At 34.7% G+C, this 280142-nt stretch overlaps 39 protein-coding genes, 3 long non-coding RNA genes, 3 other non-coding genes and 9 pseudogenes across 66 annotated transcripts in view; 22 read left to right on the top strand and 32 right to left on the bottom strand.

The window, feature by feature from the left end:
- LOC104742480 (geranylgeranyl pyrophosphate synthase 6, mitochondrial-like) overlaps positions 1–1010 on the bottom strand; it is a 1269-nt pseudogene extending 259 nt beyond the window's left edge.
- Positions 1011–1461: 451 nt separating this feature from the next.
- LOC104742478 (uncharacterized) lies at positions 1462–3894 on the bottom strand. 4 transcript variants are annotated; one of them, XR_015580558.1, is made up of 8 exons: positions 3517–3894; positions 3283–3385; positions 3009–3183; positions 2753–2909; positions 2539–2648; positions 2249–2426; positions 1886–1945; positions 1462–1806 (listed from the first exon to the last, which is right to left on the bottom strand). XR_015580558.1 is itself a non-coding variant. In XM_010463488.3 (8 exons), the coding sequence occupies exons 1-8, from the start codon at positions 3813–3815 to the stop codon at positions 1748–1750; spliced, it is 1146 nt and encodes a 381-aa protein (XP_010461790.1). In that variant the 5' UTR covers positions 3816–3894; the 3' UTR covers positions 1462–1747. The 4 variants fall into 4 exon arrangements, 2 of the variants coding, with proteins under 2 accessions (XP_010461790.1, XP_010461791.1); XR_015580559.1 differs by having other exon boundaries at positions 1886–1942; XM_010463488.3 differs by having other exon boundaries at positions 2539–2653.
- Positions 3895–17944: 14050 nt separating this feature from the next.
- Positions 17945–20599, bottom strand: LOC104742477 (uncharacterized). The gene is made up of 5 exons (XM_010463487.3): positions 19677–20599; positions 19444–19571; positions 18706–19134; positions 18358–18589; positions 17945–18231 (listed from the first exon to the last, which is right to left on the bottom strand). Exons 1-4 carry the CDS (start codon positions 19744–19746, stop codon positions 18374–18376), a joined length of 843 nt encoding a protein of 280 aa, XP_010461789.2. The 5' UTR covers positions 19747–20599; the 3' UTR covers positions 17945–18231; positions 18358–18373.
- Positions 19655–20575, bottom strand: LOC104742476 (uncharacterized; annotated as a pseudogene). Its single transcript, XR_015580675.1, has one exon. The product of XR_015580675.1 is annotated as an uncharacterized LOC104742476 (transcript).
- A 539-nt stretch (positions 20600–21138) lies between the features above and the next one.
- On the bottom strand, positions 21139–25787 carry LOC147928751 (uncharacterized; annotated as a pseudogene).
- Positions 25788–34185: 8398 nt separating this feature from the next.
- Positions 34186–34782, top strand: LOC109128802 (uncharacterized). The gene has a single exon (XM_019235817.2). The coding sequence runs from the start codon at positions 34300–34302 to the stop codon at positions 34492–34494; it is 195 nt and encodes a 64-aa protein (XP_019091362.2). The 5' UTR covers positions 34186–34299; the 3' UTR covers positions 34495–34782.
- Positions 34783–35588: 806 nt separating this feature from the next.
- Positions 35589–38570, top strand: LOC104742475 (uncharacterized). Its single transcript, XM_010463485.3, has one exon. It carries the CDS (start codon positions 35737–35739, stop codon positions 38392–38394), a length of 2658 nt encoding a protein of 885 aa, XP_010461787.2. The 5' UTR covers positions 35589–35736; the 3' UTR covers positions 38395–38570.
- A 2340-nt stretch (positions 38571–40910) lies between these two features.
- LOC104742474 (B3 domain-containing protein REM19) lies at positions 40911–43102 on the top strand. Of its 2 annotated transcripts, none has more exons than XM_087484414.1 (4): positions 40911–41303; positions 41828–42167; positions 42262–42461; positions 42582–43102. In XM_087484414.1, exons 2-4 carry the CDS (start codon positions 41933–41935, stop codon positions 42828–42830), a joined length of 684 nt encoding a protein of 227 aa, XP_087340540.1. In that variant the 5' UTR covers positions 40911–41303; positions 41828–41932; the 3' UTR covers positions 42831–43102. The 2 variants fall into 2 exon arrangements, with proteins under 2 accessions (XP_087340540.1, XP_087340541.1); XM_087484415.1 differs by having other exon boundaries at positions 41301–41415.
- Positions 43103–43219: 117 nt separating this feature from the next.
- Positions 43220–44590, bottom strand: LOC104742472 (B3 domain-containing protein At1g49475-like). The gene is made up of 3 exons (XM_010463479.3): positions 44165–44590; positions 43612–44063; positions 43220–43527 (listed from the first exon to the last, which is right to left on the bottom strand). Coding segments are annotated over exons 1-3 (597 nt in total). The 5' UTR covers positions 44309–44590; the 3' UTR covers positions 43220–43526.
- Positions 44591–44773: 183 nt separating this feature from the next.
- Positions 44774–45875, bottom strand: LOC104742471 (uncharacterized). Its single transcript, XM_010463478.3, has one exon. The coding sequence runs from the start codon at positions 45873–45875 to the stop codon at positions 44967–44969; it is 909 nt and encodes a 302-aa protein (XP_010461780.2). The 3' UTR covers positions 44774–44966.
- Positions 45876–47580: 1705 nt separating this feature from the next.
- Positions 47581–47665, bottom strand: TRNAY-GUA (transfer RNA tyrosine (anticodon GUA)). The gene is given in 2 exon segments: positions 47581–47616; positions 47629–47665. It is a non-coding gene; the product is annotated as a tRNA-Tyr (tRNA).
- Positions 47666–48192: 527 nt separating this feature from the next.
- Positions 48193–50332, bottom strand: LOC104742469 (protein JINGUBANG pseudogene; annotated as a pseudogene). The gene has a single exon (XR_015580637.1). The product of XR_015580637.1 is annotated as a protein JINGUBANG pseudogene (transcript).
- Positions 50333–69736: 19404 nt separating this feature from the next.
- LOC104742468 (long chain acyl-CoA synthetase 2-like) lies at positions 69737–74716 on the bottom strand. Its single transcript, XM_087484403.1, has 19 exons — positions 74246–74716; positions 74054–74117; positions 73841–73930; positions 73687–73743; positions 73556–73604; positions 73349–73425; positions 73199–73238; positions 73000–73094; positions 72703–72870; positions 72119–72229; positions 71931–72018; positions 71785–71851; positions 71619–71694; positions 71300–71417; positions 70969–71217; positions 70659–70798; positions 70360–70545; positions 70126–70245; positions 69737–69927 (listed from the first exon to the last, which is right to left on the bottom strand). The coding sequence occupies exons 1-19, from the start codon at positions 74398–74400 to the stop codon at positions 69880–69882; spliced, it is 1998 nt and encodes a 665-aa protein (XP_087340529.1). The 5' UTR covers positions 74401–74716; the 3' UTR covers positions 69737–69879.
- A 2636-nt stretch (positions 74717–77352) lies between these two features.
- On the top strand, positions 77353–78186 carry LOC104743984 (uncharacterized). Its single transcript, XM_010465014.3, has 3 exons — positions 77353–77397; positions 77526–77610; positions 77741–78186. The coding sequence occupies exons 1-3, from the start codon at positions 77371–77373 to the stop codon at positions 78184–78186; spliced, it is 558 nt and encodes a 185-aa protein (XP_010463316.1). The 5' UTR covers positions 77353–77370.
- Positions 78187–79195: 1009 nt separating this feature from the next.
- Positions 79196–80561, top strand: LOC109128595 (mitochondrial import receptor subunit TOM6 homolog). Its single transcript, XM_019235215.2, has 2 exons — positions 79196–79471; positions 80352–80561. Exon 1 carries the CDS (start codon positions 79280–79282, stop codon positions 79442–79444), a length of 165 nt encoding a protein of 54 aa, XP_019090760.1. The 5' UTR covers positions 79196–79279; the 3' UTR covers positions 79445–79471; positions 80352–80561.
- A 174-nt stretch (positions 80562–80735) lies between these two features.
- On the top strand, positions 80736–81875 carry LOC104742467 (CASP-like protein 5C3). Its single transcript, XM_019235214.2, has 3 exons — positions 80736–81260; positions 81331–81463; positions 81547–81875. The coding sequence occupies exons 1-3, from the start codon at positions 81130–81132 to the stop codon at positions 81739–81741; spliced, it is 459 nt and encodes a 152-aa protein (XP_019090759.1). The 5' UTR covers positions 80736–81129; the 3' UTR covers positions 81742–81875.
- A 173-nt stretch (positions 81876–82048) lies between these two features.
- Positions 82049–83130, bottom strand: LOC104742466 (uncharacterized). Its single transcript, XM_010463473.3, has 3 exons — positions 82807–83130; positions 82529–82721; positions 82049–82309 (listed from the first exon to the last, which is right to left on the bottom strand). The coding sequence occupies exons 1-2, from the start codon at positions 82966–82968 to the stop codon at positions 82530–82532; spliced, it is 354 nt and encodes a 117-aa protein (XP_010461775.1). The 5' UTR covers positions 82969–83130; the 3' UTR covers positions 82049–82309; position 82529.
- Positions 83131–83390: 260 nt separating this feature from the next.
- On the bottom strand, positions 83391–85219 carry LOC147928750 (uncharacterized). Its single transcript, XR_015580557.1, has 4 exons — positions 85098–85219; positions 84906–84998; positions 83879–83978; positions 83391–83786 (listed from the first exon to the last, which is right to left on the bottom strand). It is a non-coding gene; the product is annotated as an uncharacterized LOC147928750 (long non-coding RNA).
- A 782-nt stretch (positions 85220–86001) lies between these two features.
- On the top strand, positions 86002–86706 carry LOC104742465 (uncharacterized). The gene has a single exon (XM_087485639.1). The coding sequence runs from the start codon at positions 86097–86099 to the stop codon at positions 86553–86555; it is 459 nt and encodes a 152-aa protein (XP_087341765.1). The 5' UTR covers positions 86002–86096; the 3' UTR covers positions 86556–86706.
- Positions 86707–86826: 120 nt separating this feature from the next.
- LOC104742463 (protein LATERAL BRANCHING OXIDOREDUCTASE 1-like) lies at positions 86827–88348 on the bottom strand (annotated as a pseudogene). The gene is made up of 4 exons (XR_015580556.1): positions 88017–88348; positions 87689–87936; positions 87280–87607; positions 86827–87194 (listed from the first exon to the last, which is right to left on the bottom strand). The product of XR_015580556.1 is annotated as a protein LATERAL BRANCHING OXIDOREDUCTASE 1-like (transcript).
- LOC104742464 (cytochrome c biogenesis protein CCS1, chloroplastic) lies at positions 88335–91433 on the bottom strand. The gene is made up of 8 exons (XM_010463471.3): positions 90869–91433; positions 90564–90783; positions 90366–90477; positions 89983–90255; positions 89600–89865; positions 89310–89466; positions 89126–89209; positions 88335–88964 (listed from the first exon to the last, which is right to left on the bottom strand). The coding sequence occupies exons 1-8, from the start codon at positions 91254–91256 to the stop codon at positions 88815–88817; spliced, it is 1650 nt and encodes a 549-aa protein (XP_010461773.2). The 5' UTR covers positions 91257–91433; the 3' UTR covers positions 88335–88814.
- Positions 91434–91482: 49 nt separating this feature from the next.
- Positions 91483–93149, top strand: LOC104742461 (amino acid transporter AVT1J-like). The gene is made up of 3 exons (XM_010463470.3): positions 91483–91679; positions 91759–92369; positions 92455–93149. The coding sequence occupies exons 1-3, from the start codon at positions 91598–91600 to the stop codon at positions 92974–92976; spliced, it is 1215 nt and encodes a 404-aa protein (XP_010461772.1). The 5' UTR covers positions 91483–91597; the 3' UTR covers positions 92977–93149.
- A 4391-nt stretch (positions 93150–97540) lies between these two features.
- Positions 97541–100290, bottom strand: LOC104743983 (pseudouridine kinase-like; annotated as a pseudogene). The gene is made up of 6 exons (XR_015580816.1): positions 100273–100290; positions 100108–100222; positions 99948–100030; positions 99454–99853; positions 97781–97927; positions 97541–97665 (listed from the first exon to the last, which is right to left on the bottom strand). The product of XR_015580816.1 is annotated as a pseudouridine kinase-like (transcript).
- Positions 100291–108685: 8395 nt separating this feature from the next.
- On the bottom strand, positions 108686–109713 carry LOC147928749 (uncharacterized; annotated as a pseudogene).
- A 365-nt stretch (positions 109714–110078) lies between these two features.
- Positions 110079–112182, bottom strand: LOC147928748 (glutathione S-transferase T3-like). The gene is made up of 4 exons (XM_087486258.1): positions 112114–112182; positions 110468–111262; positions 110178–110265; positions 110079–110092 (listed from the first exon to the last, which is right to left on the bottom strand). Exons 1-4 carry the CDS (start codon positions 112180–112182, stop codon positions 110079–110081), a joined length of 966 nt encoding a protein of 321 aa, XP_087342384.1.
- Positions 112183–114793: 2611 nt separating this feature from the next.
- LOC147928747 (uncharacterized) lies at positions 114794–115826 on the bottom strand. The gene is made up of 2 exons (XR_015579284.1): positions 115254–115826; positions 114794–115132 (listed from the first exon to the last, which is right to left on the bottom strand). It is a non-coding gene; the product is annotated as an uncharacterized LOC147928747 (long non-coding RNA).
- A 4485-nt stretch (positions 115827–120311) lies between these two features.
- Positions 120312–123755, top strand: LOC147928746 (uncharacterized). Its single transcript, XR_015580554.1, has 2 exons — positions 120312–120875; positions 123397–123755. It is a non-coding gene; the product is annotated as an uncharacterized LOC147928746 (long non-coding RNA).
- Positions 123643–125963, bottom strand: LOC104742460 (pseudouridine kinase). Of its 3 annotated transcripts, none has more exons than XR_015580553.1 (8): positions 125712–125963; positions 125445–125547; positions 125281–125319; positions 124986–125083; positions 124727–124841; positions 124571–124649; positions 123927–124473; positions 123643–123830 (listed from the first exon to the last, which is right to left on the bottom strand). XR_015580553.1 is itself a non-coding variant. In XM_010463469.3 (8 exons), exons 1-8 carry the CDS (start codon positions 125802–125804, stop codon positions 123769–123771), a joined length of 1140 nt encoding a protein of 379 aa, XP_010461771.1. In that variant the 5' UTR covers positions 125805–125963; the 3' UTR covers positions 123643–123768. The 3 variants fall into 3 exon arrangements, 2 of the variants coding, with proteins under 2 accessions (XP_010461771.1, XP_087341764.1); XM_010463469.3 differs by having other exon boundaries at positions 124567–124649; XM_087485638.1 differs by having other exon boundaries at positions 123927–124498.
- Positions 125964–126329: 366 nt separating this feature from the next.
- LOC104743982 (phosphatidylinositol 4-kinase alpha 1) lies at positions 126330–138865 on the bottom strand. 2 transcript variants are annotated; one of them, XR_015580552.1, is made up of 26 exons: positions 137532–138832; positions 136967–137308; positions 136620–136781; positions 136352–136519; positions 136031–136189; positions 135814–135941; positions 135119–135428; positions 134807–134975; positions 134497–134714; positions 134128–134286; positions 133278–133460; positions 132227–132754; positions 131740–132099; positions 131271–131485; positions 130771–130951; positions 130545–130681; positions 130293–130446; positions 129690–129956; positions 129064–129141; positions 128923–128967; positions 128238–128410; positions 127953–128148; positions 127603–127743; positions 127267–127475; positions 126650–127120; positions 126330–126525 (listed from the first exon to the last, which is right to left on the bottom strand). XR_015580552.1 is itself a non-coding variant. In XM_087485637.1 (25 exons), the coding sequence occupies exons 1-25, from the start codon at positions 138516–138518 to the stop codon at positions 126700–126702; spliced, it is 6090 nt and encodes a 2029-aa protein (XP_087341763.1). In that variant the 5' UTR covers positions 138519–138865; the 3' UTR covers positions 126330–126699. The 2 variants fall into 2 exon arrangements, 1 of the variants encoding a protein (XP_087341763.1); XM_087485637.1 differs by having other exon boundaries at positions 126330–127120; positions 137532–138865.
- A 672-nt stretch (positions 138866–139537) lies between these two features.
- Positions 139538–141027, bottom strand: LOC104743980 (uncharacterized). The gene has a single exon (XM_087486257.1). The coding sequence runs from the start codon at positions 140798–140800 to the stop codon at positions 139538–139540; it is 1263 nt and encodes a 420-aa protein (XP_087342383.1). The 5' UTR covers positions 140801–141027.
- A 1321-nt stretch (positions 141028–142348) lies between these two features.
- On the bottom strand, positions 142349–144100 carry LOC104742459 (BURP domain protein USPL1). Its single transcript, XM_010463467.2, has 2 exons — positions 143812–144100; positions 142349–143322 (listed from the first exon to the last, which is right to left on the bottom strand). Exons 1-2 carry the CDS (start codon positions 143866–143868, stop codon positions 142537–142539), a joined length of 843 nt encoding a protein of 280 aa, XP_010461769.1. The 5' UTR covers positions 143869–144100; the 3' UTR covers positions 142349–142536.
- A 5245-nt stretch (positions 144101–149345) lies between these two features.
- LOC104742458 (uncharacterized) lies at positions 149346–150056 on the top strand. Its single transcript, XM_019235864.2, has 2 exons — positions 149346–149490; positions 149581–150056. Exons 1-2 carry the CDS (start codon positions 149434–149436, stop codon positions 149773–149775), a joined length of 252 nt encoding a protein of 83 aa, XP_019091409.1. The 5' UTR covers positions 149346–149433; the 3' UTR covers positions 149776–150056.
- Positions 150057–152214: 2158 nt separating this feature from the next.
- On the top strand, positions 152215–154044 carry LOC104742457 (uncharacterized). The gene is made up of 2 exons (XM_019235810.2): positions 152215–153559; positions 153657–154044. The coding sequence occupies exons 1-2, from the start codon at positions 153503–153505 to the stop codon at positions 153852–153854; spliced, it is 255 nt and encodes an 84-aa protein (XP_019091355.1). The 5' UTR covers positions 152215–153502; the 3' UTR covers positions 153855–154044.
- A 478-nt stretch (positions 154045–154522) lies between these two features.
- LOC104742456 (ras-related protein RABG3e) lies at positions 154523–156952 on the bottom strand. The gene is made up of 7 exons (XM_010463466.3): positions 156668–156952; positions 156138–156164; positions 155926–156025; positions 155371–155517; positions 155207–155287; positions 154968–155113; positions 154523–154855 (listed from the first exon to the last, which is right to left on the bottom strand). Exons 1-7 carry the CDS (start codon positions 156718–156720, stop codon positions 154786–154788), a joined length of 624 nt encoding a protein of 207 aa, XP_010461768.1. The 5' UTR covers positions 156721–156952; the 3' UTR covers positions 154523–154785.
- A 2352-nt stretch (positions 156953–159304) lies between these two features.
- On the top strand, positions 159305–160529 carry LOC104742455 (uncharacterized). Its single transcript, XM_010463465.2, has one exon. The coding sequence runs from the start codon at positions 159356–159358 to the stop codon at positions 160361–160363; it is 1008 nt and encodes a 335-aa protein (XP_010461767.1). The 5' UTR covers positions 159305–159355; the 3' UTR covers positions 160364–160529.
- Positions 160530–164238: 3709 nt separating this feature from the next.
- Positions 164239–164312, top strand: TRNAT-AGU (transfer RNA threonine (anticodon AGU)). Its single transcript has one exon. It is a non-coding gene; the product is annotated as a tRNA-Thr (tRNA).
- A 103-nt stretch (positions 164313–164415) lies between these two features.
- On the top strand, positions 164416–167586 carry LOC104742454 (proline-rich receptor-like protein kinase PERK7). The gene is made up of 7 exons (XM_010463463.2): positions 164416–165206; positions 165479–166135; positions 166236–166322; positions 166423–166493; positions 166583–166804; positions 166897–167058; positions 167180–167586. Exons 1-7 carry the CDS (start codon positions 164513–164515, stop codon positions 167465–167467), a joined length of 2181 nt encoding a protein of 726 aa, XP_010461765.2. The 5' UTR covers positions 164416–164512; the 3' UTR covers positions 167468–167586.
- Positions 167587–171176: 3590 nt separating this feature from the next.
- Positions 171177–171666, bottom strand: LOC109128901 (uncharacterized). Its single transcript, XM_019236121.2, has one exon. The coding sequence runs from the start codon at positions 171566–171568 to the stop codon at positions 171338–171340; it is 231 nt and encodes a 76-aa protein (XP_019091666.1). The 5' UTR covers positions 171569–171666; the 3' UTR covers positions 171177–171337.
- Positions 171667–171780: 114 nt separating this feature from the next.
- Positions 171781–171931, top strand: LOC104742452 (U4 spliceosomal RNA). Its single transcript, XR_760535.3, has one exon. It is a non-coding gene; the product is annotated as a U4 spliceosomal RNA (small nuclear RNA).
- A 621-nt stretch (positions 171932–172552) lies between these two features.
- Positions 172553–175330, bottom strand: LOC104742453 (actin-8). Its single transcript, XM_010463462.3, has 5 exons — positions 174736–175330; positions 174255–174324; positions 173757–174150; positions 173053–173666; positions 172553–172948 (listed from the first exon to the last, which is right to left on the bottom strand). Exons 2-5 carry the CDS (start codon positions 174312–174314, stop codon positions 172883–172885), a joined length of 1134 nt encoding a protein of 377 aa, XP_010461764.2. The 5' UTR covers positions 174315–174324; positions 174736–175330; the 3' UTR covers positions 172553–172882.
- A 4195-nt stretch (positions 175331–179525) lies between these two features.
- LOC104742446 (RING-H2 finger protein ATL78) lies at positions 179526–180472 on the bottom strand. The gene has a single exon (XM_010463458.3). The coding sequence runs from the start codon at positions 180331–180333 to the stop codon at positions 179683–179685; it is 651 nt and encodes a 216-aa protein (XP_010461760.1). The 5' UTR covers positions 180334–180472; the 3' UTR covers positions 179526–179682.
- Positions 180473–182777: 2305 nt separating this feature from the next.
- On the bottom strand, positions 182778–183819 carry LOC104742448 (E3 ubiquitin-protein ligase ATL76 pseudogene; annotated as a pseudogene). Its single transcript, XR_015580518.1, has one exon. The product of XR_015580518.1 is annotated as an E3 ubiquitin-protein ligase ATL76 pseudogene (transcript).
- A 3041-nt stretch (positions 183820–186860) lies between these two features.
- On the bottom strand, positions 186861–187834 carry LOC104758222 (E3 ubiquitin-protein ligase ATL76). Its single transcript, XM_087485604.1, has one exon. It carries the CDS (start codon positions 187759–187761, stop codon positions 187084–187086), a length of 678 nt encoding a protein of 225 aa, XP_087341730.1. The 5' UTR covers positions 187762–187834; the 3' UTR covers positions 186861–187083.
- Positions 187835–190618: 2784 nt separating this feature from the next.
- LOC104742450 (RING-H2 finger protein ATL75) lies at positions 190619–191703 on the bottom strand. Its single transcript, XM_010463461.3, has one exon. The coding sequence runs from the start codon at positions 191518–191520 to the stop codon at positions 190840–190842; it is 681 nt and encodes a 226-aa protein (XP_010461763.1). The 5' UTR covers positions 191521–191703; the 3' UTR covers positions 190619–190839.
- Positions 191704–205005: 13302 nt separating this feature from the next.
- Positions 205006–207660, bottom strand: LOC104743979 (uncharacterized). The gene is given in 6 exon segments (XM_087486550.1): positions 205006–205798; positions 205801–205932; positions 206048–206133; positions 206242–207126; positions 207227–207379; positions 207474–207660. Coding segments are annotated over 6 exon segments (2100 nt in total). The 5' UTR covers positions 207634–207660; the 3' UTR covers positions 205006–205114.
- Positions 207661–209056: 1396 nt separating this feature from the next.
- On the top strand, positions 209057–210906 carry LOC104743978 (serine/threonine-protein kinase ATG1t). The gene is made up of 8 exons (XM_087485564.1): positions 209057–209503; positions 209596–209713; positions 209811–209869; positions 209949–210013; positions 210106–210199; positions 210301–210381; positions 210473–210584; positions 210679–210906. The coding sequence occupies exons 1-8, from the start codon at positions 209261–209263 to the stop codon at positions 210729–210731; spliced, it is 825 nt and encodes a 274-aa protein (XP_087341690.1). The 5' UTR covers positions 209057–209260; the 3' UTR covers positions 210732–210906.
- An 82-nt stretch (positions 210907–210988) lies between these two features.
- On the top strand, positions 210989–212025 carry LOC104742445 (uncharacterized). Its single transcript, XM_087485565.1, has 3 exons — positions 210989–211157; positions 211253–211341; positions 211667–212025. The coding sequence occupies exons 1-3, from the start codon at positions 210989–210991 to the stop codon at positions 211796–211798; spliced, it is 390 nt and encodes a 129-aa protein (XP_087341691.1). The 3' UTR covers positions 211799–212025.
- Positions 212026–214627: 2602 nt separating this feature from the next.
- Positions 214628–217083, top strand: LOC147928745 (putative serine/threonine-protein kinase WNK7; annotated as a pseudogene). The gene is made up of 6 exons (XR_015579253.1): positions 214628–214837; positions 214973–215112; positions 215268–215688; positions 215809–216029; positions 216119–216276; positions 216378–217083. The product of XR_015579253.1 is annotated as a putative serine/threonine-protein kinase WNK7 (transcript).
- Positions 217084–217257: 174 nt separating this feature from the next.
- LOC147928744 (uncharacterized) lies at positions 217258–219580 on the top strand. Its single transcript, XM_087483022.1, has 3 exons — positions 217258–217524; positions 218297–219116; positions 219202–219580. The coding sequence occupies exons 2-3, from the start codon at positions 218299–218301 to the stop codon at positions 219227–219229; spliced, it is 846 nt and encodes a 281-aa protein (XP_087339148.1). The 5' UTR covers positions 217258–217524; positions 218297–218298; the 3' UTR covers positions 219230–219580.
- A 5839-nt stretch (positions 219581–225419) lies between these two features.
- LOC104742442 (conserved oligomeric Golgi complex subunit 3-like) lies at positions 225420–250655 on the top strand. Its single transcript, XM_010463454.3, has 18 exons — positions 225420–225542; positions 225755–225886; positions 226308–226466; positions 243934–244035; positions 244225–244329; positions 244419–244511; positions 244809–244897; positions 245166–245385; positions 248063–248155; positions 248229–248345; positions 248453–248485; positions 248710–248796; positions 248881–248943; positions 249088–249204; positions 249513–249605; positions 249802–249927; positions 250256–250356; positions 250516–250655. The coding sequence occupies exons 1-18, from the start codon at positions 225420–225422 to the stop codon at positions 250523–250525; spliced, it is 1863 nt and encodes a 620-aa protein (XP_010461756.2). The 3' UTR covers positions 250526–250655.
- Positions 245011–247859, bottom strand: LOC104742441 (uncharacterized). 6 transcript variants are annotated; one of them, XM_087486595.1, is made up of 7 exons: positions 247741–247844; positions 247217–247638; positions 246940–247055; positions 246115–246205; positions 245955–246013; positions 245423–245578; positions 245011–245311 (listed from the first exon to the last, which is right to left on the bottom strand). In XM_087486595.1, the coding sequence occupies exons 2-5, from the start codon at positions 247259–247261 to the stop codon at positions 245990–245992; spliced, it is 276 nt and encodes a 91-aa protein (XP_087342721.1). In that variant the 5' UTR covers positions 247262–247638; positions 247741–247844; the 3' UTR covers positions 245011–245311; positions 245423–245578; positions 245955–245989. The 6 variants fall into 6 exon arrangements, with proteins under 6 accessions (XP_087342721.1, XP_087342723.1, XP_087342718.1 ...); XM_087486597.1 differs by lacking the exon at positions 247741–247844 and having other exon boundaries at positions 247217–247408; positions 247484–247656; XM_087486592.1 differs by lacking the exon at positions 246115–246205 and having other exon boundaries at positions 247741–247859.
- Positions 250656–252615: 1960 nt separating the features above from the next.
- LOC104742439 (NADH dehydrogenase [ubiquinone] 1 beta subcomplex subunit 10-A) lies at positions 252616–254156 on the top strand. 2 transcript variants are annotated; one of them, XM_010463451.2, is made up of 3 exons: positions 252616–253025; positions 253236–253294; positions 253947–254156. In XM_010463451.2, the coding sequence occupies exons 1-2, from the start codon at positions 252737–252739 to the stop codon at positions 253268–253270; spliced, it is 324 nt and encodes a 107-aa protein (XP_010461753.1). In that variant the 5' UTR covers positions 252616–252736; the 3' UTR covers positions 253271–253294; positions 253947–254156. The 2 variants fall into 2 exon arrangements, with proteins under 2 accessions (XP_010461753.1, XP_010461754.1); XM_010463452.2 differs by having other exon boundaries at positions 252623–253025; positions 253236–253299.
- Positions 254157–254721: 565 nt separating this feature from the next.
- LOC104742438 (zinc finger protein CONSTANS-LIKE 8) lies at positions 254722–256457 on the top strand. Of its 3 annotated transcripts, none has more exons than XM_019235996.2 (3): positions 254722–255009; positions 255102–255913; positions 256014–256457. In XM_019235996.2, exons 2-3 carry the CDS (start codon positions 255107–255109, stop codon positions 256197–256199), a joined length of 993 nt encoding a protein of 330 aa, XP_019091541.1. In that variant the 5' UTR covers positions 254722–255009; positions 255102–255106; the 3' UTR covers positions 256200–256457. The 3 variants fall into 3 exon arrangements, with proteins under 3 accessions (XP_019091541.1, XP_019091542.1, XP_019091540.1); XM_019235997.2 differs by having other exon boundaries at positions 254724–254788; XM_019235995.2 differs by lacking the exon at positions 254722–255009 and having other exon boundaries at positions 255016–255913.
- Positions 256458–274595: 18138 nt separating this feature from the next.
- The window catches only part of LOC104743977 (putative F-box protein At3g20030), a 14162-nt gene continuing 8615 nt past the window's right edge, over positions 274596–280142 (bottom strand). The window contains exon 3 of the mRNA XM_087486256.1: positions 274596–275346. Coding sequence (XP_087342382.1) covers positions 274596–275346 — 751 coding nt within the window. The remainder of the gene's footprint in view (positions 275347–280142) is intronic.

Below are 280142 nucleotides of genomic sequence, written 5' to 3'. Positions count from 1 at the left end.
CATCAGCTTTGGATAAGTCAGCTTCCCGGTAATCAAATCTTTTCCGGCAGTTTTCCCAAGCTCCTCAGACGACTTGGTCTCATCGAGCACATCATCCACAACCTGATACATCAGTCCAACGCACCTCGCGTATCTCCTAAGCCTCTCAATCTCTTCATCAGACCCACCTCCCATAATACCTCCCACAACAGCCGCAGCTTCAACCAAAACAGCTGTTTTATGAATATGTATCAACTCAAGATGTCTCAATTCATCATCTTTATTCTCAAAACTCATACTTCCTCCAGCCAAATCCGCCGCTTGACCCGCAACGAGTCCTTCCATCCCAACAGCTCTCGCCATCTCCTCAACGGCCCAAAGAACCCTCTCTGAAGGCACCCCTAAGGAGGTTGATGCTGATGTCTGCTTGACGGCCAAAGACATGAGAGAATTAGCGGCCAAGATTGCTGTTTTCTCACCAAAGACTATATGGTTGGTGGGCTTTCCACGGCGGAGGCTGTCGTCATCCATACAAGGAAGGTCATCTAGGATGAGCGACGACGCGTGAATCATCTCAACCGCACAGGCAGAAGGCATGGCAGGTTGACTCTTGGCCACCTACGAGCTCACAAGCGACCAAACAGAGCATTGGCCTTAGTCGTTTGCCACCTGAGAGAAGCGTATACCTCATAGCTTCACGAACCTCGAGTACTGGCTCCCAAAGAGGAACGGAATTGTTACAAAGAGGAACGGAACCGTCTAGTGCTTTATTGATGAACTTAGCCTTATTGTTCATATACGACATGAACTCAGAGTCAGGGTATGCAATAGAAGTTAGACGGCGGATGGACGGTCGTATCAGCCGCATTGCAAACGATACCAAAGTATAACGCGGCCGCATGATGATAAACTTTACAGAGTAAGTAAACTTTAATAATGACGTGTATTTATATTTCAATAGTAGCACCGAAATGGTAAAGTTTAGTAATTAGCCTCGAACACAAAAATGGAAATATACTTGCATCGTTTAGGTTTTCTTATTTACACTTGGTCCCCAAGACAGATCAACTCAAACATAAATGCATGAATCTTGAGAAGATATAAAGAAAGAGAAATTTGTTGATGTGTCATCATATGCATGCAAATTGTGTCAAGATTTTATTTTGACTTTAAGGTTTTGCGTTTAGGACACAAACACCTTGTGGCGTTTAAGATCATGACCGAACTCTTTTCTCAATAGCATTACTATTATGTAAGATTGTAAAAACAGAGGAAGGTTTACTTCTTGTGGTAAAGATAATTGTGTCAGAGAGTTTTGAGTGAAAGAACACAGAAAATGCCACCTTATGGTATTTTAATACAATGACCACATTCTGTATCTCTATTGCATCATTGTACTATTTCAGAAAATTTGGTAGTTAGGTTGAAGTGTTTTAGCAAGTATTATTATACAAATTTTGGTAGCAAAGTTGAAACATGTTATCACATAACTTTTTCTTCATTGCATTAGTTTTAAAGTCTGATTAAGAACTTTTAGTCAAAGAAACCAAATTAGCTCTGGTCAGGTCTAGTTTTGTCACTATATATACCAAGAGTGAACAAATGCTTACTTAACATCAGTTGAATCTGGGGTCGCCTATATGAAATTACTTACCAAAATTGGCCCATTGTTCAGTCTTGATGAAGTGGTGGTTATCTATAGAAGCTTTGGGACCAAGTCGCCTTTGAACAAAACAACATCAAAGACTTCTTTCAGCTTCTCATAGAATCATTGTTCAGTCTTGATAATTGATGAAGTAGCCATTTCTTTATTCGCTTCATCATTATCTATATAGTTGAAAAAGGTAGATGATTTAGTTTTCGCCTTGACTAGATAACATGAATAAGATTAAGAAAATGTCCATACCTTCTTCTATCTTCATATCCATTTTCTGCTTTCCCTTCTCTGGATCGTTAGTTGTTCCTGCTAAAGAAATGACCACACAAAAGTTGGTGTATGCAAAGAAAGACAAACTTTTTCTATCAAAAGCCTGTCGGTTGAAGCCATAGAGGCGATATAGTTTGAACAAATGACTCATGAAAGCACAAGACTAATCAGAGAAAAGGTTACAACAATTTCAACCTTTACCAACAAAAACATTCAAAACTTTTTATGTGTACTAGAGGACATTGTATGCACATAAACACATGTCTTAGGGATACTAAATAGAGATGACTAGTTGACTACATCAAGAAATATGAAAAAGAACACTTTCCAATCATCACATACCTTCATCCTCCTGTACTAGAGGCCAAATGTGCTTGGCTAATTGTTTGTTCATTTGAAACATATTGATAGAGTCGACAGGGAACAGAGACCGTAATGATTCATCGCATATTATTGTGCGTTTATCAGATGGATCTTGCAAATTGTTCTCCTTTATGTATTTCCAAAGCATTTTCACTACCTGACATGTGAAACCATTCATTTAGTCAGATGAAATATCACATCCAGAAGGCTTTGCCATTACTCAAGAAGCTCTAAGGTACTAATTCACTAAAGGTCAGTTATATAAGTACCTCTGTTCTAGCTAACTGAGAGGTTCCAGTAAATGCCTGAAGTTCTGGTGAAAGACTGCAAACTTTGGTAAAGCCGCCTCCTTTTTTCTTCGGTTTCTCCTCGGACTTGGCTGGTCTAATTCAATAGAGAGCGAGGGCTTAGTTTCTTTTGGCTCTAAGCTATATATAACCAGACAAACACACAAAATTTGAGAGAAACAAAGAACTAACTAACTTTCTTTTCTTGCGTTTGCGTTTTCGTAAACTAGGACCTTCCTCTTCTCCACTTTCTTCTTCATTATTCTCTACCGCTTCTTCGTTTTGCTCCTCTTTCTCATCTTTTTCCCCTGATGCCTCGCCTTCATCTTCCTCTTTCACATCCTTAACACTCCCTTATAAAGATAAAACCATTCACAAGAAGAAGTATAAACAACAACATAATCTTCTTCAAGATGTCACATAAAAAGCTAGTGAGACAACACGCAAAATACCATCTCCATCATTTAGTGGCCAGATATGCTTAGCCAATGCCTTGTTCATCTGAAACATATCAATCGCCTTTACACGAAATAACGAATGAAGTGCCTCGTCACATAATATATTTCGCCTATTCTTTGGATCTTGTAAATCGTGGTCTCGAATATATGCCCAAATTTTCTTCACAACCTGTTATATATGAAAATAACAATGTACTCATTCATAAGCTTCTCTCCCAACTAAGCCATCAAAGGGAAAACGAAATTATCAAGAAACAGAATACAATACCTCTGTTCGAGCCAATTGACAAGTTCCTAGAAACTTGTCTAGTTGTGGAGAAAGCTGACATATTTTGTTAAACCCACCCCGACGTTTCTTAGCCTCTACCGGTCTAATACATACAAAAATCACAAAATTTGAATTCTTTCATATAAAAACCAATTACAAGAGACAGCAAACTAATCTCACAACTCTCTTATAAAAAATCAGAAGAATGCAATAACTAGTTTCAAAAAATTTTACCGTTCGGGCTTCTCGTTATTGCTTTCACTTCCTTCTTCATAATTTTGATCGCCATTACATTCTTCATCTTCATCTACTTCCTCTTCCTCTTCCTTGTGATTCTCGGGTTTGCTTTCTAACAAAGCACCGCTTTCAAGAAAAGCATCGATTTGTTCCCTGACGAAAGCCTTCTTATAGGTTAATTCGACGCCGAAATACGCCTCCAGCTGACGGCGGACGCTAGCCGCAGTCGTTGTTTCTAGGTCGGAGCCACGGAGAATTTCTCGGAGCTGGGTCACGAGGTCCGAGTCGGAAACCATTTCTCTGTTCCTTCCAAGAAAAATAATAGATACTTTTTCTTTTGGGTTTTCTTACAAAACTGAAAATTACAAAAGCGGTTTTGTAAGAAGAAAATGATGGAGATGGGCATTTATGGGATTTAGCACTTTTACCCAAAACGTTTGTCGTTTAATTCCCTTTTTGTTTTTTCTTGAAGTATATGTTTTTTATATAGATTTTATAATGAAAAATTCTTCCGTTCATCTCTATGATAAAACCAATCTTATACAACCCTGTTAATTAACCAATCAAAATACAATAAACTGTCATATCATATTATATTTATAAAATAAATCAAAATTAAAAAAAAAAAGACAAAATAAGTTAAGCAAAACAATTATGTAGATTTTTTATTAAAGAAATTATGTTGGTTTAGGTTTATAAAATAATGATTAGAGTTTAGATTTTACAATTAAACGAAATCATATGTTGGTTTGGGTTTACAAAAAAGTGGTTAGGGTTTAGTTTTTACAATTAAACAAAATTATATGTCGAGTTGGGTTTACAAAAAAGTGTTTAGAGTTTAGATTTTACAATTAAATGAAATTATATGTCGGTTTGGATTTACAAAAGAGTGGTTAGAGTTTAGGGTTTAGATTTTAAAATTAAACGAAATTATATGTCGGTTTAAGTTTACAAAAGAGTGGTTAGGGTTTAGATTTTAAAATTAAACAAAATTATATATCGGTTTGGGTTTATAAAATAGTGGTTAGGGTTTAGATTTTACAATTTTAAAAAAATATATTTTAATTTGGGTTTATAAAAAGAGTGATTTGAGTTTAGATGTTATAATTTAAAACTATAATATAATGTTTAGAATTAATAATTTTAAAATTAATTGATATACAGAATTTATTTCTTTAATCAATATTTTGTTTCCTTAACTAAGAGGGGGTGAATAAGAAGGGTTCACCCCTAGTGGTGAATCCAAGAATTTTTCTTTTATAATAAACTAGATTAGGACCCGCACATCGTGCGGGTTTTAAAATTATTTAATAAAATTAAAAAAGTTAAAAGTATATAAATATTTTTTTGTAAGAGAAATAATTTTTCCTAAAATAAATAGATAAATATTTTTAGTTAGAGAAAAAATTTTACTTTACTACAATAATTTATATTTTATATTTTAAAATTATTATTACAATTCTTACAATAATCTTAAATCTAAATCATGGACCACCAAAATATTTTTAAAACATTAACCATTACGAATATTATTATTGTCAAATTTTAAAAATGTTCAACAGCTTATTCACAAAATGTTTTGCATGCAATCAACCATCAAAGCGTCATCTTATTAGCATCTACGTACAATTTGACAATAAGATGTTTTCTTACATCCTAAAATATTTTATTGTTAAAATATGCTCTTTATCACCACGACACCACCTATAAAATGTTTCTGTGAACAAATTAAACCAATTTTTGTCTCTTTACTTTCACTTTGACGTAGTTTTTTTTCACCATTAAAATTTGTAGTGACAGTTTATTTAACCACTAAAATTGTTTACTCAAAATATATTTTGGATGCTAAACTGAAGAAAACATATCTACAAGATTGCAATGAGTTTATGACCAACCCAATAAAATTTGAGAAATTAAAAGACAATTAAAAGAATAAAAGATTATAACCAACGATGATATAGGAGTATTAGATAATTTATAGATATAAAATGTAAATTAAAATAAAAAAAAATTTATAGTACGTAGATTCATATCCAAAATTGTATAAGACAAATAGAATAAAGTCCTTATCATAGGCTAAGTTGCGAAGTTATAATTTGGAAACCCTGTATTTTGGTAAACTATGTTAGACAATGAAAATCAATAAAAATTTTAAAATAATGCGATGTCTATTATTCATAGATGTGAAAATAGTTAGATAGGTGTAAGTAGTCGAAGATATATGTGTAGTATTATATAAATATTGTACTTGCACATTGATTTTGTTTGTCTACCCATATATGAAGCATAGTTAAATCTAGCCTTATATGAGGTTCATCTGCAAGTGTATTTTCGATAATAGCAATCTGATCATCACTCATGATATCCCGTTTTCTTTTCTTAGTACGGTTTTCTGATCTCGCATAATTTGTATTTGTCTATTTAAAGTTTTGATTTGATATGAGATACCACTTAATATACATCTTTATATAATAAGATATATGCTCTATTTCTTTACGGTGATAGGTAAATATTTCCTTCTTTTTTGGATTAGTTTTTTTTTGATAAATATTTTTTTTTAACTTTTTTTTTAGCGGTTAACTTAGACATGTGTCAAAATCTAAGATCGTTAATTTGACACATGTTACAATCATGTTAAGCAGTAATTTAGACATGTGTCTATATCTTATCGATATAATTGACACGTGTCACGATCTCGTTCAGTAACTTTGAGAAACAACATGTTACAAAGCCGGAGGAGACATTTAGCTCCCCGGAATTTTGCCAGCGGAAACAAACCTTTCCCGGATCTAAAACTGAATACAAAATTACAACAACAAATCCGACAAGGTTCAAATTGACACCTTCCGGATACTAAGCCGACAAGGGTCGAAATCCCTTCGGACACAAGTCGGCAAGTTTTAAGAAAACTTCCGGATTCAAAAGATTGATTAACAGAAACAACTATCAGAAAATCAAGATAGAAGATCAAATCTACAAAGATTATCACCTTGCCTCATACTTCTTCAATTTTCCAGTTAATTTTTGTAACTTAAAGCTTGATTCTGCATCTTCGATAAGCGGACATCATCATAGCTAAACTTCTGGTCAGATAGTCCTCTCTTGATTATGTGGAGACTTCGATAGTGAGATATCTTGGGCTACCAACGATTGTCAAGATGGAGCTCCAATAGAAGATTAAAACCTATGATGCACGGGTACGTCTATTTGGTAGTCGCCCCCGTACCGGGGACATGTTGGGGACGGAAACTCTACGGGGACTCTATGGGGACGCCTTAGATGCTTTAGGGGAAGATAACATCAAATTTTTTGATATTTGCATCCATTTCATTTCATTCAAAGCACTCTTATCATAAGCATATTTTCATTTCTTCATGTTTTTCAACTTTCTAGACTCTTTTCCCCTCTCTCCTTTTCCCATTAGCTTTACTAATCTCCTCTTATTCAAGGTATGGGTATATTTTCTTATATGTTTATTGAAGTACCCATACCGTACTCGTATCTATAAATTTTTACTTCACCGTTTTCCGTCCCCGTTTCAGTGCAACCTAGATTAAAACCGTCAAAAGTTGCTTGTGCCGGTGATGTCAATAATTCAATTGACTGGATCCGGTATGAAGGAGCCAAGAACCATCATATTTCACCCAGATATGAAGAATGGTTCGAGTGGAGGAAGTTTAGAAAAAGCCGCCTTAACCATAGCACCACCCACAAAAACTATTATGGATGGCCATGGGATGATTGGTTGAAGGCCATGAGAAACACCGGAGAACGTCGGAAGCCGAGACATGCAATACTTTGTAGTCTAACATGAATCCAATTAGATCCGAAGGCCATGGGAGCAACGACGAGCCGACCAACGATGATTATGTGAACCCACCGTTACCGGACGAAAGCTGATCATCACCATTAAAAGAAACCGGCGATATCATACGGAAGCCCGACTAAACGGGACGGCGAGCACTGGAACTTATCCGGTCGGCGAAATCGATTTTGCTTTCTCTCTCTAAATGATACTAGAGAGAGAAGAGAGAGAGAGCATTGTCGGCCTTTAAAAGTTTTAGGAATATAATTTAAACGTTTCTTTTGTTATTATTTATCAAACAATTGTTTTAATATCTAACTTACCATATTAATTTGTTACTTATCTTTATACTTCACCTCTCATCTTTATATGATTCTATTTTTGTGAAAAAATAAATCAACATATTATTTATTATTTATTATAAAATAAATAATATTTTTATTTTTGGATATACCATAAGTGGAATTTTTAAAAACAAATATAAATTATTCAATCTATAAAATATTAAAGTTTTAGTAATATATATATATTTTTTTGTCAACACAAGCTTTAGTAATATATATTTTTTTAAAAAGATAACTATTCAACTAAAATTTTGACTGAGTAACGAGTTAAAATTTGAATATTTAAATTAAATTTCGTATATTTCTTTTGTTGAATTATATAATTTTACATACTATAATAACTTTTAAATAATTTAATTTGAAATATTTTTAAAATATTGGAAATTGATTTTTTAAGAATATCATTAATATTTAATATATCAAAAAGTTAGAAACTATAAATATTATAATTTGATTTGTTATAGTATGGATCAATAATATGTCACTATAATATGAAAGAATTTCAAGAAACTAAGTATATTAAAACAAAAAGTATAACATATATTAAATTACTCCTAATGAAATAACTCGCTTATTAAAAACCAAATTTACAAAATTATGTCTTACAATGATATTCAAGTTATGCTGTAGAAAATACATTATTATTATAACTTCATATACATATGCTAATATAACATATTAAAATTTTATTTTAAAATATGAAATATACAAATTTTTATTAAATAAAATTCAATATTTGCTATAGCACGGTACTTATTTAGTCTTTTTAACCCTATTTTAAAAATCGGTCTCGGCGGTCGATTAAACGCTGGAAAAGCATTTGGCGGCACATATATAACTGCCGTGATTTCATACAATCGGATCTTTTGAAAAAACTCTTCTTTTTGGTTAAGTTATGTGAAAATCAATTATTATGATTAAATCTACATATTCTGTGTTTAAATATATTGCAAATCGATCAAAACCTGATGAAAAACGAAAAAAATCAAAGAGGTTCGTGTTTTGGGGTGTGGATCGAGAGTCCAAAGGAAGAAGAAGAAGGGGAAATTACTATTTTATCCTATATTAAAAAGAAATGACTAAAATTAAATTTTTGAATTCGAACCCAAGTTATTTGACTAAAGTCTATTCAACATTAAACATTGCGCCAACTGAGCTTTATATTTGACTAAAATCGTGTTTTTCCTTGATTTTAATATATACTCCAATAATTAACAAAAAGTGTTTTTGTATTTCTCAGCAAATAATAAAAAAATTCCTCATATCTTTGTATTATATTTTTATATATAAGGTTCAAAAGATATATGAGCTTTACGCACGCTGTACTATGTACTTTTTGTGTAATCTTGTCTTGTCTTGTCTTGTCTTGTTGATATCTTTAGCTCTCTTTTTGTGTATAAATTAATTTGTATCACGTTTTGATGTAATATGTACTTTTCTGTTTTTTTTAAACTGTAAACTTTGTGTTTCCTTTTTGATATTAACATAAACCAAACAAGTTTGGTAATTAATTAATGTTGTGGTTCATATCTATTAATTTATACGCAAATGTGCATAAGACTTTTCTTACAATTTATACTTTACAAGAACATATGTAAGCTTAAAAAATACAATCGTTTCTTGATCAACTATCGTTGGATTCGCCTAGTGTTTCAGAGTGTTACTAGATCGAATCATAGCATTTGGTCCAATTTTATGGAGGGGATATTATGTATCTTGAATTTCTTTTGGATAATGGAAAGTTGATGTTGAGCCAAAAAAAAAAAAAAAAAAAACATATGTAAGCAATGGTCAACTTATGGACGTTCTTCGAATTTGGCTGATTTGTTCTCGGCTTGACGACGAAGTCTTTGCTCCGCCGCCTGTCTGTCTACATTTAGCTGAAGCTTTCGGAACTCCTCGGATACTTTGTTAAGTTCTATTTGTTGAAGTCTTTGTAATTCAGCCTTTATCGTATATCTGGTGGTATCTGGATCGCGTAAACAGCACAAAATTGAGCCCATGTGGATCAATCTAAAATATTTGATTAAAAAGATTAAAATGTGTGTCGAAGATAGAAAATTCAAGAACAAATCAGAGAGATAGAGACAGAAAATGTGTGTTTGCTGTGAAAATAATTAGTGGGTTGAAAAATGGTGCTTCACATTATATATATTTAAAAAAACTGGAGTGTGATGTCAATAAACAAAATAATTAATTATTATTACTATCTTATAATAAGATTCTCTTTTAACAATGTCTAAGAAGTTGCTATTTGACATTGATTTTTACGATATGTGTTATTTTTTTAAAATATTTTTAGGGTATTTTTTCAATTAACTTTATATGACATGCATTATATTATTTATATTTATATTTAAAACAAATTATAATTTGATATTATACATTATAAGATGTTTAATTTATTTTTTAATTCGTGTAGCATATTATCCAAATAATGTTTTTTTCTTTTATTTCTGTATTTCAATAGAAATAATTAACATTATATGATTATTACATTATTTTTCAATTTGATTCTAACTAAAACAAACCAAAGTTTATTTAAATACACATATATATAATATCATTTATAATTATTAAATGTATATATATATATATAAATCATAAATATTTAGAGAGAAATAACTAAAGTATATGTCTTTTAAAGAAAAAAATGAATATATATATATATATATAATTATAATTTTTTTGCTTGAAATTCCTATCATATATTATTAGTCATAGTAACTATTTATATTTGAAAATAATAATTTTATTTATTTATGAACCTTCTCACATATTTTATTAATTTTTATATTCTATTACATATTTTGTAATTCTCATTTTAATTGATTAGGTTGAAATTCCTATCATATATCTATAGTTATACTAAATTAAAAAATTAATACTCAAAACAACTAATAAATGTATTTTTAGTGAATATCCTCACATATTTTAGTAAATTTCATATTCTATTACATCTTTTGTAACTCTAATATCTTATTATATAAAGTTGGGTTTTCTTAGTCATTAACAAGATCATGACACGTGTCAAGTATACTAATGAGATCTTGACATGTGTCAAAAAATTATTATTTTCAAAACAGCTAATTAAGATAATAGCATTAAATCTACATAAAATTTACGTGTTAAGATATATATAAAAAAAATACTAAATCAAAAAGAAAAATTAAGAAAACTAATATATATTCCACTGTACGATAATTATATTATACATGTTTTCTCAATTAGATTTTCACATGTATAAACAAAAAAATAATTCATTAAGCATGTATGTTATTATTAATCAATAAATAGTTAATAACAAATCTATAAAAAAATAACAATATATTTACATAAAATTTACATGTTTATATCGAAAGCTTTGATATTTGATTTTTTTTTTCTGATATAATTTTGCTGATCTATTGTGGGTCTTTCATTTATGCGGGTTCTTCAGTGGAAGCTATCAGATGCAATAAAATGCAATTAAAATATATAAAGCCCGCTAAATTAATCGAGGATGGAAACACTGATGGAGGTTCCAAAAGTGATTCTATAGTTAATAGCATTATAAGTTTTGAAGATTAGTCGGTGGTTCCAAGGTTCTCTCTATGGTGGAGGAGGTTGGACACAAGGTTATCTCCCCAAGAGCTGCTTGATCAAGTAATTGAGAAGTGATTTTGAAATTTCGGAAATTGGAACAGTAAACCATTCTAAAATTAGTTTCAAACGGAATTATGTGGTTTTCAGTCGAATTTGGTTAGTAAAACGTTTAAACCCAGATATATAGAGAAATATATAAGAACTTTTGATTCGGGTAGAAATAAGTTGAGAACTTACAATTCAAGAATATTTGAGACGAGGTCATAGTTCTAAATAGTTTTGGTACAATGTGATACTTCTGAGGAGTAAATAGGTCATCGATCCTTTAACGTGATTATGACATATGTCATGTTTTGGATTGATTATAAAGTTTCTATTTTATATATTTGAATTATCTAAGACTTATATATACTATTATGGTTATAATTTCTCAATTTTTATTGGGTTGGTCATAAAATCATTGTAATCGAGTAGATAATTTTCACCAGTTGTTCATCCAAAATATTTTTGGAGTTAAAAAATTCATGGTTAAGGAAACTATGTCACAAAACAATTTTAATAATTATAAGAACTATAATCATGCCAAAATGAAAGTAAAGCAATATAAAAGTTGTTTAATTTGTTTAATTTGTTTAAAAAACATTTTATAGGTGGTGATAAAGAACATTAAAACATACCGTAATTGTATATGACTACTAATTATATGTTGCTTTGATGAATTCTTTGTATGTAAAATATTTTGTAATAACTTGTGAAACGTTTTTGAAATTTGACAATAATAATATTTGTAATGATGAGTATTTGACAAAAATTTTGGTGGGATATAATTTAGCTTTAGATTATTGTAATAATTGTTATAATATATTAATAATATAAAAATATAAATAAATGTATGAAGTTAAATACAAATATGATTTTTTTTCTAACTAAAATTATTTTAATATTTACTTCAGGAAATAAAATTTCTTTTTATTTTTTTAAAAAATTGTTTAAGATTTAATATTTATTTTTTTCAGCAATTTTAAAACCCGCACATCGTACGAGCCATTATCTAGTTAATAAATATATCCATCTTTAAGGTACTAACTTTCATTTTATTGAAATTATTTACTTCTATTATATGTTGACACTTTTGTAACTTCCATAATACTATTAGTATTGTAATGACTAATAGCAATGTGAAACATAATAAATATTAAAATATATTTATATGTAGTTATTAAATTTTGTAACTCCAATATAGCTTATGTAACTTCTTATAGATATAAATTGATACAAGGAATAGTGCATTAAATACCCAATTAAATAATCAATTTATAATGGACTTCTAACTCCACTTTTTCCTACAAAAAGAAAGACGCACATCTCAAACCTAACATAAGTTTGCAAATTCTATAATTTTTTGTATTCAACTAACATTATCTTAGAGATAATGTTTATTTTTATATAATAAAGTAAGATTTCCTCAAACTCATATTTTAAAAATCTCACAAGTGGCACACATTCCTTTCAAAATTATATACATAAAAAATATTTTGACATTTTAGCAATGTCTTGTTAGTTATTATATATATATATATATATATATATCATTTATATTAAAATAATATCAAGATATAAAAATATGAAAATATTATAATATTTAAAATATTAACTAATTAAAGTGGACATTTTCAAAAATACCCATTTTCCATGTTCTTTTTTAAAAACCCCTCTATGTTGAACATTTTCAAAACTACCTTTCTTACGTACAAAATGACCAAATTACCTTTTTTCGACTGACAGCAAGAATGTACAGTCATCAAAATGAAAAAATTTCCGCCAACAAAAAAAAAAAATTCCCGCCAAAAAATGAAAAAAAATCTGCCAAAAATTATATTTTCCGTCAAAATAAAAAAGATTCTCGCCAAAATTGAAAAATTTTCCTGCAAAAATGAAAAAAAATCCCACCAAAATTACGAAATTAGATTTTCCTGCCTATTTTTTTGAAATTTATACCTTATAAAAAACCTTTTTAAAGGTTTACCAGGTTTTTAAAAAAAATTTAGAAGATTCAAAACCTTATAAAAATCTTGTAAATGCTTTTACAAGGTTGGAAACCTTTTAAAAACTTTATAAAAGTCTTGTAATTTTTTTTTGCCGGAAATTTTTTTTGGCGGAAAAGTATGTCGGAATTTTTTTTTGCTAGAAAATTTTTGTTTTTCATTTTATTGATTAAAATATTTTTTAGATAATGGTAATATAGTCATTAAAAATTAAATTAGTGCAAAAATGAAAATGACCAAAAAAAGGGATATTTTTGAAAATGGATATATCTCCCTATATCAAAAAAGATATTTCTAACAAATTTTTTAGAATACTAACAAAAGAAAAGTTCACAAAAACGTAGAATTCATATCATTCAAAACCCAAACAATAAAAAGTATCTTGAGAATCAAAATGGAACATGGAAGATGATAAATTTGAAAGAGAAAAAAAATGAGAACAAAGAATAATTAAGAACAACAAAGAGTACTTATGGTGGTGTCTTCGACTGAAGTTGCAAGGAAACAAAATAAATTAGAAGAAGACGCATAAGTTTTTGTATTTGTAATAGTCAATTACTTGAATTGGGAAGGAGAAGTAGAGATTGTGGGGGAAGGAGAAAATGCGTAGATATTTTGTTTTTGTTTTTCAAATTTTTTTGTTTGTAAATTTGAAGTAATAAAAATGTGAAAGTACATAAATTGGGACTTATGACAGGTGTCAGATGGAGAGAGTTGCAGTTAATAGTGAACTTACTTATGAATGATAGAATAAGGATGAGGGACAGAGTGAATATGTTTTATAAAAGGTTCTTTTGACAAAAAAATTAAAATAAAGTATTTAGTGTAGTATAAATGTATAATTTTAATATCCATGCTTGTGCCTTGAAGTTAAAAATTTAAGCATTTCGTGTAACAATGTGTGACTGGGTGCGTGACAACATGCTAACACCTGCATTATCGCCATATTGGTAAAGATAATAATTGTCATAGATGTAGAACGAAGGAGGGAAACTATAAATCATATGCTATTTGAATGCCCACCAACATGCCATGTGTGGGCTTTATCGACAATCCCTTCTCATCCTATGGTGTTCCCTTCATCTTCCCTATATGCGCGTGGTAAGGATTTTGGCACACTCGATCAAAATTTGTGAACGTTCCCTTGGATAATGTGGTACATTTGGAAGGCAAGAAACAAAAAAGTTTTTGAAAGTATTTCTGAGCCTCCACAAGATACTTTAGAGAAAACCACCCATGAAGAAGAAGTCTGGAGAAGAGCAAACAATAGAAATATACCACCAACATTAGTAGAGGGGCATACTTGCGACCCCAATCCCACAAAATTATCTTGTATATTATATCGATGAATCTTAGCATACATAGGTGGATAGGAGTGGACACGGTTGGATTGTGTCTATTAGTGATAGAATATTGCACATGGGACTAAAAAAATCCCGCAGAAACCTATCCCCTTTAATTATATAATTTTAGCAATGTCTTTTTATATTATATATATATGTATTTTATTTATTAATATTTTATGTACTTACCGTAACATTATAATTTCTCAAATAATAAATTGTCGATCTACTTGGTAATACATTGTTTAATGTAGTAAAAATCTGTGTAAATGTCTTTATTGATATGACATCTATTTGATGGTTCCTCCTATTGTTTTGACTTGTTAGTGAAATGATTAGTCTAATAGTTTCAAGACTAGCAAATACCTCACCATAATTGCCTTTGACTATGAGTTTTTGCCACTAAGGGCATCATTAATGGGAGAACTTTTTTTTGTGTTCTTAGATTAAATATATAGTGAAAATAATGTTAGATCAGTTGTTAAGATCATAGGTAAAAAAAATGGGAGAACTAATTATGGTGTTCTTAGAATAAATATATAATAATATAATATTCTTAAACATTTTACAAAGATGTAATTTATTATTAACTATAGACCAAAACTTGAATGTGAACAAAGATACAAACCAAATTCAATGATCCTTGGACAAAAAATTATTAATACTTACCTACAAAACTTTCAAATTAAAAAACAGAGAGCTCTTTACCTGAAACTATGAAATAACCAAATCTGCAGAGAGGTTCTTTTTACCCTTTTGTCTTAGAAAGATAAACCTGAGACTTAAACACTGAATCTCCAATTTTAAACCCTGGCATTGTGATGAACTCGACGCTTAAATCGTCTTGTCCTTCTTGTTTGTCATCACCCACAACAACAGATTCCATGTAGACACCTGAGAATCTGGTTCCTCTTCTGACCACAAAGATCTTTGCTTTTAAGATCCAAGGAAGCTGCAAATGATCCAAGAATCCACACCCACTTTAACCGAGCCATAAACCGTTCTGTTCTCAGTCAACACCGTGAGCTTCCCGCTTAAATCCGTGGCTAATATATACCTAACACGACCAACATGATGCACTTCCAGTAAAGTCACAGGATCAGCTGAATCATCCACATCAAACTTCCCAACATTTTCCATGGAAACACATAAACCCTTCCTCTAGTTCCTAAACACTGATAGATACGAAACTCGAGTTCCTAAATACTGATAGATACGAAACCATGCTGTAACGGGAAAATCAACCGTGGTGAAAAACTCAATCAAAACATCACCATTTCTCAAGAACACATAAACCCTTCCTCTAGAATCACAAATAACAAAGTACTTGCTCGAACCTTCGAAATCTCTAAAAGGTAACACATTGATACAAGTTGCATCGGAATTGAGTTTCACAGCTGATGTGAACTGAAACCTCTCAGACCAAATCACAAACCCTCGAGAAAGATTCAATCACTTTTTTATTAATTATTTTTTGATATCACCAATCACAAACCCTCAAGTTCTTTGTCCTGGCGGTTCTTCATGTCTGCAACAAACATCAAATACCATTCGAATTTGGATTCTAGATTCCGACTAATTCTACAATCTCGTCACCTAATTCCTCCTAAGACTACAGATTGAATTACTAACCTGAGATTATGAGAGGAGTATGCAAAATCACGATTGGTCTGAGAGGGAGAGTGAAGAAGATTTGCCCAGAGCGTTGATGGAACATAGAAAGAAGAAAACCTAGAATCGATTTCAGACAGAAGGGGAAAAATGAAAATTTTTCTTTCTTTCCAAAACATCTCGACCAACCAATGACGATGAGCCACGACAAATGAGAACTGGGTTTGGATCAGTTCTCATTCAAGATCAGAAAATTTGATCTAAGCCCACTATTCACTTTTTTATTAATTTTTTTGGGCTTAGAACACATAGTGTATTCTCCCATTAATGATGGCCTAATCGTGCCTTGTACTTTCCAACATTTTCTTTAATTTATTCATGTATTCTTTCCTATTGTTTCTTGGAAGCTCATGGACTAACAATCTGCAAATAGACAAAATAGAGTAAAGTTTCTCTTGTAGACTTCTGAAATTTGGAGTTCTTTCATTTCATTTTTCTTTTTCTTGAGAATTCGTTTGTGAAGTTCGGTGGTGTGGTTGCTCCATGTCATCTTCTTCAATTCAATTGTGAAGTAAAATCATAAAATTGGATTTGTATTAAATGAAAATACGAGAACTAGAGATTCCAATGATATTCGGAGTGGATGTGTTTACAAACTATCTCTTAGTACTAAGTGATTATGTCGAAAATTAGATCTTCGTTTCTCCTTCTAACACATGCTCTTTATATATTCTTTTTTTTTTTTTGATAAAAAGCTCTTTATATCTTCATTACCATCTTAATGGCTCCTTCTTTTGCGAGGTCACATCACTTGCGCTCATCGATCCTTCGTATATTACAGATTGACTTGTTGTGTAACCCCGAGATTTTGGCTCGACTCCCGTCAGTTCGATCTCCGCTAGGCCAACTAAAATGGAGTTCTCCTTCTCCACTAAGTCCACTTGGGTGTTCATGACTTTACGTTTGGGCCACAGATCATGGCGCTATTGTATGTAACGCTCCGACAGCCATCTCATAATGGATCCCATGTCCACTCCCAGTCTATGGGTCTACTTTTTTAATGGACCTCACGTTCTCTCACTAGACCGGTGAGCCCATTCATATCCGACAATTGGTTTGCTACGTCTGAGAGATTTTAAAGACTTTACCGTCCGTACAAATCACCACATGATTTTTTTTCTGTGTTTTGTCGGAACTATGCGAGTGAGATTACTCCAGAATGTCACCCATCCTGAGATTACTCCAGCTCAAGCACGCTTAATTCTGCAGTTCTCTTAGGACCTTTGACTAAAAAAATAAGTGTATTTTGATAACATAGATTGCCAAATCAATTTTTTTAAATCTCTCCATAAGTCTCTAAAACTGGGATGTCACAATCTCGCGATAGTCTCCAGAACTATTAGTTAAACTATTTTGACTACAATAATAAGAAGTTGTGATTTGGTTGTATAAAAAAGACGTAATTAGTAACTAAATCTTCACGTAATTTCAACGTTTTAATTAGTAGCATTGGAAACAATTAAATTTTGTAAAGCTTTTTAAGATTTTTCATAATCGTAAAACACAATCAGAAGAGCTCTCTTTTGCACTAAAAAAAAAATTGCTTGAAATGATTAACACTATGGTTTTGGTTACAAACATGGGGTTGCAAAAGTCCAGGATTTAGTTTCTTGGGTCATCAAATAAAATTCGTTTGCCCAAAAACAAAAATGTGAATCATTTCTCCTAATTGTCAAACACAAGATACATATACATACCCAAAGAACAATAGTTGTCACAAGAATTGAGACACTTTTCCAAACAAGAGAACACAAAACAAAACAATTTTCTATGGCCTTAAAGATATTGTCAACCCATTGACCTCAAATTCTCTGACATTTTGAACAAATTTCCTATCTATGCTCGAAAACTAATCCGCAACGTTCCAGATAATCCCCAAAAGTAATCGAAGTGACCACTTGGCACCTAAAAACACCAGCCTATAAAAGAAACCAAAGATGAGTTATGCATATCGTCAGAAACTTAAGTCATATCTAAACAATTCCATATGTTTATGTGCTCATCATGGGATCTCTACATAATTATCGAACAAAACATAGTGGTACCTTCAGATGAAGATGCTCATTTTGCTTCCACACTCTGATTCTGCAGAGGATTTCCCGATGTGTTTCTAGTCTTCTTATACCAAAAGAACATGGACCAAAGTGCTCTAAGCAATACTCCATTTGCAAAATGTGGAACAAATAAACGCCCCCAGTATGGATAGTACGGTCCAGGAAGTTTAATCAGAGTGAAGAACATCATCATAGCTAGCAGATGCCACGGTACTTCCGCTTCCTGCAAGAACCAAAAATATAGTAAACAGCTGTTTTTTCAATTTACACATTCGAAAACAGTATCTTAAACGCATAGATTGGGATAAATTAACAACATCTGTTAATCTTTTTTACGACCTTGAGACGAGGAGAGATCTTCAAAGCGGCTTCTTGCATAATGCCCGCAACAACCATACCGAGGACTAACGGAAACGGGACTAAAGCAAGTTTCCTCTCATGTGCACAATAAGACATCTCACTGATTGAAGAAACCGCCAATATAGGAACAAACAAGAACTTAACGACTGATATAGCGAGATCAAGAATGAGCTGGATGAAGTTTCCGAAAGCTCTATTCCAAGGGAACTCCTTAACCGGCTGAGGAGAATTATCCCAAACATCTTTTGTTACCCTCAGCAGATTATCAAAACTAAGCCTCTTTGGTTCCCCTAAATGTTCAGATTCCATATGAATTGAACGACAGAGGAGTGGTCTCTTTGAGACTTTAGCTTCATTAGCACCCTTAAAGGTACAACCTTTATTGTTCTTAGAGTAGAACAACGTGAACTGCAAACACAAGATATAGAGAAATCAAACAACTCAGTTGAGGGAATATCACAAATTTGATATATATGCCTGACGAAAGATTCATAATTTACATGTTTAATGGATCCAAATAAGAGAGGCTAACCTCTAATTCACCATATTCTACTACCAAAGCTAAGCCTAAGTGCAATATCTTCCACAATTCAATTGAAAAATTTCGTCTTTAATCCAAAGACCCACATGAGAAAACAATGAAAAGTAACAATTTTTTGTTCTGGGTCGTGAAGCTGATTTGAAGATTCGGTAGAAGAAGAAAAGAGATTTGGTTACCTGGGTTGAGTGGAGTCGCAGAGCCATTGAAGGGCGCGGCGAAGAAAGAAAGAGATGAGACATCGCCATTATATTTTTGAAAAACTGGTACTTTGATTTTTTAGAGTGTGTCCATTGTAGAAGAGGCTCTATGTGAGTAAAAGACTAAAGAGGATAAGAACCGAGAGGGTTCAAGCCTACTCAGAGAAAGAGATGCGAAAAAAAACAGAAAGAGTCGGAGAAGGTGGGATCACCTGAGCCAGTGACCACCGTAAGATCACGTGAGCTCCGTGGTATGATTGAAACAAGAAATAGTTTAACCATACATCTAATGAGATCATGGAGAAAGGGGAAAGAAATTGTTTAGAGAAAACAGAAAAATTAAAAATTAAAACAGAAAACATACACCCATCAATCAAACCAAAAGCCCAGCCTCATATTTCTTGGATTGTTGATACCACTAATTTCCGGTTTCATAGTTCTCCGGCGGTCCAATACGGTGCAGTCCATACCCTTGAAAGCTCGATGATGGTGGTGGTGTGTGTGGTTGTACGCAGGATTGGCTTGCTCCAGTATCACGCCGGCTGGTATTGGAAGAGGATCATCGCTCGATCCAGCAACAAAAGAACAATACGGTAGCTCATGCAGCCTAGGAAACTCAATCGGCAATTCTGGTGGAACCAAAGGTGGATGCTCAATTCGCGTCATGGGAGGATAAGTAGGTTCGCCAACCAAATTCCAATTAATGATAAATGGTAAATCCGGTTTAAAGGGGTATGAGAAAGTCAAAGTTCACCTTCAGAATGTTACCTTCATTGTGAATTGACGGCATGACTGAATCTAGAAGCTCAAGTAATGGTATATTAACTCTTCCGATATCTTTGTTGCCTAGGACTCGACGAGAGATTAGTCTCATGGCAAGTGTCAAATGACCATCATAGACTAACCTCTCATTCATGGGAAATTTGACAGTTTGAAACCAAGTCGGGCTTGATCCACCAAAGCGATCGACAGTAGTTTTCGCCTTTTGTCTCTCTCGAATATTTTCGCCATGAATGGTGATTTTGGCGTACACATCCATCTTTGTGATAAGATTCACATTCACACGATCACTTGCGGAATGAATATTGAGCTCTAGAGTTAGATTTTCCATAACTGTAATGAGAGCTTAACATCCACTCTGCAAATTCAGCTTATAATTTATATAGAAAACGGTATAATAAACAAAATGTAGAAAATTATATAAAATGGAAATAAAAGATTTAGCAAACGGTAATTTTAAGAAATATAATTGATATTGCATCTCAATTAAATATTAAAAAAATGATAATCCATTTTTCCCATTTATATACAATTTTAATTAGTATATAATATAGTAGATATACACTAATATGGAAGTATGTGACATGACTCATGTATCAAAACAAGTAATCATTATATTCATATTGATGTGTAAAGCTAGAAAGAAATCTATTACAGCTATTAGTGAAATAAATAATAAAATTTATTGTTTAAAAAAAGTCTTAAATTCAAGCACTTCTCTACATTCGATATATTTTTTCGTTGTTTATATATACATCTTTGTATCTATCAGTTTAAGCTTTTTTTGAAAATAATGTTAAATTATATTCAAAAGAAAAATAAACGTTGTTACAACTAGTGCATCAGGTTATAGAGCATAGGAACTATGTCTATGTTAAAACAAAAGTATTAAAATTATATTTGTCGGGAGTGTAACCACTTTTGAAACGCCGTATCATATCGCCGATCACTCAAGAGGCCAATGGCGAGCAGCTGATCTCGAACTTGTCTCTCTAGCCAGTCAATAATGCATACGACAGTGTGTGAAACTTCACCGTGACGACGCCCATTACGCTCACGCCAGATCCCATAAATAAACGCTTGGAACACATACCGTATGAGGAAACCATCGACCCTGTTGAGATGTGGGTTTGAAATAAAAAGCGCACTGATGACCAATCCGTCGTATAACTTGCGCCTAGAAGACATTTGGACAGTGACGACCACACTTCAGAAACAAAAGAGCAACTAAAGAATAGGTGATCTCTACTCTCCATAGCAGAATGGCATATCATACAATTCCCCGCGAGCCACCTGTTCCAAGCCACCATGCGTAAACCTGTCGAGAGGCGATCCAGAACTGCCAACCATGTGCAGAAGGAGTACTTGAGTGTATCATGAGTAAACCAAACTCCACAATGCCACGAGACCGTACTAGATATCGTTCGTATATGGTTCCAAGTATCTCGAGTGGATAACCTCTGTTTGAAGTCATCATTTTTTCTGCGCCACAATAGTTGATCAGGTTTCGCCTTCCGTCGCAGCCATTGGGAGTGCAGAGCGTTCTCCAGCATAGTTAATTGTTCCGACCGATGTCGTCGTCGTCGACGATTAGTCCATGCTTCTGATAGAGAACTTTGAAGACGGATCCCCAAATCAATAACCCCTCTGCTGCCAACAATGTCAATAAATGGACCAAAATCTGACCAGTTATCAAACCAAAAGAGGTATTCTCCCCGCACCCAACCTCTACTTTGCAAAACGTTTTTGCCAGCTCTCGATTTTTAAGAAGTTTTTTCCATATCCAAGAGCCCAAAGTCATTGTACTGTGAACCGACCAGAACGAAGCTCGCCGCAGGAGATTAAGAGAAGACCATTCCACCCACAAGGAATTACCATGAGACACTAGACGCCAGATCAACCTCAAGCAACTCACTAAATTTTCTTCTCTCAAAGAGCGTAACCCAAGACCACCCTCTACTTTAGGTTTACAAACAACCTCCCATGGAACCTTAGCCTTTCTAGCATTCATCTCTGTCCCGGACCACAGAAAAGCAGAACATAGTGACTCAATCTCAGCAATGCACGCTCGTGGTAAGCGAAATGCCCCCATCCAAAAAATACAAACACTCCATAACACTGAGGATATCAAATTAAACTGACCAGCGTAAGACAAGTAACGAGCAGTCCAAGAGCCAATACATTTACGAATCTGCTCCAAAAGCGGTGAGCAATCCGCCACAGTAAGCCTCTTAGTGACGAGAGGAAGACCAAGGTAATGAACTGGTAAGCAAGCAACCATAAAGGGTAAGTGCATGCCAGGGGGATTGGAAAGATCTCCAGCCAACCACAAAGGCAAACTTATTGGGAGTCCTGAAATTCTTGCAAACTGATCAAAAACCGCTAAAATGCCCTCAATAGATCGCAGTTTACAATCACATAAAACCATGAGATCTTCTGCGAAGCTTAAATGTGTGAGTCCCAAATTCTGGCACCGCTGTTGATAACCAAACAAACGATCCCCCGCTGCCCTGTCTAACAGTTTAGATATGACATCCATACACATAACGAATAAGTACAAGGATAAAGCACACCCTTGATGAAGACCCCGCGAGCTACGAAAATATCCTGCAAGTTCACCGTTTACTTGAACCGAGAACGAGGCTGTGGACACACACAACATGATCCAGTGAATAAACAGAGGCGGGAAGTGCATAGTAGAAAATATCTTGGACAAGAAAGACCATTGGACCAAATCAAAGGCCTTGGAGATATCAATCTTAATGGCACAGCGGCCCAAAATAGACGGCTTATGGTAGTCTTTTACTAGTTCAGTGGCAAGCAAGACATTCTCAATTAAAAGGCGATCTTGAACAAAAGCAGATTGGTTGCTAGAGATAAACTTTGGTAATAGTCGCTTAAGACGATTAGCAATGATCTTCGAAATTACCTTATAGAGCACGTTACAGCAAAAATAGTCTTTCATTTCCTTAGCAGAAGTGGTCTTAGGAATAAGCGCAAGGATTGTAGCATTGACACCTTTAGGCAAGAAACCCTTTGCAAAAAAAGACTGAACAGCTAGCACAAACTCTTTTTCCAAGATTTCCCGTGTAGCTTTAAAAAATTCTGAAGTGAAGCCATCAGGTCCCGGGGATTTATCACTCGGCATTGAGAATAGTGCTTGTTTAATTTCATCACCTGAGACCACACGGGTGAGAATTTGCTGATCCACGGGAGTACAACAGAATGGCAACAACTTCTCAAGCATCTCCACCGTGACACCCTCAAACCCTGCAGGAATTGCCTGCAAGAATTCCCTGAAATGGCGTTCTGCTTCACTTTTGATATCAGCTCCTTGCGTAACGACTCTACCATCCTGACGAAGGACCTCTTTGATGCTCTTCATTTCTTCCCGAGCTTTAGCCACACGGTGAAACTTTTTATTGTTTCTATCACCCACCTGCAACCAATGGAGCTTCAATTTCTGCCTCAAATACTTCTCCTCAATAGTTGCCAAAAAATCCCAACGTTTAAAAGCTGTGTTCTCCTCCTCCATTAACTATACAGAAGGATTAGTCAAATTAGCCTGTTGCTTATGGCATAACACTAGATAAGCTTCCGCCGTTTTGCGAGCAAGATTCCCCATTCGTTTTCGCGCTAAAGATCGCAGAGCTGGTATGAGGCCTTTGAGCTTTTTAGAAAACCGAAACAGAGAGGATGTGGATAAGAACAAAGGTTATGTACCCTGCCAATACTCTCCCACCAGTGGCTTAAATTCCTCTAGTTCGGTTAAAAGATTGACAAACTTAAAGGGACGACGGCGTGTAGTAGAAGCAACATCACCTTGAATCATGATGCGACAACACAAATGGTCAGAACAACTACCATCGGCGAAGACACTATAGGACTACAAATAAGAACGCTCCCAGGCCACATTCATCTACACTCGATCAAGATTTTTAAAAATAAGATCGTTCTCCCTCTTATTACACCAGGTGTAAAGAGGACCATGAGACGCCATGTCTGAGAGAGAACAGTGATTGAAAACAGCTTGAAAATCTTGCATTCCCCCTGTAACCATCAGAGAATCATCCACTTTCGAATGCTCAACCATGTCAAGAGTTTCATTATAGTCCCCCATAAGGATCCAAGGGTTAGTCTACAAAAGTGGCAGGTTTGAGTGATCTTTGATCTCCTGCCAAAGTGCCTTCCTAGCCTCCACTGTATTCATAGCATACATAAAGAAACAGAAAAACGGCTCTTGGTTCCCCAAAGTCATAGAACAAGTGATCAACTGCTCATTTTTATAAACTGGATCCAACCTTACATTTCCCTTACACATAACCCAGATATGCCCCCGACGATTATGTTCATAATGAGAAATAAAAGACCAATCAGGAAAAAGATGAGTCATCAACTGTTGAGCCTATTCCCTAACACGAGTCTCAAGTAGACAACCAAACTGAAACTGATAACTCTCCACCCACCGTTTTATTATGAAATGCTTTGAAGATTTGTTGAGACCCCGCACATTCCAAAAAAACCATACATTAATGTTGGGAAGGAGGCTTCCTACTCTGATTAGGAGCAAGAAGGTTTGATACTTTCTTATGAGCTGTTTTGGTGCCCCGCGGTAAGTAAGGCTGTGAAGGGATCTCTCACTTCGAACCCCGTACGTGAGAACTAACTTCAGAGTGTCAAAGTGTAACATTTTGATTTACCTGACCAGACTGCACAATCGTAGAAGGCGGAGGGTCTGCCTCATCTCCTTCCCCCTCTTGAGACTCTTCATTAGCTCCCAAAACAGAGTAAGTATTTGATAGCAGAGAAACCACACTAGATTTCGAAGGATCAAGCTTTTTATTTGGACTACGACCCGATTTGGGAGTTTCCAACCTTCTTCCTCCTGCACCTCAACATCGACAGGAGCGTCTTTCTCATGGTAGCAGAGAAACCACACTAGATTTTGAAGGATCAAGCTTTTTATTTGGACTACGACCCGATTTGGGAGTTTGCCAACCTTCTTCCTCCTGCACCTCAACATCGATAGGAGCATCTTTCTCATGGTTTTCAATCCGCGAGATAGACAGAACCGCATCCACAACTACAGGGTGAGCTAGAGATGGATTCGTAGCAGCAGTCGTTGCCAGAGGCAATGGGGAATGCTGAACCTGCTGCTCATTGACAAGTAACTCCCCTTGGAACAAACAAGTAGCCAAAAGATGACCCCATTTCTTGCAACGTGAGCAATGCGGAGGTAACCAAGGGTAACTGTAACAAATAACGATGCTCATTTCCCCTTCCTCCTCTTCCATAAACTCATACTCTGCAGGTAGTTCCTTTGTCAAATCCACCTCTACTAGAATTTGAGCTTCTGTGAAACTAACACACGCCTCTGTTTTGGGATGCAACCGTACAGGTTTCCCCACTGCATTAGCTAAAAATTCCAACCCCTTGTCTGTAAACATTGTGGGAGGAATGTTTTTGAGAGTAAGCCATAAGGGGATAGACTTCATAGCAAGTCTAGCTTCTTCAGCAAACGGTGTCCACTTTGTGACTATCATCGGCAGATCAGTAATATTCTACATGCCACGATTAAGAACTCTTTGTCTCATACCCTCATTCCGTATCTGAAACTTGACGGTGGACTCATTCACCGCAAACACATCTATCAAAGGCGTTCGATCCCCTAACCTCCAAATCTTGTTCACTATCATATGAATTTTCTCAACATGAGGAATTTTGGCGTGGAGAAACTTCCCAATCACGAAATCCTCCCAAAGAAGCTTTGCTCCAACAAACACCTCCCGAGGAACAACAACCCTCTCCTTACCAGCCACTTCAGATATTTCAAACTTCTGCTGAGAAAAAACATGCTTTTGAGCAACTTGAAGGAAAGAACGATTTCCTGTTTGATTCGCCGTCGCAGGCTGAGTCGACGAATAAACTTCTTTCAAACCCTCCCCCTTACCCTTATCAATCAATTGAGCCACTTTCAAACCGTCAAAGGAACACGCAGAGACTATCTCCTTCTGCATATTCTCCACCGGAGCATCCGATTGCCCCAAATCCACCGCAGAACGGCTTGGAGAAGTCGCTGGCAACACCATGCGTGACCAGAAAGTAAGAAAATCCTAATCGCTTTTTTTTCGCTTTTGCCACGTGAGCAAAAAAATTCTCGTCTCTATTTGCGTTTTTTCATCTAAATGGTGGACTGCAAAATGTTTTAGAGCTTTAAAACCTAAATGTAACAATTGTACCATTTAAAACATATATTTTTTACGGCCTAAATTTTATTATCTATTTATATTTGTTTCTTTTTTGAAACAATTATTTTTGAGGTGCACTTTTTTTTCTTACATAAAATATCATATACAAAAGTAAACTAACAGTAAATTACTTTATTCTGTAATATCATATCCAACCCAATACCCATCATCAGCCACTTTATTCTGTAAAATATTACATTTTTATTAATAGTGAGTTGAGAATTTGAGATGCTCATGTCTTTTCTTTTTTGACATCTATGTACTAGTATAGGCTCTTTCATAATCCACGTGCCCAAATGATTCAATCCCCTTGCACTATATTTAATGTACGTAGTGGACAAATCAAACCATTATTCAACCATTTTTATGGACGATTCAACATAGAATTCTGAAGATTTAGTGAGTGATGAAGCCTTGATCGCAAAAATTGCGCATCATGAAGTCGCAAAAAATTGTGCATCATATATGAAGGGTGTAACTTAACTCCGGAATTTGGCACACTAATAATGGTTATCATTGTCGTTGATCAATGAGATAATGAGTACATTGTTCAGTTGAGAAAGAAAGATATTATAAAAACATGAAACACACAAAAAAAAAAATTAAAGCACACAACCTCACACTAAAAACTACAGTGTGTTTAGAGAAGACCACAAATATTCTATTATTTGAGGATGGTTTTTAGTCTATATATTTTAAAATATTTAGGCGTTCGACTTTGCTTCTCTTTAGTGGATCTCCGCTTTGCGGTTGCTCTTTCTTACTTCGTTTCCTTTAAAACTGTTTTCCGGTCAAATTAATATCTCTCCTTCTAATGCGAGTCAAAATCTTAAAAATCCCAAAATTTAAAATTTTTTCTGACAATAACTCCCGTCTTTAAAACTGTTTTCTTTTTCAATTATTTTTAATTCCAAAAACTGATAATTTACTATAATACCCTAGAAAAAACAAAACAATTACGTTGAAAACTTGGATTTAATCCACACACCCAAGTTCTATTAGATTTAATCCACTATATATATATATATATAATCCTATAAAAATATACTTAAAACAAAAAAAGAATATAAAATTAAACTAAATAAATTTTTTAATTTCATCGTCTTCTTCCTTTTCTCAAACTCTTTTCACTTTCTTCGATTTCAACGATAGCGGCGATGAACAACGACGGCGAGGACGAGCGACCTTTGGAACCAACCTGGAAAGAAGAAACGATGGCTTCATTCTTTCTCTTTCAAAACTTGATCCAATCCCTAAAAGCTGATAAATTTTTGAAATTAAAACTGCAATCTCAAAATCGATTTTGTGAAACTTGATAAAATAGGTATTTTGCTATGGTGTTCAATTGATAAGGAAGATGGGTCTAAAATACAAGTTTTGGAATTATAATTGGTGAATTCTGGGTTTATGTTCGTATTTGAATTTCTGGATATAACTAGTATAACTAAGTAAAACTAGTAAACTAAGTAAAACTAGTATAACTAATTAAAACTAGTGTGATCTTGAAATATTAGTAAAACTAGATAAAAATAGTAAGATAACATGGTATCAGCAGCGTTCACACCGAATGACTCAACGACGATGAACAACTCAACAACGATATGTAAAAACAACGGCGGCGATGACAGACTCAACGGCAATGAACAACTCAATTGCGAGCGATCTCTGTAACCAATTCAGGAAGAAGAAACGGTGGTGATGAACGACTCAACGACGATGAACAAATCAACGACGAGCAATCTCTGTAACCAATTTCGGGAAGAAGAAACGGTGGTGATGAACGACGATGAACAAATCAACGGCGAGCGATCTCTGTAACCAATTTCGGGAAGAAGAAATGGTGGTGATGAACAACTCAACAATAAGAAGAAAATCCGGAATGACGGCGGCGATGAACCAAATCGTGAAGAAGAACAAGCCAACCGTGAGCGACTCCATCGACTCAATGATAAGTAGCTGGATTTGGTTGAACAAGTAGAACGAGATAAAACTCATTCGTTTTGGTTACGTAGAGATTCATGATTTTTTTGTTCTACATCTTATTCAGAATTGAATTTTTGGGTTTTAAGTAATACTAGTATATATAGGTATAACTAGTATGTTTTTGTAATGCTGATAAAACTAGATAAAACTAGTCGTATTTTATTTGTAATTAACCGTTTGTTGCAGATACAAAAAAAAATAAAACCACACGTACAGCTAAAAAAAAAGTAAAAAAAAATCTGAATTGTACTGCCACATGTGCATTATGTGTGTTCACACTTAGTGTTCACATTTAGTGTTCACACATAGTTATACCAAGTATAATAGTTTTACCAAAATTGCAAATAGTTCTACTTTTGGAGGGTTTTCCATTTAATTAGTTTTACTCACTCTTAAAATTATATTTTTTAGTTTTACAGTTGATTAAAGTATATTAACATATAATTATGAGTTTTTTATGCATTCATATGTTTAAAACCTACAATTCTATAACTTTGTCATCCTAACTTGGTTATTATTTACAAATTGACATTAAAAGTATAAGGAAACACTTGTTTAGGTTCTTACATAACAACCCAAAATTCATATGTTTTAAAAACTTTCATTCTTAGTAAACATTTAAACATTACTTGTGACGTTTACTAGTACACACATTATTATATTATCTTTAAAATCATTTTATGGATGTTCAATTCAGTTTTATCAGTTTTACCAGTTTTATTTTTGTTATAGTTGTTTTACTCTGTTATGACAGAGCAAATATACACATCAAGGGAAAGGAAAATCAAACATTACTAGATTTTAAAAATAAGTTTTATGATAGTTGTGACATAACAAAGAAAATAGTAGTACAAACCAAAAGATCAAACATGAATCAAACAGTGGTCTTAGGTGCAATTTCATCATCCTTAAGCTTTTTGTATATCTTTGCTTTTAACATCAACAAAGTTATATTCGTCACATGTGTTTTAAATATTATACTATATATGTGACATTCACACTTAAAATGTATGCTGACGTTCTCTCCCACTGTGTCCTGCCAAAAAAATTCTAAAAAAACTTAATTAGTAATACTACTAGTTTTAGTGGTTGTACTACATCAATCAGTATTACCAGTTTTACTAGTTATACTACATTTACTAATATTACCAGTTTTACCAATTTTACCTAGTCGCGATAACTGAAAATTGAATGGTTTGAGGTTCTAATCTCTACAATTCACAACAATTCAACAGTAAAAATCATTTCTTATCAACTAAATAGCTCAATCGACCCATAACCCATGGTAAAACACCCAATTTGCTAAACATCTCAAGCAAAATCTAAACTAAATTTCCAAAATTCAAAACCTAACCCTATTCATCAAGAATTTTATTTTTATGTTGAAGAACACACTTGTATTTTGAAGGAAAGCTTGATACAACTCGAAAAAGGTGAAAACGGTGGCAATGAAAAGTTCCGATAAAAATCGTCGGTGGTGGAGAGGTCCGACGAAGAATGACGGCGACTGAGGAAGAGAAGAGATCGGTACTGAATTTTTTTGGTAAATTCTTATTGGTGAGGTTCTTAGTTTTAAAAAAAACCCAAACAGACTAACTAATCTCTTTCCCTCCTTCGTCTATATGTTCGACTGCACACTTGATTGAACCCACAAAGTCTTTTCAATGTCTTTAACCATTGAACCCACAAAGATATTAGCGTCAATCTCAAGTACTTCACAAGAACAGCCAGATTTTGATGAGATTGTATGCCAGACAAAACAATACTCGTCGCCTGAAATATACAAATGCATCAGAGTGGGAAGCAGGACAATCTAAGCTGGTATTGTTCATGGAAACACATGTACAAGAAGGAACAGATAACTATCAATGTCTTGACACTGTCTTGCACTAAAATTCATGCAAGATGTTAAGTGTTAATTAGAAGACAAGGGACAGTGATTGTATATCAAAATCCTCTTAATAATAACAAGTCTCCTCTTAGCCACTCACAAACCTTGTTGCTGCTCATAAGAAGACTCTTTTCTAGTTCCAAGTAATCTTCGTACCGACAGCCAAACCACTTAGAAAATTCACCTTGACGAATATGGTTCTTCACCACTTCATCTCTTCGAGTATTCATCACCAAGAGAGAATATCCTTCTTCTTCTACCTTAGTTAGAAGTTTTCTGGTTTCTTCCAATCTATTTTTTCATTGGCTTCCTTCTCCTTGTGAGATCTGACCACCATTATGTCTTGAAAATCATGCTAGCTAGCTAACAAGTGGAGAATGGTTCACCTCACAGTTAAACTAGCTTAGAACTGATCCTGAATAAACTCCTAGACACAAATTCCAATTTCTCATTATCGTTGAAACCTCCAAGTCTAAAGAATCTTTCAATTAGTCAGCCATAAGTATCTAGTCCTTTAAATGATGAGAGTTTAATAAGGCCTCTGATCATTTATAATCAAAGGCCTCTGATTTGGTGTATCTGCCGCAAAGCCGTGGATCCTGCAACCACCAGTGTTCCTGTTCAAGCTTCTGTTTCAGGTCTTTCAGCAAGATCCGATCGTTTTTTCCGGTAATGGCATAGATCGCCGTTTTTCTCTTTTTGTAACTGCTAGATCCTTGTAATTTGTTCAAGGACGAGCCCATTAGTGGGAGGCCCATTAATATTATTTATAGAAAAGTTAACATTCCAAAAAAAAAAAAACAAACATAAAAAAAGACATGATCCATTGTAAAGTTAGTTTCTAGGACTTCTCTGGAATAAACAAGTGGATAAGGTTCACAAATAATGTAAAACAAGTGTCGGCATAGAATAATACGATTTTTGCTACGTACGTAATAATCGATCGTATCTATTCTCCAATCAGTAGTATTATTTTAGTCAATATTCACTGTATACATTAAACATCCATTTAACTGGTTCTTTAAACGTGTTACTAAATCAATGAATATTTTGAAACCATGATTCGCTGAACCGCCCACCTAATACAAGTGCCGACAAAGTTATCTCCGATGTCGAATCACATTCTGGAATCTTATAATGTGGCTCTTGCTATCTATAGTACAGTGGCTATCTTATTAAAACGAAACTAAATTATAATGCCACTAGAGTCCTAGACTAACAATATATATGGGCCATGGTACGCTAATTTTGGTGCTTTGTTGTAGACTTTAGTTAAGGGGTCTTTGTTTACAGCACATAAAACAATTAAGGATCCTTCGACGCATTAGTTAATGGATCACTGGATCATTATCGTTGCCTAATTTCGGTGGTTTCTTTAAGAATTTAATCCGAGAAGACTTTAATTGAGATCTTGTACTAGAAAAATAAGATTCTATTATGTTTTTATGAGTTAATGTGGATTCTTTAGTTGCGTGATGTCCCATACAAACTTAATACTGTATTAAATATTTTCTCCATTATTTAGGGTAATCGGATAAAAAATTATGAGAGAATTGGGGTTTTGTACATTTTGAAAATCGAATCAGCCGGGACTCATAGAAAAAGTGTTTTTGTATCAATTCCAATTTGGTTGATGTTTTACGGGTTCGTATGTGAATTTCTTTAAAGGTGTGTGCTACATATACATCCAAAAATATGGAACAGAGTAACAAAATTAAGTTTGACTATTCTAGAAAGAAAAAAAGATTAGTTATTGATCTTTATATGTCAGCACTTTATAAGAAATGAGGACCAAATCGATTACACTTTAGAAGTTTAGAACTAGATATGTCATGTGTCACTGTCGATGAAGAACATATTTTAAGCTAAGTAAATGTCACATAAACTGATCATATCTGCACAGATCAAAACTTTTTTTTTCTAAAAGGAAATAAATCAAAGGTTAAATCTTTGTCCCACAGCTGTCATCGTGTCCTTGTGGTGATAATATTTCGCCCTGATCCTACCCCACCTAACCCACAGGATCACAGCGATGCATGCCTGATCTCTTTCGTTCTCGTAATTTGATCATAATTAACATAAATATTCACGTGAGTTACACATGAACTGATGAAAGTAACTATATAACTACATTTTTCTCCTATGATAAGAAATGAATGGTTCTACGTTGGTAGAAAACAAAGGCATATAAAAAGAGGAACCCAAAATATAAACCGCACTACTCTTTAGTAGTTTCAGCCAAAATAAAATAAAAATCATTTTTTTTTCTGCTTTTTCATATGTGGATTGATCCTAGTCCTACTTTAAAATGTTAAATTTTTGTTCAGAAGAAAACATGAAGGCGGTTATTAATAAAAAGGGCAAATTTAAAAACATGCCGTGCCCGAAACATATTCAACGCTTTAGCTGATTTGATAGAATTAAAATAATCAAATGAGGATTTAGGTAATCTTTCTACTTTTATAAACGTATGATTACGATATTCCGATCCGATCGTCCCGTGAACAATAATAGTATTTTCAAAATCAAGTAGGACTGAGATATATTTCCAAATCTATTGGGGAAAGCCTATAATATAGTACTGTAATACGAGGGATAGTAACAGTCACTATAATAAAAGCAAGTGGGGGTATATGGACTTAAATCCGAACATGCCTGATGAATTTTTTCTATTTTTTTTGTTAAGTTTTGGTATAAGTGTGTGTACCATGTTCGAATTAAGGTTTAAAACATTCTTTCTTTCTTTTTTGGTTTTAAAAATTCTTGTTTTGCGTTAGGTTCATACACTATTTTAAGTCTGGGTCTTCTTTCTTCGTAACCTCTTGTGAACCTTATTGGTTTGGTTTATGGAGAGTGTGTACCATGAACGTATAGATGCATCTTGTTTTTTTTCCATTTTATAGGTTTGTCTACCATGGTGCGCAAATTGCGCTGCGCAATGCATCAGCATGCTCCATGTATATGCAGATATAAATGATATTAAAATTTTAGTACAATTAATTTAAACGGATCACCCAACTGCATGTATCATTTGGATAAAGATGCATATGAAAACGAATATGACTCATATATCTTGGATGTGATTTGTAATACTTTTAGAGTAAAAAATTCAGTTGAAAATAATAATTATTAATTCCTCTACTTATTTACCAATCAAATTGAAAACTTAAAAAAATGATTTCAGCTAAAAAGGAAAAGGCAGTAAAACTTTCCCATAAAAGAAATAGAGTATAGATATTATTCTAATATTTACTTTTTCATTTTTTTTTGTTTCCTCTATTTTCCACCAATCACACATTTTTTTACTTAAATTAATTACGAAGTTATTAAGTTTTTTGTGAAAATATAATTTACTTAAATATATATGATATCTTATTTAAATTCAGAAATTCTAATTAGAAATCAATATCAGCTTGATATAATTTTCCATTAAATGTTTATTTCATTTGACTTATTTTCTTGTTTAAGGGATTGCTTTTGTTTTATTTCATTTCAACCTTAACTAGTTTGCTTGTATATTTACACAATACGGTATATTCTCTGTATGCGTATTCGATAAGGTTATACACATAAGTATAACACATATCTTCTTCTTTTTTTTTTCTAAAGATTTTCATACACTTATCTAAAATAAACGCCCCCTGTGTATTATTGGCTCTTCATGTAAACCAAGAGCCAACGAAGCAAGCATCTTCCAAAGAAGAAGAAAAAAAACCTTGCTGATAATTGCTTGCAAGTTTCAAGCCACGTGGTATTTTAATTGGACCATTCAAATAAAATTAAAATATAGATATTTGCATTATATATATAAGTCTTGGTTTTTGCATGTAAAGAGACTTCACAACGACGAGCAAGGTCTCCGGATACGCGGAAAACAGTGAAAAGAAACCAAAACTCATATTTTTCAAGAAGAAATATTGTTCGTAGTCTACAATGGTGACTCTAAAAATGGAGATTTGCATCGAGTTGGTGAAATTGACCGTAGATTTCGTCGCAGCCATTGCAGAATCAATCGAAGTAGCTTTCCGCCACCACCGTCCTCCTCCGGTGATTCAATATTCTTCGGGGGTAAATAGTCGCCGGAGTAATTACACCGCCGTTCCCATTCCTCTTGTGGGGTTTCTGTAATTAATGTATTCTTTCTCTTATATATACATGGTTCTTTTGTTTTTTGTTCATCTTGTTCTATTATTATTAGTACCGTACGTCATGCCTCGATCTATCACGTTGTGCTTAAGACAAAAGTTATGATTTGTATCGAAGATCAAGATGTGGTTTGTGTATAAGTCAAAAAAGATTCATAAGAGTTTACGTGCACACCCGTGAATATATAAAAAGCTTAGACGCTACCGATCGTGTATATATTTTCGTTTGTTTCAATGTTTCAAAAAAGATCAATAAGAGTTTGGTTATTCATAAGATCTATCAAAAATATTACTGTTGTAATGCTCGATTTTTTACAGAAAATGTGTTCACACTACCAAGATCTGATAATGGAGAAGGCAGAATGTTATTATATTTGGGTCGTAGTCGAACAACGATCGTGGCGATATATTTTAATTCAACTAGACAAACACAAAAAATATTGTCTTATCCATGTTTGAGATTTGAGATTAGGTTTTTGTTTTGTGGTCTCCACACCAAGTAAACGTGTCGGGTACATTGTTATCTATTTTTAGAATATATGTTTGTTATTATATTTCTTGGTTTTTGACGAATCATGGTTCATCTTTGATCCATCATCAATGCACAATTCTGCTCTCGGCCCCTACCGAAACAGCAATTAATATTTACGCGAACACAACGTTAAATTTGTGGTACTTGTGTACCACTGTTCAACAATAATGCTGATATATAACATGAAAATGTTCTTGAATTAAGTGATACCATACGTACCATGAAATAATATTTACTAACTTTGAATCACTAAAATTAGGAACGAAATGTAAGTTTGTGGCAGCACTAGGAAATGGTACTTAACAGTCTTCAATACGTTGATACAATAAAATAAAAACAGTCTTGATCAGAGCTGTATTATAAACACTGTAGAAATCAGTCATCAAACCATTTCAAGTATGGTCAAAAGTAAAAACAAGAAAGTTGTTGACAACGTCAACGACCTGAATTAGTTATACCATTTTAATTTCCAAATTAGCAACATTGATTTACTATTTTTATTATCTTGTAAAACAAAACTAATTTTACATCTTCTTAATATAGCTCCCGAGTCTCAAAACAACACACTTTCAAAATCTGTTTTTTCTTTTCCTTTCTCTTATAATACCTTTAGTTCATTCTTAGACTTTATTTTCTTCAAGACTCTTCTCTTAAGCAACCTTGGGTCTTCCCCAAGGTTTCTCATAAAATAAAATGATTAGAACAAAACTCGAGAGACCTTTAGGCTGCCTCTTTACCCTCCTTCTATTCTCCTATGTCGTCGTCGCCACTTTTCACGACGAACCTTCTTTCCTAGAAGATGCTGATCTCACAAACGACCTAGAACAAAAATGTTTTAGCATCAGTAAAGTCGATCCTAACCTCAGATTTGAAAATGATCGTCTGAAAAGAGCTTACATTGCTCTTCAAGCATGGAAAAAAGCGATTTACTCTGACCCGTTTAAAACCACGTCTAATTGGGTTGGTTCTAATGTGTGTTCTTACAATGGAGTTTATTGTGCACCAGCTCTAGACAATCCTAGCCTCAATGTTGTCGCTGGAGTTGACCTTAACCATGCAGATATATCCGGACATTTACCACCAGAGCTTGGCCTTATGACCGACCTAGCTTTGTTTCATATTAATTCAAACCGGTTTTGTGGGATCATCCCCAAAAGTTTATCGAAACTCGCTTTGATGTACGAGTTCGATGTCAGCAACAACCGATTCGTCGGTAAGTTCCCTGACGTTTCACTTTTATGGCCGTCATTGAAGTATCTTGATATCAGATACAATGAATTCGAAGGAAGTTTGCCGCCAGAGATCTTTGATAAAGATCTTGATGCTATTTTCTTGAACAATAACCGGTTTGAGTCATTTATCCCCGATACAGTCGGAAAATCGAAAGCATCGGTTGTGACATTCGCAAACAACAAATTCATTGGATGTATACCGAAATCAATTGGTAACATGAAGAACCTTAATGAGATTGTCTTCACTGGAAACAATTTAACCGGTTGTTTTCCAAACGAGATTGGTTTGCTTAACAATGTGACCGTGTTTGACGCGAGCAAGAATGGTTTTGTTGGTAGTTTACCTTCAAGTTTGTCTGGTTTAGCTAGCATTGAGCAGTTGGATTTGTCGCATAATAAGCTGACCGGATTTGTTGTCGACAAGTTTTGCAAGTTGCCAAGTCTGGAGAGCTTCAAGTTTTCTTACAATTTTTTCAATGGTGAAGCTGAAATCTGTGTTCCAGGGAGAAACAATGAGAAACAATTTGATGATAAAAACAATTGCTTGCAGAATAGACCGAGTCAAAAGTCCGCTAACCAATGTTTCCCTGTTGTTAGTCGTCCTGTGGATTGTAGCAAGGACAAGTGTTCTGGAGGTAGCAACGGTGGCTCTAGTCCATCACCAAATCCACCAAAGACGTCCGAGCCAAAGCCATCAAAACCAGAGCCGGTTATGCCAAAACCTAATGAATCACCTAAACCAGAACCACAAAACCCATCAAAACCCGAGACACCAAAAACACCAGAACAACCTACACCTAAACCTCAACCACCAAAGCATGAATCTCCTAAACCAGAAAACAAGCCTGAGCTACCAGAACAAGAGGAGTCTCCTAAACCAGAACAATCAAAGCCAGAGGAGTCACCTAAGCCTGAACAACCACAGAAACCTGAGCATCCTAAACCGGCTTCACCACCAAAGGAAGCACAAGCACCGACATCGGAATTAGATGATCCATACGACGCATCTCCAGTTAGAAAACGTCGTCCTCCGCCACCACCCAAGATAGAGGAAACACGTGTACCACCACCGCAACCACCAATGCCTTCCTCACCACCACCGCCACCGGTTTACTCACCACCTCCACCAGTTTACTCACCGCCGCCTCCAGTTTACTCACCACCCCCTCCGGTTTACTCGCCACCACCACCTCCGGTTTACTCGCCGCCGCCGCCTCCCGTTAATTCTCCTCCACCCCCACCGGTCCACTCTCCCCCTCCACCAGTTGCTTCTCCTCCGCCGCCATCACCACCACCACCAGTTCACTCTCCTCCACCGCCACCAGTTTTCTCTCCACCACCGCCATCACCAATATACTCACCGCCGCCTCCAACCCACTCACCACCACCACCGCCAGTATATTCTCCGCCTCCACCAATGTTCTCACCACCACCAACACATATAACAACTCAACCACCAACCGAAGCTCCCACTCCTGTTCAAGCCCCAACCCCAATCACTGAATCATCCCCAGTGCCAACTCCTTCATCAGAATCATATCAAGCACCCATTTTGTCACCAAGTCAAGCTCCAACACCGGTTCAAGCCCCAACCCCATCGTCTGAAACATCCCAAGCCCCAACTCCATCATCAGAATCAAACCAATCACCAAGTCATGCTCCAACACCGGTTCAAGGCCCAACCTCATCCTCTGAAACATCCCAAGTACCAACTCCATCATCAGAAGAATCAAACCAATCACCAAGTCAAGCTCCAACACCGGTTCAAGCCCCAACCGCATCCTCTGAAACATCCCAAGTACCGACTCCATCATCAGAATCAAACCAATCACCAAGTCACGCTCTGACACCAATTCCTGAACCAGTACAAACCCCAACACCAATCTCTGAACCGGTCCATTCACCAACACCATCAAACGAACCGGTCTCATCACCAAAACAATCAGAAGAAGTTGAAGCGCCAGAACCATCACCCGCCACACCATCATCACCGTCAACTGACACAACTGTTCCACCACCGGAGAACAAGGACGATGGTGACGATGGTGATTTCGTCCTACCACCAAACATCGGATTCCAATATGCATCGCCACCACCACCGATGTTCCAAGGATACTAAAACCAGTGTGGTAGTGACAATGTTACCCATTTTTAACATTTCTGTCCATTTTTTCCAACTTAATTGTTTGTAACAAAAGAAAGAATTAATTCGCAAGGAAAACATCAAATGTCAGTTACAAACGATCAATGTAATTTTTTTTTTATTAGATGATATCTTAGAAGAAAACTTCTCTACGTCTTTTTTTGCCGTTTTATAATTTTTTTTTAAAATCAATATCTTATAAATTTTATATATTAACCGTGATGCAAAATATAATACAATATATATATATATATATATGTAAATACCAATATTCATACAAATGTTTAACTCTTTTTTTGGGTCAAATTAAATAAATTGTGTAACTCATATAATACATTCTACTATAGCTAGATATACTCTAAATACAGATTTAATATTCTACAATTCTTTCATAAAATATTTAAAATAATCCATAAAATTATGATAATTTTTTTAAAATAATTTAAAATAATTTTTATAATATATATTGAAATTAGGTTTACGAGATTGTTTGTTTATTAAACTGTTATCCAATTAATTATGTTTTAAATATATAGTATCAAAGAATCTATACTAATAAAAAGTAGGAGTTATAAGCTCCTAAGACCGTCCACATAGGATTTTAAACAACTAATGGAAATTTGATATATTACTTATTAATATTTTATACAATTTCCACAATTTTCTATATTAAAAATTATTTTAAACAACCTATCATGATTTGACATGTCATTCATTAACATTTTTTAAATTTACAGAATTTTTTAGAAAAAGGAAAATTTTAAATTTATAGAAATGAAAAAACTAAGCACAATATCCCACATCGGCTATAATTTTTTTAGACAATGGTTCAGAACCAGTATAAAAAAGATTAATATGCTTTCAACAACGAATGAGCAAGAAAGCTTGATTTATCAGGCGTCCAAGTTTAAAAGTTTTATTTGGTTTGATCTGGTTTTTTATTTGATCAAACTAAAACTTTAAACAGTTTCAAAAAAAATATTATAATATTTAAAAAATTTAAAAGTTTAAATATTATAAATATTGATGCAAAACAGAAATTATCTTATTTATCTACATTTGTGCTTTTTATTTCTTATGAGCTGTAAAACATATTTTTGTGTATGATTTTATAGATGAGTTGATATTCTTTCACTAACTTTTTAATTTTGGGTTCTAAGCAAGAAAGATTGACATCGCAAGACCTTAATTTGATGTTTGAGTCAAATTTTGAGGTTTAAAGAAGAAAGATGGACGACAAACACACATGTTTTATTAGCTATACATATTCATGACCAAGGTTACGGTTATCACGGTTAAAGTTTATTAACCATCGGTTATGGTTAGAAATTTTTGTAACCTTAACCAGAATCGTTTAACAAACGGTTAAACGCTTACGTTGAAATATGGTTACGGTTCAAGCGGTTATTGTTATATACGATTATAGTTATTTTATAATATGATACGGTTGATATTATTTGATGATATAATATAATTGATATTATTTATTTATAATTAATATGTTCTTATAGTGTACTCATATTTCTATATATCATATGATTCATATTAAATAAATAATTATTAGTATATTTTATTATGTTTTTAAAATATTATAAACCAAGTAAGGATTTTTGTTTGAAAAGTTTCTAAACGCGTGGATCTAAAACCAAATAAGTATATGGATAAAATTGTCAATAATTGGGTGCATGTGTTGACTATGCTGGTAATCATGAATTTCACAAATTTTATGAGAAAAGAAATGATTTTGTTCTTGGAGTTTGATGGGTTAACAAGTTGTGTGGTAGTAAAAAAAAAAAGTTTTTCAGTGGAAGAATGTGAAGAAGTTGACGAGGAAGAAGAAGAAAAAGAGTATAACGAAGAACCAAATGGTAAAAGTTACGATGACAATTAATACAAAATTTGACAATGAAAATGACAAGAAAGAATATGAAGAATAAGAATACATTGAATAAAAAACACGAAAACATAGGTGGTAGCGATCAATTAAATATGAAAACGAGTTAAATTCATGATTATAAAATTGTTTCGTTTTTCTGGTGGTCAAAGAAAATGGTTTAGGATATGTGAGGTCATCAGTTTGATTTGCCTCGCCTGGACGTTAAGTTAAATTTATGATTTTTTTATCAGATTTGATTTTATAACACAACTGATTTTTTATATTTTAAAAAATTGTGTATCTGAAATTTAATTTTTTTCTTTAGTACTAATTTTAATTTTTGAAATAAGATTGGTTTTAAATTTATTTGTATAAATGAGTATTAATTATTAGAGGGATCCATAAACAAAGTTTACTAGCCCAGGCCCAAACGATTACAATAACCGCTAGCGATTTTTTTTTTTTTCTTAATCAAGAAAAAATATAATATCCGTTAAAAAGGACAAAAAATATTAATTATATATCGGGAAAAGGAAAGAAAAATTAGGTGGAAAAAAAAAGTAGGTGGTAGGGACACACAAACGGATATTAATTAACCCCAAAAAAAAACAAAAACAAAAAAAAACGAGTCGTCAACTCAGCGATTCCACCACTCACAGAGTCAAAGGACACACAAACGGATTGAATCGCTCGAGCATTTTTAAAATGGTCAAGTTGGGATTTTTATAATTTTGGGTTCGGGTCACCCCCTAATCAACTCATCACGGTTTAAACCAGACAAAGAGAGAGATAAAGAGATAGAGTGTGTTTGAGCCCTTTTGACCATTAAGCATAAACTTTCAGATCTGAGAAAGAAAAAAAAAAAAAAGAAAGAAAAGGGTTTGGCTCCGGCGTCGTTTAACGATCTCTCTCTCTGGTCCCTCTTTCTCTTTCACTGTTTTTGATTAATCTGCCACGCTCCTATTCCTTCCACATGTTTTTTCTCTCATCCTCCTTCCTTCTACTCCTGGTAAATTTTGCTTTCTTCTTCTTATTCTTCTTCTTCTTCTTCTTTAATTTCAAAGCTTTCTTGTTTTATAATTTTGGTTTCGTTGTTTTGTTTGTGTGCAATTCTGATTTGTGTATGTGGTTTATTGAATACTGTTATAATCAAAGATGTGTGTTTTTCTTTTTGGGTAATTCTAATCTTGAGTTAGGAGTCTGAATCTAGTCTTAGATTTGTTGGTGATCTAGTCTCAGTTAAGTTTTGACATCACCACATACTGTCAGATTTATTCAAGGATTTAATTATAGCCTTCAGAGTTCAGACTGTTGATTTGACTTGGGTCTCTCAGATATGAAGACTATATATATATAAGTGGACTTCATAGATCTGTTACTAGTCCTAACTTGGATTAGGATTTTATTCAGCCACTGTGTTTATAAATGCTTGTTGTTGATTTCTATATGAGATATGTTAGCTTTATAAATGCTTGTTGTTGTTGCTGTTACATTCACTGTGTACCTGATATGATCATGTTTGTTTGCATGTAGGATTAACAAAGGTTTCAAGAGGGGTTGTTGGCAGGATTGGAGAGTGTCCTATTATTACCCGCGGAAAACTCTGAGATCTACGCTTACCATTCTAGTAGTGCTCTTATGGACATGAACTCCGCACAGAACCATTTCAGCAAACGCGCTCGATTGTTTGAAGACCCTAACGACAGAGATGCTAGGGTCATGTATCCATCGAACCCTACATCTACTGAACCTGTGAATAGAGGAGGTTATGGTGGTTCTACAGCCATCCAAAGCTTTTTCAAAGATTCTAAACCTGAAGAAACACCCAAGGTGCTTAAGAAGAGAGGAAGGAAGAAGAAGAATCCCAGCCCTGGTAAGTTTCAGAGACATACTCTTTTAATTAGGCACATTGACTTTTTTTGTTCTGAGGAGAGTCGAAAAGATTTATTGTTTTTGGTTATGCGCAGAGGACATAAACTCTTCGACACCTGGTGGAGATGACTCGGAGAACCGTTCAAAGTTCTACGAGAGTGCTTCTGCTAGAAAGAGAACTGTAACCGCAGAAGAACGAGAGAGAGCCGTCACTGCAGCCAAAACATTTGAACCAGCTAATCCTTTCTTTAGAGTTGTTCTGCGACCATCATATCTATACAGAGGCTGCATCATGGTAAAACACTTTCTCACATATTATAAATCAGGTTGAAGATTTGGGTGAAAGGCTTAATCTTTTTACCATTACCTGTTTCTTAAAGACTTCTTTGTTTCTTTGTCTTTGGTTTTTCAACAGTACTTGCCCTCTGGGTTTGCTGAGAAGTACCTAAGTGGCATATCTGGTTTCATCAAGCTCCAGCTCGGTGAGAAACAATGGCCAGTGAGGTGTCTTTACAAAGCAGGGAGAGCTAAGTTTAGCCAAGGGTGGTATGAGTTCACACTCGAGAACAATATAGGCGAAGGAGATGTATGTGTCTTTGAGCTACTCAGGACTCGGGATTTCATCCTGAAAGTCACAGCCTTTCGCGTCAATGAGTATGTGTGACCAAAAAAGAGTTAGCTTTCATCAGTGAAAGTCAAATTTCATGTAGGGTATCTTAACCATTCTCTCTCCCTCTCTCTCTCTCTTGCATTGGTTCCTCTCTGTTTTAGTAGTGTTTTGAGTGAAACTTCAGGTTCCTTTGTTTCAATGTGGATAAGTATTTGACGATTATAATAACCTCGAGTGGAAAACTCTTTGTTTGAGTGGTAGTTAGGTTCAAAAGTAGAGTTGTATATACTTTTTATCTTCATGAGGAGAATTATGTTGATGTGAAATCTTGATTATGATGGGTTTGTGTGTTTGGATCATAGTTTCCATTTCTCCATAAATTTAGTGAGTGAAAACTAGTGGCTTAGTTAATTAAACTGTGAGATAGGAAAGAGGCATGATAATTAATTTTACATATACCTTATATTACACAAAAGGATCTCAAAAGTTAGCCGAGTTCTTACAACGATTAAGCTAAAGCTTCTGCCATATTCAGAAAGGACAAGCATTTTCCACTGCACACATAATCTTACACAAAAGGGGTAACTACAATCAAGATTCCAAACGGACCAAACCGATAACTACTATCAAGAGCTTAGAACCCGCAGAGATCTTTGTTAGGAAAACATGTCACAAACTTGTAAAACCTCCACAAACCTCGTGACTGTCTTTATCTTCTTCAACCTCATTCAATCAATCTCTTCAACATCATCTACAACAAAGAAGAAGAACAATAACAAATCACATAGAAGACACAAACAAAACCTACAAAATCTTCTTAAAAAGAAGTTTTTACCAAAATGTTGCAACTTTCTCAGACTTAACGCTGACTCTTGGTTTCCTCTTCTTGTTCTTCAACAATTCATCCAATTCAATCACTCCTTCACTCTCACTACTTTCAAATCCAGCAAACCCTTGTTCATCATCATCCATAACTTCCATCACTTCTTCTTTATCATCATCATCATCACTTTCAATGACATAAACTTTGTCCAATGGATACTCGATCTCAGAAGCAGTCACATCAAAGATCACAACACTAAAACTAGACTTCCCTTTGTAATGAAAAAACAGAAAATGACCTTCACTCCAAGAATGAGCCTCAGCAAACTCACTCCAACCTTTCTCAAACCAGACCTCATTACCAATCCGTTTGATCCGAATCGAACGCTTGAAACCCACAGGAGTCTCGAGAGTCACATTGTCAGTGAGTTTGGGACCTAATCTTACAAATCTCTCCGGAATTTTCTGTGAAAATCCCCACACATGCAAGAAAGTTTCTAATTCTTAGTAAAAAAGATTGGAAAAAAAAAATAAAATAAAAGTGTGTAAAAATGTTATTGTTTTACCATCATTGTTTCCTTGATAGTTGAAAGATTAATAATCTTGATGAATTTTTTCACCGCCGGTTCTGGCTCCGGTGTTAGACGGCGTTGAGATGCTGCCGACGTGATTCGAACCGATGATCTCCGAGTAGTAGGCGTGTTCCTCATTTTTTTCTTGCCAAGAAGAAATTTCTTTACTCCCAAGACTGAGAGAGGAAAATGGAAAAGTGAAGAGGATAGATACACTTTATTTCATTGTCGTGTTATCGCATGATTCATTATTACACAATGGAAAAAGTTAACTCTTTTAGATTCCCAAGATTCTTTATTTATTTTTTAATAAATTTCTCCACCAAAAATCAGAAGTATTTATTTTGTTGATAAAAAAGGTAAAAGAAGTTTACTGATAATAAATAAAGTAGGGCAGGCCTGAGAAAACGGTACAAAGGAAGTAAAAACTAAAAATTAGTTGAATATAAACTACAAACGGTACAACGGACATAAAACATGCATGTATATCCTCTGCAGCCAATTTTTTTTTCCTTCTAGTGAATATATATCTTTTTTGTTTTTCTGTTTAGCAGGAATTAAGGCAGATTAGTGAAAGAGTCAAATTAAATTTTCAAACCAAAGTTGTTGTAAATGCAAATATCGTTTTATATCACAAAACATGCGAAAGGGTGCACTATTTTTAGTATCTTTAGTGCGTTACAGTCTTTTCCCTCTTGTAAATATGTAATTTATGTAACTATTAGGGCTACTTAGTGTATTACATATATCTACATAATACATCATATTTATATTCAGATGATAAAGTAAGGAAAATCTAATGTTGATCGGAAGTGGCCGGTGCTTCGACCGTCACGGTTGCAGAACGGTCACTTCCTTGCCGGCAAAGACGCTCGTACTCCGACGATGACCTAATCTTAGGCAGCGCAACTTTACCGGAAAATTTGAGGCACAAGGCACATGTAATGATTAGTATAGCAGACAACATCCAGCTAAACTGAAGATTCGCCAATGCTTTTGCCCTGACCTCAGCACCAGGAGACTCACAAGCCACGGCACTACTATGAACAACACTTCCTCGGTTATCGTCTGTAGATGTTGACATGTTACTCACGCAACCTCTAGGAACATACTCTGGGATCCAAAGCATGAAGCCCATGTTCAAGAACCAGCATCCTTGAAACATAACTGAGATTGGGAGGACTAGAGCCGCAGAGAAGGATTTAGGGAAAGAAGCAGAAGCTAGAGCCGAGGAGAAAGAGACGAAAGCAATGAGTTGGAGAAGGAAATGGTAGTGACCTTCAAGACCTGAATGATCAGTGGAGTGAAAATGAAGTAGGAAGAGTTCTTGAGCGAAGACAGAAGCAGAGAGAACTCCGATTAAACCGGAGAAGAGATCTGAGCAAAGGGTTAGCTCGCAGAAGAGAGCGAAACACGCGAAGATAATGAGATGGAGGAACATGGAAGCATGTTCTAGGTTGTCTGGTTTGAAAGAGGAGAAGTTGAAATTAGGGAAATCTAGGGTTAGGAGAGTGATGGAGAGGAAGGAGAAGAGGAGAATCAATATAAGCTCGAGATGTTTGAGTTTAGGGAAAGGGAACCAGAATTTTGCAGAGAAGGTTTCAGGGCCTTTAAGACAATAAGATCTTATGATGTGGAAGAGATGCCAAAGACCAAGAAGTGCAAGTGAGAGACCGGGCACAAAGTGTCCTAAGAACGTCCCCATTCCAATGTTTTTAAGTTTCAAAAACAATAAACCGTTATTGTGGTGTTGAATGAGGTTTTTGTGATGAAGTGTTTATATAGATGGGGGAAACCATATGTGGTTGCGTGACGGAAACTACCACTAATAAAGCTGAGGAAAAAAGAAGAAAAGGTGGCTTGACCAATACGTAACACTTTAAGATTGTGGTGATGAATATAAAGAAAGTAACTTCGTTATCAAAAACTTTAGTTAACGAAACAGAGCAAAGCATTCGAAAAAAAACAGAGAGCAACGTAGTGTCGTTTTTATTCATTCAAATGCGCTCCTTTTTTTTCTTATTCAAATTTTTGAATTTTTCTTTTAAAAATAGAAACTTCAATGTTTATAAGATAGTGATAAACTGATAACAAAAGGTTCGTGCATGCATATGATTATTTGCACGTATTAAAGAGATGCAAAGTCGAGTATGACTTCTTGGAATGTAAAGTTCAAAGAAATATTAGATTCATGATTCATCGATGCTTAATTATGGTGAGTTCAATTCGTTGGAAGGATTAATTATTTCAACTATTTTTAATTTATGTATGGCACTACCTTTTAAAGTGTTTTTTTTTTAATGCATGTTGTCTATTAAAATTACAAAAAAATGATGGAATATTCAATTTGAGTTGAAGATCCAAAGTGATAAATGTAAAATAATCTTGTATGCAAAGCAGGACTAAACCACTTTTCTAGAGAAGTTCTGAAATTTATGTATAATAAGATTGTCACTGAGATTCAATAATATTCCTCTTTTGATGTAATATAAAACGATATTAATGAATCAGTTTACCTAACTTTTGATTAAGAGATATTTACAATTTTATTTTCAAAAAAAAACTTTTGATTAAGAGATCCAACAAAATAAAGGAGGAGCCAATGAACTATTGAGGGGATATATCGGAGTCACTCTCCATCTACTCCAAGTGGAAACTAAAGAGTGTTTCCACTTCCTTAGAAAATGGCAATTACAATGAATCCATTTACTACCCAATCTAATTATGCTTTTATTTATGATTTCTATTAAGAGAACAAATTTCATTTCCGAATTGAAAAGACAATAGCAAATCTTATACTAACATTTTTTATGCATTGAATTAACTTTTTATTTTATGTAATATCTTCTATATTAAAATGGTTAAAGCTTTTTTTTAATGATGAAAAAGATGGTAAAAGAGTTAAAAAATATTAAAATAGTTAAGAGTTTTTTTATGATGAAAAGGATGATTCAAATAGTTTTAAAATGTAAGAAATAATGGTACAAGATAATAAACAAAAAGAGTTACCAAGCACATGATTCATCATTCACATGATCACATCTATAGTAATCCAAAATTAGGTTGCTGTCGATTGAAAAATGATTCCACGAATGGATATAGTGAAAGCCGATCGATCAGTACTATCTTGATGTTAATGCCAAACTAACAAAAACTTGATTGCCATTGTGTTAGGTTTATGATTTTACAACACTAGCAGGATTCATGAAACGTAAATTACGTAAATATTGGGTTGCGTAAAATAAGAAAAGTTGTAGAGAAGCAAATAAAACGTTTTGCAGATCGTTTAGTAACTAATTAGTGCTAAAAGTAGAAATTGGTTTGTTGTTTATACGAACTATGGATCTATTGGGCTTTCCAAGGAAAAGAGCTCTTGGGCTTTTCTTCTCAAGCGACCAAAATAAAAAAATTCCGACCTGCCGGAATCGAACCAGCGACCTAAAGATTATCTGCTGACACTACAGTCTTCCGCTCTACCAACTGAGCTAAGGTCGGTTACGTTTATTGCATCACTAAAATGTATTTATCTTCTCATTTACATATTAGCCATAACAATACATTGATTCTGATTGAGTCTACGGATTGTAGCATTTTTAAAATCATCAATTATATCATTTTACAATTCATCAATTATATATAGAATTTTTTATGTGTATATCCATGGATTTATAATATTTGGTTGTTCGTATATATTCACCTATTATTTAATACAAATGATTCGTAGGATCAGATCTCATGATTTTTATTTTTGATAATTGGTGAATTTTAAAACCACCATTTACGAACAACCAAATATTGTAAATCCATCGATATACATATAAAATGCTACTTGATTACATAACTTCTTGCTTGCGTATGTTCATCAATCATCAACACAATACGATATCACATTCTGATCCAAAAGGATCACCTCATTTCAAGAATCTGAACTAACAAATCTTTCTTACGTATTACAAATCTGTAGTTGCAATGTTTATATATTCCAAATATCCAAAATAACAATAAAACACAACAACCCAAAATTAAATTTAAAAAGATGGGATTTTCACATTCAACAACGACAACAACAACCATAGAGAATAAAGAGCCCATAAATATATACAAGGTCACATTTATTACATTTCTTTTATCTTTTTATTTCTCCTTGTAGCGGAATCTTTTACTTTCCATTTTTTTTCTCCACCTTCTTTCCTCTTCTGGTTTCACATGATTTAAAAATACATGCATGCGAATTTTTCAGAGGGAAAAGATCTTAAAACAACAATAAAAAGGAGACAAAGACTTTTTCCACACTTCCAACAAGAAAGACAAAACCACATCAAACGTGGCTGTTCACTAGTTGTCCATCTTTTGTACCAAGATCTACCCAGTTGCCTCCCAATCAATGCCTAAACACAAATCACATGTCCCGCGTAACATATACGCGCCTACGTTGTTCACACGGGGCTAACTCCTTCACGCGTAATCAGTCACACGCCACACTTTCACGGACTTGTCTAAACTCCCACTGTACACTATCCACCGTCGATCACCTTTCTCTCCGTGGTTGTCTCCGTCATCCTCGGCCTCTTCCACCGCCGTTAAACACTTGACTGGTCCGTCGTGATCCATCAAAACAGAGAGACACGTGTGTGAACCGCCGTCGTTTCTTCTCCAAACGCAGATATTCTTATCAGCTCCGCCACTCAAGAGCAAACTCCCGGCGGAGGTGAGACACAACACCGCCATACGGTGGCCGTGAATCGTCCCTTTGTGAGTCAAATACTTTTGCCGTTCCCAGAAGTTAACGGTACCGTCAGAAGAACCGCAGTAAACCACACCGTCCGTTAAATTTACGGCTAAGGCCGTTACAGCGTTCTCTTGTTTCATCAACACTTGTACCAAAACATGTTTCGTCTCTTTACCTTGTACCTCACGTTTCCATACTTTTAACGTGCCGTCTGCTGAACCGGTGAATACCAAATCGTCGAATCCGGCAGCCACAGTGTTAACCGCGTCGTCGTGAGCTTCGATAGATTCTAGACACTTGGAATCGGATAATCTCCAGACCTTAAGCGTCTTGTCCCAAGAACCGGAGTAGAGTAAACCGAGATCTTCGTTTAAGCTCATACACGACACGGCGTCGAAATGTCGGATCTTCACCACGTTTCTCCGGCGACGAGCTTCGACGTAGTTTCTCGGATTCACCGATTTGGTGAGAAACTCTTTGAGAGTTGGTAAGCTTCCGACTCGTGAATATCTCTCAGGGTTCTTCTTTGAGCCTCTCCAAACCCTAATTTTACCATCTTGATGACCGGTGAAAACCCGGTTATCTCCGGTTATCACGATCGCTTTAACAAACCCGCTCGTTGATTTAAACCCGGAGTAATCTTTTAAATCTTTCCAAACACGAATGTTCTTGGAATCGGATCCTGTGAAAAGAAGATCACGTGAAGCAGCAAGAGAGTACACGTGTCCTTCTTGTCTCACGACCGTACCGATCAAACCGTTATCAGGATCATCTTCGAAATCGCTGTTTCTGGTTTGGTATACCCAAGGTGATTTGTGGTAAGGAGAGCAAGTTTGGTTCCATGGTGATTGAGAAGCTGAGGTGAAAGACGTCGTGTTTTCGTTGTTCGGATAGTAAGTTTGGTTCCATGGAGATAATGGATAGATTGGTGATGACGAGTCGCTACTAGCGCTTGAAGCGTTGCTTGGACGTTGAGAATCGCTGTTGGTACGGTTATCACCGTCGCTGTGGTAAGTTTCTTCCTCGCTGGCGAGAGAACCCGATTTCAAGAACGCCGCAAAAGTCATTCTCCGGAGATAATCGTTGTCACTTGGATTATCTTGTATAGCCATAATGATTTCAGGGTTACAGAAACAAGAGATTTATTTTTTGGATTTGATTTGATCAAAAAGAAAAGAAATATTATGTGGATTCTATAGAAGAATGATAAAAGTGTGTGTTTTGAAATGTTGTTTCTTGAGATTATGAAAGAACTAATAAGAGCATGTAGAAGAAGCTGTGTTGGGGTATATATACAGAGTCGTATGTAGAAAGGTGGGGGCAAAACTGATGACCGTGTAAAAGCGACACGTGGTAGAGTAGACGTGACTGACGAATACTGGGACACCGGTTTTGCCAGTTTCCTTTGAAGAGTCGGAGACCAAAATTTACAAAAAAAACATTGAAAGTAATATTTTTTTAATTTTATTAGTTGAAAGCAATATGTATGTTTCGTTGACATGGTATTTAATTAATTATTATATTTATATGTAGGGGTGGTGTTTGTGATTATTTGATCAAATGTGAAAATATTTTCACCTAGAAAAGATGTAATATGCTTACATAGGAAAAATAAAATGTATAATATGTTTAATCGATATGTTCCATCGGTTTAAAATACACAAAATTTTCAGATTCGTTCCATTTTGTATGCTTATTATACTTTTGTGAACCTATGTAAGTTACGTTGTAAGTACACAAAATATTATTAGTAAGTTTTACTGAAACTGTTTTAATTATTTAACCATGTAATAAAACAGTTGACAAAAATAAAATATAATCCCGTCTTAAATCTATTTTTGGGGTTGGTTGACCAATAAAATAAGATAAGGTATGTGTGGCTGTGTTGTCGGCTCGTCATCTTCACACGTTGCATAACCATAGCGCTAGCGTGAAACGGGGAAAAAGGTATTTCTCGAAGCAGTAAGGGGAATTTTCTTTATTAATATTTTATCATAAACTTCTTCTACATACCAACATAAAGAGAAAAGTTATCTTCTAGACGTTTGACTTTTTCGAAGTAATTTTTTTTGAAGGGTTATTATTAATTGTAGTATCGAATAAAGAAATATAGCCTAGTTTTTGTAGAGGAATTGTTTGATTGAAGGAGGTTACACAAAATTAATGAAGCGGATTATTGTCATTATAAAAGTGTAGAAGAATCAGAAATAAATTATGCCGCTTGCGAATAGACTGCACAATGCATAGGCACCACCAACCACCATGGTGCAGTGCTATACTTTTCTCAGATCAATAATACGTATCATGGTTCGTTTTCTTATATCATTTTCAACATTTCAATTATTGACATATTTTACCAGATCAATAGCACATTGTATACAAGGTAGAAGTCATTAGCATATTTATGTGCATTTTGGAATGAGAATACTGGAATGCTGTTAAGTGGATTTTAAAACTTAAACAATACGAAAACACCTAAAAAACATCTGTTTTTTTTTAAATTAAAAAGCCTTACCATATATGAATATAAAACAAAGTTAAAGACCGATAAAAATGATAATTCAATGCAAAATACATATAGGTTCTGATTGGTAATATTGCATAATTTTAGAATAACATAAGTTGCATGGTAAAATCAGCATAATAAAAATCCATAGAATAAAATATCGTTGCATGAAAAAACTGTGTGACTGGATATATTTTGCAAAATAACATAATGTACGTAGTATTATCACTTATCATTAATGATCAACTATTTATTCACTTATCTGTATAATGAAATTATACTTGTATTTTTAGACGATTGTGTTTCATTAAACACTATAAAAATTATTTTGTTGGTAAATTACTTGTAATTGCATTAGAAAAGATACTCCGTCATTATGCTGTTACAAATCTGAGCTAAAGTATTATTCGTAAAATTTGAGAGTGAAGGAGTTCGAATCTATACTAATAATAAGCTTCTAAGTTCGTCCACATACAATTTTAAACAACCAATAGGAATTTGACATATCACTTATTAACATTTTATACAATTTCCAGAATTTTCTATATTAAGAATTATTTTAAACAACCTATCATGATTTGACATGTCATTCATTAACATTTTTTAAATTTACAGAATTTTTTAGAAAAAGAAATTTTTAAATTTATGGAAATCAAAGAACTATGCACAATATCCCACATCGACTATAAATTTTTTAGACAATCGATTAGAACCAGTATAAATAAGATTAGTATGCTTCCAACAACGAATGAGCAGAAAAGCTTGATTTATCAGGCGTTCAAGTTTAAAAGTTTTATTTGGTTTGATCTGGTTTTTTATTTGATCAATTTAAAACTTTAAACAGTTTCAAAAAATATTATAATATTTAAAAATTTTAAAAGTTTAAATATTATAAATATTGAAACTTTTAAAGTTCTTAGCTTTTAAAAAGTTTATAATATTATAAATATTGAAACTGTTAAAAGTTCTTAGCTTTTAAAAAGTTTAAAATATTATAAATATTGAAACTTTTAAAAATTCTTAGCTTTTAAAAAGTTTTTAAATATTATAAATATTGAAACTTTTAAAAGTTCTTAACTTTTAAAAAGTTTTTAAATATTATAAGTTTTAAATTTTAAATGTTTAAAATATTATAAATATTGAAAATTTTTAAAAGGTTCAAATTTTATATTTCGAAACCTTTTAAAAGTTTAAAATATTATAAATATTGATGCAAAACATAAATTATATTATTAATCTACATTTGTGCTTTTTATTTCTTATGAGCTGTAAAACATATTTTTGTGTATGATTTTATAGATGAGTTGATATTCTTTCACTAATTTTTTATTTTTGGGTTCTAAGCAAGAAAGATTGACATCGAAAAACCTTAATTTGATGTTTGAGTCAAATTTTGAGGTTTAAAGAAGAAAGATGGACGACAAACACACATGTTTTATTAGCTATACATAGGCATGACCAGGGTTACGGTTGTCATGGTTAAGATTTATTAACCACCGGTTATGGTTAGAAATTTTTGTAACCTCAACTAGAACCGTTTAACAAACGGTTACGTTTAAATACGATTACGGTTTAAGCGGTTACTGTTATATACGGTTACAGTTATTTGATAATATGATACGGTTGATATTATTTGATGATTTAATATAATTGATATTATTTATTTATAATTAATATGTTCTTATAGTGTACTCATATTTCTATATATCATATGATTCATATTAAATAAATAATTATTAGTAAATTTTATCATGTTTTTAAATATTATAAACCAAGTAAGGATTTTGGTTTGAGAAGTTTCTAAATGCGTGGATCTAAAACCAAATAAGTATATGGATAAAATTGTCAATAATTGGGTGCATATGTTGACTATGCTGGTAATCATGAATTTCACAAATTTTATGAGAAAAGAAATGATTTTGTTCTTGGAGTTTGATGGGTTAACAAGTTGTGTGGTAGTCTAAAAAAGGTTTTTCAGTGGAAAAATGTGAAGAAGTTGACGAGGAAGAAGAAGAAAAAGACTATAACGAAGAACCAAACGGTAAAAGTTACGATGACAATTAACACAAAGTTTGACAATGAAAATGATAAGAAAGAATATGAAGAATAAGAAAACATTGAATAAAAACACGAAAACATAGGTGGTGGCGATCAATTAAATATGAAAACGAGTTAAATTCATGATTTAAAATTGTTTCGTTTTTCTGGTGGTCAAAGAAAATGGTTTAGGATATGTGAGGTCATCAGTTTGATTTGCCTCGCCTGGACGTCAAGTTAAATTTATGATTTTTTTATCAGATTTGATTTTATAACACAGCTGATTTTTATATTTTAAAAAATTGTGTATCTGAAATTTATTTTTTTTCCTTAGTACTAATTTTTTTTATGAGATAATATTTTATTACCATAATCAATCATATATATTTTTTATCAAAATATATCAAATAAATCCATGCGTAGCGTGGGTTCAAAACCTAGTAATGTCAATAGTTAGATGGAAAAACAGAAAAAATAAACAGGAGTACTAGAATATAAATTTCATTATATATATATATATAGGTATAATACTTATGCAAAAAAAAAATTAGAGTAATAGAAGATAAAAGAAATAAATTCATATGATTTACTATTAGTTTTTATCTATGATATTATTTAGAAGAATAAAGCTATAGAATTTTTACCTTTCTTTTGTTCACATGATTAGCTGCAAAATATAGTAACTGAGTGAAATTAGCTTTTCTTTTTCGTATATTTATTCTACCATGATTTTATAACTAGACCCATATTTTTAGTTTTTGTGATAACCATTAATTTGTTCTATTACGTAAGAATAGTCACTTTCCATTATTTTCTTTCTACATATTCATTTTTTTTTCCTTTTGTTTTGGACAAACATATGGTTTCATTAATTAAAACTCAACCAATACAAGAATAAGTGATCAATATCCCAAAGATTAGAAGATTACAAAGAAAGGCTTTCCCAAAAGCCTTAAGCAAATAAAAATAAGACATCATGTAATGATCTATGAGAGCTTTGAAACAAGTACTTAAAAGTAGGTTGAAGCATGTGAGATCATAGTTACTTGATTGATCATCCTTGAGGGATTCAAAGGATGACATGATAGTCATGGTCATACGACACATTGACATAGAAAAGGGAATCAGAGCTAAAGATCTTACCGGAGCGAGGTGCCATTGCAAAAGCAATGCATTGACAAAGATTAGGTAAGTAGCAGATCGGGTGATGGTGATGAAGCTGAAAATTGGTTGCCTAGCTATGTCGGATGAGACCATTAGCGTATCGGGCGAAAGACCAAAGGCCTGCAAACCAAAATAATCATACCAAACAGACGGATCAAAGCCAAATATTGCCAGAAGGATATATTAATCTGTAACGGTGTAGATGGGTTCTCTCTCAGACGGCGCCCATAGCCAAGGAGATAAAGGAGTCCACACAAAGCATGTAGTCGGATTGGTATTAAGGAATAAGAGACATGCATATACTTTTGTGCTACTGATACCACAGACAGGGTATTGTTCTTTGAGATGACACTGAAAGAAGGTTGTTTTGCTTCGTCGAGTGAGCACATTAGAGTCCACGACAAAAGACTAGGGAGCTGAAAGCCTTGACAATCAGACCAAAACAAGGGGGAATAACTCAGAACAACCGGGAAAATATGACAAAAAGGAACAATGCAGGTGGGCTCACTCTTATATGGCGTCCTTTTCCAAAGAAAAAAAAAGAAATCCACACAAAGCATGTAATCAGATTGTCAATAAAAGAGTTGAAGCAAGCTTGATCCTATGGGTTGTTGGTAGCATAATCAGGGTAGGTTGGGAACTGGAGACGCTAAATGGTTCAGAATTCACTAGGCCTTGAATCATCCAGTTGAGATACCCAACAAACAATGACACTAATTGAGCCATAGCCAGGGGTCTAGCATAATCTCTGTACATCCAAAACACTCTAGGAAAACGGAGTCTACAATGCAGTCTTCGAACAAAGAGAGATACCAATGGCTGATAACAAAAGGACCTAGAGAGAACCTGGGATTTTGAGAATTGGGCAGTAACACTTAGGATGCTTGCAGACCGAAAATAGGTTTAGGGTTCAGCCCCACAAATCGAAGAAATACTGTGAGAGACCCGGGAGATTTGGAAGTGTGGTGACTGTCGGAAGAAAGTGAATGGAGCTTCAGCTTCTCTGTTGAAAGCATGTTCGACTATACCAAGCTCAAAGGGTGACTTGTACTTGAGGCGGGAGTCGATTAACGGAGGAGAGTCGTTTCTCGGAAGAAATCATCGATCTCCCTCGGCGCTGTCTCCGTCTCTCAAGACTCAGGTGGCGAAGGAGGAGATGGTTCTATAGAGACGACAAGAATTCCAGATCTAAAGGTGCAAGGACAATTGGACTCTAATGCCGCTGTCAGAAAGGTTGAGACAGTGGAGCAAAGAGTGGTTCTCGCCAGACTCGCACTCATTTTGAAAACGATGGTGAACAAACCTTTACTGCGATTTTGGTTCTCGAGAAGGGAAGAGGAACAGTTCAAAAGGGGAAATAAAAAGGGGGAAAAGATTGAGACTTCGATCTAGAATAGTACAAGAAGGTAGAGAGGGGGTTAAAGGTCAGGAATTCCCGACGTCGGCGGTCGGAATCCCCATCGATGTCAGAGATGTGTGGTAGAAGCGGCGCCTCGATATTCACGTCTGGGAGAGAAATTAGGGCAAACTTGAATATCATATTCATCTTCTCTTATGTAGCTAAAGATCTCTTGAAATCTATAAACTATTAACTAATCTACACTAAAAAGTAAAGAAAAATAAAGAAATTGTAGTAATAAAACATTACAATATTCGAAGTGAAAGTTTTGCTTAATTTGAATAATTAAAGTGGCTTTTATAATTAGTTTGATGAATATAATTTCATAATATATATAAATTTAATACTTATAATTCATATAGCTATGAATTGTATAATAAATATATGGAAGAGTAAAAAAAAGTTGAGTAACACAAAATAAAATGTGAAGTGACCTTAGTGCAGTGACAGGAGGTAAGTCCATTTGTAGAAGTCACCATCACACCAAGGATCGAGTCCTGCTTCCTATCGAATGTAGCAATTTGGCTAATGAGCCGGCCAGTTGTGGCCCAATGGTTGACAAAAAAAAACACAAAAAATAAATAAATGATTTATTATTAGTTTGTCTTTACTGTTGATATATGATAACAATTTTTAAGGTCAAATCTATATATAATTTATATTTTTCTTTCTTTCTTCACATGATTGAGAGAAAATAAAGTAATTGAGTGAAAATAACTTTTGCTCTATCTATCGTATATTTATTCTATCATGATTTTCTAACCAGCCCGATATTTTAAACTTTTCGTGATAATCAATTAACCGTTAAGTTTTGAAAGTGATTATATAAAGTTGAGTTTTAAAAGTTAGGCATTAACAGGATTTTGACACGTGTCAAGTTATTAATCTGAGATATTGACATGTGTAAAAGTTTAGTATTTAATAGGAGAGATTTGAGATTATGACAAAAAACAAAAAAATTGTTTAAACAATATTAATAATATTAAAAGATAATTATAAAAAATTACAAAATTAAACAGTTAAAAAAAAATAATTATAAGGCGATTATATATTTTATAAAATTCGAAATTATAACATTATTTATTTATTTTGAATTTAAGTTATTAATTCAACAAAAATAGAAAAAGGATTAAGGAAAATGTACAGTTAATTATTAATTCTAAAAAATGTAAATACTCACCTTTATATAAACATAGATCGTCTCACATTTTTCATCTAACAAAATAATTTATTCAAAAATACTGGTTTAAACTTTGTTCTATTGGTAAAAACGTTTTAATAGGAAGGTAATTTTTCCTTATTTTTTAAAACAAAAAATTTCTCCTACTTTTTTTTTTTATTTTGGAATAGGTAAGAGTAATATGTTGACCCAAAAAAAAAAGATTAATATATGCGTTTTTTTCTAATACTGTATTTTAAAATTTAATGTAGTATTTTTAGATTGTTTTATTTAATTTATCTTTTCACCTTTCAATTATTTAGGATTCATATATTATCGTGATTATAATTTCTAGAATTTCTTTATTTATGTCAAATTAATTTTCCTCTAATTTCTCAACCTTGATTGGTTGGTCACATACCATTTTTTGTGCAAACATAATTGTTACCTTTCATTCAATCCTAAAAGGAGATATAGATGCTCATCAACCTTTTTTTTTTTTGGTCAAACATATGATACTTCATTTCTCAAATTAAGGTTCATTACAGACAAAGCCTCCTTTGTAAGAGCATCATCTCGTTGATTAAGGTTCCTAGGCAAGAAATTGAAAGAAAAAAAGAGAAATTGAGAGGATAGTAATAGGATATCATGTAGAATCCCATGGAGTTCCTTGGATTGGATCTTCCGCTTGAGGGCTTTGACAAGATTTGACGAGTCTGAAGCAAAGATGATGTTGGTGAAACCTGATTCAATTGCAACTCTCACTGTTGCTAGAGCTTCGGCCATCAACGGTGAGGACACCTGCAAAGCTGACGATGCTCCTTCCAGGATTGTGTTATCGTTTTGATCCCTGAAGGCCCAGCCGAAACCTGCATGTTTGTCTATTCTCCAAGCGCCATCAGAACAAGCCTGAATGGCCACTCTACGATTTGGGTCCCGGTTGGCAAATCGAGGTTTGGTAGGTTCTTTTGTCACTCTGTATTATGCCTCTTGCCATTCTCGACCTTGTAAAATGGTCATGGATAACACATCTGTCACTGAGGTTCGCTCTTTATTGAACAGCAAGCGGTTTCGTGTCGTCCACAAGGACCATAAGATCCACGGTGCCAACGGTCCCAAACTTATCCCTGTGGGAGGAAAGAATAGCATCTTGTTAACTAAGGTTAAACCAGCTTTTGTCGATAGAACTTCCTCTGTCACAATAGGATTGACCAAAGGGGCTAGATTCCACAGGCGAACCGCAAAGGGGCAATGGAAGAAGAGGTGCAAAGTTGTCTCCTCTGCTCCACAATGAGGACACTCAGGGTTCAGGTTGATGTGCTTTTGCAAGAGTTTAGAGCCCACAGGTAGAGCCTCTTGTGCGAGTTTCCATAGAAACATCTTAATCTTGGGAGAAACTTTAAGTCCCCATATTGTTGAGGTCCAATTGAAGTCAGTAGCAGGGGGCGGTACAAAGGCCGGATCACCTCGTTCTCTATAGGTTAGGGTCTCATAGTAGATGGATTTCGCTGTGTAGACTCCTGATGCTGTTGGTAGCCAGGCCTATTTATCAGTTGCTCCTGTTGTGCTTGGTCTGATTTTCAGAATGTCCTCCTCATAAGCTGGTAGTAATTCTCTGATTAAAGGCACATTTCATTCGCCAGAGCTTGGTATGAGTAAATCCTCAACCTTTAGTTTACTTGAGGCTTCAGTAGGTGGTCCGACGGGACATTGGGGAAAAGATAAGGAGAGCCAGGGGCTATACCAGATTGGCGTAGTTTCACCATTACCAATTAGGCGACTCAGTTTCCGTTTTAAGAGGTCTCTCCCAAGGCAGATCCCTCTCCAACCATGGGATGCAGAGGCTGATACAAAGCAATCCAAAAAGGAGGTACCCTTACAGTACTTTCCCATCAGAACTCGGGACAGTAAACATTCCTGATTTGTAAGTATCCGCCAACTGAGTTTAGCAAGTAGGGCATCGTTAAAGGTCTTGATATCTCTGAAGCCCAGTCCACCTCGTTTGAAAGATCTAGTCATTCTTTTCCATGAGATCCAACACATCTTCTTCTTGCCCGAGTTGGAGTCCCACCAAAACCTAGTAAGAGCTGACTGGATTTTTTTGCATAGAGCATTAGGTAATTTGAAGCACGTCATGGTATAAGTAGGCATTGATGCAAGCACCGATTTGAGGAGTGTCAGTTTACCTACTGACGAGAGGAATCTAGAGGACCAGCTAATTGCTCTTTGCTGGATACGGTCCACAATTCGAGTGAAAATATCTTTTTTTTACGCCCAAATAGTTCAGGGAGGCCCAGGTATTTCCCCTGACCACCTTCTTTTGTGATACCTAGTTCTCTTTTGACTCTTGCTTTGGTTTCTGCACTTGTGTTCTTTGCAAATGTGATTGTTGATTTATCAGTATTAATCTTCTGACCCGAAGCTTTCTCATATTTTTGTAGAATCGATTTTAGCTTAGCGCAACTCTTGTGATCCGCTCTGCAGAAGAGCATCATATCGTCAGCAAAGAGTAAGTGATTGACTCGTGGGCTCTCTTTTTCCACTATGATGCTAGGTAGACTGCCTTGACCTTGTGCCTTATTGCATAAGCCTGAGAGAACTTCACTGCAGAGGATGAAGACGTAGGGAGAGAGTGGGTCTCCCTGTCTAATACCTCTTGTTGGTACTACAAAGCCTAAAGCTTGGCCATTGATCAGGTATAAGTAGGATACCGAGGTAATGCACTGCATGATCCATTGGATCCAGTGTTTATGAAAGCCCATTCTGTTAAGTACAACTTCAATGAAATCCCATTCTAACATGTCGTATGCTTTGCTCATATCAGTCTTTACTGCCATAGATACTCTCACTTTTGCATTTGATGTTTTAAGGTAGTGCAGAGTTTCATGGGTGATAAGCACATTATCCGAGATTGCTCTATGGGGAAAAAAAGCCGACTGGTTTTCTGAGATACAGGTATGCAAGATCGGTTATAATCTCTTTGTCAATATTTTTGAGATAATCTTGTAATACACGGAGCATAAATCTATTGGCCTGTAGTCCGAAACCTTTTGTGGACTTGGTATTTTGGGTATGAATCTGACATGTGTATGGTTTATATGTTTAGGTAGCATACCAGAGACAAAGAAAGCTTAGATTTCTGAAGTTATTTCTGTTCCCACTGCGCTCCAGTTTGATTGGAAGAAGCTGGCTGAGAATCCATCAGGGCCTGGGGCTTTGTCCGAGTGGATGGCAAAGCATGCGTTTTGAATCTCCTCTGTAGTTGGTATACTGATTAGTGCTTTGTTGTCCTGAGTGGATATGCAAGGTTTGAGAGTTTCCAATACGACACTCTTCCTATCTCCTGACTGAGAGGTAAATATTTGTTGGAAGTAGTCCAGTGATAGCTTTTACAATTTCCTTCTCCTCGAATACTGGTGCTCCCATTGCTGATTCCATTACAGAAATATTATTAATTGCTCTTCTTCCTTTTGTAGAAGCGTGGAAGTAACCTGTATTTTTATCCCCCAGAATCAGCCAGAGTTGTCTGCTCCGTTGCTGCCAGAATGCTTCCTCTTGTTTATAAGCAGCTAAGAGTTTTTTATTGATGAGAGAGATTTTCTCTTGATTATCTGAACTGACACTCATGCTTTCTTCCAGTTTCTCTCGCAGTTCATTGATCTCCTTCTGGCTGTTCTTGTGTTGCTCTTTGCTCCAGGTGATTATTGCATGGCGGCACGCACTAATACGATAGTTAACTGTACCCGCAGGTAATGACGCCCATGTATCAAGGCTCATGTTACGAACTTCCTCATTATCCTTTAACCGCCTATCATATCTGATTAAACTCTTTCTACGCTTTTTGATAGGGTCAAAAGAGGTAACTAGAGGACGATGATCAGATCCTTCGAATCTCAGGTATTCACTGCGACTCGAGGGGAATTCTACTACCTATTCACTGTTAGACATAGCCTTATCCAGTTGACAGCGGACCAAATGGGTATGTCTTTTTCCTCTCCAAGACAGAAAACTCCCAGTATGTTTTAAATCATAAAGATCACAACTTGACATAAATGACCTTAACGCAGTAAAGGAACCTTCTGTTCTTTGTGGACCACCTACCTTTTCAGTTTTATTTATGATATCATTAAAGTCCCTAGTGAGAAACCACGAACCACTTCTACAGGCAGCAATATCCTGGATCTGGTTCCAAATAAGAGAGCGTTTGGAGTGGTCCGGTTCTCCATATACAAATGTAGAGTGGAAAGTTTTACCCTTTGATGTAATCTTTGTATCAATAAAGTTTTGGCTTGACTGAAGGATCTCTATTTCAACATTTGGTTTCCAAAACAGGGAAAGTCCACCAGCAGATGTTGCAGAAGGGGGGACTAAGAAGGACGACGAGTAAAAAAATCCAGTCCAAGTGTTGGAGCACAAATTCTGACGAGTTGTGTGTCTCCATGAGGAATAATATGTCCGGGAAAATCTTTTTCTTGATCTCCCTAAGTCGCTGGCCTGTTATGGGATTCCTCAACCCACAACAGTTCCAGCTCAGAACTCTTAAGGAAGAGGTGTTGGCGGATTCTGAAAATCCACCACTTTCTTTTTACTCGCCGGGATCTAGGTAATTTGGGGGTTTGGTGTTTTTGAAGTTTTTGATTTTCCAGGTCTTGAGGTTCCAACCTCAGAGTGGGAGCCTCTGTTTTTAGGATCTTTTGCTTTGTTAGATCCCCCCATGGCATCAGTTTTCCCAGCATTGGCTTTTCCTGCTTTCTTTAGGGATCCTAAGGTAAAGTTTCGTTTTTGTGATTTAACTCCCCTCAAAGTCGTGTTGGCTTTTATTGTACCTTTTGCTAACGGTGGTCGCCCTCGTCCTCTCTTGTGGTTTTCCACTTCTTGTGAGGGTTGTCTAGGTAGGTTCTCGTTTGGGACTTCCCTTGGAGAAAACCTTTCCTGTACTGGTGAGGATATCGGTTGTAAGGATGCTATCAGCCGTGTTAGCCATAAGGTTTCTACTCTCCCCTTGTATAACTCGCATTTTCCTAGCAGCACTTTCAGTTTGGTCCACACAGGATGTGTACTGAATTGTAACTTCCCTGAGATCATTCAAAATTTTTTCTCTTGATATCGCTTGTACTGGTGGAGGCGTGGTCGGCTCTGGGCTAGTAGCTGATCTTTCCAAAGGCGGGCGTCAAGGTCTGGAGGAAAAGGAAGCCTCTTGACTGGTCCGCACAGAGGAGGTAGGTTATGTTGTCTAGGATAGTTATCATTTCCTCGCTGAGACCAGCTTTGTCTTTTGTCTCGTTGATAGGATCTGGCTTGCCGGTCAGGAGCTCTTACTGGGGATCTGCGATGGGAGATGTGAGGATGGTTGTTAGACCTAGTCTCCACTTGGGAGTAGGATCTATCCTCAAAATTCATCGCTTTCCTCTTCCTGTGGTTATACTCCTGGTCGGGTAAATTTCTTGGTTCACTTGCTCCTACAGTTGCTCTTGGCGCTGTAAAGTTATCTTCAGGAGTGTAGTAGTTCCTGTAAAGTTATCTTCAACCTAATGGTTAGATAAAGTAGGCTAATCAAACACAAGCTCACAACAAACATAGATAGATAGATTGGAAAAACATAAATTGTTGTTGATAGATCCATAGGAGTTCGGAGACTGTGACACCCTGGTTTGCGGATAGGTATAAAAGAATTGATTTGCCCACCTATGTCATCAAATTGCACTTATCTTTTCGATCAAGGGTCATGAGAGAACTCCATAGTTAAGCATGCTTGAGCTGAAGTAGTTGAAAGATGGGTGACCTTTCGGGAAGTGATTGTCGGAACTGTACGAGTAAGGACAAAATATAGGGAAAGATCATATGGTGATTTGTATGGAAAGTCTCCCAGACGTAACAAACCGTCCGTAGGATGTGGGTGGGCCAGAAGTAGAAGCGATGCCAACTGAGAAAGGTGGGCCCATAGACTGGGAGTGTACATGAGGCTCATTAATCAAGGTGGCAGTCGGGGCGTTCCAGAGACAAAGGCTACATCATGGTGTTTCAAAGACAGTTACACGAATACATTGGAAAATTTAACATTAGTTACTATCAAAAGATTTTATGACGTTAGAAAATGGTATTTAGTTTCATTGGATGTCGGAGCAAGCCATTCTGAGATAGCTAAAAGACGTGAACATGTTTTCTCTACACATGAGGAGGGCAGAGCCGAGGTTCTCTCTATGGTGGAGGAGGTTGGACGCAAGGTTATCTCTCCAAGGGAGGAAGGTGGAGCCAAGGTTCTCTCTATGGTGGAAGAGGTTGGACGTAAGGTTCTCTCCATAAAGGAGCAGGGTGGAGCCGAAGTTCTCTCAATGGTTGGTCATACACTATTGTAATGTTACATCATTGATTAGTATACTATGTAATATATCTTTTAGTCAGCCAATAATTTTAGTAATTAAAAAAAAAACTATGCAAAAGTGAAAATAAAAAGATATATAATAGTTTGCTTAGTGTTCATACATATATTTTCTAGGTGGTGGTAAAGAATATATTTGTAACATACAATATATTTAGGTGTAAAAAATACGCTTTTAATGGTAACATAAATAAAGGATTTGTAAATGGATATAAATCAATATATTATATAAATAACTTACAACAAATTTTCATATATTTATGTTAATTTTAATTTTATTTACAAAATTTTAAACCCGCTCATCGGGCGGGTCCTTATCTAGTATATATATAAGCAAATTGGATCTTCACACACGGGCTGAGGCGATGCAAGTCTAAGGAGTGAGACAAGTGGGCGGAATTGGTAAGTATCTGGGACTTCCAGAGCTCTTTGATCGGAAGAAACGGGAAATGTTCAACACCATAGTTGACAGGATAAAGCAGCAGTCAAGAAGCTGGTCGAATAGGTCACTTTCCCTACTGGGAAGACTACCATGCTGAAATCAGTGCTTGCTTCAATGCCCACATATGTCATGTCTTGTTTTAAATTGCTAGGGTCGCCTTGTAAATGTATCCAATCCGCCCTCACTCGTTTCTGGTGGGATGAGTCTGAAGATAATAAAAAGATGTGTTGGGTAGCCTGGTCAAAAATGACAAACCTAAAGAAAGACGGGGGTCTAGGCTTTCGAGACATACCAGACTTCAACAACGCGCTCCTAGCCAAGGTGAGCTGGAGAATCTTAACACACCCAAAGAGTCTCTTAGCAAGGATCCTACTATGCAAATACTGCCGCGACACTCCCTTCCTAGAATGCACTGTCCCTTCTTCAGCCTCTCATGGCTGGAGAGGAATTTGTATTGCCAGAGACTTCATTAAAATCCATCTAGGAAAGGCAATAGTATCTGGGACATCAACTCGGATTTGGCATGATCCTTGGTTGTCCCTCTCCTCACCCACTCGTCCATTGGGACCACCTCCTGAAACCTCCCAACACTTAGCCGTAGCAAATCTTATCTGCCCCTCAACTTTGAACGGAAACACAGAGAAAGTGGAATCCTTACTCTCGAAGTATGAAAAAGAGATCCTGACCATCCGTCCCAGCATACATGGAGCAGATGATGACTATATATGGCTGCTCAAAAGTCTGGAGAATATACAGAAAAATCAGGTTATCATGCACTAACTATGAGGCGGGAGCATCAATCACAATATGAAGATCCAAACCATGGTTTTAACTGGGAGATCTGGAACTTACATTGCTTACCGAAGATTAAACTCTTTCTCTAGAAGATAATGAGGAATGTGCTTCCAACGGGTGAGAACTTGAGAAGCCGCGATATTAACCGAGCTGCTACTTGCCCTTTTTGTGGTCAAGAGGAGAAGACTCCACCTTTTCTTTCACTGTACCTTTGCCAGGAAAGTTTGGGAGCAGACGCCGGCCAAAAGTCGATTTGACCCAGCTGGTATTCAAAGTATGAAAGTGGGTATCGAATGTTCTCGGTCACTTATCTGCTTACCACCGACCGGAACTGCGGATGGGGCTCTTGGAGCCTGGATCCTGTGGATGATTCGGACATGCCGCAACAAGCTCATTTTCAAACAAAAATCTATTCCCCCAGTGGATGCGATGATGCAGTCTATTACTCAAACCCAAGAATGGTTCTTAAGCCAAACCCCAGAAAATCCAAGATTGTACACAACTACGCACCGACAACGAGCGGAATTGACTACAGACCTAATAAGATACTCTACGGATGTTGCCTAGAAGGAAGACTCACGAGATGCCGGCTTTGGCTGGATCTTCACCGATACTTCCTCAAACTCTTAAAGAACGGGAAGTGCTAAGTCACACCATATCAGATCGCCATTTACGGTGGAAGCAATAGCACTGTACATGACCCTTCAACACGCCTCTGATCTAGGCTATCAGAAGCTTTTGTTTGCCTCTGACTCACAAAAGTTGATTAAAACGATTAATTTGGAATTCCAGCTGTAAGAGATTCACGGGATTCTATATGATATCCTCTTGCTAGCTTCGAGTTTTGAAGAAATCTCCTTTACCTTTGTTTCTCAAGAAAGGAATCGGCAAGCTGATGAGATTGCGAAAAATTCTCTCAAAAACTCTCTATCTATCCTTGTTTTTTCTAATTGTTTAAATCTATCTATTCTTGTACTAACTGTATGGGGCTTACCGGTTCAACCGAACCTGGTTATATCAAATTCTGGTTACGTTAAGTCAATGCAAGTTGATTGACAAAAAAAAAGTAAATTGGATCTTCAACTCTTTAAATTTTAATATTTATTATTTTTCTCTGATTTGAAGGAATATTAAAATTTAATAATAAGTTTGTTCCATAAATTAAAATTAATCCAAAAACTTTTGATCGAATGGAAACGGATTACGAATCAAAGAAAATGAATCGAGCGAATATAATTTTTTCTTTTCAAGTTCAATATGTCGGCCGGCCATCACTGTTCCTTGTATCAACTTTTATTATACATCACATGATATTAGTTATCATTACAAAGACAAAACATGAGCTTGTGACTTGTGAGTCGTGATTACTCTTTTTCTAGTTCCTGTGTCTGTATTACTATTAACCATGCAAAAAGTATCATCCTCTGCTTATTCGAATTAAATAATTTTTTGAAAATAAAGTTGAGGATACTATGATTTTGGATATATATTTTTTTGTGCAAACCTATTTTTTTTTGGATATTTTCGAAATTCTAATTATTACGACCGAGGTTTTGGCTGTTCTACATACCAGCCACGATAGCATATCGTTACAAATACTTTTGATTTATCATTATTCGTTAAACAAAGAACCGCAATATTATTTTGATAACGTTTTGAGTAATGAGAGCAATAATTTTTTTATAACAATATTACAGTAATGATGAAAGCAATATTTTTACCATAAAGCAACATCGTTAAGAAGATCCAATATTATTAAGAAGGAATCATATAATATCAAGTTCTCTATTTCTCTATAATAACCCAAAATTTTGATTATCACATGCTAACCTTATTCGGGTCATGGTTTGTGATGCATACGTGACAGTTTTGGATTATTATAATATACTACTATATTATTAAAATTTTAGTGTTCTATCTTAATTTTGTTTCAATATTTTTTAATGAAAATATATGCATGATTTATCTACCTGCAGGTACGTACATCGGTACGTGTTTTTTATTTTGGGCTAAACCACTACCAGTTACTTACATGTTAAATATGGAAGAGACCACATATATATGATAAATATGTATCATTAAAGAAAAAAAAAGCTAAGCACGTATATCTATATTATTATTTTTGAAGTACATTTTATCTTATGCTCTTGAAGTTTTGGTTATTTAATTTGTTTTATTTATAACATTAACCTCTAACTATTTTTTTAAAATAACAATTCTTGTAAACTTATTTAATCTATATTATTATTTTTGAAGTATATTTTGTGTTATGCCCTTGAAGTTTTGGTTATTTAATTTGTTTTATTTACAACATTAACCCCCTAACTATTTTCTTAAAATAACAATTCCTGGAAACTCATTTAATGAAACTATATTAATTGAACAAATTTATTTACACTTATTGCCATAATAAGCTTGACACCACCTATATTTTCTGATGTTTTCAAACACAACTCTACGCATTAAATTTTTAATTCCATAAAAATCTCCAAACTTATTTTATTAGATCTTTAGAGACTGTATGATCTCTTAAATTTAAATGACACAGCCAAGTTTGAGTAACAAATGATTACAATCGCAATAATTATTATAACGTTAATAAAGTTCATATAAACTAAAACCCAACTTTTAGAAACTCAATAATCGGATATATTTAACTTTAGCATAAAAAACATTTAATATAGTATATACCGTGTTAAGAAACTGAATATTATTCTGCGATAATGTTATCAACTCAAATAGAAAAATACTAAAATCTCTCTTTTATTGCTACGGATCGTAAACTCCTTGCTCATCAAGCACTTTCCATGTATAAATATCAACTTCACAAACAAAACAAAACATACAACCAAAACCACTAATATGACGGTTTTCAAACACGGGTTAAACCACTAATATGACGGTTTGTTGTTATATAGCGGGACATGTTATTAACATGACGGTTTGAATTAACATTAATATAAATATAAAATATTATTAATTCGGTTTTGAAACATGGGATAAATCTTCATTTAATTATTTGGTCAATACCACTAATATAAGAATATTAGACATATTAAATCAGGGTAATTTAACTAAAATTTTGTAAAATAATTAAATCATTGGTAAAATTGAGACTTAATCCGACAATAGCTTATAAATTACATATTTATGTATTTATTTCCCCTATTATTGTTCTAATAATTGACAATCCAAACAAAATTATTATTTAATTAAAGAAAACAAACTAAATATAAAAAACAAAAAAAGTAAAATGTTATTATTTTTAAAAAAATTGTATCGCGATGTAGAGCGGGTTAAAATCTAGTATATGTTTATCATAACAAATAAACAGTTTACTGATTAATAAATAAGTGTTTTGAGTTTTTAATTTTTTTTTATTATTATTTTTTTTTGTTAAACGGCATTAAAGTGTTTTGAGTTTTGACATATGGAATCCGTCATGTCATGTGTGTATGTTTTTCTTCTTTCCAAAAAAAAAAAGTATACTTTCCAAAACCAAAGTAGTAAGAAAACGAGGCGTATAATATCCACTGCATCTGTACAATAATACGTTTATATCTTAAAATGGTAGTTTTTGAAACGTAGCAAGATTCCGTTGACTTGAATGTATGTGGCGTTATTTATCCAATTTACTTATATATCTTGATTTGGTAGGTTTTGTAACGTAGCAAGATTACGTTGACTTTGATGCATGTGGCAGTGGCATGGTGATCCATTGCATTGCAGTTTCACAAGCAAACTGGTTGTGCCTTGAAAATAATATCTTAAGAGATATTTTAATCAAGTATCTAAAAATGTCTTTAAAATATCTTGAAGATATTATAGCATGAATTGAAAGGTTGTAAAAAAAAAGGTTCTATGAAGACATATCAGATTATCAGGTCATCTAACATGGACACGTGTCCACTTCGTCTATACAACAAATATATGCAATCTACGCGATTAGTTTAATTAAGAAATCTAAGCACGTAAGCGTATCACTAGAGCGTATCTACAAAAACTATAAATAAGAGTTAAATAATTTTGTCTCGTGTGGACTGTTACACTTGTATATCACTCGTTTTAGCTTAATTATTAGTATAAACGTAAATTATATACTCTAAAGTTGCTTATTAGCATTGTATTGAGATCACCCAACACATGCATGATATCTGGCCTTGTTTGACGGAACGAAACATTTCAAGAATCTGGTTTTATTAATTTTTTTGATTTGCCGAAGGAACCATGTTTAGCTATTTCGTGCATTGCAAGTTTGCAACCCCAAAAAAAAGAAGAGATTATTATATATGCTACGTGGAGAGATCTCCTGATAATCCGCTTTTTCTTCTCCGTGTTGTGTCAAGACATGTGCATTGTGCAATAAGTATGTAAATGCGATTAGATTGCTCTAATCATCTGTTTTTCTTTTGACCATGACTTAATCTTTTGGTTTCATCAAATGATATGGACTCCAAAGCTAGACACCTGTCGGTTCGTGAAACATATTTTTTGTTACAAACATCGTTTAGCAGATAACATTGTTTTTAGAAAGAAAATAATTAAATCAAGTAAGTAAGAGTAGTATGTTACTTGTTGCTCAATTAGTTTTATTAATTTTATGATCAATCTACAAAATCCAAAGCTAATATTAAGAAAGAGAAAGACGTAATATGTACTTGTTTCACTTTTAACGACTAATAATATATTTATGTAACTTTTATGATTATGATCAATCAATCGTAATAGAATGATACAGTTTAGTTGATTTATACATTATTTTTAGGTAAATGTGAAATCACCCACAAAGAGAAAGAGAAATTTACCTCCGTTTTACTATCTTTTGTGCTGGCATCATATGGATCACTTAAAGTTAATAATAATTCATAATTATGTTTTCAACTCAAATAGATAACTTTGTTTTGATTAAACATTGACTTCAAATCTTAAGGATAAAATACTTATCAAGAAAAAAAATTAATAAGTAAATTTTGCTTAATATAAAATATAAGATTTTCCAAACTATGTATTGATGAGTGTATATAGAGAGGATCCGAACACAATTTTAACATATCATACAACCAAAATAGCAGCAGAAAAATGAATAGCCCGGTCGGTGTCTATGCCATGGACCTCTTTGCTTCCGAATAAAGTTGATCAACTATGCCCTGAAATTAACAAAAAAATTAGTTTTTCAATCTTCAAACTGGATTAGTAGTAGAAAAAGTAATATGCATGAGTAAGGACAAGTCCATGATCATAGAGATTCATAGTACATTTGCGACACATCACGAATGTGATTTTGGTAATCCGTTATAGGTAATTAAATGTTCATCAAGAAAAGAAGAAAGTAAGTAGAAGATTACCTTGTAATGTTGGAGGAGCTGTGGCCTTTTCAACTTGAAAGTTGGGGTTATAAGATCTCTTTCAATATCAAAAGGGGTTGGTTCCAAATGAATAGCTTTTAACATTTCAAATCCTTTAAGCTACAAATACAAACAATATAATTTATTCTCAACATTCATAAAAATCAATTAAAAAAAATATATATATATATATATATATATATATATTGAGATTAATCAGAAGTGTGTACGTACTTGGTATTGCTTTGCAGTAGAGTTGAGCTCATCCAAGAAGTATTTTTGAGCTTTGAGATTTTGACATAGAGACTCAAAATCATTGGGAAATTGGTTATTGAGTTTAGCCCAATCTTCAATAGCTTTTCTATCAGGTACAACCACGCCTACCAAAAACGACTCAAAGCTGTTTCCATAGATCCATATCTGTCAAAATTATTGGTAGATATAGTACTATTGTTAGACAATATTTAGCCAATTACACTGTGATTATGGTTATTGAAACAAAAATACCATTTAAAAAAAAATTGGATAAATACCTGAGCGATGAGGGGACATCTTGAGTAAGTGTTTTCGAGGTTTTCGACAGCAACATATTCACCTTGAGACAACTTGAAGATGTTCTTCTTCCTATCTATGATCTTCATTGAACCATCTTCTTGCCATTCTCCAATATCTCCTACACATATCAATATAATCAAATTTTACAATTATATTCACTATATGTAAATGTCAAAATAACCATTCAAAAGGTACGTGTGGAAATACTAGTCACTTAATAAATACTCTGGACATACATTAGAAAAATTCGTGGTTAAAAAAATTACAAGACCAAGATCAATTAAATACCTGTGTGAAACCATCCATCGATAAGGACTTGATCAGTTAGATCTTGTCTTTTATGGTAACCAGAAAACATTGAATTCCCTCTAAGACAAATCTCTCCTCTTGGCACATCAGCGGAAAAGGCGTCGTAACCCATCTCCGGTACGGACACTAGCCTTGCCTCCACCGTAGGCATTGGCACGCCCACTGTCCCCACCATAGAAAATACTCCGGCTAAGGTCGTGAAGCTTCCTCCACAACTCTCAGTCAATCCTATCACATTTCATTGGAGTCGGTTAATCCCCGAACCAAAAGATCGGTTTCATGAATTAAAAATCGGTTCAGGTAGACTTACCATAACCTTGAGAGAGGTTAGAGGCAGGAATGACTCTCAAGAACTCCTCAACATGACGTGGTAGAGGCGCTGCACCTGATAACAACATATGAGCTCTTCCTCCAAATGCTTCTTTTATCTGTCACAAATTCAATTTCTGACTATGTAAGTCTATTATGTTATTTCCGTCTTATCTTCCATTTTAGAAGTTAAAAGAGAAGAGTAAAACAAAAAAAAAAGTTGATTCCAAATTATGCCATATTATATAGATTATTTTATATTAAGTTGTAATATGAAATTTAATAGTCTTCAATTTCTACATTGTAAATAACACACTAACCTTATCAAACATAAGTCTGTCTAGACGAGGAGAAGCTTCCTCTTGGGAGAATCCTTTTTTCATATTCCCCAATTTGCTGTATTGACAAGATGATTTCAAATATTCAGTCATCCTGATCTGTAGGTTATATAACAGTTTACTTTGGAGAAACAAAGGAAACACTCACTAGTTATACGCAAAATCGAAGATTTTCTTGCGTATCAAGCCACTAGCTGAAATTTTTTGCATTACACCTACAGACATACAATATATTCAATAAGCGACAATAAACACGAGACGAAACTCGATTTTCGATTTGATCAAAAGTATTACCGGCATAAACTTTGTCGTAAACTCGTGGAACACCGCAAAACACAGTAGGTTGCAAAGCCTGAACGTCATCCATCAAGTACCGTATGTCCTGTCACAGGAAAAAGATAATGGACAAAAATTAAGTAAAAAAAGTAGAAGATCAAAAAGGATTCAAACAAAAATAAATTAAAAGCAACATTTTTACTTACGCCACGCCAGTATCCAACAGAAGAGCCTCTAGATAAAAAGTAAATCTCCATGACTTGATCATAGACATGTGCTAATGGCAAGTACGAGAAGAACACATCGCTCGTGTCACACTACAAAATTTCCAAAGAAATAAACCAGAATATATTTGTAAGTTGTGTATCCGCTAAATTTGAAAACTCCAAAGCTTTGTTTGGTCCTATAACAGTCCGGTTCCTTTAAAATCACCAACGACCAGTGACAGCGACAACAACTAAACCATATATGTTTTGAAGTAACTAGCTTAGCAGCAAGTTTCGGGCGATCAAAATCTTGTTTATTTAAGCATCCATGGATTAAAAGCACATTTGAGTGACAAATCATTACTCAAAAGGATTGACAGCGCGGAAATAGTAAGCAATTTAAATTTGTAATTCCTAGTCGATCGCAAAAATTTGCCGTCAAAATGTGTTATTTAACCATCGATTCCTAAATAAACATGATTTGTTCACTGTTGCTAATCTCATTAGTTATCATTATCTTTGAACGTTGATATTACAGACATCAAAACGTAACTAATAGATTTAAATTGTAACAAGAAGATTACCGGTCGATCGGTGACTTCAAGCATTTTGTCAATGGATAATACTTGGACCGCCATGGCTGCATTGTTTAAGATTACACCTTTGGGTTCTCCAGTCGTCCCGCTTGTGTACATTATTGTGCAGATGTCTGTCTTTCGCTTAGGTGGTAGCTTTGTCTCATCCGAGTTTCCCTGATAATATTTTCAGATAATAAATTTAAACCCCACTAGAAATTATTGAATCTTGATGAAGTAAATCCTATGTAAGTCCAAATGTTTGCAAACGAAGTTGTCTTTTTTCATTTAGTTATAAACACTGACCATTAGTGAGAACTCGTTCCATGAAAATAAAGAAACACATTGGTTTTTAGCTTCTTCCTTTTGTGTACTCGAGACTTCCCCGAAGCTCACAATAGCTAAACAAAAAACCGAGGCAAAAGAAATATTTCAGATTCAAAACTCAAATTTATTAGAAATATAATCGATTGTTTTTTTTTTTTTTTTATAACTTTTAACTTACTCTTCAAATTCGAAGAACATCCCTTTTGGCACGATAAGATCTACAGAATGGCTTTCAAGAGTTAATAAACTAAATAAAACAAATCTTGTCGGACAAGAAACGTAAAATGGAATTAGGGTATGACTGATATCAATAAAAAAATGGACTTACCGATGAAACTGTCTTCTCTTGAACAAATACTAGCGAAACCTCGGCATGGTTGATGATGAATTCAACTGCGTTTACTCCTGTTTCATCAAGATTGAACCTCGGATTATTTAGGTTTCCATAAGTCATGAATATATATGAAGAAAACCTGATTTCAAAAAAAATGTGTTGTTAAAATATTGCTTGATCGTATATATCCGCGTAGAGTACCTAAAGTATCGTATAGAGGCACATATGTCACCCCTTGGCTCATGCAGGCCTGTAATATAAACCACTTAGAGAAACTCTATAATAAAATGGGAAAATATTTGAACCCAAAATTTTAGATAGGTCTGATTTACCTCCATTGCAATAATCCATTCTGGACAGTTAGATCCATAGATTCCACAACAATGTCCCTAAGACAAAAAGAAGAATTGTTTTTTAAGTCTTCGCCTACGACTTTTAATTAATTTTACACTTGGTTGATTGGATCAAAACATTAAAGGAATGTACCGGATCAACGCCTCGGCTTCTGATGGCTGATCCAATCCGAATTGCAGCATCGTGGGCTTCCTTATATGTGATCCATGTATATGAACCAACCTACATACACACACACACACATTATTTGAGATGCCATGAGAAGAAAAAATGAAATGAAATGAAATTAGTTAATTATCTACAGAAGTTAAAGTAATATTAGAGTATATTATGTAATATTTGTACCTTAGAATCAGTCGTTAAGCGTCGGCCTAACATTTGCTCATTCGGATATTTCTTCACAGCCTCACTGATACATAAAGTGTGAGACATATCTTATAGGATGATTGTTATATTAATTAGCTCATTAAACAGTATTGGACCAACATGTTTAAAATAAAATAAAATAATGATTATGAAGGGTCTCAAGATCCATACCTAAAGAACTGCCAAGGAGAATTAATATCAGTAGGGAGATCGAGGAGTCCATCTTTAGCGTACTTACATCGATAAACCGGTCCAGCCGATGGATTATCCGCCGTGGCTGGCCGTCCATCTTCCACCACCAACACATGATCCGCCGCTGAAGCCATTTTGTGTTAATATAATGAGGTATCTATCTACCTTTAATTGAAGAGGAAAGTGGGATGGAGGATGAGGAAGATAAGGAGTGTGAGTGTCTCTATTTGAAGATTGGAAAAATAAATAAATGTTTTGAAGGTTAATAAAAGTCTCTGTGAATCGGTGGTGAAGTTTGGAGATTGTGGTTATGAGTTAGAAGAAGTGGTTGAGCAATAACTCATTCAGTCTCACAATTGGTGTATTTCCGACCGGTTTTTAATTGCGCCTTTATTAGGAGCCTCTCTTTCTTTTGTTTGCTATCTAATGTTTTTAAATTTTAATAGTACTAAAGTTTCGTGTAAGTAGATTTGGTGGGTTTGAATATTGTAAAGAACCTAAAGAGTAATTACCCACACGTAGACTATTTGAAAACTGACTGTGTGCATGTGATTTGGTTTATGGATAAGGGATTTTTAGAGATAAAAAAATTATTTAAAAATTGTATTGTTTAATAATTCATTTCTCATTTCTTATTGTTGTCTTAGACTTCATTAGCTCGCAATCACTGTTATAATCAGGATTTTTATGACTATAGTAACGCATCTATGTCATGACATGGGATTCATGAGACCAGAAATTAGTCATGCTATTTATCAGTAAAAATATTGTGAAATATGATCACATGATGCACAATAAATTATATTCTATTATTCTTCAAGATGCTAGTGTTTCTGTTTGCATTAACACGTTATATATGATGTTTACGTTGAACAATATTCAGTTTGTTTATGTTAGTTAAACATGATTTAAAATATGTGGATGCTAGTCTAATCTCTTTTTTTAATTACATTTCACCCTTTTGTTTACAATTAGCAATTTAGCATTATATCGTTTGATTTGTGTGTACGAGCCAAATTACTATGTGTTGGGGATTAAACCTTAAACATAGCTAGATTTTGGTATTTATTATCAAACCAATTAAGTAGCTACTAGTATAGTAGTATATGTCAACTCTACAGATTTCCCATTAATGAATTTAAATGGACGAGCGAGAAAAGGTCATTCTCTGAGTCTCCGACCTGCTCCAGTAATCATATAATATCACAAGGTCAACCCATTTAATTTCGAATTTTATCATTTTAATACTTAATTTCATACCAATCAAAAAAAAATATTTTGTTTCCTTAGAACATAGGAAATTCTTTTTGCTGTAATCTCCCATTTCAAGTTTTCAGATTTTAAATTCTCCTATAGTCTAGGGGATTTAATTTTGGAATTTTTAAAACAAAAATCTAATAACAAAATCAACTAAATTTCAAAATCCATAAATTGAAAACCAAATCCTAAAACTGAATTTAAAAACACCGGCCAGTCATTCATAGCCATAGCTAGAGTTAGCCCTAGGCATAATATACGGTACCAAATAACCGTACCGGAACCAAATTGATAAAAGCTAAATCGGGTAGGATTCGGGTTAAGCAGAATTACCGAATGGGTTAAGAGGCCTTGGTAAAATGGACTTCGGTCCGGGTTCAGGTTGTAACTTAAGTATATTGGGTTACCGTTTTAGATCCGTTTAACTTAAAAGCCAAATAAGGCTTTGATCCATTAAGGCTAGTCCTAGGCATAATATCCAGTACCGAAGAACCGTACTGGAACCGAACCGATAAAAACGGTATCGGATAGGGTTCAGGTTAAGCAGAATTACCGAATAGGCTATGGTTTAATCGGTTATTTTGGTAATTTACATGGGTATTTATAATTTTAATCGGTTATCTCGGGTTTTAGTCGGTTATTTGAGTACTTTGGTTACTGAAAATAACCGAACCGATTATAACCCGGAAAAATTTAGGGTTATTTCAGATTTTGTATTGGAGTAAAAAACCGCTCCGAACCCGACCGGTTACTAACCTTACCGTACCAAAATTTTTGTAAATTACCAAATAGGATCTATAGGTCTTATACCGATTTACCCGAAACCCGATTGGGTAGAACCGAAACCCGATTGCCCATGACTAGCTAGAGTGAAATATAACAAATAAAATAAGTGATTTTACCTTCATCATTGACTCTATTCTCCCAAGAAAATGGTAAATTAAAGGTTAATGTTTCGGATAGTGTCGTCAACAGTAATATTTTCCCAACCTCAAAAATTATATTATCAGCGAAATGGAAAGCTAAACAACACTATTTTTAGACATTTTTTTATAAGTTATAAATTAAATCTACGAAAACATGCATTTCTGAAAGTTGAGGAACTATCAACGTGTATTATTTTTTATGAAAATATATGAAATTTCATCACTATTAAAAAAACCAAAAAGTTTTCATCACTAATAACAACCAAGTAAGTCTACAAAGTATACATATTTTAGAATTTGAAAAAAAAAATTATGTTTGCACAACACCTAAAAAAAATTTCATTATTTTATAATTAAAATAGTTTTTTCATTAGAAAATAGTTATTTTCTTCACGGGGATCTCCGCACTTGACCGGTCGGACACACTACTCTTTCATTTAAGTGCTGCAAATACAATTAACTCGGATTACACTCCCATCCGGACGTGTTACAAACTTATGGAAAATGATAAGTTTGAGTCATCACATTTCACAGCCGTAGGATCTCCTCTTCGTATGTCACTTCACTCCGGAATTTACATGTTTTTATTATTATTTTCCTTTCCTTTTATTATTTCATTCTTATAATACTAAACTTACAAATTTGATTCTACCAAAAAAAAACTTACAAATTTGACTTTAAAAAAAAAAAATGTATAGAAAGTTAAAAGAAAAAGAAAATTTACATTGTTTATGACTACGTAATATACGTAAATAACAGCTAAGGATATCATACATTCTAAGAGAAAAGTAAATTGTACAATATTCAACTTATATTTCCTTGCATGCCTCAATGAGACTCCATATATAGCATAGTTACACCTTAACATGTTTTTCATTTTGCTAAGTAATTAAACTCTAGGTTTTCTCTCTTTGCAAAGCCATGGCCGATCAGAAGGGTATGGAGAAGGTACTGCTCTCATCTCCCTTATTCTCTATTCTCTAGCCTCTTTTCTTCGATCGTCTTTTTGAAACCTTTAGCACTTATTTAAAAAAATCGTTACAAATAATGAGAAAATCATATGAGCATAAAAACAGGTAACTTGGATGAAATTGAAGACGGAGCCTCTCAGTTCCGAAAAGAATGTCGCACAAGTCAGGAAAACTCTTTGCAGCATACCTCGTATGTTCCTTTTTTGGCAGCTAGCTAGCTTTATCTCATTACATATTTTGGTTCGGAATGTTTCATAGTGATAATAACTTGTGTCTGTGTTTTTCTTTTTCTTTTTGATTGCACTTTGCCAACACAAAAGAAGTAAGAGACCAAAAGTTCGATGAAGGAAGCAACACAGTCACAATCAAAGTGGTTTGCTGTAGTCCTGAGAAAGTCATGGACAAACTCTGTTCCAAAGGACGTGGGTCTATTAAGCTCATCGAGACCATCGATCCACCCAAACCTCCCGCCGAGAAGCCGAAAGAGCCTGCGAAGCCCAAAGAAGCTGAAAAGCCTAAAGAACCAGAGAAGCCCAAACCAGCACTACCAGCACCAGCTTCAAGTTCTAAAGCGGTTATGGTGGCGCAACCTTATTATTCGCCTGTGATGGGCCAGCCAGCGCCTTGGTATAATGAGCCTAACTACGGATGGTCCCGACCCAATGGGTATGATGAAAGGGTCGTTCACGATAGCTACACTGGCCAACCTCCTCCTCCTCCATACGGTTACAGATCAGAGTACTCTAGCGACTGCTCTATCATGTGAAGTTTCTTAACTATTATTTACATTTATCTCTCTCTCTCTCTTTTAGTTTTAATTAATATCTCTCCTAGACTTAATTAATTATCTATTCTACACAGTTTTAATTAGTTTACTTTTAACACTTTCTGATTAGAAGTGTGAGGTTATTTTGTTTGACAATCCATAATAATATATGCTTCATGGTGTTCTTTCGTTACTCGTATGAACAATTTTGGCTCATCTAATCAAATTCATAATTCAGGACTCTTACATGTGTATAGCCCGATGCTAATGTATTACATTTAGTGATGATGCTTCTCTAATTATCGCTCAGCTAAATTATATATCCAAGTATATATATCAAGCTGTCACAACTTATACATATCAAATAGCCACCATCCATACATGACCAGATTAAACTTTCTGAATCGAATTAAAATTTCATATTGGAAAACAAAACCAAAAAAAAACATACCCGAATTGAATAAATAAAGAGAAATACCCTAAAATATTCCAAAATACCAACACTAGTTTTTTGTTATTCCAAAAAATATAATTACAAAACTTTGTAGTCTAAAAATGAATTTCAAGTGTTTATAAATTATGAATTGCTTTTTTTTTTTTAGCATTTTAGGTTTTAGGGTTTAGAGTTAACTATTTAAGATTTAAATATTTTTTTGAAGGTTTAAAGTTTAATCTTGAAGGTTTAAAAGTTTTTTTTTTTTTTTTGGCAAAGAAAGGTTTAAAAGTTTAGTTTGAGTTTTGTGGTATTTCCAGAATAAAATATGTTTTAGTGAAAATCACATTTTCAGGAAAATTTAAATTTAATTATATTCTTGAGAATTAACCTTTAATATAATTTTTATTTAATTTAATTTAACGAAGATGCATATTTTAATGTTAATGATGAAGTGATTATCATCAATAAAATAAATAAACCGTCCTCAATTGGGCTAAAAGGCTTTTTGGTAACAGTTCAGATCCGAAATTCGGCCCACATATTACTGTGAAAAGGGAGAAAGGGCAAATCAATCGAGGGTTAGGGTTTTAGAATCTTAAGAAAGCAAAAGCTCCACCACAATCAGAGAGGAAGAAGAAGAAGAAGAAGATCGCAGCCATGTTTCCAGGAATGTTCATGCGAAAGCCTGATAAGGCCGTGGCCTTGAAGCAGCTCCGTACCCATGTAGCTCTTTTCGGCGGCTGGGTTGTCATCGTCCGTGCTGTTCCTTACGTCCTCTCTTATTTCTCCGATTCCAAGGATGAGCTCAAGATGGAGTTCTGAGACTCCGATTCACTTTGAAAATTTCAGGTCAGGATACTAAAATTCTCGGATTCTATTAGATTTGACTCCCCCTTTGATATGATTTTGTTAGTTTAGCAAGATTTGATTGAGTTGATTATGTTTGAGGCCTAATACTCTAGGATCGAGTTATGGTACTTACTTGAGTTTGATCAGAAGTATAAACTGAAAATTTCAGGTCATATTGATGTTTTCATCATTCACTTCTTAACTAGGTTTTGAGGCTTGTTTCATTCTAATGAATTTATAATTACAGCTTTGCTTATGTATTAGGCTCACTTGTTGATATGAGAATATATATAATTTTTGTATGAAGTTATCTTATATACCAATGTATCCCATGAGAATTTAGAGATTGTTGAGTATATTGCAAAGGCTAATTTGCTCCTTTTTTGTGCTGGCATGAAAGAGAGTCTTCTTGAATCTTAATTTTCAATATTTTTTATACTTGTTAGAACAAGATTGTGTGTAGTTTAGTTTAGAATGTGCTTTTAGAGGTTTGTCAAGAATGTGTGTGATTTACACGGATTCCTTATTCCTCTGCCATATTAAGATCTCTTTTAAGGCTTGTTAATGAGAATGAGTTCACAATAATATATGTTTCAGCTTATGACTTAATAAGTTATCTTGTATATCGAATTATCTTTTGGAGATCAAGCTTGTTTGCTCCTTTTGTGCTGGCATAAGAGAGTCTTCTTGAAGGAACCTTAATGTTAAATTTTCTATAGGTTCTCAACATGTTAGAACAAGATTGTGTGTAGTTTTAGAAGGGTTTTTCGAATAATCCAAGTCATCATATACATAATGTGTGTGATCTCTATGCTATGGATTCCCCGTTTCTTAGCTCAAATATCTTTGCTAAGCCGCTATCTTCTTTCATTATGTGCAGTGTTAAAGCCGGTGAGATGGATGCAGCATGATGCAATGGAAGACATTGTTTTTTGTTTTTGCAATCTTCTTACTCTTTAGGATCTGAAATAACCTAATCATGAGTTGAGATATACATTTATTATATAGTGGTTTACTTTTGCTACTTGACTATTTGTTCTTTGTCCTCTGTTCTTCTCATTCCTCCAAATTCCAACAAATTACCTTTAAAGACTCTCTAGCACCGATATGCAGTTTAAATTCTGCCATTCTTTAGAATTTGCAAAATTTACTTCCAGTGGTATACAATTTTTGTGAAGATAGCAAATTGTGAGGTGTTGTCGTGTAAATTCTAAAAAGCAGCGACTTATTGTACAATAAATTAAAGAAAAAAGTGGAGTGTTTTAAGAAATGAAGAAGGAAGGAATCAGATTCAAAAGTGTTGCATAACAGTTTTCTCCGACATTTGCTCTGCTTTGTCTGATGAATACAGACCACAACTCTTTTAACATGAACAGTCTTCTGTTTTCCACCATTCGTAACTCTCACAAACAACGTGCGAACCAGAAACACTAGCAACTTGCCTTACTTTTTTATTCCTCCCTTCTTCTTCTTCTTCTTCTTCTTCTCCGTCATGATCATGATCGTCATCTCTTTGTCCTCACCAGTAAACGAAAACCCAGATGATTTAATTAAAAACTCCACAAGATCTTCCAGACCCATGTCAAAAATTTACATCTTTATCGAGATTTAGATTCAAGCGCTAACTTACATCTGACACAAGCAAAAAAAGGCTGGTGATGGTTGAGGTTCCTGGCTCTGTGGGCACAACTGCAAGCCTTTCCTTAAGATTAGGGCAAACGATACTAGCATTTGGCGCTCTTCTCTTCATGACCATTGGTGTTCGCTTCTACCAGTTCACTGCTTTCTGGTAATTTTAACTCTCTAATCCCATATTCTCTCTTATATGAGCCCTAACAATCCTACAAACAAATCTGCAGCTTCCTGGTGACGATCATGTCTGTAGCTATACCATGGAATCTGACATTAGCAATGGTCGATATCTATTGTATTCTTCTCAATCAACAATTTCAAAAGCCAAGGATCCTTCTAGCTATCTCTATTGGTGATTGGGTAACGCTATTATATATCTAATGCTTACTAAGGAAGAAAAAACAGAGTTTTCGATCTGAGTTTCACCATTTTTTTATTTACAGGTGGTGTCTGTTCTAGTGTTGGCTGCAGCATCATCAGCAGCTAGTGTTGTTGATATTCTGCGATCAGATGGATCCTCTTGCCCTCCAACAGTCTGCAACAGATATCAATTTGCAGCAACATTAGCTTTCCTGACTTGGTTCTTATCTCTTTCTTCTTCTCTCTTCAATCTCTGGTTACTTCCCTCTCTGATCTAAAACAAAACTTAAACTAGATAGGTAGCAAACACAAAATTGTCTATAGAAAAACTCAAGTCTTTGTAACTTGATAGATTATCAAGACTCATTATCAAAAAAAAACTTTATAAGAGATATATTTAACAAGAAAGAAAGACAGGTTCCCATAATCTCAAATGTTGAAGAGCAAAGAAATGACTGATCTTTTAGGAGGTATTGATCTTTAGTTTGTCATATTAGTTAGTGTAGCCACTTGTAGAACCAAAAGAGGCATTTAACCAGCTTGTTCCATGCCCGAAACGACGAATTCCATAACAACATCACTATATCACACTTTTGCTGATTCAGCAATGCACTAAATTTGCCAAAATGACATAAAAGAAGACAGAGTTGCTTAACAGTGTTTATTGATCAACCTTCACCAGATTATCTATCACCATCAATATAACTCAAAATCATCTCAGGAAACCTAATATAACAGACAAGATCCAAAAGCATCAACTAAGATGAAATATATCGATCGGTACAGTGCCTATGTTGTCTCTCATAGACATCTCTCCCTTCTCCATGGACGTTGCTCCTAACAAATCTGCAAGAAGAGGAAAAAAGAGATGATAAGGCAAAACCATAACGAGAAATATAAAGTGCTGAAGTGTTTCAAGTATCTAAGATAATAACACTATGCATATTGTCACACAGCAATACTAACTAGAAACCGTAAAATGTTGAGTTAATTCTCATCAAAGCAGCTCAAAATAAGATACATCTCTGTAAGCAAAATTCAGTAGCAGAGGACTAAAGCAATCACCTTAAGAAGTGGATGATGGAGGAATCTGCTGAGACTGAGCAGAAGAGTCAGCAACGGAGGCCGAGGAAGCAGAAGCAGAAGCAGCAACGGCAGCAGCAGCAGCCTGAGGTGAATAGATTCGAGCTTTCTTGATGATTTCTGCAACAACCCAATGCTTGTTCTTGCTCAGTGGCCTTGACGGATCCAATTTCACCTGCAACATTACCCCAAATCTTCAAATTTTTGTTTTTCCTAAAAGCCTACTGAGAGACCAAACATTCAAAAATTGAGTGAATTACTCGATCTCCGATGTTGCAGGCGTCTTTGTCGTCGTGAGCCATGAATTTGGAAGTTCGTTTGACGTAGCGGTTGTAGAGCTTGTTGTGGAAGAGCCTATCGACGGCGACGACCACCGATTTCTGCATCTTGTTCGATACCACTGTGCCTATAACCGGCTTCATTTTTTTACCTCCGATTAATCAAGTCGAACTACTGAAATTTGGGCGGACGAGAGAGATTCACCGGAAAATAGAGTGATACAAAATCTTCGCCTGAGAAACTCAGATCGGAAAGGGAAGAGAAAAGAAGAGTGAAATGTTTGGTTTAGTCTAGGGTTTTTCACTGGGCTCTTTTGAATATGTAAAATGGGCTTTTTAAGAAACCCTCATAAAGCCCAACTTAATTTATTTTTGGTTAAATCCAAAATGTTTGTTATTTTATTTTTCGTCAAACCTTTAAAAAAAAAACATAGTTTTTTTACCTTATGCTTTTCTAATACTAATTCAATCATCTTCACTATATGGAGGGTTTGTTAAAGTATTGTAAATGAGGAGTTAGAACCGAATTAAATCCGAAATAATTTTCGTACAGTATTGGCTTAATGTTCTTCAAATAATGATTGATATAGGGAAATTTGATTTAGAGTTTTGACTCTCTTTATAGTCCCAGAAGTGCAACCCAACACAAGACAATGCAGCCTCATTAAAAGTTCAAACAAACCCATTTGTAAACTCTAAAAGGAGACTTAAAGAATATTTCATTTTAGATCAATGCAGCTTCAATAGTTCTTCGACCCTGATGATAGTACTTGTGGTAGAGCTCCCCAAAATTCGTAACTGTTTTATACAATCTTGGTCTTTCCTCAGTCACAAAGCCCATCCGCTGGCTGAATCTCACTGCCTAGATCCGGTACACAAATTGTTACCACACATATCCTTTCCTTTCCTCCGTTTGTCACCACTCTATGAAACGGGCACTTGAATATCCCATTGCTCATTATCTGACCACACACACATACAAGATCATTATGTCAAACCCACACTATAATCAATATTTGAAAATCATATATAATTAATAACATGATCAAGTTACCTCCATCTGATCTCCTAAATTGATCAGAATTGAATTAGGGGGGACCATTGGAGCTTTGTACCACTTGCCATCTTTGAAAAACTGAAGCCCTTCGACATCTCTATCGGGTAAGAAAAATGATTTTAGATACTCACCTTTACATAAACAAATAATTTTTCTCATAGTAACGTCTTTGAATTTTTGATTAATTTATGATAATGTTAGTAAAGTTTTATTTAAATTAGTTGGACAAGTAGTAAAACTATTATGTATGAGATTACAAATTATGAAACAAATATTTAAGATATTGTTACTTTTTCAAATATGAGATAAAATTAGTTTTCAGTTTTTTCTTTGAGAGTTATGTTTTATTAATTTTAAGTTTTTTTTTAAAATATTAAGTAAGATATAAATTTGATACAATGCATTTTTTTTATATGAAAATTACAAATATTACACATTAGGATTGAGTGAATAGAATTAAAATCTAATTTTATTATCATGTAATATACAAATAAATTGTATTGGAAGATGGAGTGTGTGAACTCTAAATCCGATTAAAAAAAAACAAATGAATGAAAATTAATATTTTGAATACAACTTAAAATTTCACATATTTTTCTTATATCCGCGTTAATACGCGGACCTAATCTAGTTTACTAGAAATATTGGTTTATTTATTGAGAAATTCCTGAAAAAATACCACATTTTAGGTGTTTTCTAAGGAATATTACTATTAATTTTTCCGAAAATATAGTAAACACAAAAATTTGATTATTTAGGGCGTAAAATATATGTTTTATGTTTGGATTGAAAATTTTATATAGGGTATAGTTTTTAGGATGTGATTTAGTGTTTAGAAATTACGGTTTAAGTATGAATATTAAATCTTTAGTTTTAATTTTGTGGTATTTCTGGAAAAAAATTATACAGTAGTAGTATTTTTGGAAAATAAATCTAAGAATAATATTTTTTGAAAAAAAACATTTTAGTAATATTTATGAGGATTGTCACTAGTTTGGTTAGCGAACTCACAAATGTGGTTTACCTTTTGAGTTGGAAGGTTTAAAGTGGTTTGTGATTTCACTTCTTCTCCATATGCATAGTTCATTGATAATAAGAAAAAGCTTATGAAAATGATCTACAAATACCCAAAGAGAAAAAAAAAACCGGTTAACAAATGATATATAGAAGAAGTTTCTATTAAATAAATCTTTTTCAACAAAAAAATGTTTTATACAATTCTATGATAAATAAGTGAATTGTTGAGAAAACAGGATGAGTTGTGTAGCAAACAAGGTACAGACTAAATGAGGTGCGACGCCCTGACTCAATGACCAAAACACCTTTGTTTTTAAACCCGTAAACTAATTAAGGAAGCAATCACAATAAACAAATGTTTTTTTGCGTAGAGTGTGAAATATCCGTGAATTCGGATCGCGGCACGCAGAAACATCTTATATAAGTTGACAACAATATTGAATATGATTGAAAAACTTAAGAAAATTTTATTAATTTCTTATTTTGATTATCTTATTTTTTATATATTACGTTTTATACTTTAATCACTTTTCTGTATAAACTTATTTTTACTAAATGATTATAATAAATAATAATTGTAATATTTTCCTTATTAATTGCACATATTTTCCTATTGAAATTTGTAATTTAGTAGATAAATTTCCTAAAAGAATTAGTGATATAATATTTTACTTTTTGTTTTATATACTTTTCAAAAATATTAATTGTAATCCTTTTATTTTTTAGGATTTTTTTAATTTTTCTATAATTATTAAATAAAGTTTTTTCACACATGTCAAAATATTATTGATATACTTAACACATGTTGCGATTATATGAATTACTAACTTTGAAAACTAAGCTTTATATAATAAGATTACTTTATTATTATTTTATATTTTCGAAAATAGTAATTATAATCTTTTTAGTTTTAGGATTTGTAATTTATTGTATAATTTCTTTTTTATTAATATATGTTCATATACCTTTTTGAAAAAAAGGGTAATCTTTTTACTTTTAGGATTTGTAGTTTATTATATAACCTTTTTATTACATTTGTCAAAATAACAAGATAAAGAGATGGCTCAATGGCTTTGTTTTTACGCAATTAGCTCTTATATAAAGAAAGACTCTACAAATACCTTCTTCCTTAAGCAGCTGTCTAGGGTTTGCACTTTCTCTCTTTTTGTAACCTAGAGACGTTCTTCTCATCTTCTTCATGGACAATAAATCCGCCACCAATGCTGAAGCAGCTCCTTGTGTGATTAAGGACACGACGTCGACGCTTAAAGATAATTTGGAGAACCAGAAGAAAGACTTGACGACTGAGAAGAAAATATCTGTTTCGATGGAGATACTGGAAGGATTTGGTGTTCGTCTTCAAAAGATGGAAGAAAATTTGGATCTGTTGATCTCATTGATGAGGTCAAATAATGAAGTTAAAACTGGATCTGTAAAGGCTGAGGCAGAGAGCGTGCCTATGGATGAATCATCTTCTGATGAGGAATATAATGGTTTTGGTCGTTTTGTAGGTGGTTTTGGTCGTGGTCGTGGTCGTGGTCCTTTCATCGGTGGTCGTGGTCCTTATTTCGGTGGTCGTGGACCTCCTAATCTTTTTGTCGGTGGCCGTTTTGGTGGTGGTCGTTGTGGCGGTCAAGGCTATTGTGCCGCCTGTTGAGGTTTTTGTGGCGGAGGAAGAGACCTCGTTTTGCTACTCAGCTTCTTCAGCATTTTCTTTGTTTATTTTATTTTGGAACTAGAGGAAGCTCTTGGGCGTTTTTAACTTGTGATATATAACAAACCTTTATCAATAAATCAGTTTTTTCTTATTATGTTCAGTAGTTACGGTTTTGTATCAATGGTTAAAGTAGCCTCAATTGTAAAGCGATTAGCAAAGCATCACCGAACTATCTAATCCTTTAATTTGACGAGTCCATCAAAGAAGGCAATTTCATTCCAGGAGCTTTGCTCACCACCACTGATCATTAGCTTTGATATATAACGTCAAACGATATGTTCTTAGAGTTCAAAGTTCCAAGTTACAACAAGCAAACAGACCCAATATATGAAAAGTATTTTATCAGATCAATGCAGCTTCAATGGTTCTTCGACCCTGTTGATAGTACTTGTAGTGGAGCTCCGCATACTTGGTAACTGTTTTATACAATCTTGGTCTTGCCTCAGACACAAGCCCATCCGCTGGCTGAACTTCTTTGTCTGGACCTGGTACACAAAACATTGCCAAAGATATCCTTTACTTTTCTCTGTTTGTCACCACTCTATGAACCGGACTCTTGTATATCCCATTGCTCATTATCTGACCACACACACATAAGATTAGATCATTATGTCAAACCTACACCAATCAATCTTACAAAAACATATCTATATGATTAAGTTACCTCCATCTGGTCTCCTAAATTGATCAGAATTGTATCAGGGACTATTGGAGCTTTATACCACTTCCCATCTTTGAGAAACTGAAGCCCTTCGACATCTTTGTCAGGTAAGAGAAGAGTGATAGCCGAGCCATCAGCGTGCGGTTTAATCCCAATAACCTTGTCTGGTCTCGGACATGGAGGAAAGAAATTGAATCTTGCATTCATGACAGCATTTTCTCCATACATCTCTAGAAAGCAGTTCTCTTCTAATCCCAACGATCTAGCCATAGCCTTAAAGAATTTCTCAATCACTACTCGTTGCTTCATTGTATATTCATGTAAAGTTTCACTGAAGAAAGAAACTATGGTCAGAATCAACAGTGTCAAAGAACCAAGATGGTGTTGAAATTGTTAAGTACGGATTTTTTACCTAAACCCGGTTGGGACTTGAGGCCAGAACTTAAGTTGACGCTTATCTTCAGGGTAAGTAGTGAGAAACAAACGGTCGATCCAATCAAGAACTTGGTCATCCGACAGAATCATATCGTTTCCATATCCTTGGATACTACCTGTCTCTCTCGCGCACTTTTGTTTCTCTTCGGTCGGAAGCGCAAAGAACTGCTTGGTTAGCTTGTAAATCTTGTCAAGAAACGCTTCAGTGATTCCATGATTCATCACCTGCTTTGCTTACTTCAATCAAGAACTTGTACAGAAATTGATTCATGACTCTGATCTTCACTAAATTAAGAGAGTCAAACGTGAACAACGCCCCATATAGAGAGTGCCGAGTGAAGTTTCTTCAATTCTTGTTGACCCTCTTCAGAAGAACAGAGGAGAAGATTTAGATCGATGGCCGGTATATCCATCTCCGGCACGGGACTATTAAGCGTTTGACTTTCTCCGTCGCCGGTGGGTGCATGGAGATATCTCTCCGGTAGTCCTTCGCCGGCTGCAATCACCTCTTGGACAGTCTTGAACTTTGGTTTCTCCATGGTTGCTACTGATTTTAGACGATCTTGAGTTTGATGAGCAATTTGGGACAAAAGACAAGAAGACGATCTTGACTTTGTTGTCAGTTTGGCCCCAAAGATAACACTATTTTATTTACTTTCTGTCGGCAATTGAATATTATTGTTTACAGGGTAAAATATTTATACAGAGGATAATATAACAGAGCTAGTAAAAAACAATTGTAGTATCGATGAATTGTAGTTACGAGAGATACATACAGATCATATAACTTGACAAACAAGAAAACCTACCCACAAAAAAATAGTACAGTATTCACCATCTATTCTCTAACTTCACGGTGTAGAAGCTAAGACTCTGACTCTTCAAACAAAACCTCCATGCAAATCGATTCTGAAGTTTCAGTCTCTAACTTTCTAGCTCTCTCTCTCTCTCTCTCTCTCTCTCTCTCTCTTCCCATATGATCAGCAACATGTAGAATGTGAATGTGAATGTGTATGTGTTCTTGAAAACTATATACCTTCTTTCATAATTCTGTACAACTATATTGGTTTTGTCTTGAAATGTACCAGAGTTCGAAGAGCTAATCAAGATTGCTCAGAGACAACTGAAGTGTTCTTATTGATTAGCTCAGGAACTTGATCGAGCAATCGATTCATGTCATCAGGGAATTCGTTCTTCGCTCTGTTGGTTCTTCCTCCGACCACCAATGTTGTTCCGTTTTGTAGTGCCCATATCTTCATATAACGTTTCAAACAAACATAAGAGAAAAAGGGAAACCAGAGTTAGATGATGAAGAGGTTGCTGGAGGTGGAAGACCAAAATCTAGTAAACCCAAATGCCAAAACACATCGGTATAAAGACTTTGATTGATAACGATTTTAAGTGTTACTTTTACCTGTGAATGAGATAAGTAACTAATGCAGGTTGTGAGCATTAAAGCACCAAAACCAGCATAGACCACTGGTACTCCTGGGTCAGTCTGAGAAACAAGACCAAGAACAAAGATGTTGTATTATATTGAAAGAAACTAAGTCTCATCTTTTGTATGTGCCAGTGCCATTTCAAGAAGTGTTTCTTACCTTTAACTCAAGACCAGTGCTTCCAATTGCATCTTCAATGACGATCTTCATACCATTAACCTCAATGGGAAGCTTCGAGTTTGGTCTCCTTATTCCAGCGAATTTTCCTTCCAGATCATATACAACAATAGATTGTAGATCCCGAGCTAGCATAGATCTGAAAAAAACTCAACAGGAGCAAAGTTTAAGGCCTATACAAGACACATCAAAATATAACTATGTCAAGAATCCAAGAAAAAGTTACATCTCTCATACTCTTGTAAGTTCATCAAAGGTAAAGAGGTTCTTACATTCCTTTGACATTGGGAGCATTAGTATCACCAACTGGTAAGAAGGTCCCATATAACTTCTTGTCTCCATTGATCTTAATAGGTGCCATAGCCAAGTTGAATGGTCCTTCACCATCCTTTGTCACCTGCAAGGCTGAGAAACTCCAATCTGTCTGGTATATGGTGACCCCACCATATCTCAAGGGATCATTAACGCTAATTGTTTTTCTCAGAACCTCTTTCCCATTAAGGTCACGGAGTGAAAGATCAGAGTGATACTGTGAGATCTACACAAAATGGGAAAACAAAATATCAAACAAAGAGTTCTATTTAATTGTCAATGGTCACAAGACATTTCAATCATGAAGAGAGAGAGTGCAGAGTAAGCAAAACAAAACACTCACCTCTCCACTATCATAATAATCCATGGTGAATCGATTAACATGAACTTCAGTATTAAAAGCATCTGCTGGAACTGAGAAAAACCCAATTGGTGCTAAGACATCTCCCATGACAAAATTTAACCCTTGAGGAACTGTGACCGAGCCTCTAAAGCTCCCAGTCGCACTGAGGGTTCCACCCACCATAATCAGAAGCATTGATATATGTACTCCAATAGGCGCAAATCGACCAGCCAAACCTTTAAAAGCATACAATGAAGGACCCTTCATAAACACCTGCAGAACACACAAACTGCAAAATCACTACAACTTAAACCAAGACAATCTAAAGAACAACCTCACAGACTCCTATCGAAGAAGTTGAAAAGGATAGAAATAATCCTAACCTCAAATCCATCACCCATCAAAATCATTCCCAAGTCTTGAATGGATGCTCTTGGCAAAGTATCTGCAAACTCCTGCTTTTTAATTGCCTCATCTGACTTCATAAAACTCCATCTGCAATTTGCTAAACTCATGAGCTCTTCTTCTTTAGAAAACAAGGAGGTAAAACACGGTAACAAAGTAAAGAAAAGAACACAAACCTCCTTGCAACCTTAACCAAAGGTATCTGAGTAGTATAAGTACAAGCCATAAGTGAAGCAGCTAAAAGAAGCAACATCCCAAGAAAGATAGGAGAAGAGTACATATGATCAAATCCAAGTGTAAAAATCCATCTCCAAGTGAAGAACCCAAACACAGGATTATCCTCTGGATACTTTTGGAAATAGAAATCAGGGGTTTCACCTTGTTCAATCACAGTCCCTTAAAAAAGATGAAAAATTTTGATCAGTTTCTCAAATACCTAATGCAACAAACTCAACATCCAAAAGAAGGAACTAGGACTTACCAAGAGCCATAAGAGCAGCGATGGTGGCCATTTCTGTAATCGCAAGAGGCAAATTAGACAAAACTGACAAAACCTTTCTCGGTAACTTCTTCAAAAACCCTAACCCTCTTCCGTCTCCTCCACCACCACCACCATTACCACCTCCCTTAACAACCCGATCGCCGGAAACTTCCACGTCCGTCTCTTCCGTGACCGGCGGCGCCGAATCGGAAAGCGAAATGGTCTTCGTGAGATTTCCGCTACTTCTCTGATTCCCATTCTCAGGCTTCTGAAGCTTACAATTTGTGGTCAGAGACACATTCCGAGTTCTGTAGAAACAAGAAGAAGAACGAGGAAGAGGGTGGAGCTTGGAGAAATGGAGAATCCTAGGGTTTAGTGTTACAATCATATTCGAAACTTTGAGCTCTCTCTATCTTCTTCTCATTCCTCAAAGCTTCTTCTGCTGTGTGGTGGGGATAAAAACTGGAGCTTTGGTGGCAACTCTGTTATCTTTCTGACGAAGAAGAAGATAAAACTCCGAACCGGTTTCACATTTAACCGGTTTAAATCACCAACTTTCCGGTTTATTATTTTGGTCTACTATAAATATACATACATAAGCACACTGACACAACAACACAAAACATGTGTACTCCACACACACATCATTACTCAATAATTGACATGTTTACAAGCTTTTTTATTTTTTTTGGTTAATACATGTGTTAAAAACGTATAAACCCCCCGGAGATGGAATATTCCGACGACATTAACGGTGACGTTGGTGTTTCCTCCGTCCACGCTTGTTTCAACACTTTGAACTCTTTGTCAGGTATCAAATTATAACAGTGCTACTTTTTTTTTATAGAACTATATATAATATCCACTCTTAGGCTTAATACATGTGTTAGGTGTTGGAATCTTGGCTGTTCCTTATGCACTTGCCTCCGGTGGATGGAGTAGCTTTCTATTTTTCTTTCTGATTGGAGCTACGACTTGGTACACTGGTTTACTCCTCCAACGTTGCCTTAAACTCGAGCCAACGACTCGTAGTTACCCTGATATAGCGTACAAAGCGTTTGGGAGGAAAGGTCGGTTATTAGTCTCTATCTTCATATACATCGAACTGTACCTAGTCGCCACGGCAATCTTGATCTTAGAAGCTGACAATATGTCTCACATGTTTCCACATGCGGCAATCCGATTTCGTGGATGTTTCATACTCGACAAAAAGTACTTGTTTATCGTTGTTGCTTCTTTAATCGTTGTTCCAACAGTTTGGTTGGAAACACATGTTTTTCTCTCGTATATATCAGCCGGTGGGATCCTTGTTTCTTGTATACTAGTAATGTCTATTTTTTGGATCGGCGATATTGAAGGTGTCGGATTTAAGAACAAAGGTGTTTTGGTCAACTGGCCAGGGATTCCCACTTCAGTTAGTTTGTATCTTGTTTGCTACACAGCACATCCGGTCTTCCCAACCATCTACAATTCTATGAAGAACAAAAACCATTTCCCTAAGGTACTCATATTTGTCATGGAAAACATTTTTAGTTACGTACCAAGATTGTTTTTATTTAATTTGTTTTATTTTTGTGTATTTAAAGATTCTTTTCATAAGCTTTGCGTTATCATCAATGATATACGGTGTGATGGGAATATTTGGATATTTAATGTATGGAGAAGAGGTGCAATCACAAATCACTTTAAACCTTCCAACACATAAGGTCAGCGCGGTGATAGCAATCTCTACCACAATCGTGAGCCCCCTAACCAAATATGCATTAATCATTTCTCCCATCATGGAAGCAATCAATACCCGGTTGATGAAAGCAAACTATAAAAGGAGAAGCGTTCGTATGTTGACCGGAACCGGGCTGGTTTTAGGAACAATATTGGTTGCACTTGTTGTGCCATTGTTTGGGTATGTAATGTCACTTATAGGCGCACTTTTGACTAGTTTTACTTCGATAGTATTTCCATGTGCAATTTATCTAAAGATCAGTAAGGGCTATAGGAGATGTATGGAGTTTGAGAGTGTGGTTTTGGTGGTGATTATTGCGATGGGTTTAGTTCTTATGGTCACGGGGACTTACTCGGCGATTGTTGGGATCATTGTTCACTTGTGAGTTGATAAAAATTGCAAATGTTCAATTTTTTGTTCCCTCAAGTTTCTAGACTCCAATACTCCATGATTTTGCCTATGAAACTTTTCAAAAAATTGGACTGGTGAAATTGTAATAATATATGTAACTGTAATAAAAACAAAGTTAATGATATTAACGAGTTAATTTTTTTTTTATCTAGTGTACGAAAATCTTTACTTTTTTTACGTAATCTTTCTATATTTTTATGTAATATTTCATAATAATAATAATAATAATAATATTTATTTTGCTTAAAATATATATACTCTGTTGTAACAGTAATAGAGTAATAGCCATTCGAAAAACGTGTCATTGTTGGATAAAATTTCTTTTATCCAACAACGTAATAGTAAATAGTCTAATAAACTTTGGCCATGAATGGTGACAGAAAAAAAGCGGAATTAGAGAGAGAAAACACAAAAACGATTTTTTGTTACCAATCAAAGAACTTTTCAACAATGTGTGGTTTTAGAAAAAAAAATATGCAGTTTTATCCACCAGTTTATAACGTGGACCGCTTTTGTAATCAATAATGATAATGGGTTTTACCCAGCGGTTTTCTATTGACAAAAGCAAAAAGTACTATTGTTATTATTTTTAATATATATCTGTTATCTTTCTCCCACTTATATATATATATATATATATATATATATACTTCTATCTAATATCTCTTTTATTATCATTCCTCCTATATCATTGTTGTATAATATTAAAATAATATTATATTTTAATTGTTACTATTATTAGTTAAATATTAAAAAACATGTGAAAATATTTTATAACTTTTTTATGATAGATATTAAGGGTCCGAATGGTAACTGTGGATTCAGTAGTGCGGGACAAAAATTTTGCTAGTGCGGTACGGTTCAACTGCGGTACGTGCGGGACAAATGTATTTGCGGGACAAGTGCGGTTATTCCAAAATAAGCGGTACAAAATAATGTTCGATTGGTGAAAAAAACAATAAGCGGTGCATAATACATATTATAGTTACACATTATAAACAAATATATTATATTAATATACTTTTATAGTTACACATTATAAACATATTATAGTTTTTATTGTTAGCAAAATAGTATTTTCATTTTTATTTATAATTTATGAACTTTAAAAACCAAAGTTATAATCATGTAAAATTTTGTTTATCAAATAATGAAGAAATACATCTTTTAAAAATAATTTCATTATAGAAGAAACTATAGTTTACTTGTAAATTGTTAAATCTAGTTAACATAAATATGATACATTTTAGATGACATAATTTAAAATTATTTTTTGATTAAACCTGACTTAAGTTTTTTGGATCTGTTTTTCCATATTATAAGTGATTATTTTGTAGTTTGTGAAGAACAATGAAGTAATTTTTTTTATAAAAATAAATAAAAAGTAATTCATTTATCAGAACTTTTAAAATCGAAAATACTTATAGCATAGAGATTTTGTTTTTGATCAAATATAGCATAGAGTTATTGTTGAAATTTAATTAATTATTACTCTCTTTATAAAATAAATAATTAAAAAAGAATAAAATAACAGTGCGTAATCTACAAAAACGCTACCTAATTGATTCTAGACAAACAAAAAGCGGTCTAAGAGTATATTACCTTCCCTTAAAAAACGCAAAGTGGTTTTCTCATTTTTTTTTTGAAAAACGTCTATTGCCCACTAAATGTATGAATGGTAACATGAATCAGATTTTTTTTTAAAAATGTTCAAATACCCACTTATACATGTTACCATTCACTGCCTAAGTTTTATACAATTATGTTTATTTATGTTAAATAAATTTTCTACAAAAAAATATATATTTACAAAATCTTTGAAAATATATGACAATTATACTTTATACTAAATATATACAAAAATAAAAATATTGAATTATTAATACAAAACAAATTAAAATATATAATTATACTAGTTATTAATAAAATAAAATAAAATAATATGAAATATGCACCGCAAATAGTTTTTCACCAATCAAACATTATTTTGTACCGCTTATTTTGCATAAACCGCACTTGTCCCGCAAATACTTTTATCCCGCACGTACCGCAGTTGAACCGTACCCTACTATCAAATTATTAGTTCCGTACTACCAAATCCGCCTTTACCATTCGAACCCTTTATATCACGAATCAACGTGTCAATATATTAAATAAAATTATTCATTTTATCAAGAGCTTCATTATTAAGGACAACGTAACAGCCTCATCACATGAAATATTACAATTTACAGCAAATAGAAAATCAACAAACTTGTTTCTATACAATGAGTGAATTCATTGGCAGAGGCTGGCCAATCCGATTAATGTTTTAGCATCTTCAAGCAGTTCAGAGCCATAAATGTCATTTCATTATGATTTCTAAAACGATTATATGAGATCCCACCATTGTTTATTTTTTTGTAAGTTAGGCGACTGCAGGTATTTGTACATATACTGTATTTTGGTTTAATTGGGTAACTAAATTGTTATTAAAGCTTACACACACACACACAAAATATATTAATCATAATTAGAAAGCTCATAACAACTTTATTTTTTAATAATATTCGAGAAAGTCCTTATAATACGGCTCTTCAAGCTAAAGCACGCGATACAAAGGAATGTGTAGAAGCAAATAATACTGATTGTTTTGTTCCCCTAGTGTTGTTCATAATAATGGTGCTGATGTATATTGGACAATCAACCCATTCTTTTGTTAAATGAAATTATATATGGCGATACAAAGTGTTGGGATTCAGCTAGACTTTGATCAGTTTGTTCCACTTTTGAGGCTGAAGGAGAGAAGCTCTGCTTTTTTCACTACAACAAACATGGTTCAGAAGCTTTACTGCGATTATTTAGTTGGAAGGAGATGGTGAAGTTTTGATGATTATCATTATAACTGGCGTTTGCACAGACATTATTATCTCTGTGAAATTACCCTCGTAGCTAAAAAGAGAAAGATATCACAGATTTAGCATTTTGTCTAAAACCTCAAGTCTTAGGCACCCCACTTCACTAATGTTTTGCATAGACGACATTAAAAACATGCATGACCATGCCAATTGCCTTATAAGTATATGGAAACTATCATACGTATACAGAAAATAGCCAAAAAGAAAATCTAACGTTATTTGCAACATTAATTAGCGTTAATTTTTTGTAGGGTTAGCCGGATAGGTCCCTATTGGTTTATGGACGTATGCTCGGCGCCCACGAGAAGGTTCATCGTGTTTATAAATATGCATATTCAACGACACTTGAATCACACTAGACACTACATTCTAATTAATCGTTTTGATATTCGGTGGTGACATACAATTAAGATTACTGCACTGTTGTGCAATCAGGATCACTGCACTGTTGCCAAATCGCATTGCCATTTAATAATTGAACTTACGTCTAAAAGTTTAAATCCTTCTAATCCTCCATTTTTTTGTTATTTTCCTACTAGTTCCACTAAACCAATATTTTTTGGAGAAAAAAAAAATATAAAACTCCACTATCTGTTGCTTTGGCCATCTCATGTTTTGAACTAACAATTAAGTTGACTTGATACTAGATGGATCAGATTTTATGTATTAAACTTATTTTAATTTTTGTGTAATCCAATGTTATGACTATCAGTATATTTATATTTTAAGTTGTAACTTTTATAGTTCCGGATAGATACCCACATATTAACATGACAAAACACGCATACCTGAAAGTCAAAAAAGGAAGAATTATAGAATAGACAAAGTAAGTAGAGAAAAGGAAAAGTAGAAAGTTATAAATGGTGGAACAGATGGATTAGAGAGAAAGGATAACGAAAAGGATCCACTCTAACAAATTCTCTTTTTCGTCGCATTTTGGATTTTTGCTCTGATGAGAATATTTTTGAGAAAAATACAATTAAAAGTAATAAATGTTAAGGAAAATAATTGCTTTCTACTTTGTGCAAAAAGAAAGAAACTTGTTTTTGTTTCATAGAAATCTTTACGTCTCTAACAAATTCATCCAAAAAAAAGGTACACACGTTGTGTTCTAGACTTCTAGTAAAACAAAAAATTTCCTAGCAAAAGTAGTAATTAGGCAAGGGCATTATCTTTATATCCTAAGTTTATAACGATAGAAACAGTACTTCTCATCACACGCACGTATCTTAGTCCAGTTAAAAAAAAAACTATAGAGTTAACGGGAAGATTTTGAGACGAGAAAAGCCATTCTAACATTATGCATGCTATCCCTAAAGGAAAGTTCATCAAAATATTAGGTTCACCGTTCCCATATTGGCCAATAAATATTATTAAGTTTAGAAATTTAAAAGACCTCTATAACATTAAGACTAAGTCCATTCTGAAATTGCTTGAGGTTCACATAGTCCTATCTTTTTTTGCCCGCACATAGACCATATCAGAAAAATGGTCGAAAAATTGTACATGTTATCACTAATTTGATTTCCAAACTTGGGAATCTGTTGGACTTTATTTTGATAGGACTAGGCTATTAGACAAACCATCAAACTACTTTTGTCAGCAATAATTACAGAAATTTAAAAGAAAATTTTCATATTGTTACATAAAACAATAACTAAGGCCAATGACAGCTTTAACAAAAAGAAACAACAATATCATCCTTCGTAGCATCGACTGATGAACCATCAACATCTTCGCCCCATTGTACACAAACTTTGCATCATCTGTACGTTCAAACCAAATCCAAAAACGTAAACCAGCTCAGACTCATAAAACCGAAAACTTCAAATCATAATTCAGACTCTCATTCATATTATTGACACATAATTAGTCCATTACCGGAAACAAGATCCAAGTTGAACTCAGGAGGCACATTGTCGTCTGACTCAACTGCTGCTTTAGCAGAGGCAATGCCAACCGCTAAACTCTGGATTATATCTAACCCATCGCTTAGTGATACGACTGTGCCACCTACTAGACAATCACTGATGTGATTCTCCCAAGGAATCGACGCTCTAAGGTAGGTAGACTGATAATCCTAGAACTTCGATGGCTCGTGAAACTGGCTGAAAAGGCGTGAGATAAACTCGAAAATCCTTATGCCCAAACTCTCTTAAAACAAACCAAACAAAGCAAGGCGGTGGAACTTTAGATAGACGCTTCGCGGAGACAGATGACAAGGCGTGAAACGAATCCGAAAATCCTTGTGCCCTAGACTCTCTTGTAAAGACTTTTCAATCCTCAGCTAATGAATGACAACGTCAAGTGCGACGAAATCACTTGATATATCGAAAACTCTTTGATGTAACCCACCAAGGAGATCTTTTTGATGTAACCCACCAAGGAGAATAAACAAGTTTCAAAGGAACAAAGGAGTTTACCACTCTCAAATAAAAGATAAAAATGATTGATTATTCTCAAATGAGATTACATGTGTTTATATAAGGATAAGAAACTTGGTAACAAAGCCAAGTATTGATGATTCTTGAAACTAAAAAAAAAATAAAGATAGTAAGTTGAATGGAAACCCAATGTTTCTCTTCCCAAGATAGTTGAATGAAGACCCAACTCTTAGTGCATGTTTCCCTTCCCCAAGTATCCTTCCCAAGCTGAGTTAAACTCTATTTTCGTCACTCCTCTTTGACTACAAAATAAAATGATTATTTTGGGCTTTCTTGGACTTGTATTAAGCTCAAAGTGGACTGGACTTGATAGATATCATCCCCAATAGAATTTCCCATGCTCTCTTTGGCCATAAGCTCTTGAATTGACCTATTAAGTGTTTCCTTGATCTTCTCTCTCTTTGACTCTTTGGTTCAACTTGCTGATGAGAAACAACATGGGATGTATGATTTGTTCATCTTGGTCTTAGTAGAAACAACTCCTGGCTGCCAAACATAATTCTAGAAGCTCCTAAACCAATTGGACCTAAAACTCTTCAGGTGAAGAACTAGATTGACCTCTTTTGGTAAATGGAGTGTATCCTTGTATTCCCTAGGCCAAATCTTCTGTTTCTGAGCTTCTTGGAAACATAAGAGATCCATTAACATCCTCCAAGTAGTTTTGTGTCGCAATTGTTTCTGAGTTGGTATGTGTAATACGATCTTTGACTCAGACGTGAAGTTTGGACGGAGATAGATCCACTGACTTGAAATATCCATATCTTTCACATATGAACTGGTCTTAATGTGATTTCAATTCTCTATGGTTCCGGAATGGATCAAGATTCCAGAACAGTTTGGTTCATAGCTTGAATCCTTCTGAATTAATTGTAATCCGCCGTTGAATGCTCGTAGGTCCAAATCGCATAGCCATGAGTTTACTTAATTTGTAAAATAAATAACTCCTTCATCCGAACTCTGATTGGACTGATTCCACTTCGAGATATGCTCTAAATGAGGTAAGAATGTATCCCAAATAGTCGTTTGGCTGGAAGAATTGATCTACGACTACGTTCGTGTTGAACAATACTCAAGGGTCTTCTTGGATTGTCTCATGATCATATCAATCACCTGCACCAGTCAGCTTCTTGACTTTGGCTGGTATGGTTGGGAAATGCATTGCGTAAAGACTCAAGCGGTGATACGATTCAAGTTCAGTAAACAGGTATGGTGAACATACAGAATGCACCCTTTTGAAAATCTCTCCACTTTTGGGGAATTTTCGGTTTATGTTCAGAGCCTTTTTCGGGTTCCCCTAGGAGTATAGGAGAGCTCCATTGGATCCAAGGGTTACAATAACTACTTTAATACCATTTTCAAGAAGAATCCTAATGGCTGGCTTTATCGCGGGGTACATATCTTCGATGGACAACTTGTTTTCTTCTGATTTAAAGGGGTGGAACATATTCTTGGCGCAGAGAGCGTTGGCCATTGCTATGAGTTCGTCTTGGTTTGGGGACACTATCGTTGTCTGAAAGAAACAATTACAAATCTTTTTGTTTGCAAATAAACATAGAGAACCAAAAGACTCTAGTATTCATGAGTATGGGAGACATGGCACTCACATACTTGGCAACTGAGGCGATTCTTTGAGACTTTGTGACTGACACGGGCTCAAACCATACAGGAACATTGAACTCTGCAGCCACTTCAAGAAGGAAAACGTTAAGAAGACAGATAAAACGATGGTTAGACCAATCAAATTGAGAAAGCTATAATCATTACATTTACAAGATGCTTCCAAAGCAAGAGTACTAAGATTTGCATCTAGCATTAGAACAGGCGCTGAGCTTATGTTTTTTACAAACCGCTGGATCCACGCAGGTGTCAGAAACTTTTCCTGCCCCAGTAAAAACAATGTAAATGTAACTTACTTATCCAATGAAGTACAACAACAACATCCTTCATTCCCAATTTTGTAATCTTTCCCAATTTTGTAATCTGATAAATAATAGTTTTACTACTTGTCCAACATTATCATAAATTAATCAAAAATTCAAAGACGTTATTATGAGAAAATTGTTTGTTTATGTAAAGGTGAGTATCTTCAATCCTTTTTCTTTTAGGATTAATAACTGACAGTATAATTTATTTAATTATGGTATTATAGTAATTTATTGTATAATTTTCTTAATTTTTTCTTATAGAATTAGTATTATTATTATATACATATATGAATTATCTTTTTATATTTATTAAATTGTTTAAATTTTCAATTTTTTAGAATTTACAAATATGTTAAAACAAAGTTTTTGTATAACACATGACAAAATCTTTAATTGTTAAATTGACATGTGTCTTGATCACATGGTTTATATAATAACATAATATTGAATACGCTATCAAATCATTCACTGATTGAAAAACTTAAGAAAATTACATTAATTTTTTATTTTGATTTTTTATATATTTCTTACATTATGTTAATCACTATTATTAATACATTAAACCTTTTCATACTTTAATCACTTTTCTGTATAAATTTCTGTTTACTATATGATTATAATGAATAATAATTGCAATTAAATTGCAAATATTTTCCTTATTAATTGCAAATATTTTCCTTCTTAATTGCACATATTTTCCTATTGAAATTAGTAATTTAATAGATAAACTTCCTATTAAAATTAGTGATATAATAAATTACTTTTGTTTTATATACTTTCAAAAAATATTAATTGTAATCCTTTTATTTTTAGGATTTTTAATTTGTCTATAATTATTAAATAAATTTTCTTTTCACATATATCAAAATGTAATTGATATACTTCATACATGTCGCGATTATATGAATTACTAACTTTGAAAACTAAGGTTTATATAATACTAGATGAGGATCCGCCCGATGTGCGGGTTTAAAGTTTTATAAATTAAATTAAATTTAACAAAAATATATTAAAATTTGTTGTAAGTTATTTATAAATTTTATAATACACTGATTTATATCCACTTACAAATCTTTTATGTATGTTACTATTAAAAGTGTATTTTTTACACCTAAATATACTCTGTTACAAATATATTCTTTATCACCACCTAGAAAATGTCTATATAAACATATTAAGCCGACTATTTTACTTTCACTTCTGCATAGTTTTTTAATTACTAAAATTGTTGGCTCAAAAAAAATTTTGAATAAAAAATATATTACATAATATACTAATCAATGATGTATCATCACAATAATATATGATCGCCATAGAAAAAACCTCGGCTCCGTCCTCATCCCTTATAGAGAGAACCTTGCGTCCAACCTCTTCCACCATGGAGAGAACCTCGGCTCCGTCTTCCTCCCTTGGGGAGATAACCTTGCGTCCAACCTACTCCACATTCCTCCCTTATGTAGATAACTTTGTGTCCAACCTTCTCCACCATAGATAGAACCTCAGCTTTGCCCTCTTCCTGTGTGGAGATAAAATGTTCAAGTCTTTTTGCTGTCTCAAAATGACTTGCCACGACAACCAATGAAAGTAAAAACCTTTCTCTAACGTCACAAATTTTTTTGATAGTAACTAATGTTAAATTTCCCAATGTATTCGTGGAAATATCTTTGACACACCATGATGCAGCATATGTCTCTGTAACGCCTCAACCACCACCTTGCTTAGTGAGCCCATGTCCATTCTCAGTCCATGGGCCCATCTTCCTAACTGGGCCCTACATCTATTTCTAGCTCGTAGACCCATCCATATTCGATGGCCGGTTTGTTACGTCTGGGAGGTTTTAAAAACTTGTTTACCTACCTTACAAATTAACAAATGATATTTTCCTGTGTTTTCTCTTCACTCGCACAGTTCCGACAATCACTTCCAGGAAGGTCACCCATCATGAAGTTCTCTCAAGACCCTTGACCGAAAAAATAAGTGCATTTTGGTGACGTATATGGCCAAATCAATTCTTTTAAACCTTTTCGCAAACCAGGGTGTCAGAGTCTTTGAGCTACTATGGATCTATCAACAACTATTTATGTTTTTCCAATCTATCTATCTATGTTTGTTGTACGCTTGTGTTTGATTTGCCTATTTTGTTCATTTATTAGGTTGATGAGCCTATACTCGTTATTTCTCTTTGAGATTGAATGAATAATGTTAACAATTATGTTTGCAAAAAAAGAAGGGTTTATGACCAACCAATCAAGTTGATAAATTAGAAGAAAATTAATTTGGCATAATTAAAGAAACAATAGAAAATTATAAGCATGATAATATATGAATCCCAAATAAAAAATAAAAGTATAAATTAAATAAAACAATCTAAAAATACTACAATAAATTTTAAAATACAGCATTAGGAAAAAGATGAGGACCCGCCCGATGTACGGGATAAAGTTTTATAAATTAAATTAAATTTAACAAAAATATATTAAAATTTGTATAAATTTTATTTTTGTTATAATACTGATTTATTTTTATTTACAAATATTTTATGTATGATACTATTAAAAGTGTATTTTTTAACACCTAAATATACTCTATGTTACAAATATATTTTTTATCGCCACCTAGAAAATGTATATATGAACACGTTAAGCATATGGTATAATTGTTGGCTCAAAAAAATATTTTGAATAAAAAAATATATTATATAATATAGTAATCATGATGTATCACCACAATAATGTATGACCACTATGGAGAAAACCTCGGATCCACCCTCATCCTTTATGGAGAGAACCTTGCGTCCAACCTCCTTCACCATGGAGAGAACCTTGGCTCCGCCTTCCTCCCTTGGGGAGATAATCTTGCGTCCAACCTCCTCAACCTTCCTCCCTTAGGGAAATAACCTTCTGTCTAACCTTCTCCACCATAGAGAGAACCTCGGCTCTGCCACCTCCTGTGTGGAGAGAACATGTTCACGTCTTTTTGCTATCTCAAAATGGCTTGCTCCGACAACCAATGAAAGTAAAAACCTTTTTCTAACGTCACAAAATCTTTTAATAGTAACTAATGTTCAATTTCTCAATGTATTCGTGATAGTAACTATGTAGAAGTTAAAATAAATTAGTTGGTTTTATGTATTTATATATTACATAATATACTAATCAACGATATATTATCACAATAATGTATGACCACCATGGAGAAAACATCAGCTCCGCCCTCATTCCTTCTGGAGATAAACTTGCGTCTAACCTCCTCCACCATGGAGAGAACCTTGGCTCCACCTTCCTCTCTTGGGAAATAACCTTGCGCCCAACCTTCTCCACCTTCCTCCCTTGGGGAGATAACCTTGTTTCCAACCTTCTCCACCATAGAGAGAACCTCGGCTCTACCCTCCTCCTGTGTGGAGAGAAAATGTTCACGTCTTTTTGCTATCTCAAAATGGTTTGCTCCGACAACCAATGAAAGTAAAAACTTTTTTCTAATGTCACAAAATATTTTGATAGTAACTAATGTTAAATTTCTCAATGTATTCATGGAAGTATCTTTGACACACCATGATGTAGCCTCTGTGTATGTAACGCATCAACCACCACCTTGTTTAGTGAGCCCATGTCTACTCTCTGTCCATATACCTACTTTCCTAAGTGGGCCTTACATCTATTCTCGGCCCGTGGATCCAACCATATTCGATGGCCGGTTTGTTACGTCTGGGATGACTTGTACTCAATATCTCCCTTTGGGATTAAATGAATAATGGTAACAATTATGTTTGCAAAAAAAAAAGGTTTATGACCAACCAATCAAAGTGGAGAAATTAGAAAAAAATAAATTTGGATATTAAAGGAACAATAGAAAATTATAAGCACAGTAATATATGAATTCCAAATAATTCAAAAATCAAAATATAAATTAAATAAAATAATCTAAAAATACTACAATAAATTTTAAAATACAGTATTTGGAAAACAAGATGCATATATTAATCTTTTTTTTGTCAACATATTAATTTTACCTATTCTCAACTGAAAAAAGGAGAAAGTATGAGAAAATTTTGGTTTTAAAAAAAAAAATTTACCTTTCCATTAAAAGAATTTCCCAATTAAAAAAAGTTGAAACCAGTGTTTTTGAATAAATTATTTAAATATGAGATGATCTATGTTTATATAGAAGTGAGTATTTACAAAATTTAGAATTAAGAAAATTAACTGTATATTTTCCTTAATCCATTTTTCTATATTTTTTTGTAGAATTAATAACTTAAAACTAATAATATTATAATTTCGAATTATATGAAATATATATATAATCTCCTTATAATTATTTTAATAAACTTTGTATTTTTTTTATAAATTCTGTAATTTTTGATAGTTATCTTTTTACATTATTAATATTTTTCTAAAACAAAATATTTTATTTTTGTTGTAATCAAATTCCTCCTATTATTTATTAACTTTTACACATATCAAAATCTTGTTAATAGCTAACTTTCAAAACCCAACTTTATATAATAAGATTATGATATTTTGTAATTTTTTAAAAAAGTAACTAGATATATCAATAGATTTTCAAAAAATCTAAAAATGATTAAAAACTAATAAATCAAAATGATTAAAAACTAAGAAATCAATATGTAGCGCTACACCTACTAATAATAATACCAAAGAGTCATTAACGACTAGTCATTTACTCGTGACTAGTAAGTAATAGAGACAAATCTATATAAACCAAATCTACCAAGTCTATATATTTGACCAAAAAAAAAAAAAGAGACAAATCTATATAAACCAAATTGTCACACACGTTAAATTCCACAAGTGATTACAATGGGGGACAAAAAGAAAGTTGCACCACAACTTACAATTGGAGACCAAAAGAAGCCCAACGTCTTCGGTGCGCCGAAGCCGACCACCCTAACGGTCGTCTGTGAAAAGAATGAATTACGTTGGTATCGTCGAGGTAATAAATTATTATTTTTCCCCTTTATGATATAATGAATATGATGAAATACGACTAAAATATATTCTCTCAACATAGTCGCACTTTGGGGTCAAACATTCATGGAGAAGAATGAATGAAGTAGTCGAAGATGAGAATATATTTTATGAGAAAAGAGAAAATAAAAGATAGTCGAAGATGATCTATTTATTACTAATATTACGTGTCTGTAATTACAATGGGGAAATTAACAATAAGTTGATTTGATACTAGATGGATCAGATTTTGTGTATTAAACTTATTTTAATTTTTGTGTAATACAATGTTAGACTATCAGTATATTTATATTTTAACTTTTAACTTTTACAGTTCCGGATAGAGATACCACATATAACATGACAATCACCTATACCTGAAAGTCAAAAAAAGAGGAATTATATAATAGAAAAAAAGTAAGAGGAGAAAAGGAAAAGTATACACAAAAGTAGAAAGTTATAAATTGTGGAACAGATGGATTACAGAGAAAAGATAACGAAAAGAATACACTCTAACAAATTCTCTTTTTCGTCGCATTTTGCATTTTTGCTCTGATGAGAATATTTTTGAGAAAGTTACATTTAAATGTGATAAATGTGATAAATGTTAGGGAAAATAATAGCTTTCTACTTTGTGCAAAAAGAAAGAAACTTGTTTTTGTTTCCTAGAAATCTTTACGTCTCTAACAAATGTCACTTGTGTTCTAGACTTCTAGTAAAACAAAAATTTCCAAGCAAAACTTGTAACTACGCAAGGGCATTATATTTATATCCTAAGTTAATTTCTAACGCTAGAAACACTTCGGTAATTGTCACTTTTTTTTTTGACATGTTCATTGTAATTAATATATATATATACAAACACTTCTAAGAAAACGAAAAAAAGAAGAGATGAATACTCTATATGGTATATAAACTATAGAGTAATTATTTTGATCAAGTTTGGTACTTGGTAGTGCTGTTATTTTGAACCAAATAAAATATTGTGGCATACATAGATAAGATATTCATGTAAATCCCTCTCCAAGGGAGGCAAGGAAGTCCTGATTAAATAAGTGGCGCAAGCAATTCCGACATATGTAATGTTGTGTTTTCTCTTACCAAAAGCTATTTGCTCAAAACTAACAAGTACAATTGCCAATTGTTGGTGGAGTAATAGAGCTGATAGTAAAGGATTACATTGGATCTCATGGAAGCAAATGTGCACTCGAATGTCAGAAGGTGGGCTATGCTTCAGAACACTTGAAGAATTTAATCTTGCCCTTTTGGCAAAGCAGCTATGGAGGTTGTTAAGATTTCCAGATTCCCTCCTTAGCCGAGTTCTCAAAGGACGATATGTTAAATACTGTAGCCCATTAGAGGTACAAGTATAATATCGGCCTTCATATGGCTGGAGAAGTATGCTAGCGGCAAAACATGTTCTCTCGTACGGTATTCGTAAGACTATAAGCTCGGGGTTTAACACGTGTATCTGGACTGAACCTTGGATCCCAGATACGCCAGCACGGCCGCCTCAAGGATTAACCAATGATAGAAATCCCTTGATTTGTGTTAACACCTTGATCGACTTCAATACAAAAAATGGAAAATGGAACGTCTTCGGGAATTCTTTCCACCGAAAGAAATTACCTTTATTTTGGGGATCAAACCAAGCTTAAATGCTGCGAGAGATGGGTATTCCTGGACGCTGACTAAATCTGGAAACTACACCGTTAAGTCTGGTTATGAAGCCGCGAGAGCTATCTCTTGCCCTGTCTGCGACCTCCCTTCTCAGGGGCCTAGTGTTACAACATTTAAGGCGCAAGCATGGAAGTTAAAAACATCACGAAAGCTGAAGCATTTCGTGTGGAAATGTGTGACTCGGTGTGTGGCAACATGTCAACGTCTGCATTATCGCCATATTGGTAGAAATAAAGATTGTCCTAGATGTGGAGCGGAAGAGGAAACTATTAATCATATGCTATTTGAATGTCCACCAGCTCGTCAAGTGTGGGCCTTATCGACAATCCCTTCTCACCCTATGGTGTTTCCCTCATCTTCCCTATATAGCAACCTCGACTATCTATATGGGCATGGCAGAGACTTTGGCGCACTCGATCAGAACTTGAGAACGTTCCCTTGGGTGATGTGGTACATTTGGAAGGCAAGAAATAAGAAAGTCTTTGAAAATATCTCTGAATCTCCACAAGAAACTTTGGAAAAAGCTACCCAAGAAGAAGAAGTATGGAGAAGAGCAAACAATAGAGACACACCACCAGTGGTGGTAGGCGCAGACATACCTTCGATCCCAATCCCACAAGATTCCATTGTCTGCTTTATCGATGGATCTTGCCATACAGAGGTAGATAGGAGTGGACATGGTTGGATTGCGTCTATTGGTGATAGAATCTTACATTTGGGGCTAAAAGGATCACGACGAAGCCTCTCACCTTTACATGCAGAGTTGGATACACTTGTTTGGGCTATGAGGTGCTTATTGGCCTTGGACTTGGATAAAGCTCTTTTTGCTACGAATTGCTCGGATCTCTTGTTGATGACATCAAATTTCGAAGACTGGCCAACCTTTTCCTCAGAACTGAAGGATTTTATTTATTTCGGGGATAGATTCTCTAGTTTTAGTATTAGATTTATTTCCCTAGAGGAAAATATCCGTGCCGATAAACTTGCGAAATGTGCAAGAGCACGAGGTTTCTGTTTTTCCCATGTAAGCTCATCGGTATCTAACTAGCTCTCTCTCGAAGAGAATCACCTTCCGATAACTTAATATATGGGGTTTGTTCGAAAAAAAAAGATAAGATATTCATGCGGAATCAGTAAATCCACACACACACGTATATAGAGTTTACGGGAACTACGACTTAGAGCATCATTACTCCAACATCCCTCTCAAGTTTCTCAAGGATTAATTAATTATATAATTAATACTAAAATAATTAAAGCAATCCACTTAGAACACAAAATCATCCTTCTACTAGAGTACCCCAAACAAGGTTGCTCATCATTTAAATAATATATTTTTTTAATTTTTGTTAATTAAATATCAAATTTTACTAATCTATCATGAATAAAAAATTATTTCTATTATTTATATTTCATTAAATAGAAAACAATAAAATTTTACAGAATTCGGAATATTAAACATATTTTACAAAATTCGGAATATTAAACATAAGATACAAAATTCGGAATATTAAACATATTTTACAAAATTCGGAATAAGATTTATTGTTGGGTTGCACCAAATTTTTGCCAAATATGCTCAATCAAGTCTTTTTTCAATTCGATTGCCCATCATGTTATTTAGATTTGTTGCCATATCTGTAGACAACGATAAATCGACATGAGAAGTTCTGTTTCCTTCTCCGTGATGGAACTCTGATGGATAGTAGAAATTGTAGTCATTCCGTTCGTCTTCGACTATCATGTTATGCAATATGATACATGCTCTCATTATTTTCCATATTTTTCTCTTATCCCAAAAAGTGCGGGATTCTTCACGATTGCAAATCGAGCTTGCAAGACTCCAAATGCACGCTCTACATCTTTCCGGCATGCTTCTCGATATTGAGCAAAGAGTTTTGCTTTTCGGCCACGTGGAAGTGTAATGGATTGGATGAAGTTGCCCATTTGGGATAGATGCCGTCAATGAGGTAGTATGCCATTTTGTATTGCCGTCCATTGACAGCATATGTAACTCTCGAAGCTCGTCCCTCTAGGATATCATCAAACACCGGTGACCGGTCCAAAACATTGATATCATTTTACGTACCTGGTGGTCCGAAAAATGCGTGTCAAATTCATAAATCTTGGGATGCCACAGCCTCTAGTTCGATTGTCGGTTTTCCAGATCCACGTGAATATTGTCCTTTCCATGCTGTTGGACAATTCTTCCACTCCCAATGCATACAATCTATGCTCCCTACCATTCCGGAGAAACCGCGATGTTCTCCAATATTCAGTAATCGTTGGAGATCTTCCGTTGTAGGTCTTCTGAGTTACTCGTCTCCAACAAGATTTATAAATCCTTCTACAAATTTTTCAAGGCATTTGTGGGCGGTTGTTTCAGCCAGTCGTAAATATTCATCCACCGCATTTGCCGAACATCCGTATGCCATCATCCGGATAGCCGCCGTGCATTTTTGAAGTGTAGAAAGACCGAGCCTTCCAGTAGCATCTCGTCTTTATCTGAAGTATGGGACTCCATTCTCAATAGTATTAACAATACAAATGATCAATGGTTTGTTCATTCTAAAGCGACGGTGGAACATAGCGTGGGTGTATGTCGGATTCTCACTAAAGTAATCATTCCACAACCAACTATGGCCTTCTTCGCGGTCTCTATTGATGTGCACTCTATGGAATATTGGAGCTGCTGGTACTTCCGGGTGAGTGTAGTGGTATTGAATCTCCTCCACTATACTATCAACCTCCTCCTCTACCATTTCATCAACTTCTTGATCAGAACTCCAATTAGACATTTTTGACACTTTGAGATTGTTGTATGGCTTATGGGAAGTTTGGTTTATAAAGTAATGGAATTGTTTTTGAAGTAAGGCTAGAATTAAATTTGTTTTGGTTTTGGTTTTGGAATCGGAAGTGTTTTGGTGCTGTTTTTTTTTTCTTTTGAATATTAAAGAAGAAGCAATGAAGAGAAGAGAAATGAAAGAAGAAACAATCGGAGAATGGAGAACAATGAAGTAGAAGTACTCTTCAATATATATACCTAGAAGAAGACACAAAACCAAACAAAAACAAAACCCATTCACGGGTTGAGATACAAGCAATCGACCAAATCAACCCCCATTCACGGGTAAAAAGTCATACAAACCTTACAAAAGGTGGACTAAACACCACAACCTACATCCGAAAGAGAAGCAACATTCACGGGATTCTACTACTAAAAGCCATACTAAAAGACCAGAAGACACTAAAAGACAAGAACATTCACGGTTTGCACTCGAGGAGATTGCACTCGCTACTTGTTTCCCTTCACGTGACATCGAAGTATCTTCATATGTCTCTGCAAAAACCTGCAACAAAAGACAAAAACAGTTAAACACAACACAACACGACCCAACAACAAGAGTTAAAACATAACACAGCAAGAGTTATCCACAACAAGATAGTTTAAGCAGACAACATCAAGTTTAATTTTCAATAATTAAACACAAAGAGTTAAAACACAACAAGTGAAGAGAATTTAACCTAGATGTTTGTCAACATTTGATCAACCATTTTGTCCCTAAGTATAACTTCAGTGGGTGTTAGTTCACCCTTGTTAATCAGACTGTCTAGCAATCTCATTTTGGTGTCTCTCTCCCTAGCTGCTTGTTCTTGATCCTTCATTTCTATGATCCGATCTAACCTTCCCACCAAACCATCTTCAACATCAATACTCACTGCCGGTTTCTTCCCTTTTTTCTTAGCAGCTTTAATTCCTGGAGGCCTCATTTCAGCTCCATCATTGGCTGGACTCGATGAGTATGTTTCGTCTGATTGTAGCTTCGTCCTCTTGTAACCACATTCCTCCATGATCCATTTTTGATCATGCTTTAGTTCCTTCCAGCAATGCTCTAGAATAAATGGCTTATTGATGTCGTTCTTGTAAATCTCATTCGCCATAGTGACCACATCGTCTTCTGATTCTCCACTCTTGTTTCTAGTACTGGCTTGTGTGTAACATCCAACAAACTTGTTAACTTGATGGTTTATCTTGTTCCACCTGGCCATGCATTGACTAGCCCCTCGACCGTTTGAACCGGTCCCTCCACCATTTGATTTGTAGTAGTCTGCGACTCTCTTCCAGAAGCTATCTAACCGCTGCTCGTTACTCACAACTGGATCCTTGCTTGTGTTTAACCAGGCGCTTATGAGGTTGATATCCTCATGTGCACTCCACCTCTTCCTACTTCCTCTGCCTCCGTCTTCTTCATTGTCGTCTACCGTTACCTCAATACAGTATTCATATTCTGATTGGGTGCTAAGATTAACAGGTTGAGAAGAGAATGCAGGGGTAATGTGGATAGGCTGAGAAGAAAATGGAGAGCTAAATTGGAGACTGAGAAGAGAATAGTTCGCTAAATTGGATAGGCTGAGAAGAGAATGGAGAGCTAAATTGGACAGGCTGAGAGGTTTGTGCAGAATTATCTGAAACGTTTGAGTTTTTTTGAGAATTCAAAAGATCCATGAAATTATGCGGTTGAAAACCAGAAGGGTTTGTAGAATCCATTGAAAACCAAAAGAGTTTGTAGAGAAAAGGGTAATGGTGTAGGTTAGTGTTTAACATTGAAGGTTTATATTGAGGTCAAGGTTTGTTTAAAGTTAAAGAGTGTTTAGTACAAAGGAGATATACTTTTCAGTAAATCTCTTTGAATAGACAACTGTTTTGCTTTTTCAGAGAATCTGTAGCTTCAAATGTATTCCAAAAGTTGGGTTTAAAGTCAAGACTAATTGAAATTTCAATCATTTTGAGAATAAACCATTAAATTAATCTTTTATTTTTTTATTAAGATTCAAATCAAATATCACTTTCTTTTGATTAAAAAAAAACAAAATCGACTTATAAATCTAAAACAATATCACCAAACAAAAAATAACAAGATACGGGCTATGAAAATTTTTAAACAATTGTCAGAAAAACACATCAACACACGGTTCACCCAAAAAATAGAGTGAGATAAAAGGAGCATACCTTCTCAAGTAAAAGAATCCACTCCCAATGTCAAGTTGATGAAGACCACTCTAAACCATCAAACCCCATGTGCACTCCACCTCGCACAAAACATGACAAAAAAGTGAATATTAATCACACCATAACAGTTACAAAACAACAAACAAAACTCAACTATACTCCTAAGAACAACACATCAATAACTTACTTCAAGAATCAAGATGAAGAAGATCATGACCAATTTCTCCATTGACAGAACCATCCTCTTCATAGACATCTTACTTCAAGAATCAAGATGAAGAAGATCCATTGACAGAACCATTGTCTTGGCGAAAGATAATTATAGTGTACACTATAATTATGCAACGTAAAAGTCAATCAGAATCTAAAAAACTAAGAATCACTTGTACCACATACTCAAGCAAAAAAAGCCACATCAAGACATGATTGAACTAAAACTGCATTTAGGACTTACCAATCTGCCCGGTTTTAGGCTTCCATATGACTTCAAAACAAGCCTTCTCAGCATTTTCGTTCTTCTTTGTTCCTGCTTTAGGTCCATAAACTACATCTAGAACTTTTGTATCTCCTGAAACAAAAAACGAGAAGCATAACCATTACAAAGTTCCATCAATCCCATTCAAAAAGTATCCATCTGAGAGATATTGAGAAAGCTGATATATGTTATCAAACAAATAAGAAACAACAAGTACCTTGCGACCAGCTAGTAGAACCATGAGGTCTCAGCTGATTTGGTGTTCTTCCATCTTCTCTATCAATCTCCATTGCTTCAAAATACTTCTTCACACAACAAGGGTTTCATAAAGTAAGCATCTTTGGTCTCAAAATTCAAATTCTTATATAGTATAACTACGAATTGTACCACTAAAAACAAAAACTGGTTGTTTTAATCCTACAATACTCGTTAAACAATGTATAAACAAAAAGAAACAACGATAGAAGACGAATCAGAACAGTGCTAGAGTAAAAAACCTAATTTCCAGGAAGCTAGAAGATGAAGAGACCATTCCTTATCAAACAAGAAGACTCTGATGTAACAGCTTTGGTCTCGTTCTCTTTGTCTTCTCCACCAAAAGAGTTCCTACGAGTAAACTGTGATGAACAACAAAACATCACAACACCTAAATCAGCAAGAACATATCAAAGATTCTGAACTTAAGATCTACAATACCAAGATTAGCCAAGAGAATCTATCTAAGAGTTAGCCGAAACCAGTAAACCCTCCAAACAAATATCAAAATCAATTGAACATCAAAAATTAACCACTCTCACAATCAAATCGAATTTAATCCTAAACCCTAACATAAACAACATGAAATAAGTAAGAGATGAGAAGACAAACCTTCTCTGTCCGATTCGTCTCCCAGTGGACCTCGCCGTCCGCTTTACACCATCAGAAGACTAAGCCGCCGTCGTTGTCACAGAAGGAGGTTGATCGTCATTGAAGCGTCAAATCTTCCGGTTTAAGCCGATTGGAGTGGCCATCGCCTTCCTCAACCAAAACCCTCCAGTTTTAGCTGGAAAAATCTGATGGTTTGAGGTGAATCCACTGATTTTCTGGTTTCCATAGTAATCGCCTTTGAGTCGCCGTTTGTCTCGAGAGAGAAGAGAGAGAGATTGTCGGGGGACAAAGGAAGAAGAAAATGGGGGAAAAAATAGCTTTTATATTTATGTATCATCCAATCCAATTAGGCCACGTATCGTTTCTCATGGGTTGCTCCAAATGCTTCCCAAAGAATCGATACTCAGCTAAATGGACCGAAATATAGTTTTTTAGTTCACATTTTGGGGCCCAATTGCAAGAGAACCACTGAGAGTAATTCCCAATGGAGATGGTCTTAGTGACGAGAAAAATAGTATATAATACTATTTAGCCATTCTAACATTATAGAGCATCTCCAACAGTATGGGATTCCATGAAGGGTTCCAAATCATATTTACAATAAAAATAATGCAAAAACACAAGTTTAGATATTTTAAGGTGTTGACTAGTTCTCCCGCTACCTCCCGCAAACGCTGCGTTTGCGGGTGGTAGCGGTTGCTAGCGATTGGAACCAATCACACAAACCGCTCCCAATCGCTTCCAACCGCTCCAAACCACTGAATTCCAAAAGCTGCTTCCCGCAAGCGTTTGCGGTTAGATTTTTTTTTTTTTTTTTTTTTTGTAAAAAAACTTTAAAAAAAATCAATGATAATGAAATTTTTTTTGGTTATATTTTCTATCTAACCATTTTACTCATTAATGATGGGAGAACATGAAGTACATATACGATTGCAAAGATTATAAAATAAACAACTAGCAGAAAATAATATTCCAATTAACAATAATCCGGAAAACTTGATGTAAATTTAATGGCACATCGCATATAAGTTCAAAAAAATCTAAATAAATATAATATTTCATCAGAAATTTAAGAAAATAAGATTATTTGTGAAAAATATTAAAACAAATCACCAGTGACTCTTCTCAACTATCACTTGACAATTCTTACCGATGCAACTACTGACCCACGATCTAAGAGAAAAGAGAAAAGATCTACGATCTAAGCATATGTTTTGTCATTTATCAAATTACTTGATTAAATTTTTGGTGAAAAGCCAAATGCATAAAATAATAAGTATTTCAATATGATTTTTTTTTTGAATAATTATTATTTTAATTATAAATCAAGTTTAATAAAATTTTTGGTGTTTTTAAACATTTATATATTAGATATCACATTTATGATGTTCCAACCGCTATTGCACCCGCTGGTCAACCAATCGTAAACCTCCCGCAAACGCACCCATTTTAAACCGTTAAACCAGTCGTTCAAAACGCTTAATAACGCTTGAAACCGCAATCTTTCGCAACCGCAACCGCAGCGTTTGAACCAGTCAGGCCTTTAGAAGTTTTATTATTTTTTACATAGTACAATGGTAGAAACTAATGAGGTTCTATAAATTTAAAATTTTGAAAAATTGTGTACAAGTATGGATTACATTTTTGACTCTCAAAAACTTGACACACATTCAAGTAAAAACTTATTAACAAAATCATAACGAAAAAGTTTGAAACTTGTTATGTTACCACTGTATGATTTTAAGAAGATTGTTTTTCTTTAGTGTGAATAAGTTGAAGCAATTATCAGCACCAAGGTAGATATCATCATCCAGTTTGCATTATATTCACGAGCTCTTTCCTCGATGATTGCACCTTCCTCGTGCTTTAAAAACAAACACAAAAATAGTCAAGAGTCCCGGTCAGTTCTTTTGAACATAATAATAAGCAAACATAATAATATTCACAAGAAGATGGAAACCAATTTTGTGTGAAAACGTTTTTACCTTGTAAATTAATAAAGAAATTGATTTCATGAGTTCACAACAACGATGAAGTCTCCACGGGTCTGTCTGTACGTAGAGAGCTAGTATGTGACCGTGATGTCCACATTCAGACTGCAGCTCGCGAGTGAATTTTTTGATTACTATATAGCAGCAAGAATTTTCCGATGAAGGCATTGAGAGAAGAAACAACTCCCTTGGTTTCCTTCTCTGTGATAAGCAGCTGTAATCTCCCTTCTTCAACTATAAACACAAGTATCAATGCCTTAAAAACCTAATCATTAAAAAGCTTTCGAAGTGACGGACAGACAAAAAAACAAACGAGATGAGATGAGATCAAATCGAAAAGATAAGAAGAAATCTCCCCAACTAGATCGTTCTCGGAGTCGCTCGATCTTCAAGGATCCGATGGCAATCTCTGAAATGGAGAGACTGAATTAATCTGAGTAGCGATTCTGGCACGTCAAGTTCTAGGATTCAAGAAAGAGAATTAGCACAACCATAAAAGAAGTCTCTTTATTACTTTAAGAAAAATAACTCAAAAAACCTAAAGCTCTCCTCTCTCAATTCTCGAATAATAGGAAGTCACGTATTGACAACTCTATATATAAGGAACTTCACAAAATCACTTACCTAATCTCTTTAGGAAAACAAGTTCCTTATTTCTCATAACTTCCTAAACTACCAATCCTAATCTCTTTAGGCTTTCTTATGCGTCAAGCTTATCCCAACATTTTCCTCCTTAAGCTTGAAGCATAACTTCTCTAAGTCTTGAACTCCCGTGAACTCTCTCATCTCCTTAAACCTCATCTTTCCCAAAGCCTTTGTAAGGATATCCGCCTTTTGCTCGACTCATGGAACATGCTCAACTTTGACTTCTTTTTTCTCAACACATTCTCTGATGAAATGAAAACGTCTCTGAATATGTTTACTTCTGCCATGGAAAACATGATTCTTTGTGAGAGCTATAGCAGAATTATTATCGATACGAATGATAGCTTTCTTGGCTTCGACCCCGGTGATCTCACTAAGTAAATCACGTAACCAGATAGCTTGTTTGGTTGCTTCGGTTCCAGCCATAAACTCAGCTTCACACGAGGATAAGGCCACTACATCCTGTTGTTGTGAGCACCAAGAGATAGGACTATCAGCTAAGTAAAAATTATGACATGTTGTGCTTCTACCGTCGTTTGGATCAATGCTAAGACTATTATCACTATATCCAACCAATCTTGGTATCTTCAAGCTTCTTTCAAAGATTAAACCAAGAGATGTTGTTCCTTTAAGATATCTCAAGCACTGTTTCATCGCAGCACCATGTGACACTCTTGGACTATGCATATACCTGCTCAAAACCCCTACACAGTACGACAAATCAGGCCTTGTGTGGATCAAATATCGAAGACAGCCGATTTTCTTCCTGAAGTCTGTAGCATCAATCTCTTTCTCATGTTCTGCTTTTGAAAACGTGAGTCCAAACTCCATTGGTATGTACTCGGGATTGCAGTCAGCCATTCGTGTTTCTTCCAAAATTTTCTGAGCATATCTCCTTTGACTTAGCACAATTCCAGTCTCATGTGGAATTACTTCTATCCCGAGATAGTAAGTTAACATACCAAGATCACTCATTTCAAATTTAGCAGCCATCTCCTCCTTAAATTTGTAAATGATTAGCTTGTCTGTTCCAATGACAAACAAATCATCAACATAAACTGCAATAACCAGAGTTTGTTCTTTCTCTATCTTTCGATACAAGTTGGCTCCTTTGAACACTTTTTGAACTCTAGTTCCTCAAGAATCTGATTTAGTTTTTTGTTCCATGCCCTTGGAGCTTGTCTCAAACCATACAACGCTTTATTCAATTTATAAAAAATTTCTTCACAACCTTTCTTCTCAAATCCCTTAGGTTGAGTGACATAGACTATCTCTTTGAGTTCTCCGTGAAGGAACGCTGTTTTGACATCTAAATGGTAATCTCCCACCCGTTTGCCGCTGCAATATTTATGAGAAGTCTTATGGTCTCAATGCATGCAACAGGAGCAAAAACTTCCTCAAAATCAATTCCATATTGCTGCACATATCCCTTAATAACAAGTCGCGCCTTATACTTGTTAATGCTACCGTCAGAGTTTCTCTTCAGCTTAAAGACCCATTTGAGTCCAATTGGCTTTATTTCAATAGGTAAATCGACTAGATCCCAAGTGTGTAGTTTTTCAATTGAATTAATCTCTTCATTGCATGCATTTAGCCACTTACTTGATTCTCTTGCTTCAATAAAGCTTCTTGGTTCGTTGTTTAGACACAAAAAAGTGTCTCTCCTTCTTCTTCAGCAAGCAAAACATAGTCTCCAAGATACTTAGGTGTGTTACTTTGTCTCTGGCTTCTTCTTAGAGCCGGCGGATTATTCTCCACGACATCAACATCTTCTTCGTGTTCTGCAATTTCGTGTTCTGTTATTTCAGGTGTGTGACCGTTGTTTCCTGTTTCATCTATTTCCCCTACATTAACACCATCTGTGTTTTCACCAAACTATGGGTTGTTATTAACTATCACTTCCTCAGACATGATACAATGATTTCCAAACTCACCTAGAGTAAGATTAAAACTTCTGTCACCATCTTGCTCTGTAAGATTTTTCCTCCAATTCCAGCCTTTGCTCTCATCAAAGACCACATCTTTGCTTACAATAACTCTTCTTGTCTGTGGATCATACAATCGATATGCCTTTGAACCCGGCTCTATTCCCAAGTGAACTAACATCCTGGATCGATCGTCTAGTTTTTTTAGCAGGTTTTGATCAACCTTTGTAACTAATGCAGCCAAAAATCCGTAGATGATCAATACGGGTTTCTGTTTCTTGTAGACTTCATATGGAGTCTTATCTGTTAAAGCCCTTGTAGCTACCCTATTCAGCAGATATGTAGAGTGTCTTACTGCTTCCCCCCAAAGATAATTTGGAACTCTCATATGCTTTAGAATGCTCCTTGTCATCTCCATCATTGTTCTGTTTCTTCGTTCCACAACGCCATTATGTTGTGGTGTGTATGGAGCAGTAAGATGTCTCTGGATTCCGGCATTCTGACAATACTCATAAATTCTTGTAAGACAAATTCTCCACCTCTATCTGTCCTAAAAGTCTTGATTCGAGCCCCTGATTCTTGTTCAACACGGTTCTTAAAGATCTTAAACTTTTCAAATGCAGAGCTTTTTGCTTTCAGCATCCACATATAACGTGAGGGATCATCAATAAGAACAAAGATAAAACGATTTCCAGCAGTTGTACTCGGAGTTATTGGTCCACAAAGGTCTCCATGGACCAGTTCGAGAACCAAAGAGGCTCTGTATGTGGTGGCTTGTGGGAACGTTTGTCTCGTTTGTTTTCCAAGAAGGCAAGACCTGCAGATTTCCTTCTCAAACACTACGTGTGGGAGTCCTTGAACGAGTTCTCTCTGCTTCATAGATTTGATAGTTTCAAAATTTATATGTCCAAAACGAGCATGCCATCGACTAGATTCACTGATGGATGATAGGTTCAAGTAAGCATTGTCGTGAAAATCCATAAAAATCTTGTAAAGCCTGTTTTTAGAGCTTGGAGCTTTTGCAAGTAATTTTCCTTTAGCATCGCGCATTTTCAGATATCCACCCTTTAACCTGATGTCACAGCTTACTTTTGTTGCTTGACCCAAACTGATTATGCTACTCTTTAAATTTGGGATGTAGTAGACATTTGTCATTACTCTCAACTCACCATTCATATCAACAAGAGAGATTGATCCTTTTCCTTTTATTTCAACACAAGAGTCATCACCAAATCTTACCTTCCCGGTAACAGACTCATCTATCTTCTCAAAGTATCTCCTATCTTCTGTCATGTGGTTACTGGCTCCATTGTCAAGGTACCAGATATTGTCCTCTCCCGTGTTGGTTTCAAACTTACTTGGAATGCATCATTTTTCATTAAGAAAAACAACCTCATGCATTCATCAGCATCTTGTGTATTGGTGGCATCCAGAACGTGAGCTTCTTGTAGATTTAGTAAACGATCAGGACAATCAAAGGCAAAGTGACCTTGTTTGTCACATCTGAAACACGTAATGCGAGAAGCATCTCTTGGTCCATTACTTCGTCCTCTGCCTCTCCCTCTGTAGAAACGACCTCCTCGTCCTCTGTTTCGATAATCGCTTGTATACTCACGACTGGTTTGTGTTTCCATGTTTGCGTACACTAGTTTGGATTGATCCTCTTGTACTTCGCCTGCATCATGGATTCTCTCTGCGTATGCTTTAAGTCGTCCTATGATATCTTCAAACGTGGTGGTATTGAGATCTAACACATGTTCTAACGACGCCACTATGTGGATGAACTTATTGTGAGGAAGACAGTTAAGAAATTTCTTAACCATCTTGGATTCTTCAATGGCTACTTCGAGAGAAGCAGACTTTGAAGCTATCTCTGACATCTTTCCTGTAAACTCATCGATTTTCTCTGTATATTACATCTTAAGTCGCTCAAAGTCGGCCATAAGTGTTCGTAGACATGCTTCTTTGACATGTTCTGCTCCCACATGTCTTGACTTGATGGCGTCCCATACCTTTTTTGCCGTATCTAGGTCACCAATTTACAGAACTAGAGCCTCGGATATTGACTGAAACAATAGAGCCATAGCCATATTATTCTTGTCGTCGTCGGCTTCTGCTGTTTCAGGTTCGATTGCCTCCTAAACCTTGTGAACCTTTAAAGCGATCTTCATCTTCAACGCCCAGACGATATAATTTGTAGAGTTTAGCATAGGACATTGGATAGACGTAGATCCTGCTCCTTCTTTTGGTTTAGCTGCAACAATTGTACCCTCAGACATCTCTCCCTAGGATATCGTAACGCTCTGATACCAAATCTAGGATTCAAGAAAGAGAATTAGCACAACCTCAAAAGAACTCTCTTTATTACTTTAGGAAAAATAACTCAAAAACGTAAAGCTCTCCTCTCTCAATTCTCGAATAATAGGAAGTCACATCTTGACAACTCTATATATAAGGAACTTCACAAATTCACTTTCCTAATCTCTTTAGGAAGACAATTTCCTTATTTCTCATAACTTCCTAAACTACCAATCCTAATCTCTTTAGGCTTGCTTATGCGTCAAGCTTATCCCAACACAAGTAACACCCACACACTCTTCTTTATGCAGCTTCACTTCTTGTTATCTTCACACTTTGCTCCCCTCTCTTCCACATCTTCTTCTCCGATGAAATTAGGGTTTAGGCCTCCTCTCTGATATAATCTCTGTGACAAGACAAAAGAGAGAAGAAAATGTAAAAGTTGTGTCAGTGAGTAACGACGTCTCATCTATAGAGCACTTTATGGTGTTTCAAACTCTGAGGAACCAACTACTCGCCGATTAATAAACGTTTTGCGGTTTTACTAGAGAGAACTTCTTGCTGTTGCATTTATTCCGCCGTTGAAAACCATAAAAGCCACTGCTCTGCTTAGCTTCGGTGCTTCAATGGCGAAGGCGACGACGGTGAAGATCAAACTTTATTTTCTGCGAGCAAATACTTTATTTGATAGTTGTAGGCTATTAAAAAACCACTAAACAACTTTTGTCAGCAATAACAAGGATTTAAGGTACAATTTTTACTTTTATATATTATAAATTTTAGATTTTTATGATTTTTTAATTTAGTATTAAATTTATTTAATTTTATATTGGTGGTATAAAAAAAAATGGTGATGTTGATAACATAGTAAAACGAAGATTTAATTCGTATTGTACTTCCAGTTAAGGATATTAATATATACCTTTTTCATGAATATATATATTTATATTAATGTATATAAATACCAAAGCTAATTTATGTATTGAATGAATAAATATATATATATATATATGTATATATTCCTTTATATAAATACCAAAGCTGATTTATATTATTAACCGCAAGATAGAAAAGCTGAAAATGATAAATAATGTAAATTATATATAAGTAATTCATAATCTTATAAAAAGTAATTTATACTGAAACAAAATAATTATTCATATTAAAAAAATTGTATAGATATATATATATATATATGTGACTTGATCAATAAATTTTTTTCTTTCTCGTTTATATTTTTATATGTGAAAATAGATAATTTTATCAAGATCTGATGAGAAATATATTTTTAGAAATATTTGTTTACTTCAACTTTTAAATAAAAATAAATATTTGCATATCTATTTTTATTATTAGTTAATCTCTCAGATTAAGAAGTCTTTTACTTTTAAAGAGTTCAACCAATCAGAAACAATACTGCATAATATAAAATACTAAACTAATCTAAAAGTTGCATAGAAAATTGAAAACATCCTATATTATGAAACAAAAAACTTCGCTAAAGCATCTTATATTTTGAAATGGAGGGAGTAATATATAATTAGATAATATTTTTTTTACCTCTGATAAAATTACCCGTTGCTACAAAAATTAAAAAAAAACTTGAGAAATTAAAACAAAGACAAAAATATTAATCATTTTATCATCAGGCCTCCATTTATTTTATAAAGCCTCATAGGAGTAATAGAACTAAAACTTGCTTTTGGAACCGCTGATTCTCAAAATAAAAATAAATAAATAGAAGTTAAAGAAACTAATACAAAAAGCATAGAAAAACCAAATCAAATACAAAAACAAAACTTAATATTTGCAAGGTAATTATGCCATGACCGAGAGACCTTGGATCACGGACATGTGCTACTGACCAATAGTCCCCAAAGTCGTTCTACAGCACCATTAGCGTTACCATTTGGATGCAAGCAAAATCCCTTATTTTTAAGAAGAAGTCATTTTGTTTTTGTTATGGAATGGAAGAAAAATTGATGGATGGTTTATGATGATGAAAATGAACTTGATTGGTTTATATAGGGGTATTGTCTTTAGGTTTAGAAAATTTGGAAAATCTTTTCGTAAACAATTAATATATATTCTATTATAATCTAAAACTATTCTGTATAATACTATAAATGTGGATTTTGTTAACGATCGAAAAATAGTTAGTTACCATAATTGTCATATTTTGATTGATCTCCATAAATGTCGAACTTTTATTGCGATTTTGGTTTGATTTAATAGAAAAATCGACATTTAGAAGGTAAGGTATTATAGTTTCCTTTTTTTTTAGAAAATCATTTAAAACATAAATTAATTTTGTTGATATATTTTTGGAAAACATGTATTTGCGACTTTGGTGTGATTTAATTACAAAATTTACCTTAAAGTTTTGTTATTTATTTAAATTGTGAAGGGATTAATTATGCATTATCTTATAAAACAAAGGTTATTTTGCCAAATGTACCTCAAAATGTTAATATAGATAATATTGTTTTTTATTAACATAACAACAATTGTAACATACCAAATATAAGTTTTTGATTAAATGTTTTCCCTATTTTAAAATCAATTGAAATCTCTAGAGAATATTATTGTTAGTGTAGAAGATAAAATTGGTTAGTTATTAATATATAATATTTTTAAAATCAACAATTAATGTAATTTTTGAAATCGGTTTTGTAAAAGGAAAATAGAAAGATGTTGTAGAGATATTTTAGGAATATGATGTTAAATGTTAAGAGTTTATAAAAATAAAAATTATTTTAGGAAATTATAAATCAAATGCGTAGCAATAATTTAGGAAATAATTGATTTTTTTATATATTTTAGGTATACCATTAGTGTAATCGAATTTGATTTTCCATATTTTACTCATTGATTTTTTGTAAATATGTAGGGATCAATTTGTAAACAAATTTTAAATAAACAAAACTAAAAGGGTAGAAGCCAAAATGTACTTCAGAAATGTATATATAGATTGGTAGAGATAATTTAGGAAATAATTGATTTTTTATATATATTTTAGGTATATTATTAGTGTAATCAAATTTGATTTTCCATATTTTACTTATTGATTTTTTGTAAATATGTAGGGATCAATTTGTAAATAAAATTTTAAATAAACAAAACTAAAAGGGTAGAACCCAAAATGCTGTATATAGATTATAGAAATTAAAAAGAAAATTTGATATTGTTACATAAACTAAAACAATTACTAAGGCCAATGACTGCTTTAACAAAAGAAACTGTTGGAAATTGATCCTTTGCTTAAAAAGGAACAAATGACATAGGACGAAGAAGACGTTGAAGAGTAAGAAGAGAAGAAGTTGTGTTCGTGAAAGAGAAGAAATCATAAGGTGAAGAAGAGAAGGTGATGGAATCGAAGAAGAATAAGTGAAGAGGAAGTAGAAGGAAGAAGTAAAAGGCTTTGGGCCAGAAGTTAATGAAGGCCCATATATATGTCAATGGGGTTAGCTGTTGTATTTTGTGTTGGTGAAATGAAACCATTAAGATAAGCTAGCTAGGTTAAAATAAGATGTAGTATAAATATGTTTGTGTGTGTGTAAGAACACTTTAAGGAAGTATGAGAGTTTAAGCTAAGAGTGGCTAAACCTACAAAAACCTTCAGAAACAACAAGATCATCCCTTCATAGCATCGACTGATGAACCATCAACATCTTCGCGCCATTGTACACCAACTCTGCATCCTCTGTACGTTCAAACCAAACCCAAAAATGTAAACCGGCTCAGACCCAATAAAATCGAAAACTTAAATCATAAGTCAGAGTCAGAATTAGTTCATTACCGGAAACAAGATCCAAGTTGAACTCAGGAGGCACATTGTCGTCTGACTCAACTGCTGCTTTAGCAGAGGCAATGCCAACCGCTAAACTCTGGATTATATCTAACCCATCGCTTAGTGATGCGACTGTGCCGCCTACTAGACAATCACCTGCACCAGTCAGCTTCTTGACTTTGGCTGGTATGGTTGGGAAATGCATTGCGTAAAGACTCGAGCTGCGATACGATTCAAGTTCAGTAAACAGGTCTGGTGAACATACAGAATGTACCCTTTTGAAAATCTCTCCACTTTTGGGGAACTTTCGGTTTATGTTCAGAGCCTTTTTCGGGTTCCCCTTGGAGCATAGGAGAGCTCCATTGGATCCAAGGGTTACAATAACTACTTTAACACCATTTTCAAGAAGAATCCAAATGGCTGGCTTTAGCACGCGGTACATATCTTCAATGGACAGCTTGTTTTCTTCTAATTTATAGGGGTGGAACATATTCTTGGCGCAGAGAGCGTTGGCCATTGCTATGAGTTCGTCTTGGTTTGGGGACACTATCGTTGTCTGAAAGAAACAATTACAAATCTGTCTGTTTGCAAATAAACATAGAGAACCAAAAGACTCTAGTGTTCATGAGTATGGAGACATGTCACTCACATACTTGGCAATTGAGGCGATTCTTTGAGACTTTGTGACTGACACGGGCTCAAACCATACAGGAACATTGTACTCTGCAGCCACTTCAAGAAGGAAAACGTTAAGAAGACAGATAAAACGATTGTTAGACCAATCAAATTGAGAAAGCTATAAGCATTACATTTACAAGATGCTTCCAAAGCAAGAGTACTAAGATTTGCATCTAGCATTAGAACAGGCGCTGAGCTTATGTTTTTTACAAACCGCTGGATCCACGCAGGTGCCAGAAACTTTTCCTGCCCCAGTAAAAACAATGTAAATGTAACTTACTTATCCAATGAAGTACAACAACAACATCCTTCATTCCCAATTTTTATCATTTGGTTTGATCATTCTATAATACGGTGATAGGACATCAAAAAGAAAAGGAAGATACGTACAACTGCATCTACACCAGCAACACCAGCCGAAACTTCTCCATTCGTATCATATACAAGGGAGACAATGGGAGTACTGATGTCTTCACGTCTCAAGATTCCTGCAACATCGTCGAGCCAAGATAAGAGTTTTTCAACCAAAGTTGAAAAAAGAAACAGTGACAAAGAAGAAAAGGACTTACAAAGTTGACTGAATATTTGAGATAGTAAAATGAAACAAGATTCATAAACAGGGTTGATGTCTCATACATATGTGAAAGAGCAAGACTTTGCAGGCAAAAACTGATAAAAGTCTTACCTTCGGTAGAGAGCTTCCACTCTTTCAATAGTACATTTGCTGTGTTTGAAAAACAAAAACAAAGACCAAAATTAAGCTACCAAGAAATGTCCAAGGAAGCCAAAAACAAAACAAAAACGACTGATCCAACGTCTTTGCAATGAATCGATGATGACAAAACATACCTGGACCATCAAGGCCCAAAGTACCAATCATGAAAGATTTGACTCCAAGCTTGAAGATGCAGTCAGCTACATTTCTTGCTACACCCCCCGGCGTAAACAACACCTATAAACGAGAACCTTCATCAAATTTGTTGCTTCATTCATCCCAAGAAATATTTAAAAAGGGAAATTACTTAATCAGATTCAAACCAACACATAATTATCACAATTGCACACAAGAAATCAAGAAAATAAGTCTTAACAAAAAGAGAGTCCAAATTTTAAAACCTGGCCAGGGACAGTGGTTCCTGAGATTGGTGCGGTTGATGGCTTAGCGTGAACATCTAGTATTAGCGCACCGATTATGACTGGTGGTTCCATCGACGAACCGTCAGAGAACACTTTCCTCTATTCTCGGCTCGAATCCCTCTCTCAGTAGTTAGAGTGACGATAGATCTGTTTCTTTTTGTTTCTGTCGTTTTATCTTCTCTGTCTTTTTTTTTTTAAAAACCTGGTGAGTTGACTTTATTTTTTACTGACATTTTTCTAAGAAATTGAATGGTGATTTTTATTCTCTTGGTTAATTCACTGACATTAACTGATGATGATTGAGTTGTGACCTTCTTGGTTGATCTATCAGACTACCAAGAAATGTTGTGTGCAATAAACAACTTTCTGAAATAGGTTCGAGTAGAGTTATCCAAGACTCCTCACACCCACCATTATATCTGATTTGTGTGATATGTAAAAAACTTTTATAATCTCATTATATTTTAATCCATTTTTATGCATACCATAATATTCTGATGCTCCATATCACTCGTTTGATTAGTGAAAGAACCTACTAAAAGCGGTTCTGGTGTAATACTGGATGATATACAGTACATAAGAGTTTAAACATCATCATTGAATCAAATAATCATTAATATTAAAAGGAACAAGTTTCAACCATTGGCGTGATAATGTTGCTAAGCTAAGAAGAAAAATATCAAAGATCATATATCATACTAATAGCTTGCACCCTCAAGTTATCGAAAATCACCACACCACAAGACTCTCTTTATCTTTTTCTTTTGTTACTTTTTTCGTGCATAGCAAACCCCTACGACAAAAGAATAAAGAATAAATCCTCAATTCCTCCCTTTTTAAGTAAATTAGTCAGAATGTCCCACTGAAGGGGATAATAGCAAACCAGAATATTCCCATGATTTGAAGTTTTTTTTTACCTGCAAATCATATATAACTCTGATTTCGGATATCATTGAATTCCCTCTTCTTACTTCTCGATGCCTTGTTGCAGATACTGAATCAAATCGTATCCAGCAGTAGTCCATTTGTTATATGCATCAGTACATACATGAATCATGAAGTGTGCAGCTTCACGTTCGCTCATTTCTGGGTGAAATCTTTTCCTAAGATTACCGATTGGGTCTCCTCTGCTAAAGCAAGGCAATCCACTTTCTAGCATCATTTGCACCGTGCTGATGATTCCGTCCATCTGCCGCCGAGCAGCTAAGTATCCCTTTACGCACAAGCTCACAAACTGATGCCATGTTTTGCTCTTCATAACACCAGAGGGATCTAGCAACTGAGTCATTTCGTGGCTCAGTTTGAAATGAGCACTCTCAAACCGCATGTTTCCACCTGGTGAAGTTTCCAAGATGAAACCAAAGTCGATGTGGACAAGTCTTCCCACGCTGCATTAGCATAACACACATGGTTGTAAATTTGTGTTACTCCCATGAAATTTTTTCCCACACTATGTTTGTCCATAAAGAGTTTTTGATTATTTTCTTCATTGCACCAAGATAAAAGAAGGGTAAGAGCAAAACAGGAAACATACTCATCGAAGAGGAGATTTCCGTTGTGTCTGTCTTTGGGCTGGAGTAAAAGACTAGCGACAGCATAACCAGCACTGCTGATGAGGAAGTTCTCTCGTGCTGTTTCAAAGGTGGTTGAGCCGACAGGTCCATAGTCTTGTTGAAAAATCTCATACAAACCCCCGTCGGTAGTTTCACCCATTTGACTTCTGCTTCTTGTATTAGGCACAACCTGTAAAAATATGGAAGGAAAGAGAAATGAAAAAAAAAATGATACATGAAAGTTCTGATACCACCGTATCTATTTTATCTATCAAGGGAAATGGGTTTAATGTTAAACATATTAGAGTGAGTTCTACCTCAATTATGCCCCTCTCGGCACCAGTTGGGAGTACTCCATATGGAAAAAGATAAAGATTAATACCAGCCGCTTGAAATATGTCTCTAAGAAGAGATATCACTTGAAGGGCAAGAACATCTTGCCGGCAATCATCTCCAACCTGAATGAACACAAGAGAGAATCATCAAACTCACAGTAAACACCATCTGGGTGCAGCATATGAATGCAAGTGCAAGTGCAAGAGCAAGCAGGAGAAGTGATTTTTTTTTTGTACTGGCAAATACTATAGAACCAACATCACAGTAGAATAGATTTCATGTCGACGTATAAACATAAAAATGATTGTATAAAATCATGCAAAGGCTTTACCTTGAAAATGCAAGCTTGTGGTTTTACATTATTGTGGTCACCATCACGATCAACAACGTTAAATGTTATCATGATAGGAACTTTGGCAGCTGATTGTAAAGGTATTCCACTATCTACACGGATACCCCTAACAAGCTTGTTAGGAGCAGTTGGCAAATAAAGGTCATCTCCTTGCATTTCGATTTTCTCTAACTCCCTGCCATCGAAAATATTAGATTACCTTGCATCTAACAGATGCAGATCAATCCTTACCATGATACGGTTTTATTAAATTTAAAATGCTACCTTCTAATACCGGCTCTGCGTTCTTCCTTTGGAAGAGGAAATAACACCCCAGAAATAGAAGTAACTTTGTCAAAGAAGTCAAACTCTCTAGTGAACATGTCCAAGGCACTGGGACTGAAACCATCAATAATATGCTGCCGAACCTCTGGCAAAATTTCTTGGAATGCCGCATTCTGAAATATTACAGAAGCAACAGGTTAGATTTTCTCCGCAGATCAGTCAAAAGAAATACAACAAAGTTTCTATCACTATTTATAGCCTAATAACCGACACTCTCATTACATATTTTATCGAACAGATGGTTTCCAATATCAAACTTATGCTAATAAAGAATAATAAGTAGTCATAAAACCCATTCTCAAGATCTTGGAAATGTGTGCTTAAAACCGGCGGTCAACATGGTGAATAAAAAATATTTTTGCGTGGTTAACAAGTGAAGAACAACCTAACCAGAAGACTTCGCAGATGTTTTCTCAGGAGGCCATATATTGCAACTGTAGGATACTATTTTCAGCAATTAAGGCCAGTACATTGCACTAATGTCAATGAAATTCATTGTTTTGAAAGATGGTCTAGCCACATATAACATGCATACTTTACTATCCTACCAGTAGTAAGATGTAACATCCACATTGGAACAAACACCAATGCGATATAAGCAGAAAAAAAAAAAAAAAGGGCAAACCTTATCAATAGAACCATCCTTTGGAGTTTCCTGAAGATCCTCACCCTGGCATTATAAAGATAGAACTTAATAAATCAACAAATCTCCATAAAGGTTACAAGAAAAATCTTAGTTTTGCAAAGTCTACTAGGTTAAACTCACCTGCAAATGCCAAATGAGAATATGGGCAAATATATCACTTCTTTGGGTAGCTCTAAGAAGATAGCCTTCAACCAGCCTCTGCATTTTATAAAGAAGTTGATCTGTTAAACATCATAGGGAACAAGGAAAAGGAGAGAAATCAAGTAAGGCACTACACAATATCTAGCCCTAGTAATAATTTTCGTAGCATTTGAAAATAAATTTGGGACAAGAAAAACCTCAAGTAACTTGGGATAACTAGATTAAACATCGTTTCTGAAAAATGTGGAGCTGAGAATCCAATACTAATGTAAAAACGGAAGTTTAGATAAAAAGCCAAGAAAAGAAGAGGTAATATAGGCGAATTCCAATTTTCAGCCCCATGGTTGGATAAGTTCTAGGAATTGCTGCAACCCATCGAGTGCAGAATTTCTATTTTAATGACTAAAAGAAGAAAACCACATATGAAAACTAAAATAGACTACACTAGAAAATCTATATATTATTTAATTTCACGTATTAAGATGTGCCTTCGCTAAATCTAATGCGCACAAACCAAATGATATATCCCAAAATTGCTCAGAGGAAAGAGAGGCAAGGTGAGAGAGAAGTAACATTAGTATATAGAATTTCATGATAAGACTTGCCCCATCATCATAGCGCAAAGACTGCACCAACTGCGGCATGAAAAAGGTAACTCGTTCAGGAGGGTAAGACTCTAGAACTCGTAGGACATATGCCATGACACGTGGATGTCCCTTATAAGCAGGAGTGAGGAACTCAAGAGCCTGTGTAATTGAACAAGCAGCCCAGTGTGGGAGCTGCTGCAACAGTACTGAGTTCTCTTCAACATTTTTTGGTGTAACAAAATACGGCAACGCCTCAGGAATTGTACGAAGATCTACAATATGTGTCTGCAAGAAAGAGTACCAGTGAAAAAACTCGTTTTACATCATTTAAAAATAATAAAAAAATTCAGCCATATATCAAACTGTAGTCTTATACCAAGAAGTCCCGAGCATGTAATCTGATTCTCAAGATACGTTTTAATTTTCAATAAACACTTAACTAAAAGTATCATGTCATACTTATTTCCAGATGCATCATGCCTCATTGGTTTTTTCTGGGTGGTACACAACCAGGACGTTTAAAACTTCAGAGAGGAACAGTATATCCATCTCAGACTACAAAATTTTAAAAACATCTGTCTTTCTACAGTCTTAGAGGAAGTAGCAGCTGTAAATCCATACCTGAACCAGCTGAGTGACTTCAGATTTCACAGCAGCATTTGCCGGAAATCTTGAGGCAACTGACAAAGCAATGCGAGGATCCACTGAAAAGGCTGTTTTAGCATATTCGGTCCATTTCTCAGAGCTTATTTTCAGCCGCGAATAAGGACTATCCCTATATATACATTGCCAATTGGAAAAATGAATATCAAAAATAAAAGTCAAAGAAAACAACTGAGAAGTGAAAATGTCCTACAAAAGAAAGAGTTTTACTTTGAGCTAATAGGTTGTGCCCAAACTTCAAGCCTGTCAGCTTCATGCTGGCAGAGCATTAAAAGCAACTGCTTCCTCTTTTCTTTTCCCACAGTGTAGTTGTCCATCTCACCCCAGACAGGAAGATACTGATCAGTCTGTCAACAACATTCAGCCAAACGAATATCATAGTTTGTAGTCAAATGATGTACAGGTGAAAGTAAAAAATGGCAGATGGTTGTCTTACCACATCAATCAAATTCCCACTTTCACGAGATTTTCCTTTGGAATCAGATTGACTTGATTCTGATAGCTCGTTTGATAAAAAGTGGACAAAGACTGAAACAGATACAGCCTCGCTCTGACAAAAGTTTGGAATATTTACATCATACCACTCTGGCTGATGAGCAAACCAGCCTAAAGAGGTCCTGGAATAATTTGACAAAAAAAATATATATGTATGTCAGAGATAATTAAGTTGACCAAGCAACAATTTTTAAGTATTTTGAAAACATCGAAAAATGCCATGTTGGGATGGCTAAGACTAAGATGACAAAAAGCTTTAGATATAGCTACTTCCAATTTGTTCTCAGCATATGATACAGTATTAACATAGCAGATACTAGTTCAGACAGTAATCAGATGTGTGCTGCCAAACCATAGAGGCAGACTGAGAGATGTCCATAAAGAAAGAGTAAACAATATGTATGGTGCGACAAAAAACAAAGGGAATTCGCAAAAGGTGACCTGTAGATGCGATCTTCTAACAGCTGGAGCCCAGATCTAAATTTCTGCATATTGCCTTGAGTCTGGCATGAACAGAATTTCAGTCCAAGGAGCATCAAAGAAAAAAAGGAACCAGCGGCTGCAGGGTGGCGAGTAAAGCACCAGCCAAGGTCTGTACTCCGTTGTAACAACCGACCTAGCAACAACAGTTGCTCGGCACTATTATGTCGGACAACCTAAAAACCATTGTGACGATAAGAAACTCACGCAAATACACCATATGGCAAAAAATTTCAAGTGAAGTAAAACTAGTTGCGACTACAAATTTCTCACCTAAGGTGTGAAAAGTCATATTGATTCAACTAGGATCACAAGAAAACTTAGCACTTATAACACTGTAGAGCGTCTTAACCAATAACGGAAGAAGAATGAGGTAAATCACACATATGAGTTCGTTCTGTATAAGAAAAATTAGAGGATAAATCCTAACCTCAAAACGATCTATCAAAAATCCAAGCCAGAGTCTATGAGCGACAATCTGGTCAACAGGATCACTTTCAGGTGGATCTTCTGGTTCCCCTGGGGAAAGATGGGGTCTTAATTTTGCAGCTGGGCCAGAGTATCGTACATCAGACGCAAAGAGTCCTCGTTTTGTATCAATTGTCCATATCCATGCATCAACAAGCTCGGCAAGGACAAGAGATACCAGTTGAGGAGCAGCAGAAACCAACCAAGTCCATATAAAAATTCCAGTTTCCATAGCATCTGGAGTAGATATATATGCTGGACACCAACAAAGAAGACGCAGCAACTGAGAAAAGCCTTCCACATTTGTTTTCGACTCTTCACTCTGATGCAACAATAAGAGAAATTAGAATGTGAACACACAAAATAGATGGTAGATACTGCATATATGTGCCCCCTTCTATTCTACACACGTAAGAAAAAGGAGCCCCTCTGTTCTTGGTTAGCCTTACCAGGTTTGACAGAAGTAATGCAGTTGCTTGAGAACAAGTTTCTCGGAATTGTGACTTGTCCACCTCTCCACCTTTTTCAGCAGTATTTACAAACTGCTGAAGGAGACGCACAAACCTGGCGATTAACATCTCATTAAATGAATCATCTTCTGGTTGTGGTGCCTGGGAAAATGCCCCAGATATTAATCTTTGAAGGCCACCACCAAAACCACTAGGCGCCGCGGCCGATTGAAATCCACCAATACTGTTATACAACCTTCGCATGCCAGCAATTTCTCCAGCATGGTTGCACTTTACCGTTGCACTGACTACACCAGTACCAAGTACCTCCAAGTTAAAGGCTTCAGAAACTTTTAAGTTTGCCCCTGACGCTGCAGCTGCTGCAGCCATCACAGCTGGGATATTAGCAGTTCTTGTCCCAGACCAAATTTCATTTTTTCCAGTTCCAATCTTTATCTCAGATAGAAGGGAAACCACATCAGTTGTAGTTTGTGCTCGCTGCCATGTGTTTGCCTTGCACAGCTTATCCTGAGGTTCATATTAAAAACCAGAGAAGAAATGTGAAACTCTATTATAACTCAAGGGAACAACAAGTACAATCTAACCTAAGTAGAAACCACGGAAAAGCGCTCTGCAGTGAAAATATAGACAAAAAAAATCCAGAGGAACTACAACTTAAGCGCCTGCGTGCAAAGCTTTTCCTAGCTCGTTTGTGCACCAAAAACAGAATGTACCTCTGAAAGGGACTAAGGAATCATTCAGAAATATAAACAGCAATTGCGGAGAGAAAAACTGAGGCCGAGCTGCTCTACGCAATTTAAAAAAAAAAAAGAGGAGCCTAAAACTATAAAAAAGAATTAGTAAGAGACAGTAGACGGAAGTAAAACATGGCACTACAACAAAACAGAGACAGGAACAATATCTCCACAGTAGGTTTCCATTTAAAATAGGTAAACTAACACATTGACTTGAAAAAACAGAAAGCTGTCAAAAATAAAGATATTTCAGTGTGCATATAGAAGACAATATGAATTGGCAAGAAGAAGGAAACCTGAAGCAAACCCTGACTAGTGCATGGAGCATATGAAAGCGATATTATGATCCATTCTCGAACAACTTTCTGGTATAAGGATCGAACAGCAGCAGTCCAAGCAGGATCATTGACAACAGTTGAAGGTGTATTGTCATGAACTGAAAACAGCAAACTATCCAGACATGCCGAGTGCCAGAGGACCTGCATTTTCTCATTGTTAGTCGATCTACAAAGCATGGGGATCCAAACGAAGAGTTTGAGAAGGTAACAGACAAACATTTCCTAGAGATATACTCTAGCACACATAATCAATTTACAATGACGATGGAATATGTAGAAGGAAGTAAACCGTGACCAAAATTTCTATGGTAAACGCAAGTGAAACAGAAATCACAAAAATATTTTTTAAGTCCATAAAAACAAACAGAGTACACCACTGATGTCTAACGTAAGTGACCATGAGAATTGACCAATTTGTACGAGATTAAAATAACAAATACGAAACAGCTAGATTCAAAAGAAAAAAAAAAAGAAAAAAGAAAAAAAATTGCAATGGGTAACACGTGAAATTATTGCACACATGTAAGAAGAAAAACAGATAAGGATCAACCAAGTTACTTTTGTTCCATGTAAAAGTAAATATGAAATATAGTGATTAGAATTTGATACAATCACTGAGGTTCGGGTCTTATTCCTTATCTTTTGTGAATACTCTCATTGGAAACATGACTAAACAGAACTCTATCTCTCCTAATTCTATTATATATTATATACTCCTATATGCATTATTTCACCTCGTTTCTCTCTTATAAAATGGTGAACCTACATCTAATCTTTCGAACGGGAGAATATATACCCATATATTTACCTGAGGAAATTTGTCCCGGAGCTGAGTCAACAGGTTGACAGAGATATCTCTAACGTGCTCATCTCTCTGGGACATACTTTTAATCAGGAAACATGCATGTGCATACGTTGTCAGTTCTCTATTACGAGCATCTTTCCCAGTAAGAGAAATTCGATCTTCCTGAAACCAAATGAAAGTTTTTGTAACAATTACATACTGTTAGAATGTTTAAAATGAAAAAGCAGTAAAAACACAAAAGCAGAGCTGGTGTTGGTAACAAAAAGACCAAAATGCATATACAAAGGGACAGCATGGTTGTGCTAGAGTTGCCACTAAAAAGTCTTCAACAAAAACAAATAGCTAAACTACTATGACCAGGTATTTACATACCAGCCATGAGACTGCTGTTTCAAAGGCTCTATGCACAATAGCCGTCAAACACTGAGAAACAGCAGGAGTAAGATTTGGAGTTTTTAGATATTCGAACACACAACTGAAGGCACTTCTAGAGGCAGACACGCTTGAGTCACCATTAAGGATACCCCCATTGCTAATAAAACGTATGATCTCCAAAAAAGCCACAGCAAGCAAATAGGTAGCCTTCACTCCTGAAAGACTTGAGAAAGGGATTCCTAAGTATCTAAAATAGTACACCATAATCCATCTAGCATATACAGTAAGTAACTCGTCATTTGTTAACCTGAGATGGTGTTCATTGCTGCAACGTCAACTCGGCCGCCTAAGGCAGTTGAAAGAGCAAGTCTCTGGGTTGAAGCTATTTTCTCATTTCCATTTCCTCGACGGCTACCAGGATTGTGAAGCGCATTCAGTTCTAATTCGTCTTCAAGCCATTTTACAGAACTGACGACCTACGAAGAGCAATGCTCAATTAGATAAAATTAAACTACAGAACAAGTATCTCCTGGGAGGTGTAAGATGCAGTATTTAGTAGGCCTCTAATTTGGTGAACCACACAAAAAAACTCTGAAGATGACCTTCTAGAATGACTTACAAGAGGGGGAGTGCCTTGAGCAATCTGCTGAACAGCTAGAGCCCACTGATTGTCCCACATGTAAGGACCTCCCACAGCTTGCAAAGCAGTTGCACTCATGCTTCCGACACTGTTCACTGAATTGGAAGTTGCCTTCACAGTTGGTGTTGGAGCTTTCACAATTGGAGGTGCTAAGCCAAAAAGGGCTATATAAAACCAGAGATTACGGAACAACTTTAAAAGTGAAGGTTCCACATCCATAGTAGGATCAAAATCTGAACATATTTCTGCAACTGCAGGAAGAAGAGGCCCTAAAAAATCCACACCACTCCTGGAAAAAATTAAGCATGCAAAAACGTTTTAGTGGAGAAACATTAACTGGATAATTTCTGATTGTAATAAAATTTTATGCAAAATGGAGTGCGAAAGATGATTGATTATCTTTATGTTCACAGCATAAACACACCATTGATTGTACATGCAATACTTAGCCCTTGCTGGAACCATATAGTACCCAATAAAAGCTGTTGCCAGTAGATTTCGAAAGAAATTGCCCATATTTTTTCATCCCCAAAAATGTTTTTCAACAGAGAACACTTACAAGATAGACTAACCCATAAACAGTAAAAGAATTACCCTCAAAGTAAAGAATTACTCATAAACAGTAAAAGAAGAAAAACTCAAAGTTTATACAAGCTTTAAGATTATATAATTACCCTCCACTTTTGGATTCGGCAGCCAAGCCTACATCTGAACACAAGGAAAGCAAACGATGGCGATAGTCTGAACGCAATTTTGTATCCCTAAGACCACTGGCAATTGTAAGAAAACCTGCAGGAAGAGTCTACACGACAGTTGGATTTGTGAGCGTCAGTTTCATAGTATAAGTAAAAGAGAAACACAACAAACTACCATGTATAAAATGACATATACCTCTACACGCTCGGTTGTGGCTTCCGGTGCTGATGCTTTGCTTTCTACAGATCCTACACTCGATAGTTTGCTCAAATAACTTCTGGTCATCAGAACTACTGTCTCGCGGTAAGATTTCTCAAACCCTAATGTTGCTATTCGAGAAACAGCATCAAGGAGCTGCATAAAATTGGCACAAATGCAAAACTAAATATGTCAAAAAAAAAAAACGAAAAAGGATATAGATGGAAGCAGTTTCTGCAATTGCAAAAGTTCGACAAAGTAGCATACGTAGGATACTAACTAGGCAGCCAGGTAAAAGTATAGAAATTGGAACCGTACTTGGAGTCGCAAAAAGCTAGGAGTTGAAGCATCACCCTCTTCCAGGCTTTCAATAAAACGTGGTAAAATCATGTCAGCTACGTCCGGCTTCTTAACAGCGACATTGAGATCAGCAAGCAGCCGAATCACATTAAGTTGTACAGCAGGTACTTGCTTCTCTCTATCAACCTGGACACCAAATGATGAGCTTTATTGGAAAGATAAAAATGCAATTCAACACAAGATGGCAAATTAACCAACTACAGGAAAGGTAAAATTATTTCTCCACCTGTTCTTCATAATCATTTCTTTCACGAATACTTGAAGCTAATCCCATAATGAAGTTGTCCACTGGAGCTCGGTCCTTGGCCCACCCAGATTCAATAATCTCACAACTAGTCTTAAATATGCTCTCAAGCATTGCCCCTTGATTGCTCCCCCAAGTATCCGGCTGTTCCAACAGACATTCAAAATAAATAGAAACACCTTCAATAATTTAAAGCACAATTAATTACAGGATCCGTCCAGACACTTGTGAGTTGTGACATTATATGTTCTACTTCTATGGACCTCCAGACGCGATCATCAGTAGATTAGAGTATATTGCTAGGACGAGTTAAGACATAACAAAGTTACCTGTGCACAGACAGCCAGTACCAGTGGTTTAAGACGGATGAGCAACACTCGTAGTGGCTGCCCTCCTCTTGCCACTGCAATCTTCGCAATCCCAGAAAGCAGAGAGTCGAACAAATCTTCACAGGCCTTCATTTTCCGCCACACAGATGTCAAGCAGGCATCTGCAGCATCTAAAAGCAATGCAAGCGTCTCCAGGACCAACCTTTTAGAAGTTTTTCCATCTGTTTCAAGAGACACCAAGCTCTTGATTTTCATTTTAGCTGCAGCCTGATAAACAGACAGTTTGGCATTGACTCTAGTTTTCAGAACTGGGCCTTGTTCGTTCCAGTCTCGCTTTCTTGACTGTAAAAAAAAAGGCGGAAACAGATTCATCATCTCTTCTAAGAAATCCATACGCCAATTCAAGATGGGCAAGGTAAGCACCATCTTACCAACCCTCATGAAAACATGCCAAATTTAGACAGTAAAAGGGAGTATAAACCAACAATGGCTTCACCAAGATATCTCGCCTCTAGCATTCCTAAGTAAGGGCCTACGCTAGAAAATACCACAAGAAAAGCATTACCTTCAGAAATGCAGACATGGACTGGAGCTGCCTCTTTGCTATAAATCTTACTTGATCCTGAAGTTTAGAATCAATTTTGACTTTCTCCAAGATATGGGTTATCAATCTAAAGGCAATCTCGTGCTTCTCCAAGCACTCGACGGATTCGTCCTCAAAAGAAGCCACTTGTTGTCTAAAAACAGGATTAGCGCCACCACTCCCCTCGCTAAATCCAAAACTCAACTGATCAACACCACTCTTCCACACAATACTACCTCCATTCACCACTACAGACGATGAACTCTTAGAAGATACATTGGAACCATGGCTAGCGACCTCGTCGCCAGGACTGGACTCCTCAGTTTTACCCGAGGGATAACGGTTCGTACTAGTAGGAGAGCTCTGAGACGACGAAGTTTCAGAGTTAGCCGAGTTCTGCTGCCGCTGTTCTTTGGGAGACGCAGGAGCACGGTTCACAACAAACTGCTCAAGCAGCATTGTAATCAATTTATCTCCGTCAGACTGCAGAATCGACGGGAAATTCTGAGAAAGCGCGACCAAGAAAGCCTTAGAAATCGATGGATCACCGTCGCTCTCACTACAACTCGTGGCGGCAATCACAACCTCACCTGTAAACCTAGCAACCTCGGTACCAAATTCCGGCGATAGATCCGCCGCACACGAAAGATAACTCAAGAAATCACAATAGAACGCAGAGATCGACTGCGACGGAAACGAATGCGGCCAGAACGAACGGCGGAACGATGCAGGTATAGCGCTGAGAAACTCATTCACAACGGATTTTGCACGGTTATCGATTGATTCTGGATTTTTGGAGATGATCCGAGCAACGGCCAAAACCGCGTTGAGATGACTCCGAGAAACCCTGGGCGATTCGGCGAGAAGCCATTCCGTTTGTGGACAACGACCGCATATCCAAGCTAACTTCTCTGAGAATTGCTTCGGATTATCCGCTATAATGTCACAAAGCTCCGTCAATGCCTCCATCTCCGATCAAACAAACAATAAAAAATCAAACGCCACGGAACAAAATTAGCTGGGAAAAAAAAGGCAATTTCCGCGATCAGATCTGCCTGAAGAGCGAGTCAAAATCTCGTAGGAAGGGAAAAATCATAAATGTGAGTGTAGAAATTGGTTTTAGAATTCAAATTTCGCTCAATTCGTGCCTCTGTGTTGGAAGAGGGAGAAGCAGCCATGGAAGGGCTCGTGGGTCGCCTGAGTCGCCATTTTTTTTTTTTTTTTTGTCCCTTCTCTTCCTTTTTTTTTTTTGTCTCTCTCTTTGGCTCTTTGCTTCGCTCCCCGGTTGATAATTTTGTCCGTTGTGGAGGATGTACGAAGGGGTAAATTTGTAAACTTCAGTAATATATTATAGGTTGTTCATAGACCAATCGGTTTAACCGGTCTGATTCGTACTGAACAGCGCGTGTAAAAAGAAATTCAACCAAAATCTGAATCGGTTTATCTGTGAACGATGTGGCCACTGGCCAGCCTTAAGCGAAGAAATGAAATGAAATGAAACGAAACGTTCCAGCTTGTAAAAATCTCTGGGAACTTGGAAATTAATTTGGTAGTTAAAAAAACATGCACACATGTTTTAATTTGAGCGAAGAAAGAAAGAGTCAGTGTGCTGACTTAATTTTTTGCCTTTTGACGATTGAAAATGAGAAATTCAATTATTTATATGATTTACAGTTTATTCATAAAATTAATCAATTCTTTCTTCTTTTTTTTTTTACTCGAATTAATCAATTCTTTCTAGAAGCTAGAGATTATCCAAAAATTGATTTTTGAATTTGCGTTAGATTAGAAAAAAACAGTTAAGATTTAGACCGATTGATTAACGTAGTAAAGAAAGATCTTCATCTAAATTCAAATCACATCATAACAAAAATTAATTAATACAATTTTTTAAAAAAAAGTCAGGGTTGACGACAGTTGAGATACTTTCCAACAAAATATCTAGTATCATTTATAACGAGAGGATTCGAAAAATTAACGCGTAATTACTAAATACAGCCTTCATTCGTAAAGTGAAAACCATGATTTATATATATTAATGAGATATTAAACCAAAGTCTATGGATAAAAAGATACAACGGAGAAGAAAACGACAAAAAAAAAAAAAAAACAAAACAAAACAAAAGAACCCATGCAATGCAATGCAATTCCATATATATATTTTTTGTCACAAAATTATTCCACCTAATAAAGCAAACACAAAGGTCCAAAATGCCAAAACAATAAAAGTTATTATTAGGGTCAAGCATCTTGCAAAGACCGAGATAGGTCAAGTAAAGCACACGGTCTTTAGCACCAGTACGATGACTCTTGGAGTGTTTGCAAAAATTCTTGAGCTGTTCCAATGTACAATAACCCAAAGTCTGTCCCATAAGCAAAAACAACCAATTGATCTGACTCTTCCTCTCAGCAATCACAGGCTTCACAGCTTTCTCACGGCCACAAAGCTCACACCTCCTTTGCTCAGGGTTTGTCCACATCTGAGGAGCTCGTTCCCTCATGATCCTTTTCATCATCACGAAGATCTTCTCAACCGCCGCGAACTTCTCCCTCAGATCGTAGCTCATCTCGTACACTTGCTCGCAGTGTCTGCACTGAACCTCCCCGGTGATGGTCGTGATCTCTTTCGACTCGAGATACTCTAGGCTATGAATCTCCCCTCGTATATTCGTCGCCCATGGAAACGGCGGCGGGATCGTCTCGGGCTTCTCATTTTGATTCACGGCGGGTTCTGATCTGTAGTTACGAACGGGCGGCGGCGCGGTGTTCGTCATCATCATCGCTGGTCCCATCTCCTGATGAGCGGTTAGATTCGGCGGAAGAACGAGGGAGAAGCGATCAACCGTCGTCGTCGGAGGCGGAATCGGCGATGGAAATAATCCATGAGATCTGCTCAGCCACGATGGTGGTGGAAGATACGATGTGTAAGGCGAAGAAGTATAAGCCAACGAACTCCCAAAGATCTCATCATGTGTTGTTTCCCACGTGGTCTTCATAGGTTCAGCAAAAGGCGACGGTGGTGCTAGACGAAGCGACGGATTAGCCGCCGGAGGGATCTGATGAGAGAAGTACGATTTCGAGCCCAAGCTTAGCGAGAGATACTCATCGATGTCACGTAAAGCATGTGCGCAGTCGTCGCCGTTGGTCATCGTCGTCTGAGTCGTCTCGTTGGGGCGATTCGTTTCACGATCGTTGGTCTGATGACGCCGTGCAGATCTCCTCCTCCGGTTAACGCCGTCGTAATGATCCATATGTGTTTCTTATGTGGGAGAGGGGGAACGAAACGACAAAATAAAAATAAAAAGGCGTCAGTGTTTTTTTCTCTTGTGATCGTACACTGTTATAAGCGGAGAAAATGACGGGAAAAATGTGAGAAAATGACGAGAAGGAAGCGGAGAGAGAGAGAGATAATTGAACCCCCAAAAAAAAAGGATCTTTTCTGTTACGCCTCAGACTCACAGTCCACAGAGAGAAGAGAGAATTCAGTAGATATTTCCGTACTGATTTTTTTTTTTTTTTTTTTTTTTAAATTTCAAAATTATCTTTGTGTAAAACTATCTTTATGAAAAATTGAGATTGAAGATTTTTATGTGAAAAATAATAATCCTAATAAATATAAAGATTCCGATAAACTCTAATTATAACAGACAAACCTCTTTTCATTTTTCTATAAACTCTTATCAGATATCTATTTTCTACATTTTTAATATTTTGATTATTTCTCATTTTCAGATTTTTTACTGCTAAGAAATAATAATGTCTTAATCATATTTATTTACATTAAATTACGTTAAAAGGGAGGTTTTATTGTTTATGAAATAGAGCGCTAGTGTACATTATGGTTACGGCCATGCATACATAAATTAATCATTTACAAAAAGTTAACTGTTTAGTTTAGAAAAAAAAAAAACTGTTTAGTTTAGTCGTCAGCTGATCAAGGGGGGAAATAAATTAGTCAGATGAAATAGCCCAACAATTCAAAAGCCCAACTATAATTGGGCAAGTGTGTGTGGCCTTAAATTTTTATTCCCCTATCAGATATTGTAAAAAAGAATTATCCAACCACACTTACCTCATCAGATCATAATAAAATCTTTTGATTGTTTTTTTTTTTTTTTGTCAGCATGAGATCTTTACTTGAAATTAGGATTAGTATGACTGATAACCAAATTATATACCTGTATTTGCGAAATATGATGTCTTAGAAAAAATGTTGATAATAATATACGTTGTGTACATCGGATATTTAAGAATAATTAAATTTTGCTTAAAACATATGTGAAATCATGCTTATAAACCATTTCGCTATTATAAATTATAGTAATACTTAAAACCTTAAAACTAGTTAGTTGGTTAATTTTGTGCGTAGACGTAAATATGGAGCTAATAAAGTGATTATATACAGTATCGTTGTTTAATTTAAGCCTTTAGAAGGTACATGTTTTGTTTAACTATATATGTGTTTAAAGTACATGTAAATAGTAAAACTATCTTAAGAAAAAAGTTATCTCATGTTTATGTTATCTAGAGTAAATAAAATGATTCAATGGTGAATATCATATAGTAATGAATAATGATCATATAATTATGTTCTACACAGACATGCATGTCCGTCGTCTGCAACGTCGCGAAAGATTCATCAAACCTTTTTATTAATTAATTGAAAGGAAGGACAAGTCGTAATTGAATTGATGTTCCTAACCAACCGTAATCCGTAAATTTCATGGACCAAAAAAAGCTACGTACGTACACATCATGTTGATGTATATATATATATATATAGTATTATATATTACATGTTATGTAACAACCTTATATTATATGTTACATGTAGCATTGTCACGTCGCTGCAAGTCACACAAAAGAGGCAACACCAAAGCCAACAACAAGGCTCTCTTTTGTTTTTTTCTTTTCTCCCAAACCATAGATATTACAAGACGACACATTACATACTCACATTATATATTACCTAAGCCTATATTCTCACTTACTTTGTCACCCACACAATGTTATCAAGAGGGAAGAAGTGGCAAACCGGTCCTGACCTCGGCTCCATTTTCAACACCTTGAAGGCTACATGATCCACGTCCCACATGGATGTGTCCATGTGGCAAATAGCTGGTCCTACTACCCGTTGTTTCCCATCGTCCGTCACCATATTAACTTCAAAGAGTCTGCTTCCACCTTTATGTCCATGGCAATAGTAAACAGCATAAGGGTATGGCATCCTATGACATCCCAACATCTTAATCCCAACAAGTTCTTTAGGAGCCTCGACAAATGTATAGTTATACAAACCGTAACTTATCGGATCTCGGGTAGGTGCCATTATTTTAGTCGTCATGACCTTGAGGTCAACATTAGACCCCAATGTTTTCTTCACAAGATCAACCATTGACTCTAGAGAAGTACCACAAAACTTATGCTCTCCTTCAATTTCTTTAGCATCACAATGTCCCAAAGTCGCCTTTACGGCTTTTCCTTGAGGAGAGTCTTTGGAGATAGAGAAATGGTCCAGAAGAAAGTCAAGTTTCGACTTGGTGAAAGGAATGCGATCAGCTTGTTGTCTTGTGAGAAGTGGAGGAAGCTTCTGAAGATCGTTTTTGTAGAAGTAAATCCTTAATTTGGTTCCTAGTTTGAGATCATTGAGTCTGAAATACACGTACAGTGAAGGATCATCAAAATCACCATCTTTCAGAAAATGATTAATATCTTGGCCATGTTGTTCCTTGATCGATATCAGCTTTCTTGACGTGTGTGCCTCCACCACCCACTACATTCAAGAAACACAAAACCAATTCGAAATTAGATACAAAAAACTTAAAAAAAGATTCAAAGTTTTGTTTATAAATTTAAATATATTAATAGTTTTTCTTCAAAAAGGTTGCCAGAAGATAAATTAAAGAAGACTTTTTTTCTTTTTCTTCCTAACAATGTGGTAGGAACCATGATGCAGTATGTACAAATTCAATTGATACATGAATATGGTATAACTTCTCTATATAGTATCAATTACTTTTTCTCCGATTGACGGAAACAAAAGAGAAGGTTTTATGATGCATAAATTGTGTATCAGAATTACGAATTTTGTGATTAGTTTATATTTTGCAGGATTCTACTTTCAAGAAGCAGCTAAAGAATAAGGCTTTGAATCCAAGACTCTTATATATAGAACACACATATACACATATATATATTATATATTAGAGTATCATATATATGTATTCAAGTGAAGAGTAAACAGAAAAATATATATATATACCAGAGAGAAGAGTAGGAGGATGATGAAGCTATCAGAGAGCCTTAAAGTAGAAGCCATGGAGTTTATGATCTCTGCGGAGAGAATGAGTTTCTTCTATCTTCTTCCTCCTCTTCTTAATATTTTGACTTTTTGTTAAATAAGAAGAGAGAGCAAAACATTAAAAAAAAAAAAAAAAAAAAAAAAAAAAAAAACAATACTAGTATTCAAGTGATCTTATAGATCTCAATGAAGTCTGAACACCCATCTCTGTATATTTATAATAATCCATTTACTTAATGATGAGGCTGACTTCTTCATTAATTTAAAATTTTCAAGGATTTTATTTTATTTATTTAATTTACACATATAAGTAGACTGCAGTTAACAGTTTTAATTCCATTTTATTTGCATAATTAATAATTCTGAAGCCTGCAAGCTTCTTACATCGTCATCTAATTTGAAACCGTAAAAGATACGTTGATAAAAAAAAATTGATATTAATCCAAAGAGATTGGTTCGATTGATTTTATAATACAAAAAAAATATAGTTCATAGATCATCCTTTACGTCGTAATTGAAAAAAAAGAACTAACTTTCTTTTTTTCAATAAAAAAATATTTCAAAAGATCCAATTGGATGGGAAATTATTTACATATAATATATGATACGGATAATTACAGGCTTGGCGTGCCAAATAATTCATAATTACATTTAGGTTTCAAAGAATAAAAGATAGAGAGAAAGCTAAAAATTATTTCCTGTCAATTTTAATGTCGTTACTATACACCGAAAAAACTGACCAGTCTAAAAAAACATCATCTCTGAACTAACTCTTGTTTTTATATTAATTATACATTCGTAAGCCTTTAAAAAAATAGATATATAGAATATATTCCAGCTATAGTCATCTGTAAATAGCTTTAAATGAAAATAAAATCCATATATCATTAGTGCTAATATTTGCGAATCTGTTTTTGTATGTAGTCTCTAGAACTATTGGGGGTCGACACTATAATGTAAATTTGTGTACTGCGTAATGAGTATTTTCTGAGGACTCGATCTTGCTTCTTTTTTTGACTGAAGACTCTTTGTTAAATGAAGTCATCGTCATACAAGATTATGCGAATGCATTTAAAAAAACAAAAAAAAAAAAAAACATTATGCGAATCTATATGTTATCCCTAGCATTTGTGAGTGTTTTCTCTTTCTAGAAAATGTAACTCGCATACAAGGTTTGGTCCGATAAATAAAGTTTAAGATTTATATTCATGAAAAGTAACAACATCCACGTTGAGATACCGTATATCAGAAATCTGCAAAAGGCCACGAACAAAGTATATTCGATATGCTAATTTTCGAAAAAGTTCACTCTGAAATATTCGGATGAATGGCTGACCGGATTAGCTGATAGGATATAACAAAAAGAATGATACTCTTCATTTTTCATCTTTGAGAATTTGCTCGTCTCGTTATATATCTTATCACCAATTATATGTGTGGGATTACTTGATAGACAATGTATTTTACTCGGCTCACATGATCTATATATGATAGAACAATGTGGAAGACCCCTCGTTCGTAACGCTGAATCGCTGATAGATAATTCTTCCCCATATTTTAAAGTGCCAAAAGGGTACGTGCCAATTTCATAGGCTGATATCTTTAATAGTAAAATTTATCTCCATATATATATATATATATTGAATGCTTCTGATTTTAATCTTAAATTTTGTTTTTAAAAGTATGTCACCCTCACGAAGTTTTGTGGTACTCTTCAATAAATCTTTTGTTGACAATGTGAATGGTAGACCTTTGGAGAATTCAAAAGGATTAAAACAATAGAATACAATACTAGTTTTTTAAAACTAATTAGGACTGTAAATTAAAATAATAATAAGAAAACAAAAACTAAAAGCTCATTGATCTTTCATTGAACTTAGTCGCAGTATCATTGACCTAATTAATTTCTTTTTTCGTTTTCATAATTACTCTACTTCTATGGCGACAACCAACCCACTAAATAAAATCTTTGACTTTAATACATCACCCATTATGTTTTATCATCCTAATTTGCACGAAAATATGTAGGGAAAATCAAAATGAATATTCTTGTTCGTGGAATCTATTTTTTAGTATATGGATATGTGGTTTTAATGGTTCTACGGAGAAAAAGAAAACAAAAAAAAAAGAACCATTGTTAGAAAATTTAAAAGTATCCGAGATTTGTTAATTTAATTAATGGTACTCCGTTGTCAAGATTTGTTCTTAATCTGGTATGAGTGCTACTAACACAAATCTTGTAGCTTTGCATTAAACTCCCAAGCGATGAGATATGTAAGAAATAAAAATCAAATGAAAAGAGAAAAAAAGTTTAAATGAAAAGCAAAAAAATCAAATCCTGATATTAATCTCAACTCACAATTTTATTTTTGTTTTATGGCGAAAATAATGTATTTGAATTGTTTCAATTTCCCTTTTGTTGTACATATTTTTTTTAACTAAACCTAATACAAAGTGTAAAATAAAATAAATAAATAAAACTCTGGTAATCAACTTATGTGTATAAAAATGAAGTAAAAATGTCAAATAGTACTTATAAAAATAAAACAGAGAATAAAATCCATATAGACAGCGGATATATCCATTATACTAATGAGCAATAGTTGTAATGTTTGCAGGACAAAAAGAAAAAGAGAATTGTAATATTTTGAGCATGATTGAGAAATATAAGTTGACTTGGGCATTAAAAGGCTAATTCCAACAAGTACTTGTAGAAGTTGACTAATAGGCTATAAATATATTTACTTCAAATTGACAATTTCATGAATAGCGCATTAATATTTAGAGCCAACATTTTAAGATATGCATGCATGACTTGATCGAACGTTTGGGTCCCCACTCGACTGCTTCGTGTCGTTCCACAAGGTTATTACATTTTTCTTTTCCTTTGAAGATTTGTAATAGTAGTTTTTAAATCTTAGGATATAAAGTCCGATTACACAAAAGATATAAATTTAAACAAAACAACTAACAAAATACCTATATTTGTCTAGTACCTACTAGTTATCATTGGTTCGACTTCGATCCTTAAAATTTTTGAGAAAACATTGCCGAAAACCGCCAAAACATAAATTATGTAGACTTCGAAAAATAGGAAACTTGAGCTTCCAGATTGGCAATAAACAAGACCTTCGTTAAAGATTAACTGAGAAGACTGTCGAACTCGTTAAGGCTGGTTGTCTCGACACAAAGATCGACATTGCAAATTTAATAGTATTCATCTTCACAATTAATATGTTTCTTCTACTATTCAACTTTGCCATGCAACCAATCAAATTTATATATTTAAACCGTCTTTTTTTAATTTATACCACCTTTTCATCAATTATTTTTACCACTTTTTAAACTATTGTTTTTAGTTTTTACTACTCCGTATAAAAGCTCAAATTTATTTTAACTGTTTCGTTTAAATGCGAGTAATTGCCAAGCGAACCTATTGTAAACCATATCAACGTGAGAGATCGATTTCGTATGTGAAGTGTTTGTTCTTTTGGACACTATACATTAATTTACACGACTACTCCCTCCGTTTCATAATATATAGGATGTTTAGAGAAGTATTTTTGTTTTATAATATAGGATGTTTTCAACTTCTTATGCAACTTTTAAATTAAATTTATATTTTATAGTATTCCGACTTGTTTATGATTGGTTAAACTTTTTAAAAATAACTATTTCTTAATATGCGTGTTTTCATTAAAACATTCTATATTTTGAAACGGAGGGAGTATTGTAAATCTTTTAAGTTGGATGATATGTCATAATCCATGCATATATAGAAGTTGACTTGTATATTTATCATAGAGTTTTGCCGCAAACATAAAACTCATCAATGTATTAAAAGCTTTTCATTTGCACCACAATTAATCAGGCGAAAAGTAAAATCATCCAAGCCATGGATTATCTTATAGTATAATCTTATCTATACTCTTTATTAATTAGACCCCATAATATAGCAAATTTTCAATTTGCACTTATGAGAAGCACTAAGTTCAGCTTTTTCTTTATGACTTTTCTTTCTAAAGCTAAGCTGGTTTGTCATGATAATCCTTTTTCTAATGGGAATATTGTAGAAGCGGTTTCAAATCTTTAGACAAAATTCCACGGCCACTAAAAGTTAGGAAAGTTAAAATAAGATTTGTAAAATACGAGTGTACTTGGCCAAACACCATATATAGTGTTCAGATTATGACAAGATCATAAAAAATATATATATTTTTCAGTTCAAATCATAATCACAATACATCATTGCCTTCATGGACAGTTTTGATGGAATTGAGAGGATCAACTTCAAGACTAATGGTGGGTCTCATTAATCCATTGTTCTCTAGCCAATTAAACAGTTAGGTTATTTGTGTACTCTACTGGTTGCCAAATCAATCTTTATATTTCATATTGTTGTAAGCTTTATAAGTGACTAGATAACACGTGCTTTTGGTTCTCTAGTAAAGTTTTCCAAATCACATATATGAAAGATCGAAGGATAGACTTTTTTTTTCATTTAACTATTTAGCACCACACCATCTGAGAGCATGTTACAAGTTGACATGTGTCACTGTTAGTAATAAACGTATATTTGATTGAATAAAATTTAATTATTTTTAAAAGTTATAAAAGCACAAAAATTAAATATCATCAAATCATAAATTAAAAAATAATTAAACTTAGAATCTTAGTAAAGATATAAATGATTAAAGTTAAATAGTACTTTAAATAATCTTATTTTCCATCATCGTCTTCTATTATGGGTTTAATTAACATCTTCAATATCCTTTTCATAATTTTATTTAATTAGAAACATTAATTTTTAATTTCTATTAATTTATGACATATAAAAATTATCAATGCATTTTCGATAAAAAAAAATTGTTATATTTGATCTAGTATATTAGTCCTTTATTACCAAAATAACTATCTTATTAATCTTGAATTGTTTTTACTAGCTTTTTGTTATGTTGGAAGTGTGTGTATCTTTCCCAATAGAAATACCTACCACTTTGTTTAGTTGACACGTGAATGCAATGTTGAAACAGAACCTCCCACATTACCCAAGGATGTGTCTATCTTCAGTGCACTGTCTCATTGACATACTTGCATGCTCTATTTCATTTACTCGAGTCTTTTTGACATAAAACGTCAAAGGCTTTTTGAAAGATGTCGTACCAGTGTCCCATTAACTTATCATCGTTTGTCTTCTTGCGTATTCCAAAGGCCGAATCTTATTCGAACGAATGTACATATTCAATTTAAGAATTCTTCTTTGTTCTATATCTACAATTATATAAGTCTTATCTAATTTTAGTAAATATAAAATTTGATGGTGTTGCTATCTGAGCTGTAATAGCTGATCGCTCCAGAGAAGAAGAATAAACAAAACTCCTTTACTCAGGCCACCCCACCACTCTCAAATTTATATTAAAAATATAAATATACACAATACAAAGTTGACCTCACAATATAATATGAAAGTTTTTTTTTTAAATAACAAAATAAAATGCAAGGAGCGGAGAATTATCATATAAAAACTTTACCACCCAAGAATTTATCATAGATATCGAGAAAAATCCTAAAGTTAAAGCAGAGATGAAGCAACAACATTACTTGGTCGTTTTCTTGATCGTCCTTTTCAGCTTCCTCCTGGTAAAGCTTCTTCTTTATATAATTATAAGAGCCCTAATTAATTAAGATCTGAAATGTATAACATATTTTGAATTGATATTGTGTATTTAGTTTGTGAATCTTAATGAAGGAAGATCAGGAAGAGGAGTTGCAGAGGAATATTGGAAGAAGATGATGAAGGATAAACCGTTGCCTGAACCAATCAAAGAGCTTCTTAAAAATCCGTTTAGAACAGCACAAGAGATGTTCATCCAAGATTTTGACACCAAATCTGTTGTCCTCATCTACCACAATCCTAATGAATAATTAACGTAATTAAATATCTCTCATATATTAAAATTATGTACATGGCTCTGTGTTTGTGTGTGCAAGGGTTTACTATACATGCATGTAGATGTGTAGTTTATTTGGTAAAGAACAGCCGGCTTAAGTTAATACACTAAACAAAATATACTCTGTTTATAATATTTATAACCGTAGCTATAAGTAATTTTTTTTCTTTTGCGAGTCTTGGTGTGGGGGAAATTAGATCTGCTTCATGTGATTTTGATATGTATATTAATATAATTAAGGTTCTTTTGTGTTTTTTTTTAAGATTTAATTATGTTTTGTTGACTGTAACAAAAATTATATAGTTAATTTGTTCTACAAACAACAATTAGAGGAAGAATCAGAACACTAGCTAGTGTGATATATCTTGATCTAATTACAATAAGTAATTAAATCCCAGTGAATTTGAAGAAGATAACACTATATATAGTAGGTAGATCTTGATCTAATCTAACTACAAAGTACAGCCTAGTACCAATGATGAAACCATAAGACAGCACTTATTAAATTATGATAATGGACTATAATTAACTAATTAAGTAATTAATGTGTTCAAAAAGATAAAGAAATTAGTTAATGTTCTAAAAAGACTTTGGGTTATGTGTCGTAGAGCTAAATGTACACACACATTGAAAGTTGACCTGCTTCGTTCGTTTCCTACTTTTGTAATGTTTTTCTTTTTGGTTAAATGCAACTTTTATTATTAATGTCATCTTTGTTTTCTTGAAACATAACTTTTCGCCTGTCTTTTTCATAAATTAAAGTAACTCTCACGGAGAAAAGCCAACATTTTCTTCTTTTCAAAGAAAATGAATTCAAATGGACCCCAAATATAAAAGCAAAACCCAACTCTGTTTTACGTATTTACTACTTCAAGTATATTGTTTTTGGTGTTTTACTACGTACCGTACTTCAAGTTAACGTAATCAACAATCGTAACAACAGAGCGATATATACAATACTAACCTAAAACTTAAAATACCCATTTTTTTAATATATCTTATACAATACTAACCTAAAACTTAAAATACCCATTTTTTTTAATATATCTTATGTACATATATAATGAGAGTTTATAAGAATAAAAATCACACATCAAATATAGGTTTAAGAATTTTCTGCATGCGACAGTTAAATACACTGAAACGATCATGCATGCGAATAATATCATTTTTTGTATTGTTTTTTGTTTTCTTTTCTTTTCGACAAAGGTTTTTCTTGGTTCATTTCCGTATTTGTTGTTAGAACAAATTGTGATAATGAAATTAAAAATATTGATATTTTACATATTACAAAACATCCTTGGGTACAACGTACACCCATAGTTTTGTAGTCCATCATTGCATACACTCTAAATGGATGTTTTGTTGTTGAAATTGTAATAATGAAATTGAAAAACATTGATCTTTTCGTATTCGTTGTTGGACCAGGGTTTTTAATTATTACTGTCAGCGGAAGCCACTGACCCTTAAACTCAAACGTTTGGGGAAGATTTGATTTTTAGAAAACAATTTTAATGAAATTCTACTTATCCTACTCTATGGTCCTTAAAAAAAGAGATGTTTTAGGTTTTCACAAAAATTAAAAGAGAACGTTTTTATTACAATTTTCTGAATCGAATGATCCTCCTTTTTTCTTACGTACCATCTGAATGACAAATAAAAATTAAATAATAATGATGCTAATACAAAACAATATTCTTTGTAAAATACAAAATAGAACTTATAAAAAACATTATTTTTAAGAATAAATTAAAGTAGTATGTTTTTTTTCCTTATTCTTCTTTGTATCCTCTAATCTTACAGAATTATATAACTACTCTTACTGTCTTACATATAACATAACCAAATTCTAGAAGTGTTCGTTGTTCTATACACATAACATAACCCAATTTAGCTTTTTTAAACATATATAATAAGGAATTCAAATGCTTTTATTCAAACCTTGAATCTACTATCTTTTTTTCTACATCAATCATAACTCTACTAATATATCTAGATTCAAAGTGTTATGATTTTATGTTTTATGTGGTATGTGTTGTACAATTTTTTTCATTTAAATCTTTTATCTCAGTTAAATTAGATTTTGTGAAAAGATATTGATAGTTATTTCAATTTGGATTTACTATGTACTACAAGCGTCAAGCGATCATTTTAAAGATGTTTTAACAGTCAGATAATATTTTTAACTTACATGACAACTCTGTTATACTTCAGTATAAACTTTATATAAAAGTAAATTATAAATCGTTATATATTCTTCAAATTTATAAATGATGTTACATATGAAACAAAAAAATCGAAATGTAATGAAATTTTTATTTAGTTGTAAGAAAAACTCAAAAAGTCCGGAATAACCCTGTAATCATGTTGGGGCCAGATCAGACCTTTAACTTTAAATATAGACTCATTTTTTTCTTTTGATCAAAACCAAATCGAAATTAAATATATGAAAAACTTTACAGATTTCAGACTAAATCCTTACTTAAGCGGCCCACCACCACTCTGAAATTCAGATAAGGAAAAAAAAGAAAAATTAGGTTATGCACAACACAACACAAAGTTGACCTTACAGTGTAAGAGAGAGGTATTGGTTTCAGATTTAAAAAGAGTTTTAATGACTTTAAATAAAATCATGGAAAATATAAAATGAAGGATTTTAGGTGATTGTTAGAAAGTTTTTTAAAATCTTGTTGATTTGTTTTTCCTAATCTAGTAAAATCTCTCATAAAATATTGTAAAATCTTTCTAAAAAATACTACACAATATTCTTGTGTTTATTCAACGTTTATGCGAGAAAAAAAATCTCTTACTTATCTCTCATCTTCCTTACAACTAGATTCACAGAACACATGATTTCACCACGATGGTTTATGCAAGTTATGAATATACATATATCCCCACAACACAATGTTTGATGTTTCACGATGACTTTCATAAACCACCAAACACATAATTGAGATTTAGTGTTAAGGTTAGTTGATATGAACGAACCACCGAACACATAATTGAGAACATTTTCTCTCTACCCAATACGTAACAAAAAGATTGATATAAAGATATATTGAGTTTGAGAGAAGAATCGAAGAGATGAGGACATAGCAAGCTATGAATATATATCCCAAAAGACCCATATTTTCATTTTCAACAAAAGAACAACAAAAAGTCATGGACTATATGATTAACAATCTTTCTATTTGATGAAAGAGTTTTCATGACTTTTATTATGAAGGAAATGATATAAAATCCCAAACCAATAACATAATATTTGAATTCATTAACAATCCAAGATTCTTTTGTTTTAATTGAATAACAAAAGACTTTTAATGACTTTATAAAAATCTTAATCCAATAACACTATATTTATCAAGATTTTAAACAACTTTTTACAAATCCACAACTAATAACACCAAATTTTAAAAGAGTTTTAAAAAGTCTTAATTGAATAACAACATATTTTACAAAACTTTTAAAGTCATTAAAATTCTCTTTAAATCCCAAACCAATACCCCCTCTAAATATTAAATAATTATATAAATAAATGCGATAGAGGGAAATTATAACATTTATCATGAAAACAACTTCCTTAATTTAAACTGGTCTCTCTCTCTATATATATATATAAACTTTTAACACCCGAAGATTTAACATAGATCAAGAAAAAAATCCTCAAAAACAACAACACAAAAAGTTAAAAGAGAGACATGAAGCAACAACGTTACTTGGTCGTCGTCTTCTTCATCCTTTTCAGCTTTCTTCTGGTAGATATACAGCTACTTGTTTAAATATATTAAAACCCTAAATAAAGATTTGAAACATATACATATTGAATGTTGTATATATTTTTGGTTGGTACAGTTTGTGAACCTGAGTGAAGGAAGATCAGGAGGTGGAGGAGTAGCAGAGGATTACTGGAAGAAGATGATGAAGAATGAACCGTTGCCCGAACCAATCAAAGAGCTTCTCTACAATCCGTTTAGGACCGCAGAAGAAAGGTTCATACAGAGTTTCGATACCAAATCTGTCGTCATCATCTACCACAACCCTAAGGAATAGTTTTAATAAAAGCACTCTCCCTCTCTCTCAATGTCTCACATATCTGTTGTGGCTCTCTGTGTTTGTGTATGTATCGGTTTATACATGCACGTATATCATGTGTGTGTTTTTAACTTTTTATTATGTAAAGTAACAGCTGCTCGAGTTGATAACACTTTAAGCTTAAAATATATATTATCTGTTCAGTGAAGAGGTGTTAACCTTAGTTATAACTTATAAGGGATTCTTTTTCACCATTATCCATTAATGTGACTATGTGAGTGAGTCTTTGTGTGGTGAAAATTAGATTTGCTTCACATTAATAGTTTTGATATACGTAACTTAATATACAATGCCTTTTGTGTCTTATATTGTGAAACTGCGCCTTAACCATGTCATATGATAAAAGATGATCAATATGAGTAATCCTCAAATTAGTGTTGTTCATTAGTTATTTAACATAGAATAAAATCAAATGATTGTATCAACTTTTGAAGAACATCAACATTTTTATTAAAGACCCTAAAACATAATTATTAATTAATTAATTAATACACACTCAAATGAGATTTAAGAATTTATAATTCACAAGATATGTGTCATATGGGAAGGTCGTCGTGGTCTTCAAACGGACATTGGGATCAATCTGTTAATTATATAAAAGTCATCCTTAATGCGAAACAAAAAAGTAGGATAAAAACAAGTCTTTTCACAAAAGTAGTGGACAACAAATGTCGATAGTGCAGAGAAAAGGAAAGAAATCCATAATAATAATAATCAAACAGGCCACAAACACCGACTAGTCCAATTTGGTTTTTACTTATTTTCTGAAATTCTAATTTTATTTTTAATAATAATATACCAGAAAGAAAAAACACCAGATTTACAATCTGGTAAAAAACCCTCAAAGTGAGATAAATTGATTGATGATGATGAGAGAGCAGAAGTACTTTCAGCATTCACATCCTGTTGACCTCTGTGGATTGCTGCTGGTTCCAACATCGATCGTGTCTGGTAAGTACCTGTAAGATCAAAACATCAACAAGTTTCAGACAAAATCTTTGACCAAATCAACCATAAAAAGCATTAGCAAAAAAGCCTATGATGATGGTGATTTGCGTGTTTTGAACTTACATCTCTTCCTCTTCTCCACTTTTCATTGCGTTCTTAGTTATGCACAGGAAAGCGTCTTCCACATTGGTGCCTTCTTTGGCAGAGGTTTCATAGTACGGAATGTTTCCTTTTGAAGCACACCAAGCTCGAGCCTTCTTCTCTGAAACCTGAAAAGAAACCAAAGAGTGATTGGAAACAATGCAGAGAGGTTTCAAATTTCAGGGTTGTTCTTTATTATTAGATGGAGATAATATACATACCACCCGACTGTTTCCACCATCCACATCGATCTTATTACCGATAACAACAAAGGGAAAGTTCTCTGGATCAGAAGGACTTGCCTGCAAATCACAATAAATGGATTTCAGAGAAAGTTTCTTTATTGAATCTACTGAGAAGAGGGCATGAATCCATATCTATATACCTGAATCAGAAACTCTTCCCTCCAGTTGTTGAGATCCTCAAATGATTTGGCGGAGTTGACATCATATACAAGAACACAGCAATCAGCACCACGATAAAACGCTACACCAAGACTCTGAAACCTTTCTTGACCAGCTGTGTCCCAGATCTGTAAGAAAAGTAAGGTCTTAGCTCTTAAGGTCAAACAAAGAGATAAATACATATAGTCCTTGGGGTTAAATTCTTAATCTAGAAGAACAAACACTGTCAACCCTTTTAGTGTTTTCCTAACTCTGATCATGCCGAAGCAAATCCCTTAAAAATCACATTAAAAACTAGTATAGAACATTTCAATATTGGAATGATGTACAACAGTTCCAGAGAATAAAGATTCCATTGATATAAGATCAGACTACAGATAATATGTTTTGTTTATCCCTTGAGGCTCATAAACTACATAATATTACTGTTTCTTTCTTTTCAATTTTACCCTGCCGCTACGGAGCTAAACAAGCAAAATCTACTCCAACACAAAATAAGAGTAGTCTACTACTGAGAAAGTGCTGGTACAACAAACCTGTAAAGTGAAAAGCCGGTCTTCAAACTGAACTTCCTTAGTCAGGAAATCAGCACCAATGGTCGCCTTGTACTGGTTGCTGAACTTCTTATTAACATATCTAAAGGCGTGATGGTTAAAGTGAAACAGATACAAAGAACTCATCTAAACTCAATAAAACCATTGTAATATCATCATATCCTTAAAATCCAGTCACACAAGATTAAGGATACTGATTCATCAAAGAGGTCTTGCCAACCCTGTAAAATCACAAGTTCAACATACCCAATGAGTCACATAAGTCATCACTTGGATAAACATAGCTAATACTCCCATGATTGCTAATATACTCCGACCTAACGATTTCTAATAAAAGGATTATATACAAATCCTGAATATGATACAAGATTCTTCAGTCTCTAAAGTCAAAAATATACAAAGAAGACCAAAATCTGAATCATACTGAGAGAGAAACAAAAAAGAATCAAACAGCATAAACTTAAATAGCATCATTCATTACTTGAGAGACTAAAAGAGAACCTTCCCTAATCGCTGTAATTTGATTCAAAAGAGGAAGTCCCTCCCCACTGAGAAACTAAACAAGTCTTTACAAATTCAGTTCCAAACAATTGAATCTAGAAATCAACAACCTAAGAGATGAGATCATACCCCCCACGAATTCATCAGATCAAGTCCAATCACCAAGTAATTCACAAAATTGGACTTAAACCGCAGAGAAAAAGAAAAAAGAAAAAATACTGACCCGCTGTCACCGAGGATGATGACTTTGAGGAGAGTTCTCCTACGGGAAGGCATCGAATCAGTGATGATGATGGAGAGATCTGTACTGTAAAAAGGCTCTGCTGCGATTTCTGGGTTTTTGTGCGAGACGAAGAAGACTGTTTGTTGTTTTTGTTTTGTTTCTTACTTCTTCTTTTTTTTTTGCACCTTGAGACCCTTAATGATGTTTTGCTGACCTGTCTAATAATAAATTTGGATTTAATCTTTGTTTTTTTGTATATATATATTTTTAAAAAAATTAAAATATAGTAGCAGTAGTGTCAAGGTCCAATCCAAACCTGTAAAATCCGCATATGTTTGAAGTCGGTTTAGTTTGATCCGAATTTCTTTTGATCTTTTATATTAAAGTTAGGTCTGGCCTTAACAGGTTTACAAGATTTTTTGGGTTTGTTTGGACTTTGTTTCAAAAAATCAAACTTATCAATTCATAACATGTTTTAAAAGAAAAATGTTTAAAAATGCATTATAAAACAAATTAATCAAAATTTAAATAAATCATCAATATTCACTAAAACAACTTATAAAACCAAATAAATTTGTTTATACTTTAATCAAATAAAATATAAAATTGAAATATTTCAAAGTAGGTAACTAGGTCAAAATTTTAATCTACTTCAATGATTTTAAAATCAAGGTCGACATATTATTTTCAACTTTTGTTTAATTTTGACATATATAAGTCATATGTCAAAATTTTGAATACTAGGGTTATGGTTTTAAACTTAATTTAGAATAAATCATTAATCAAATATTTCAATCAGATAAAATGTTAACCAAAAAAATAAAAGTATATTTTTGTAAGGGTTTTTCGGCCCGGTTCAAGCTCGTTCGGGCTAAGCCTAAAAATCTCTATAGTCCGAATGAGCTTAGTCCAGAAGATCCGTTTTTTCTGGACATATATATTTAAGTTTGAGTCTGGTGTTTTTTAGGGCTGAGTCGGACCGGTGTGCGGGCTTTGACCCTAATTGACATACCTATATTAGGTTTCCTAGTCTATAGATGATAGTTTTGGGATTTATTTTTATTTTTTTAATACATGTAAATCCAACTAGTTAACCTTTCACATAAAATTTCAATTAACTAATAAATGGCTTTGACCTTTTTAAAAAAAAATAGATAATCTTCTGGTTGATTAAAATATTATTTTCAAAATTTTAATTTAAACAAAATATGTGTTATAATGTTTTTTTGTAAGCTTTCATTCATTAGATTGAAATACAATTCTCATAGATAATGTTTACAATGTGATTCTCGTGGAGGATGGTTACAAAGCTTTGTTATTGCATCTTCTATTCCAGTTGAATTCCACAGTTTCAAATATTAATCTGTCTCCAATTAATAACCTCTCTGATCCAGTAGTGGATTGTAAAATTATGAATATCACCATGGACCAACTTGTAAACTATCGATCGGTTTGTCTCATTCAAAAATTACTTGATTGTAGTCCTAAATCTACATTTGTTGCATTGCTACGATGAGACTTTGGAGTTCAGCTTCCAAAACTGTAGGACAAGATACTCTTGTGATTTTTCCAGCATTTAAAAAGAAATTCATGGAATCTCTTGTGACATAAGCTGATTTAGTATCTCCTCTATTCTGCGGAAACTATGAGTCTCGATCTTTGACTATCCATTATTTGCTTCATCTGCTGCCATTATCAAATCTTTCTGCCAAGTATATATTTCGAAAAACAAGATGTTATATTGTTGTTAATAAAGAAAACACGGAACCATACATATATTTACTCGTGATACGGATTTACTATTTCGATCAATAAATTAAAATTTACCAAATATGTATTTCGTTCGTAAATAGTATTTTGGATCGATCCGTACAAATATAGTTTTTTCTTTATATACTATTGTAATTATTTACTAAATTTATCGTCTAAGTTAGATTATCGATCTAAATAGTTTTAATGGAAACAAAATAAAATAAAATAATAAGTATTATATATTTTATAAAATAAAGAAGAAGTGTGATTAGATTATATATTTTAGAAAAAAAAATGGAACATATATTATTTGACTAGATAACCTCTATGAAAAATTCAACTTTATAAATCAAATGAAATAAATCTATGTATTCAAATTGAAATTAAATTGTAGATAAGATTTTTATTTATTTTGAATGTCATTATAGAAATTCTAATATCAATTGTTTGACCACATAATTTTTTCTTGGATTCAACAAAAAAATTGAAATGATAATAAATTTTGAAGAATAGGATATATTTCTTTCTTTATAATTAACCTCAGAGAATAGTAATATTGATTTAGGCTCCTCCATATAAAGAATAAAAGGGTAATATGATGCAAGAAAAAACAAATGTCAGAGATATGTGTTTGAATGATGATAACGATCCAAGGGTGACGGGTAATGACTGATGATGATCCAAGGGCCAGCATTGCTCATTACCAAAAGACACCAAGCTTTTTTTCTAAACCGGAAGGTTATGACTTTCTGTATGTAATTAATTAGAGGCATGAACTAGGACAAAAAACTTGTAAGGTATGTATGCAAATTATTTAGGGAAAATAAGATTACGCCTTTTCACAATTTCTCTATATAATCTATGTCCTAATCACATAGATAACATCACCATCATCACACATAATCTCGAAGCAAAAAAAAAAAAAAAAAACCTATCATGGCTTGTCCATTGTTTTCGGCTTTCATGGAGAATCCTTCATCATCTGCTACTGCCGTGGTCACACGAGAGGAGTTCCATACCTTTCACAAAATCGACAGAACCGTTTTCACTCGTCTTGTCTATACTCTAAGCCGAGACGTGGATCAGTCGTTTCTTGCGATGGGTTTTCTCATGATGCTCGAGCAATTTGGTTACGCCCCTGACCTAATCGCCTCTCTCTGCTCTGTACCAGACACTGTCCTCGACGCTTTGGCTAACGAAGTCAGTGTGTGTATCAATCTTCTATTCAACCATCATTTCGCATCAACTGTCTTGGCTGCCAACAACGACGCCAATACCATCCTACCTTTGCTCTTGCGTATCACTAAAGGGAGGTTTACTCTCACGCTAATCAACGCCAACCGCGAAATTTTTTGCACTTCGTTGACAAATAACTGGAACGATTTCTGCGTCCGAGCTTTCGAAGACATATGCGAGAAGGTACGTAAGTTCAATAGGGAGAAACTTATGGCTTTAGAGAGAGAGAAATATTTTGAGGAATTGAGGAACCTTAGGCTTGGTTGTCTTCAACAACTTAGCCCTAACAGGAATGTGCAAAATGTAACTGTTGCCTATCCTCTTCCTCCTCCTCCTGTTGGAGAAGAAGGAAACACGGGAGCCGCGGCGAGGATGTTGTCGGAAGAAGAGAGAGCAGCGAGGGCGGCTGCGGAAGAGAGGACTGTGTTCCTGACGTTTTCCAAAGGATATCCGATATCTGAAGAGGAAGTCAGGGTCTACATCATTAGGAGATTCGGGGATGTGATAGGAACAATAGAGATGCAACAAGTTGAAGGTGAGCAGCCGTTGTTTGCGAAGCTGGTGTTGAAACCGTCGTTTGCGTCGATGATGGAAGAGATTGTGAGTGCGAAGGGTAAGAACAAGTTCACCATCAACGGCAAACATGTTTGGGCTCGCAAGTATGTTCGCAAGAACATGTTCGCAGCTTCATCCTCTACTCATGTTTGAGTGTTATCTGTGCTTCTTGAATAAAACTGTTATCTGTGCTTCTTGAATAAAACTGTTGGCGTTGTTGTTTTTTTTTGTTTCATGAAAATTGTATCGTCATATCGTATTAATGTTCTACACATTAGTGTATGGTCAGATTGGCGAAAATAAAAGTATTGTTGTACTAGTTCTTCTAATTAAGTGTTAATTTTATTTTGATTTTTTTTTTAAATGTTTAACAATTTCATCGCCAGAAAGGCTAAAAACTTCCAAGAACAAATATTTTAGCTAGGTATATTTTTTTTCTATAAAAATATTTTCTTGGTAAAATCATCAATGTTACATTTTTACTAAGATATCCAATTTTCATAAACCCAATTTTAATTTTTGGTTTATTTGTCAAAAATTATTAATTGGTAGGCAGGCAAATATTTGACCCACATCCTCCATGACTTCAAAATTTTAACCAATATTTCCTCAAAATGTTAAAAAATATAATTGTTATTTACTTATATTTTGTATATATTCTTCAAAATCGACCTAAAGTAGGCCAGAAGGAAATTATATAATATGAAAATAATTTGTTCATCCAATGACAAGAGTATTCTTACCATTTTCGTATATTGTTAACCTTCTTTCATTTACTTTTTCACTGAAACTTAAACTGAATGTTTCAAAAATATAAGCTATATTTTTTGAGTTTGAACATGTATATATATATATATATATCGTTGTAAGTATTTAGTTAACCGAGTGTATATATGACTGTTAAATAACACTTATGATCCTGTAATTGTGTTACATTTCTAATATAATGTAGTAGCTAGCAATCAGTTTCCTTCTTACGTTTTTCGTTGGAAATATAACCACCAACTTAAAAAGATTAGCTATGGTTTTGAGCTAAAGATTAGTCATATTAGCAAACCCTTGGCATGTGGATTAACTATTATTACATCTACTGTTTGTCGAATTTAAAGTCGACGTAGAACATGATATTCCACAAATGAACACAATTTAGTTCATAAAATGACATGGGTTTGTTACCGTCTTTAGTATTTGGTTAACCATATATATGTGTATGACTGTTAAATAATAGTTATGTTACATGTGATCTAATAGTATATATACTAGAAATCCGTTTCCTTCTTTTACTTTCTCGTTGGAAATTTAATTGCAAAATTTAGATTAGCTATAGTTTTTAGTTTTGAAAATTTACTATTACGTAAAATCGACGTAATAGTAATCAGAAAACATATTTCATCAATGAACAAAGGTATTGTTACCGTTTTTAGTATTTTGTTAACCGTGTGTGTAACTACTGTTCAATAATAGTTATGATAACTGTGTTACATGTGATCTAATATAACAGTTTCTTCATTTTTTAACTTAATCGTTGGATCCATATTGGTTTGTTTCTCTCCTTTCGTCTTTGGATTTGGATTGAAATATAAATGGAACATATATATCATCGGTTTGGATCTAAGATTCAATTGTTCGATTAACTTGAATGATAGAACACAAACTAATTGTTAAAAGCATATATGATTTATGATAAGAGTGGAGTGATTAACAAAGTAAAAAAGTATCATAATGAATAGTAATGTTTGACATTATTTGATAATAAATTTATACTTGGATAAGCTTAAACATGAAACATTTTCATGTTGGCGGTTCGACGGACGCTGTTGTTTGCTAAGATGTGCCTATTTTTTTTCACCTAATATTTTTAGAACAAGGTGATGACATGATTGTGTTTAAGATAAAGAGAGTTTAGAAAGATTAGAAAGATTTTGTATAAGTTTTCTTTTTGAAATATTACGAAGATTAAGCTACAGCAAAACAATTTTATTAAGACGTAATATTTTTGTCATAATAACATTTTTTCCGTCACAACAAGATGTTATAATAACTCAATTTTTTTGTAGTGCTAGAAATGGAAAGAAAAATGGTCACCAAATCATATAAAAAATTGTCATAGATTTATGACGAATATTTACCGTCTTTAAATTCATCATAATAACTCAATTTTTTTTTTGTGATCGTTACTCAGAGGAATAGCCATTCCATTTCGACACAACACCTAAAATTTGAGAAACGAAACCACACTAAGAGTGGAAGAAGCTTCACATGTGAGAAAACGAAAGAGAACATGGCATAGGAGAAAACACTACACGACAGTACATCTTTCGCTTGTGAATGGATCGTTTGCTCTTCCATACTGACTATCACTATCAGATCCTTTCCAGAGAGTATAATCCAAAGTTTAGCAATGATATAATCGATCAAATCTAGAACATATACTTTTAACGCTGCTAATTGCAAACGACATATAACAATATCACAAGAATACAACGATTAATAACGAAAGTATGTACCAAGCCGGAGGCACTGTAAGTGGGAAATACTGAAATTTAGATCGGGACTGTAGTCCCTCGTCAACAAATAGAAGGAGAGGCAAAAGAAATAATGATTTTTTATATATTTATATATATACATTTTAGATTCATAATTATAGACATGTCTAAACAACGTCCATTCACTCAACAAGGCAACAATTCGAGTGGGATTTTATAACGAAGAGATCATAGTAAACAAAATTTTCCTGCAATGATAAATCAGTGAAAGCTAAATGAGAATTTATTTTGCTTCTGTTGGACATTTGCATGTGTTCTTCACTTTTCTTCGTTCAACAAATAGTATATCTAACTTGAATCACATATTGTAAAGAAACCATCACTATATATAATCAACAAAAAAATGTAATTTTTTTGGAGAGAAACAGAAACTACGAAAAATGATCAGTGGCCTCATTCTTTAGACGTAACGTGGCTTTCATACAAATTCATCCATATATTAAAAAGATTTTTCGAGATACAATATATGGTGGTAGCTTTTGAAAGATGTGACCCAAATTAACTAAAAATTTATCAATCCATCAAACGAACATGAACATATATAAGTGGAAGTGGTAGATGAGTGATAAATCAAATGAATTCAAGCATATTTTTTCTTTAAGTGGTTGACTGGCTGTTTGTCACATGAGCATATATGAAACATGACGTTAAACCATTCTTTTCTTATTATTTTGATTTTCTAAGCGAGGAGGTCGATGTGAGCTGGTATGAAAACCTAAACCTGAGCTGATAAGAACAAAATAAAGAATAGAACCACTAGGTTTTTGTTGTTGTTGTTGTTGTTGTTTATCAAATAAGGAAAAGAGCTTCTTTTATTTGGTAATGGCATGTATCGAAATGAATGCATTGCTGTCTGAAGTTTCATTTTTTTATACGAAAATTTGTTTTCATCAAATAAAAGTGCACAGAATAATCTTTATGGCGAGGAGATTATTTGGAAAGTTAAAATATTCTTATCTTAGATTCTTAATATTTGTTTTAAGAAGAGATATATTAATTAATATGATTAATTTCTATTACAAATGATGATCAATTTTCGAATCTGTTTACAAAATATTGTGAATTTAATGATCGTGCGCGCTTTAATGGATAACTTCATGATATCCCTACAATATTCGGACCCCTAACTGATGATATTACATGCACCAGATGTCCAGATCCACAGACCACAATGAAGCTTTAGCCCTAATACATGAGACCACGATGCATGGTTTATTTTTTGCAACACTTTAAAACTTATAATAGATGTTGCATTATCATTGACATTTCTCATTAAAGAAAAAGAAAAAAAAAACAATTCATGAATTATAGTCTTGTAATCAACCATAGTACTACTTTTAAATGGAGAAGTTTCATAGTTTTGACTGTGAGCCAAACTTATTTTTCTATTAATGTTTAGAAGCTCTCTCGACTAAGTTTCAACCCAATTGTTGTCAAAGAGAAAAGCTTGATTATGGTAAAAGAACGAACTTCGAACAAAAGGCTCTCGTAGCTCAGTTGGTTAGAGCACCCGTTTAGTAAGCGGGAGGTCTTGAGTTCAACTCTCAACGAGAGCATTTTAAAACATTTTACATTTTACAAACATGAATTCTAGGCTGTAAATGAAAACTGTCCGTTGTGAATATTTTTCTTTTGCCTTGCTGTATAATTCCCAAATATAGAAATAACAAAAAAGCATACGAAAACTTTCTTAAAAATAGAACTTGGAAGAGGAAAAAAAGCTTCCTTGTTCGTAGGAGAACAGGAACAGACTTGGATGTTCCTTGTTTCATCTCACAATAGTTACACATTGAAAACCACCGGAGAGAGAGAAGAGAGAGCGATTATGGCGGAGGGGCAATCCCCTGAGAACTCACCGCCAGCTCCTCCTCCTCCTCCTCCCTCTTCCAACGATCAACAAACAACATCTCCTCCTCCTTCCGACAATCAACAAACAACATCTCCTCCTCCTCCATCTTCACCTGACCTAGCTCCTCCACCTCAACAACAACAAGAATCACCACCTCCTCCTTCACCGGAAAATTCATCTGATGGTTCTTCCTCTTCGCCTCCACCACCGCCGTCTGACTCCTCCTCACAATCACAATCTCCACCTCCTCCTTCTTCACCGTCCCCGCCGCAGCAAAGTGACAACAAAGGAAACGATGGAAGCAGCAGCGATGGAGGAAACAAGAACCCTTCCCATACTCCTCCACCACCGTCTAAGACTACCGACCGTAGCTCTCCCTCGCCACCAAAATCGCTGGCTCCACCTTCAAGAGACGGTGGCTCGAATTCGTCAAGTAACGATCGTCTGAATATGGGTGCTGTTATAGGACTTGTGGCTGCAGCTGGACTTTTGTTCCTTGTCATGATCTTGCTATGTGTCTGTTGTCTTCGGAAGAAGAAGAAGAAATCAAAGCTTGATCAGATGCCGTACTACGGAAGCAATGCTTACGCCGCTGGCAAAAGTACGTAAATATAAAACCCATGAACCCTTATTAAAACCCCGTTAGTTTCTTATTTGCCAAGAAAAAGCATGAATTTTGTTTCTTTCTACCCAAGATATTAAATAAATCACATTCCTCTTCTCTCATTTGATTACATGTGTACAAAACCATGAACCCTAACTAAACCCCATACCATTTATTAAGCATAAGTTTCATCTAGTTCTTTTACCTTAATTAGTATCTAAGTCTTTGTCTTACTTTTTATTTTTATTTTTTGGTTCGGACGATTGTAGCTGGGAATGATCAATATTTTAATAGTGTTGCTACACCACAACAACAACAACATTACAACCAAGATGTTGCTACACAACAACAACAACAACAACAACAACAACACTACAACCAAAATGATCACATTGTGAATCTTCCTCCACCTCCTGGATCAATGGGAACAAATTGGGTGAATTCACCGCCGCCACCACCACCTTCAGGAAATTGGCAGCCAATGCCGTCACCACCAGCACCAGTGTCAGGAGGCGTAAATGTTATTCAGAGCGGCGAGATGGGCTCAAATTTCTCATCAGGTCCATACGCTCCATCTCTACCACCGCCTCACCCTTCAGTGGCCTTGGGATTCAACCAAAACACATTCACTTACGAGGAGCTCGCTGCCGCAACTCAAGGTTTCTCAAAAGACCGTTTGTTGGGACAAGGCGGGTTCGGTTATGTTCACAAAGGAATCTTGCCTAACGGTAAGGAGATCGCGGTGAAGAGCCTTAAAGCTGGAAGCGGGCAAGGCGATAGAGAATTCCAGGCAGAGGTTGAGATCATTAGCCGCGTTCATCATAGACATCTTGTGTCTCTTGTTGGATATTGCAGTAATGCTGGAGGACAGAGGCTGTTGGTCTATGAGTTTCTCCCTAATGACACACTTGAGTTCCACCTTCATGGTAAGTAATAATAATGAGTTTTCTTGTGTTCTTGGGAATGATTTTGGAATGATAAAAACTGCTAACTACACATATTTTCTCTAAATGAATTGAATTATAGGGAAAAGTGGGACTGTGATGGATTGGCCAACGAGACTCAAGATTGCCTTAGGATCAGCAAAAGGTCTTGCTTATCTTCATGAAGATTGTGAGTCATTAATATCTTTTCATCTTTTCACTTTAACTCTACATTGAAAGAGATATATAGTTAAGATACTTACATGTTTCTGCCTGATATTTGTGGTTAGGTCATCCCAAAATCATCCATAGAGACATTAAAGCTTCAAACATTCTTCTTGACCTTAACATGGAAGCCAAGGTATGCTTTAACTAGACCTAAATTCTGTTTCGAATCTTTACATGTAATGACAAAATTTCTCGGTTGACCTTCTTTAAACTAATCTCCAGGTTGCAGATTTTGGTTTGGCTAAGCTTTCTCAAGACAACAACACACATGTGTCGATTAGGGTCATGGGAACATTCGGATACTTAGCTCCTGAATACGCATCGAGTGGGAAACTAACAGAGAAATCAGATGTTTTCTCTTTCGGAGTTATGCTTCTTGAGCTCGTAACGGGGCGTAGACCGGTTGATCTAAGTGGTGAGATGGAAGATAGTTTGGTCGATTGGGTAAGTAATGTATCAGTACATTCATCGTTAAACTCAATACCCAAAGAAAAGAACACAATTTCATATTTTGATGAACGTACGGTTATTGGCAGGCGAGACCATTATGCATGAACGCAGCACGTGACGGAGAATATGGTGAATTGGTTGATCCATTCCTTGAGAACCAATACGAGCCTTACGAGATGGCACGCATGGTGGCTTGTGCTGCTGCAGCCGTAAGACATTCTGGTCGTCGCCGACCAAAGATGAGCCAGGTAAATAAATAAGCGTGACACATGGCATTATTGATCACTCGTCCTCGTCCATTTTACGAGATTTTGGACATCTCTTACGGATTTTATATATACATCGCTTATTTCTATAACTTTTTACTAGATTGTTCGGACGTTGGAGGGTGATGCCTCGCTGGATGACTTAGACGAGGTTGTGAAACCGAGACAGAGTTCAAGCGGAGGTGAAGGCAGCTCAGACTATGAGACGGGCACATATGGTGCCGAGATGAAGAAGTTTCGGAAAGTGACATTGGACAGTCGCGATTACGGGGCAAGTAGCGAATACGGTGCCACAAGCGAGTACGGGCTTGACCCGTCATCGTCAAGCAGCGAGGAGATGCACACTGGAGGTAGCACTAATAAAACTACCACTACTAACCGTGGGATTTAAATTACATAAACCGACTTATCAAAATTTGTTGGATTGTATTATTTTTTGGAAATATAACTGTTTGATGTAATTGTTTGTTGAAAACATTAAAGAAATAAATATAATTGTATTGTATCCTATGCTAAAATATGTTAACTCTCAAGAATTAAGATAATAAAATGTTGGAAACTATTGTTTGTTACTGTAAAAGAAGTACGTTATAAATCACAGAAATTCGCCTATGAATTAAAGATGAATTCCAACGTTTTAGCGATCAAAAAATTGTATTCAATCAAATCACTGCACCTATTTAGTCAGATTATTTTAATAATCATATAAGAATTTTTTTGATTGAATAGTTATTATTTGATACACTATTTTAATACATTAATTAGACTATAGTAGTATGTATCCCGCACGAGCTGCGTAAAATAAGCAATTTGACAATTAGCAACTTTGGTGTCGATTTAACAATTAGCAACTTTGGTGTCAGATTTATAAACAAAGAAATTGAACTTCTCTACTACGGTTAGTATTTGCAATCGTATCTCCAAATGCTCCTTTGTTTCATAACATTGACCAGCCAAATTAAGAGAAGGCAACTCTAACTTTGCATAATTATCATCTTCTTTTTGTTCTTCAATGAATATACCTGAACTCGTCTTCCTATTTGATGAAATAGCAGTAGGTTTTTCTTCTTTTTCTGGTGGAATCCCATACAAGCTAAAATTTCCATCAACATAATCTGTTCCATTAGAATCATCACAATAATCAAATCTCATTTTTTCATCATCAACTTCTGAATCTTCTTTACTAATGTCTCCGTCAGCCAATTCAGTATCTCCTTCAACCAAAAAGTTATCATCTTTGGCTCGTTTCCTTGATCCATTCCTAACTTTAACCGTCACTTCAACACAAAGTCGAAGTGTATCGCTCTTCAATTGCTTTACAAAACCCTGAAACTATCGAGAGTTGGTGATAAATACAGGTGGTGTATCGCTTGGTAATTTCTGTAAAAACACCTTTGAAATCTTGTAGCTCAACCCAATATCATATACTTTCTCATCCGAATCGTAATCTTCATACACCATTTAAATACAATCATCGTAATTCGTTTGCTTGTTACCATCTAGAATTCGACAGCCTCTCTTGTTATCAACAACAAACAACCACTTGGCTTCATCATAGATCCGCCACAGACCACAATCACGTGATCCATCCCAAACCAAAAAAATCAAAACTCGTTTAGAAGATCGCAAAAGGAGAGAAAGTTATAATTGATTGTGAATCCAAAAGGAAAAAAACAATGTTCAATGAGTGGGGCGCCATCGTGCTAAAGATGGAGAAGAAATAGGAAACCGCTTATGGAAAACTCTAAAAATTTAATGTTTGTGTGACATATATGGAAATTAAAATGAAAAGGCTGCCACACCTATAATAAGTCTGTCATTGTTTAGTTCGAAAAAAAATCTGGAACTATGAAACAAGTATGTCGTTATATAGTTCAAAAACAAAATCTGTCACTATATAATAATAAAAAACTGTCATAACCAAAATCTGTCATTTAAAAAAAAAATCTGGAACTATGAAACAAGTCTGTCATTATATAGTTCAAAAACAAAATCTGTCACTATATAATAAGAAAAAACTGTCATAACCAAAAAAAATGTGTCCAGCCAACAAAAATTCTGTCACAACATTAAACAAATTTGTAAGGTCATTCTAGCAATTTTTATTTTCCTTAAATAAATCTGTTAACAAGTGACTGATTTTTGGAAAACAAAAACAAAACTGTCAGAACATAAAATAAATCTGCCATAACGTGCTACAAAATGTCGGTCAAACTAGCAATTTTAATTTTTGATAAAAATCTGCTATCTATCGGCAGATTATTGGTAAAATTATTAAAATCTGTTGTAATTTTAAATAAATCTGCTATCAGTAAACGTCAAACTAGTAATTTTCCTTTTATCAACAAATCTGCCACGTTACAACATATTTTTTGTTTAACAAAAAAAACTGTAACAACTAAAACAATAACTCGGCCACAAATTATAACAAACCGATATAAATAACAACAAGTCTATAGTGTCGTTAAAAAAAAGTCTGCCTTTAGAAAAAAATCAGCCGTAAAAAAAAACTGTCACAACTGATTTTTATAAGTCTGTCGAGCAAAATAAATCTGCCATTAAAAAAAAACTGTGACACTCGAATAAATCTGTCACCATTACCACAAATTTTGTAAATTCCCCCCCTATCATTGGAAAAAATATTAAGGGTATTATGGTATTTTTTTTCCTAACAAAGCACGAAAATGTATTTTAAACATGAAAATAACTCAATTAACCTTTATATTTTAAGAGTTAATTTAGCAATTATTCCTTTAATTTGGGTTAATCTAGTAACTTTCCCTAAATATAATCGTTCATAATTTAAAAGTTTTTACTTAAGTCATATGATACTTTTCATTACTGCTGTTTAGTAAAAAAAAAAAAAAAAATTTGAAGTTTAGTAAACAAATTTTAAACACTTTTCATTACTGTTTCTCTCATCATCTTATATTATTCTTGTTTGTTTCTACATCTACTCTATTATCACATTCTATCAAGATATATTGCACTGTAAATTAATTCTCAATGAAAACATAATTACTTTCTTCATACTAACATTCAATACTTTGTTTTATTTAGCTGCATGGTTTTTTTGGTTATATTTCTAGTTTTAGCAAGAAAGATTAAGAACACAAGATTGTTTTAAGAATAACTTTCTTATTAGCAAAAAGAAAATAACTCAAAACCTTAAGCTTCTCACAATCTCTCTATCTCAATCTCAAAATGTAACAAGAACAATTCCTGCAGCTCATTCCTTCCGGTTCCTTATGTTTAAGGATATGACATGTTTGCAATTTGACCATTTCTCTCTCTCTCTCTCCATGGCTCATTATCTCTAGGCTGCAGTGTTGGGAATCCTGTGGATCTTGTACCAATATTGCTGCTTTCCATGGAGATGGGAAAGGCACAGGTGAACACCATTCGAAATATGCGTGTAGATGATACATTTTCACCTTTTGATGTTGTTGTCATAAGCTATATGCTTTCCCTTTGTAGGTTTCTTTGCTGCATTTTTACTAGCTTGCTACGATGTTGATTAGGAAGAATTCCAGAGCATTTGTAAAATTGGTTAGTCTAATTTTCTTTCTATAGGTACTGGATTTTCTGATGCAGAGCTTCAAAAGCTGTCTTCCAGTCTTTGCTCCAAAGTGATTGCTACTCCAAAAGTAAGATATTACAGAGTTGCCTTCCTGATTGTAATGGCCTCAAATAATCCAAAGTCTTTGTTGTTGCCTTGCTGATTGTAATGGCTCAAATAATCCAGCAATACTACAGAGTTGATGATGGTCTCAATCTGGTACGACTATGTTTGTCTTTTCAGTTTTCACTAATATCGATAGGTAACAGCTTCAACGTTGTAGTATCTTATGGGTCCAAGTTTATTGATGCAAAGCTAAATAAATGTATCAGTTCCAAGTCTTCATGAAGATTACAAATCTATCTTAAGAGAATCTAAAATTATAAATTGTAATGCATCAAGCCATATATAATATAAGCCAAGGCAAGGATGAAGGATCTTCGCACCAAAGAATCAGTAGCCTCAATACATGATGGATCAGCTTATTCAGATAAGTCAATCTCTCAAAGTAAAAGTAAATGATCTTTGCACCAATACCCAATTGGTATCAGAATAGCTAATTTTCATATCAAAATCAAGAAATTTACAAGCAATTCAAGTTGAAGGGGAACATTACATCAAAGAAGAAGAGACAGGTAAGCTTCTCTAAATCGAGAACTTTTCTTGGTCTTTTCAGCAACTACAAAGCTCTCCAAATTGTTTTTATGTCCGCGAACGAATCTTGTCGATTTGAGATTTCGCGGAGTCGAGCTGTTTCTGCGCAGAGGTTTTCGCTTTCTCAGATGTAGTGAGGAAGAAGAGGTTGCAATTTTTCTGGTAGACACGTCGAGAAGAAGAGAGACTGCTCAATTCATCCAACGAAACCTCTTGCCTCTTTATCTCCTTCTCTAGTTCGAATTCGCGACCAGAAGAGGACGACGAAGAAGTCGCCATTGTTTTTTCTCCGAGTGCGGCTGCGAGGGGACTGATAGAGTAATTTTTCTTAGGTTTTTAGAATAAATAAAGATAAATGGTAAAATTAATGCCACATCGGAAATATTATTTTAGTTATATTGGCATACACAACATCCCACATCGGAAGAAACTTATGAGAAGCGAGGTTTTGTTTGGGTATAAATAAAGAGGGTCTGTTTTGGCTGAAACTCATCTTTGCGCTTGGGGCAATGACGCAGCTTATGAGGTTCTAACCGAGGCGCGTCTATTGCTGGTTGAAAACTATTTCCAAACCCCCTCCTGGGCCTAAGCTTGTCTTGGGCCTTCGAGAATTTCTGGAAGGGCTCCCTTCGGGGTAAAGCCCTACAATACTCTAGTTTAAAATATTTTGCTCCCTTAATGTTTTTGTTCTGAAATTAGCATATTTATGTTTCTTAACCATTTGGTATTAAGCCCTGTTTTAAAAATTTTCTTTTAGCGATGTTTTACAATAATTAATTAATTAATGTATACAATTTTAATGAAAATCATTAAATTTTCTTTAAAATTATATTTTTATGTGTTTATCGTAATTTTAAAAACAATACTATAGTTTTATATTTTATTTGATATTTGTTTTTAACATAAATAGAATTAGTTATATATTTGATATTATATATTTGTATTTTATTATTAATTTAATAAAATAATCTTAAAATTAATTTTCGATTAATTTCTGTTTAATCTCCGATTTTTTTGTTAGGCGCTAGGCCCAGCTCAACCGTCCGACTAACGATTTCTAAAATAGGGGTATTAAGGGTTTCTTAGATTGGTGTTGTTGATGTTATGTGATTCATGAAAACACGCGTAGATGAGACCAGAACTCAACGAGGTGAAATTTAAAACCCACATCTAGCCGAAGTCTTGTTTTCAGGAATCCACTGCTACGTGTGATTAAATGAATGGGTCTAAGGCATGAAACGGTGCTATAGAGTTTTCCAAACATTTTTTGATACTGACACAAAAAGATTTATTCAGCATAGAGTACATATATCAACAATCCAAAGAGGTGTTGTTTCTTATCCGAGTTTCAAGAGGCTACAAACAAACAAATGGACAAGAATAAGGAATAGAGCTGGGTTTGAAACGTGGGATTAGTGCCTCAGGTAAGAGCAAAAGCGGTTTTCACCTCCCCTGACACCTCGCCAAACGCTTTAACCAGAAAGTTTCTCACATGGTGCAAGATTGACAAAGGGGATAAAATGAAACAAACAAATCGGAGATGTAGAATGAACTGTGATCCCGTCATGAAAACGCTTTGTGTTTTTTTTTGGCTTAGAAGCATTTTCTGTGGACAATGCCTGGACCAGCCTCATCATACTCAGCCTTAGAGATCCACATCTGATTAAACACAAAAGAGACAACCAATATGAGGAATTTTCTACATTTAATCAACCGAGTGCGAGAGAAGCTAAAAATGAGAAATGGCGGTTTCCAAATTTTACCTGCTGGAAAGTGCTGAGAGAAGCAAGGATGGATCCACCGATCCAGACACTGTACTTCCTCTCGGGTGGTGCCACGACCTTAATCTTCATGCTGCTTGGGGAAAGAGCTGTGATCTCTTTGCTCATACGGTCTGCAATACCTGAGAACATAGTTGTACCACCACTGAGCACAATGTTACCGTAAAGGTCCTTCCTGATATCAACATCACACTTCATGATCGAGTTGTAAGTTGTCTCGTGGATCCCTGCAGCTTCCATTCCCACAAATGATGGCTGGAAAAGGACTTCTGGGCACCTGAATCTCTCAGCACCGATCGTGATCACTTGTCCATCGGGTAATTCATAGTTCTGCTCAATGGAGGAGCTGGTTTTTGAGGTCTCCATCTCTTGTTCATAGTCTACAGCAACAAAGGAAAGCTTCTCTTTGATGTCTCTCACGATTTCCCGTTCTGCTGTTGTGGTGAACATGTAACCTCTCTCGGTAAGGATCTTCATGAGGTAATCAGTGAGGTCACGACCAGCAAGGTCAAGACGAAGGATAGCATGTGGAAGAGAGAAACCCTCGTAGATTGGCACAGTGTGAGACACACCATCACCAGAGTCCAACACAATACCTAAAGAACATCATTTCACTGTGATCAAGACGACACGATAATTATAAAAAAAAAAAACAGACCAGAAAACTAAATCAATAATGTACTAACCGGTTGTACGACCACTGGCGTAAAGTGATAGAACAGCTTGAATGGCGACATACATAGCTGGAGAGTTGAAGGTCTCGAACATGATCTGAGTCATCTTCTCTCTGTTGGCTTTTGGGTTAAGAGGAGCCTCGGTAAGCAGAACCGGGTGCTCTTCAGGAGCAATACGGAGCTCATTGTAGAAAGTGTGATGCCAAATCTTTTCCATATCATCCCAGTTGCTAACAACACCATGCTCAATCGGGTATTTCAATGTGAGGATACCTCTTTTGGATTGTGCTTCATCACCAACATATGCATCTTTCTGATTCATCCCAACCATGACACCGTGATGTCTAGGTCGACCAACAACACTGGGGAAAACCGCCCTGGGAGCATCATCTCCAGCAAAACCAGCCTGTGTACAAAAGAGTTTGTATAATCCACGTTATCAATAATATCTTAACAAGAAAGTGAGAGAATCCACAAAACCTGACAAGTAAAGGAACTGAATCAACTAACCTTGACCATTCCAGTACCATTGTCACAGACAATGGGTTGAATATCATCAGCATCGGCCATGGTTTATGAACTGCAATCAAGAAAGAAGCAAAAGCGTTGATTAATCAAAAACAGGATTCACATACTCATCGGATGATAAAATTGCAAGGATTCATGTATCATCAGATGATCAATTGGTTTCTTCATCCGTCAAAGTAAAATCAACAGATTCCGAAGTCAAATACTTCAACAAAAACATTTCAAAGTTCAGATTTCTATAGACAAAAAAAGGAAGAACAAAAGAATCCGGATCCGAAGCAAAATCAACGAAGATCACCAAGTCAAACATCAACCGTTGAGCTAATCGAAGCCAAGATCAAAACATTTTCCAATAGTTTGACCGATCTAAAATCCAACCAAAAATCAAATCCGAAGTAACTTCGAATCGTAATCGAGATCCAACACAACAAGGAGCAAGGAGTAGATCGGAGGATTCATTTACCTTAAAATCGGAGGAGAAGATCGAGAGATCGAGTAAGAAACAAGAACGAAGACGATAAGGATCTGGCTCACTCTCTCTCTCTCGCTCTCTCTCTTAATCACCGGAAAGTACAACGGCCGATGAAGAGCTGAAGACGACGAAACAATTCAAAGAGGGGAGAAGTATAAATGTGTTATTTCAACTATTTATATAGTCGAGCTTTATCTGGAGAAAATAACAATTTTATTTTTGGACCATGAAGAACCAAAAAAAGATAACATGACCTGGCTGTTAGACAGCCTTTTAATTGAGAATTTTTGGAAAGTGTTTGAGAAATATTATGGACCGTTGGATTTATCAGATGGGCGTAGATGGCTAATTAGATTGACTGTGATGATATGGCTTATGTGACAGCTTCATTAATGCATATTCCAATTCTCAAGTCGGCGAGTCGAGGAGACAACGACGATGGCCATGTTTTTTGATTCTTGATTTCAACAAATTTGATTACTATATTGAAAAAAAGAGTATCGTTTTCTTTTCTTCTTTTTTTTTTTTTCTTCTTTTTCTCTCCGAAAAGAACTATACAACATTTTTATTTTTCTTTTCAAAAGACAAACAAATAAAAGAATTGTGCTACTGCTATTTTGTGTCCAAGACCCACATCCTCTAAAACATAATTCATCCTCTCATACTTTAAAAAAAAAAAAATATATATATATATATATAGTTTTGTTTGTAATTTGTAAACGTAGTTTCAAATAAATAAACTTTTTTTTTGCATATGGTCAAGTTATAAAATGTAAGACACCTGAAAGAGAAAAAAAAATGAATTGATCCATAACGTTATACGCATATGAAGGCTGTATATTCTATGTGGGTGCTACTAATCCACCACAACTTGCTTATTAGTAAATTAGATAGACTAATTTTGATGAATACGAAATGATACGAAATTTTGACCAAGAAAATAATAATATATAAAAAAAACTGATTAAAAACAATAATGATATAAGATATTTGAATTTGATAGCAAAACATCGCGTCCCATGCCATCAGCTGGCCTGATCACATATTGTTATATATATATATATGTGATTTCATCTTTTTGTCACAAGAAATATAATACATTAGTAAGAATTCACAAATGGTTTATCTCTAATGTCTAACCAGCAACACATCAACATGTCAACATAAGAGAAAAATTCTTCTGATGCGAGCGTTTCTTGCAAGGAAGTATGTATGCTTTGTTTGTTCGTTTCAAAAACTAAGCTGACGTCCCGGAATAAATAAAATGCCTACCTCTCCAAGTTATCTATGCTCTATAGAAAAAAAAAAAAAAATGGCCAATCATCCATTCTTGAAACCAGTGTATTAAATCTTGTGAGTTGTTAACCAATAGTAATAAATGTATGGTTGAAAGAATGGTGATGTCTTTTAGACACCACAAAGCCATATATCAAACTATGAAGTTGATCAAGATATAGAGGTGAAACACTCTGATAGCTTTCTTGAAGTCCTGAGAGGTCTAGTACCATCATGTATTGTAGAATCTAGCCTACATGCCACATCGATTAGAGGTAATATATGTTTTCATAGAGATTAAACGCACCATTTAACATGATATCACATTCTTATATGTGTACGTTCGCAAAAAAACATCACTTATTTACAGTTTTGTGACTTTTATCACAATGTTTTTGTATGTATTTATGTTTCACAAAAAGTATAGTTTTGTATTTATAAAACTTTAGCTGCACACCTATTATTCTAGATTAATATTCTGCTAATCAAACTTACACATGTGTTAGATAAAAGTATATATAAAAGAAATTTTAAATTATAACTAATACTTATAAATTATAACAAAACAGATGTATATAGCTATATAGTATCATCATATGTTATTTATTTTAATTACAAACACAGGTTATTAAATTATTTGATATTTGAGTCACATAATTTAATCTTGCCGACAGCTACAACATTATTAATCGTCATATTCTTTAAAAGTTAGGCATGCATATACTCGAATATAAAGTTGATTAGCCTAAAACAAGACAAAGCGGTACACGTCAGATAGACGAGGCAATACTGGCTAACCTATGTGGTGTATTTTGTCTTGGCTTTTCAGTTTTAAGACATTATACACAAAGGAAAAAAAAAAGTTTGTTGGGTAAAATACCCACTACGATATTTTTGTTCAAAAAAAAAAAAAAAAAACCACTACGATATTATAAAATTTGGGATAATTGGATATATGAACAAATAATATATATGTGTTCTTATTTTAATTTTAAAAGATTTAATTAATTATGCCCAAATTTTTGTTTGGTTAAGTTATGTATAAAATCATATACCATATTTAGTGTTATCACATGAAATTTTCATAACAAATCCTTAAATTAAAATCCCATGTTTGTTTTTGTTTTTGGTTTCAAAGTCTAGTATGTTGGTCCACTAACCGGAACAAACCGATTAAAAACCGGAAAAAGGAGCTGTCAACAGGATAGAAAACTCTAAAGTCAACTTTATGATCCGCCTGAACCGCATGCCGAGAGGAAAGTTGTGTTGTACTTGTACCCTAAGAAGTAAGAACGTTGTGCCCCATGATCATGAACCTACTTCTAACTCACAATGCTCATGTCATTAAATTGCGACTCTAATTGATACAATAATAGATATATGTTGTATGACAGGCCACGTTATGATATTTTCTTCTTAAATTGGTTTAATAAGTTTCTTTTTTTTCTTATTTGGTTGTAAATACTTTCTGGTTGTGGCTCACCACATTCATTATGCTCGAATATAGAACCTGATAATTCACATTTCCCCAAAATCATTCTTGTCCTAATGAATTTTAAAATCAGTCATTTTGTTCATTTTTTATTTTTATTTTTTAGTGATTTACCTATGTGATATTGCGGATACGAAAAAATTGGAATAACACAAAATTTATATGAAAAATTGAGTTCAGTCAAATATTAGGTTGAATAACCCCCCACCCACATTAATCAACATGAGCCGAAATATTAATCAGAAATTTTCAATTGAAAACGAAAAGTTAAATATTCTGGGCTTTGGTGGGCTAAAGACTAGGCTATATATATAAATAAGCCCAAACAGACCTGACCCGGATTAGAAACTATGGATGATCCGATAACTGGTTCAAGAGGAATTATTACCTCAATACTGAAATCATTGGCGCCAACAAAAGTGAAACATTGCAACTTCGTCGTCGTCTTCAGAAGAATCTGAGGTCTTCGTCTTCGTCAATGAGTGCGGTAAGAACTTTCCCCTTTTCCAAAAACTTAGTAATCTGGGTAATTTGTTCACAGCTTCTTGTTTGAATTTCGTATGACATTGTTCTCGAAAATTTTATCTCTTAAAATTGAGATTCAATCCCACACTGTTCTGAATGAAGCGAAACTTTGATTTTTTTTTTTTTTTTTTTTTTTTTTTTTTTTTTTTTGTCAATTGCTACTGTTTACTTCATGTTCAATGTCTAATCTTAATTTGGCTGAAGTGAAACAACGCTTCTCGAATATCTAGGGTTTTCTATTTAGTCCGTACCACTGTACGCCTTGTTTTGTCTTAGTTTTGCTAAATCATTCAACTCCAGATTCCAAATCTATTTACTGATTGACGATGCTGGTTGTTAAATTATTGTGGTCACTCTCAGTTCCCTTTTATCATTCTCTTCATGTGAATCAGTATAACATCAAACCACCCCTTTTTAGTATTAATTTGATTTGACCATATTATGGTGGATTCGTGCTCGGGACCCTTACATTCGCTTTATACCGTTTGTTACAGTATAGTCGAGTGGAAGTGGTCGTCGAACTATTGTTTGTATGAGTAATTTCACATGTCAGGTTCCAAAATATCCCTCTTGTTGTCTGTAAGCTGGTCTATTTTAGGGGACCTTTCAGGTTTTTTTTTTGTCCGAGGCAGCGTTTAGTTCTTCTTCCACTGTGTTGTTTAGTGAGTTTCTCTAGTAATGAGTAGATCTCTGGAGTAATGTTACATGTCTTCAGCTCGTTATAATCCATTTTTCATGAATTTGGTTTAGTGAAACTGATTTTGGTACTTGAACTATATTGGCATATATGCTGGTTGTTGAACTATATTGGCCACTTCAGTTTCATTTATCAATTTCATCATGTGATCAGTATAACATCGAACCACCCCTTTTAGTATTATTTGATTTGACCATATGGTTGATTTGTGCTCGGACCCCCCATTCGCTTTATGCCGTTTGTTATAGTACTTGTGACCTCTCTCTTTTTCTTAAATCTACCACTTGTTTTTCCTTTCGGTGGATTGGATTAGTGCATGTTTCTCTCATTTGTGGGCCTTGACATTTTTTTTACTCTGGGGCTTCGCGTTGTCACAGTTCTATATGGCCTGATTCTCATCATATACTACAACTTAAATGTGAAGACTCTTCTACTTCTGGAAGGGTACATGATAATATTATAAGCTTTATATAAAAGGGCAGTAATCCTTTTGATAATCAGTAAAAATAAGCTAGTGGCAGAGCATGACTTTTATATAAACCTTGAAACTTCTTAATGGTAAAGATTAAGACATTTCTATTAGTTGACTAAGTGTATTGGCCACCTCCACTAGACTATTGCTTTAAGGCGTTTTAAGTGATTTTCCTTCTCATCATCCTGTACATTGGAGTTTTGAATTGTTTATGTTTTCCGTTTTCCAATGTGAGTTTTTGCAGATCTAAGAAAACTTTTCCGTTATCTAACACTTTTTCCTTTTAACTTTGAAATATAAACATTTAGGAGTTCAAGATATGAAGAAAGTAACAATTTTCGTAATATTTACAACTTTACATTGGAAATGCTAAACTTGTTTTTTAAGTGTAGACCGCTTGTGATCTCAACTAGTTCTACTTACATAGTGCTTTAATTCGGTTTGAAACATAATTGCTACAATATCTAGGTGACTAGTTCACCTAAAACAGCGTAGCCATCTTTCCGGTTGTAGTGGTGCTATTTGCACAATGATGCTGTCTTGTGGTGGTTGAGTGGAGTTTAGCGAGCTTGTTTGGCTGCAGTCGGCGATCTTCTCGCATGTCTGGATGAGGCAGTGCCTGCAGGTGGGACATGACGAGTGTGAACTAAGCCACTTGTCTATACACCGGACATGGAATCCATGGTGGCATGTTGGCAGCAGCTTCACACGCTCTTCGGAAACAAACTCTGAGAGACATATTGCACACTCGGTATCTAGACCAGGCAGATTCAGTTCAGTAGAGTAACTTACTGTCTGGAAACTCTTCAAGGCTTTTCGTTTGACTCCTGTGTTGGTCAAGCGAACTGGGTGGTTGTCACCAGCTTCGGATGGTACTAAGTTGGAGCACCTCAAGGCACATCTTATTATAGAATTGAGTCCAAGTGAGCAAACGAGTGCACATAAGAGGACTGATAGGACCATAACAACATTTGCATCAAAGTTGTTATCACCTACATATGGGGATGGTGCCGGAGTTGGTGACTGATCACGGGAATGAAATAGTAGTTTTCTTGAATAAGAACTTCCAAGAATTTCTTGAAAGATCTCAGTTGGTTTCATGGTGGGAATGGAAATGGTAGTTGACATGGTAACTTAGTTTGAAGATAGATGATGGGTGGCGTTCTGGGTTTCCGTTGGAGCTTGTTTATATAGAGAAATGTTTGGAGGTTGTTTATATAGAGGAAGGTAAAGTTTCATTTTTTTTTATAAATATTTTAATGAGGAATTGTTTCTTGTTTCATTTATTTTTTTCTTTAAATAATGGTTGGATGAATAACTATAAAGATCAAGCTCACATTAAGGACCTTTACCTTTTGTGTCTAATTATATTAAATCATTTATAGTGAAATATGCTTTGCTATAGAAAATGGGTCCATCATACCAGTTGCTGCAATAGTAGTGCCATGTGGCTGTGGCCTTAGCAAATCAAATCTCCAAGAATTGCTTCCAGGGACCCATGAGCTTTTTAACTGGAGCAGCCAAGAACTTTCCCCATCTTAGCAGCATTCAGATAATATCTCCTGGCTCATTTTACTGAGATCTCAATCTGTCTTGGTATTGAGGCTTCTATTATATGTTTTATTCTTCTGTTTGGAGAGTTTATCAAACTATGCCACAAACATTAAATTAAGTTGTGGTTTTGAAGAATACCTTGTTTCGTGAGGCTTCTTTTGAACTTCTTGTTCCTTTTTAGTTATTTAGGGTCAAGTCTTTCTTAGATAGTTCTGTCCCAGTGATATCTGTATTTTATCTACAATGAATTTGGTTCGGTTTCAGGCATCACCCTGATGTAGTGTTTCATATAGGAAACTAAGCAAGGTTTGATTTACCTTTTTTGTTTTCTTTTTCTTTTGTGCTATTTTTTAACAGTGGTGGATCTTAAAAGCTTTGTTAAATTTTGTGCGGTTTTGAAGGTGTACGGAAGAAATAATTCCATTTAGTGAATTCTACTTATGTTAGGGGAACAGGAATCCACCCCATCTGTAGTAACTCAAGTTGTCCATAAGAGTAGCCAAAAGGACAAAGCCTCTCTCCCAATCAATCTTGTTAAAGGCTACTTTTATCAAGAAAGATCACTTTCATAGCATTAGTATCCACCTCCTGCTTTTTTTTACTAAACAGTTTTTCTCTCTTTATCTTTTACATAACTTTGTTTTAAAATCAGAGGTAAAGCAATTGGTCCCACGACTGAACGAATAAAAAATGATTCTTTTTTGTTTGCTTTATGAGATATCGTATTTCATTGGTTGCAAATTGCGAAGGAAATCTGCATGAATCTAGTATCAAATGTTTTTCTTGTAGCTCCAAATCAAAGCAAGATTCTCCGAAAGTTGCTTTTGTAGAACAGTTTTTTTTTTCTTGCTACTTTCCTAATAGCTGGTTTAGTGAAACATTAGATTGGGGAAGATTGTGTATCTTTTGGATAAAAAGTTGATGTTACATAGTAGGAGATGCCTCTTTTCTATCTTTTCTCACCGGTCTTATTCGGAAATGGATTCCTTTTTTATTTTGTCTGTGCCATTAGGTTACATATAACTGGTACCTTCTTTAAAGCAAAGAAACTTTACTTTTGTTGTGTGCTAAATTGATTCGTTTGCTTGGAATATCTTAATTTGATACTCAAATCACTTTTGATTGAATTTTTTTTGTTTTTCAGGACTACAAAACTGCAGGTGTAACATTAATGAAGGTGTGGACATTGAACAGAACAGAAAGAAACATACCAAGGTCAAATCACGCGACTTAAGGTGAAATAACACAACTCGATGCATTCATTATGTGAGAATGGTTTGGATCCAATGGGTTTTAAGGGCCATGGGAAAAGTTTCAGGAACATTTTAATTAAAAAGTTCTGTTTTGCTAGAAACTGGAAATACTGAAGCACAGAGCTTTAGTCCTGTCTCTTAATCATTTATCTACCATTATTGACTTTCTTTGGTGGAACCTATTCTTTAATCATTTACTCGTCAATGCCATTTCTCAGTGTTCATCTTTTAGTGCACTTTTGATTAGATATATATTTGTTTATCGTTCCTACTAAATATCTAATAGATATGTGTTAACTGTTAACTAAAACATATGTTAAGTAAATATCTATTTGTTCATTGTTCCTAGTAACTAAATATCTGTAAAGTGTAAAGTAAATATTTATTTGTTCATCTTTCGTAATAAAGAATTCTTTTTCTGTTTAGTAAATATCTATTTGTTCATCGTTCCTGCTAATATCTTTTTATCTTTTTTTGTTTGTTTTGATCATGGTATTTGCTATTTTGATGACTACTCATGTGTGTGGATCGGTTTTGAGGCATATAGATAGATTAAGTGGGTCGTGTCAAGTGGATAGATGTATTTTTTGTTCATGAACTTCGTGCATTTGTCACTATCAAGAATACATGGGATAAGGTCTGGAGCGTAGTTGCATCTCGTAGACTACACTTGGCATTCGTAATCGGGAAACCATTTATTCTGTCTAGTGACTTTTTTGGTTCATTGTACTGATATGACACATAAGAATATATGACTAGCACTTATCAATCTTTGGTTCTAGTCTTATAGATGAATCTTGATGTTTTTTGGATAAGATTGCAAATTCACATTCCACTGTAAAAATAACTTTGCAAAGAACAGTTTGGTGAACTCGTGAGACATATTCTCTCTATATACACTTTGCTACATGCAAAAAAGAAAGACATAAAAAAATTAGAAGTATCCTTTGGAACCCTCTATGGCTTAAGACATAATTTGTGATCAGATGTAAAATCTCCTATCTAACTAAAAAGCATAAATTCTGAATTTATGATGGTTCCTGGCTTTCTTGGCATCTAGTTAATTTCTCTAAAAGTGTTTACCCTTCCTTCAGGTTCGAGAGGAACAATCCTGACAATTACACTCTCTATGACACTCTCTACGGGTGCTGCCGCAACTGAATCAGCTTGGCTGAAGTCACCTAATATCTTTTGGCATGTCTCAACCAGACAGTGTCTGCAATTCGGACATGTTAAATGATGTTGAAGCCACTTGTCTATGCAACGAACATGGAACCCGTGGTTGCACTTGGGGAGCAGCCTGAGCTGTTCACCGGAAACAAAATCTGACAAACAAATGACACACTCTTCGCCAACCCCCGGCAGGTTCATCTCGGGTGAGTAGCTCACAACTGGGAACATTTTAAGAGCTTTCTTCTTGATTCCTTTGTTTGATGAACGTCGTCTTGCTGAAAGACTGGATATAGGCTCAGAGATCATGTAACGTGAAGAACGTCTGGATGCACAGTGAATGATGTAATGCAGCCCGAGGCAGCAGATGATGCCACACACGAGGACTGAGAGAAGCATCAAGACATGCCCACTGAGGTTGTTCTCATGTGTTATGATTGGAGATGGTGCAATCGCAAAGGCTTGTTGAGTGTTGTGGTCAAATGGGTTGTGCAGAAGCAGCTTTCTAGAGACAAAACTGCCGAGGAATTGTTCTTGGAAGGCTTGAGCTGAAGAAGGTAACTCTGTTACAGACATTTTATACTCTTTGAAAGAGCTTAAGATCAAAGTCTATTCTCTATGCTTTGCTTGGCTTTGTTTGGTTATTGCTTCTTAAAGGTTTGAGGAATTCAAAGTGGTCTTATATATAGCTTGAGATGCTTATTGATTACTGAGTGGGGGGCATAGAAATTATATAATTGGACACTAATAATTTTTGTTTATAAAAAATGGGTTTTCTTCTTCTTTTCTTTTTTTGTCCAATGAGACTTTGGACCCAGAATGAGCTTATTTAAATTCAAAAATCATTGAGTGCTGATTGTGCCATTGGCTCATACTTCCTACAACCCCCAGATGCTTGTGTAGGTAGGTACTATCACTTTTCCAACGTTGAATTTGGAAATCATTTATTTATGTCTCACTTTAAATTAGGAAATTTTTATTTTTTTTTATATCATTTTTGTCTTGTGTTGATTCTTGATAAGCTAGATTTTAATTTACTTTCATTATTATATGATCTTGAGTTTGGGGAAAACATGCAAATTCTGTTTAGTAATTCCCAAGTATCTAAATGTCTGCATATAAATGGCTCTCTTGAGGTAAAAGAACATGAAAAAAGATGAGAACTCGAATATTTTTGGGAATACTCAAGTAAGAGTTTTGCTGCTTGTCAAATACTGAAACTTGAAATACTCAACAGAGCTTTAGTCTTTTCTTTTAGTTATCTATGTATCCATTATTGATTTTCGCTCTACGACTTTCTTTATTCATTTACTCTTCAACGCCAATTCTCAGTGTTCGTCTTTCGGTGAACTTAAGTATTCATAGTTCCTACTAAATATCTTTCGGTGAACTTAAGTATTCATAGTTCCTACTAAATATCTTTGAGTAAATATCTATTTTTGTTCATTGTGCAAGGATGAATAGGCACAGCCTATTGTGTACAGCTCTTTTGCTTTTTAACGGTATGTCGACGAAACTTTCTCCATTATTTTATTAGCACTGTTCTGAATTATAGCTACGATATTTGTTATATCACAAAAAGGTTAGACATGAATCTATCTTACTGATCGAGGTCTTTTAGTCCAACAAGTGGCCCGGGATTTTCTTAAAGCACTAAGATAGTCTTTTTAAACATTATCTTCCAACGCATCTCATTTGTCCTCTAGTGCTTCTGTCTTTAATCACTGTTGTTACTTTTAACGCTGTTAATAGTAGAGCATATAGTTCTCCTTCACCAAAAAGAACATGAAAAAGAATTGCAATGGGACTCGAATGGTAGCGGAAATTTGAACATCTTTTGTTTTAACAACATCTTTTAATGTCCTACGGTTGTTCCAGAGTAGTTTATTGAAAGCAGAATTATAGATTGTTGAGAGAGTAGTTTAGACCATTGGTTGTTGCAGTAAGGTCATTACTTATGCTAAATCTGCGATTTATCACTGAGAAAGTTGTACTTAAAAAAATACTTTGTTGTAGTTTTCACATTCTTCAATAGCATATTTACCAGATATTATCTGATACCATCTGATATTCCTCAGATGCGTGTAATGGACATATGTTACCTGTAAACCACAGTCTTCTGTTATTAACCAATAACTCTTATTTTTTGTGGACATCCGCAATTTTTATTAAGCTCCCTTTTTTTAAGTGGGGCTGTGCTTATTAATTGAACTTTTCAACACTTAATGTACATCTTATCCAATCAGAAATGCCTAGGATCTTAAGCCCTATCTGAATCATCATTTGTTTATAACATGTCTTTTGTTTTGATAACCTTGTTTGTGACATGTTGCTCCTTTTTTTTTAACTGTAGGATCTCCAAAATCTCGTAGTTAGAACATGTGGTCCTTACCTCAATCAATATTGGTATTTTTTTAACAATAGATTCTTGATACCAACTTGTTTAGCTGGTTTTGAATCACTCAGTGATCAGGATTCCGGGTTTGGTATTTGGTAAAATCTATGAAAATGACTAAGATATCAACTGGTATATATAAATATCCCTATATCATGTTGAACACTTCATGTGTTCATTTTTATTTTATTTGCACAATTATTTTTTCTTATCTTAGAGATAGAATCCAATTAGGCCAACTTTGTAGTTTTTCTTCTGTTTCACACTACGAGATAGCACTGCTACTGTACAAGACCCAAGATGTGCGCTTGTTGTGGAGAAAAAAAGAATTATAGAGAAAGTATATTACATTAGACAGAACATCACCATGATACGATACAAACTTCAGTACCAATATGATAAGATAAAGTGTGAGTGAAGGCATCAACATGTATCAACCCTCAGATTAGAATAGGAGCGGCTTGTGATGAGAATCATTTGGAAGTTTAACCGTTTTCGGTTTAATAAAGGTGAAGGATTTCTCACTTATCTTACTTCACACCCTCTTTTAGATTTTGGTGTGTGACTTATGGGGATGTATTCTCTCGACCAGGATGGTAACTACAGATCAACTCTACATCTTTGGCATAGATATGTCTGGTGTCAAAGTTAGATCCCATAAGATGGGTACATGACTGATGGTTAAGAATCTTGCAAGACAAAGTTTAGTGTAAATTAACTTGATATCTTACAAAACTATGCATCCCCCCAAAGTAGCTTTCAGGTCTGACTTATACATAGAAACTTAGGTTGGTTGGTTTACTCTATTATTGGTTGGGTCCGTATTCCTTACGTCAGAATAGATTTCGTTATCATTGTCGTGAAGGACCATATGAGTCATATCATATGACATGTTATTTGCTATCCCGATGACTCATGCGTGTTGATCGATTTTGAGTTATATGGGTTGTGTCAAGTAGATATATTCATTTTTTGTTCACAAACTTTGTGCACTTTTCAGTATTAAGCGTACACGTGATGAGGTCTGGTTTGTATATGCATCTTCTATAGACTAGACACTGTTTCTGTGCATAAACCTTGTCATTCATTACCAGGAAACCATTAGTTCTGTCTAGTGACATTTTTGGTTCTGTGTAGTGATTGATTATGACTCATAAGAATATGACTAGCACTTATCAAGCTTTGGTTGTATATGATTCTTAATGTTTTTGGATAAGACTTCATAATATACATTCTACCGTAAAAGATAACTTCGCCAAAAGAACTTTGTTGAACTCGTGAGATGCTATTGAAAGTGAGATATATCATATATTCTCTCTGTGTCTGTATACACTTTGTGCTACAGGAAAAAAGGACATCAAAATTTTAGAAGTGTCCTATGTTTTTTTTCTCTTTTTAGAAACCCCTTCTATGGCTAAAGACATGAATATTGCTCAAGATTATAATATCTCCTATCTAACTGCTGACAAATTCTAAATTGATGATGTTTTCTACCTTTCTTACAATCTAGCTGCTTTCTCTAAAAGGGTTTACTCTACTTTCAGGTTCTAGAGGAGCAATCCTGACAATTACACTCTCTGTGGGTGCTGTCGCAACTGAATCAGCTTGGCTGAAGTCACCTAACATCTTTTGGCATGTCTCATCCAGGCAGTGTCTGCATTTGGGGCAAGTCAAATGATGTTGAAGCCACTTGTCTATGCAACGAATATGGAACCCGTGGTTGCACTTGGGGAGCAGCCTGAGTTGTTCACCGAAAATAAAATCCGACAAACAAATGACACACTCTTCGCCAACCCCCGGCAGGTTCATCTCAGGTGCGTAACTCACAACTGGAAACATTTTAAGAGCTTTCTTCTTGATTCCTTTGTTTGATGAGCCTCGTGGTGTTGATAGACTAGATATAGGCTCAGAGATCATGAAACTTGAAGAACGTCTGAATGCACAACGAATGATGTAATGTAACCCAAGGCAACATATAATGCCACAGATGAGGACTGAGAGAAGCATCAGAACATTGCCTTTTAGATTGTTTTCATGAGTTATGAGAGGAGATGGTGCAACTGCCAAGTATCGTTGAGAGTTGTGGTCAAATGGGTTGGGCAGAAGAAGCTTTCTAGAGACGTAACCGCCAAGTAATTGTTCTTGGAAGGATTGAGCTGAAGCAGGTAACTCATTTGCAGACATTTTTTTATTCTTTGACAAAAGCTTTAAATCAAAATTTCCTCTCTCTGCTTTGCTTTGCTTTGTTTGGTTATTGCTTCTTAAAGTTTTGGGGAATTGAAAGTGGTCTTTATATATAGCTTGAGAATGTTACTGACAGGAGAATTTTATAATTGGACAGTAATAATTTTTTTTTCTAAAAAGTGAGTTTTCTTCTTCTTTTCAAATGAGAGTTGGGAGTATTTGGGACCCATAAAGAGCTTATCCAATTCCATTAAACTTTGAGTGCTGATTGTGCCGTTGGCCCAGACCACCTCCTACGGTAGGCTACCACAAGATGCTTGTATAGGGAAATTGATTAGGAAATTAGTTCTTTTGGTGTCACTTTATGTTAAAAACTCTGTTTCATATTTTGTCTTTGTGTTGATTCTTGATAAGATGGATTTCTGTTTACATTCATTATAATATGTTTTTAGGTTTGTTATTCATTCTTTTATATATTCCCAAGTAGCTACATGTCTGCATATAAATGGTTCTGTTGAGGTGAAATAACGCGACTAGGTGAGAATACTCAAGTAAGAGTTTTGTTGGATGCTATCATGATGTAGAAATGGTTTGGACCCAATTGGTTTTAATCCTGAGAAAAGTTTTAGGAACATTACACTTTGCCTAGAAAGTTGAAATACTGAAACAAAGAGCTTCAGTCCTTTCTTTTAATCATATATGTATCATTATTGGCTTTCTTTGGTGGAATCTATTCTTTATTCATTCATTCTCCAATGTTTTTCTCAGTGTTCATCTTGCTTTTAAGTAAATTTCTATTCATTCATCGTTCCTGCTAAATATATATATATATATTTTTTTCTGTTCGGTTTTGACAATGTAGGGGATCTCATTTTGAGAATGAATAGGCACAGCTGACTGTGTACAGTTTTTTTGCTTTATAACGGTATGTTCTCTAATTTTATTATTAGCACAACTCTGAATTATAGCTACTATGTATTATATTAGAAAAAGTGTAGACATGAATCTTATCATATTGATTGAGGTCTTTAGTCCAACAAGTGGCCCGGATTTTCTTAAAGCACTAAGATAGTATTTCTAAACATTATCTTCCAAAGCTATCATTGTCCTCTAGTGCTTTTGTTTTTACACTGTCCTACTTTTTAACTCTTGTTAATAGTAGAGTAGATAGTTCTCACCCAGCAAAAGAACATTATAATAATTGCAAATAGGAATTTAACTGGCAGCAGAAGTTTGAACATCTTTATTACTTTTACTATGATTATTTGGTAAATTGTATTGATGTCCTACGGTTGTTCCAGTAGTAGTTTTATGGCAGATTTCTAGAAAGCCTCAAAATTGTTGAGAGAGTTGAAGAATTTAGACTATTATCTTTAGCTGTTTTCGTAAGGGCATTACTTAAGCAATTTATCACGAATAAAGGTCTACTTAAGAGTTAAGAATTACTTTATAGCAGTTTTTACACTCTCAATGGCATATTACTGGATATGATCGGATATCCCGCAGATGCTTAATGGAGATATGCTACCTGTTAACCACAGTCTTATGTTATTAACCAATAACCCTTCCTTTTTGTGCACGGCCTCACTCACTATTAAATTGAACTTTTTAACACATTATTTGTGTCTCATCCAATCAGAATTGCCTAGGATCTTAAGCCTTATGTAAACCATCATTTTTTATAGCATGTCTTTTGTTTCGATAACCTTGTATATGACATGTCTTTTTTGTTTGATAACCTTGTTTATGACATGTTGCTCCCTTTTAAATTACAGGATCTACTAAATCTCGTAGTTCATGCGGTCCTTTAACTAAATCAGTTACTCGTAGTTTTTTTTAGAATGGTTTGTGGATTCGGACTTTGATATCTTGAGAATCTATGAAAATGACTATGATATCAAGTGGTATATCAAGTTGATCACTCCATGTGTTCTCTTATATTTGCACCATTTTATTTATCACAGAGATAATAGTAGCCTTATATCGGTTCATTTATCATATGACAATATCTTCCACTAGGTAGTGTGCATACCCCAATGAGCACCTGTTGTGGAGAAAAGTAATAGAGTGAGTATATTAAATCTAAACAGAAGATTCACCACAAACTGAGACAAACTTGAGTACCAATTTGATAAATGTCAGAGTAGAGTAAATTTTTGAGGCATCAACCATAAAGAGTAGAGTAGGAGACGCATGTGATGACAATAACTGGATGTTTATCCCCACTTAGATTTTTTTTGAGACCTGTGGCTGTGGGTATGGATTCTCTCAACTGGGATGCATTGTTTTTTGTGATCAACTCTAAATCTTCGATAGTATATTGTGGCATAGGTATGTTTGGTGTCAAGGCCAAATCCCATAGGATGGATTTATCACTTGACTGGCAATCTTACAAGACTGTATTCCTAGCTTTAGTTCTGAATTTAGCTTTTGGTTGGTTTTATTTAGTTATTGTGGGTTGGGTCCATATCACTTTTCTCTGGTAATGATGTTTTTTTCTTTATCATTACGGTGAAGAATCCTCTGGTTTAATCTATCTTGATTTTTAGGCATATAGGTAGTGTTTTAAGTGGGTCGAGTGGATAGATGCATTGTGTTTCACCAACTTTGTATATTTATCACTATCAAGCATACACGCGACCAGGTCTACGTCGTATATGGTATATGCATCTCTTAGATAAAACACTACTTACTTCACACAATCCTTGGCATTCATTACCAGAAACCATTTTATTCTGAGTATAATGATTGTGACACTTGAGAATATATGACTGGCACTTATTAGTCTTTGGTTATAGATGATTCTTAATGTTTTTGGATAAGAAAGCATAATTCACATTCCACTGTAAAACATATCTTTGCAAAAAGAACTTTGATGAACTCGTGAGATATATTCTCTCTGTATACACTTTGTGTTACAGGCAAAAACGAAAGACATAAAAAAATTGAGTTATCCTGAGTGAAATGTTTTTTTCTCAAGTGTCTAAAGACATGATTTGTGATCAGATCTAAAAATCTCCTATCTAACTAAAAAAGCGCAAATTCTGAACTTTTGATGGTTTCTGCCTCTCTTGGCATCTAGCTGCTTTCTCTTAAAGTGTTTACTCTTCCTTCAGGTTCTAGAGGAGAAATCCTGACGATAACGCTCTCTGTTGGTACTGCTACCACTTGATCAGCTTGACTGAAGTCACCTAAGATCTTTTGGCATGTCTCAACCAGACAGTGTCTGCATTTGGGACAAGTCAAATGATGTTGAAGCCACTTGTCAATGCAACGAACATGGAACCCATGGTGGCACTTAGGGAGCATCCTAATCTGTTCACCGGAAACAAAATCTGACAAACAAATGACACACTCTTCACCAAGCCCTGGCAAGTTCATCTCAGGTGAGTAACTCACAACTGGGAACATCCTAAGAGCTTTCTTCTTGATTCCTTTGTCTGATGAATCTCGTGATGTTGAAAAACCAGAGATCGGATCGGAGATCATGAAACTTGAAGTACGTCTGAATGCACAACGAATGATGTAATGTAACCCGAGGCAACAGATGATGCCGCAGATGAGGACTGAGAGAAGCATCAGGACATTCCCACTGAGATTGTTCTCATGGGAATTGAAAGTAGATGGTGCAACCGCAAAGGCTCGTTCAGTGTTGTGATCAAATGGGTTGTGGAGAAGCAGCTTTCTAGAAACAAAACCTCCAAGGGATTGCTCTTGGAAGGCTTGAGCTGAAGAAGAAGGTAACTCATTTGCAGACATATTTTACTCTTTGATGAGCTTTGGACCAAAGTCTCTTCTTTATGCTTAGCTTAGCTTGTCAGGTTCTTTTGCTTCTTAAAGTTTTGGGAAATTCAATGTGGTCTTATATACAGCATGAGATGCTCACTGATTAGTGAGTGGGGACTGAGAATTTAATAATGGGAGACTAATAATTTTTGTTCAAGAAAGTGCGTTTCTCTTCATATTTTTTTCCAAGCTAGTCTTGAGAGCTTATCCAATTTCATGAATCCTTGAGTGCTTATTGTGACATTTGGCCCATACCTCTCCAACCACAAGATGCTAGTGTAGGGACTCTTCACTTTTCCAACATTGAATTTTAAAACACTACTTTTTGTCTCACTTTAAATTGGAAAAACTTTGTTTTATCATGTTTGTCTTGTGTTGATTCTTGATAAGCTGCATTTTATTTTATCTCCATTATTCAATGTTTTTAGTTTATTTACTTTTGATTTTTGTTTGTTATTTTTTGCCAAGGGGAAGATTTTATTGTATCTTCTTCACAGTTTAATGCTTTGCCGACAATATGTGGTGTTGTAAAGCAGTCTTTGTGCTTTAGCATTCGTCTTTCTTTGTTCTTTCCATGTGTATATGTTTTTTTTTGATAAAGGTTTCCATGTGTATATGTTTTCTTGCTTGATAATTCAGTTTAGAACGTTATCAATTTGATCAAATTTAAGATGTTTGAGTGGTAGTTTCGATTTTAAAAGTGTAACTAGGTTTTATCCCGTGGTACACCACATATCTATTATTTTGTTGATATATACTATTAATGGTTGTAGGTCGGTTGTAGGTAGAGGTTTGTAGAAATTCTTGATTCGCAAGTTGAGAATATACATTTTACGATTTGTTATTTATGAGTTAATGATTAAATGATCTGACATATTCTTATTATGATTCTCAATTGATATTATTGGATTAATAGTGTACATCTAAAGCTAATAAGATCTTACCAAATATGTAATCGTTTATTAAACGCAAATTAGATATTTCCTAAGATGTATTTATCTTGAATTTACAGTTGCTATATTATAGGGATATGATTATATAAATTGGGTTATCAATTCTTTTTGTCAAACTCCGTCCTAAAAATTCGGTATGCAAATTAGATATTTCCTAAGATACAATGGGCATTAATTGACATTAATTGGATGTAAATAAGTATGCTATGGATTAAAAACCGGCCCAAAATATTCTGCAATCTTAAGGAGCATCCGGATAATTGAATCGGTTATAATTTTAGTTAAAAACCCGATTCGAAGTTGGCAAAAAGTGATTGCACCCTATTGTACTCCAAAAATGTATTCCGAGCTATATATGTGGATATACTTGTTTGGTTACAAATATCCTAAGACAATTTTTAATATTTATCCGTTTAAAAAAATTCAAATCACATTATATGCTGAAAAAATCTAAAATTTTATTAACTTTATGTATTGAATAGTAATTAAAATAATTAAATATAAGATTAATAAAAATGAAAGGAAAATTATATTTTAATCTAACATATTTATTTAAATTAGATAGATATATTTTAGGAAATTAATATTATCAAATAAGGAAATGATTGTGTTTGATTGTAAGGATTGTAGAGAATTTAGTTGAAACTTGTTTGGATACAAAGATAAGAGAGGATAACACAAAAATATATTTCAAAAATGTTAAGATAGATGTTTTGGTACTTCGTTGGAAGAAAAACAATGCTAGATCCTTCTATTTTTCTGAGTATTCTAAGCTTGTAATGATCTCCTAAAATAACAATAGATTGTGTATAGTACATATGTGAAAATCATATCTATAAGATCTTACACAAAAAAAAAAAAAATCAAAATCAAAGTTCTATTTTTAATTTACGAAATTGTGTATCTTAAGTGTAGACCAAGAAAAGAAAGCTACGTAAAGAACAAGAACTCATAACAAATATATATATATATATATATATATATAATATAGAGAAAAAGTTTTTTTTGGTAAGAAAGATATTAGGAAAAGAAGATAGTTTTTCTCACAACAAAATCTTTCTCTAGAAATAGGGATATGTTGTGATTTCATAGGCAATCAAGTCTTGTAAAAGAACATGATCGTTACAACATGTATTGTAATTTCAGCTTGAAATAAGAAGAAATCTTATATGTAAAAAGAACATGATCGATACATCCGTATTATGTTTTCTTGGCTTTCTTAACATCGATCGAATTGTCCTAGTTATGAGATGTAATGTAACTATCAGATCATAAGATCTTTGTGGCTTTTTCGATAAGTTTACTAAACTATTATTCTCTAGGTAATATTTGGAAGATCTATTTTTCATATTTTGTTATTTCCGAAGCATCTAAATGTCTGCATATAAATGGTTCTGTTGTTTGTTTATATGTTCTTTTTTTCTTGGTCGGCGTTTGTTTATTTTTGTGTACCTTTCAAAAGGAGAGGAACGTACGTGTATATATATAACTTATACGTCTGGATTTGATCTTTGTCGCTTTCTTCTCCTAAATCTCCACAACCTTAACAATAAGTCCCATGTTTCTTAGTTTTTAATGCTACTTTATTTATATTTCATGATCATTTTGAATATTATAAAATTCTTAAAAAATATATTTTTGGAATTTATCTCGGAGGGCTTCTGTCCTATCCTATGACAGATTATATAATCCTTGGAAATTATTAGGAATTTCCAATCCAACTTAGAGTTACATCTTGCAAAAAACAATTGAAAGTAACTCTCTCTTCACTTGAAAAATAATACTAAAGCTAGCTTTGACTAAAAAGAATAATAAATCGCTACTTGTCAAGTTAACAGTTCAACTATTTGGAAATAGTGGAACAATGGAACATAACAAGGAGGACTTAGAGTTCGGTTTTCGATCGTATTATTGCGAAACTCTGAGTAAATCATTTTTTAGTATATGGATACATCTTTGTGAAAAGTTATATTTAAATGCATATATATCATTTAGTGGAGGTCGGAATAATGCATATCACTTTTAACCAAGATTATATTTGTCACACACTAAATTTTGATTACTAAGCAAACTAATGCATACGCTTTTTCAATTAAAAACTATATAATAGATGGAAATGATTAGTGATTGAAAGACTTGGAGCTAGTGTTAAACGAAATTTGTGGACAATAATTAGCCTACCAAAGGAGAACAAGTATGGGATCCTTCTTCTTTTTTTAACTCTCCTTTACACTTTTTTTTTTTGCACTTTCAATTATTTTAATTAGTGATAACGTAGTAAAGCTATAAGAAATATTTAACTTCTGCATTGATGCGCCGTGACAAGCTAAATCCTGGTATTTGTTACCTCCGTCGTAGAATAGAATCGTCATAAAGATTTTGAATCTCACATAACCACATGTTTTAATCGTCATACACATAAGTAACGATCAACTTGTTGAAAACTACTCTCAAAAGAAGAAGACCACATACTTAGAATAGTACTTGTGATCTTGTTTCCCTTGTTTTTTATCTTCAAAATTTGAATTTCTTCGTTTTAATTTATTTTTATTGTTTCGTCTAAGAGGTTTTTCTTCTTAATTTATTTATGAACTCCTCACTTCTTTATTACTTTAATTACCCTATGACTTGTGATTGTACACTACAACTTCTCAAAGAAAAAAAAAAGAATTCTTTCTGCATAATAGTTTCTCATCTAGCACCAAACATTTCAAGGTGATGACTCTGTTATTTTTTCCATAGATTCACAACCTTACCAATTTGTGAATGTATATATATGGGTTTGATTAGTATAATTTATATAATGGCATAATGACGTTAGCCCAGCTAATAGCCGAATAACGTTTTCAAGCTAACATCATATACATCTGTTTTACCAAAAAAAAAAAAAAATATGCAAAATGTTGAATTATACGTTAAAACATTAAATTATGGTCGTCTACTCACTCAATAGTTTGCCCATGCTTAAATTCTCCTAAGTATTTTCTATTTTATTTTGTTGTTGTAGTAACTATATATGACTTAAAAAAAATGGTTATAGAAGCTATTTTCTCCGGAGCCTTTGTATATAACAATATTTTTTTTTGTAACATAAATTTACATTTGAAAAACGTAAGATTTGCGTTTTTGTATAAACATGTAGAAGTAAAAAGTTATCATGAAAGAGTGCATATTTGTAGTTTATTACATTATGCTATATTGCGCAGCTTATATATATGTGTATATATATGTATACTTTTTGTTATTAATATATGATTTTCAAGTATTCCTAACTGAAGTTTATGTTTGTCTTTCCAAACAAGAATGGTTAAGTTCTCTTACTCAAATACACTCACACGATCACACATGAAATAATATAACAATTAAAACGAGAGTTTTAATTCTCTAATATTGTTGGGATTTTGATCCTGGAATACCACTAGACTTGTTTTGAGCTTTCACGGTCACGGAGATGGGCCATGTATATACGATCACTAAAACACACTCAAACGTATCACACAAATCTCTTCTTGCAATAAACCAACGTTGGATACGAGTACAACACTACTATATTGTCGTATAAAACATTTGTATTAGATCTCCACTTTTCTTTAGCGTCTTTGTAAAAAGGACATCATAATAATGATTTATATAACAGAGAAGGATTTTGTGGTGAGAAAAATTATGTTCTTTTTCTAATATGTTTTTCACCACATAATTTTTCTCTAAATTATATATATTCATTATCATGCACTTTTTATTGTTAGATAGATATCTCATTTCACCTGTATCTTTCATTTCAAAGTTCTTACATATATATTTCTTTATATCATGTAGCATATCCATACCATTCGCAGCAGCAAGCAAAATATCATCAAGATATAAGACTAAATTCACAAACTTGCTCCTACTAATTTTTATGTAGATGCATTAGTCAACAATAACCTCTATAAACCCATATGACGTAATGGTATTATTAAATTTTAAATACCATTGCCTCAAAACTTGTTTAAATCCATATATTGTGTTTTTCAACTTACACACCAAATGTTCATTTCCTGTGGTGACAAACCCTTCAGGCTGATCCATATATACTTCTTCCTCAAGCTCTCCATTCAGAAAGGCATTTTTCACATCCATTTGGTGAAGTCCAGATCATAATGAGCCACCTAACTCAAAACAATTCTAAGAAAATCCTTCTTTGAAACTGGAGGAAATGTTTCTTTATAGTCAATGCCATCTTTTTGGGTGAAACCTTTGGCAAAAAGGCATGCCTTGTATCTTTCATTGTTACCTTTCGAGTCGCGTTTAGTCTTAAAGACCCACTTAGAACCAACGGTTTTGAAACTGTTCGCTAACTTTATGAAGTCCCAAACATTATTATCACCCATAGATTTTATTTCTTCTTTCGCGACAATAGACCATTTTTCAGAATTGTCACTTTCCATAGCTTTTCGGAATGTGTCCGGGTCTTCATCAATGCTTAAGTCACATTGAGTTTCAACAGCATAAACTACATAGTGAATTGAGATAACAGATCTTCGTTGCCTTCCAGATCCCCTTAATGGTTCTTGTGGTATACCATTTTCTTTATTAATAGCAACAAGTTCATTAACTGTCCCTTCATCTATTGAGATTGGTACATCATTATGTTGTTCTATTGTCTCATTGACTGTACTGAAACAATAGGAACAACAACCTTAGGTGTAACAACAGGTGAAAAAACTTCAACCTGAACTTCTTGAATGTCCACCTTTCTTGGTTCACCACTCCCACTAGTTTGACTATTTTCAATGTACCTAGTCTTTCTCGTTTCAACGATTCTCGTACTATGCTTTGGACAATAAAATACATATCCCTGTGATTTTTCCGGATTGCCAATAAAGAAGCCACTGATAGTCCTCAAATCAAGTTTCTTTTCGTGGATTATATGGCTTTACTTCTGCTGGACATCCCTAAACACGTAAATCTCTTAAGCTAGGTTTCCTTCCCATCCACAGTTCAAAAGGAGTCTTAGGAACATGGTTTAAGACATACATTGCAGTCTTTAATGCATACGTCCACAACGAAAGGGGTAAGGAACTATTACTTATAATGCTCCTAACTATTTCCATTAAAACAATATTATTCCGCCTTTCAGCTACACCATTCTGTTGAGGAGTACCAAACATTGTATAATGTGCACAAATGCCTCTACTCTCAAGTAGCTTCACAAATGAACCAGGACATTGTCCATTTTTGGTGAATTTTCGTAAAACTCCCCACCTCTATCATACCTCACTACTTTTACTTTTCTATCTAATTGCCTTTCCACTTCATTAATGAATATCTCTAGGGTATTCACAGACTAAGATTTTTCATGCAACATATAAGTTTAAACATAACATGAGTAATCATAAATAAAGGTGATAAAGTATTTTTCACTGCTCCAAGATGGAGCATCAAATGGGCCACATATATTAGTGTGAATTAACTCAAGAACTTGAGTACTTCTTGTGGCTGGTTTCTTTGTAATGTGTTTAGTCTGTTTTTCTTTCATACAGTCTACACACATCTAGATCACTAAAATTCAAGTGAGGAAGAATTTCATTCTTTATCAACCTCATAATTTTTCTTTGGTAATATGACCAAGTCTTTGATGTTACAAAAAAGTTGAACATTCATTAGATGCACTACGCTTAATGCCTTGACTTTCATAATTAAATAAAGATTCAGAAAACTTTATATCAAGACTGAAATGATAAAGTGAATCAAATAATGTACCACTTCCATTAAGGTAATCATTTCGATACAATGAGAAAACACCATGTCTAATCTTAAAATGAAAACCTAAACTGTCCAATCTACTAAAAAAACAAGATTTCTAGAACACTCATGTACATAGAGACACCTTTCAAGATCTACATGACATCCAATGTCCAAGATCAACCTGTAAGTTCCAATGCCTTTAATTTGTGCCTTCATTCTGTCTCCCATGAACAAGAATTTTACAGCTCCTCTTATGGGTTGGATAGAACGTAATCCCTGTTTAATATGAAACAAATGAGTAGTAACACCATTATCTGACCACCAAGTATTTTAGACACTTCAACAAGGTTCAATTCAAAGAAAACATAAATATGTTGCGTACCTTTCTTTTCAAACTAAGCCTTTCTTTTCGGACAGTTTTTCTTGAAGTGTCCCATTTTCTGGCAAAAGAAACACTTCTTTTCCTTCTGGATTTAACTTTCGGGTCCTTTCATGAAAGTTTTATCCTTCATCTTGTCCTTCCTACTTGGTTTTCCTTTATTGCTGCTAGCATTTCCATAACCATAGCCCACAAGATTCATAACGTGATCCTTCATTTTCTTAATTATCCTTTCCTCTTGAACCAACATAGCTTTTAACTCTTTAAAGTCTCATTTATCTTTAATGGTGTTGTAATTCACCTGGAACTGGCTAAACTCAAAAGGGAGAGAGTTCATAATGAATTGGACCAAGAAATTTTCATGTATTTCCATTCTCAAGGTTGACAACCTTGCTGCCAAGTTAGATATGTGAGTCACATGATCATGAATTAGCTGAGACCAGCCGAACTTTTTTGTAGTAAGCTCATTCATGAGACTTCTTACAATTGACTTGTCGGCCAAATATGATTGTGAACACTCCTTAATTTTCTCAATGAATTCCCTTGCTTTTTCTGTCTTAGGCATAGATGGCTTAACATTTTCTGCCATCATCATTCTCATGAGGTTCAAACTCAAGCTGTTAGATCGTTCCCAAATCTCTTAACAAGAAATTTATTGAGTTTCAGAGCTATCTCCTATAATGGCTGCAGGTTTCTCTCTGTTAGTATTGCAGAGTCCAAAGCCATAATACCCAATGCAAACCGGATCTGGTCGGACCATTCACCGTAATTCCGCCCATTGAACATCATGACATAATTAGCAGATGCATATAAGTTTGAAGAAGTTGCAAATATGCTTACATATTAGTGCTTTGACACTTTTACACAGACTTTTAAGGCGTAACTTAAATTTAATGAATGAATTTAAATAATCTTCGGGTAACATTTAAACACAAGCACTTTCAACGATGCTAAATTTTTGTAGTTTTATAATTAATCAGATCACACATATAAATCAAATAAACATGTTACCTTTGGATATATATATTATTGACTATATTGAAAATGATTAATTCTTTCATTTTATCAACTATATTCAATGATCCACCTTTGGATGATCTCCAAGAATATAGTTAATAAAATAATTGAACAATCAAAACTTTTATGTCATCTTTTTAGTATTTCTTTAATCATGATCAATTAATAAATAGGTGAATAGCACTTACACCTACTTTTACACCTACTTTAAGAGTTTAAGTTTGCAATTATACATACTTTGGATGTAAGGTATACTGTTTTTAGGGTTTTTGTACGGAGAAACTCATTTTCAGACAATTATACCTTTGTCATCGTTATAGGTGTGCACTAAACATATGAAATTGTATTATTGCTTGACTGTTAGATTTAAAGTAGGAGTTTGTGTGTTTGGGTCAATAAGCAACATGACACATTTGTTCAGTGCGTCGAGTTCATTGCCTTTGTTTTTGAGATATATGGACCTGCCCGACATTTTAGTGCTAATCTTATGGGATGTAACGCCCCAACCACCACTTTTTAGTGAACCCCATCCTCCTTAATGGGCTTCACATCCTCTCACTAGGCCCGTAAGCTCATCCATATCCAACGGCCGGTTTGCTACGTCCGGGAGGCTTTAAAGACTTGTTACTATCTACAAATCACCACATGATTTTTCCCTGTGTTTTGTCCTCACTCACACATTTTCGACAGTCACTTCCCGGAAAGGCACCCATCCTGAGACTACTCCAGCATAAACATGCTTAACTGTGAAGTTCTCTTAGGACCCTTGACCGAAAAGATATGTGCACTTTTGATGTGAGCACCGGATCAGACACTCGACCAAGAATGCACGTACCAGACCCGAACACCATCGGGACACTCGTATCACCCGCAGGACAACTTGGAGCCAGCATGCCTAGGATTATTCCCAGTGCAACCACTCGTACCAAGAGCTCATCCAGGAATTCAACACACAAGATCAACCACTTCGTACAAACCTTTGTCCTAGAAGACCAAAAGAACGACCCGACCAAGGCAACCAGCGGCGAGACCATTTGTACAACCGTCGTCCTTACCCAAGAAAGAGGGCGCCAAAGACGTTAGGATCATGACTCATACTCTTTTTCCTTACTTCGGGTTTATTCCATGAGGTTTACCAGAGATGGTTTTAACGAGGCGACGAGCCCTAACGCACAACGCCGCGTTTTAGTCCATGACGTGGTTCCCGCGTTTAGCTTAAGGACGTGATCTTTTTTTGTCTTTTCTTAAAGCTTTGCGTTTTGAACACTTCTAGAGTCTTCTCTTTTGAATGTTGGAATAATGTGACGTGTGTGGTCCTGTTTAAACCACATAGAGGGTGACGTGTTCACCATCTGTGGTAGCACGTCAAGGGAAAACATGTGCGGACCGTAGCGAGTCCGCGTGTCCCTAGTCCCCTCTAAACCCTTACACTATTTAAGTTCCCTTTGTCACTGGCTTGAACTTCTTAGACTTGAATGAAATTATAATTTTTCAAAGAGTGAATCTTTGCTTCTTGTCTCAACTCTCTTTCTCGCATCTTAGTATGTGATTGGGCTTGAAAGAAACCCTAGAAGGATCGGTCTGGGATCGCTCTTGTTCTAGACGGTGTACGACGCTCCCCATCATTCATGTACATCGCCGATTCAATCCATACCGCCTCTACCGCACAACGTTCATTCCGATTGTTAGTTGTGTTCCACTTCGACTCAATCTTTCTCTAGTGAACCAAGGTCGAGTTTTTGACTTGGTTCGCTAGCCGTCATCCGTTCCCACCGATCTTTCCATCCGCTACCGCATTCATCCAACCGACCACCCGCTAACATACCACTACCAGTGGAATCCGCGTCCCACTCGTTCGATTGCCCCCAAATCTCGTTTCCATCGTCCATCCTCATTCTACTTTCACCCTACTTCTTTTGGTCCGAGGAAAGTCTATGTTTTCTTGAGCGTCCCACGACTCTGACCTCCGTCCGAGCGGTTTAGCCGTTCGAGGCTCACATTTACTTTGGTCATATAGGTGGCCAAATAAATTCTTTTAAACCTCTCTACATGTACTTGAAACCGGAGTGTCATAATTCACCCCCACTAACAGATCGCAACATCGTCATTGCCCACCAAGACCGTCACCCCTGATGGTGTGAGTCCACTCAACTCCACACTCGTTTGGGTTCGACTTTGATACCACTTAATGCCCCGACCACAACCTCTTAGTGGGCCCAATGTCCAATCCCAGCCCATGGACCCACCTTTCTTAATGGGCCTCACGTCCTCTCACTAGACCCGTAAGCTCATCCATATCCGGCAGCCAATTTGCTACATCCAGGAGGCTATAAAGAATTGTTACAATCCCTACAAATTACCACATGATCTTTCCCTGTGTTTTGTCCTCACTCGCACAGTTCTGACAGTCACTTCCCGGAAGGTCACCCATCCTGAGATTACTCAAACTCAAGCATGCTTAAATCTGGAGTTCTCTGAGAACCTTGACCGAGAAGATAAGTACACTTTGGTCAGATAAGTGGCCAAATCAATTCTTTTAAGCCTCTCCACATGTCCCTGAAACTAGGGTGTCATATGGGATCTGAAGGGTGTGGTGTTGGAGTTTGTTTTTCGTCACAGTAGACGAGGCTCACGGTAAACCCATAGGAACACATCTACCAAACAACACATCTTTTTCTTCTTTGTTTCTCTTAGATCTCCAATTCTTAACCCAACAAATTATCATTTCTTCCACCCACCGCTAGATGCCTATATCCTCGAATACTGAACCATAAGATCCCTAAGTCTTCTACCACAATCCCAATTATGTTTCCTTTTTTCATCTCCGTCGTCGTTTTTCTAATCTCAAAACGTATCATCAAACTCTGATGGAGAGTTAACAACAATCATCACCTACTATTGAAACGCCTCCGCCATATGCGGTCGTCTCTCCTAGAAGAGGAATTGCTCTGATCTACGATCGAATTAGTTACACTTTCTTTGTACGATACACTTTCTTACTAGTAGGTTTTGTAGATTCCATTACACTTTTTTGTTCAGTTACAAAATTATCTACCTTTACAAAATTTATTTGTAATTTTTGGAAATATATCATAATGTGAAAGATTTTGCGAATCGTGATGATTAAAATCAGAGGTCACCACCAGATTGATTGTTTTACTTTTTTTTTTTTGAATAATTTTGTAGTAGGCTTGTGACACTTCTAACATCTGCGGTTCTAGTTGGAAACATAATACAAAAACGTTTGGCTAAAAGACATCTAAATGGATAATTTATCTTGAACAAAATTTTATGGATACAAAAAAGTGATCGTCTTCTTGTGATTAAATCAGTTAGCTTGTGATTATGTTGGTGTGTTCATGTTGTTAAAAAAGAGAGAGCAATAGTGTTCATGTTCTTCTTCAACTTCTTCTCGCATTCTTTAGATTCTTCTCACATTTTAATGGATAGAGTTTTGTGGACACATTAACTTGTGTTTGTGTTTGTGTTCTAGTGTTCAAGACATTGTGCTGATGCCACAAGACACATTAACTTGTTTTTATGTTTGTGTTCTAGTGTTCAAGACATTGTGCTGATGCAACAAGAATCTGACCATATGGTCATTACTGCGTGGACATCAAATATGTGTTTGTGCAAAAAAAATTTGGAATTACATAACAAAGTGAGAGTCGTAGACAAACTCTATATATGCAAGAAAGAAAAGATGCGTAGGTGGTTGTGTTGTGCTTGCCACATTGAAGAACCTTGCCATTCTTCTAAAAGTGAAAACATGAGAAGTCGTACTCACTAGCTAGAATGATTATGGTAATGCTTTTTGCTCTAAAAAGTTTGTTATGATTTTACGGCCATTAGTAGGTCATTAATGATAATAACAGAGATAATATTTCATTTTTTCCCAATAATATTCATTGTTTCAATTTTTGATTTATTGAATTGAAGGAGATCACAATCTGTTGCCATTGATTTTACACATGACAAAACACATAAGCTAAGAGAGATTTACACATGACAAAACACATAAGGTAATATCTTAAGGCGAGTAAAAAGCAAATCCCATCCGCCTGAAGTATATATCCCTTTCTCTTGATACAAATCTGGTGTTTGCCTTTTCTACCATCTGGTGGTTGTGTCGAGGTTGTCCATAAAGCAATGTCCACATGTTCACAGATCCTTGTTTTCCACAATTTTGTCTAGACGATGTAGCAACTGATTGTACATCATAAATCATATAGCAATTGATTATACATCGTACATTGTAAATCAAGTAGCAATCAATCCTGAAAATATGATCATAAGGAAACATTTTCAACATAAAATGTAAATCCTATTCAGTTTTAGTTTCTTAGAGAAGAAGAAACACTAACCTTGGTCCATTGCTTGATTAGGATTGATGATGGATTCAAGTCTCCAAATGATTTCTCCTCCCTTCGACCTTTCTCGCTTCTGATTCCTTTGATGGAAAAGGAATCCACACTCTTCTTCATATATGTTCAGCATAAGTTATTGTGGTATTTATAATTGTGTCCAATTGACACAAATGAACCCACATAACTATTCACAAGGATCACATCCAATGACCATTAGTCACATATATACATATATGTGATTATATTAAATTTAATAACCACCGTATAATACATGTGAACATTAGTGACAGAAGAACATAAATATATAATTGAGATAAAGGAGGAGGGTTATCAATACATCCTAATTCTAGTAACTTTAATCAAAACCGATCCATCATGGTATCGTCTTTAATATTAGAATCCACAACATTAAATATAAACTTAAAGTTTATAATTAAACCGAAAGACACATAGAATATAAAATATTCTTACAAATTGTGGCTCAAATAGCTGATCGATCAAGACATACATCTTTTGTGTGAGATATGACCATATAATGTAAGTATACAAACATGGTAATTGTATTTTTGATTCTTTATTTTTGTCTCATTTGATATAAATTATTATATTTAGATATTGACAACGGGATAACATTTTTATACTATTAATCAACAGGATAACAATTTTGCACTTTGACTCTAAAATTTTCTCCAATGTATTATGCTTTAGATACTCTAAAAATGTGTATAGGAAAAAATAGAGTTACTTTATTTAAAAGTGAAATAGATAGCATTTTACTCTATAATAGAGTTTTAAAAGAAAATATAGAAGTGGGGTTGAAAATAGGCCTTAAAACATAATTACTCCATAAATAATAAAGATTAGGAAGACATGTGTAATTTGATATATGGTATTGATTTACTGATTTGCAATATTATCCACTAAATTTTTATTTTTTTGTAAAGAGCTTGATATATAAAGTAAAATATCTTGTGACTCACACAAGAAATTAAAAGTCACATATATTTTATTCTCTCAAAACCTTGAGTTTCTAAATAAAGCAAAGAATCTCCTAAAATAAAACAGCCAAGTGAGGGATGTCAAAAAAACAAAATTGACAGCCTTAAGTAAAAGAAAAGGCCATATCACATATATGGTAAACTTGGATAAATGAGTTGAGAATCCGGTGCATAGATGTCAGAGGCTTTTCCTGGTTCTTCATTGCTCGTCAAGTAACTAAACTGAGGAGAGGACTGTTGTTGTTGAGTTTGGTGGGGTTGATTGTCAAAATAGGACACACGAGGCATAGAAGGATTGGTTATGAACGGGTTTTTGTTCATTGCCAAGTAACCATTTTGATAATGATCATTCTGTTGGATCGGGTTCACGACTCTATTGTGATAGTGATTCTGCTGGCTCGGGTTCACAGCTTCATTTTGATATTGATTCTGCTTGATGGGGTTCACGACTCCATTTTGATATTGCTTATGCTGGATCAAGTTCATCGCTCCATTTTGATATTGGTTCTGTTGGATCGGGTTCACAGCTCTATTTTGATACTGATCATTATGCTGGATCGGGCTCACGGCTCTGTTTTGATACTGATCATTCTTCTGGATCGAGTACACGACTCCATTTTGATTCTGCTGGATCGGGTTCACAGCTCCATTTTGATACTGCTTTTGCTGGATAGCGTTTACGGCTCCATTTTGATAGTGGTTCTGCTGGATGGGGTTCACCGCTCCATTTAGATATTGATTATGTTGGATCGGGTTCACAGCTCTATTTTGATATTGATTCTGCTGGATCGGGTTTCGGGCGGGACCATTCCTAACAACTGTGATATGCATGTGTGGACATTGTTCGGACCTTGGAGAGATGGAGCTGCTCCACACTGAGTGGACCAACCAATATTTTGCGCCTGTTTAGGAATTTGCTTTTCCTCAAGATAGATACGGTGTTTCTACAGAACAACAACAACAAGAACACAAATGATGTGGAATTTGTATTATTGGTATGTGAAAAAAAACCCTAGTTCAATGATTCCTTGTCATGAAAGAAACAATTTTTTTTTGTACCTGAAGATGGCTGGCCACATTGTTTCTAGTGAGTCCTTGGATCTTCATTCCTTGCAAACAGTCGAGAAGCACCTTTGGATTAGCTTCTGTGTTTTGATTCAAACAAAACACGATTAGAACAAGAAGAACAAAAACATAAACAATCAAGATATATATTGAAAGACTAGAGATTAGGAAAGAGTTTGATTGCGTACTTTCAATACCACCATTTATTTCGATGGCTTCAAGAAATTTCTTATGAAGATCTTTGGTCCATGTCATCCGTTGTTTCCGTGTCTTTTTCCATACTCTCTTATCAATGATTTCTACACTGTCACCATTGTTAGAATCGTCGGTCTGAACCAATTCTTTCTCTTCAGCCCTCATACGAGGTTTCTTGGCTGCCTTGTCACTGCTTTCTTCGCCTTTTTCTTGGTTTATGGTTTTGGAATAGTAGTTTTGTTGCGCTAAATTGTTGATATGAACCGGATTGAATTGAAATGGTTGAGGTTCTTTGGTCCATTTCATCCATGGTCTCGTTTCTACTCTCTCTTTTGTCTTACCGATGTTTCGTTCGCCGCTATCTTGGTTTCTGGTTTTGTGATTGTAGTTGTGTTTGTTAAAAACATTGAACTGAAGCAGATCTGACTGAACTGGTTGAAGTTCTCCATTCCACGTTATCAATGGTCTCTTTGTCGTTCCCTCTATATTCTTACTGAAGGTTTGCTCGCCATTATCTTGGTTTATGGTTATGGGATACTCGTTGCGTTGGTCGAAAACATTGATCTGAACCAGATCTGATTGAACTGTTTGAATTTCTCCGGTCCATGGTCTCGTTGGCGTGCTCTCTTCTTTCTTACCGATGTTTTGTTCTTGGTCTACGATCTTGGAATCAACTTTACCTTGTTTTAATCCATCAGTTTGAGCCAGATCTGATTGAACCGATGGACTTATATTGCGTTTAGACATCACTTCCTTGCGTACGATGTGTTGCCATAGGTTGGCTATTTTATCTTCTTTAACCGGTTTCAAAACATAGTCACAAGCACCGTGTACTATTGCTTTCATCACCGATTCAGTTTGATTATCATCAGACATAACTGCACAAAGATCAAACATAGATTGTTAGTTTAGTTTGATAAAAAAAAACTTGGTTTCATTTCGTTCTTTAAAGTAAAAATTAGTTTGCGATTAACATACTCATCACAGGTAGATCCATCTTTGAAGCAATGCTCTTGAGAGCTTGAAGTCCATCAATTTCTGGCATATGATAATCCCATATCACAATATTAATGTCATGTTTGCAGCTTGTCAAAAACGCAAGAGCTTTCTTTGCATCCGTCTCAATAGTCACTAAACACACAAAAGAAAAAGTTATATAAACTCTAACCCTAACAACTCTCTAGAGCCTAAACCGATAATGTTAGAGAGAGAGAGATAAAGTTACCTTGATAGTCGTGTTGTCTCATGATTCGCTTCATATTGAGTAAAGTGATGAAATTGGTGTCAACAACAAAAACATTAGTATTGGCCGGAAACTGGTTGAGAAAAAAAGAGATTTCAGAAGTATAATCAACTTCATCTCTACTTCTGTTTGCCACCAACATCAAGATTAATTTTGTAGATATTGATTTAAAAGTGAGATTTTATCTGTATGTTGAAGTTGTTTATATCTTATTACAATAAATGCGAATGTCTTTTATATTACAAAAAATGTAGATGTTATCTACAAGTTTTGACAAATGTCAAAATACAAGGATATAAATTAGTTTATTTTGTAACAGGTGGTACATATTGTGTAAATGAAAGAGAATGCAAGAAAGAAAATAAAAGTTAACCAAATAAGCAAAGTTGCACATTAAACAAATAACACTAAAAATTGCTTATTCACTTATTGGGTTGAAACTAACATTCATATATGACCATTTATAAAAATATTTATTTCCACAAATTAGCTAGAGAGATTTGCTGGGCCTGTGTTCTTACATGTGTATGAGGCAAATACAACGATGACAGAGCACAACAACTAATTGTGGTGATTAGACCACATCACCAGAGTTAAAATAACACAAGGTCAATAGATTTATGGTTTCAGCCAAGGTGGCGATTGGCGAAGATTTATGGTACACGTACGAAATCGTGTACTTTATATTCAGACTTATCTTATCTCGTCGACTCGTCGATCATGTTTTTCAACTATAATTGAAATGTAAATGAGATTTTCAATTAAGCTGGAAAATGATGTCTAGTATCTTTTTTATAACTAGACTATTATAGTGGATTATTTTGTCAATCGTGTAATAGTTTTGGTTCAAATAAGATTCATGGGTTCAGAAGCATATCATGTAATTCATGTATTGCATATCTATGCATGTATTGAACTAAAAGCACCATGCACTTCGTGTCAAACAAAATGTCCACCAATAATCAAGTACACTAGAAAAGTATTATCATTATTTTGTGAACACTGCCACTATTGGAAGCACTGGTGGAACTTGATCTCGAAACCAAAACATATGATGTTGCTTTCCATGATTACTCCATCGATCGGTTTTCCTGTTTGTTACTCCATCTTAAATCTTTGTTATCTTTTTCCACCGTCGGTTTAGTCTCTGTTTCATAAGTCTTGTCAATCAATGGATAAAATATGGTGTAATCTTTGCTTCTTTCATCAACCGTTTCTGTATCCAAGTTTGCTCTGCAAGTCTTAAAAAGATATGATTATGATCCACAACCGTTAGAATTCAAAATCCCATACGTAGGAGACAATTACAAAAGCCGAAGAGACTTCTGAGAGGGGTTGAGTCTTTCTCTCATTTTGCTAGTTACGTACTGCTGATTTCTTATTACTGCGCATCTAGCAATGTAATATTAGGTAGATTTACTTTTTACAAGATTGACAAGTTACAGGATCAAATCAGTTAATAGTGTAATTTATTAGCTATGCATATACATCTGGCTAAATTGTTTTGTCCCAAGAAACTTTACCACCTTATTCAAAAACCCACACAAACCTAATATATATTACCTCTTTGTCGGATTTTGAATTTCACGTGTTTGTTAAAGAAAAAGAAAAAAAAAAAACAGAATTGGATTAAGTTTATGTAATAATTTGATTGTATATGAATTGTTGTGAGATATATGTAATTTAATTACTTTAGTAAACGCGAAAACGACGTCGGAACACAAACACTATCCATTTACGAAAAGCTGAAGCAAAGAGGATCAAAAACGATGGAGGGTCCTCAGCCTATAGTGATGATGATTGATGAATACAAAGCTAAATCGAAGCTCAGTGAGAGTTTAACCTCTACAGTTTGGTTAGCGAAGCACAAAACAACCGGAGAAGAAGCAGTGATGAAGTGTTTCGATCTCTCGAAGCTCAATCGCAATCTCCGTAACTCTTTGAACAACGAGCTCGACTTCTTATCTTCCGTTGATCATCCCAATATCATCCGTCTCCTCCAATTTTTCCAAGTACCACACAATTCAGATCTGTTGCAATTACTTGAAATCGTTTCCTCTTTAAATTTTTTTAATTTTTGGGGAATTTTGTGTATATAATTTAGGATGAGGAGTTTGTCGTAATGGTTTTGGAGTATTGTGATGGAGGAACGTTATCATCGTATATTCAAAGTCATGGGAGAGTTGAAGAAGATATCGCCAAGAGGTTTATGAAGCAAATTGGTATCTACAACTGTTTCTGTATCCTCATGTTTTTTTTTTTTTTTTTTTACTTTTACTTAACAAATTTATCAATGTTGTTTTTTTTTTTATGATGAAGGAGCTGGTTTGGAAATCATTCATGATAATCACATCATTCATAGGGACTTAAAACCTGAGGTACTTGTCTAGATTCAACAGATAAGTTTTGGATTTTGATTGTGTATTTGTGATTATAGTATTTGAAAATGGGAAACAGAACATACTACTTGTTGGGTCTGGTGATGAATTGGTGTTGAAGATTGCTGATTTTAGTCTTTCAAGGTAAATTTTTGTTTCAAAGGTTTAAGGAAAAGTGTTTTATAGCGTTTGAGGTGTTTGTAAAGATCTCTCTATATGTTTCATGGTAAAAGCAGAAAACTAGTTCCAGGAAAGTATCTTGAGACAGTTTGTGGTTCTCCGTTTTATATGGCTCCTGAAGTTCTTCAGTTTCAGAGTTACAATGAAAAGGTGTGACATTTGTTTTTATGACAGTAGTAGTATTATGTTATGATGTTCCATTGAGTGGTTTTTGCAATGGTAATTCACTTTAATAGAAAAAAACATTGTAGGCGGATATGTGGAGTGTAGGAGCAATCCTTTTCGAGCTGCTTCACGGGTATCCACCATTCCGCGGTACTAACAATGTTCAGGTCAGAGTTTTTTAAAGTTTAGTTAGTATTCTTTGATCCAAAAGCTCCCATGCCATAAAGTTAACATTTTAACGCACTAAACTAACCATAGGTTCTAAGGAACATCAAATCTAGTACATCTCTTCCCTTCTCTCGGCGTATTCTTCAGCAATCGCATCCAGATTGCATCGACGTCTGTTCAAGGTTGCTTTCTGTTAACCCAGGTACATAAAGATCTCATCCATTTGCGGGCACACTCGTGTATCCACATCACTATATATATTTTTTATTCAGGTCCTTGATTACTGTATTCTGCAGTTACACGTCTCTCTTTCAATGACTTCTACAAGCACAAGTTCTTACGGATGTGATTGTCTATCAGTCTACCCAACGAGGAGGGTATTTGTATAGAGTCTGTCAAGTGTCAACTTGTATAGAGATGGAACTCTTGGTGATCTCCCTCTCCGTCTCTCGTCACTAGTATAAGAATTTCTGTAAATAGTTTTGCAAGACTTCTTTTATATAAAGTCAAATCCAAAACCCAAATCAAACCCAAAGGGCCTTAAATCCAAAAGCCTACTAAATATAATAAACCCAAGACTCCTTAGCCGGAAAGAATAAAAAAAAGATGGCTCCGACAAAGAAAGGAAAGAAGAACAATTCGGCCGGATCAACGACGGCCAAATCCACCGCCACAGAATCTTCGAGTTTTCCGGCGTGTTTACGCCAACTTACACCTTCCTCCGTCGCCATCACCATCCACGCGAAGCCAGGTTCCAAATCCGCCTCCATAACCGGTATATATCTACACTCTTTTCATCACACTTTTATTAATTATGTGTATTCGATTTGATTCTTATACTGAATTGGTTTCTCTGTTTTGAATCTGGAGATGTGAGCGAGGAAGCGGTAGGCGTTCAGATCGACGCGCCGGCAAGAGATGGTGAAGCTAACGCTGCTCTTCTCGAGTACATGAGCTCTGTAAATTCTCTTAATCTCTTTTTCGCAGATAAAGTTTTCAACTTTCAAGTTCGTTGAAGCTCTTCATTACTCTTGTTGCTCTCATAGTTTAATAATGTGATGTAGAGTTGTGTCTCTGTAATGTCTTTGATGAAATGATTAGGATTTCTCGTTGAGCCATTAGTCATATAACAGTTTAGTTGTTGTTATGATCGAGAGTGCAATGGGTATGCATGCACTGCGTTTGGTAGTGAGAATTGTTTGTCTGTTGTTGATCTTGATAGCTAAAGAAGTGATGAATCTTTCTCAACACATCCTCACTTCTACAAAATGTTATCTTTAACAGGTATTGGGAGTGAAAAGAAGACAGGTCTCACTCGGTTCAGGATCCAAGTCTCGAGATAAAGTTGTGATTGTTGAGGATATGACACAACAAAGCGTTTTCCAAGCTTTGTCCGAAGCATCAAAACCTGCCTAATGATCCCCTCAAGCCTGTAACTTACATGGAGGAACCAAATCACCAAAAGCTAAATGGTTATTGGTAAAGGTACGAATGCTATAAAGAGCTTCAGGATTTGTAATAGAGATCATTGTTGGATGTTATACTATAATGATTATATGCAATGTAAATCTGTAGTCTGACTATTGCTTGTTATTTATCTAAGTTGTCCCAATTGATCAGTGAATGATTACTTTTACCATGGATTTAGGATGGTTTCTATGTGACTTTGTTTATCCTTATATGTATTAATTTAAGTTTGGATTTAGGATGTTCTTTTTTTTTTTTTCATTTTAGGTAGAATTTCAGGATTTGTTATAGAGATAATTGGTTGGGTTACATGCCATATAAAATCTTTAGACTAAGTTGTGTTTAGTCTAGCCCACTTGTTCTGAAGTCATAGAGATTACTTTAACTGTGTATTTAGGATGATTTCTTTATGAACTAGTTGATCCTTATTTAGTCTTCGATTCACTTAAGTGGAAGCTGTGTATATTTTTAATCGTTTTAATTTGTGGACCAAAAGAAGATAAAAATGGGCTCTGGAGATTACTTTCTTGAATCTTTCGGATCAGAAAGAATAGCAAAGCAAACGTATAAGTTCATAAAAGTTTTTAAAAGTCCAATTTTTAACATTTTATTATTTTTATGAACCGAAATAGTACAAACTAGAATATCAATTTCTCTCCATCGATCGAATACTATAAGATTTGCGCGTATACGTTTTAAATATAAGTGGTTGTATATTCCTCACAATATGAATTTGAATTGATTAAGTTATGCCACGACGCGTGCCCATGCATCTTGAAGTCACTTTCAATGATCTTCTAAAGTAATCATTTGATTTCACTACCAAAAAAATTTAATCATTTGTTTGGTTTTTCAATTTAAAAAAAAAAAAGAAAAAAATCCATTTGATTGATTTTTAAATTTAAAAAAGAATGAAAAAAATATCCATTTGATTGGTTTTTTAAACCTAAGAAAAAAAAAATCCATCAGTATTTCCATGTTATCTACCAATTGGTTGATAAACTCCAATCATCGTAAAGCTCATCTGTAAATTGTGTCACCTAACCACCACAACGATCAGAAAACCTAAATTCTTTAAGACTAACTAGGTAGTAACCCTTGCAACAACACAAAATAAATTTTTGTTTGAAAGATTACAATTGTAAATATATTTATTTTATATATATTTATAATACAAATTTATATTGGTTTGAATTCATCAAGTTTATGAAAGTTTAAAATAGTAATCATTTCACCATAAATTTTAGATTGACATGATGGTTGAACTCGATCGAATGTAAACCGAATTAGTGATCGGTTAGATTTCTATCAAAATCTTGAATCATCAAATCATAAAAAATTGCGAAAAAACTAAAATTTCATGAACCGGGTAAATCCCGTCCGCTAAGCCTTCTCGTATCGGGTTAAAATATTTTGAGCCGCAAAATGTCTTTACATCTGTCGCGCTTGAATTTGTAAGATTTGTGGGTAACCACATGCATTTCAATAAATTATTTTTTCTAATAAATAAAATATATTAAAACTTAAACTTAATATATTAATAAATTTATTTTAAAAATAAATAAAAATATCTTTCTATTTTTTTTAATTTTGATGTTTATGTTATATATGTATATATTATAAATTTATTTTATGATTTTAAAAATATATATTTTATCTTTTTTTCATAAGTCTGCGGAAAGTTTACAAATCGAGGGAGTTCACCGGGAAAACAATTATCAGTGAAAGATTAAAATTCAATTTAGTTATTAAAATTTTATGATCTTTTTCTCTTACCCAAAAGCTTGAAGAAAAATAGAATATTAATTTTCATGATATTTATGTTTAATTTTTAATAAATTTATGTATGAAAAATTAATGAACTTATATATGAAAATTAATTAACGTAATTTAATATATAAGTTACGAAGCTATGTGAACGCGGTACAACAGTTTTTTATTTGAGAATGCTTCTCTATTAATATATATATATATATATATATATATAGGGGATGTAAATATATTCCTTTTCAGTTATAGAAATATTTATACACGAAAACAAATAATTTTTTAAGTACATTTTTTTTTGGAATTTTAACCTTATATAAAAAATTCTTTGGTATATATATATATATATTTATCTCAATTTTCTAATCTAAATTGGTATGGAAACCAATTTATTAAAAGATTAAAGAAAAAACTATCTAAAATTTCATTTTTTTTAAGAAGTGTAATATACATTCATAGAAAATGTAAAGATATGAGTACTATCTTGTTCAATTTTGTATTTTATTTTGCTGATGTCTTGATAAATAGTTATTTTTTATAGTGTTTGGGAACAATTCTTGGTATATTATTTGTTGAATAACTGTTTCTGCTAATATAACTAGACATTAGATTTTTTTAAATTAAATATGATTTGAAAAGTATACGCTAAAAAATATAGTATACATGATAACAAATTTTAAAATAACATATTTGTTTTTTTTATTGTTTTTTTGTAAAAAATAAAATAGCTTAGAGTTGTAAATAATAAATCAAAATAAGGATAGATAACCAAATGTGTCTCGATTTTTCTACCCACAATACATCAGCTTTTTCGAGAAAATGTTTTTCTATCAATATATAAAGATAGACTATATTCATAAAAATGAAGAGGCCCTATATTTTTAAAAAGTAAATAAATTGCATGATGAATTGTGGACAATTATTAAAAAAAAAGTTACGTGGGCTGGGTTTTTAGGAAGACTTTTTTTTTGTTTTTGTTTTTAATATATAAATAGTTTGGAGACAAAATCAGGTGGAACCAAGTTTCGTTGTTTGTGTTTTCGATTGAACAACACTTGTTATATCTTTGGCCCTCGTCTCTGCCTTTTCTTCTATCGATTTTACAAATTAGGGTTCTTTGTTTTTGGTTAACGTAAAAATTAGGGTTCTCTTGTTGTATCGTCTTCTCGTCTGAAGTTGGCTTATAAACTTAGAAAACAGAATCAACCTTCCATTTTCCAGGTAATTTCGTATCTCATAGTCATCTTGATATCTGAGTTTTGATAGAAAATTCCCTTCCTACCATAAGCATGTATGTCCCTACGTCTTTGTTTATGTTTATGTTTTTTTTTTTTTTTTTTTTTTTTTGTCATATAGCTAAAAGAACTTTGGTTTAGAAGAAAACTAGTAATAAAGAAGATTAATAAGATATGGAAGGTTCAGAAGATGCTTCTGCAATTGTAGAACCTCCTGACCCAGAAGTTCTTGAAATCGACCCAACTTGTCGATATATTCGGGTAACTAATCCATCATCTCTTGCATAATTGTTTCAATTCTTTTGTAAACATGTCACAAAATATTAGGTTCCACCAAAATTCCCCTGTTTCTCCTTCTTTTCTTTTTGTTTTTTTTTTTGTCTTCTTGACCATATTTAAATGTGTAAACCTTTCAGTACAAAGAAGTAATAGGCAAAGGCGCATCCAAGACAGTGTATCCCTTGTTCTGTTTGCTTTACATATTCTTGTTTTTTTTTTCCAATCTCATATTGTGTAATAAGACATCATATATATATAGTTTTGTCTTTTGAAGCTTAGAGAGAATCTTGAATTCATTATTTCTTTAACTCTCTTGAACAAAATAATCAGTTTCAAGGGATTCGATGAAGTAGATGGGATTGAAGTTGCATGGAATCAAGTAAGGATCGACGATATTTTGCAGTCACCAGATTGTCTAGAGAGGCTGTATTCCGAAGTGCGGCTTTTGAAATCGCTCAAGCACAAAAACATTATCAGGTTTTATAACTCGTGGATCGATGACAAGAACAAAATGGTTAACATAATTACCGAGTTGTTCACTTCAGGAAGTCTCCGACAGTATGTACTTTGTTTTGCTCATTTTGCTAGCTAGCTGTTTTGTTGTTATCTCGCTGCTGCGAAAAATAGAGGTTTCTGGAGAGTTGTGATTAAAGCAGTCAAGTTTTGGTTTTCTTAAAGGTACCGTAAGAAACATAGAAAGGTGAACATGAAGGCTGTGAAGTGGTGGGCGAGACAGATCTTAACGGGACTAAAATATCTACATAGTCAAGATCCACCGATTATACACCGAGATGTCAAATGTGACAACATTTTTATCAACGGTAACCATGGAGAAGTGAAAATAGGAGATCTTGGTTTAGCTACTGTCATGGAACAAGCTAATGCCAAAAGTGTTATTGGTATGATTTTTTTGCCTTTATATACTCCGGAAATTTGCTCCTATTTCTTTGCCTTTTAAGGATGAAACTGAAAGTGTTATAACCAACAGGAACACCTGAGTTTATGGCGCCTGAGCTTTACGATGAGAACTACAACGAGCTCGCTGATATATATTCGTTCGGAATGTGTATGTTGGAAATGGTGACTTTTGAATATCCTTATTGTGAATGTAGGAACTCTGCTCAAATCTACTAGAAATTTTCATCGGTATGTTCTACGTTTTCACATTATGTACCACCATTGGTTTATTTCATACAAACAAGATTTAATCACTTACAGTGGTGACTTTTTTTTTTTTTTTACCTTAGGGGATAAAACCAGCTTCACTCTCTAAAATTAAGATCCAGAAGTAATGAAATTTATCGAGAAATGTTTATTGCCAGTTTCTGAAAGGTTATCAGCAGAAGAGCTTTTATTGGATTCATTTCTCAATGTGAATGGTTTAGTTATGAACAATCCATTACCGCTTCCCGACATTGTAATGCCCAAAGAAGGATCTTTCGGAGAACGTTGTCTTATGTCTGAAGGACCGCCTAATGCTCGGAACAGACCATTGTCAATGAATATCGACGAGGATAGTAACCTTCCTATTGTTATTTCAAGCAACAATTCAGGATCAATGTGTGTTGAGGTTAGACGTGCAAAGCGAGGCAACTTCTTTGTCCTCAAAGGTGAAGAAAATGGTGAAAACTCTGTCTCGCTAATTCTACGTATAGTCGATGAAAATGGTTAGTTTCTTTAGCCTTATAAAACGTATATGTTCATTTATATAAAAAAAAATGTTTATTTTATAATGAGTTTTAATTGTTTATTTTGCGTGCAGGGCGTGTGAGGAACATACATTTCCTATTCTTTCAAGAAGGTGACACTGCTTCTAATGTATCGAGTGAGATGGTTGAACAGCTTGAATTGACGGGTCAAAACGTTAAGTTCATAGCGGAACTGATTGACGTGTTACTCGTCAATTTGATACCGAGTTGGAAAACCGATGTAACGGTTGATCATCTTATTCATCCGCTACAGAACCAGAGCTCCAAGGACAATCATCAAAACGGTGCAAATTCTCAAGCTGGTGAATCCATTAGTCACTCTTTGTTGGTTTGTGGTCGGTTTGCGCCCATGATTTGGAGCATACCGAACCGGTTTAATTGAACCGGTGTAATAGAGAAGTTGTTTTCTAAAAGATGCGAAACTCATTTGTGGTTGTTGGTGAAGTCTCTTGCCTTGTAGATAAAAGGAGGATTACGCAGAGACATGAAAAAAGGACTTGGACAACACTTGTGTCCATTGACATTGAAAGAGAGTAAAAGCTTCTAGAGAGAGAAAGCTTCGAGAGATCAACGGAAAGAGCACTTGAACGGTGGCTTGTGGTTGATTTCCATCTGTGATTTCAACCCCGATCTCTGCATCAGTTCTCAGACGATTCATGTCATATTCGTCACTAAACCGGTGAAAGTACGTTTCCGGTTTCACGCTTCCGCATAGTAGACTAACATTGGTAGCAGAGCATTTGGCTACGGTTCTGGCATGTTTTTCATTCTTAGTTATCATATCGCTTTGAGAACCGAATGCATAAATTTGAGACAATATGTGAATAAACCGCCGATTTTAATTCGCCCATAACTCTCTGTACAAAATCCGTAATAGCATGATTTCGGTGGCCGTGCGTAGATATTGAAATTCTCTTTCTAATGGTATATCGCACGCCTGATTTCGTTCAGTATACAGAGAGTTATAGGGGCCGAAATTTTTTCGTGTAAATGGGCGTTTAATATATGTATGAGGAAGATGATGAACAGTAATCGCTATGTGGCAGATTCTGATTTGTTTAAAACATATATTGTTTATTCAATAAAATGAGTTTGGTATGTCCAAATTTTTTAAAAATTAAATTTCTCTAGTTTTGTCGTGATAAAGAAATTAAGAATCTGAAATTATTTTTTAGTCAAAATTTTTTTTTAATGAAGCATGTTTTATTTATTAATTCATGTTAGAAAATACTTTAATTAAGTGGGAGTTCTAGTTTAGTTTAGAACTTAAAATTTTGCATGATATAAGTTAATTTGTTGTGACAAGATTGTAATACGGGTGATGATTGGGAACATAGTGAACTTTCGATCTTGTATTATAAATTGAGTTACACTAGATTGATTTATGTTTATGGCAAAATGTATGTTATGTGTGAATAAATATGCAAACGAATTAATGTCTTAGAATATTCCAACAGGCATGGCTTGTAAGAATATTATTGCGGAGCTCAATAGAGGAGACAAACTGGATGGTGACAAATACGATATTTGGTATCGCAAAGTCCAGTATGTCCTTGAAGAGCAAGAGGTGAAAGAGACTCTTTTCCATCTCATGGAAGAGCCTGAGCAGGGTACTACCGCTCAACATAGAAGGGATCAAGAGGCATATGTTGTCTGGAAAAGAAAGAATAGCATCGCTCGCATTACGTTGCTGAGTTGCATGCAAGATGATCTTATGTGTGAGTTTGAAGAGTATGACACTGCTAAAGGCATGTGGGAGGCGTTGAAAGAAAAGTTTGGTGCCACTTCAGCCACCAAACTTAGGAGACTTAATCAGAGGTTTAATGACTACAAGAAGCACCCAAATCATTCGATGAGGCAGCATCTTAGAGTCATGGCAACCATGATTAGAGAGCTTAAAGGTGCTGGTCAAATTATATCTGATGAACAGCAAATCCAAGCAGTTCTCCGCTCGTTGCCTGAAAGTTGGGACCATATGAAGGTTCAAATGACGCATAATGTTAATGTGAAATCCTTTGAGGATATATCACGTCATCTTGAGTCAGAGGATGAGCGCTTAGAGGCTGCTAAATCCTTCAATGAGGCCAATGTTGCAAGTTCAAGCTCAAGCTTGAAGCGCAAGAGAGGTAACAAAGGAAACAAGGCTCCCTATCAACCTGAACTTAAGAAGCAGAAAAAATTTGCCAAGCGTGGAGGGAAAAAGGATATGACCAAAATAAAATGCTACAACTGTAGCTCCATGGGCACTTTGCTCGTGAATGCACTGAGGCAAAGAAGGTATTATCCTTAAATTCTACTTGCAAATATGCTTTTGTTTCTAGTTGTGTTATGCTTACCGAATCTCATCCTTTGTGGATTGTAGACTCAGGAGCAACAGACCATGTAACTAGGAATCGAGATGCGTATGTCGAGTACCGGCGGATACCTAAAGGTTCAAGATGGTTGTATGTAGGAAATAACTCCAAGGTTGCGGTACTGGGTATTGGCACTTGTCAGCTACACATGAGTGGCGGAAGAACACTTATCTTACATGATGTCTTGTATGCTCCTGAAATCCGTCGGGACCTTGTCTCTGTTTTAGCTTTACTTAAGTTAGGATTTGGTTTGAATTTCCATGACATGTGTTTAAAAATTACTCTAGGGTCTGTGTACTACGGTTATGGTTATGCTTGTGATGGTTTTATTGTACCTGATTGTACTACGAATATTACTACTAGTAATGTTGATCAAATTTTTTCATATGTCACAAGTTCTACAAATGTTGAAATAAATGTGTGGCATTCTAGACTTGGTCATATTGGTGTTGATCGAATGAATAGATTGGCTAGAAAAGGCCTTCTCGGCTCTCTCGCCCGAATAGATCTTGACACATGTGAACCATGTTTAGCCGGAAAAGCAAAAAGGAAACCATTTGGAAAAGCAACTAGAGCTGAATATCCATTGCATTTAATTCATTCCGACATTTGTGGTCCGATGAATGTGAGGGCAAGGCATGGGGCTTTATATTTTATCACCTTTATAGATGATTTCACTCGATTCGGGCATGTGTTCCTGATTTCTCATAAATCAGAAGCACTAGAGTGTTTTAGACGTTACATCACTTTGGTCGAAAATCAATTGGAGAGGACGATCAAGTGTTTGAGAACAGATCGAGGTCGTGAATACTTATCTGAACAATTCAAAGAATTGAGTGATGAAAAAGGTATTGTCAGGCAATTGACTACCCCATATACACCGCAACAAAATGGTGTAGCGGAAAGAAGAAATCAAACGCTTCTTGAAATGGTTAGGTCTATGATGGCACAAGCTAACCTTCCAATGTCATATTGGGGTGATGCATTAATGACTGCTGCCTATGTACTTAACCGTGTGCCCTCTAAATCTGTTACTTCTACTCCTTATGAGTTATGGAAAGGGAGAAAACCTGACCTAATGCATCTACGACCTTGGGGGTCTGCAGCATTTGTTCGCGATACTTCTCATCCTCATGGAAAATTGGGTCCTAGAGGAAAGAAGTGTATCTTTATAAGATATTCTGAGCACTCTAAGGGTTATGTGCTTATCGGCGAACACTCAGATGGAGGTATAACAGAAATCGAATCACGAGATGTTACATTCTTGGAAAATGACTTTCCTCGAAGGGGAGAGATTGATAAGGCGTTTCATCTTCAAGAGATGGATGACCCGACTAATGTTACTTCTACTAACCAATCTGTGGAAGTTGGTGAAAGTTCACGAGAACTATCTCAACTTAGTGGGAGAGATACATTGGTTAGTGATTCACAAGAGTCAGAGGTGCGTAGAAGTAGACGTGGAAACATTCCCCGACGTCGTTTTGAGATCGAAGGGGAAGCTTTCATGGTTGCTCTGCATGATGACTTAGAGCCTCGAACTGTTTATGGGGCTCTCTCTTGCCCAAAATCAGATGAATGGAATGTTGCAATTGGAGAAGAACTAGAATCTATGAAGGTAAACCAAGTATGGGACTTGGTTGATCTTCCGCCAGAACGTCGAGCGATCGGAAACAAGTGGATTTTTAAGATCAAACGAAAGGCGGATGGATCCATAGATAGGTATAAGGCTCGCTTGGTGGCGAAAGGATATACCCAACAAGAAGGTATAGATTATGAGGAAACGTTTTCACCAGTGGTGAGGTTTGCCTCAGTTCGCCTTATTCTAGCCTTAGTCGCCAGATTAGATTTAGAATTACATCAAATGGACGTTAAGACTGCGTTTCTTAACGGGGAACTAGAAGAAGAAATCTACATGGAACAACCAGTTGGTTTTGTTGTAGAAGGCCAAGAGCGCAAAGTTTGCAAGCTCAAACGTTCAATATATGGCCTAAAACAATTTTCTAGGCAATGGTATTTTCGTTTTCATCGAGCTATTACCTCTTATGATTTTACGATGATTAGTGAAGACCATTGTGTCTACGTCAAGAGCACTGGACAATCCTTTGTAATTCTATCTCTATATGTCGATGACATATTGTTGGCTGGAAATGATATGGAGTTTCTCATGACTATTAAGAAATGGTTATCATCTCATTTCGAGATAAAGGATATGGGAGAAGCTGATTATGTTCTCGGTGTTAAGATATACCGAGACCGATCAAGGAATTTATTAGCTCTTTCACAGGAGTCATATATTCGTACAATCCTTGAAAGGTTTAAGATGCTTGACAGTAACCCCATTGACACTCCAATTGCGAAAGGTGAAAGCCTAAACCTTGATATCTGCCCTAAGACCCTTGAAGAGAAACGAGAGATGGAAAAAGTCCCATACTCTAGTGCTGTGGGCAGCTTGATGTATGCTATGATGTGCACCCGGCCGGATATTTGTTATGCTGTTGGCTTAGTAAGTCGTTACCAGTCAAACCCCGGGAGGAAACACTGGATGGCAGTGAAGAGAATTCTTAGATACTTGAAAGGAACAATGTACTATTCCTTGTGTTATCAAGGAAGTGATTTGCGTTTAATGGGTTATACAGACGCCGACCATGGTGGCGACATGGATGGACGCAAATCGACTTCAGGATATGCTTTCTTGCTTAATAATGGTGCTATCACTTGGAGTAGCAAGAAACAATCTTGTACAGCTCTATCCACAATGGAAGCTGAGTTCATTGCATGTTCAGCATCAGTCCAAGAAGCTGTATGGCTAAGAAGATTCTTAGAAAGCTTACAGATCACTCCAGAGGCTTCGTGCCCTGTGACTATTCATTGTGATAGTCAAGCGTGTATTGCTTTCTTGAAAGATCATAAGTATCATGGAAGGACAAAGCACATTGCAATCAAAAATAATTTCGTGAGAGACATTGTGGCAAATAAGGAGGTGGTCATTAAGTACATATCTACGCATAGGATGGTAGCTGATCCATTTACCAAACCCATCCCAAGAGATGTTTATCTCGCTCATGTTCGAGCTTTAGGTCTGCGTAGAATTTGATTTGTGTACTTATGAAAAATTTGTCATTTGACGTTGTATTTGTATTGGATGTTACATATATATTTAATGATATATATATATTTTTTTCGATATCATATACATCGGTCAATTTTTTTATGTTTGCATATTACACACAAATAATAAGAAGTGTCACCAAGTAGGAGATTGGTTCACTCACATGAACAATCGCCTCAAATTTCTTTGTGAGATGTTGAGATGAGACATGACCAGCTTGGCACTAGTGGGAGCTTGCCTTTGTAAGGCTAGTTAATGTTGCCTTGATAAAGAGTCAAGATGAGATATGCTTATTAAGATATCAATCATGATTGACCCAAAATCATGAATACTTGGAAGAGCGGGATAAGTACATAATCAGGCGCTAGACAGCGAGATGATAGTAGCTTGATCCTCATAGTAGTACTTGGTTTAACCAATTGACATATTTTTTTTGAAAAGAGTTAACTACTATGACATGTGAGTCATACCACATGTGCTAGTCCGACAATATAGGAAGCGAATGATATTTTATTTGTAATCCCTATCATCCGCAATGTGAGTTCCTATAAACCACACTATGGTTTCAAGAGTTACCCTTGAACCTTCGTCTATGTTCTGAAGGGATAAGCTAATGTTCGCTACTTTAGTATGTTTATCCAATGGTGATGGAATAATTAGCCTTATGGGACATGCTAGGAAAGCGGTTAGTTTAGAACGGATAGACATAAGTACGGAAGGGAAAAACTATTTGATTTTACATTGACATATGTGTTTGCTGGCCAGCCACTATATCGCTCAATTGGAGTTTGAATATAGTGAACACATGATGTGAAATGTCTAACATATGCTATAGGGATAAGATATGTTAAGATTGATGTAAAAGATAAATGAGTTTGGGGGACAGCGAGACATGCTGAAATGCAATTATTTTCTTTAGGGTTGTAGCAGTTATGTATTCCTAACAGGTGCATAGTTTAGCTCCCAAGTGCAGGTGTACTCGCAGGGTCGCACGGTTCATTTGTTGTATGGTTTCCATGTTTCGATACTCGAGCTGAACTCTAATATTTCTCTAGTATTAATTATGCTCCCTATCATGTGCGAGTGGGAGATGTTGGTTTGTGGTCGGTTTGCGCCCATGATTTGGAGCATACCGAACCGGTTTAATTGAACCGGTGTAATAGAGAAGTTGTTTTCTAAAAGATGTGAAATTCATTTGTGGCTGTTCGTGAAGTCTCTTGCCTTGTATATAAAAGGAGGATTACGCAGAGACATGAAAAAAGGACTTGGACAACACTTGTGTCCATTGACATTGAAAGAGAGAGAGTAAAAGCTTCTAGAGAGAGAAAGCTTCGAGAGATCAACGGAAATAGCACTTGAACGGTGGCTTGTGGTTGATTTCCATCTGTGATTTCAACCCCGATCTCTGCATCAGTTCTCAGACGATTCATGTCATATTCGTCACTAAACCGGTGAAGGTACGTTTCCGGTTTTACGCTTCCGCATAGTAGACTAACACTCTTTGTCCTCGGATTACTGCCCACGATCCGATGACGAGGCAAACCCGACCGTAGCTGTGGAAACAGAAGATCAAGAAGTAGAGACACCAGGAAGCTTGGAGGAAGAAGAAGAAGATGAGAGGTTAAAGGAGGAGCTAGAAAAGATAGAAGAACGGTTCAGAGAAGAGATGAAAGAGATTGCGAGGAAAAGAGAAGAAGCAACAATGGAGACAAAAAGTAGATTTTTCGACAAGAAGATGGCAACAACAAGTTGAGTTAAAAGTAAACAACAAGAGAGCAAACACTTTGGTTTTGGATTCCTCTGTTTTGCTTTTTTCTCCTTTTCCATTTTTTTTATAGTTTGGTCAAAAGAGAAAAAGCTTTTGTTGTTACTTGTTTCATTGCAAGTGTAGCTCCAAGATAAAAAAGAGTATTTTCTTATGGTAATTGGGATTTTACATTATTTTATAATGTTCTGCCTGTTTCGGTTCATCAATATACATAGGGCTGGGCAAAATAACCGATAACCAAATAACCGACCGAAACCGAACCGAAAAAAACTAAACCGAACCGAACCGAAATTCTTCAAATACCCGAATGGTTAGTAAAAATCTATATCCAAACTAACCGAAACCGAACCGAACCGAACCGACAATTAAATGGTTAACCGAAATATCCGAAAACCTAGAAGATATCAAATATTATATACTTAATATTATGCAAAACTATAAAATAAACTTAAAATATAAATTATTTCTAGATTCAAAACAATTAAATATTTTAAATAATCAATATATGTAAATGTTATTATTTTGAATTTACAAAGTTAAATACTATTTTGTAAAATTGAATCAATATTTTTCCCTTTTTTGTATTTTTGTTATTGTATATTTGGTTAATTTTGGTTATATTCGGTTAGTTTTGGTTATATTTGGTTTATTTGGTTAATGTTAATATAATTTATGTTAGTTATGGTTATTTATTTAAATAACCAAACCGAAACCGAACCGAAAGAAACCAAACCGAACTAAACCGAAATTTCATAAATATCCCAATGGTTACTATATTACTATATCCAAAATAACCGAAACCGAATACAACCGAACCGAAACCGAATGGTTAACCGAATGCCCAGGCCTAAATATACATTTGTAGTTTACAGAGAAATATAAAAAGAACTAATTGTGAATGTTTTTTTCTAGTCCTATCCGAGTCCCTTTTTCAGGGAAAGAAAGTTTAAGGTAGAGTTTGGTTCAGTCATGGTCGTCCTCAATGGAATACTTCGAGAACAAATGAATCTGATGAACTGTTGAAAAATGCTTTGTTTATTTGTTTCTTCCCCAACAGGGTATCCCATATTCCTGAACCTGTCTACACAGAGTTAGTCAACTGGATCAAGATACAACTATATCCAGATGAGCTACTCGCTGGCTTTGTTACGTGGTCGTATGGTCATATTGCCTATTCTCTGTCTCACCTTCATTGCGAGGATTGGGAGCCTGGCGAACAAATTATTCTCAACTCTAATGTAGTTTTTTTTTTGAAAAAACCATTGAAAACTCTCCTCAATCTTTTGTCTGACCTAACTTGTACATTTTGTTTTACGATTAGGTGACGATATTTTATGCATTAATTAGCAATGGCACTGCGTAGCAGTCCTCATGCTTTGATTATAGGAGCCCCGTCTCTGAGGTATACGCAGAGTTGGTATCAAACAAAGCGCTTTGATACTAGTCTCATTACTGTTTGGATGACTGCTCAGGTTCGCGTGATTCTCATTATGTGAAATAGGACAAGAACTAGAGTATTTTGCCTTGTTTTACCTGACCTAGATAGGTATCCTCAATGTTATCAAAACGTGGAAAGGCCTCCCAACAAAGTGTACATGTAGGCTTGTATGTATGGGCGCATACCTTGTTACCACTAGTCAGTAACAACACCATCTACTTCTAGTTCTTGCAATTTTCTTTTCAGAATTTTGGCGAACCAGAGGCTCATACTGAACTTGTAAGTGCTCCTGTGTGGAAGGGAAAACGACTCGATCCACCTCCTTCATTTGAGATCCTGCTGCAGCTTACATTCCCTGCTACATCCGCAAGAGAAGGGGTAAGTATGATAGTAGTATTGAAATTTATTATACAACAAAACCTTGAATCCATCTTTGAGTTTTCTGCTTCCCTCTTCTCTTCTCAAAATAGAGTTTGTAATCTGTTACCGTTGTTGTAGGAAATCCTGTTTTAGCCAAGGAAGCTGCTGCAATTGCTATCTGGTCTCTGACTGAAAACATTTTTTGCTGGAACCATTAAGACTATCTATATAAGCAGAACCTAGAAGCTAGTGTTGCTATTCTTGAAATGCTTGTAATGGAGGGATCATTCCCAGAAACTATTATCATCAACGTATGATAATTTCACTCTCAGTCAAACTATGAAGAGCTTCAGGCTAAAGGTCATGCCTCTTACTCTTCTAATTTCAACCATAACTCAGTTGTAATTTCATCTCTGACTTAACCTGTGATGTTTTTTAGAATAAAAATGCCATCATTGAAGGAGGAGCCAATGGTTCTCTTTACAAAGAAGCTGACAAGTCTTGCAAAGTGCTATTGGGGAGAGTCTCCCGTGGAAGTAGCAGCCTCAAAAGCAGGTGCATTACTATTGTGCTTCTAGCTACTGCACTAACCGCTACTGTACTTGTTCCACTTGAGATAGTGTTTTGGTTTTTACAAATAAAGGCAACTCAGGTTTCATTTTTATAATCTTGCAATTAGAGGCAATATAATTATTTATTATTTATTGAGTTAGGATAAAACATTCTATTAGTCAATCTCTAAAACAAGTATTTTTTTTAATCTCTGAAATTTTGATTTGTTTTGTTGTATATTATTAAACTTATATCATTATTAGATTTGTATATGTGTCTATTCAATCTATTCAAAATAGAAGAATTCCTTATCACACTTTGTTCTCCAAAAATAACAATTTTTTTTCCCCAAAATATCATGAAAGTTTTATTTTATTTTCAAAATATCACAAGCACACACAAAAAAAAAAATCAAACAGTGTAGAATTTTGTTACTTTTTTTTGGGGTTAACTATTTCTGATTTAGGGTATATAATTTTAATGGGTAGGATTTAGTATATTTAGGATTTAAGGTTTAGCTATGAATGTTGAAAACTTAGTTTTAATTTTGTGTAATTATGGAAAACATATTTTAATGGTATTTCTGAAAAATAAAATTAATAATGGTATTTCGAAAAAATTCATTTATGAGAATTTCTCTCATATTTATTATTTATTATGAGTATAAGTTAATTTGATGGTTTTTTACTTAATGAAAATATGAGATACCAAGCTAACATTAGTTTTTTTCTAGAGAATTTAAAATATTTTAAAGATAATAAAACTAGGTTGGTTTAGTTTATTTTTTATTATTAATTTTGTTTTTGTATTTTTTGAAATTTGTTGTTTGGAATCGAATATCATAATTAATAAGTTTTTTTGTAGTGTTCAATGGTATTTTTTTTCATATTTTTATAATTTGTTGTAGTTTTCAAAGTAAAAAATGAAGAAAAAAAAATTAGACTTAAACAAATTGTGATTAAAGTAATTTTTGTTACACATTGGTAAGTGAGTCCGCGTAAATGATTTTCAAAACAAATAAATACTTAGATAAATAAACATTAAAATTTATTTTAATGATATATAAATTGGATGATATTGTATATAAATGTGATTTTTTTATTATAACTTGAACTTACTCATTATATATCACTACCAAGTACAATATTTATGCCAATCAAGCTCAATAATTGAAGCCATCCAATTTAGTTCAATTTTTCAATATAACATGATAAACCAGGATAAGATTTGCCTTTGTAAAAATTATTCGTGGACGTTGATAAGCCAGCTTGACGACTTTGGAATAAAGTGTTTGGTTTTAAATCATTGTCTCCTTCTCCACGAGATATTCTTTATAAAGCTTTGAAGTCTTGGTCATGCTTAGGAGAACCAACGACTTGAACCAAACATTTTGAATCACTTTGTGATATGAAGGTGGTGATTCTGTTTTTAATGGTGTTCTCTATATGGCATGTGACTGTAGTAGGTGAGCGATGAATATTGTAATGAAGTCGGTTGTTTCGTTCTGTCCATAACTCATATATTGAAGCCTGCATGCACCTCGAAGTGCGCCTCCAACCATTCAAGATATTGCAACTATATAACCGACTATGATTCCAATCTATCATCTGTTGTTTGCTACAAATCAAATATGAAGCTTTTGAATTTTACTAAGATCGAAAGAGAAATAAAAAATGATAATTCTCACATAGAGAGTTAATACTAAACCTTGAAAAAAGAAAACGTTTGGGTCCCAAGCAGCAATTTGCTCAATATCATCTTCATTCAAGACCTAAGTCAATAAAGAAAAGGTGAGTCAATTTATGCAAACACTAATATTTCTTCTTGAAGCAACTCTAAAAGCTTGAATAAAAACAACATTTTTACCTCAATTAGACATGCAATTCTAAAAGAAATTAATGAACTTTGTCATGTCAAAGTTGCTCTTTTGTGAATTTTTTAATCTTTTGTATATGAGACGACAATTGTGTGGTTAGGGAGGGGCTTACCAGATGAATTGATATTTATATGTATCTCTTCTCTTCTTCCTTCATCTTCACATCACTATGTCTCTCTCTCTATCTCTTTTCTCCTTCTCTCTCTCTATTCTATTTTTTCAAATTTCTTCCTTATCCTAATTTTTAACCTCGCTTCTTCTTCCAAAGAGTTCTCGATAACCGGAGAATTTGATTTCAGAATCTGTAGATTTTGATGAAATTCTTGTTCGAATTAATCAAAGGTGAATATGGTGATATTGCTTTGCCTCTTTAACAATGACCTATGCTTCTTCCATGTCTCGCCCCGCACGAGTCGTGCGTTTTCTTCTCTTTGTGTTTGTTTCATTGAAGGCAAAACTTTGTGACGATTCTTTTGTTTCTTCTCTCTAACTGAATTCAAGAGCAGTCTTATAGTGTGAAGGAGATAATTTTTTATTATTATGTCAGCAAGGGTTTATGAAGTGAAAGACAACATGATGTGGCACATAGAGGTGTCAATCGGGCTGACTCGACTCGGTCCGGCCCGAAATCCGCAAAACCCGCATATATTTGAGCCTTTCTCGGTCCGCCCAAAATCTTTCTGAGCCTATATTTCAAAGCCCGGCCCGACTCTAACAGGGTTACAAGACTTTTCGGCCTTTTCTGGACTTATCTTACGGATCAAAAATTCAAACTTATAAGTTATTTTATAACATGTCGTAAAAAGCAATGTTTAAAGGTGGAATATGAAATAAATCAATCAAAATTTAAAGAACACATTTATATTCACTAAAATCAACTTAATCTAAAAGAAAAAATTAAAACCAAATAAATTTTTATACTTAAACCAAATAAATATATATATAATTCATATAAAATATCATAGATAAAGATTTTAAAAATATTAAGTAAATATGAAAATCAATATTAGAGTTTTAAACTTTATTTACAATCAAATATTGCAATCAAACAAAAATGGTAATGAAACGATCGCACCCGGATTCCCAATCCTCACACAGGATGCACGGGAAACAATCTTACCGGAACCCCATAATTCCGACGAGACAACCGGTGTAAAAATCGCTCCTTACAGAAACTCCCACAAACACACCAAACACCACCTCATGTTGTTATTGAGTCGCACAACCAACCACCCCTAGCGACCGAGTAACAAGAGAGGTGGGCTGAAATATTTGATTCCGTCCAGCCACGGAAAACACTTCCCCACAATTATTCCAACTCACTATCAACTCCTCTATTGTCGAACGGCACCCCCAACTGGTGTTGAACGTCACCCATCGCACCACTTGCGAACCAACACACACACCAACGCTCACGGCATCACTTCCGTCAATCTCTCCTTATCCAAACCTAACTCCAGCTGTCATCCTAGGACCCAAACACACAACAACATGCTGGTGTCGACCAACACACCTTGGTGTCGCTCGACACCCCAACTTTACCACAATACAAAAACTTGATTAAAATCACAAACCAACCGTTCATTTCACAAACCCACTGTTGTATATGAAAGCTTATAGCACCACAAAACTACCTACAAAAACTCAGCCAAATCGGATTCTCTTTCATCCTCCAAACATTGCCCCAAAATAGCCCTCTCGAACCAGTTCTCGATGACTGTCCCTAGGTGTTGGTGTCGAACGACACCAACCCAGAAATCATGAACAGAGCCTCCGTTCAAGCTCTCTTTCACGACAAACCCCTAAACCTTCACAACTATTGATTCCCTAATCAATTAAGCACATAAACTACACATTCACAAATAGCAATAGAAAACAACACATGGATTCTCCCAATCTATCTCATCTATCACAAATCCCTATTAACCAACTCAATCCTCTAGATGAGCACCATAACATCTACTTACCTTGGATTAGGGCCGAATCTGAGCAAGGAACAACACTACACAACCAATGGTGCTTCCCTTCCCTCTTCCACGTCTCAACAACACATCTCAGCCCCTTTCCAACCCCAAACCATCTCCTTTGTCCCTTCTTCCAAGAGAGATAACTACAGCTCTCTCTTCTCCTTCAAGGACAGGAAACGGCAGGGAGAGGAAACCCCAACACAAAGAGGACGCTCACCTTTTATATGAGAGGCTTAGGGTTCCTCTAAACCATGCTAAACCGCACGATTTTGAAACAAACCAAATGACCAACAATTTAGTGGTGTCGACCGACACCCACCCAAAATTGGGGTTTGGGATGTTACAGGCAACAAAAAATACAATTATATTTGTATAAGGGCTTTTCAGGCTGGCCCGAGCCCGATCGGGATAAGCCCTAAAAACTCTAAAGCGCCTAAGCGGGCTGAGTTCAAAAGGTCCAATTTTTCTGAAAATATATTTAAGTAAAAACCCGGTGTTTTTCAAGGCCGGGTCGGACCAGACCACCCTGCAGGAGTTAGGCCTAATTGATATGCCTAGTGGCACATAGTTTTTTTTATTGATTTATAATCTTAGCAGTATTAATTCAAATGTTTTTATTAGCTATTGATTTTAATTGAGGTGTGATACGCCCAAATTCGAGGATCACTCAGCCGGATTAGAAAGGATAGAAACTTGCCAAGGTGCAAGGTGCAACAAGGGAGATTTGATGGATTGAGGGGTCGCACAACAGTTGCGGAAGGCTGCTGATATTCCCAACTCCAATTGCTGCTAGATATGACACACTAGTCTAACAAGAGGAGGCTGTTACTTGGATATCACACACCAAGAAACAAAGAAATGTTCTAGACAAAGAACAAAGAGATAGACTCATAAAATGAAAAGGAAATTGATTGATTCATCCTCAAATGAGATTACATGTGTTTATATAGGGATAAGAAACTTGGTAACAAAGCCAAGTATTGATTATTCTTGAAACTAAAACATAATAAAGATAGATAGTTGAATGAAGACCCAACTCTTGAAGTTTGCCTTTCCAAGGTGTCCTTCCCAAGGTGAGTTGAACTCTATTTTCGTCACCCCTCTCTGACCACAAAATAAAGTGATTATTTTGGGTTTTCTTGGACTTGAATTAGGCTCAAAGTGGACTGGACTTGATATACAACATATTCAATTGAATTTCCCATGCTTTCTTTGGCCATAAACTCTTGAATTGACCCATTATGTGTTTCCTTGATCTTCTCTCTCTTTGACTCTTTGATCCAACTTGCTGCTGAGAAACAACATGGGCTATATGATTTGTTCACCTTGTTCTTAGTAGAAACAACTCCTGGCTGCCAAACATAATTTTGGAAGCTCCTAAACCAAATGGACCTAAAACTCTTCCTTGGGAAATGAAGAATTAGATTGACCTCCTTAGGAAAATGAAGTGTATCTTTGTATTCCTTGGGCCAAATCTGCTGTTTCTGAGCTTGTTGGAAACGTAATAGATCCATTAACATCCTACAAGTATTTTTGTGTCTCAATTGTTTCTGAGCTGGACTGTGTAATACGATCTTTGACTCAGACGTGAAACTGGGATTGAGATAGATCCACTGACTTGAAATATCCATATCTTTCACATATGAACTGATCTCAATGTGATTCCTATTCTCCATGGTTTCGGAATGGATCAAGATTCCATAACAGTTCAGTTGATAGCTTGAATCCTTCTGACCTGGTAGGAATCCTCCTTTGAATGCTCGTAGGTCCAAATCGCATAGCCATGAGTTCACCTGATTTGTAAAATGAATAACTCCTTCGTCCGAACTCTGATTGGAGTGCTTCCACTTCGAGATGTGCTCTAAATGAGGTAAGAATGTATCCCAAATAGTCGTTTGGCTGGAAGAATTGATATTTGACATTGTTTGTGTTGAACAAGAATCAAGAGTCGTCTTTGATGGTTTCATGATCAGATCAAGGTGTCAACACCAACTTCAATGTTGAAGCTGTTGTGTCATACAAGGAAAGCAACACCTTTTTTTTAGTGTATTAATTATATGTATTAGGTTAATAGTCATGAATAAGGGTTAAACAATGTAACTAAAAATAAAAACAAAAATAAAAGAAAATAAATTTAGCATATTTTTACTCAAAAATAGAGAATACGTCAAAAATGCAAAATAAAATGACAAAATAATTTATTTATCAAGTTAATTATTATTGAGAATTTGTTAGAAATATCCTTTTTGAGATACTCCTTTTCAAAATACCCTTTTTGGCCATTTTCATTTTTGTCCTCGTTTAGTTTCTAATAACTATTTTACCTTGAATTGAAAAATATTTTAGTCAACAAAATGAAAAACAAAATTTTTCCACCAAAAAATTTCTAACATGTTTTCCAGCCGAAAAAAATTTACATGGCATTTATAAAGTTTTAAACGATTTATAAATGTCTTATAAAGTTTTTATAAGTAGAGACCTTACAAAACATTATAAAAGCCTTATAGAAAACCTTATAAAAATCTTACAAAAACCTTATAACAATCTTATAAAAACTTTGTGAACGCCTTATAAAAACCATATTAAAATGGTTATTGTTTTAGACCAACGCAACGAGTATTCCATAACCATAAACAAAGATAATGGCTAGCAAAACATCGGTAAGAATATAGAGGGAGCGGCAAAGGGACCATGGACAAGAGAGATTCAACTGGTTCAAGTAGATCTGGTTCAGGGCAATGTTTTAAACCAACACAAAAACTATTCCAAAACCATAAAACAAGATAATGGTGAGCAAAACATCAATAAGAAAGAAGGGAGCGAGGCAAAGAAACTTGATAACATGGAGCAAAGAAATCCAACCACTTCAATCAGATATGGTTCTGAAAAATGTTTTGCCGAGCACAACAACTATCTCAAAACCAGAAACCAAGACAGTGGCGAATGAAACATCGGTAAGAAAGAAGAGATAGTGGAAACTAGACCATGGATGACGTGTACCAAACCAACTCAAATATTTCAATTAAAATCGGTTCAGATCAACAATTTAGCCCAACAAAACTACTATTCCAAAACCAAAAACCAAGATAAAAGCAAACATAGCATTAACAAGGCAACCAAGAAACCTTGTATTAGGGCTGAAGAGAAAGAATTAGTTTAGACATACGATTCTAACAATGGTAACAGCGTAGAAATCATCGATAAGAGAGTATGGAAAAGGACATGGACAAAAGATTTTCACAAGAAGTTTCTTGAAGCCATCGAAATTAATAGTGGTATTGAAATTGCATTATCAAACTCTTCTTAATCTAAAGATATATATATATAGTAACCAAACACAAGAAATAAAGAAAAATATCTTGATTGTTGATGTTTTTGTTCTAATCATGTTTTGTATCAAAACGCAGTAGCGAATCCAAAGGTGCTTCTCGACTGTTTGCAAGGAATGAAGGTCCAAGGACTCACTAGACACAATGTGGCAAGTCATCTTCAAGTACAAAAAAAATTGTTTCTTTCATGACAACAAATCATTGAACTAGGTTTTTTTCACATACCAATAATACACATTTCACATCAACTGGGTTGTTTTCGCTGTTGTTGTGCAGGAACACTGTATCTATCTTGAGGAAAAACAAATCTCTCAACAGACGCAAAATAATGGTTGGTCCATTGAGTAAGGACCAGCTTCATCTCTCCAAGGTTCGAACAATGTCAACAAAGCCATATCACAGTACGTTATGAATGGTCCAGCCCTGACCCCGATCTAGCAGAATCAATATCAAAATGGATTCATGAAACCGATCCAGCAGACTCAATATCAAAATGGATACGGGAAGCCTATCCAGCATAACCAATATAAATGGAGCTGTGAACCCGATCCAGCATAATCAATATGGTTGGTGCGAAAATTAGCACCCACGACATACCGACCTAAACCAAATTATTTTGAAGATTAACTAAACCTGGGAACCCATTCTAAGACCAGCTAAGTGGACTGTAAACGGGGTCTGACAAAGTCGCGAGAATGACCTCAAGGACCACCTCAGAGTCCGACCCCACTTGCAAAAAGAGAATTTTGACTTATATTCAATCCGAGATTCCAGGAAAGTAGTCTTATCTTGTAATCTAGGTCTTCAAATAAATAGGGAGATTTCTCCTCCATGTAAAGATCATCCTAAAATTAATACAAAAAACCCTAGATCTTAAATTGTTCTTGAGAGAAAACCTTGTTCCTCAAGAGATTTCAACTCTTTTTCTATTCAAGCTTTACAACTTGTTATTGAGAGAGATTTGTGAAGTGAGTTTGTTTCCCCCCTAAAAAAGTTCATTGTGTGAGTCGTAGATTCAACAAATATCAAAATGGAGCTGTGAACCCAATCAAGCAGAGTCAATATCAAACTGGAGCCGTGAACCGGAACCAGCAGAATCACTATCAAAAAGGAGTTGTGAACTCGGTCAAGCAGAATCAATATCAAAATGGAGCCATATACAGCTGAATCAATGTCAAATTGGAGCTGTGAACCCATAACAGCAGAATCAATATCAAAATAGAGCCGTGAACCCGAGCCACCAGAATGATCAATATCAAAATGGAACCACGAACCCGAGCCAGCAGAATGATCAATATCAAAATGGTTACTTGACAGTGAACAAAAACCTGTTCATAACTAGTCATTCTCTGCCTCATGTGTCCTATTTTGACTATCAACCCTGCCAGCCTCAACAACAGCAGTATCAGTCTTTTCCACCGTCTAATTACCCTATGAACAATAAAGAGCCTGGAAAAGCATCTGACATCTATGCACTGGACCTTCAACTCAATTATCCAAATTTACCATATATGTGATATGACGTTCTCTTTTACTTAAGGCTGTCATTTTTTTTGACATCCCTTACTTGGCTGCTTTATTTTAGGAGATTCTTTGTTTTATTGAGAAATTCAAGGTTTTGAGGGAATAAATTATATGTGATTTTTAATTTCTTGTGCGAGTTACAAAGATATTTTACCTTTGGAAAATAAAATTAATAATGGTACTTCGAAAAAAAAAAATTAGTGGTATTTATGAGAATTTCTCTCATATATAATATTTATTATGAATATAAGTTAAACTTATGGTTTTATTTTAGAAATCGCTAGGCGTTAGTCGTGCGGTCGGGGTGGGCCTAGCGCCTAGCGTGAAAATGGGAGATTAAACGGGGATTAATCGGGGACTAGTTTTAGGGTTATTTTATTAAATTAATGGTAAATTACAAATATATAGTACTAAAGATATGTATAATTCTGTTTATGTGAAAAGAAAATATCAAATAAAATATAAAGCTATAGTATTGTCTTTAAAACTACGGTAAACACATAAAAACATAATTTTAAGAAAAAAAATTATGATTTTAATTAAAAGTTTATACATTAGTTATTGTAAAACATCATAAACTCTTAATATAAATGTTTAAATAACAAAAAAATATATATTTGATTTATATTTGGCTCCAAAAATAATCGGTATATACAAAATTAAGCGAAAATTAATCGGATTAGACGGTATAATTGGATAATCGATGCTACGCGGGGATTAGTCATTAATCGAGGCGAAGAGGGTGGACCTAGCTATTTTACGGGGCGTAATCGGTGCTAGGCGGGGATTTTTAAAACATGTTTACTTAATGAAAATATGAGATACCAAGCTAACATTAGTTTTTTTTTCTAGAGAATATAAAACATTTTAAAGATAATAAGATTTAATATATTAGGTAAATAGTCGTGAATAGGGGTTAAACAATGTAATTAGTAAAAAAGAGAGAAATAAAATTGAGCATATTTTTACTCAAAAATAGATAATACATCAAAATAAAATGACACACCACGTAAATAATTTATTTATCAAGTTAATTATTATTGAGAATTTGTTAGAAATACCAATTGTGAGATACTCCTTTTCAAAAACATCCTTTTTGGCCATCTTAATTTTTGGACTCCTTTAATTTTTAGTGACCATTTATCCTGAATTGAAAAATATTTTAGTCGAAAAACTGAAAAACAAAATTGTCTCACAAAAATATTTTTCGACATATTTTCCCGCCAAAAAATTCCCTTCGAAACAAAATTACAAGACTATTATAAGGTTTTAAACTATTTATAAATATTTATAAGACAATTATAAAGTTATTATAATTAGAGACCTTATAAAAACCTTATTAAAATCTTATAAAAATCTTATAAAAGTTTTATAAAAACTTTGTAATTGCATTATAGACACCTTATAAAAAAACTTATAAAAACCTTATTAAAATGTTTATTGTTATAGACCAACGCAACGAGTATTCCATAACAATAAACAAAGATAATGGCTAGCAAAACATCGGTAAGAATATAGAGGGAGTGGCAAAGGACCATGGACAGGAGAGATTCAACCGGTTCAAGTAGATCTGGTTCAGGTCAATGTTTTCGACCAACACAACAACTATTCCAAAACCATAAACCAAGATAATGGCGAGCAAAACATCGATAAGAAAGTAGGGAGCAAGGCAAAGAGACCATTGATAACATGAAGCAGAGAAATTCAACCAGTTCAATCAGATCTGGTTCAAATCAATATTTTTGACCAGCACAACTAGTATCTCAAAACCAGAAACCAAGACAATGGCAAACGAAACATCGGTAATAAAAAGAGATAGTTGAAATGAGACCATGAATGACGTTAACTAAAGCAACTCAACCATTTCAATTAAATCCGGTTCAGATCAACAATTTAGTCCAACAAAACTACTATTCCAAAACCATAAACCAAGATAACAGCGAACAAAGCATTAACAAGGCAGCCAAGAAATCTTGTATGAGGACTGAAGAGAAAGAATTAGTTTAGACCGACTATTATAATAATGGTGACAGCGTAGAAATCATCGATAAAAGAGTATGGAAAAGGACACGAAAACAGTGGATGACATGGACCAAAGATCTCCACAAGAAGTTTCTTGAAGCCATCGAATTTAATGGTGGTACGAAATGTACGTAATCAAACTCTTCTTAATCTCATGTCTTTAAATATATATATATATATATATATATATATAATTCATTGTTGATGTTTTTGTTCTAATCGTGTTTTGGATTAAAACGCAAAAGCTAATCCAAAGGTGCTTCTCAACTTTTTGCAAGGAATGAAGATCCAAGGACTCACTAGACACAACGTGGCCAGTCATCTTCAGGTACAAAAAAAAAAATTTCTTTCATGACAAGAAATCATTGAACTAGGGTTTTCTTCACATACCAATAATACAAATTCCACATCAACTGTGTTGTTGTACAGAAACACTGTATCTATATTGAGGAAAAACAAATCTCTCAACAGACGCAAAAGATTGGTCGGTCCACTGAGTATGGAACAGCTCCATCTCTCCAAGGTTTGAACAATGTCAACAAAGCCATATCACAGTACACTATGAATGGTCTAGACGTGACCCCAATCCAGCAGAATCAATATCAAAATGGAGTCGTGAACCCGATCCAGCAGAATCAATATCAAAATGGATCCGGGAAGCCTATCCAGCAGAACCAATATCAATGGAGTCGTGAACCTGATCCAGCAGAATTAATATGAATGGTGCGGGAATTAGCACCCACGACATACCGATCTAAACCAAAGATAAACCAAATAGTTTCAAAGATTAACTAAACCGGGGAACCCCATTCTAAGACCAGTTAAGTGGGCCTGTAAACGGAGGTCCGACAAAGTTGCCAGACTGACCTCTAGGACCACATCCGAGTCCGACCTCACTTGCAAAAAGAGAATTTTGACTTATATTCAATCCGAGATTTAAGGAATGTACAATTCTCTCGTAATCTAGGTCTTCATATAAATAAAGAGATTCCTTGTAACATCCGTAAACCGAAATCTCTGTTTGGGATGTGCATCGGTCGATGCAGGTGTTGCATCGGTCAACGTAAGGTCGGTTTTCGCGAGGCCACTAAAGTTAAACGCGTGTTTGACCGCGTTTTGGGGATAGGAAAACCCTTAGGTCAAGTTAAAGGAGTTTGTGTCTTCATTAGTCGATTTTAGCCGTTTTTGAGAGAAAAAGAAAGAGAGAAAGAAGTTCTTAAGCATTCTTGAGAGTTTTAGTGATTTGTGGCTGTTTTTGGGGAGATCAATAGTTAGGGTCGATGTAGGAGCTTGCTAGGAGTTTAGATCCGTCGGTTTAGAGTCAGAATCTTCTTTGGCAAAAGTGAGTGCATGACCATGGCTTATCTAAGCTTGAGTTTTCTCTGATTTTCATATTTATGTGTTATATAGTTGATTCATTGGCTTGTCAGAATGTTTTTGTGTCACTTGGGGCTTTGTGAGGATTCCTTGTGGTTGTGGATCGCGTATTGATGGTTTAGGATTGGATATATGGCGAGGAGCTTTGGGGAAGACGATGCTCGGCATGTGCGTCGGTCGATGCAATGTGAGGACAGCGCGATTTGACCTAGGAGCATCGGTCGATGCCATGTGGAGGTTTCGATCGATGAAACTAAGGATTTCACGAAATTTTGAGCATGCATCGGTTGACGCAGACTTGCATTGGTCGATGTAACCCCAGTTAGTGTCGGTCGATGCAATGTTTGATATTGGTCAATGTAGTTGTCCTGGTTTGTGTGTTTATTGTTGATTGTTGGTTAGAATTATCTCAATTGCTTGTGTGTATAGTCCATTAGATAGGAGGATTGTCTCAGTGAATGTTTATAAAATACTCATGCATCTCATATGTGTTGTGGTGCAGGTAAAGACAAAGTGTGATTGTGGAATCAAAGCGATGAAGAGAAGGATGTTCTAGTGGCTTGTTGTTATCGTCTAACTTCTGTTAGGTTGCTAGAGTTAAGTCATTAGAATGTTGCTAGGTTGCTGGTTATCTGGTTTGCGACTCTGTTGGATTGATTTATTGGTTATTTTTTTATATTAATTATTGGTTATTGGTTCATGGTATCATTTGGTTTCCCGTTGTTTGTTTTGAATGTGGTTAGTGAGTATGAGATCACTATTGTAATAATATATTAAAAAAATGGGTCGAATCGTTTCATTCCTCTTCCATGTAAAGATCATCCTAAAATTAATACAAAAAACCTAGTTCTTAAATTGTTCTCAAGAGAAAACTGATATATCATGGTTTTTGTGGTTTTTAACCATGATATAAGGAGTCTTTTAGAGTATTTTTATTTGTTTTCTAGGATGTTTTTGAGTCTTGACAGGTTTTCTAGAATTTTGGCATGGATGGAGCAAAGTGGAGCAATTTGGATCGTTTTGGAGCATTAATCCAGAGGAAATCAACCTGGAATCGATTCAGAGAGATGGTGTCGATCGACACCACTCTTGGTGTCGGTCGACACCCCTGTTAGCCGCAAGAAGACCCAAGTTTTGAAAATTTTACAAATCTGCCCTAAAATTTTCCATAATTGCAAGACAAGTCCCTGACGTGTTTTAGAACATATATATTGTTTTTGGGTTTTAAAAACCCTTAAGTTTTATTCCAGCAAGTTATTTTCTGGCAGTTTTTGAGAGAGAGATATTGAGAGCTTTTTGGAGAGACAGATCTAAATTCTATGTAGAGAGAAGATATCTAAACTCCCTCTTTTACTTTTCAATATCTATTGTATGTTATTCAAAATTATGATTTGTTCTTCATTAAACATGTCAGAGTAGTTTGCTTGTTAGGTTCAGGGTTTTCATAGGGTTTTTATGATTTATTAGATCTGTGATTTTTAGAGTTCTTAATCTTTTATGATCTTCATCCTTGGTTGTTCTTCACAAAAATTCTTGATTGATCACCTAGAATTATTATCATAGGGAAATAAATTGATATGAGAATATAATTGTTATCCTGATTAAAACCTTTGATGAGCAAAATTACTTTTTACAAAGAAATTTGATTTAGTAGTTTTGTGAACTTATATAAACCTGTTCTTAAAGCTGATTTTTAACTTAGAATTTTACAAAGAGATTTGGATTTTCTGGTTTTAAATTTAGATAATAATTGCAGTGACAACTGATTTATTTTACCAAAAGTTTAGAGTTCTAGATCTGATTTTTATTGCTTGAACCTTAATTAATTTATTGATTTATTATTTCATAATTACTTGAGAAATTCCCTAGGCCTAACCTTTGATTTTCTGATTTCACAACACTTTTATTTGAATATTTGCATTGCTTTTTCAATAATTAAATTAACTTGTTTAGCGTAATAACAAAACTCTATAATCCAGTGTGTTTGATCTTGAGTTTCTGTGGATACGACCCCTAAGTACTACAGTGATCTCTTGTTTGAGAGAGTAGCTCCAGGGATTAATTTGAGCCTATCAAAAACCTTGTTCCTCAAGAGATTTCAACTCCTTTTCTATTCAAGCTTTGAAACTTGTTATTGAGAGAGATTTTTGACGTGAATTTGTTTCCCCATTAAACAAATTCATTGTGTGAGTCGTAGATTCAACAAATATCAAAATGGAGCTGTGAACTCGATCAAGCATAATCAATATCAAACTGGAGCCGTGAACCCGAACCAACAGAATCACTATCAAAATGGAGTTGTGAACCCGATCAAGCAGAATCAATATCAAAATGGAGCCGTGAACCCAATCCAGAAGAAGCAATATCAAATTGGAGTTGTGAACCCAAACAAGCAGAATCAATATCAAAGTAGAGCCGTGAACCCAAGCCAGCAGAATGATCAATATCAAAATGGAACCGTGAACCCGAGCCAGCAGAATGATCAATATCAAAATGGTTACTTGACAGTGAACAAAAACCCGTTCATAACCAGTCTTTCTCTACCTCGTCTGTCCTATGTTGACAATCAACCCCGCCAGCCTCAACAACAACAATATCAGTCTTCTCCTCAATTTAATTGCTCTATGAACAACAAAGAGCCTGGAAAAGCCTCTGACATCTATGCACCGGATCTTCAACTCAATTATCCAAAATTACCATATATGTGATATGGCCTTCAAGGCTAATTTTTTTTTTAAGACATCCTTTACTGGCTGCTTTTTTTTTTTTGTGTGTCACAAGATATTTTACTTTTGGAAAATAAAATTAATAATGGTACTTCGAAAAAAAAATCATTTTAGTGGTATCTATGAGAATTTCTCTCATATATATTATTTATTATGAATATAAGTTAAAGTTATGGTTTTACTTAATGAAAATATGAGATACCAAGCTAACATTCTTTTTTTTCTAGAAAATTTAAAACATTTTAAAGATAATAAGAATTAATATATTAGGTAAATAGTCGTGAATAAGGGTTAAACAATGTAATTAAAAAATAAAAATAAAATAAAGTAAAATTGAGCATATTTTTACTCAAAAATAGAGAATACGTCTAAATAAAATGTTGAACAACGTAAATAATTTATTTATTAAGTTACTTATTATTGGAAATTTGTTATAAACACCATTTTTAAGATACTCTTTTCCAAAAATATCCTTTTTTGGTCATTTTCATCAAATATAATTTTTCATCAAGTTTCTGTTGTAAACCGACAATATCTACTTACAAATCAATATTATTTTTCAAAGTACAAAGAGTGATTAAAATATGGTTAATTGTTTAGTTTAAGGAGAAACAACAAAAAAAAGTTTCAAAAAAATTTTGAACACAATAATGTGATTATTAATTTAAAATAAATAAATAAATAAATACAGTAGTAGACTCGTACAACGTTTCGCGTTTGTTGCTATCGCTAACGCGGAAAAAGCATTTCGCTTAGGCGTTTTTGTGGAAGAGTAAAGCTTACAGTCGGGATCATCGTCTTCCTCTTCCAAATCAAAGCTGAGATTCAGATTTTTTTCTAGTCCGCCATAGATAATGGCGACTAAGGCGGTGCGATGAACCCTGTTTCGTCCTCGTCCTCAGCTATCGATATCCCCACCAACATCTTATGGACTTTTGCCATTGACGGTTTCATGATCGAGTCGCTCTCGGTACTGGAGATCAGAGAAGCGTTAATAAGAAGGAAGAAGAATGAGGATGTAGAAAGAAGAGAAGAAAAAGAAGACGAATGAGGATGTAGAAATTTAAGAAGAAGAAGAAGAGGAATCGAATCAGAAGATGGATGAGGATGTAGAAAGAAAAAGAAGAAGAAGTATCAGAATCAGAATCAGAAGACGAATCGAATCAGAAAAAGGAAATCCTAAGAGATTTTCTATAAAATTTTTTCCATTTTTATTTAATTATTTTCCTTTTTTTCTTCATTTAATTATCAATAGCCAGTAATCTAAGGGGGAGGTATTGGTTTAGGATTTAGAAAGAATTTTAATGACTTTATGTTTTTGCTGATTGTTAGAATCATAGAAAATTGAAAGTTAAAAATGAAGGATTCTAAGAGATTGTTTAGGAAGTTTTTTAAAATCTTGATGATTTGTTTTTTCTAATCTTGTAAAATCTTTCTATTTGATGAAAGAGTTTTCATGACTTTTGTTATAAAGGAAATGATATAAAATCCTAAACCAATAACATAAAATTTGAATTCATTAACAATCCAAGATTCTTTTGTTTTACTTGAATAACATAAAACTTTTAATGACTTTATAAAACTCTTAATCCAATAACACTAGATTTATCAAGATTTTAGATAACTTTTTACAAATCCACAACCAATAACACCAAATTTTTAAAGAGTTTTTAAAAGTCTTGATTGAATAACAACATATTTTACCTAACTTTTAAAGTCATTAAAATTCTTTCTAAATCCTAAACCAATACCTCCCCCTAACTCTTGGAAAAACACTCTAGGTGTATTGAAACCCAACCCGGAAAGCAAACCGGATAACCTTCCGGGTCACCGGGTCAGTGGGTTGACCCGGTCCAACCGTGGGTCAACAGTTTACTGAATTTCACAATATAAAAATATCATACATATATATATATATATATATATATATGTTACATTGGTTTTACGAATATCCATATAAAAATATAGTAGAACTGGTAAAGAGATTTTCACGCGAACAAAATTTAAAAAAAATAGACGTGACCGAACAAAATGAAAGAAACCACACTCTTAGAAATAATATTTTGTCCCACATCCGAAAAGTTAGAGTAAGAAGTACTCGATTCCTTCTTTAGGTCTCTACATTAATTACTCTTTACTTCTTCAAATTTGATAATTAGATTTTGGATTTAACCCATACCGCCGGTTCAACCACGGGTTAACGGTTTTTAGTTGGGTTTTTTTCGGTTCTATCCGGGTTTTTAAGTGTCCGATTTTTAAATATAAACCGGACCGGCATACCTTCCGGTTCGCGGTTAAACCGGTTCAACCGGCCGGTTCGGTCCGAGTTTCATTAAACTTTTATATTTAAAATTAACTAAAAGATGTAAATTAGATTCCTCATTCTAAAAATCTTTTGTTAAAACAATGAATGTTAGAAAATAATTTAGAAAAATATATAAATCTTTGAAACTGAAATTTTAGTTGATTTTGTGTTATGGCAAAAAAAATGAATACCGTTCAAACAGACAAATATATATATATATATATATATATATATATATATCAAAAGATATGAATGTTCCAATCAACACAACTATACAGTGAACAATTGTAACTTTTCATTGCATATCATGCATGTAATCTATGCAGGTAAAGTGAATTATGTAGTTATGCGTACATAACTTAAGACATACATCATGTCTGTTGTCAGGTTCAAGCAGCATTTCGTGGGCCAGATGGAAACAAAACATCTGTCTCAGAGGGTGTCGAGGCATCTATTATATATGTTCGCTTCAAGGCTGCTGCAAGTGAGGTGATACCTTATGGCTTTCTTTAAATGTCAGTGCAGAAGTACTAGGGTCATAATATTAGATAAGAGAACAATGAGGAATAGCTTTTGTAGCATCATTCAGAGTCAATTTTGCTAGTTTAGTCTTGACATTATGACTTGGCTGTATTTTCTTTCTTTTGACATTGAACGTCGAAAAAACTATTTGTCCAGCTTAAACCTGTATTGGAGGAAATCGAAAGTAGGTCATCAAGAAAGGAATATGTTCAAGTCCTTGCAGAATGCCACAGACTTTACTGTGAGCAACGGCTCGCGCTTGTGAGTTCATTTTCTGGAATTCAATATGGTTTAGTGTCTGTCTGCAAGTAAATAGAATTGACTGTTTACTCTTCATTTCGTATTATCAGGTCAAAGGCATAGTTCACCATCGGGTATCTGATTTCTCCAAGAAAGAAGCACTGCCATCTTTGACTAGATCGGGTTGTGCATATCTGATGCAGGTATATGAAGGAAAGTTAAGGGATGAATACCTTGTTTTATTCACTAGGAGCTGTACCAGTTTAGTAGAAAAGGGTCGTATCATCATGAGGACTAGAAACATGTAAGAAAATTGGGAATGTTTATATAGCTGTTAATCTGTGAGATCTCAAAGGTCAGACGAAGGTCTGTTTGAGAGAGAGAGAACGGCTGGATTATTAGCTTTAGCAACTGAGGATTTTAGAGGTCGTTGATGGACTTGGTTTTGCAAAATATGAAATTAGTGTACCACACTTCTTAACCTCCATTATGAATTTCAGTTTTGTCATATGGAGCATCAACTGTTTACTCATTTCTTTCCAGCATCATCAGAAGAAGTTTCAAGTCTGGCACCTTTGGTGGATCCTTTGTAAGTTTATATGTGCCGTGCTTTCACCATCACTGTTTCTGTTCAATTTAAACCTAAAATGAACTTTGGTGCCTTTTATACTGAGATACAAACAGCTGATACCTACTGAATTATTTCGAGCCATAAGCATCTAATATTTTTAACTTAGTAATTAAGAAGCTACGTTTATTCGACTTCTCATTCTCTTACACCATATTGTTAACTGTTTTCGTTTGTTATATCTGATTTTAGTGCATTCACTTTACCATATTTGCTTGTCCCCGAACAGGTCCACATACTTGTATGACATTTTACGCCCAAAACTGATTCACGAAGCAAATATCGATCTTCTTTCTGAGCTCATTCATATCCTTAAAGTTGAAGTCTTGGGGGAGCAGTCAGCTAGACAGAGTGAACCCCTTGCTGGACTGCGGCCTACATTACAAAGAATTTTGGCCGATGTCAATGAGAGGTTGACTTTCCGTGCCAGAACATATATTCGAGATGAGGTACAGCATTGGGAAAGTTTTCCTACAAGTTCTTTACCTTGGCCTTCATTTCCATATTTGTGGTCTTCTCATTAGCGATTATGTATGTAGAAAATTTGCTACAGTTTCGGCTGTGTTATCCTTTTTCGTATTAGAAGACTTTGCTTTTCTTGAGCTGCTCTGATTGTGTTGAGAATTGAGTTCTTGATTAAATCTGCAACAAAGACAAAGTAGAAAGTTGTGTTGTGACTTAGTCATTTGTTTGGTTAAAGCCTAGCTAAGAGAGTTGTTGTAATAGTAGTGTGGCTTGTGTAAGAAAGCAAACCTATGATGTGTAAGGGTTAGTAACTAGGAGTGTGGTCTAATGTGTAAGAGTCATGATGGTCTTAAGTATGGGAACATGTGGGAGGTGCAACTAGTAGAAGTAGTATAAGTATGATGTGTGTGTTGTAAGAAAGTATTCTAGAGATCCGAAAATAAAATGTAATCTCTTTGTGTTATCTCTCTAAGTTCTCTAACTTTCTTGTTATTCAATGAACAAAACAGAGTGTCCAAAACAGAGATAGAGAGATGAGAGAAACTGATCTTACAAGTGAGAGTAAGATCCTGAAATGTCAACATGGTATCAGAGCTGATATGGTCTTGGAGCCTGCAACAATGAGAAGAAGTTGAGGCCGAGAGGGAGAGAAGCAAGTCTAGTAAAGAGACTGAAGAAGAAAGAAGAAGACGCCAAGAGTGACACAGATGTACCGGAGCTGAGAAGAAAAGATGAATGGTGAGCCGTAGAAGAAACGGCAAAGAAGGAAAAGAAGAAGAAGAGAAGGAGATGATGAGAAGAAGCCTGCACAAAGAAGATGAAGAAAGGTGAGGCCATGAGGAGAAGATGTCTAAGAAGAGAAGAAAAGTGTGCCGTGAGAAGGCAACGACAACAAAGAAGCCGTGAATGGAAAGAAGGAACTGGCCGTGAAGAACACAGCAAAGAAAAAGAAAGAGAAGAAAAGGTGACGGCAGTGAAGCCGTGAAAAAGAAGAAGAAAAGAGCGAGAGGAAGACAGAGATTAAAGTAACAAATCTCTCAATGTGTAGCTTGAGTGGACTTGAGAGCTCAAGGCAAGAGGGAGCAACCTTGAGTGGACCTGAGCTCAAGGCAAAAGCGGTTCATCACTGAGAGGTGAGCTGAAGAAAGAAGAAGAAGCTGTGACTAGACGGCAAAGAAGAAGATTCTAAGAGAAGCCAAAGTTAGAAAACTAAGGTGATGGTAAAGGAATCAAACAGACAAAGGCCGGAGATGCTGAGGTGATGATTCAAAACCTAAACACACCAAAGTAAGAAGACTAAGGTGGAGGGTTCAAGGAGCCAAACTACTAAGGCTGAAAGCTAAGGTGATGACTTGAGGAGAAGCCAATCATACTACGGTTAGGAGAAAGCCGAGGTGATGGTTCAAGTCAAAAAGGTCCTAAGCTAAGCAAAAGTGATGGCTCTAAGAATCGAAAAAAAAGGAGGAAGTCTCACATGGGAGGTGATGCAAGGCTGGTGTTAAAAGAAAACACCAAGCAAAGAGAGAAGAGATGCTCACCTGAAGAGAAAGGGAGCAGCCGGTTGCAATGTCAGCCGAGCAAGAGACGTGACGGTGGTCACGGAGAAAAAGTGAGAAGAGATGACTTGAGGAGACATGGAAGCTTGAAGTGTTTCCTGCAAGAAAAGAGAAAACTTGGTCAAGGAATTGATCAAGCGAAACAATGGAGGAGATTGCGATGAAAAACAGCCAAGAGGTGGCAAAGAGAGTCGCACAAAAAAGGGGAGGAAGAAACAGAGATGGTGATTCAGATTAAGAGGGAGAAGAGCCAACTTACCAAACAGAGATGGTGATGGTTCGATAAATGGGAAGAGACGAACATGAAGTGTCGGTCTCGTCGAAGAGGGATACTTGAATTAAGTCTCAGATGATGTGGTGGTTGAAGACGGCGGCGGAGACTTTCACCATGACGGTGACAGGTGATCGGTGAGAGTTTGTGACCTCCAGCTGTCGTCGGAGAAGCCAAGCACTTGCAAAAAAAAAAAAAAAAAAAAAAAAAATCCGAAGCAAGAAGGAGACAAGGATGATGTCTCAGAAGAATTACCAGCAGTGAAAGATACTTGTCGGAGAAGGTGGTGAAGCCGATGTTGTTACCGGCGAAGAAGAAAGAAGCTATGGGATTGAAATCCCTAAATTGAAATTGGGGATTTAATCAAAGAACTCAAGAGGGAGTGTTGAGAATTGAGTTCTTGATTAAATCTGCAACAAAGACAAAGTAGAAAGTTGTGTTGTGACTTAGTGGTTAAAGCCTAGCTAAGAGAGTTGTTGTAATAGTAGTGTGGCTTGTGTAAGAAAGCAAACCTATGATGTGTAAGGGTTAGTAACTAGGAGTGTGGTCTAATGTGTAAGAGTCATGATGGTCTTAAGTATGGGAACATGTGGGAGGTGCAACTAGTAGAAGTAGTATAAGTATGATGTGTGTGTTGTAAGAAAGTATTCTAGAGATCCGAAAATAAAATGTAATCTCTTTGTGTTATCTCTCTAAGTTTTCTAACTTTCTTGTTATTCAATGAACAAAACAGAGTGTCCAAAACAGAGATAGAGAGATGAGAGAAACTGATCTTACAAGTGAGAGTAAGATCCTGAAATGTCAACAGATTGAATCCACTTCTTACTTCTGTAGATCGCAAATTATATTCCCTCTGACGAAGATCTGGATTATCCTGCAAAGCTGGAGGGATCTTCTCTTAATACAACATCTGAAACTGATCTAGGGGTAAAACGAATTTCTCAAATAATTCCTATGGGTTTGGTAATCTTTAGCTGTATACTTATATTCTAGGATGCAGGATGATGAAAACGCTGATGTATTTAAGACTTGGTATCCACCTTTGGAAAAGACGCTCTCTTGTCTATCTAAATTATATCGATGCTTGGAGCCTGCAGTCTTCACTGGATTAGCACAGGCAAGACTATAAGTAACTTTATTGCTTCTCAATCTGTCAAAGAAAACACACCAATTCATGTTTAGACAAACTTGTTTGTCTAATAAACCATATCGTCTGTTCCACAGGAAGCTGTAGAAGTTTGCTCTCTGTCAATTCAAGTAAGCAAGCTAAACAACCAGATTTTCCCCGCCTTGATATTTGTTCCTTATTCAGTTTTCCTTATTTTCAATGACATTATCAATTTTATATTACACGAAGATGTGCCATATTCTTGTTCAAAAAATTCGTAGTTGTTTTTTGGTTGATTCTAAGTACCAAACTTTTACATCTGCTCCACGTTTTCAATAGTTGAGATGTCCACATTTTGTCAAATATGCAACAGAAAGCCAGCAAGCTTATCATTAAGCGATCAACTACAACGGATGGCCAGCTTTTCCTTATCAAGCATCTTCTTATCTTGAGAGAACAGGTTAGGGATAAATCTATCTTTTGTTTGCTTCTTTTGCTATTAAGTATTTAGTCAATGAGTTTTGAAAGTATTGTTTGTTTCCAGATTGCACCTTTTGACATTGAATTTTCAGTCACCCACAAAGAGCTTGATTTCTCCCATTTACTGGTTAGTTCTTCGACATTCAAGTCTAATTTGTATAATAACCCTTTCTTTCTCGCCTTTGAGAGGTCATTATTTTGGTGCACGTTTCATTCTTTACTGATGAATTTGCTAACTTTCTCTGACTATTCATTTCAAAAATGTGGTTAGGAACACTTGAGAAGGATACTTAGAGGTCAAGCGTCACTTTTTGACTGGTCTAGGTCAACCTCCCTAGCAAGGAATCTGTCACCTCGAGTTTTGGAAAGTCAAATAGATGCAAAGAAGGTTGGTGATTTTCTCTTCCATCCACAATCAATTTGCATATGTTCTAAATAATTACATAAGTTTTTCATTCAGATGTGTTGATCTCATTTTACCTTGAGCATCTTTCTGCATGACTGATGTACAAAAAAAAAAAAATTAATTTCAAAGTCTGGGTTATATTTCTGCTAAGACAGTTCTCAAGAGATATGGCAAGTTTTTTTGGTTAGTTTGTTGGTTGTATCTTGCTTGCCTGGACGTATCATTCTATGCCTAGGTCCTTGCATTACTTGTTATGATAGGGACTGATGCGTAGACCTTTGTTTTCGCAGGAACTGGAAAAATGTCTTAAGACAACTTGTGAGGAGTTCATCATGTCAGTCACTAAGCTAGTTGTGGATCCTATGCTTTCATTTGTGACCAAGGTTGGTTTCTCCTTTCCTTTGTTCTGGGAAACATGTTTTTACAAAGTTTTCTTGAGACTCTAGATGTATTCAGTATTGTTTGTTATTAAATACAATGCACTGATAATAAGAAGATGTTTGTCTAAAGAATTTCCTCTCCTAATGGACTAGCATGACAGTTTTGTTTTGTTTATACATTGTATAATTGTATATGAAGGTCACAGCAATAAAAGTTGCTCTTTCCACCGGAACTCAGAATCAAAAAGTTGATTCTGTCATGGCTAAGCCGTTGAAGGAACAAGCTTTCGCTACACCGGATAAGGTGGCTGAACTTGTTCAAAAGGTATGAGATAATCTAGAGATGGCAGTCATTTATTGTTCCCTTTTAATAAGCTCTGAAGGATGCACCTTCCGTTTCTAAGCCATGATACTGAAAACTCTGTTCATAGGCAGTGTAAGCCTCTAAGTACCAACGAATATAGATGCAAATGATAGTATGATACCTTGAACACGTTGTGGTTCCTTAGGTAATTTTCTTATTGTTTGAACCAATATGAAAATAGAGAATCAGCGTAGAAAACAACCCGCAATGGCTTTTTGCATGTTTAAGGTTTTATTACCTTTATAACTCAGAATGCAAAAGGAAATCTCTCATATGTGCCTTTAAGCAGGTATATGCTGCAATACAGCAAGAGTTGCTTCCGATTTTAGCAAAAATGAAACTCTATTTGCAAAACCCATCAACAAGGACCATACTTTTCAAGCCAATCAAGTAAGTCCATTTCTCTAATTTTTTATCAACCATATAAACTATATCTTTTGGCTGGTTTACATATCTGTGTTACGTTTTTCCTAATCCCTTTGTATCTGAACCCAAATCTCTTGCTAGTTTGAATACGGAAAATGAATGGTCTATGTATATGTTTTGTAGGTCAATATAGTGGAAGCACATACCCAAGTGGAGTCCTTGCTCAAAGCTGAGTACACAGCAGACGAACAAGCCAGTATCAGTATGATCTCCATTCAGGATTTGCAAACCCAACTCGATAATTTCCTTTAAAGTCATGGCTCAGTGGAAATACCCATGTTTTTGATTTCTTACGCTTTACTTCCTCGGATTTTATAGAGATATAATTCTTTGGACTTCTTTGTTAGCTACTTAACAAGAGTACGCTTTATATTAGCATGGTATTCAAATTAGCATGGTATGATGATAGTCTCAGGTCCCGTAGTAAACTTTTTAATAATGGAATGGTTTTCCCATTAATAGTCCACACTCTAAAACTTGATATTACATCTTCTTTCTCAATATATAAATAAACGCGGGATAACAATACGATCTGATGCTAAATTAGGACGTTTTTTTTGGGTTAAATGACATAATAAATCTAATAAACTATGTATGCCAAATGCCATTTATATTTCATCATTCTTCAATATATAAGTGTTTTGTTATTTTTATTAAAAAAAAATTACTGATTATTTTTATGTTTTTTTTGTAACATTCATGATTTTGTTAGCAATTTCAAGATAAACTTTATAATTTAGTTACATATTGATACACAATTTAAGAAAAAAAACTAGCTAATTATTAAAACAAATTTTAAGCTTTTAGTATAATAGTTTAGGGTTTTAGGCTATTTATCTGATATACACCACTACTTCTCTAAATCAAACTCAAATTTTCAAAATAAAACAAAACTGATTATTACGCTTAGGGTTTACGTTAAGGTGCATCCTTCAGAGCTTAGGGTTTACGTTTCTAATACCCATGTTTTTTTATTTCTTACGCTTTACTTCCTCGGATTTTTATAGAGAGATTTAATTCTTTTGACTTCTTTGTTATCTACTTTAATTTTGGTCCAAAAAAGTGTCTTGTTACTGATTAATTTTTAATTCTTTGGCCAACATTCATAACATTCATGATTTTGCTAGCAATTTCAGGGTACTTATTTTATAATCTAGTTACATGTTGATACACAATTAAAATAAAAACACTAGCTAATTATTGAAACAAATTTGAAGCTTTCAATATAATATTTTAGGGTTTCCAGGCTATTTATCTGATATACACCACTTTAAATCAAATTCGAATTTTCAAAATAAAACAAAACTGTTGACTATAACATTTATTAGATTAGAGCAACGTAAAATGCGAATATAAAAATATATGTTGAGTTTTATGAAAATATTTGGATTTGATGTAGTATTCCGCATTTTGATTTAAGATTATAGTTAATAGTTAAAAAAATCAGATTTAAAATTCACGCACTCCATCTTCTAATATAGTTTAATTGTAATTACATGATAATAATATAATCTGATTTTAGTTCGGTTCTATTTGGTTCAGTTTTTTTGGTTTGGTTCTTCTGTTCCAGCTCTTTAGGATCCATAAGTGTTTCGTTCGGTTCAGATACTTAAAAGAAATCCAAAAAATAACCGAAGTCGATGGATATCTCTATTTGGTTCTAATTATTTTACCCGAAATACCCACAAAATAACCAAATTGAACAAAATTGACAAAAATGTATTGGACCAAAAATCGGTTGGTTTCACGGTTGGACCAAATTTTAGTAGACTTAGGGGCTGTTATTAGAGAGGTGATTTCTAAATCCATGTGGAATCGTAAATTCTAGAAATTAAAACACATGGATTTTGAAATAACATGTTTTATCCTTGGATTTGAATCCTTCTATTTTACACTTTCAAATCCATTTAAAACATAATATGAATTTTGAAATCCAAAAACAATTCATTAAATGAATAACATGAGATTTTAAAAAGTATTTATAAATCATATAACCAAAAACACATAATTTATCAAGTATTTTAAAATCAATGATTGAATAACACATGATTTTTGTTTGGATTTCCAAATCCATTAAAATCATAAATCCAATAACTCAAAAAGTTTGGACCCTCTTTAAGTTAGGCCTACAACTAAGTCTACTAAAGTTTGGACCCTCTTTTGGTTCGGTTCGGTTTGGTTCTTCCGATCCGGTTTTTATAAAGTAAACTATCCAAGCTTTATCTGGGCCAAGTTGAGACCTACTAAAGAGTTTTTCAAGCCCAATATACCAACAAAACATTACCTGAAACTGAAAGAATCAATCAGGAAAAAACAAAACAATCTCAGAAATCAAAAATAACCGATGGGGAGGAAGAAGGGATTGCCGGAGTTCGAAGAGTCGGCGCCGGATGGATTCGATCCGGAGAATCCGTACAAGGATCCGGTTGCGATGGTTGAGATGAGAGAACACATTGTTCGTGAGAAGTGGATTCATATCGAGAAGGCTAAGATCTTGCGTGAGAAGGTCAAATGGTGTTACCGCGTCGAAGGCGTTAATCACTACCAGAAGTGTCGCCATCTCGTTCAGCAGTATCTCGACGCCACTCGCGGCGTCGGTTGGGGCAAAGACCACCGTCCTATCTCTCTTCACGGTGAGCTTGTTTGAATGCTTTATTGAGTTTCTTAGGGCTTTTTTTTTTTTTGCTTAATCTTTGAAATTTAAACTCAGTGATTCACTTTACATCGGAGTTGAATTTGTTGTAGAATTGGTCTCAGACTCTCCAGTAGTATACCTAATTCTTTGGTTAGGTGTATATGTATTGAACTATTTTTTTTTGTTATATTTGATTTTGTGAAACCAGGTCCCAAGCCAGTAGCTGTTGAAGAATCTGAATAATGTTGTCTGCCTGATTGATCTTAGGTAAGGTAACTAGCTGGTGTTTGAGTTAAGTAGTGTGTATTTGCTTGCAAGAACTTGATCAGTGCTTTACTTGTTATTAATCTGGAAGTGGAAGAAGAAGAAGAAGAAAGATTAGACATTTTTTAGCATTTCTTGTGTGGAGTATTTTACTAGTTAACTGGATACGGGTTGTAGTATTTACTGTGGGAGAAAACTAGAACATGAACTTTGGAATAGTTATTTATATATGAATTGATGAGGTCTTAGAGTGACAGTTTTGTGGCGAATATGGACGCATTGGTGATTGTTGATATCATCAATTTGCTTGCAGTCACGGTGAAAGTTAGGCATGGATTATATCACTGGTGATTTAAGAGAGTGTTTTGGACTGTTTAGAAATGAATTAGTACTCGTTTTTGGTACATTTTGGGGACATATGGTTGGTTTTAGAATACCAATCTGCTTGCAATGGCGCTACATCTTTACGCTGCAATAGAGCTTAACCTAGTCACAGATTTTCATTGATGATTGAAGAGATGAGACATGTTTTGGACCAACATTTAAATTTTCATCGATGAGAACATGTAATGATGTTCCACTGGGATTATGCCCTCTAGTGGTTTTATTTGGGGTTAAAGATTTTAAAGGTAATTTTTATGCTCCAATGATGCAGGTGAGTGAAAGCTTTGATATCGGACGCAAATTAATGAGTCCATGAAAGGTTGTTGCTTGATTTGTGCCTTTTGTTTTCGTTAAACATATTTTACTAATTGGACTGTTCACTTCCAATTAGTTATTAAAATCAAATAATTTTTGCTTTCCTGTTGTACATTGATTCCCTGTTTATTGGAAATAATGAAACTCTCAAGTACCTTTTTACCAAGTGTTTGTAGCCTCTTTCTTCTTATATTTTATTAAGACCTTATCTGATTAAACAAACAAAAAGTGTAATTGTTATAATAACTCCATAGTCTCCCTTTATTTCAAAACTGTAGGATTAGTGTTTTACAAAAACATCTTTAGTATTGTCCATAACGGATTGTTAATGGAAATTATTATTAAATCTCTTAGTAGTTCAAACTTTTATGGAGTTTTGTTATCATATGTTAAATGGTGATAAAGACAGGTAAGGACCACAGACAAACTGAGTCAGAAAACAAATTACAAACAAACAAAAAGATAAAACTTAGAGAATGGGTAAGAAAAAAAAACCCATAAAAGACCCAAAAACATAATCCAAGTCTGACCAATACGATCGCAAAGATTTGGATCAACTTCGGTGCATGAGGCCAGATCATCAGTACAATGTCTTTTCCCTTTGTACAAACCAACAAAAAAAAAATGGGTATGGCCAAACTTCAATAATACACCATGTCTTTTACCCCTGTTCAAATTTCACTTCATTTGCTTAAAGACTTATATAAGTATGTTCATCAGCAGGTAATCTTAAGATTCAACAATATTAAGATGTATAGGACAAGACTCAAGAACTTAAGCTAAGGAGTCCTTACTGACGTAAGAAAGACGTGTCAGTAAAAAATCTTTAAGAGACTTATAGGAATTGTCTTTGTCTATTCCCATTGAAAAAGTTTATTATAAACCTACCTAAGAAGAGTCGTTTGTCAGTGCCCATTATTCTCCATCCTTCTTAGCCCTTGTCTTCTTCATTGTCTCCTTTTTCTCACTTTAAGATCTTTTTCGTTCTTAGCTCATGACAAGTCACCAAAATATCTAAAGTATAAGACCTTTACTGTTTTGTTACCTGATAACGCCACTCTCTTCTTCTAGTTTGATTTCCATTCTTAACTCTGCTTCATGTTTTGTGCAGAAATTATGATTCCGAAGTACCAAGAAGATGTCAAGCAGCCACGAGCGTGCGACCTGTGTCTGAACAAACACGCGGTTTGGTACTGTGCATCAGACGATGCTTTCTTGTGCCATGTTTGCGATGAATCAGTCCATTCTGCAAACCATGTGGCGACAAAACACGAGAGAGTTTGGCTTAGAACAAATGAGATACAGAACAATGTGCTCCAAGGAACAACATCACACCCGGTTTGGCACAGTGGGTTCAGAAGAAAAGCAAGAACACTTAGGTCCCGGTGTGAGAAAAAAACACAACAGAAGATAGATGATGAGAGAAGAAGAGAAGACCCTCGTGTTCCCGAGATTGGAGGCGAAGCAATGTTTTTCATACCAGAAGCAAATGATGATGAAAATGATACGACTTCTCTTGTGCCAGAGTTTGAGGAACTCACAGTCACAGAGATGGGGTTCTTCTTGAGCAACCACAATGGTACTCAAGAAACAACGAAACAATTCAACTTTGAAGATGAGATTGATGCAATGGAGGATCTATATTACAATGAAGAAGAAAAAGCAGCTAAAACTAATGGAGCTGAAGCATGTCCTGGACAATCTTTGATGAGCTGCAAGAAAGCTTATGACAATGTCATTGCGATTTCAGCAAAGACAGAAGAAACTGAAGATTACGAGGATAATGCAAGGCAGGGGAACATGTTACTTAGACTGAATTACGAAAATGTTATAGCAGCTTGGGATAAACAAGAATCTCCAAGAGAAGCAGCAAGAAACCAGACTGAGTTGTTCAACACAAGTAACTTCCAGCTAGTTCCTCCAGTAAGAGCTCTTACTTAATCTTATGAATTCTTACAAAAATGTTATCATAGAGAAGACTCAAAATAGAAAAGACTTCTATTGTAATGCTTCTTGATTTCAGGGGATAGAGGAGAAGAGAGTAACCAGCAGAAGTGAGAGAGAAGCTAGAGTTTGGAGATACAGAGATAAAAAAAAGAATCGTTTGTTTGAGAATAAGATAAGGTATGAGGTTAGAAAGGTTAACGCGGACAAAAGACCGAGAATGAAAGGTCGATTTGTCCGAAGATCTTTAGATCCCGAGTCTTAGGTATATCACATACTCTCAGTTTCTGCTTTGTGCGAATTCTTGTCAAATAAAAAAGACTACTGCAAAGACACGGAAGCTAGTCCAAAACTACAAAAGCTCGTGTGGAACATACTTCGTTCTTGCAAGAGTTTGGTATAGGTTTTAAATGTTATCCCAAACTATAACATGTTTACAACTTTATTCTTAATTATAAAAAAAAATTACTCACATGTTATCCAAAATTTGGTTTATTCCTGATATGAATACATTTTCTAAAAATTGCTTAGATATTTAGTATTATGTGTGTAATTACAATTTACCCCTTGGATTTATTTTTTCGATTTTAATTAAAATAAAAAATAAAAAATACACATCATCTTTAAAATACGGGTCATCTTCCATAATCCACGTCACAACCCGGAAAAAAAATTAACGGCTGAGTTACAATATTTATAGGAAAACGAAATGTCTCGTCGATTCATATGACAGCTGAGTTATAATGTTTTGTGGCTGAGTTATCACAAGAAATAATATGAAAGCAAACAGTTAATTTATATTACTTGACGGCTGAGTTATAGTATTTACGGAAAAACAAAAGGTCTTGTCGATTCATATGACGGCTGAATTATAATGTTTTGTGGCTGAGTTATCAGAAGGAATAAACTGAAAGCGGAAAACGAAAGGTCTCATTGATTAATATGACGGCTGAGTTATAATGCTTAACGCCTAAGTTATTGCACAAAATAAAACAAATGTATTACAATAATACTACATCGGACAAGTTTTTGCATTGTGTCCAACTTGTTTACATCGAGAACATGCGTTTAGCTCATGACTTAACGCTTTCAATCTGTAGTCATCAAAATCAAGCTTGTCGTGTGTTGTTTCTGCATCTATCTGCACAACTCTACACCCTCTATCGTCGGTGTTAAATACATATTTGCGTTTCTTTACCCAGTTACGGGAAACAACAATTACCAGAACTGGATACATGAAAGAAAATGAAGAAGAATGAGAAAAATTAATAAGAATGAGGAAAATTAATAAAAATGAGTGTAATTAAGAAGTGAAGAACAAGGAGAAAAAGAAGGGGAAGAACAAGGTGAAGAAAACTTATTAACCAGTTGAAGAACAAGAGTTGAAGGAACGACGTTTCGTATTTCCGGAGAAGATGATAACATAGAATGCTGACATGGATGATGCGCCCGAAGTGGCAAGTCAGCCCCAAATGAACATGTAAATCAGCCTAATTAAATCAGCCATCAAACAAAATTATAACTCAGCTGCAACATGGATAATATTACAGTAATTAAAAAGCAAAAAAATGGCTGCCAAATCCAGCCGCTTAATGTCATAACTCAACTGAAAATTTGTAACTCAGCCGTATCGTTTAGTAAGTCAGCTGTAACTGAATGATATTCTAGTAGTTAATATTTTGCTATTAAGTCAGCCGTAAAATGGCCGAGTTTTACGATAAGTCAGCTCATGTCGGCTGAGTTATAAAACTTAACCATAACTCAGCCATAACCACATCTCATAAGTCAACCGTTGTTCATAACTCAGCCAAATTCAGAATGATAATTTAGCTGTGTCGTAGTGATAACTCAGCCAAAATTTTTACAATTCAACCATCATATTATAACTCAGCCGTAAGGGCGGCTGAGTTATGGCATAACTCAACCAGATTTCATTAAGTCAGCCGTAACGCTTGATTGAATTATGCTATAAGTCAGCCGTCCGCTCTTACTCAAATGTTTTTTCCATAAATCAGCTGCAACATACCATAACTCAGTCGTCATTACCTTTGTAACGCGTTACGCCTGAGTTATTTAATACACGTCAGCGATTTCTGACGTGGCGTCTGACGTAACAATGACTGTAATTACGTTTTTCTGTAATATAAAACAAGGGCACGCTGGGTATTTTGAAAATATCCGAAATATCCTAGTAATAAGAAAAAGATTTGTTGATTCTGGTAATATTATATAATTTGGAGTACATCTGAGTAAATCTCCCTAATTATAAACCTAATTATTTAAATTTTCATAATAGTAAAAAACTTCTCTTTTGTATTCAAATAGTAACACTTTTTTTAGAAAAGCTCAAGTGGTAAACACAAATTTAGGCGAATTATGTTATATATATTATACTTTGTAAACACAAAAAGGTCAGAACAAGACATTAAACAATGTTTTCTCGGAGCTCGACACTTTCTTCCAGAATGTGCTCGATGATCATCTTAAGTCACTTTGAACTGGGCGCGATGACAGAGCTTATCAGAAACCCAAGAGTGATGAAGAAAGTGCAAGACGAGATTAGGACAACACTTGGGGACAAGAAACAGAGATATCACAGAGCAAGGTCTAAACCAACTTAACTACTTCAAGCTCATGGTCAAGGAGAGCTCCACTATTACTCCCAAAACTATCGGAAAACCCAGAAGAGTTAATCCCTGACAAGTTTCTTGATAGATCCATAGATTATAGAGGACTAAACTTTGAGCAATTACCATTTGGTTCTGGTAGAAGGATATGTCCAAGGATGACGATGGGGAACACCACCGTAGAACTGGGACTGTTGAATTTGTTCTGTAGGGAAGAATGTGAAAGACATTGACTTGGAAGAGAACAACACTTGAGCTTGTTCCACTTCTTCATCAACGATCATGTTAACAATTTAGTCAATAAGATTTTTATGTTTCTTTGTACTCAAGCTTCTGATATTAGTAAGCATCTAGTTAATATAGTGAAATCATTATCTGAAAAACAAAATAAATTCTAACCAGACCATGAGATCCGTTACTATATGTTTGCGTCCGCCGCCCACGTTACCGTGTGAATAAAAGTCTTCATTAGGGATAACACAAGGTCTTTTTTAAGTCATAAAGTCTCGCAAAGGTAATATAAGTTACAAAATATTGGAACCAGGGGTATAAGAGAGAAAGTAAAGCAGAAAAAATGCAGACTTAGGGGGTGGATGGATTTGGCTTTGATTGCTTCTTCTTGTTTAAAGCTTTGGGCTTGTAGTGGAGGAATCGCTCGGAGCTGAGGTGAGAAACATTCATAAAACATGTATAATATATATATATATATATATATATATATATATATATGAGTAACAAACAACCATCACAATAGGTATTTCTGATTGACTGATACATAAGAGAGATCATCAAAAATAAATGGACACCTACCGAGGTGAGTTGTGGAGGTAGTAGTAGCATCATCAGGCTTGGACAACTTTTCCTGTTAAATTAAATAAGGTGTAATTATATAAGAATAATCCAATCTTAAAAAAGCAATTAATTCGATAAAACTGAAATTTTACCAATTGCAAGAGATATAATTGAAAACTAAATAATATAATAACCTGTACATCAAATTTAGAGTCAGAACTAGCTCGCAGGGACGCTTTCAAGCCTAGACTATTCTTCATGTCACACTCTAAGGCCAATCTGTATATATATGAATGAACACCCACAACAACCATCACACCAGATCCTACATACATCTACTGCTAATTAGAGAGATTATCAAAATAATTAAAGGGACACCTACTCAGGGTTGGAGCTAGTAGTTAAATCATCAGACGACTTGGACAACTTCTCCTGCTACAAATAGTTGTAATAAACCAAAAATAATAATAATCAACTCAACTAATAGCCTAGCTAGATGATTGAATTTTTTCTCAATTATGTATGCAAAGGTGCTAGATATTAAAAAAAAAAACAAATAAATAAAGTAAATTATATATATATATATAACCTGAATATCAAATTTCTCTGCAGATCCCTTCAACTTACGACGTCTCTGATTCTCATGAAGCAACTTCTGACGTTTCTTCTGATTCTCAATATGGATCTGTTGACGCAGACTGAATCTTGGAATTAGAAAGTCGCATCTAAGACTAGGTGGACGATGCTCTAAACACCATCTACACACAGTGGTGAATTGACGGTGGGCCAAGGGAACTTTGTTCAATTGAAGACACGACCTTGGACGGCACTTCCCCATGATTATTTCTTATGGTGTGTGTCCCTCTCCTCAACAATTTGGAAACCCTAGCTCTGTTTTTATATAATTTGTTCATTAGACACTTTTTTCCATCCAAAATACTCCCTTCCCTCAAAATATATAGAATGTTTGAGTTATATTAAAAAATAGTTACATAAAAAAATTTAACCAATCAGAAACCAGAAGTATAATAGAAAATATAAAATTAATCTAAAAGTTGCATAGAAAATTTATTATATATGCACAATACACATATATATACACGTTCCGTGTGTATAATATGCATATATGATATATGTATCATCAACAAATATATTATTTTATTTTTTGTATTTTTTTTTATAAGCTATTCACGATGAAGCTATACGATGCTTATTAGTTTGCTAATCACAAAACATGAAGATGATACTTATCTCGATAAACATGAAGATTATTCATAAGAACACAGAGACAAAGACCCTAGCCTCCACCAATTGATTGTCCATCAACTCATGGTGCAACAGCAAATTCTGCCAAATAAATCAAGCAAACAAAACAATTACTTTTGGTTGTATAAATCTAACTTTTGTTATCGGTAGTTTAAACCACATGATGATTATAGATCTCGGTAACTAAACAACAAAATATGTCTCGGTTTTAAAAAACCAACTATTTACCAGACAAGATAATAAAATAACTAAAACAATCAAACCGTAACACTGATAATAAAGCAAGAAGACATGAAATAGATCTCATGATGATTTTTTTTTTCTTTCTTAGGTATATAGATCGACAATTTAATAAAGCATGGACGGGTGACTATACGGTCAACAACAAATTATGATGCAATATATAATTGATAAATTACGATGCATAATAACTAACATGTATCCTTGATAAGCATACTTAAGCCATGCGATCGATTGATCATAAAGCATTGGCATATTAAATAATAAAGCAGATCATGAGATTAAAACTAATCTTTCTAATGAAACAATATATAGAGCGCTGGTTAACCAAACTATTTAACAAAGCAGTTAATATGCACACCGAATAAGCAAGAGGCTTGTGCTTGTCTATATAAAACCATGTATACATATAATATACAAACAGACAATAAGCACTAGTTATCAAACAAATTGATCACGTAATCAAAGACATATTGATTAAATCGACTAAAATTACTTATCATCGAAGAAAGAAGACGGCATCGATTAGAGACATATGGTTTAGATTTAGATTAAGACGCTAGGGTTAGAGCGTGCTGATAACGTGTTATAACAAGAAGTTTAGGAAATTGTTCTTTTGTATTATTACTTATCTCATAGGATGTAAAATATATATAGTGATACAACATTAGGTTTAGGTTTCACACTAATGGGCCGATAATAGGCATCCACATAACAATAGAGTTATTTATAACATAAACCATATTTTAATCAATTTTTATACTTAATGTTATTTTGTGCAAATATGTGAGGATCAGTTTTGTATATAAGTTTTTAAATAAGTTAAATTTAACGGGTAGAACCTAAAATGTACTTCAAAAATGTATATACAGATTCATGTATATTTGTTTTGTTCTTAGAAATATGGACTGTTTAAACGAACTTTTTGTAATATAATCGCCATATTAATTTTTTTTTTTACTCTCTTTTACGTCCATCAAAATTGTAATGCATTTTTATAATAAGACTCATCATTTTAACCCTTAAATAGTTTAGGTTATATGATAGTTTATATGAAAAACATAAATTAAATATATGAATATCATAGTAAATTTTCATTGTTATCATTAATAATATGTTGTTTACTGTCAAATGCTCAAAAATGCAAATGAAAACTATTATCAAAGTTCAACAACAAAAAATGAAGAAACTCAAGAGATATGTATGTACAGTCTAATTATGTTTGAAGAAGTGATGTATTTTGGTATTGTACGATTTGAATAAAAAAAAGTGTTAAAAATGCTACTGAAAGTCAAATTTATTTGTTATGCTTCTTTTTTTTTTATAATTATTAAATAAGTTTAAATTAATCTATATATACATTTTTGAAATAAATCATGAAGTTCATACCTATTTACAGGCATGCCATTGACATTTAATATTAAATATTTAAAATTTAATGTATAAATTTTAAAAACCAAGATTTACATTTTACAGAAATCTATACATTAACACAATTAATTCCCTGACTATAAGATCTCCTAGCTGATATGATGGATTCACGGCTCTTCCTTCTCTCCAATAATTTTTCAAAATGATTTTTAGAAACAAATCAGATATTACAAAGATATCTCTTTCCATCTTTTCCTCTAATATCTGTAAAAATCAAATTAAAGAAACAATGATAAATTCCAATGAGTATAATATTTCTTCAATCTTCCAAAATAAAACCGATTACAAAAGATTATATATACCTAATTAGTTTGAAAAGCCGTGATTTTGGCATCGAAAGATTATAAGAATTATCGACTTAATGATTAGCCTATAAATACTCTAAACCATCACGCCAATTACCATCATCACTAATATAAAACACACAAAAACTTACTTAAAACCTTGAAGATCGCCTTAGTTCTCTTCACAATGGTTGCTAATTTTGCCTTCCTCAGATCCTAAAAACAGCTTGGAGGGTTCATCCTCCATTCGTGGCATCTGTACACACAAGCCAATGGTGACTGGGTTTTCATTGAGACATTTGGGTGAAGTAGGTAATATAAAGGTTGATGATTAGAACTTAAACATCATGCTCTCATTCTATGCTTTATTGGATTCTTTAAGTTACTTATCTAATCAACATATAAGTCATTTCAACTAAACACAACCATCTACGTAGCTCTAAGTGTGCGTCGAGTCTGAAAATCCGATTAATGAACTACTAATAGCACTTTTATTTTTTCTTCCTCACCTTCTTTTCCTTTTCCGAGTCATAACGCAGTCATTAACAAAATGAGAATCAACTGGATAACCATGTTCATAAGCATTGTGATGTTAGAGGTCTCGCATCACAAGTAAAGAAGAACAGAGGTTTGCGTGGAAAGGGTCATAACAACCATAAGAATCGACCCACACTTAGAGCTACTTGGAAGAAAAATAACCTTTTAACCCCGTTACCGTTATTTTCTTGAACATAAAATAATTTCCATTACCCTTGACTGGCCTACAAGCCTAACTCAATCAATGATTTCACGTTGAAAGCAACCCTCAATCGCTAATCTACAATGTTTTTCAATATTAACATCTATGTTCTTGCACTTGATGTCCTATTTGATACTTAAAAAAAATGAAAGTGGGATCGATAAAACCAAATTATGAAAAGAACAGAGTCTCTTACCACGGTTCCATTCGATGAATTGTTTACATCTGGATTTGCGGAGTACAGGCTGATGAAATCTTCAATTGACAGCTCTAATCGAGTAACAAATTAGAATTGTGACAAATCAGGATTATGAAATCGATTATCAGACCATAAATCAGATCAGATACCATGTTGACAATGAAGGAAATAATGTGAGCGAAGAAGATGATGTGTTTGTTTTCTCAGATTTAGAGAAGTCAGTCGAGCCCAAGAACATTTATTTAAAAATTCATATTAATTTTCTCAAATCTTATTTTTCAGCAATGCATGAATATGGCACACTCGAGTTACAAGAAGTACCAACAATCTTGAAGATTAAGGGGTAAGCAACCAAGTTCATTGTGATGCAAACTTTTGAAATTAAAATAAGTGAAGGTTGATAGCTATATCATTTGCCTCCTTCTCCTGGCTCTCTCTTTGGTTCATAACAACATGTATCAATAGTACCACTGATGGTGAGGAAACTTGTACTGAAGATATTGACACGCATAGCTGAGCAGCATTTGGAATTGTATGAACTTGAAGAAGGTAGGGAGAGATGGGAGCAAAGAAGGAGGATAAGCTATAAACAAGTCCTTTATTTGAATTACAAGATGTCCACAGATTACATGGATGAACCTCTGAGAGATATTGGGTAAAGATGTGGCTAACCACGTAGTGATTTAAGGCCATGGAAGTTGGATTCGGGCTCTACATCGCTGCTGGCTCCATCACATCAGCTTTATAGTTTTTACCATCCATATGAAGAGTTTGAGCATAATTATGATGTGTATTCAGTAATTTTAGATGTAGTTGTATATGAATAGTTGTGCAAAACTATAACCATGATGTACGATGAAAAAAATCATATAGTTCAATATCAATCTTGATATAGGCTTAAAGTAGCCAATAAAATGGTTATATATCAGATAATTAGAATGATACATAACCTTATTATATAAAATGTGTTAAATAGAAACTTAATGTTTAATTATTAGATTTGGACCATAAATGTAATGTTAAACGTTAAAATGATTTCAAAAATTAAGTTTACTATTAGAATTATATTATGTATGAGTATATTTATAAACATACTTTTTTAATAAGGTTATTAACATTCATAATTCAAACTCTTACCAGTTTAGTATTAGGTATGTTTTTAATTTGGTTTAGATGAAAAAGAATATCAAATTTATTTATGTTATAAATAAATACAATTATTTTAAAAATTTATGAAAAGAAAGGTGATATGTCTTAATGTCTATCTCGAGACATTAACTTTTATCTCGTTTTTATTGAGAATAGTTTAGAGAATATTTTTTATTTTCCGAATTACTCGTTTCCTTTCCGTACATGTTATTTCATGTCCTGATATTTGAAATAAATAGGTAAGTTGAAAATGAATATTGCTTTTTATATTTCATGTTCTTGCATCTTATCCGTTATCTGACTTTTGAACGTTGAAGCTGAATAAAACTATCTCAATTTTGTAATCTCGTCATGTTATTTTTATTTATCTTCATATAGTTTTATCAAAATAGTTTTAATATTTTTTTTTTATTTGCTCGTTCGGGTGTTTTACCTGCTATTTCCTATTAGATTATATTTTTAATTATAAATAACATTATCTCTGTGTTGACCTTTATTCAGATTACTAAGATTTTGATAAATAAATATAACTACCAATTTTTTTTTCTAACCCATTATCCAAAATTTATGTCTCATATTTTATGAAAAATAGTTCGCAACTGGACATATATATGCAGGGTAATGTTTATATATATTTATATAGTTTGGATTCATACCACTTAGGTACTTGATTTGGTTTCAACTCGGTGTAGACGTAATTATTTGTTATGATAACATTTCTAGTTTTAATAAATATATATAATACAAGACATGTTTATTCAATCTTACGTTCCGAAAGAGAAATTAAGATCATCGTTATTGCCAAGTTTCAAACTAGGAAGAAATCTGGCTACACACTGTTTAACAATGCACCAAAAAAAAATATGAAATTTATAGTTTTTTAAAGATAAAGATATTTTCAATACACTAAAAATTCTTTTAAAAAAAACAAAGAAAAAAAAAGAAAAAAAAACAGGGAATCGTTAAATTAAAACAAATCTTAAGTTAAATTTAAAACTTACAAATTCAAAAATCACTGTGATGAAACTGATAATGATACTGTGACACCCCGGTTTCAAAGACTTGCGCAGAGGTTTAAAATAATTGATTTGACCACCTATATTACCAAAGTGCACTTATCTTTTCGGTCAAGGGTCTTGAGAGAACTCTAGAGTTAAGCATACTTGAGCTGGAGTAGTCTTAGGATGGGTGACCTTCCGGGAAGTGACTGTCGGAATTGTGCGAGTGAGGACAAAACACAGGAAAAGATCATGTGGTGATTTGTAGGGACGGTAACAAATGTTTAAAGCCTTCCGGACGTAGCAAACCGACCGTCGGATATTGATGGTCTCACGGGCCTAGTGAGAGGACATGAGGCTCATTAAGGAAGGTGGGCCCATGGACTGGGATTGGAGATGGGGCCCACTAAAAGGTGGCGGTCGGGGAGTTACAAGTGGTATCAGAGCCAAACCCAGACAAGTGTGGAGTCGAGTGGGCTCATACCGTCGGGGGTGACGGTCTTGGTGTGCAACGAGGACATTGCGATCTGTTAGTAGGGGTGAATTGTGACACCCCGGTTTCAGAGACTTGCAGAGAGGTTTAAAAGAATTAATTTGGCCACCTATATTACCAAAGTGCAATTATCTTTTCGGTCAAGGGTCTTGAGAGAACTCCAGAGTTAAGCGTGCTTGAGCTGGAGTAGTCTTAGGATGGGTGACCTTCCAAGAAGTGACTGTCGGAACTGTGGGAGTGAGGACAAAACAGAGGGAAAGATCATGTGGTGATTTGTAGGGACGATAACGAGTCTTTAAAGCTTCCCGGACATAGCAAACCGACCTTCGAATATTGATGGTCTCACGGGCCTAGTGAGAGGACGTGGGTCCACTAAGAGGTGGCAGTCGGGGCGTTACAATAAATTTGAAACTTCATAAACATTCAAATACTATTAATATTTTTAACATTTTATAAAGTTTAACTTTCTAAAAAATATAAATATTTATAATAGTTTAATTTTTATAAAATATAAATATATATAATATTTAACTTTTTAAAAAAATTTAAAATAAAGGACCAGAATAAACCAAATAAGAGTTCTTTAAGTTTGAATGCCTGATAAATCAAGCTTTCTGTATGAATCATTGTGCTCTCTTTTATAGTATGACTCTGAACATTTGCCCAACTTTTTTAGGCGATGTGAGATATTGTACCCGTAAATTGAGTAATATATCTCCGTTTTTAAAAATTTGTATTACATCATATTGAGGAAAAATCACAATTTTTATTAACTAAATGTATTATAGAATAATTCAAGATAATTTAAATATAAATTCAAATAAAAATGAAAATGAATCATATATTTATGTTTGAATGAGATAGAAAGATTTTTTTTATTTTTTAAAATTTTACCTATAATTAATTTTGAAAATTTTGGTAACTAATGTTAAAGTCAATGCATTAAATGTAAAAACTTTCCATAATTGATTTTTGAGCAAAAAGTGCTGCAAAAATACTAGTATGGATTATAATTTAATTATAATTTTTCTGGCAGAAAAGATATATATATATATATATATATCAAAATTTTATATGCTTTTATTTTATTTTATCGAGAATTTCAAAATTTAATTATATTTTTTTATAACAATACTTTTAATATTCTGCCATTTATAAAAAAATCTTAACATGCCGAGTAACCCAAAAGATTTTAACTAGGCTTGGGCATAAAAACCGTACCCAAATATCCAACCCAGAACCCGACCCAAAAACAGGGTTCGGGTTGGGTACGGGTTTGTCTATAAAACTCCTTAGAGTTTTTTTACAATAGCTTGTGAAATTAATGCGTACAATGGTTTAAAAAAATTTGAATTTGTAGAAAATACAATCTCAATTTATAAGTAAAACATAAGCAACATATTAGAAAGAAAAAAATAATGAGATATTTGATTAGAACTAATTGTTTAAAATCTTATGTGTGGATAGATAAGTTTAAATAAACTTAAAATTGAATATTTTACAAATTTATTGAGACTAATCTAAGTTGTTATTCCTTATCTCCAAACACAAATTTATATTATTTTTTTCTTTCGATTTATTACAATTTTTATTCTATAGATTTTGCAACTCCAATGAATTGGAAGATAGATCTCAAAAACCCACCTACCTATAGCTCACATCAATCCTCATATTTGCTATGTATCCACCAAGACACAATGTCGGTTATTGGGGTGCGTTTGGTGTGCAAAAGCATTGCGTCTTCTTTATTTATCTATTATTTAATACATAAAAATCTAAAAATTATTATTTATTTATTTTCATGCGTACAATGGTTTAAAAAAATTGAGTTTGTATAATTTATTCATTTATAAATTTTCTTTTTAGAATCCAAATTTTTAAACTGTTCAATATTTAGGCTGTAATCTTTAAAAAAAAATAAACATAACACATGCATGGCTCAATAGTTTTGTGTAATAGGTAGAAATAAAATTATTTTCTCATAATGGTACATTGTTTTACCATGGAATTTGTTTCTTATTTTTTAATTAATTCAGTTACTCTTTTTTAACATAGTTACTTTACACTTAAATATATAAAAAGGTTTCCAAAAATTTTAGTGATTAAACTCATTGAATATATGAATGTAAAACCTGAAACATAGAAAACTATCAATCTATATTTTTTTAATTTAAAACTCTTGAAGATTATACTAATATCAATAATAATAATAATTAAGTTTTATTATTATAACTAGGTAATGAGCCCCCACGATGTCGAGGGGGAACTCATTTTAATAAAATATTTATAACCAAACTTTTTTAATATATATATTTATGAAGTTATCTAATATTAAATTTTAAAAATACAATTTTGAAAATATTTTTTATATATTAATTGAGAAGTATTCTTAAAAATAACTTTATTTTTAAATATGATTTACAGAAAATTCATGTTGACGTGTCATTTTCAGTAAACTTTTAAACCCATTTAATTAGTGGATTACCCTTTGACTAAAATATTTACAGATTTTGCCATTAGTGTAATCTACACATCTCTCACTCAATTATTTTAAGAAAATTACAATTAAAATATGCAAATGAGGGATACAAATCTTTAGGATTAAATAAATAATGATTAATGCTATAAACATATCATAGGTGGTTGCATTTTTTAAATAATATTTAATATACTTAAATCCAAATATTTTATTTGGTTCTGTTTTTTATTTCAATATTATATATATATATGATTATTAGTAGCCTACAATTATACATTTGAACATATGTATATCTTTATGTTTATTCTCACATAATTCTATAGTTAACATGTTTATATCTGTAAATGTTAATATGTTGGTATATGATATCTCCATATAAAGTGTTAGTTTGAAAGAAATGTAGAATTATTTATTTTCTAAATTTCATATGAAAGACCCGCCCTTGATTCAACATCAGGTCTAGTATTTCATGACGAATCACCAGTCAAATATAAGAACTCAATAATCTCTTCCCATTTTGGTTTTGCGGTCATTGTAATATATAAATCTGGGTTTCTAAAACACCGACAAAAATCATAGATGTAAGAACGGAAAATGAACTTCTCTTTTCGGAGTGTTTTTCGAACAAAGGAGCTCACCACCGTACTAGTTCCGAACTGGTTAAACAATTGTCTTGTTGCAAAGTGAAAGTTGTATTCTTATTGCTTATAAAAATTATTCGACCCATACAATATTTTGTTCTTCCCTTATTTATACATCGGGTCTAATTAATGCGAAATCAATTTACTAATTATTCACGCTCTCTAATTATGGCTGATAGTACAACGGAATCTTTGACCATATCCCTGGGCTGCGGAACCACTTTTCTAGCTTGACGTAACTCCAGCTCGTTTCCCTAATATGGGCCTCTTCGGCCCGATGGGCCGTGCTGTTTCTCCGTTCCGAGTCCAACTGATTTACTCTTGACGTACCCTTTGAAGCGAGGTGATTAACTGTGGTACGAACAATAACATTTTGATATTTCCAGCCATATATTTTGGACTACCTGCATGAGAAGATGGCAATACTATACGCTTGCCAATACGTCGTCGATCATTGTCACCTCTAATTACAACATCTCTAACATTATCATATACATCAGCTCTTATTGTTTTTTGATTTAATATTATCCACTGTTAACTGTATGATTCTATTGTTGTATAAGCATATATTATAAATTGATGAAACAATCTCCCACTTCCATCTATGGTCGAATATACACGCGAACATGAATGTACAAGGTACATGTAATATTCTCTCACTGATATAAATTCTCTTTGTCCTTTTTCAATTAAAGTACATTTTTATCGTATGCCTGCAAAAAATCCAATTTCACCATATAAAAATAATAATGGATATTGAAAAGTCATATAAAGTGGATATGTACTCCAAATTCGTTGTAAACTTCCAGATTTCAGTTGTAAAAATTATGTCTCTCTCTTTCATTGTGGAATGGAACTAAAGCAGCTATTTCACTCGTTGAAGGCAACTCATATTGTCTTTTATTTTTATCATATCCAATTAGATGAATTTGAAAATCTTCTTCATCACTACTCTCATACCTATCTCTTGCTTTTCTAAATACTTTTGCTTGAACAATAAATTCATCAACCATCTGAATTAGCAATAATACTGTTTGTTCATCAAGCTCATCATTTCCATCTTGATTCATGACTACAAGTCGATTTTTTAACTCAATTGTTGTATCAAATATATACATTTGAGAGAATTTAGGCTCCTCTCTTCACTTGGCAATAAGGATCCTATTCTATGATAATTTTCTCCATGTATCTTAAAACAATACAATCCATATGTATTTTGCAACGAATAATCAATTTTTGCATTCATAGAAGTGAAAGCAAGAATAAGGTTATAAGCTCGTATATTTCTAAGTTTCTTTAATACGGATGGAGGCTCAAGGGCCATTGTAGTGATACAAAACCTATTCTGCAACAAATTGAAAATAATGGACGTTTAGTAACTGGATCTTGTTCTGAACTTTCATATAATCAAACCCAAGCATTACTGTCTCCACATTGTATTAAAATTTCTTGTAGATGGTCGACTTTTTTTCCTAATAAAAAAATATAAACTAATTATTTATTATATGTGGGACTCAATAGTATAGCGATAAATTATATTTATATTCTTACATACGTTTTTTACTTGTTGGAATGATTACATTTGATATTGTATGAACATGACAATCTGAAAATTATTAAAAGTAATTAATTTTGTTACATTATTTTAAAAAAAAAATAGTATATGAAAAACAATAACTACTAACGAATAACAAAAAAGACAATCGTTCCTATAACCTTCTCTCTCTTCTCTCTTTAAAAGTTTCTTCTCAGATCTAGGTTTCTTTCTTCTTTTTCGTTCTCTTTTTTGCCCAGATCTTCATAGATTGGTCTGGATTTCAAACCGCTACAGGAGTGAGGTAAGCTCTCTTCTCTGACATCGGAGCGGTATGGTTTTCCGGCAAGTGTTGCGGTTGTGGCCCCTTCCCGGCGGACGAAAGGCGTCGATCTGGTTCCTCCTGGTTTGAAGACACCGCTGGAGATGCAGAGTAGTCTTTCACGGCTCATCCGCATGGTTGGAGGCTGAGATGGCGACTGAAGACGCTTGTGGATTGGTGGGTTTTTCTGATGGTTGTTTGGTGGTTAACGGCGGATCCTTTCAGGATCTTAGAAGGCTAACACGGATTTCTGGCGATTGAGAGGTTGTCGAGCCTCCTCCTCTCTCTAGCCACCGTGTCTTTGTTTCCACCAAACCATATCTGAAGTTTGCTATACCTCCGGAAATCTTTTCGGTTCACGGCTTCGGAGAGCAAAGGCTTGGATCTGAGTATGTCGTTTTGCTAGATAGGGGATTCGACATTCATTGGGTGGCAGAGTGTCGAAGAGTTGTTCCACTCCAGAAGGCTTGTGGCAGGTCAGGCTTGTCCTTGGTGATGGTTCGGAGACCGGATCCGAATACTCCGGTCAAAGAATCTATCTGGCGACGTAGTCGCAAAGTTGTGGGCCTTGTATTCGCTGGAACTAGTAAATCTGACTCTCTGCCTCCGCTTAACCGCCCGAATTCAACCTTGTAATCTGTTTCTGTTCACCGGAATTTGTTTTTCCGTTTTGTAACTGTAGTGGTTTGGTTTGCAGGCCTTAAGCTTGTTAAGGGATGAGGCCCATAAAGAAATGTTTAAAAAAAAAAAAAAAACAATTACTACTAACCAATGATCGCTTATTGTTTAGAACTACTTCCCACTTCCATCTTATAATTAATTCATATTAATTATTTATTTTTATTTTATCTGTTACAAACAAATAATTTATCATGTTGACATTCGAAAGCTTATCAAAGAAAATAACAATAACACATTGTAAAAAATAAGTTCTTGCTAATGTACTGACTGAAATATAACAAGTTTCGATCGACCGACTAAATATGTAAATGTCTTGCACAACTAAATTAATGATTACAAATTTAAGTATACCCAGGATAATTAATTGTTAATCAATTCCCTTGAATTACTTAAAAGTACTTAAAAGTAATTTAAAAAAATAGTATTAATGCAAAAGTAATTTTAGTTAAATTTACCTTTTTGATTACAAACTATTGATTCCAAAGGTTCGATGCTATTAACAGCTAATGTTAAATCATTTGAAATTTTGTTGGAAGATTCCTCTCTAATTGAAACGATCCGACCCGACCCGTTTTTACTTATATTCGTTTTTAATAGTGCTTATATATTAGATTACTTACACAATGATTATCAAACTTTGAAGGGTGAAACAATTGAGGTGGCCTTTGTGCCAACTACACTTAAAAAGCTCCGGAAGTATATTTATGAGGGTGAATGGTATGATATTAGGACTTTCAAAGTCATCAATCCAACCCTCAGGGAGAGGAATACTCATCATCCTTTCCAGATCAAGTTTACGGATGATTCAACCATGACTCTGCTCGAATCAATAAATTCGAAAAATTACTTCCGATTCGAAAATTTGGATGATATTTATCGTTCAAGAATCCTTGATACCATCTCTTTCGGTACGTTTTTTAAAAATAGTTTTAAATAATTTTAGTTAAATCCTGTGAATATAGATAATTGCTATCTTTGTGTTGATAAATCTTGAGACTTTTTAGGAATTTTGGAACTTTGTGTATTGGTCCCTCCCATAGAAAAGTATAAAAGAACTTTTTACCAAAATAGTTATATGTAGATGATAGATTTGGAAATATTCATTCATCTCATTGGAAAAAAATGACTTTTTGCCACAATAGATGTTTGCGGATATGTAGTAGTTGTGAAGGACAACAGAGATCATTATAACGAAGTTGTTTTCACGCTATTAAATGGCAGGTAAAATACATTTATTCCACCTATCATGTTACTAAGATTTATATGTTTAACTCTTTCATAAAATGTTTCGACTATCTACATCTGTAAGAATGAAACTATAACGTGTCGTGTAGTAAACATCTATGCTACCCGTTTAATGTCTTCATAGGAGTCATCTGGGTGCCATCTCACATATCAAACCGAACTGGTGTTTTGTGTACTGCGTTTCTGGAAGGTTGGAGAGTATGAAGGTGTGTACTATTAATAACACTTGCTTGATTGAACAAATGCTAAACACTATGTGGTATACTCATTTACCAAACTTTTATAACACTTTAAACATCCTTAGGTAAACCGTGTATTGTAAACACACTGGCCTCCTCCAAGATCTTTATAAAACCGGAGTTTGAAGGACTTGAGCATCACAAGGCTATGTAAGTTTTGAATGTTCATTAAGATCAAGTAGTGTATCATGCTAGGGTTTAACTTATGGATGTGTTTTCTATATCTTCAGCTCGGAATTTGCTGGACGTTATTACATAAATCATGTAATGGAGCATGAAGGAGAAACTACAGGGACGTAAACTGAAGGCACATTAGTTTTAAAACTTTTTGTATAGGCAAACTTTATAATATTTTGAATGTTTGTATGACCAAGTACTAGAAACCCTTATATGGGTTACTTTTCTATATTATCTCAATGGTCTAAACGAAGAAAGTCAGTTAGAACATTAGTTCATATATTTATAGACCAAAGAATTAACCAAATAACATTAGTTTATATATTTATAGACCAAAGAATAGACCAAAGAACATTAGTTCATGGATTCCACAGATAAGAGTGATCTCCTTTTCTATATTATTATAATTAAAATTAAGCATAACAAATGTATTGGGCTCATTAAATACTTAAAAATTTGAAAATGGGCTTTAAAATCTTAATAAAGATATTACATATGTAGAATACTATAGTAAACATCTTATTGAGTACTCTTATTCGTTTTCCAGTTTTTAAAAAATGGAACTGAAAAAATTTAAACATTGTTTTTTAAAAAAATAACAAAATTCTGATTTAGTAATTTAGGAAATAAAATTGAATTTATCTTCTATTAAATTCCTGCCTGCACAAGAGTTATACATTTAATAAATACAAAATATTAACTATATATATAGTAAGTCTACTAAACTAATATTATATTTCTTTTTTTAAAAAAAAAAATTTACCCAAGCGGTGTACTGCGGGTTCCTATCTAGGTATATCACATAGTTTAACTTATATAATATGCTTACATTATGACAAAAAAAGAAACAACAAAACCCTTGAATATCACAAAATAAGGAAACACAACGGTAATAAAAAAAATTAAAATGCAGAATGCAGTAACCAAGTACAGTACACCTGAGAGAGATAAATGACTACAAATGAGTGGGGGAATATAGGGGAGTCAGAACAAGAACATCTGTATAATGTCTGATCCGCTAAAACTGTAACAGAAACAAGAATAAGGGTCATTGTGTCCAGAGGACAATGCAAAACAAAAACGAATGAAAAGAGATGCAAAAGAAAAAGAAGAAAAAGCTATTAATTAATAGTGAGTCTTCTTGTTAGCGAGTGCTTGTTGGTTCGCCTCCTCTTCTTCTCTTTCCTTTTTGAATCCTGCAAGTTGGTTGAGATGTGCTAAACTTGGAACAAAAGAGCCACAACACACAAGTGGGCAAGAAGCCGCATATTCGCTGAAGTTGAGAGATGCTCCTTGATTCACAGCTTCGCCAAGACACACTTTTTTAACGTACCCATCATCTCCAATGATGTAAGCTGCATCCTCATAGCTTTCGGATTCGTCAAAGTGAAAAACCACGGCGACTTTCTTCTCCTCGTCTATGAAGAAACTGCCACCGTCATAGTGAAACTGAAAACCAGAACCATAGTGTTTGTTCATGTCAGCTTTTAAGAAAGGGTTCCACGAGAGAGCATTGGGCTCAATCATAGTTGTAACCCAAATCTCCACCTCTGATCTATCCACGCTCTGATATAATGCAGCGAGTTTCTCGTCTCTAAGAGAAGATAGAGCTCCAGCATCGAAACGAAAATGCTGAAACGGGAGAGGAAGAGACTGTCCGAAGCTCTCCGTTGTAAAATCAAAACAGAGTATATAGTCTGCCGGCTCTAGTATCACTCCATCCTCTTCAAATATTATTTTGTCCTTAGCAATAAAGTATGTGTTTCCCTTCAAAGACGCACCGCGTTGATAAGAATCTATATCCCAGTGGGGAGCGATATCAAGAACCCTCCATGAATTAGAGCTAAACTCATAGACTTCGTACCCAATGTAGAAACTAGGTTTCCACAATGAATTTGTTTGAGGAGGGAAACAAATTCAATAGAGTTATCTCTCTAGAAAATAGATCTAAGCCTTCGAATTGAAAGTAAAGAAGTAGAACTCAAAAGAATTAGGGTTTATTGCTAAGAACAAGAGGAGAACTCGATTATTGTATTCGATCATGGATGCCTCACAATGGAGAAGTCTCCCCTTCTTTATACATGTTCTAAGATTCCACAATATATTAACTTTCCTTATCGGACGAAATGAGATATGGAAAACTGCCTTATTGCTTCAGTCGGCCGCCGTGCCGAAGTGGAGGTCGGTTCCTTCTTCTTCAAGGCTACGCTTTGTCCGAACTGACTTCTTGTTGACCTAATCAAGCCCTTAACCGGTTTCCCGGTTAACTAATCAATTAGTATTTCTGGTTTAGCTCGGTATGTCGGGGGTGCTGAATCCCGCACCAACAATTAGTCGCCCCCCAATTCCGAACATTCGAGATTTAATTCGAATGTTTCGAACTATGGAAAGAGAATATCCGATCTAAACCATGAAGACTTAATTAATTTTACCCGGATTCTCGCGTCATTTCGCCGCGAATTGTTCGGATGACACGTGTCATTTGCATCACATCAGCTAGCCCGGAATTCGAAGAGTCGCATAGGTCATAATTGCTCTTCGTAGGGTTGCCACCCGCTCGACTCTATAAATACGCCTCCCCTTTCGTCATTTCTCATTTTCTGTCAACAACGAAAGGTAATCCGCTCCGATCTCTCTCCTATTTATTTTGTTAGTTCCGATTTTCTTCCACACTCTCCGAACTCAGAATATGGCAAGCACATCAGAACCCATCTCTTCGCCAAAAGTCGAGGGCGAACAGCTAATTCGTCGATCTTCCAGGCGGAAAACTCTCGACCCAGAGCGTACCGCGCAGATCGGTGAGTCGAATAGATCGGCTTCCGAAGTCCCACCACACCTTGTTCGCTGTTCAGCAGGAACCTCATCTTCACAAGTGTTGCCGTTGCCATCAGTTCGTCCTGGAGAGGAAAGCACCGAACTGACTCAAGGCGTACTGTCACAAGAAGAAGATCGGTTTGTACCCTTAGGACGCTTGATCGAGGATATCGATCCCTTGTTTGACCATAAAGGACAGATTGGTGGCGAGAAGAGTTTGAGTTCATCCAAAACCGTGAACGACATGCTGAACTCATGTGGTTTATTCAACAGCGAAGTCACAATTTTGATTCCTCGAGAGGACCAACGCCCTTGGAACCCTCCGGAAGGGTATATATGTCTGTACGAATGTTATTTTACGGAATGTCGCCTCTTATTCCCAATCCCTGCGTTGATATCGCTCTACGCCCAAAGACGCAGGATAGCGATCTGCCAGTTCGTCCCCGGAGCTATTTCTAACTTTATGGCTGCCCTCACTGTAGCAGCCGAAGTCGGGGTCAATATTGGAGTTCAATGTTTTGAACAACTATCCAGTTTTAAGTTATCAAAGAGTCTGCACCGCTGGGAAGTGAATATGAGGTCGGCGCACAATTTTCTTATCGGTAAAAGAGTGAGCAAATTCAAGAAGTGGATGAACCACTATTTCTACGTCCGCGTCGATCAGTACTCACTCGCTAACCCATTGGGTTTCCATCGGAGAGTGTGGAATGAAAATCCTGGTAGATTTTATATTTCCAGCACGTTTTAATTGACTTCGGCACCTCTAACCAGTTTTAACTTTTTCGTGCCATGTTTCCAGATCGTCCATTCTGCGCGACGCGGCTAGGTCCAAACTACCATCCTGTCAGAGACGCTCTATTAACCGGAAACAAACGTTAGTGGGAGTTTATCACCCGTATCCGTGTTGAAACAGCGATGGGCAAACCCAGGACGACATTCCCAAGTTTTGCTAGGTCACTAGGACGAACTGCGGAACCTACCGGAGCACGTGTCCTTGAATCCGATAGTCTCCAGATCGTTCGCCGAGACACTCAGGCTGCCATTGAAGCCGACATCGACCCATCTCAAGGTCGAACCGAAGTCGATCCCATCCCGGACCAGACCGACGTCGACCCTATTCAGGCTTCCGGAGAAAACGTCAACACAGTCGATGTTGCGGAAGGAGATATTCCCCCTTTGGCCTTAGAGAATGCCAATCCTTCGAACGAAGAACAGGGTGTCCCGCAACTTGAGGCTGGATCCAAAAGAAGGAAGAAGAAGAAAAAGCAAGTCATAGATAACCCAGTCACTGAACCACAGCCGGTAGTGAACCGCAAACGCTCGGCGGAAGAAGCCGGACTGGAATCTGCCGATCGATTTCGCCTCGAAAGGAGAAATGATAAGATAGATCGCTTCTCCTATCATTACTTCGGCGACTACCCTCTGGTGACCAATCGCGAAGCCTCAGGCGAGCTCTTCCGAACCTTGAAGACCTCCAGTCGAATCCTTCTGTCGGCGGATGAACTTGAATTTAAACAGGCGTTCCTTGATGTCGCCGAGTGCCACCTAATGGTATGCCCTATCATTTTGTTTAATTTGCTTGAAATTTCAGCGGGCGAACTGACATATGTTCTTCGGGTTTACAGACTGCCGCCAAGATGAACACGCTGACTCAATTATACGATAGGCGTGCCAAATCCAGTAAGAAGACTGGATTGGAGCTCGAAAAGGTGAAAGAATGCGCATAGCAAATCCGGATTGCCAGCGACGCCAAGGATGCGAGGATCAAAGAGCTCGAGGCACTTGTTGCCGAAAAAGATGGTATCATCGCCAACTCCGAACTGAGGATTAGTGAATTGAACTCCCGAGCGCTTACTCTCGAGGAAGAGAAAAACGAACTGCAGGAATCATGCGACGGGTGTAAGGTTCAGCTCAATTTCGAAGTTAAGAGACTTCGGCGGGATCGTTGGGAGAAGGTGGAGCGAACAACAATGAAAGCGCAGACTCGACTGGATAAGATCAAGGCCTATCTACTCGAACAGGAGAAAGTTCGTCCCCTGGAAGATCTGCTAAACCAAGCTTTCGGGATACAGGAAACTGTACAATATCTGGTCGAAAATGGGGCCATCATTCCGGCGGAACGAATCAAGGAGATTGACGAGAAAAATTCCGAAGCCGAGGAGACTGTCAAGGCGATCGATGTCCTTGATCTGAACGAAAAAGATCTCAACATGTCCCCGGATCAGCTCGGCTATGGATTTCCCCCCCCCCCCCCCCCCGGAACGACGGCTCCGGACTCCGTCCAGCATCCGTACGGTTCTAATGCCGATAGCTTCCAGGCCGATTTGACCGGTGCCTATGATACTTAGCTGTATTTTTGTTTCCTTCTCTTCTTTTTTCTTGTTGTTAATCCTACGGGTCTAAGTACCCTTGTAAAACATTGCCGACTTGTTCGGCCCATTTTCTCTTTAGGGACTTAATTGCCGAAATTTTTCTTTTTATCATAAAAGGAAAAACTGATAAATTCAGAGAATTTGCATTCTTACCATTTTGCACGGAAAGTTGCCAATTTTAAAAAGAGGATTTTCCTCCCAATACTCGTATAAATCTATCCGGCGCTGCCTACGGATTAAACATCCCAAGAAGAACTCTCAATCAAGACAATGTCAAGCTCGATTAGCAGCGTGGAATCCCCACTAGTTGGCAATGATGCGCCGACGTTCTCGAATGCCGAAGCTATCGAAAGGGGGATGGCGTACTATCCAAACATCCGAGCTCCCTGGATGTTGATGTTCCGCGTTAAACCGGAAGAAAGGCGCGAACTGGAAGAATTTCTTCATGAGGTGGAAGATCGCCACACGGAATATCGCGATCGTCTTGCCGCATCGGAGCAAGTACAGCGAGATATGCTGCTCAAACTTGAGATGCTGGAATCTCACCCAAAGGATTGGATTAAGAATGAGTTCGACAAGATAGCTGCTTTGCCGCCATATCTTGTTGCGTACTGCAATGAATGCCGAAGGGAATCAGATCGGAGACCGACGCACATGGACCCTGTCTTGATCGGTGACTTCATTCCTGGCAACGTTAAGCCGTTCTACATTAACCGGCGTCCAACCGGTGCCGAGCTTGCCGAGGCCGACGCCTTTTTCCGTCAGGTAGCCACTACCCTCTTTTCCTTTTTGCTTTCCTTATGAACGACCAAAATTTGTCTTCTTCGTACTAACCCGTTGTTGATTTTGCGTATGCAGATTGAGGGTACGCACCAAGAACTGACTCAAGATCTTCAGTACTTTCATATGAAGAAAGGTAGGATCGATCGACGGCTGAGGACTCTGGAATCCGAGATCACCCTACTCAAGGCGAAAAGGAAAAGAACTACTGACCTGCTTGATGAATCCGAACAGAAGGCCAGAGCATTGGAGACTCGTTCCGAGGACTGGGAAAAGACTGGGTTGCAACTACTATGGCCAATGCCGAAGCGACTCAAGACGAACATTCGCGATATTGCGGCGAATGGCGCACCAGTTCGGAATTAGGATGTTTCGTTTGATAATTTAATAAAATGCAACTGCAATACAGCAGGCAAACTTGAACTTTGCTTGTCGTAAAATCTCAATAAAACTTTACAGTAATAATAAGAGATTTATTTTGCTATTTTATTCTCAAAAATGTGCCAGAAGCGTGACGTCTCCCGGCTTACATCAGGCAATTTTTATTAAGTGACGGTAGACAAAATCGATTAGAGCCTCAAAAGCAGGCTATGAATTTTAAACGAAGTGTGTCTGGTCGAAGAGCGAGATACTGGGCTCGGCTTATCTCCTTTTACTTTAGTTCGGTGGCGTTTCACCCGGAGTGCGAAATTATTCTCTGGGTTCG

Source organism: Camelina sativa, chromosome 14 (genome assembly GCF_030686135.1).
Source record: "Camelina sativa cultivar CO46 ecotype springtype chromosome 14, ASM3068613v1".
NCBI lineage: Eukaryota > Viridiplantae > Streptophyta > Magnoliopsida > Brassicales > Brassicaceae > Camelina > Camelina sativa.
This window is presented reverse-complemented; position numbering and strand designations above follow the sequence as displayed.

Bases quoted from the DNA above. Each gene is read 5' to 3' on its own strand.
- LOC104742478 (XM_010463488.3), bottom strand. From the start codon at position 3,815: ATGGTTTCCGACTCGGACCTCGTGACCCAGCTCCGAGAAATTCTCCGT. The intron at 3,184-3,282 runs GTATTGTATTCT...CATATATAACAG, and splicing joins GTCAATTGGCTCGAACAGAG to GTTGTGAAGAAAATTTGGGC. The intron at 1,807-1,885 runs GTATGGACATTT...TCAACTATATAG, and splicing joins GGATATGAAGATAGAAGAAG to ATAATGATGAAGCGAATAAA.
- LOC104742477 (XM_010463487.3), bottom strand. From the start codon at position 19,746: ATGGTTAAACTATTTCTTGTTTCAATCATACCACGGAGCTCACGTGAT. The intron at 19,572-19,676 runs GTGATCCCACCT...TTACTCACATAG, and splicing joins TACGGTGGTCACTGGCTCAG to AGCCTCTTCTACAATGGACA. The intron at 19,135-19,443 runs GTAACCAAATCT...TTGTGTTTGCAG, and splicing joins TGCGACTCCACTCAACCCAG to TTCACGTTGTTCTACTCTAA.
- LOC109128802 (XM_019235817.2), top strand. From the start codon at position 34,300: ATGGTGACTCTAAAAATGGAGATTTGCATCGAGTTGGTGAAATTGACC.
- LOC104742475 (XM_010463485.3), top strand. From the start codon at position 35,737: ATGATTAGAACAAAACTCGAGAGACCTTTAGGCTGCCTCTTTACCCTC.
- LOC104742474 (XM_087484414.1), top strand. From the start codon at position 41,933: ATGGACATGAACTCCGCACAGAACCATTTCAGCAAACGCGCTCGATTG. The intron at 42,168-42,261 runs GTAAGTTTCAGA...GGTTATGCGCAG, and splicing joins GAAGAAGAATCCCAGCCCTG to AGGACATAAACTCTTCGACA. The intron at 42,462-42,581 runs GTAAAACACTTT...GTTTTTCAACAG, and splicing joins TATACAGAGGCTGCATCATG to TACTTGCCCTCTGGGTTTGC.
- LOC104742472 (XM_010463479.3), bottom strand. From the start codon at position 44,308: ATGAGGAACACGCCTACTACTCGGAGATCATCGGTTCGAATCACGTCG. The intron at 44,064-44,164 runs GTAAAACAATAA...GGATTTTCACAG, and splicing joins CTATCAAGGAAACAATGATG to AAAATTCCGGAGAGATTTGT.
- LOC104742471 (XM_010463478.3), bottom strand. From the start codon at position 45,875: ATGGGGACGTTCTTAGGACACTTTGTGCCCGGTCTCTCACTTGCACTT.
- LOC104742468 (XM_087484403.1), bottom strand. From the start codon at position 74,400: ATGGCTTCAGCGGCGGATCATGTGTTGGTGGTGGAAGATGGACGGCCA. The intron at 74,118-74,245 runs GTATGGATCTTG...TTTATGTATCAG, and splicing joins TCTCCTTGGCAGTTCTTTAG to TGAGGCTGTGAAGAAATATC. The intron at 70,799-70,968 runs GTATTTAATTGA...TGATATGTGTAG, and splicing joins CGATGGATGGTTTCACACAG to GAGATATTGGAGAATGGCAA.
- LOC104743984 (XM_010465014.3), top strand. From the start codon at position 77,371: ATGGCCGATCAGAAGGGTATGGAGAAG. The intron at 77,398-77,525 runs GTACTGCTCTCA...GCATAAAAACAG, and splicing joins ATCAGAAGGGTATGGAGAAG to GTAACTTGGATGAAATTGAA. The intron at 77,611-77,740 runs GTATGTTCCTTT...CCAACACAAAAG, and splicing joins AACTCTTTGCAGCATACCTC to AAGTAAGAGACCAAAAGTTC.
- LOC109128595 (XM_019235215.2), top strand. From the start codon at position 79,280: ATGTTTCCAGGAATGTTCATGCGAAAGCCTGATAAGGCCGTGGCCTTG.
- LOC104742467 (XM_019235214.2), top strand. From the start codon at position 81,130: ATGGTTGAGGTTCCTGGCTCTGTGGGCACAACTGCAAGCCTTTCCTTA. The intron at 81,261-81,330 runs GTAATTTTAACT...ACAAATCTGCAG, and splicing joins TACCAGTTCACTGCTTTCTG to CTTCCTGGTGACGATCATGT. The intron at 81,464-81,546 runs GTAACGCTATTA...TTTTATTTACAG, and splicing joins CTATCTCTATTGGTGATTGG to GTGGTGTCTGTTCTAGTGTT.
- LOC104742466 (XM_010463473.3), bottom strand. From the start codon at position 82,968: ATGAAGCCGGTTATAGGCACAGTGGTATCGAACAAGATGCAGAAATCG. The intron at 82,722-82,806 runs GTAATTCACTCA...GTAATGTTGCAG, and splicing joins CCTGCAACATCGGAGATCGA to GTGAAATTGGATCCGTCAAG.
- LOC104742465 (XM_087485639.1), top strand. From the start codon at position 86,097: ATGGACAATAAATCCGCCACCAATGCTGAAGCAGCTCCTTGTGTGATT.
- LOC104742464 (XM_010463471.3), bottom strand. From the start codon at position 91,256: ATGATTGTAACACTAAACCCTAGGATTCTCCATTTCTCCAAGCTCCAC. The intron at 89,467-89,599 runs GTAAGAACCTCT...AGTTTTTTTCAG, and splicing joins GCTCCCAATGTCAAAGGAAT to ATCTATGCTAGCTCGGGATC. The intron at 89,210-89,309 runs GTAAGAAACACT...CTTGTTTCTCAG, and splicing joins GCACTGGTCTTGAGTTAAAG to ACTGACCCAGGAGTACCAGT.
- LOC104742461 (XM_010463470.3), top strand. From the start codon at position 91,598: ATGGAATATTCCGACGACATTAACGGTGACGTTGGTGTTTCCTCCGTC. The intron at 91,680-91,758 runs GTATCAAATTAT...TACATGTGTTAG, and splicing joins CACTTTGAACTCTTTGTCAG to GTGTTGGAATCTTGGCTGTT. The intron at 92,370-92,454 runs GTACTCATATTT...GTGTATTTAAAG, and splicing joins ACAAAAACCATTTCCCTAAG to ATTCTTTTCATAAGCTTTGC.
- LOC147928748 (XM_087486258.1), bottom strand. From the start codon at position 112,182: ATGTCTATGAAGAGGATGGTTCTGTCAATGGAGAAATTGGTCATGATC. The intron at 111,263-112,113 runs GTAAGTTATTGA...TTTTCTTCTCAG, and splicing joins TCTTCATCTTGATTCTTGAA to CCTATCCACATTACCCCTGC. The intron at 110,266-110,467 runs GTTGATCAAATG...CTTTTGTTGCAG, and splicing joins TTATACTTAGGGACAAAATG to GTTTTTGCAGAGACATATGA.
- LOC104742460 (XM_087485638.1), bottom strand. From the start codon at position 125,804: ATGGAACCACCAGTCATAATCGGTGCGCTAATACTAGATGTTCACGCT. The intron at 125,548-125,711 runs GTTTTAAAATTT...TCTCGTTTATAG, and splicing joins GAACCACTGTCCCTGGCCAG to GTGTTGTTTACGCCGGGGGG. The intron at 124,499-124,570 runs GTATGTGAGTGA...ATTTGCAAACAG, and splicing joins AGAATCGCCTCAATTGCCAA to ACAGATTTGTAATTGTTTCT.
- LOC104743982 (XM_087485637.1), bottom strand. From the start codon at position 138,518: ATGGAGGCATTGACGGAGCTTTGTGACATTATAGCGGATAATCCGAAG. The intron at 134,976-135,118 runs GTAAGTCATTCT...TGCTCTTCGTAG, and splicing joins CTCAAGGCACTCCCCCTCTT to GTCGTCAGTTCTGTAAAATG. The intron at 130,682-130,770 runs GTAAGACAACCA...TGTTGTTGACAG, and splicing joins GTGGGAATTTGATTGATGTG to ACTGATCAGTATCTTCCTGT.
- LOC104743980 (XM_087486257.1), bottom strand. From the start codon at position 140,800: ATGGATCATTACGACGGCGTTAACCGGAGGAGGAGATCTGCACGGCGT.
- LOC104742459 (XM_010463467.2), bottom strand. From the start codon at position 143,868: ATGGCTTCTACTTTAAGGCTCTCTGATAGCTTCATCATCCTCCTACTC. The intron at 143,323-143,811 runs GTATATATATAT...TCTTGAATGTAG, and splicing joins TCCTCCTACTCTTCTCTCTG to TGGGTGGTGGAGGCACACAC.
- LOC104742458 (XM_019235864.2), top strand. From the start codon at position 149,434: ATGAAGCAACAACATTACTTGGTCGTTTTCTTGATCGTCCTTTTCAGC. The intron at 149,491-149,580 runs GTAAAGCTTCTT...TTGTGTATTTAG, and splicing joins TCCTTTTCAGCTTCCTCCTG to TTTGTGAATCTTAATGAAGG.
- LOC104742457 (XM_019235810.2), top strand. From the start codon at position 153,503: ATGAAGCAACAACGTTACTTGGTCGTCGTCTTCTTCATCCTTTTCAGC. The intron at 153,560-153,656 runs GTAGATATACAG...TGGTTGGTACAG, and splicing joins TCCTTTTCAGCTTTCTTCTG to TTTGTGAACCTGAGTGAAGG.
- LOC104742456 (XM_010463466.3), bottom strand. From the start codon at position 156,720: ATGCCTTCCCGTAGGAGAACTCTCCTCAAAGTCATCATCCTCGGTGAC. The intron at 156,165-156,667 runs GTCAGTATTTTT...GTGATTTTACAG, and splicing joins ATCATCCTCGGTGACAGCGG to GGTTGGCAAGACCTCTTTGA. The intron at 154,856-154,967 runs GTAAGTTCAAAA...TTGATCTTACAG, and splicing joins AGTGGAGAAGAGGAAGAGAT to GTACTTACCAGACACGATCG.
- LOC104742455 (XM_010463465.2), top strand. From the start codon at position 159,356: ATGGCTTGTCCATTGTTTTCGGCTTTCATGGAGAATCCTTCATCATCT.
- LOC104742454 (XM_010463463.2), top strand. From the start codon at position 164,513: ATGTTCCTTGTTTCATCTCACAATAGTTACACATTGAAAACCACCGGA. The intron at 166,805-166,896 runs GTAAGTAATGTA...GGTTATTGGCAG, and splicing joins AAGATAGTTTGGTCGATTGG to GCGAGACCATTATGCATGAA. The intron at 167,059-167,179 runs GTAAATAAATAA...ACTTTTTACTAG, and splicing joins GCCGACCAAAGATGAGCCAG to ATTGTTCGGACGTTGGAGGG.
- LOC109128901 (XM_019236121.2), bottom strand. From the start codon at position 171,568: ATGGCGACTTCTTCGTCGTCCTCTTCTGGTCGCGAATTCGAACTAGAG.
- LOC104742453 (XM_010463462.3), bottom strand. From the start codon at position 174,314: ATGGCCGATGCTGATGATATTCAACCCATTGTCTGTGACAATGGTACT. The intron at 174,151-174,254 runs GTTAGTTGATTC...TTTTGTACACAG, and splicing joins ATGGTACTGGAATGGTCAAG to GCTGGTTTTGCTGGAGATGA. The intron at 172,949-173,052 runs GTAAAATTTGGA...GTGTTTAATCAG, and splicing joins CTCTCAGCACTTTCCAGCAG to ATGTGGATCTCTAAGGCTGA.
- LOC104742446 (XM_010463458.3), bottom strand. From the start codon at position 180,333: ATGTCAACTACCATTTCCATTCCCACCATGAAACCAACTGAGATCTTT.
- LOC104758222 (XM_087485604.1), bottom strand. From the start codon at position 187,761: ATGTCTGCAAATGAGTTACCTGCTTCAGCTCAATCCTTCCAAGAACAA.
- LOC104742450 (XM_010463461.3), bottom strand. From the start codon at position 191,520: ATGTCTGCAAATGAGTTACCTTCTTCTTCAGCTCAAGCCTTCCAAGAG.
- LOC104743978 (XM_087485564.1), top strand. From the start codon at position 209,261: ATGGAGGGTCCTCAGCCTATAGTGATGATGATTGATGAATACAAAGCT. The intron at 209,870-209,948 runs GTACTTGTCTAG...AATGGGAAACAG, and splicing joins ATAGGGACTTAAAACCTGAG to AACATACTACTTGTTGGGTC. The intron at 210,200-210,300 runs GTGTGACATTTG...AAAACATTGTAG, and splicing joins TTCAGAGTTACAATGAAAAG to GCGGATATGTGGAGTGTAGG.
- LOC104742445 (XM_087485565.1), top strand. From the start codon at position 210,989: ATGGCTCCGACAAAGAAAGGAAAGAAGAACAATTCGGCCGGATCAACG. The intron at 211,158-211,252 runs GTATATATCTAC...TTGAATCTGGAG, and splicing joins CAAATCCGCCTCCATAACCG to ATGTGAGCGAGGAAGCGGTA. The intron at 211,342-211,666 runs GTAAATTCTCTT...TATCTTTAACAG, and splicing joins TTCTCGAGTACATGAGCTCT to GTATTGGGAGTGAAAAGAAG.
- LOC147928744 (XM_087483022.1), top strand. From the start codon at position 218,299: ATGGCTTGTAAGAATATTATTGCGGAGCTCAATAGAGGAGACAAACTG. The intron at 219,117-219,201 runs GTATTATCCTTA...TGTGGATTGTAG, and splicing joins AATGCACTGAGGCAAAGAAG to ACTCAGGAGCAACAGACCAT.
- LOC104742442 (XM_010463454.3), top strand. From the start codon at position 225,420: ATGGCACTGCGTAGCAGTCCTCATGCTTTGATTATAGGAGCCCCGTCT. The intron at 248,486-248,709 runs GTAAGCAAGCTA...AATATGCAACAG, and splicing joins TTTGCTCTCTGTCAATTCAA to AAAGCCAGCAAGCTTATCAT. The intron at 248,797-248,880 runs GTTAGGGATAAA...GTTTGTTTCCAG, and splicing joins TTCTTATCTTGAGAGAACAG to ATTGCACCTTTTGACATTGA.
- LOC104742441 (XM_087486592.1), bottom strand. From the start codon at position 247,261: ATGTTCGTCTCTTCCCATTTATCGAACCATCACCATCTCTGTTTG. The intron at 246,014-246,939 runs GTGAGCATCTCT...TCATTGTTGCAG, and splicing joins GCTGCTCCCTTTCTCTTCAG to GCTCCAAGACCATATCAGCT. The intron at 245,579-245,954 runs GTAAGATCAGTT...TCTTTGTTGCAG, and splicing joins TCAGGATCTTACTCTCACTT to ATTTAATCAAGAACTCAATT.
- LOC104742439 (XM_010463451.2), top strand. From the start codon at position 252,737: ATGGGGAGGAAGAAGGGATTGCCGGAGTTCGAAGAGTCGGCGCCGGAT. The intron at 253,026-253,235 runs GTGAGCTTGTTT...TTGTGAAACCAG, and splicing joins CCGTCCTATCTCTCTTCACG to GTCCCAAGCCAGTAGCTGTT.
- LOC104742438 (XM_019235995.2), top strand. From the start codon at position 255,089: ATGTTTTGTGCAGAAATTATGATTCCGAAGTACCAAGAAGATGTCAAG. The intron at 255,914-256,013 runs GTAAGAGCTCTT...TCTTGATTTCAG, and splicing joins ACTTCCAGCTAGTTCCTCCA to GGGATAGAGGAGAAGAGAGT.